At 43.9% G+C, this 288,358-nt stretch overlaps 5 protein-coding genes across 12 annotated transcripts; 3 read left to right on the forward strand and 2 right to left on the reverse strand.

Moving 5' to 3' along the window:
• The first annotated feature begins 1,671 nt into the window (after positions 1-1,671).
• Positions 1,672-149,441, forward strand: Mapre2 (microtubule associated protein RP/EB family member 2). Of its 3 annotated transcripts, none has more exons than XM_036204639.1 (8): positions 1,672-1,724; positions 24,159-24,220; positions 84,797-84,924; positions 108,459-108,604; positions 112,960-113,173; positions 133,296-133,435; positions 139,023-139,181; positions 146,408-149,440. In XM_036204639.1, exons 3-8 carry the CDS (start codon positions 84,804-84,806, stop codon positions 146,480-146,482), a joined length of 855 nt encoding a protein of 284 aa, XP_036060532.1. In that variant the 5' UTR covers positions 1,672-1,724; positions 24,159-24,220; positions 84,797-84,803; the 3' UTR covers positions 146,483-149,440. The 3 variants fall into 3 exon arrangements, with proteins under 3 accessions (XP_036060532.1, XP_036060534.1, XP_036060531.1); XM_036204641.1 differs by having other exon boundaries at positions 1,707-1,733; XM_036204638.1 differs by lacking the exons at positions 1,672-1,724; positions 24,159-24,220 and adding an exon at positions 54,956-55,205 and having other exon boundaries at positions 146,408-149,441.
• Positions 149,442-209,225: 59,784 nt separating this feature from the next.
• Znf397 (zinc finger protein 397) lies at positions 209,226-215,436 on the forward strand. Its single transcript, XM_036205266.1, has 4 exons — positions 209,226-209,415; positions 211,051-211,503; positions 211,708-211,849; positions 214,309-215,436. The coding sequence occupies exons 2-4, from the start codon at positions 211,093-211,095 to the stop codon at positions 215,337-215,339; spliced, it is 1,584 nt and encodes a 527-aa protein (XP_036061159.1). The 5' UTR covers positions 209,226-209,415; positions 211,051-211,092; the 3' UTR covers positions 215,340-215,436.
• Positions 215,437-218,729: 3,293 nt separating this feature from the next.
• On the reverse strand, positions 218,730-233,336 carry Zscan30 (zinc finger and SCAN domain containing 30). 3 transcript variants are annotated; one of them, XM_036205268.1, is made up of 4 exons: positions 233,277-233,336; positions 226,774-227,991; positions 226,320-226,494; positions 218,730-221,607 (listed from the first exon to the last, which is right to left on the reverse strand). In XM_036205268.1, exons 2-4 carry the CDS (start codon positions 227,176-227,178, stop codon positions 220,664-220,666), a joined length of 1,524 nt encoding a protein of 507 aa, XP_036061161.1. In that variant the 5' UTR covers positions 227,179-227,991; positions 233,277-233,336; the 3' UTR covers positions 218,730-220,663. The 3 variants fall into 3 exon arrangements, with proteins under 3 accessions (XP_036061161.1, XP_036061162.1, XP_036061160.1); XM_036205269.1 differs by having other exon boundaries at positions 218,730-220,430; positions 226,774-227,241; positions 233,277-233,333; XM_036205267.1 differs by having other exon boundaries at positions 226,774-227,241; positions 233,277-233,333.
• Positions 233,337-236,074: 2,738 nt separating this feature from the next.
• On the forward strand, positions 236,075-263,304 carry LOC118594946 (zinc finger protein 271). The gene is made up of 4 exons (XM_036205198.1): positions 236,075-236,144; positions 236,262-236,336; positions 236,813-236,878; positions 261,408-263,304. The coding sequence occupies exons 1-4, from the start codon at positions 236,075-236,077 to the stop codon at positions 263,105-263,107; spliced, it is 1,911 nt and encodes a 636-aa protein (XP_036061091.1). The 3' UTR covers positions 263,108-263,304.
• Positions 263,305-275,324: 12,020 nt separating this feature from the next.
• Positions 275,325-285,262, reverse strand: Znf24 (zinc finger protein 24). 4 transcript variants are annotated; one of them, XM_036204979.1, is made up of 4 exons: positions 285,162-285,262; positions 281,644-282,146; positions 280,877-281,021; positions 275,325-277,777 (listed from the first exon to the last, which is right to left on the reverse strand). In XM_036204979.1, exons 2-4 carry the CDS (start codon positions 282,061-282,063, stop codon positions 277,239-277,241), a joined length of 1,104 nt encoding a protein of 367 aa, XP_036060872.1. In that variant the 5' UTR covers positions 282,064-282,146; positions 285,162-285,262; the 3' UTR covers positions 275,325-277,238. The 4 variants fall into 4 exon arrangements, with proteins under 4 accessions (XP_036060872.1, XP_036060876.1, XP_036060875.1 ...); XM_036204983.1 differs by having other exon boundaries at positions 285,180-285,260; XM_036204982.1 differs by lacking the exon at positions 285,162-285,262 and adding an exon at positions 284,650-285,010.
• Positions 285,263-288,358: the final 3,096 nt, after the last annotated feature.

The following is a 288,358-nucleotide window of genomic DNA, read 5'->3' on the forward strand; positions in this document are numbered from 1 at the left end:
GAGAACCAATTCGTCACAATTTAAAGTGGAAAATGAACTTTTTGAACAAATATGATTTGCTCTACACTGCGGCCAATTTTGATTCATGACACAAACAGCTGCTTGTCTGGTATACTGTGGGAATGACCATTGTTTGTGGGGCGCAACTACTTTATCCCTACACCATTTATACCAGACTCCTGCAAGCGTGCTGAGCGTCACATCTGCTATGATGACCCCAGCAATTAATTAGCTCACACTTCCTAAACGTTGTAGGTCCTGGTTTGTTCTCTCTGGCCTGCAGTGAGCTGGGTATTTATACTGTGGTGGTTGACATGGTAATTGACCGGGTTTAGAGTCACCTAGGAAACAAATCTCTGAGGGTTTGTGAGATTGGATTAACCCAGGGAGAAGACCCACCCGAAATGTGGGTAGCACCATCCTGTAGGCTGTGGTTTCAGAATGAATACAAAGGAGACAGCAAGCCCGGCAGGCAGCATTCCTTGCTCTCCGCTTTCTCACCAGCCGCCTCACACTCCTGCAGCCATTCCTTCCTTGCCTCAATGGAAAACTGAGCCCTCCTCCCTCCAGCTGCATTTGCGGGCCTTTTCCCATAGCAACCTGGAGAATCATTAATACCAGTCCCATCTTACAGCCAGAGAGTGGGGCAGCCAGAACGCAACAAGGGCTAGCTGGAGTCAAAGTGTGCTCTAAGCCTTGTACTCAAACTAGTACTTACATCACTTAGGAGTTCACTAGACTCACAGAATCTCAGCTCAAGGCTGGATCCACTCACATCCGAATCGGGTTCTAACAAGGTCCCCAGGGGATCCGATCCGTCTTCACGACAAACTGGGTGAGTGCTGTGCTAAGTCAACCCCTACAAGGATTTTTTAACGAACCCTGGAGGAGATGCATTCTGCCCCTTAGTTAGCAGGGAAGGGTGGGGTCCTCAGGATGAGGCTGACCCTTCTCTCTGGGGACTAAAGGAAGGAGTCCCACAACAATTTGTTTCGGATTCAGACACTGGAGAGTATTGTGAACAGCAGGGGTCGGGACCACTTCCAAGAGCAGCAAATACTGAGCCTGGTCTTGAGGCCCGAACATTTTTCTTAGTTCGTTTCATTAAAAACAGCTGCTGTTCCAGATGGACAAGTGCCCACACCAAATCATCTTCCGGAGTGCGTTTCCCCAGTCCGGAACCTATTTTCCAGCTTGAACCCAAACATCAACAGAATCGAAAGGTAGATTTGGAACCTCAGTGCGGCACAGTTACTAAATCATTAATCGCGCCATCCGGCAAAGAGGTGCTTCTTTTAATTAATATTCATGAAACAATTAGTTTGCCCCCTCATTGTCCAGCAGGCCCTAGGAGTGAGCGCAGACCCTAGGCGCAGGTACTTCATTCAGGGTAGGACATCACGTTTGGATCCTTTCCGCAGGCTTCGCCCCCCCCCACCCCCCCCCCCACTTTTCCCTCTGTCACCAGTTCGGCCGGTCTGACCCAGAGTTCCTCTGAGAATCACCTCGAACCTGGGGATCCCCTCCACAGCTGGGGTCTCCACCTGCACCCCGCACCCGGAGAAGAGGCGGACGCCTGGGGGGCTCTCCCGAGTGGACGCCGGTGGTGGCAGCAGACGGCGAGTCACGTGAGCCTGTGGAGGCGGAGCGTGGCCGGCTGAGGGGGTGGAGAAAACAAAGCCCCCAGCTGTCAGCAGAAGAAGGAGGCGACAACGCCGGAGCAGGTGAGTCAAGTACGTTCAAAGCTGTACAGCCCTGGCGCACCCCGACACCCTTTGCCCTGGGTGGGTCCCTCCCAGGCTCGGCGTTGGCCGCGCCTCCCCCACCCCCGCCCCAGTCTGCTGGCTGCAGACCGCGGAGCAAGAGGATCCCGGGGTCTCCGAGCCCATCAAGAAGTTATCCAGCCAGGGGTGTGCACGCAGCCGCGCTCTTACGGGTCGCCCCTCTCTTTGGGGGGATATGGGGTGCTAGAGCAGTGGACCCCGAGAAGAGGAAGGGAGTCAGAGCTGCCACGCTGGCAGACACAAAGTGCACTGGCCGGACAGTGAAGGCTGGGGCCACCTAGGAGAAGGGGACTTGTGGGTGCGCGCCCTCGGAGCTCGGCCCCTCCTGCTGGAGGACTGGGACGCGGGGGCTAACAGCCCCCGGAGCTCACTTTGGGGCAAACCAAGAAGTGTGCCGCGCGCGCCCACGGTCTGGAGGACATCCCCGGATCCCCAAGCTCTGCTGCCGCCCCCGGTGCGACCTGTCTGGGGACCCTGGTCACGCGGCTGGGGCCGATCTCTCCGGGACTTGGGGGCCGGGTGTGTGGCAGGGAAAGTGGATTGCTAGTCTGGTCCTGAGGGGTTCGGCAGGGAGCACTCTCAGAGACAGAGGGCTACTCGGAGAGCACCACTCTGATTTGGAGGGGCATTCTTCAATCTACCCTACCAAGTGCTGCGCTGGAGCCAAAAGTGAGGCCACAAAGGCTCAGAAAGCGGGGTGGGTTTAAAAAGACCCTCCTCTCTAAATCTGAGCCTTAGGCAAAGTGGACTTCCAACCAGAAAGAGCAAGAGGGTCTGGTCATCCCTTGAGTCACTTTGCTAAGCCAGTGTCAAAGGCGCAGCTGCAGCCTCGGAGGAATGGAGCTGCGGCCATTGGACCAGGAGCCTTTGTCTTAACCTCCAGTCCCCTTCTGCTAGTCCCCGTTGGGCCAGTGGCGCGCTGAATAATTAATATTCCTAACATTAACTGTCCCTTCACCTCAGCTCCAGATGCCCCTGCTGTCCCTCCTTCCACCTCCTAACTCCCAGCAGGTATTCACTACTTCCTCGTGTCCAATCCTTTTCTGGAAAAAATAAAGTGATTCAGACCCACTAGGCAACAAGATGACTGCCAAAAGCACTGCAGAGGGGTCGATGCAAAAATCAAGGGCCAAGTAAATACCCACACCCGCTCGTGCCTGCGCGCAAGTAGAGGAGTCGCAGGAACTTTCTTGATTAGCATAAGTATCTGCCCCGGGGCCGCCGTGCAAGGCGGAGGCTCTGCCCTAGCTTAGGTACAAGAGAAGTCCAGTCCTGAATGAGGTCTGAGCAGGACCTGCTTCTAATCTGAGAGGACCTTGGGGGTGCCACTTGGAGGAACAGGACGCTAGGATGAAACAGATCAGAGATCAAAGGGTAATCAGAAAGGTAACGCGGGGTGCTTCTTTTGGTTACCAGGCAAAGTGGTGGCGGTGGTGGGGAAGTGCTCGCCCAGGCAGCGTCCCTCTTGTAAACACCTGGCTTTGCTGACACTCTGTCTCCAAATCAGTTGGGAAAGTGTCTTGTGCGATCTCTGAAACAGGGTGGTCTTTGGAAAGCTTCCTTTGCATGAGCTCTGATTTCCAAACTTGGCTTCGTCCTGGAATCACCTGTGGATATTTAGGGACTCCTGATATCTACATCCCACCCTAAATCGTTTAAGCCAGATTGTTGGCGGGGTGGGGCGCGATCTCCGCATTATTGGCATTAAACAAAACTTCCAGATGATTCCACTGCATAGCTGGTCGAGAACCACTTTGGTAACAGCAACATGGTTGTGTTACAAGATACCACTTTAACTACTTGAGTGGGAGGGAGGGAAGGAGGGAGGAGGAGAGAGAGAGACAGAGAGACAGACAGAGACAGAGAGTGAGACAGAGAGAGAGGAGAGACTGAAACTGGGGTGCCAGTGACTCACACATTAGGGCAGATGACTGTCATCTGGAGGCCTGACAGGTTGTGACATCTCCCCATAGCAATATTTTCCCCTTCTCTGCCCAGGGTCTGGTTACTGCTGGATATTTGGAAGTTCACTGTCCATGCCTAGTGTATGCACTGTTGTTAAGGGAGACGGAGGGAAACTTTCATTCTGCCCATGATGCACGTGTAGCAGGCAGCAGGGAAACCCATCAGAAATAAACTGTGAGCAGCCGGGTGAGTCAGCAGGCTGCGCTCCAGTGCCCGCCCTGTGAATAGGAAGTAATTATGGCTTGTCGTTATTGACACACACACACACACCACTCCTTTGAAAGAACATCTTAATATCTGATCAGGATGTTTGCTTGCTGGAGCCTCTCCCTCTCCTACGTCCATCCCTACCTGCCTTGAATAATCCTAGCTGCTGTTAGCAGGGAAACCGAAGCCAACTAGACAGCTTGTCCTTTCCTTTGTGGAAGGCATATTTTCAAAGGCTTCTGGGAAAGTGTAAAGTAGCTTGGGTTATCTCAGTTATAAGAAATAGAGAGGAGGAGTGCCTAGCGGCGGTGGTTTAGGCCTTTAATCCCAGCACTCTGGAGACAGAGGCAGGAGGATCTCTGAGTTTGAGGCCAGCCTGCAGAACAAGTTCTAGGACAGCCAAGGCTACACAGAGAAACCCTGTCTCAAAAAACAAACAGAGAGAGAGAGAGAGAGAGAGAGAGAGAGAGAGGAGAGAAGAAGAAGGAGGAGGAGGAGGAGGAAGAGAAGGAGGAGGAGGAATTTGCAGTATGTTCATTTTTATTTTTTTAAAAAGGCCATAAGCTATTTGATGTATTCAGGGCTGAATTCAATGAACTGTTTAAAAAGAAATAGCTGTACCTAACATTTCATATGAAATTCTGTTTGCTATTGACCAAACTCCTCGTGTGTGTGTGTGTGTGTGTGTGTGTGTGTGTGTGTGTGTGTGTGTATGTATGTGTGTGTGTTTGTACTGCTCAAGTGTCTATGCACACTGGGGATTGAACCTAGAGTCTCGTGTGCTAGGCAGGTGTTCCTCTGCTGGGCTGCATGCATCCTGAGCTCATAGGTATTTAACTTAAAGAAATCAGACTCAGGAAGTCAAAGATGACGAGTCCCACATTTTTCTGTCATACACAAATCCTAGACTTTAATTTTTATATGTGTGTATGTATATGGGGGAGGGGGACATGAAGCTAGAGACCATGACCATGAGAAAGAAAATATCTGACGAGGGGAAGGGAAAAGTATAATAGGCTAATGGGACATAAAGAGGAGAGCTTTCTGGGGAGTGTGGAGGATGCTACAGGACGGTAAGGAAGGGGATGGGATTGAAGATCAAAAGAAAAAAGTTATGTATAAAAATGCCATAATGAAACCCATTATTTTGCAGGCTAACTTTAATTTTTAAAAAAAAAAACTATATGCTATTTTTTTAAAAGTTGGCATAAAAAATTATCACAAGCCAGGCTCACACCTGTAATCCCAGCACTCTGAAGGCTGAGGCAGGAGGATTGCCGTGGAGTTTGAGACAAGCCTAGGCTTTAAATAAGTAGGAACTAGTACCCAAGGGATGACTCTCAGATATTTCATTAAAATACACTTATTTTCCCTCTTTCTTGGTGCTAATACTCTCATTTCCACACTGTCCCTCTCCTTGTGCCCCTTCCGTCCGTCACTCACTATGCCATTGGCCAGATGCTTTCCTTCCCCGTTCTCAGTCTCTTTCCGGAGCAGCATTGCCTGGCATCTAGCGGGCACTCAGTACTGTCACGTGATGTGTTTCACTTGAACCTGAGTGACAGGACCTGTGTGTACACTGCTGGGGATTGTGTTTTCTCGTAGGGACCTTAATGACTGCAGGCCCGGTAGTGCAGTCACAGGGCTCTGTCGCAGAAACGCTGCTCATTTGTTCTCAAGGCTATCAGAAGGTGAGGAGATCACTGGGAAACAATGCCTCCTAAGCACATTCAGCTTCACTGATTTCCAAGATCCATATCCTCGACACGTAGGAGCCAAATTGAATGGCTATACAGTGACAGCTGATGTGTTTCATAAGCTGCTTGGAGTAACAATGTGCTTTGAGCATAACTAATAATTGCTGTAACATCACACTTGTAGATCAAAGAATATTTTCATAGAAGTCCACTCTCCTAGAAAAAGAGCATGTCCAACTGTGAGTGCCTTAAGGAATTCCTTAATCAAGGAGCCAGTTCAGAATTGGCTAATAGTTAACCTGCTTTTATTCTCATCTGCCTACTGATCTTCTTAAAATAGAACATGAATGTAGCTTAGTGGTAAAACACTGTTTAGCACATTCAAGGACCTGGGGTCAAGGGCCAGTATATACACATAAGAACAAGTCTATTTCAATATCTTTTAAAGTAGGAATTTCAGTTTATTTTGACAGGCTGCAATGCTTAGGGATCTATGTAGAAGACAGGGTGGAAAGATTATAAGGGCCAGAGGTGGTGGACTATTAAACAGCATTTTCCAGATGTGCAGACAGATATGAACTCACAGAGATTGACAGCACACTCAAGACCTGCTCAGACTAAAGCCAGACAAAAGTCCCAGCACAGAGGAGAGGAAGCAGGTTCGAAGTCTGACCCCTAGCTAAAAAGCTACTTGAAAATGATAACTGCCAGGAGAGGACTAAATCAATTTTCTTCAAGTGACACTGGGTATGTCCACCATATTCCAGGGCAGTCTTCGTGCTCAGGCGTAGTTAGCCAACACAAAATGGACTCCGTGCTATTTTTAGTCAATTTTCTCTTTTTTCTTTTGCTGCCTTCTTTTTTTTTTTTTTTTTTTTTTTTTGAGATAGGGTTTCTCCATGTAGCCCTGGCTGTCCTAGGGCTCACTCTGTAGACCAGGCTGGCCTTGAACTCAGAGATCTGCCCATTGAGTGCTAGGATTAAACATATGCACCACCACCACCACCACTACCACCACCACCCTGCTAGGTTTTTTTGTCTGTTGTTTTGTTTTGTTTTGTTTTAAGAGAGAAAGATAACAAGAAGTTGGAATGGTGGGGAATGGGGAATCTAGGAGGAGATGGGAATAAATATGATAAAAATATACTCTGTGAAAGTCTCAAAGCATAAATCCAATTTTCTAAAAAGAAAAAAAATCACATAATTCTTGCTGGCCAACTCTATGCCCTGGCATAGAGATTGAAGTGAACTTAAATTCATGGCTTCATGTAATTGAGGGCTGCACAGACTATGGCCCACCATCTGTTTTTATAAGAGCAATCTTTATAGCTTCTCATAATTGAAAGGCATCTAAAGAAAAGTATTTAGAGGCCATTGAAAATACTGTGAAACTCAAAATTTTGGGTCCAAAATAAAGTTTCCTTGGACTGTCTCATACCTGTTTGTTTACTTGTTTTCAGTGACATTTTTTGTACAGCCCTGCCACAGTGGGAGAGTTGTATGAAGGATGTGTCATCCACAAAGTCCAGAACATTTGCTGAACGTTAACAGAAAAAAATTTGCAGACAGACATCTAGTTTACTCCATCTCAGTTTGCTCCAATCTAAATAAGCACTTGTTCCCACAAATCCTTGCCATTTAATTGTTTCCTTCTAATGAAGCAAACGAAGCCCACTAAACCTAGGTCAGATGATCACTAAAGACAGAAGACAGTTTGTTTTTATATTTTTCTTGTGTGTATATTTACTTTGTAAGAATGGCATATTCCTGAATAATGTAGACTCTATTAATACAGTTAAACATGGAAATTCTAACCCTAAATAAGCCCGAAAATACAATATTAATCTGACGTTGTTCCTAGAGTTCTAGAAAAATGTAAAAACACATCCGCTGGTGATCTCATGATTTAGGCCTTTAGTACTGGGCACTTCCCTTTCTCACTGCATACTCTTGGCTGACCTAGAACTTGCTGTCTGCAAATTTGCCACAAGTTTCTGGCCTCTGTCTCCCAATGCTGAGATTCCTGGCATGCACCACCATACCTTGTTTTCTGTGACATGTGTGTACTTATTGTTTCAGCATGTGAAGGCACAATTTTGAGATTTTATTCAGCTATGGACAATTTTCGTCATTACTTTATACGCTTCAAGTGTAGTGGGGAAACTTGGGGAAACGATACTACTTCTCTGAAGTCAACAATAAACATAGAAAACACTGTCTACATAATGTTCCTAACTCTGCTGAGGTTGACATTCCATTGTTACATCATGCTGTGTATAATTGCTTTAGACTTTTCAAAAATAAGTAATGATCCAGGAATTCATATGAGTCCCTCTAATAGGGCTGGGCCAATTATTACTGATTAGGATTCTAGAAGGCATATTGGAAAGGGTAACTGTATTGATAGGAACTTGTCTTGACGTCTTATTGTGCTTCCTGACATAAGACTTCCTTCAGTCAGGGGACTTCCTCCATTGGGTGACTTGTCGCTGCCACAGAGGAAAAATTTGCAAATGAGTTTCACTTTGAATCGAGGCACCATATGGATAGCTGGAGTCTGCTTTATTCCGTCCAGATCTGCCCACCTGCCATTTAGGAAACAGAGCATCCCTTTCTTCGCCAAGTTCAACCAAGTGTTATTGTAAAATTGGGGGTAACTGACGTGAGGCAAGTCATTTCTAAAAACAAAACTCAAAATTGTAAATCATTTACCCCTTCTAGGATTGCTGACAGTAATGCTGGACAAATCACGGACTTCAAAGCAGCTTTACCCACTGACCCTCCTGGAGTAACTGAGAATCTGCCTTTCAGGAAGATCCCCAGGGTCCATTAGATACTAACCTCCGTGGAACTGGGCTCTGAGCAGCACTTTCTAAGCCCCTAATGAGTGCCTCCACTCACTGATCCAGACCCGCCCATCCCAGCAGTGTAGGCCTGTATTGTAATGCCTTTCATGAATCCTTTGAAGGCCCTGATAGTCTCCAGCACCATCACTCAGGCACAGCCACAGGGCTTGGCACACAAGAGTTCAAAGTCCATTGGTGGAACAATATTCCTTCTACCTAAAATATCAATGCCTGTTAAGTCACAGTACTTCTGAGGAATCAGATTTTAGGCTGATGTGCATGTTTTCAGTTGGCAGGTTTGGGGGGGATGTACACACAAAGATGGTCCAACAGGAGGTAAGGAACACTTTCTGGACTCTAGAATCTAGAGGCTGGAAAAGGTACATAGTGAATGCCTGAGAGACACAAGGCTGTTTTCTTCTTCAATTGTAATATGCATCTTTCCCCCTATTTAAAAAAAAAAAAAAAAAAAAAAAAAAAAAACCTACACATAAACCAGCAGTGGTGGCACACACCTTTAATCCCAGCACTCAGGAGGCAGAGACAGGCAGATCTCTGAGTTCAAGACCAGCCCAGTCTACAGAGCAAGTTCCAGGACAGCCAGGGAAACCCTGTCTTGGGGGAAAAAACAAAAACAAAACAAAACAAAACAAAAACTACACATTTTATATCTTTAAAATCTCAGGCTGTGACTTTCTTCCCATGTTCTGCCTCTCATCTGTGACAAAGAGCCTCACCCTGAGGATTCCTCTCCTTCATCCTAGGCTGTCAAAAGTACTTTTACACTGATGCTTCTAAACAGACATTAATTATTCTAACCAATAGGGCTGAAGAAATGGCCCAGCAGTCAAGAGTACTTGCTGCAGAGGACCCACATTAGATTCCCAGGCTCACAACCACCTGTAACTCTAATTCCAGGAGATCCAATGCTTTATTCCAGCCTCTGCAGACCCTTGTACATGTGTGGTACACAAACTCACACAGGCACACCCATACACGCAAGCATAAAGTTTGCAAAAATGCTAAACAACGAAAGATCACTACATAACTTGGTTTTTAGCTGTAGAATGAGTGTTCTGTGGATTTAGGGACAGACAATTTGAAAGAGCCGCGGGGAGCAGCCCTTAGTCCCTGTTTTTAGTAGTGAGGGGCCCCTTAGGACTTCAGAATCAAGTTGTGCCCCAAACAAGAACCATCTGTTGGATAGAGCTATTGTCCGTCTTATTTGAAAGGAACCCGGGCCTCCTGGTACTATTTAGCAACTTCACTCACAATCCACTGCACAGACTAAACGGAGTGTAATTATATTCGAGGATTTGTGGCCATTTTTTTTCCTTCTTGGAGTCTATTGCTGTCCGTGTCTATCACCATGGACACCAGCTGCTGCCCATTTGTGCATCTGAGTCCATCTTGACCACCTTTGGGGAAGAGTGCATTTGGTTTTCTTTGTGTCCTCAGCTTTATCTTCTCAGTGTGTGTGGTGATACTCTGCAGGGTAATTTGCTCGGGCCTGGGACCTTGGGTGGAGTTGAGAAGAGTCATCTTGCCACCTTTCAAGTGTGCTATGTTGGGCAATCAGGTGCAGGTGAGCCAGCAACTTGGGTAGAACAATGATTGTGTTCTATGCCCAGAAACATCAAGCTGAGCTCACCTGAATACTTTCCCATGGGGTTAAGTGCCCATCCCAAGGGAAAGAAATTCTTAACTGACCACTTTGTGGGACATGGTGTTGTTTCAGAGTTTGCTGTTGGAATCTTAAAGCTCTGTGGATGTTTCAAAAATTTTTAAGGTTTCTTTTTAAACCTAATAACATTGGGTTTTGTTTCTAAGCTGTTGTTACTCTGACAGTAATTTTCCTGCCTTTGCCTGAGAGACTTTGTACCTTCATTTCTCTGAAAATTGTGCTTGTTGATCAAAGCAGAAGTACTAGAGATTTTAAAAATTAAAACAGCAAATACTGAAGAGAGGGAAAATCAGAGAAATGATGGCCAAAGGGGACAAAGTTTCATCTACTGAAATGTCCTAAAGATAACAGGAGTCAGGGTCAAAAATGATCATCCTAACTCCCCCTCTTCGTTCAAAATGTAGCTCTAAAGAAGGATCTTGGTTAAAAACTTACTCAAGTCAGACAAGACCATTCTTTCCATTTTTCTTAGTTACTGTAAGGCAGTTTGAAGGTATAACTATTCTCTCTGTTTTTCTTAGTCACTGTAAGGCAGTTTGAAGGTATAACTATTCTCTCTGTTTTTCTTAGTCACTGTAAGGCAGTTTGAAGGTATGGTTCTTGTTTCTGCTGTGCATAAAGCAGAACTCCAGACCTTGGTGGGCACCAGTCTTATCAGGAAATGGGAGCATCATGCCTTTACCTGTCCTCTGTCCATAGAACATCTCTGTGCTCTACAGGGTGGTTAGTAATTTATTTTTATAATAAAATATAATGGGTAATGTATTCTTTCCTTTGGAGAATCCATGATTTATTTTCTAAGCACGAGGAAAACATGTAGCTTTAATAGTCTTCTCGTGTACTGAATTATTCTGTTATATTGGAATAGGCAGCAGTAGCAGTAATGTAATGTATATAGCCTGCCATGCCATCTCCTCAAAGCCATAAAGTAGTGTGATTTCTGGCAGAGCATATACATTGATATTAAAATCATCCACTCACAGCCAGATGCGGTGGCATACACCTGTAACCCCAGCTATTTGGGGGGTTGAAGGAATATTGTGGTTTCCAAGTCCGCCTGGACTACATAGTGAGTTCCAGGCCAGTATAGTTTACAAAGTGGACTCTGTTAACAAACAGACAGACAATTAATCAACAATAAAGCAAAACATCTTCTTTGAAACCTCCTAGCTCTTCACACATCCCTGCCATGCAATGGTTCCCCATGAATGGTTACTATTAGGTCCTCCTTCATCAATCAGCCGGGCTGAGAAATAAAAACACCATCTACATTATCTTGCTGAAGGTGTGGGAAGTTATGGAAAATCAGAACTAGTGACCAGGTCTAGGATTGTGCTGTATTCCCTGAATGTACAGAGAAGGCCAGAGAGGTTGCATCTCATGGTCTCCTGTTACTGCTCAGTTCCCAGAGACTGACATGTCACCTACTTAAGGCACCAGAGCACGTAAGGACAAGAAGCTTTAATCGCAGGAGTAAGCCAAGCTTAATGAAGCATTTCCTTTAGCCTAATAAAAAGGAAGTTTCCTCTCTTGAAAGCTGGAATTGAGTTGTCCTGAGTATATACAAGTCCCACATCAATAATTGTGACCAGAGGGATTAAATGGTTGCCTTTTCTGTGGTCCAGAGACCTGAAAGTTAGTCTAGTGGAGCTCAGCAGGGACATATGAGAAAAGATCCTTCCCTTCCCAGGGCCATAATGTTGTTGCACTCTGACAACTGCCCAGGACGTTTTTCTACTTCTGCTGGGCACAATCAGAGCTAGTTGTATTGCACCTGTTCTGGATGACCAGCACCACCATCAGGGTATTCAATAGAGAATCTCAGGCTCAGTGCACAGCTCTCCGAATCATATGCCTGTCTTGTTCATGGTAAAATGGAAGTGCTGGAGAGCTGCAGGCAACCTGGGTGATCATCTCCTGCGTCCTCCTTTTCCTCTAGATAAAAACAGCCATGGAAAATATTTCTGCCATAATCACTTAGAAGTTGCCACATTTTGCATTTTTAGTTCACATCTTGCTTTTGTGGGTGCTTGATAAAACATCTTAGATACTCCCTAGCTCCCATGCACATTGAAAAGAGCCAGTAAGGGTCCTGCTCCAGGGATTTATTAGGGTCCCTTCTGTCAATCTATGTCTTAAGATCTCTTAAGATAGGTTGTTCTGGGGTTAGAGATAAAGCTTAGAACTCCTAGCATGCAGACAATTCTGTATTCAATGTCTCCCAAAGGAAACAATTTTAAAGGAATTCTCTTGATCTGTTCTAATTATTGGGATTTCCTGGAGTTGATTATATTTATCACTTCTGACTCTGCAGCACTCTGATCCAGGGGGGAGAGAGAGAGAGAGAGAGAGAGAGAGAGAGAGAGAGAGAGATATAACGAACACAGGTGTATAGGTGCATTTATGATATGAGTTTATTTGAAGGCCCGAAGACAATCTCAGCTGTCCTTCCTCCAGGGACATTCACCTTGCTTGTTTGTTTGTTTGAAACAAGGTCTCTCTTGATGGCCTAGAGGCTAGGTCAGCTGGCCAGCAAGCCTCGGGGATATGACTGTCTCTACCCCTTCAGTGCTGGGATTACAGGCGTGCAGCAGCACACCCAGCTTTTTATGTGGGTTCTGCAGACAGACCTCAGGTCTTCCTGTTTGTGCAGCAAGTACTGTACCAATTGAGTTATCACCCCAGCATGTCAATTGTTTAATAATGACTATAAAGTTGTCTTTTCCACCTATGTAGCCATTTATGGTTGCTAAGGAATTTTTATATACAGCAGTGAAGCAATTCTTTATGTAGACACACTTTATATAAAACCATAAACACAAGAGCCCAGAGTTTAAATGGCATGCCCAAAGTCCCATCGTTGGTAAAACGTTGTGCCCAGGGATCTTTACTGCTGTTCTGATGTTTCTATCAGACAGGTTTACAAATCTGTTCCTCGGAAGTTCTGTTAACCCATGAAGATACTCAACTATAGCAGTGGCCCAACCTCCAAAGACCATGTTTCTCTCAGAAAGATGCGTAACATTTAAAGCCGAGGAGATAAATACAGTTTGGGGTCACAGTCCACATAGACAGAGGCCCCTTGACATTCTGGAATTCATAGACACTTCTCCATTTCAAATTCCCTGTGCACCAAGAGAGGGCATGATTCAGGAATGTGGCCGAAAGCACAGGCCATCTCAGAAGGCATTTGGAAACAGAGGCTCTGGGGAGGGGTGCCGGCATGAGCATATCATCTCAGGGTAGCTCTGTGGACAACCTCAGTACAACGTGAAGGTTTTAGGTTTTAGTTCATTGTTTGCTTCTGACAGATCAGCAAGTCACCTGACCATGCTCCCCTCTCTCAAACACACTGCATATTTGTGTGGTGGTTTAGAAAGGCCATTGTCTGCACAAATAAAAATAAAAGAAAGGACTCAGTTGCAAGTGCTTGCCTCACAAGCGTTAGGACCAGAGTTTGGGTCCTCTGCTCCCTTATTTAAAATAAAATAAAATAAAATAAAATAAAATAAAATAAAACAGGGCCAGGTGGTGGCACATGCCTTTAATCCCAGCACTTGGGAGGCAGAGGCAGGCAGATCTCTGTGAGTTCAAGGCCAGCCTGGTCTACAGAGCAAGTTCCAGGATAGCCAAGGCTACACAGTAAAACTCTGTCTCAAAAAACAAACAACAAAAAAAAAAGCACCTGCCTTTAAGCCTAGCACTGGGAAGGCAGAGATGGGGGTGTAGGGCCTGGAGCTTATTGGCTAGCCAGTGTAGATAAATTAGTTCAGTAATAAACCTTGTGTTAAGAATAAATAAATAAGATGAAACATTGAAGAAGATACCCATGTCAGCCTCTGGCCTCCAAGAAAAATAGCAGTTATTTTATTGAAAGTACTCAATAATGAGATCTAGAGCTATCTATTCTGGTCAGCAGAGGGGAAATCATAAAAGTTTATTATAATCAGTCTCAGTGCATTCACAGTAATTGAGTAACTAATTGAGTCCATATCACCTTAGACAGAAGAGGACTTTCCCTAAGGATCTGAGACACCAGACAAATCCATTATCCTGAAAGATTAGAGTTGAGAAAGAGAAGGAAAGTGACAGGAGACTAGATGCCCCTACAATGGACTTTCCATCTTCTTTTTTTTCCCCACTGCAAGGTTCAGTTGTGAATGAATGTATTTGAATCGGGATCAGCTGAGTGAATGGGCCATCTGGCTGAATATGTTAGGTTGCCATAGTAGCAGGTTTTGGAAGAGTCTGGAGAGAGGTCATGTGCCTTGCAGTTCAAGGGGTGGTCCTCAGACCATCAGCATTAGAGTCACCTGGAAGCTTTTAAAGGGGGAGGAGGACACCAGCCTCCCACACCCACCCATTCTTACCGAGTCACAATCTGCATTTTTTCAAAAAATATGTCTTTTAATAAGATTGCCAAGTGAATCATGAAGTCTGAGAAACACTGCCTTAGCCGAGATTGAGAAGCAAGATGCTCACTTTCAGAGTGAAAAACACAAATGTCTCACCCTCTGCACACGAGTCAAGACAATAGCAGTGATAAACCTCTCCCTTCCGTGTGTCTGCTCTCCATGTCATTAGCAATGCATTCACAGCACCAGATTATGACTATTAATTTATGTATTTGTCGCCCAACCCATCTGTAAGTCTGCTGGCACTGTGCAGATAGATCTTCATCTAGCACAGTGCCTGGCATGTGACAGATGTGCACGGTGGTAGCCAAACCTCCAGCTGCCCAGGCTGACAAACATGCCATCGCCTCAGTCCATGCATCTATAAGACAGGGAGCAGCATGCCCCTCCTGGGGTTGGGAAAGGAAACTGGCCAGTGTGCTAACACAGCACCTGCTGCACCCTCGCTGTTGGTGGGTGGCGCTGACTTGTATGTGCTCGGTGACTGCTTAATAAAAAATACAATTAAAACAAGGAACCTCATATAAAAACTTCAAAGCCGAGAAGTTTCTCTTCTGTCATTGCTACTATATATAAGTCTGAGTTTTAAATTATAACGTACAAAGGAAATGTAACATAAGAAAAGGAAGAGATTAACAGGGTCAGAATGAATTTGCAGGAAACATGTGTGGTTAGAAGTCAGAAAACCTGCCCAGCTTCATCCACATCCAGCTGCTACTTCTCCGTGCCTTGGTTTCCCCACCTGAAGAGTAAAATCCATTAGCTCCTCTTTATTTCATAGAGCTATAATGGAAGCATCCTGAAGTGTAGGAAGTCATACCTCACTCATACTTACATCCCTACCTACTTCTGAATGCAGTGCCAAGCTCACAGGAGATGGTCACAGCGCAGAAGTGTCTGGTGGGATCTGAGCATGTGCTCTCTGTGGGAATGAAAACTGCATCTCGAACAGACAAAGCTGTATCTCTCAGCACAGTGTCCTGGGGGTGCAGGGGAAACGGCTAGAGGACATGTGTCTGAAAGGGGGACTGTCTGCAGGTGGGGCAGGGTGAGAAAATGATGGGGAAAGGTGAAAGAACACTTAAGACAGAGGTTTGTATCTACGAGTCAGAGCCCAGGCGTGTTCCCACAGGAACGTCATAAAGGAGGGGGAAATAATCAATCAAAAAGCAGCCAGGGGGAACCGGAGCAATGAGTTATGATTTGGGAACTGACTGGTATATATAAAAAGGTAGCCAGATGTGGTAGTACTTGCCTATAATCTCAACTTTCAGGAGACAGACCCATAGGATCACAAGATTGACGGCAACCTGGTCTATACAGCGACTTCCAAGCCAATGTGGGTTACACAGCAAGATCCCACCTCATAAAAGAAAAAAAAAAAACAAAACTGGGGGCTAGAGTTGTAGCTCAGTGGTTACTTGCTGCCCTTGCAGAGAACCCATGCTCACTTTCTGGCACCCACACAGTAGTTCACAACACCTCTGACTCCAGTTCCAGAGGATCCAACGCTCGCTTCTGACCTCTGAGGGCACAGCCATGCACATGATATGTATATATATATGCAGACAAAGCACTGATACACATAAATATGAAAGAAAAATTGTAAAAAAAGAAAAGCCAGCAATAGATACAATGGAAGGAAGTTCTTTAAAAACTTCAAGGTAAGATATTCAGTCAATAAAGTGTTGCTAGGCAAGCATAAGGGTCTGAGTTCAATCCCTGAAAACTACATAAGAAATCCAAGAACAGTAATGTGCAGGATTTTTTGTTTTTGTCTTTTTTTTTTTTTTTTTGAGACAGTTTCTCTGTGTAGCTTTGACTGTCCTAGAACTAGCTCTGTAGACCAGGCTGGCCTTGAACTCCGAGATCTGCCTACCTCTGCCTCCTAGGTGCTCAGATTAAAGGTGTACACCACCACAGTTCAGGCTTTTAATCCCAGTATTGGGAAGCAGAGTCAGGAGAATTTCTGGGGCTCATTGGTAGGCTAGCTTAGCCTATTTGGTGAACTCCAGGGTAAAGGGAGACACCATCTCAAAGAAATATGAGGGGTGGTCCTTGAGGCATGACAATACTTCAGGTCGACTTCTAGGTTCCTTATACATGTGAACGCACATACACATGCACTCACATGTGAGCATACACACACATACAAATATTTTCACACCGGGTGTTTAGGTTGGACTTCCTCCTTAAAACCCCTTCTCCCTCAAGTGTGTTGGAGCTTCACCTCTGGCACGTCCTAGATATTTCCTAGTCAGATGGAATTCAGGATGTATCTTCCACTCTAGGAATTGAGTTACTGATATAACTCCCAAACATTTGGAAGTAGGTTCCTCTACAAGGGAAAGCCCACGGCAGAGGCACCAGGAGCAATCCTGGGCTCTTCACATGGGCTTAGACAGGAAACTTGTGTCCAGAGGATGTCCCAACATTTCCACAGTTCCATTCACTTAATAACACATTTCACACACTCTTTTGAAAATAGTAAGGAAAAATGAGAGTTTTAAAAGATTTTCACAAAGCATAATGCAAAAGGTGAATGTCATCTGTGTTTTAAGGGAGATCGTGGCAGCTCTCAACCCTGGTGTCCTAACACCACTTACCCTGACAAACCTACAGAGTGTTACCCTTGTGACATCTTTAATATGCTGTTTTTTTAGTGGGCCAGGAGAACAACAGACCACTAAGACAGAACACATGGAAAACATGCCTTTAGTTCCCACCACGTCCCAAACACTGTTTGTATTATAAGCTCCGATATAAAACATGGAACTGGAGCTCTCTGGGTGACTTTCCTGTTTTGCTACATTTGGGTACCAATCACACACAGAGCAAAGGGCTATTCTTTATCTACACTATGTTTCCAATGGCATATGATTAAAAATAGATTTAAACAGTTGGTTTCAATGGTGCGATTATAGAAAGCATTATGGGGTCCTGGTGCATGCAGCATTCTTATGGATAAGTTTGCTTGTCCTTTTTAAAAATTTTACTTTCACAGCCCCATTCTTTAAAAAAAAAAAAATCTAAAATAGAAAGGGCAGTCTTAAAAATTGTTTTTCTCCTGGTTCACGTGGTAAGCAACAGATGGATCAATGAGGATTCTGAGAAGGCAGTTATGCTGTGCTTGAAAGAAAAGAAGCCAAGTTTGTAGCTATCGTTTGGGATTGTCCTTTCAGTGGATGGAAACCAAATCATGTAACCCCGAGAAGTTTATAGCTCCATTACCACCCTCAATACATACCACCCAAATCCCTTTACCATAGAGCAATTTTTTTGTAAGTCCTTAAATACATAGCATGGATTATTTGGTAATTTGTGTTTCTTAAGGAGAGTGAGTCATACCAGACTTAATATCCAAGACCCTGTGGAACCCGAGCTCCATTGCCAGCACACACCCTCCTCCACTGGTTTTTGGTTTCTCTGGTGTGTGCTGAGCCCTGCGTTCCCCGGCAGTGAGCCCCTGGTGGCCCTAGACTTCCCCTGGAGAGGCCACAATCCCAGCCCAAGACCACTAATTGATGTGGTGCTTGCTGGAAGTTGGTATCAAGCAAGATCTGTCTCAGGATTAATAGCATGTGCCTCTCTGATGATGTTTATAAGATGCCCTGTTCCTAGAAAGCTGTGGACCTCCCACAGGATAGAATATGATCCGCATCTGGAGCCATTCCATATCTCAGAGTGCAATCGGAGTTTGGAATTCAGGATACAACTCATTCTAAAGACCCGAGACAGCCGAGTCAAACCCTGAGCAGAAACCCAGACTCGGGGCCCAGCAGTACCACCTCCTTGAAAACTCCGGGAGCTGCTGGGGAGGCCTGATGCTGTCTCTAAGAACAGAATGATTTGACCTTGTGTGGATTGGAAGCTATATTACCCAGCTACAGAGCAAGGAAAGAACAACAAATTATCCGATGGCATGCATGATTGGAAATACTTGGACATCCGTGTTTCTATCCTGATCTGTCTCTTATGTTCCTGAGGTTTTACGGCCAGGCATGAAGACAGCAGTCATTGGGCTCAGGGGAGGGAAAAACCTTCCTTAAGTAAAACAGATATTCTGCTGGCATACCTTGGATGTGAGATGCCGGAATACTGAGTTTGCTGAAAAAAAGATTAGAGACTTCTGGAGGGTATACTTCTGTGAAAGTAGAGAATGTGCTTTGTTTGATCCTGTCACACTGTGTATCCTAACAAATACGTTTCTGGGTTTTTTTGGTTTTGTTTTTTGGGTTTTTTGGTTTTTTTTTTTTTTAGTTAAAAAAAAAAAGTCATAGAGAGCAGAGCTGGCTAATTGCTGCTCATTTCTGAAGAGTTGCCTGGTGTTCAACATGACAGAAGACCGAAAATCTGTGTGATTTGATAAGATGAGAGGCATGTTGTAATGCAGTTTAGAAATAGACCACCTGCCTTGTCCACAAAATCCAACATAGAATAAAATTCTATGCCTGTGCAGCTAGATGAGGAATTCCTGCTTTGGTGTGTACTTCAGAAAAGTTAGATTCATGAAAATACACGAAGCATCGAGCTGATGTTTAGAACTCTGTTTTCACAGTATGCATTAGTATCCATGTTTCATCTTTGGATGAAGAATTGACAGGTGGGAGGAGGGAGAGATGGCTCAGAGGTTAAACACATGTGTTGCTCTTGCAGAGGACTAAGCCAGGTACCCAGCACCCACACAGTGGTCCACTACTCGGTAACTCCAGTTACAAGAGACACAACACCTTTTCCTGACCTTCACGGGAACCAGACATTCATGTACTGTGCACACACACACACACACACACACACACACACACACACACACACACACACACATAGGCAAAACACTCCAACATGTAAAATAAAATAAAATAAAATAAAATAAAATAAAATAAAATAAAATAAAATAAAATAAAATAAAATAAAAACTTGGAAATGTAAATGTAGGAGGAGAGTGGGATTATACCAGAGAAAACTTTATTCCATCAAGGACATGCTTGGAAGGTTCATCTGGGTTGCTTTTATAAAAGCTGGACCTTTTTGTGCTGAATCTCACAAATGTCATACAAACAGTCCAGTTTGACTCCTTGCCCTCATGTATATTATTGCTAGCTTTCATTTCTGCCAGCCTATTATTCCCATCCTTATGGTTTAATCTTCAGCCACCTGCTGCCCAGGGACCTCGAGTACCATTTCTTGTGCTAATTTTGCCCTCTGCCCTCCTTCCTCCTCAAGTGTTTGTTTGTATCTTTTGCCCATTTCTAATTTTTTTCTTGATGTTGAGTTTTGATGCCCCAGATATTAGTTCTTCCTCAGTTAGATATAGATAAAATATCTCTCCTAGTTCATAATTTGCATTTATATCTACTTCACATGGTCAAAAGTTTTTAATTTTGATAAAGACCAATTTATCCATTTTCTTTTAACAGATTGTAATTTTGATGTCAAGACTAAGAATCTTCACTAGGCTCCTTGTTTGCTTATATCTTTTTTTTTTCCAGCATTTCTAAGATGTATCAAAGGACTGGCTTTTTAAAAAAATATTTATTTGTATTGTATGCATATACATGTTTTTTCCTGCATGTATCTTGTATAATATTAGCAGGACCAGCCTTAATATTATTCATCCCAGGGGCTCAGGAGAGAGAACTACTAACGGTGAGGACTGTTTTTGGGAAATAGAATCTCAGCACACCGAGCTCTATAGTCCACTTGCTTTAATTCCTCTGGCATAACATCCTATATACACAGCTTCAGTTCTGTTCTCATGCCTAGCTCCTTTCTTGCCTGATTTCTCTCTATACTTATCTACTGCTCCCTATAAGTTATGTCTTAATTCTCTCATCTTAATTCTGCCTCATCTAGGGCCTTTTCAACTTGTTCTTACCCAGCTAGTACTTCTCTATCTGGCTCTTCCTCATCTTCCATCTCATTCCTCTAGTACTCTCTTCTAGTCCTTCAATCTAGTTCTTCCCCATCTCGGTTTGTTCCTCTCAAGTTCTTACCCATCTAGTTCTTCCATTCTCTTTTCTCTGACCTCCAGTGCCCTGGAAGTCCTGGTATGTATACACTTAGAAGCAGTATTTCCTTAGCAGTGCAAAGCCAGGCTTCCAGAGTCAAACGGAGAGGTGATAAGAATCACATAGAGAGGCAATAACCATTAATTATCATTTGCAACCCCAAAGGGAAGTGACCAATGGGGAAATGAATTAACTAAAGGCTAAATTCGGATAATATCTAAGAAGAGGGATCTTATGTGTTCAACTATAGTCTTAAATGTGATTAGTAGAAAATGTTAAGAATCTATAAGTTGCTAGGTCAATGGGAGAAAATAAAACTGCCTTCTTTTTTCCTGTGGCTCCTATCTGTCCAAGCTATCTGCCGTTTTTTCTGCAGGGTGGGGGAAAGTGTGCTTAGTCGCTAGGCAACCTGTGTACAGGTAGATGCCTCTGGTGATAGTTAGAGGGAGATCTGGAACTGGAGAAAGATTTGGGAAAGGAGGAAGTTAAGCTTAATTGGCACATCCGCCAGGCCTTCTCAAATGGGTAGTCTGGATGCTTAAGTCTGTTCTTAGAGAGTACAGAGGTGTCTCTGATAAGGTACTTTCCTCCATCTGGGGATGGACCTGGCCGGATGCTGCCAATGATGATAATTACAGGGAGGCTTGAACTGGGGTCCTGGCTGTACATAGCTGTCAGCACAGAAAGTTATCTAAATATTCCCAGAAGTAGCTAGGTAAGGAGTTAAAGGTCTATAAAGTTAGTAAGACTGTAAGAAAGGAGGGTCTGAGCTGAACTGTGTAAAGCTATTACTTAACGTCCACCTGACCTAGGCGGTGTCTCCTTGTGGAATTTGACTTAAATCAGGAGACTCTTATTACTGCTAGTCCTTGAAAGTGGCTAAGGGAGATATCTGATTCCAAAGGAAGCATTTCCTGAGGCTGTTCTCCAAATACCTGGAATGTGTATGTCCAGAGAGTGATCAGTCCACACGGTTAGCCCTTCTTAGGGAAAAGTCAATTGGGAAAACTATGAAGGCACACATGATTTTCATAACATAAGACAGCTAATATATAACAAGCCAAGTAACACCAAAAGCTCCTTGGAATTTGGCTTCCTCTGGAGGAAATCCTTGATCCTTCCAGGTAGTGACTTTGTCATAACCAGCTGAGTTCTTATGATATATTCCTGCGACCCACAGCACATGTATGTATTGCTATGTGCCTGCAGGAGCCGGAAGAGAGCACTGGATCTCCTAGAGTTATGGTCTGTTATGAACTGCCATGTGAGTGCATGGACCTGAACCTGGGTCCTCTGCAAAAGCAGTCAGTACTCTTTCTTAGCCACCGAATCATCTCTCCAGCCCCAAAGGACTGGCTTTTAGGACTGGAGGTGTGAGAGAAAGAGGGAGCAGAGGGTAAGGTCTATAAGGCACAGTCCCCGCTAGCTACATATCAGACTGATTGCCCCATTACTCTGAGCCTCTGTGTTGTTTATAATAAGACAGTTTTATCTAATAACATTAAATTAGCTAAAAATCTATGTACTGTCTAACACATACAGGGTTCCATAGATGATCTCACAGTTCTCTAGGCTGACCTGACGCAGCTGCTGAGTACTTAGCAGCTGGCTGCTTTGAACAAACAGAGGAAGGTCACTTGGGTATAGATGAGACAGAATCGTCTAAGGAGTGTTTGGTTTATAGGCACCTGTGTTCCTGCCTCCAAGCTTGGTAACCAGCATTTTGTGTGGTAGCTTAGCTACTGGGGACTAGTAAAATAAAGAAGACAAATGAAAATTTTATTCCGATTCAGCTAAGATTTCTGAAAAATTAGAAGACTTGAGAATGGGGGGTCAATATTGATGAGAGCTGGGTTTTTTAATCTGAATTTTAGTTTATTAAACTAATACTAAATTAAAGAAACATATGAAATACCCCCCACAGAAGTAAATTCTGTTATAAAACAAATAAGGGCATTCATTCTATCTGTTCAATATAAATTTATATATATATATATATATATATATATATATATATATATATATATATATATATAATTATAGTGTTTACCTGAATTCAATTCTTAAAATCATTAATATGAAATCTTCTGACTTTTAAATAAGCTAGAAAATGTAAGTTTTCATCTCTTAACTGAAATGCTTGGCACCAGATATGAAATTTCAACTGTTTGATGTTTTTTGAGAATTTGCATCCACATACTGAGTTATCTTAAGGATGGGGCCCAGGTCTAACACAAAATTCATTGTACTTCATATACACTTGGGCATGTAGCCCCAAGGTCATTTTATATATTTTAAATGGTCGTCTGCATGAAACCATTCTGAAGTGTGACATCCTTCCCCCATGTGTGGTACCATGTTGCCATTCAAGGATGTTCAGATTTGGGGGACTTTTGGGTTTCAGACCCCTAGACTGGGGGATGTGCCCGTGTGTAACATTAATAATCCAGCTGTCGCCCAGCTTTTATTCATTCAACATTCACCATTTCATTCTTTTCTTTTTCACTACCCTTACATAAAAACAGTAAATTTCCCCCATTCCCACCTTTTCAAAATCAGCAGCAGTACCTTTAGAGCCTTGTCCGGATGAAGTTCATGGTGTTAGATCTGCTGCACGTGTGTTATTCTTGGTGTGTGGTTGGTTCTAGATAAGGACCCAAAGCAGAGCCGGGGGAAGTGGTGGCGCACACCTTTAATCCCAGCACTTGGGAGGCAGAGGCAGGCGGATCTCTGTGAGTCTGAGGTCAGCCTGGGCTACAGAGTGAGTTCTAGGACTGCCAGGGCTACACAGAGAGACCCTGTCCCAGGGGTTGGTCATAGACAGAAAACATAGTGGATGAATGTTCAGGGAGAGAGTCCAGGCAGAAAGTGGGAGGGTCATCTCTCACTTGTTGCTGGGGATGATGGGAAAGGCAGGTGAGATTATGCACACATGCATGTCAGGTCACGCTTAGCAATACCTGGTGGGACCGTTAGCAGTCTTCCCATAGCGCCCATGGTGGGCCTCAAAGCCAAGACCTTCCACATCTCTCAGCCTCAAGAACTGGGTCTGTCTTTTGTCACTTGTATGATTCAGCCAGATGGTATTTTGGAGGGAATAGTGGACTTATAGAAAGCAAATAAATCTCTGTTTGTTGTATGTATCTTTTCAAGTCTGGCTTGACACTGTTTATAATTTTTATGTTGTTTAAATTAGCCAGAAATGTTTTATCTAGATTAAGCCTGTATTGATACTAGATTTAAAAAAACAAAAACAAAAACAACAAACCCCTGCAAATTAGGCTAAGTTTGAGCAAGTCCAAACTCTAACTGATGTTGGCACATGACACCCCAGTAGAGGCATTGCTTCTGGGCTATCTGGTAGTGTAGGACTTTTATCATATCACACCATGCTAGGGAGATTGGGAGATAATAATTCTTTTCTAAGTCTGCCATTATACTAAAATTTCAAGTTTTCAAAGTAAAATCAGTTGGTTTTAATATTTGGGGGTGTTTTATCTTTTATTCTTTTTTCATCACATTTCTTTCTCTCTTATTTTTTTCCTCTTCCAGGGTCCTGTTTCCCAGAGGAACCAATCATCTCAACAGCCAGGGAGAGTGCCTGGATGTTCAAAGTAAGGTTTCAATATGATCTGTCTTGTAGACTCCTTGTCTGTGAGTGAAATTGAGGTTACTGAGGCTACTGCCTGAATGACCAGCTCGTTTTAAAATTCCGCTGACAGGGCCTGAATAAATGCACTCTACAAAGGTGCTGCTCTCCAAATGATACCCTTCCCCAGTGTACTAAGAGCTAGAGACTGCTAACAGAAAGTCCTCTGAAACATGGTCAAGCCAGTTAATGTTTAATTTGAGAAACCTTGTGAGTGGCCATGGGAGGGAGACATATCAAGATATGGTCAAAATAATCCTGAGACATTTCTAACTAGAAAGTTATTTTTAATCGAGGAAAGTGGTGGACTTCATTCTATTTGTTTATTTTTATTTTATGTGGATTGGTGTTTTGCTTGCATGTATGTCTGTATGAAGGTGTAGGACCACCTGGAACTGGATTCACCGACAGTCTTGAGCTGCCATGTGGGTGCTGGGAACTGAACCCAGGTCCTCTGGAGGAGTAGCTAGTGCTCTTAACCGCTGAGCCATCTCTCCACCTCCTCTAGTTATTTTTAAATGAATATAGCTGTACTTATTATTATTAAGAACATAAGGTGAACCTCTAAGGAGTGAGGGCAGGGATGGAAAGAGGGAAGGAAAGAACAGAAGAGGAAGAAAGAAACTGGGAAGGAGGGAAGGATCATGTGATAAACACACACATCACGACAATGGCAGAGCCCCAGGAAGCCCCTTTTCATCTTCAGTTTCTGGTTTGTCTGAGACAGGATCTTTTCAGTCTTTAGCTGTTCCCCACTGGTACCCTAAACCTCTGCCTGATAATGCCTTCAAAGTTCGCCTCCAGGGGCTCCCTAGAACAAAGGAACAATTAACTAAAATTCCACCAGATGGCAATATTTGGAAAGCCATTCGGAGACATTTCAAAGCTATGCGTCGTAATTGTTTGTGTGGTGACTGGTCTCATGCATCAGGTTCTACCTAGATTTCGTCAACAGTGTTTTCTTTTCCTCAATAATATACAAATAAAAAAAAGTGTAGAAATGTAAAAGGATGTGTGTGGGATTGTATGTGTTGTTTTAACTTCTGGAATGCTAAAATTAGAAACCTCATCTTCAAATAGTTCTCTAGAAGGTATTGGTATGTGTTAAAGGCTCAAGTCTGTGAATAATTCTCCAGCAGGCTCAACTCTGTGAGGATGGCACATTTGCTTTCATCCCCCATTGTGAGACATGCTCTAGGGGTGAGGGACATTGTTAAGAGCCTCATTTGAGGAAAGAAACCCAAAGCCCCACCCCCTCCCACCCTGGTGATTTATTAGGAAGTCCCCTTGATATTAAACCAAGAGAAATGTGCATATACAGAATTGTCATTTGTGTTGGTTTGGGACGATTAAGGGTCACCAGAGGGAATGAGGAAGCCTTTCTCTTCGTTTTACTATTTTTTATAATTAATTTTACATACCAACCACAGTTTCCTTTCCCTCCTCTCATCCTGTTCCCTCTCCCCACCTCCTTTCTACCCCCCCCCCACCCCCATCCACTCCTCAGAAAGGGTCAGGCCTCCCATAGGATTCAACAAAGCATGGCATACCAAGTTGAGGCAGAACCAAGCTCCTCCCACCCTGCCTTAAGGCTGAGTGAGGCATATGGCCATAGGGAATAGATTCCAAAATGCTAACTCATGTGCCGGGAAGATCTTGGTCCCACTCCAAGGGGCCACAAACAGACCGAGCGACACAATTGTCACCCACATGCAAGGGCTTAGGTTGGTCCCATGCACCCTAGCTGTGAGTCTGTGAGCTCCCACTAGCTCAAATCAGCCGTCTCTGTAGGTTTCCCCTTCGTGATCTTGACTCCCTTTGCTCATATAATCCCTCCTCCTTCCCTTCAACTGGACACCTTTCTCTTTCACCCCAGTCAAGCAGGCATCTGGATCCCAATGTCCCAGGGCCAGCTGGCTTTAGAGCAGAGGGGGGGTCAGAAAGTGGAAAGGCAGCAAAGAGCAACAAGGAAGGACCAAGAAGAGAAGCTGCCTGAACTTCCCGTACCCATAGGAAGCTGGCCCTGGGAAGGTACAGAGAGCCTTGTGGAAATGAATCGTGGCCCCACTGGTGGATCTGCCTGCTGCAGCTGGGATAATCCTGATTAACTTCCAGTGCCCTGAGTATGGACCCGCTAGCACCCCTATCTGCCCTCAAATGTCTCCATCAATGGTAAACCATGTCATCACCCTGCATCCCAACTGGCATGCTTGAAGAAGTAATAGAAAAAGGTGAGCCATTATCTAGACTCTATCTCTTTATAAATCTCTCTGGAGCTATGGGACAAATACTTTTCAAATTATACTTTAATTTTCATATAAGTGGAATAGCTCATTCAAGTAAGTACTTGCCATGCAAGCATGAGGTCCTGAGTTTTGAGTCCTAGAACCCAAGTAAAAAAAAAAACCCGACATGGACTGGAGTGATGATTCAGCACTTAAGAGAGCTTGTTCTTGCAGAGGATCCAGGGTCGGTTCCCAGCATCCACATGGTAGCTCACATCCCTAACTCTAATTCCAATGCCCCACTTCTAATCACAGACACCAGCCACATATATGGCACACAGACAGGCAAAATACTTATACATAAAATAAATAAATGCTTTTCAAATTAAAAAAAAAAAAACAGCTCACCAATCTTTAAAAAAAAAAAAAAAAAATCCAAGCGTAGTGTTGCACACTTGTCAGCTCGGCACTGAGGAGGCAGGAGCAGGTGGATTTATTGGCTATTTGTATTTCTTCTTCTAACAACTGTCTGCTTATTTATTAGTTCATTATTGATTGTGTTATTTGCTTTTTTGTTGTTTAGTTTTTCTATTCTTTGTATGTTCCAGCAGCTGATGGGGGCTGGGAAGAAGGCTCAATGGGCAAAGTTACACTATGAGGACCTGGGTTCAGATCTCCAGTATCCACATAAAAAGCTGGCATGATGGGCTGGTAGGCAGACAGCAGCATGCCAGGATTCGAGGTTCAAGAGCAACCAGGCTAGCCAAGCAGTGAGGAGCCCCAGGTTCATTGGGAGACTGTCTCAAAAACTAAGGTGGAGAGGAGTAGAGGAAGAGTTCTACTCATGTTGACCTGTGGCCTCCAGTCCCACACATATAGTCATATACACATAAGTGAAAATGAAAATCCATATAACTGGTCAAGATTTTCCCCCACTCTGTAAGCCGTCTCCACTCCATTAAGAGTTCCCCTATAGCAGAGAAACTTTCTAATTTCATAATGTCCCATTGGTCAATTTTCCAGCCTATTTCCTGAGCAACCAGAATGCTGATCAGAAAGTCCTTGTCTACATCTTGAGCTCCTAGGTTGGGTCTTATCTGTCAGCTTTATCTATTTCCAAGGACAGAATTCTAGCATTGGAATTCCCAAGTCTGACCATTTCTATAATTTTTAGTCTAGTTTACTACATTTTTAACATAAGGAATAATTTTCAAACATACACAGTGGGAGGTTTTTGTTTTCACATTTTTAAAATGTGAAATTAAAAAGACAATCTTAAAAGAAAGAGTAAATAATGTATTAATAATACTACTTTTAGCATATATAAACTTTACATATGAATGGCAATGTCCTTATTGTGTGCCTTCTGTGAATGACATATTATAGAGTTTCAATCATTAGCAAAAAAAAGGGGGGGGGCTTCTGTCTTAAAGTTTGACTTTACTAGAGCTAAAAAATATACTCATAAGTGACTATAATAAAATGTAGATAATGAAACTCACTACAAGAGAGACCCAGTTAAAGTTTTATGGACATGTGAGAGGGCATAAGGGTGGCCAGACTGAACCATTAAATGAGTTGGTTTTGGACACACAGGGATGATGATGCTTGCTCTCATTCATTCCATAAACCTGTACTGATGCCAGCCAGCTGTTTTCCAGGTTCTGTGGGAACAGCTGGGGCTGAAAGGTAAACAACAGAACTTTAGCACATGCTACTTAGTGGAGCAGAGAATCTTAAACAAACAAACAAACAATCAAAACCCTAGGGCCAGGGAGATAGCTCAGTTGGTAAAGCACTTGCCTTGCAAGTGTGAGAATGTGAGTTTGATCCCCAGCACCCACATAAAAAGGTGGACATGGTAGTGCACACTTAAAACCGCTGCTGGAGAGGTGAAGACAGATGCTTAGGGCTTACCAGCCAGTCTACCTACTCAACTGAAGAGTTGTTTCAGCTCAGTGAGAAACCTTATTTCCAAGACTGTCCTCTAGTCTACACTCACACACCAAACACACATGCCACACAAACACACACACACATATACACATTCATACACACACATACAGAAAGAGAGAGAGAGAGAGTCTATACGCATATGAAGCAGGCTAGCTTGTATTGTAAGAAGGTGAGTAGGATTGGCTGAGGTGGGGGTCGTCTTTGCAATGAGGACTTTCTGTGACTCCTTGGAGTCAGCTGACATAGGTGGAAATGAGAGCCTTGGTAAGAATGCACAGGTAGACATAGGGCCAGCAATATCTATGATCATGACCCTCATCAGCTGATAACTGCCTAAGAATTGCAGTGCTTCTTATATTTTATACAGCAGGAAAAAAGCTCAATGGCAATCTAACTTGCTCATTTTTGAGACTAGCATTCCCAGTTGAAGACAGCTGAGTAACTTGCCTAGAGTCTGAGGGTGGAACCTGCTGGTTTGGATTCTCATTGTTCTGAACTCACAGCTGGAACTTTCCTCTGCCTCATCTGTAGTGAATAAGAACTATGGGAGAATAAACGTGAGCAATCAGCGCATTACCCAACTTCCACGACAGCAATGATTTTATTTAATTTTCTTTCTTTTTTTTTTAAGGGGAGGGGGTTTCAACAGGGTTTCTCAGTGTGGCCCTGGCTGTCCTGGATCTTGATCTGTAGACCAGGTTGGCCTTGAACTCACAGAGATCTCTCTGCCTCTGCCTCTGCCTCTGAGTGCTGGGATTAAAGGCATGCACCACCACCATTGCCCTGCTTTTATTTAAAGTTGTAAAGAGTACTAAGCAGATAAGTTTTGGGAAACGAGAGAAAGTTGGGACACATTCTTACATTTACTACTTATGCCTAGGACTCTGGAAAATGGTTCCCCTTTACCAAACCCCACACTCTTCATCTTCAGCACAGAGGTATCTAAGCCCCAGCCTGTATGAAAAGGTCAGGCAAGGCTTCCAAACTCAGTGACATCCAACCTCAGTCCAAATGGAAAAGAGAGGTATCCAGGTGCGGGGGTGGGCATCTGGAGAAAGGGAACGTTGGTAGAAAAAGCAGCAGCATCAGAGGATCTGTGAAGGAAACCAGAGAACCATGAAGCCTGGCTGTGGTGGGAAGGGGTGAGTAGGGCAGAGCTGAGAAGACAGAGCAGAGATGGAAAGCTAAGAAGCCCGCTTTCCATCTCGGATCTGCCCCTCGGGCAGCTGTGTAGCAAACTGGATCATGGAGCAACACAAGAATAGACAGGGAAAATCCAGGGGAAAGTTAATGAGCCTCTGGCTGCAGTGGCTGCCTGGAGTGAAGGAAATGGATGCGAAAGAGGATTATGCGAGGAAGAAGTCAAGGATCCATTTGCATGGTCAGCAGATGGATATTCTTTCATTTAAAAAGGGTTTACATGTATGTAGTTCCGTGGTGTAGGCCACACCATGGCACCTGTGTGGAAATCAGAGAAGAACTTGTAGGTATTGGATCCCTTCCACCCTCTGGGTTCTAAGGACCAAACCCAGGTCATCAGTGTTGGTTGCAAGTGTGTTTACCTGCTGAGCCGTCCTATGGGCCCAGCAAGGGGAAAAGTTCAGAAGAGGCCTGGTGGCAATGGTTGTCCAATGTGAGTGTACCTAACATCACAAAACTGTCTATCTAATCAATGGTTAACATGGCAAGGTTTATCTCACACACACACACACACACACACACACACACACACACCTGTATACACACACACACACCTGTATACACACACACACACACACACACACACACACCTGTATACACACACACACACACACCTGTATACACACACACACCTGTATACACACACACACACCTGTATATACACACACACACACACCTGTATACACACACAGAGTTTTAGAGAAAGATAGAATAAGGCAGGAAGAAAAACTGACTGACAAAGATTAGCTGTAAACAGAGAAAGACCAGAGCCTAATTTGGATCGTGCAAGCCAAGGAAAAGCAATTTTGCAGCAATGAGCAAAGGGTGGGTAAGTCTAAATGGTACTCTGAGGCTAAATAAGGTGAGGACTAAAAGCACTTTTGGTTTAGCGACAAAGAGATTCTGCTAAGTGTGATTTCAATGCCATGATCGGATTGGAAGCCAGATGCAGGAAATTGAGAAGTGAAGAAGAAAGCAAGATACAGCAGAGGCCACAGGACTCAGAGGATTCTGTGCAAGAGGAAGCAGAAAGATTGTAAGAGCCAGAGGAGATGGAGGACACCAAGGAAAGCGTCTTCCAGACACAACAGGGCTGATGCACATGTGATCTCACAGTCTGACACACAGGACCTTGCCCAGGTTCAAGCCATATCAGGGCCCAGCACTGAGATGGAGAAGTGGACACAGGCTCCCACCTCTAACCAGGAAACTATCTCCAATTGACACCCACTTGCAAGGAAGTAGTACTTTTTTTCTTCAATCAAATCTCACTTAGTGCATTAACCACACTTAAAGGTAGGCTCCATGCCCAGCAGTAGATGACCAACCCCAAAATTCAATGATATTTTTGTAGATTTTTTTTGTTCCATATTTCTTTGTTTGGGCTTATTTTGTCTTACTGGCCTTTTGCCTGTACATCATAGTTTCAGATCTTATGTTTTTATGGGATGTGTATGTGTTCCTTGAGTTTTGGGGTTTTTTTTTTTCTTTCTTTCTTTTTTAATCCTGGTTTGTTTGGTTTTAGTTTGCTTGTTTGCTTTCTAAAGAGAGAGAGAAAGAAAGGGTGATGAGTCAGATGGATGGGGAGGTAGGAAGTATCTGGGAGGAGTTGGGGAAGGGGAAGTCATGATCAGAACATATTGTATGAAAAAGTTTTCATTAAATAAAGAGAGAGAGAACAGGGGTTCCCAACCTTCCTAATGCTGCAACCCTTTAATAAAGTTCCTTGTGTGGTGGTGATTCCCAACCAAAATAATTATTTTTGTTGCTATTTCATAACTCTAATTTTGCTACTGTTATGAACTGTAAATATCTGTGTTTTCCAATAGTTTTAGGTGACCCCTGTGAAAGGGTCATTCAGCCCTCAAGTTGAGAACCACTGAGACAGAGGGTAGGTTAAGATTATAGTCAATATTTCTTGTTAGGACTGCCAGCTCCCAAATCATGACATGGAGACTTATTATTAATTATGAAAGCTTGGCCTTGGCTTGGGCTTGTCCTCAACTAGCTCTTATAACTTAAATTAACCCATTTATATTAATCTACGTTCTGCCATGTGGCTTATTCCTTATCCTCCATAATGTACATCTGACTTCCTCAGTGTCTCATTGGTGTCTCCCACACACCTAGATTCAAGTCCCTCTCTCTCCCTAGAAGCCCTGCCTATCTCTCCTGCCCAGCTATTAGCCATTCAGCTTTTATTAAACCAATCAGGTGCATTAGGCAGGCAAGGTAAAACAGCAACACATCTTCACACAGTGTGATAAAATAACCTACAACATAAGATACCCTTTAAGATGTTTGATTATAAAGATGAGGGTGGTGAGGGGTACTTAGAGAGGAGCCAGTTTAAGATGGAAGAGATTTGGGCTTTTCAAGTTTGACAGAAAGTCAGTAGGAGAGGCATTTAAAAAGTTATAGACCAGGTGTTCAAGAGCAAGAGGCAATAAATGAGAGTATGTGTCATTGTTACAAAGAGCAAAAAACAGTAAGAAGGCTGTCCTTCCAGTGTAACAGTTGCTTAATGAGGTTTCTGGAAACTTCAGGCTGGCCTAGTACCTTGAGTAGTCTCTGTGAAGTCAGAGAAAAGCCATGTGCTGAGGAGAGGGTGGGTGGGTACAGAGAGAAGCTAGGTACAGGGAAAAGCTGGGTATAGAGAGAAGCTGGGTAAAGGGAGAAGCTGGATATAGAGAGAAGCTGGGTACAGGGAGAAGCTGGATATAGAGAGAAGCTGGATACAAGGAGAAGGTGGGCACAGGGACAAGGTTGGTACAGGGAGAGGGTGGGTACAGGGAGAGGGTGGGTACAGGAACAAGGTTGGTACAGGGAGAGGATGGGTACAGGGAGAGGATGGGTACAGGGAGAAGGACAGGAGATTCAAACACACTAAAAAGTCTGGTTGATGAGTGACAGGACCCTGACTTGAGACACAGTGCACTGAGGCACTAGCTTTGGAGTCCATGAGGTCAGTTGTGCAGTTCTGGACAGGTTCTTCTCCATTCAGCTAGGCTCAGTGGTCCTGTTGAGATATGCACACCTAGCAGATGCAGACTTTATAAATGCTCCTCTTGAAGAGACATGGATTCCGACCATGCATGTAATTTAAAGCAGCCTCATACTTCATTATTTTTTTTCTTTAAAACTTTGTAAGCACAAACTAACGGGTTAAAGGCTTGCTAATTATTTGGACTATGGTGAGATTAATAATGGGGATTAGAACTAATTCACCTGAGTCCTGTGTTGACTGTAGAGATGATTGAAAACTACCCCCACATGTCTTTGAAGCCAGGCGTGCTAATGAGTGTAACCCCCACCCTCAGAAACTGAGACGGGAAGATTAGGGCTATGAAGCCAGTCTCAGCCACATAATATCCCATTTCATCATGTCCAAGGGCTGGGGCTGGAGAAATGGCCTTGGCTTTAGGAACAATTGATGCTCTGGCAAATGGCGAAAGTTTAATGCCCAGCGCTCACATGGGTGACTCACAACTGCCTGTAACTCCAGCTCCAGGAGATCTGATGTCCAATAGGACAGCAAAACTGGCTTTCTCGGGTGCCTACACACATGTGCAATGTGCACACACAGAGACACACAAAAACTTAGAAACAAGGGCTAGTGATGTAGCTCAGTGCTAGAGTACATGCTTAGCATGGACAAGGCCCCGAGTTTAAGTCTTACCACTGCAAAACAAAACAGCAACAAATTTCATTTTTTCCTTCTTGTTTTATTGAGACCGGGTTTCTCTATGTAACACTGGCTGTTCTGGAACTCGCTCTGTAGACCAGGCTGGCCTCCAACACGAAGAGATCCTCCTGACTCTGCCTCCCGAGTGCTGGGATTAAAGGCGTGCCCCACCACCTCCTGGCTTACAACACATTTCTTAATAGTTTACTGGGTAGTTTGGTGCTATGTCCTACATTCACAAGTCTGTTTGTGCTGGGGACTTGTGGCCCCAAAGGCACCTGCTGTGTTGCATATAGAAGGGAACCTGTCGGCTGCTCAGCAAACTTTCAGGGTCACGTGTGCCTCTATAGATTTCCTTTTGCGCGCAGAACCAGGATCCAGGTAAGCAATAGTCTGATGTCACCGCCATTGGCATCTCATATCCGGGTTTTCCTCCCAAGGGAGCTGCAGTAGCAGAGAAAATGTCTGCCACTGGTTCTCGCCAGCTGGCACCCGGGGGGCTGCATCTGTAAAAGCCCCAGCCACAAATTGTCTCCTTTTATCTTACCTCATGTTCTGATTTTACTGTCCTGGTTTGAAAGTAGGTTAAAAACAAAAGAAGCAAGGAGCAAATAAGATAAACTCTAACTGTATGATGTTGATCTTCCCCACTGATGCCCTGGAAATTCTAAGCAGAGCAACTGAGCTGGCCTGCCATGACAGCAAACACGTTTGAAATCTATGGTATCCCATCAGATGGCCACAAGCCACACGTGGCCACTGAGGATGCAGCTGTGAAACCCAGGAATCACATTTTAGACTTTATTATATGATGATTGATTCAGGGTGATCCACATGTAACCAGTGGCTCCTATTTTAGACAGAAGCTATAAAAGCATGTGTGTGTGTGTGTGTGTGTGTGTGTGTGTGTGTGTGATTTCTCTTTGTTTTTTAGGTATTATCTCAGCCTATCTGAATAGGCTAAACCGGCTGGTCAGTGCCCAGGGATCCACCTGTCTCCAAGAACTGAAATCCTAACCATGCACTACCACCCTGGCTTTAATAGGTACTGGGGATCAAACACAGGTCCTTATACTTCTAGAGAAAGACACTTGCTGACCAAGCTTCCTTCCCAGCCACAGAAACAAGCTTAAATAGAACTGGAATTTTGAATATGGATTGTGAATAGTGCCAAACCAGAAAGCTCACCCCAGACTGATGGCCACACAAATCCTGCCATCAGCAATAAAAGTGGTAGCAAAGAGATCCTCTCCATGTAAAAGTGTATGTCAGGGAGAGAGACAGATGTGAGAAGCAGTAGCCAGGGTGGGCTCGCCTTCCTTTCTGCCTGAATGCCAGAGTCCTGTGTACAAAGGGCTAAGTGTGGGAGAACAAATTTTATTTGATGCCTACTGTGTACTAGCATTCTGTTAGCAGCTGGATGTAGGCTGCTCCATGACCCTACATATCTTATATAAAAATTTTAATGCCTTTAAACTATGGAAATAGTTTCAAATGGATTAGTGACTTTGCTGCTCAAGACTTGTCATTTCAATAATAAGTCCTATTCAGAACCAAGATTAGAACCCAAGCAGAGACAAACCCATACCTCATTATCTCCAACATGTGCCGGCAGGCGGTGTCCTCAGCTAGATGCTCATGTTTAGACATGTGATCTCGAGCCTGGGACTGAACAGAGTAGAGGGGATGCAGTGCAGTAATCTCACTACCCTCTCTTCCTCCTCCTTTCTTCCTCCTCCTTCCCTCCATCTCCTCTCTCTATCCTCTCTTCCTCCTCCTTCCCTCCATCTCCTCTCTCTACCCTCTCTTCCTCCTCCTTCCCTCCATCTCCTCTCTCTCCCTCTCTTCCTCTTAGCTCTACCACTTCTGTCGTTATGTGTTACCTCTTCTTTGCTGACATAGAAGATGCACAATTTGGTTGTTTTATTAAGACTACTCAAGAAACAAAGTCATACTATATCACTGTAGTTTATATCTAGGTGCTTACATGTACTTAAGTATTACAATAAATATATAGAATCATCTGTAACCATTTAATTGTCACAAAGGATCTACTGGTTCCTGCACACCTTCTCAGTGTCTCTCACATATGGGATTTGTTTTCTTCTGCTTGTACAGTGTTTTCAAATTTTTCATAATAGAAATAATTTGAAGGGCTGGAGAGATGACTCAGCAGTTAAAAGCACTGGTTGTTCTTCCAAAGGACTCAGGTTCAATTCCCAGCACCCACATGGCAGCTCACAACTGTCTATAATTCTATAAATCAGGGGACCTGATACCCTCACACAGACATACATGCAAGCAGAACACCAATGTACATGAAATAAAAATAAACAAGTCATTTAAAAAATAATAATATAGATGCCAGGCGGTGGTGGTGCACACCTTTAATCCCAGCACTCGGAAGGCAGAGGCAGGCGGATCTCTGAGTTCGAGGCCAGCCTGGGCTACCAAGTGAGTTCCAGGAAAGCCACAAAGCTATACAGAGAAACCCTTTCTTGAAAAACCAAAAATAAATAAATAAATTAATTAATTAATAATAATAATAATAATAATAATAATAATATAGAAATGGAGGACTGAAGAAATGGCTCAGAGGTTGAAAGCACTGGTTGTGCTTCCAGAAGACCTGGGTTCTATTCCCAAAACCCACACAGCAGCTCACAACTGTTTGTAACTCCAGTTCCAGAGGATCTGACAGCTTCTTCTTGCTTCCAGGGACAGCAGGCATGGATGTGATGCATAAACATATATACAAGGGAAACACTCACTCATACATAAAAGAATGATAATAGATTTTTTTAAAAAAAGAACATATCCATCATCTCAGAATTGACCATTTATTGTCCTTTTGTCAAAACAGCCATGGAAGTCTACATAGTTAGCATGACCTCCCACACCGCACAGTCGTATCCATGGACTCCTGTTGTATCGCATCTCTGGAGCCCTCTGTCTCTGCATCTGCTACTGTTGTACATCACATCTCTGGAGCCCTCCATCCCTGTATCTGCTACTTTGCCATTTTATGTTTGTCTTTTCATTCCAGTCCTCACTCACATTCCATTTGGCTGTAGTCAGACCTTGTGCACATTCTAGTGCTTTGCTGGTTGTTTCCTGTTGTATCGTGAGTGACTTTGTGTGCTGTGATGCACATGGACAACTGTAGTTTGAGTGTCTGAGACACAGTTTATAGCATCACAAACCATCACTTAACTAGCCTAACACTGTTTGCTGTATGGAATCCATTTCAAGGTTAACTTTTATGTATTATAAACATAGGTTGTAAATAGTTACATAATACTCCCAAGTAGGTTCAGACCTGTTCGTCCCCACATCCCCTGTAAACTCAGTTTTTATTATACAATGAACTTCCTGATTGGATATTACCTCTGATTTTAAAGACTCTTCACATGCCTTCTTTTTACTTTTGCAAATATAATATTCTCCATTGCAATAGATGGCACATCCTAATCTGCAGACATTGGGCACTTGGTATGTGCTTTCTGAGTTCTGTAGAGTCTTGAACAGTAGATGACATGGGCTGTCAGCATCCCTAACCTCAGATATCACTCAGCTTCAAGTGAGCACATTCACACGTTTGTCTATGTTCTGACATTAGCTGTGACTCAGTATTAAGACAGTACTTCACAAGAGTCTCAGACTGTCAGGTTAAGAGCCAGCTGCTCTAGAGGACTTACACAGTAAAGGTTTAAAAAGGCCTGTGAGTGCCTCCCAGAAAGACGTGATTCTAGGTCATCAGGACTTCCTATCTGCCAGTTGGATTCTACACCCCTGTTTTGAGTGCTGGCTTATTATTCTGTTATGACTCTGTATGTACTTGATAGCATTGCTCTCATGGATTTCTGGTGTCTTTGTTGTGAGTTTTGCTCCTGGGGAGTGATGTGTCTCAGGCTCATGTAGCATTCATTACTTTGGTCTATAAACTAGACTGGACTGTTAGCAGCCTTTTCCACACTTGGTCTAGAGAAAAGCTTCCCTTGGTTTCCATAAAATATGAATTGAGAGCTTACAACATTGTGTAATGACATAATTACTTCCAGCAAGGAGGCTAATGGTGTCTTGGAAAGAGACTATCCATCCTGCTTAGGGCAACATAGTCCCCACATTATTAAATAAAACTTTCTGGAATTAGTGACACTAATTTATTTAAAAGAATGACCTCAAAAGTTGATATTTTCATTGTGTATTAATGTTAGTTATTTTGGCGCTCTTACCCCACAAGGAACACATCTCGAACACAACAAATCCACAGAAGAGCTGTTTATTAATATAGGATAGAAGAGACGTGACAGGCCTGTGTGAAGCACACACGTGGACAGGAAGAGAGGAGAAAAGAGGAGAGACCTGTGCAAAATGGCTCCGGCTTTTTAAAGAGTGGGCTCCACATGCGTACAGGACCGCATGTGGCTACTCCACACATGCACATAGATTACATGGCCATGCACGCGCTTTACACAACCAAGTAAAGCCACGGAGTCCTAGCCACGCGAGATGTTCTGACCTGGAAATGGCTATTTTGAACCGGAAATAACTAGGCGGTCCGCCAGGCAAGCCCAACCGTGTGGACATGTTGTGATTTCCTATCAATTAAGATATCAAAACTTAAAACATTTTTGAATTTTAAACCTATTTAAGAAAAATTACTTTGTATTATACTGTCATAAAGGGAGAGAGGAGACTTGTGGTCGGGGAAACTGGTGTTGCTAGCACAAAGAATGGCATCACTTACCTCACTGCTCTTTCACCATGCTTTCAGCTGTTAGGGAATCAGGTTGTCTTTGTTATAGTCTTGGAGAATAGTCTTTGAGCCCTGGCTGCCTTTGTAAATTAACAGGTAACAAGGAGAAGTGACAGTCTAGACATAGTCATCTAAAGAGGTTGGGAAAGCATGTCAATCATGCAGGATTGAGAGATAAGGAAAAGCTAGGCCAGGGTCTAATTGTGTAGAGTCCCAAACACCAGACTGTTTTAAAGTTTGTATTTTAGGACATGGAGTAAATATCAAACAAAATGCAAGTACCCTAGTGTGGTAGTTGGAATGTAATTGGTCCCCATAATCTCATAGGGAATGGCACTATGAGGAGGTGTGGCTTTGTTGGAGTGGGTATGGCCTTGTTGGAGGAAGTGTGTCACTGTGGGGGTGGGCTTTGAGGTTTCCTATGCTCAGAATACCACCCAGTGTCTCAGTCAACTTCCGGTTGCCTGCAAGATGTAGGACTCTCAGCTAGTTCTCCAGCACCATGGCTGCCTGCATGCTGCCCTATCATGATGATAATGGACTGAACCCCTGAACTGTAAGCGATTCGTACTCAATTAAATATTTTCCTTATAAGAGTTGCGGTGGTCATGGTGTCTCTTCACAGCAATAGAAACCCAGACTAAGACGCCCAGTCAAACTGGCTTCAGTCTAGCCAGGTGTGGTGGCTCGGGGCAGCAGCAAGCCAAGCTGAAATCAGCCTGATCTACAGTAAGATCCTGTCTTAGACCAAAGCGAAGACAAAACCACAGAAGTTCCGCTCGGATATAGTTTTCCTTCCACTTCTGTAGCTCTTCCACTGGGTTTGATTCGGTCACACTACCATGTGCACGTGTGAAAATGCCACACTGAACCATATCAGTAGCTACAGCTAGTACACGTTAATAAGATTAAGGCAATTACTGAAAAATAATGAGACTAGGTATCATGTACACCAGTTATAAGGACGCAGACATGAGGATTGTGAGTTTGAGACCAGCCACACAGCAAAACCCTATCTCAAAAAACAACAACAAAATCATCAAGTAGAAGCAAGAGCAAATCCATCATAGTTCTGGAAACTTGGATGGGGACCAGAGAGTGAAAGTTCCAGAAAATGGAAGGCTCCTGGGTTACAGGGAAATAAGAAGAGTCCAGAGCTGGGGAGAAGCCTGAGGATTAAGAACACTCGCTGCTCTGGCAAAGGACTGGAACCCACAACCCACATCAGGTCTCAGATAACTGCCTATAATTTCATTTCCATAAAATCCGATGCCCTCTCTAGCCTTCCTGGGTGCTGCACTCACATAGTGCACCTACAATAAAGCAGACACACAATATACAGAATATACATGTGCACACCTGCACACTCCCCACCCCACATATATACATGTGTAATAAAAATAGAAATGATAGTGATTTTGTTAGGTAATATTTATAACATGGTTAAATATTTGTTATAGAACTATGATAACCCAAGTATGTCTTACTTTTGTTACATATTATACTACAACATATACTATTCATATCATACCAAAGATCCACTGTAGGCCATAAAAAAGATTATGTTAAATAATTTTCTTGAGTTTTCTTTGGAATGCTAGGATTACAGGGGAGTACTGCCATGCCCAGCTAAAGCATCCTGTTTGGTCCAAATCTTCAATAACAAAGCTTTGGTGCTTCAGGCTGGAAGTGTCTAGAACTCCGTCATGTACTTTTCATTGATTTGACTTGTGACTTGGGACAGTACTGTCTCACTGTAACAGGCTAGCATAGAACTTATGAGAGCCCTCTTCCTCGTCTTCCCTGAGATCACAGAGGTGTGCTTCCAACCTTGGCCATGACTGATTCTTGGGCTTGGTTCCTTGTTAGGTCTTTTTTAAATGTTATAAATGACCGTGGGATAAAATTAAAGGATGGAAATAAGTGGTTCCTTTGCTTGTAAGAAGAGTAGGGAAAAATCAAAAGAAAAGTGGTGAGGGTTAGGGACACCAGGAAATTCCTTTTATATCTTATTAGATCACTCGGCTTCACACCTTGGTATTGTTAGCCAAGCCATGGTTGTTCTCTTGATAGGAATGTGTCCTTTGTGGAGTATTTGCACAGGGTATGACATAAGAACAGATCTGCAGCTGTTTCATAACCGCTGTGAAGTCAGTTGGCTGCACTCCACAGCACCATGTCCAAACTTCAGGGACGGTTTTCAAGGGACATGACTGTGGGAGGGGCCTGCTCTGCAGGGGCTTGCTTCACCAGGGTTGAGCGCTTTGCATGTGGAATGAGAGGCTGCTGAATGCCACTGGTCCTGCCCCAAGTCATCAGCCAAAGAAATTGGTTGTTTTGTTTTGTTTTGTTTTGTTTTGTTTTGTTTAACTTGTCATCTAGCCTTGGCATTTACTCTCTGTGTAACTTTAAGTGGTCTAGCCATCAGCAGGAAATAGCAATGTTTTGAGTCCTAGTGTCTCCCAAGTAACAGTTCCCTATGAATTTTAAAGCTGTTTTAGGCTGCTGGAAACATTGTGAGTCTGCCTTTAATGATGTAATCTGGTTACAGACGAAATAGTTGTAAAGATGAGGCTGTGGTGGCTGAACCGTCCGGCTTTTTCTTCCTCTCTCAGGAGGAAATAACCGCTATACTGTTGTGTGTACATCATTACTTTGCTTTGTCTTTTTGGTTTTGTTTTGTTTTGTTTTGTTTTTAGACACAGGGTCTCTTTGTGTAACAGCCCTGGCTGTCCTTGAACTAACTCTGTAGACTAGACTGGCTTCAGACTCACAGAGATCCGCCTGCCTCTGCCTCTGCCTCTGCCTCCTGACTGCTGGCATTAAAGGTGTGTGCCATCATTCTAATTCATTTGACTAATTTCCAGCGTCATCTCCCTTGCTTCTTCAGAAAGCAACTAAAGTTCTTTCCAAATGGTACTCAGCAGACAGGGCCCACAAGAGAAATGAAGAACAATTTCTACCCAAACAGTCATGAAAGATTCAAATTCAGGAGCCTTTGCTAGTGCTGATACCCAGAAGGAGATCCAATGCTTCCCATTCAAAGGCCACCAAGTGTGATGTCATTCTCATCCTATGTAGGTGGGCAGGAGGAGTAAATTCTAAGGTAGGTTGCTTAGGGCCAAAAGTACTGAGGAAAGTTTATCTTGAAGTGACAGGAGACCACTGGAGAGTTCTTAAGAAGGAGAGAAGGGATATAGAGGTGATGTAGAAGGACTCTGGAGCTTCAGGAGGACGGGGTGCGGAGTAGCCAAGGGGAGAAGCATCCTTGTTAAGTGCTGGAAAAAACAGTGTTGCTGAGCTAATTCATGCTTCTCCTCTGTCTTAGTAAGTGGGAGGAGATGGTTAGGAGCTCAGCTGCTGTAGCACGGGTCCATGTTTTCTACAAGGTGCCTCTGCAAAACCAGGTGGAGCCTTGACTTTCCAGGTGCTGTTGTGACGGGCTCCTTCTTAGGACAATGCACACAGCCAGCAGAGCCGTCTTCTGCTGACTTTCCAGTCCCTGTCACCGGAGTATTTGGCAGCACTGCAGAAAAGCTGGTGTTGCCTGCAGCCCTTCACCTGAACCTGGGCCCTCTTGTCCCCATGCTGAGGTGACTCAGCAACCTCCCAGGTCTTAGGCATTCAGATGTAAGCAGAAAACAGTTTCTCTCTTGTCTTAGATTCCAAAGCTGTGAGGTGTGGCTGGAGAGAGGGAGAGGCGGAGCAGGGTTCTTCCTCTGTGACACATACCACGCCGCCACGCTTGGCAGTCTCCAGCCAGTCACAGAGCCCCTGTGGTTCACGCTGGGAACTTTCAGGTCTAAATATGTCAATGATTTTAAGCTTTGCATACTTGAAAGTTAGACTCTTGAGGCTGACAACGTTGTCTTCTGCGTGTTATTCTGTCTGGTTTGAGCTTATCCATCAGACTCAGAACTAAATCCTCCCTCTAGGGCTGATTTCTTTTCTTCTTTGATAGTTCTGCTTTAAAAGTCAGAGTGTGTGTGTGTTGGGGGGGGGCGGGTAGCAGAATGCTCTTTCTGTAGCTGGCCACCAGAGTCCCCTTCAGCACATGCTTTTCTTACAGTGTACGAATGGCATTCCTCCTGAGAACTGAGGGTGTCTAGGGCTTTCCTCTTAGATCCAAGTGCACCTTTCTGGCTGTCCCGGATCAGCTCGTAGAAATGATGCGCTGTGATGTCTAGAGTGCCCTTCTGCCTGTTCTTTATCACTTCGGACCTCAGCTGCTGTGCTATGAGAAAGTCCACACCTTGTAGAAAGGCCTTGTCTAGGTGTTCTAACCATGGCCACAGTTAAATTCCTAACAAAAAGACATCTCTCCTCACCAGTCACAAGACTGAGGAAACCTTAGCTGACTTCAGAAGTCAGTTATCTCTTGACTACTGAAGTTCCTCTGTGAGGAACCATGACAACCTCCTGGCCAAGCCCAGGCCATGTCAAGATTTAGGGCAACAACAAAATGCTGGCTCTCTCTTGGCCCGGTAGAAGCGTGGCTGATTAGTTGTCCTACAGTAGAGAACCAGCAGGGTACTGCTGTATAAGAGAACACCTCAAGACTAAATAACCATTTTGTTATTCTTGTGGTTCCCGAATCAGATGTTAACGGTCACAGCTAGGCCAGTGTCTCTGAGCCGCGTGTCCCTGTAGATTAGCCTTGGAGGTGAGCTTCTTTGGTCCCATCTTTGGATCCCTGGCTCTCTGTGTAGTCTCTCCCCCTTCTTTCCTCCAAGTCTGCAGGGGCTCTAGACATAACATGGAGTCCCCAGGTGATCTGTGGAGTAAATGACTGCTAAGACACCAAAGCAAAAGCTGCCACCAGGTCTTGGTCTAAACCAAGTATAGGTTGGAACAATATCTCAAAACTCTATTAATCAAAATTGTGTAAGGTCCTCCCAGATTCAAGGAGATGAGAAATAAGTCAAACATTTTGAGGGGATGAGTGGCAAAAAAATAATTATGACCACAGGGGACAAAGTAGAACCGAAGCTTACATGTCACTGTGTTGCCTTGTTAGAAATCTTATTTTATGAATGAAGATGCTAAAGCTAAGAAAAATTAAATGTTTGGCCAGTGTTATGTAACTTGCAAGCACCAGCATCTAGATTCAATGCAAATCTGAAAGCCAACCATGAGTTTTCTCTACTTTGCTATTCTTTCTATCAGAAATATGAGAGATACATTTACACTGTTTTCTTTCTTTTTTTAAAAGATTTATTTATTTATTATGTATACAGCATATATGAGTGCAGGCCAGAAGAGGGCACCAGATCTCATTACAGATGGTTGTGAGCCACCATGTGGTTGCTGGGAATTGAACTCAGGACCTCTGAAAGAGCAGTCAGTGCTCTTAACCTCTGAGCCATCTCTCCAGCCCTACACTGTTTTCTTAATTCTACAGTGCTGTCTTTAATAAGGAATAACACACACACACACACACACACACACACACACACACACACACACACTGCAGCTCTACACATGTTGGGCCATAGCTCTATCACTGAACCCAACCTGATAGCCAAGCTCTGCTAAACCACCAGATGTTGTGGAATATTACTTTAGGCAAAGATGTGTTACAAGTGTTTATGCTGCATTTGTTTAACAATGTAAAGATGTGCTGCTTTGCCTGCCTAAGACACCTGAAAAGCTGAACAGCCAATAACTAGGCAGTAGAGAGATAGGTGCGGCTGGCAGGCAGAGAGAATAAGTAGGAGGGGGAATCTAGGCTCCAGAGAGAGAGAGAGAGAGAGAGAGAAGAATAAGGGAGATGCCCAGTGGCCAGACAGACAGACACAGAAGAAGCAGAAAGTAAGACATATAGAATGAAAGAAAGGTAAAAAGCCCCAAGGCAAAACATAGTTGAAAAGAAACAGGTTAATTTAAGTTTAAAAAGCTAGCCAGAAGGCCTGGCAGTGGTGGCTCACGCCTTTAATCCCAGCACTGGGGAGGCAGAGGCAGGCAGATCTCTGTGAGTTCGAAAAACCAAAAAAAAAAAAAAAAAAAAAAAAAAACTAGCCAGAGACAAGTTTAAACTACTGAGGCTGAGCATTCATAACTAATAATAAGTCTCCACGTCATGATTTGGGGGCTGGTGGCCTCAAAAGAAAGCCTGCTACAAGCATATTTGAAGAGCTATTTATTCCACAGAAGTGTGGAACAATAATATTCACTGTTGGAGCTCTCTGCACACAGGCCCAGTTCTCATGGGTGATGACTCTTTTGTGCCCTTGAACACTGATGGGAGAGCTTGGAACAGGCTGGAATTTGGCCTGGAGGGCATTGAGAAGATGGCTGAGTAACCGAGTTAATCCTGAGAACTGATTCTAGATCTGTCAGCTGACTGATGATTTCATTGTGTCTCCCTATAAGTGGTTAAGACTGAGTAAGACTGAGATTCTGGGCTGGAGAGATGGCTTAGTGGTGAAGAGCACTGGCTGCTCTTCCAGAGGACCTGGGCTCTGTTCCTAGCACCTACCTGGCAGCTCACAACCATCTGTAACTCCAGTTCCAGGTAATCTGGCACCCTCTTTGACCTGCTTGGGTACCAGGCCTGCAGATGACGTGCAGACATACATACAGACCAAACACTCGTGTACACAGAAGAAAAGAAAACAATTCTTTTTTAAATTAAAGGCCTGAGATTCCTTCAGGTTTCTAGGTCTGATTCCTGTAGATAGAAACTAGATGAAAGCTTCTTGAAGGTGGCCTACTGTTTTCGTGTGCTACCCTCTGTGAGCAGACCCCTCACATCCATGCTTACAATTCATGTTTGTGTTCTGTAGATGCTGAGTCAATACAGATGAAAGCGTGAAGACACTGAGTACTCTAAGAACTAATTAAAGTCATTTCTGATGAAACAAGCTATGAACACTAATTAAAACATTTCTGGTAGAAATTTAGTCTTACTTCATAATTTCCGGTTGCATTCTTTTTTTTTTTTTTTTTTTTTTGCCATAATTTTCTTTTTACAGATTTTATTGGAATGAGGTCAGAAACGGGGAGATTCTTCTCCCGGTACTTGTGCTTCCAGCTGCTGTCCTCTTGCTGCCGTGACACACTCTAAGGGAGGCACCCCAGCGTCACAGCTCTGCTGTGGTGCACACCAGGCTGGCAGTGGAGCCCCAGGCTCATGAAGCCCTTCCCTCCTCCAGTCTCTGGTCTTGGGCCCTGGGCTCTGAGTGGCTCTGGAAGTCTAGAGACCGGTGCCTGATAGAGAGGCTCTTTCCCCACTTCTCCTGGCTTTGTGATTGCATTAAGGAGTCTCTTTGCTTGGTTTCAATTTTGCCGTATCAGATTCAGCAAATAAAGCTCAATAGGTTGGCTGACACTTGAGAACCCCTGAGGAAATCTTCTCTTGAAAGCCTTGGAATCTTCTGGAAGGTTATTGATGTGTCTCGTCATTCCTCCCCGTGTTGGACTGAGCCCTACATGCCTCCTACCACCCACTTTCACGGTGTCCTGTCCACTCACTTCATGGAGATATGTTCCTGTTTGAACATGGAATTAAGTGGAAGGAGGAAATAAAGGAATTCATAAAGTCAGACACAGGCACATTTTAGCGAGCGTATTCAAATAGCCATGTCTAGAGCTGGATGGGTGAATTACAGCATCTTGGCATAGTAAAAATGAAAACAGATTCTAGCTTCGAATACAAATACCAAAATGTGCTTGCGGTCTCCTCTCCTTCCAGAAGCATCCAAGAAATGGACACTGCTGGTTGAGGCTTACACAGAAATAAAATCACCGCTCACAATAAATCAGGGTAGAAATTCTCTGTTTCCCTCTCAGTCATAGAGACTGGTAACCCCAAATCCTAGTACTTCTCCCCCTACCCCTAGTCCTTTTTCTCTCAGCCGTAACTTACTTCTGTCCTCCTTTCTGCCAATCCCTCATTCCGTGAATGTTGGTCTCCTGCTCAGCCTCTGACCGCAGGTCTCTCCACCTCTCAACCTGGGCCTCACTTTACATCCCTTGCTCCCTGCATTCCTTTGCTACTAAGCTGTCTCCGACCTTCTGCAGGCATCCCCCCACACCACCACGCCCCATCCCTCCATCCCCCTTCACCCCACCCCTCCAGCTCCCCAAACCACCACCACCCCGCCCTGCCCTGCTGACCTGGATTCTGCATCCTGCATTCCTCTTCTCTGGTTAAACAGACCCCAGTGAAAGGTGAGCTGAGCAAGCTGGGGATAACTCCTTGACATATGACAGGCACGTTCATGCCCAGCTCTGCCACATCCTGGCTGTTGATCTTGCAAAGGCATCTAGCTAGTTACCTCCTTGACAAATGGGACTTAAAATAGCCCCTTTCTTTGACGTTTCTTTGAGGATGAAAAATACTGACACATTGTAAAGCATAACATTTGGGCCATAAAAAGCACTGAAATATTAGGTGCTGTTCTGACTATAATTAGGGAGCATTCCACGTGTGTGCCCACACGGCTAACACTATGACACCTGAGCGGTCTCTAACGTTGGCTTTTAGCCAAAGACTTTTACACTGAATTTTCAAAGCCCTGTACATGCTGGCCTCTCTGTGATCTTTCTGACCTCATTTCCAACAGCTGCCTCCCTGCTCTCTGCAACACACATGCAGGCCCACTCCCTCTGCTACAAATACACCTGATTCTCCCCCTGCTCCTTAAGTCATTCCCTCACCTCAGGGCCTTTGCTCTAGCTGTGGTCTACACTATCTTCCTCACTTCTGAATCACAGGATAAGTATCATCATTACAGCAATGCCTGTCCTGACCAGTCTGTTTAAAATGATAGCATCCTGTAACACGAAATGCTAAATGGCCTTTTTATAAAACAAACAAACAAACAAACAAAAAACCAAAAACAACGGAGCCTGGTATTGGGGTGAATGCTGAAAGATCGGAGAGACAAAGGAACAAGCCACCTAGGGACTCCTCAGCCTGAAAAGCTTTCCTCAGCCAAGACTTTAGTTCCTGTCTCCTCATGCCTTATGTACCTTTCTCTGCCCACCCATCCCATTTCCTGTCTCAACTTTCCTAGTGCTGAGATTAAAGGCGTGTGATTCACTGCCTGGCTCTGTTTCTCTCCTAGACTGAGTCAATCTCATGTAGTCCAGACTAGCTTTGAACTCACAGAGATCCATCTGAGTGGATCTGAGTGCTAGGATTAAAGCCTCCACTGCCTGGCTTCTTTGTTTAATCTGGTGGCTGGCTCTGTCCTCTGATCTTCAGTCAAATTTATTAGGGTACACAATGTATCACCACAGCATCTTTTCTCTGTACCCCTTCTCCTAGCTTTATTTTTCTCTGTAGCATTTACCACCACACTTGTTTATTATCTCTGTTTACCCACCAAATGCACACTCATCTACATAGGTGTAGGTTCATGAGGGCAAGGGATTTTGTCTGTATATTTGTTTCTCCAATGCCTAAGTTAGCCCTAGCACATAGTAAGTGCTCAATAAACACTTACCAAAGAGAGGTTAAGCCCTAAGATAAACACTGCCATCACAGTGGGCCTTCCTTGGTTCCTGCAAGCGAGGTTGCTTGGTTTTCTCTATTTGTGTGATCATAAATTTTTCACCATGTTTATTACTCTGTATTTCTCTGGAAAATGTGTTTAACACTCTGAGATTTAACCAGATGCTATAGTTCAAAAACCCATTTTATTTAATGGACTGGAACCTGACATTGCAGATTTGATTGAATGACTGCAAAAATCGTAATGTTCTGCAAGTGTTTGAAAATTGCATCCACATCGTGTTCTCTGGAAGTTATTCCAAAAAAAACTAAACCTAAGCTTGTAAAAATTTAAGAAAGAGTAAATTAGATAAGGCTCAAAACACAGAACTCTTACTGAAGATGATGGAATAATCTATATTTTAACATCATGCAAATCTCGCTATTTTGCTGGCACACTGGAAGGAGACCTGTAAAACCCCTCCTTCTGGATACATCCTCTAAGCTATCAGCTTGGCTAATAAATTACATGCAAAGACCAATGATCTCAAAAGTCGGTACTAGGGGCTGGAGAGATTACTCTGCAGTTAAGATTTCTTGCTGTTCTTCCAGAGGACATGAGTTTGGTCAGAGAAAGAGGTTAGTAATATGTTTTGGTCTTTTAAAAAGGCACTCCAGCACTTGTGAGGCAGAGGCAGGCAGATCTCTGTGAGTTCGAGGCTAGCCTGATCTACATAGTGAGTTCCAGGACAGCCAAAGCGACATATTGAGAATCTGTCTCAAACAAACAAACAAACAAACAAACAAATCCAAAATGCCAGTTCTGGAGGAACAAACTCATGTAGGCTGGCTCTGAAGAGGTCTTTCTGAACCTGGGAGGAAATATTTACCAACCTTAATTAAATAAATTATATTATCTAAAGCCAGAAGGCATGCATGTACCACAAAATTCTTATCAGGCCCAGAGAAAACACTAAATCAAATCAAATTCACTTCTATATCACTGATATGATTTCTGGGAAGTGCCACTAGCCACTGGCCAACAGATCATATACTGATGTAATGTGGGTTGTGTAGCATATTTGAAATCATTGGTAAACAGAACCTCCCATTTCCCATTTGAAAATATAATAGCACACACACATGTGAGAAATGGCCTTCTCAGGGCAGCAGAGGTGACTGTCAAGTGGAATCTCATGTCTGTATTTGGAAATAATGATGCCAAGAAGCCCCCACCAGAGGTGGTGGTCAATAGCTGTGAATGCCTTTGACAATAATGAAGAGCAGCATCCATAAATACAGAAAGCCTAGAAAAGGCTTGATGACAAGAAGGTACATCCGGGATGGAATCAGGTTCATATCCAGTCCTGGTTCATCCATCAGGTTATGTTATATTTTAAATTTTGTTGTTGTTGTTGTTTCTCAAATCTAAGGCAATGCAGAGAGAGGGCAAAAGAGGAGAGAAAGAATGTTTCTGCCAATGTGCAATCGTTGACATTCCCGTCCTAAGAGAACTCCTAGCTGGGTGTCCTATCAAGTCATCTTTGCGTGGGTCTGGTTGACGAAACCTGGCTATTATTATCCTGCCTCTGCCTCTCTGGCCTCCGGGTCTGCCTGAGAAACCCTGCTTGCCAAACACACACATTTTAAATACCTCAATTTTTATTTGTTTGTTGTTTTAGCTTTGTGTGTGTGTGTGTGTGTGTGTGTGTGTGTGTGTGTGTGTGTGTGTACACTGACTCCATTAGAGTTTGGGAGGAGTATCAGTCTACCTGTGTGTGGCATATAAGCATATAAGGCATACTGATTAATTACTACATTGGTCCCTTCCAAGATTGCAAGGGGCATTTTAAGGCAAATGCTTACTGAGTCTATGTACTTATGTATCCTTTTCTTTCCCTTAATATCTTGGTTTAATTGGAAAACTCATGGTTTCTGAAGAATTACAGCTTTTCCTCCTTCTTGAAAGATGCCTTTCTTTTCTTCAGCAATCATTGATGGGTCTGGTCTGAAATCTACCCTTTAAAAATATCTTGAGAACAACTTATCAAATGGAGTAAATACTTGTCTCAGTTCTTATCTTATGCAAACTTTCTGTGACATTTGGCCCTAGAGACCTCTCCCCGCATGTGAAGTCCACAAGACACTCTCCTAGGATATGCATCCCTAGGCAAACTCCTTCCTTTTTGCACCTTTCTCTTTTTCTCACTCAGCCTTTAAATAATTCCAAAGGGTCTTATCTTGCTGTGTAAATGAGAGCAGCCGCAGCTTCAGCAATTACTTTGGAGACAATTATCCCCTAATTAGTGTGTATCCACATCGAATGCAGCTGATAAGATTGAGACCCACACACATTCAACAAATATTGAAGGACTAGACCACGAACTGACTGCTAATAGCATATCCTATAGATTTTTCTCTATGATTTTCTTCCAAAAGAACAATTTAATCTGCATTCCTAAGCCTGCTGAATGATATCATTATCTCAGTTACCAAGCCACAAACTTGGGACCTATGTGAGATGTTTCTGTTTCCTTCACTACCTCCTACCTTCAACTCATTCCCATCACCTAACCCATATCCAGTTATCTACCAAATCCAACATTGATATTCTTTGAATTTTCAAATGTGTGCTTGCTTCTATGGTCCTTTGGTCTGTTGGTTTCAATCTTTATTGTTTTGGTTTTATTTGTTTTAGGTTTGGGGGCTGGTTTTAATCTTCTTCAATACAGCAGCATACTGCTATCATCACCACAATTTGGTACGCAAATTTCATCATTATTGTACTTCCTGCTTGTAGATCACTTCAGATTCAAGCCAAGCTCTTCAGCAGGGCTGTAAGACTCTCTTCCTGTTGGCCCCTGCCACTGTGCACTCTGCTTTCATTTCCTCCAAAGCAGTCTGCAGTGTCCTGCAGAGAGCACACCCTTTCCTGCCTCTGTCAAAAGCCTTTCTACTCCGGCCTTCCTCCCCTCCATTCCTCTTTCTAATGACAGCACTGTCTCCTGGATAAGCATCTCAGCTGATGGGCAAGAAACTCTGCTATCCAATCGCTAACAAATTGTTCCTGCCCAAAACATTCATTGAACAAATGAACATTACGTTCAATTAGTGCCTACTGCCTGTCAGGCTCTGCTCTAGGAGTACAGTGAACCCGGTAGTGGAGGGACCTTCCCTAAGCAAAGTGTAGCGTGGGAAGTGATCAAAAAAGGTTACTATTGTTATCAGGGTAGACAGCTGCCCAGGGAACTCAGGCCCTCCCTCCCAGTCCCGCTGTGAGTTTGGTGCTGTTCTTAGCCCTTGTTCTGTAACTACATTGTACGTGCTCATTACCCTCAGCCCTGGAAGTGTCTTGAGGGCAGAGCCTGAGATTTCTGTGTGTCTCCACATCCACAGGCTCTTTCAGTGGGTTCTGTAATTTAACCCCACAGCAACTCTGTGAAACCAGCATTGTTACAGCTGCTTTATAGACCAGGGAACAAGATCTTAAAGATATGAAACAAGTTGTCAATATTACATAGCAGTGAGAGGCCAAACCAAGCTCAGCCCCCATGGCTGCCAGAGTCCCCAACTGCTTGATCTTGATGAGAGGAGTGTCTCCCCCCCCCCCCCCCCGCCTTGTGGGCACCTGGAGCCATAGGGCTATAGTCTGCACACAATTTTAGGTAGCCCTCTGGATACACAACAAATCTGTAATCTGCAGTCAGATATACATAGACACTTTAGTTAATTTGTTTCTCCCTTTCTTCTGTGTGACTTCTCTTAGCCTGCTGGGAACTAGGGAGCAAGAAAGTTTTTGGGGTTTTGTTGTTGTTGTTTGAGACAGGGTTTCTCCATGTAGCTTTGGAGCCTGTCCTGGATCTCGCTCTGTAGACCAGGCTGACCTCAAACTCACAGATATCTGCCTGCCTCTGCCTCCCCCCCCCCCCCAGTGCTGGGATCAAAGGCGTGCGCCACCACCGCCAGGTGAATCAGAAAGTTTTAAACTTACCAGTTTACCATATTACAGCATCTTCCATTTTAGGTACCTTTGAGCTCCATCTCTTGGACAAATAGTCAATTTCTAAGAGCCTCTACTCTTTCCCTGCAGTCTAGGAACTGAATGGATGTGAAGACTTATAGAAAGTGAGAAGATGTGTAGGGTGGGACTCCTGGTGCCAGGCCAGTCCTTGGATTTGCAATGTCTGGTCCTGCTGAGGTGTTCTGGTCTGGTGCCATCCACAGGCATTCTGTTGGTGTTCTGTGCTGAACTCTTTAGCTGCACCTACAGATATAGCTCTGGCACTGTGTCCCTTTTCTCACAGCTAGCTCTCTCCTATTTGAGTTCCTGGGAACTTTTAAGGTTCCTCTGCACCTGCTGTGATAACACCCTTGCCATCACCTGTAGTGGGTAGCCATCCCAGCCTTGGTCTGGAAGTTCCAACCCCCATTGAGGCTTCGGTAATGGTCACGCCCACAAGGCGGGGCTGAGGGAGGAAGCTGAAGACCCAGGATCGAGAGGAGAGGTCTCTCTTGGTTCTGGGACCCTGGACACTGGAGGTAGACCGAGCAGAGTTCTCCAGAGAACACTGCCGGACTGCGCCATACCTTTGCCAGACCCTGCAACCTATCCCTTCATTTGTAAGTTACCCCACAAAATAAACCTCCCTTTTAACTACGTGGAGTGGCCTTAATAATTTCACCAATAATCACTACTACCATAATCCCAGCTCCCTGAAGTGTGGACCTCGACTGACCGTCAGCTTATTTCCTAGAGGGCAGGCAGAAACTCCCCGACCTTCCTTCTCAAGCAACTGATCAGACTGCACTGTGGTGGAGCTGTGATGGGCCACACCTTGATAGGAAAGGGGTCCTCACTGTGGGGTCTAGCTTGTTAGAGAAAGAGTTCTTCACTGTGGTACAGGGCTGGACCTTGTCAAGCAAGAAGGTCTTCACTGGAAGAAGCTGTGCCTTCCTTGGGGATGGAAAGCATTAGTGAGACATTCTTTCAAAAAGAGCTATTTCCTGATTTTTCAATGTGAAATGAGACAAAAGGAAGTCCCCTAGATTTGGGCTGTACCTTCAGCCTCTTGGATGTCTCTTCTAGGAGACAGCCTGGGAGACCAGTTGCCATTTGTTTTAGCCTTCATTTCCTGCATTCAGTTGGGCCTTGAAAAGATGGGCTCTCTCTGCCTCTTTCCACCCTTTCTGTATTTCCCAATGATGTATCATCTTCTCCACAAAGTGGAATTTGCCTTCCTCTTTCCCCCAAGGCTAACTTGGAGAATAGCTGCCAGGCAACCTGATTTATGTGAGAGGAATGAAAAGGCATCTGTTTAGTGTTTTCAAATTCTTACCCCTGTTACCCCTGCATCTTAGAGGGTAATGGTTGTTCTCAGGAGCTCTCTGAGTCCCTTAATAGTAGCATGGCCCAGAGCGGTCATAGAGGAAGATTTACAGGAGCTTGAGAGTCCATGTGTGTGTGTGTGTGTGTGTGTGTGTGTGTGTGTGTGTGTGTGTCTTTTCAGCCTACCAACTACATTTTTGGCCATTGTCCCCACCCTCTTGAGCAACTGGACAGGGTGGATGGGTAGGGATGTTTACTCTGCAAGTTGTAATGAACTGCACATTCCAATTTTGACCAAATTAATCTTCACCATAATACCAATTATGTCTAACATATTTAAATATGAGATCATGCCAAAATGAGCTCGGTGAAAGAATCCCCATTGAGAGGGCACAGTGGGAAAACAGAGGATTTGATCTTTAAAGCTTAGACTGACTACAGGAAAGAAGTCAGCAAAGAAATTAACAAGTGGGTCAAGTAACAGTAAGAGGAGCTGTGAATCAAATCGCCGCAGAACGGCCACAGTCACGGGCCCAGGTCCCTTTAGCTAGCTGCTGGATGGGAATGGAACCTGGTATGCCCCTTATACTTAAACATCTCTTTGTTTTCCTTAGTAAGTCTTATGTCAGAATTGGATCCTGATAGTATGAGAAAAAATATCATGAAATGGATTCATATGAAGGAACGAGTATTTGTCCCTTGGAACTAACTGAACAAGCAGAAAAATAAAATTATTAGAATAACTGGCCAGAAGTAGAGTATAAAATAGAAAGGAAATGGGGAGGGGCTTGCTTGAGATTATCATTACCATCTGTGCTGTGGAACATTTGATTCCAATCCCAGAAGCTTGACACAGAAATAACTTATAACTGGGGACACATGCTGTTGAATTTTCAGGAATGACAGAATTTTTGTTATTAATATCTGTATCACAGAATGGGGAAGATGATAGACCATATAGTGGCCAGTGGTGGAGTAAAAGCTGTAGCTGAGAACTTTTGCCCTTTATCCTCATTCACGTGCTGCCTTTTACACCCCCAAATTTTCTTCCTCTTCCACCCTACGGATGTTCAGAGAGCTCCTAATGAATAGAGAATCTAGATCCTCTTCTCTCTGGAAGAGAAAGCGACCGTCCCATGGGGGGCTGTTTAGTCTATTAGTGAATCCACAGGCTTTGCGTAGTACTTGCAATCCTGTACACAGCCATCTTTCATAATATTTTGGACATGTACTTGAAATACTCACTTCTTACCTAGGTTTGTAATATCACAGATCATTAGTGGGTGGTCACACTGGTAAAAATGTGTCATTGGCAAGTCCAGCTTCAGCACTTCCGGTGTGATCTTCTAGCTTACTCATCTTTAAATTGGGGATAATGGTTCCTGACTTACAAATTATTTGCAAACAAGAACTGCACTGCTTCCAGACGTTAAATGAGGTGGTCACTTATTTAATACGCATGTTAATAAAGGACAGAGAATCAGTGATACCAATCAGGGTAAAGAATCAGGCGACAGCTGAGCTTTGTGGCATATATAATCCTAGAATTTGGGAATTTGAACAAGGTGATTATTTTGCACAGAGTCATTTAATTTGCAACGGTCGTCCTCACAGTATGGTCTCAGAAGATGTAGCTTCCCCACAGGTTTTATTTTTCTGCTTCTTTTAAGCAGGAGGCGGCTGCTTTGGAGAATTAGGGGACGCGGGAAAGCTTAACCCTTTTAGTCCCCCACCTTTTCTAGAAGCTAGCCTCCAGGTCTTTGTGGGTTTGCCCTGCAAACTGACCACGTTTCCTGTCCCGGGCCTTGGAGCTACCCCAGGCCTGGGCATGAATCCTTTTGTGTGTACAGCTGCAAGGGCAGTTTGGTCCGAGAGGAAGCGGCTAGAGGAAGAGCCGGTTCTCAGTCGTGCTCAGGGCGGGTCCATGCCAGATGCCGGCCAGCCCCTAGCTCTGCAGCCTGCAGCCCGGGGCGCTCACGCTGCGCCGCTCTGCGTGAACCTAGGCTAGTCTACGAGTTAGCGGGTTGCTATGGCGACCGCGGGCACGTGACCAGCCGCTGCCGCTGTTGCAGGCGCCCTGACGTGGAGGGCGTGGCCTTTGAGGGCGGGGCCTTTGGAGGGCGGGGCCCGGCGCGGAGCAGGAGCAGAGCGCGGCTGCAGAGTGAGCAGCAAGCAGTGGGGAGACACAGCCCTACGCCCCAGCCAGCCTCCGCGTGTGTTCCCTCTGTCGGGAGAGCGCCAATGCCCGGGCCGACCCAAACCTTGTCCCCAAATGGCGAGAACAACAACGACATCATCCAGGATAACGGGACCATCATTCCTTTCCGGAAGCACACAGTGCGCGGGGAGCGGTCCTACAGGTACTGGCTAAGGGTGGCTGCGGACCGTCCGTCCCGTTACGTAACGCGGAGGCCGGGATTGCTTGGTTGCAGGGTCCTGTGTCGGTGGGGGTGAGCATGGAGGCTTCCGCGGGTGAAGAGGTCTGTTGCCTGCGAGAGGTCTCCCTCCATCTCTTCCCTGCATGCCATCTTCCCGCATCCCCGAAGGGACACAGGCTCTGCACTTCCTCTCCGCCTTCCCTTTTAGCATTTAAAGGAACCATTAGGTGGCGGGCACTAAAGGAGCAAACAAACGGGAGAATGGCGAGAAAGGGAGGATGGCGAGGAACGCGCTTGCGCTTAACCTGGGGAGCATGCAGGAAAAGATGGAATCCTCTAGATGAAGCTGCAGTGTGTGATGTTAAACCGCCAGATTGATGGAGCTTTGTAAGAATTCTGCACGCTGATTGGTGCAAGGATTGACAGCAGAGGTCACAGTGTCAGACATTCACCAAAATCTCTCCATGGAAGCCTAGGCTGATTAGAAAGAGACTGGACTGTTTCAGACCTAGGAGTTAAAAAGAAGCCCAAAAAACAACAACAAAAAAACCACCCAAACCCGGCGCCCCTACATGTTTTCTGAAGAGTTTTATGGCCTCTGCATGGGTGGGGAAGCCCTTCCTTATTTATAATAGAAAGGTGATTCCTTATATTTTGCTGAAGTCTAATTTGAGGATAAGACTGCTATCGGCCGTTGTATTGTGAGCATTTTGATTAATGAGTTGCCTGTGTGGTTGGCATCCTTTTTGCATTAACATATCTGGCAATATGTTCCCATAGATAAGCTCATTAAAATTGTTTGCATTGTTTGATAAGGATAACAATGTGATGCAGAATGTAGCTTGGATCTTAGGCAGCTCAAGGCCAGACTTACGCAGGGAGAGGGATAGCTTAGGTTGCATTTCCTCTGAAGTTCTTTTGTACTGAGGTGGTTATTTTTACATGTAACCTTCATTACCATCAACGATGCTTTTGCTTTAAAATAGAGCACACATACCTGTAGGATGTATCCTCTCAGCCAGTGAGCAACAGGAAATAACTCTTTTTTAAAAAGTAAGCCTGCCATCTGAATGCCCAAATTGTGTTATGGGCAGAATAGTCTGTGTTCAGAGTCAGTCTATGTGCACATCAGAAAGTAGACTCCAAAATACCCCACTTCCTTTCTCTTAGAGCAGAGACACCATTTGTTGTCTCAAAAGTGGGGGCGCTTAAAAGCAGCCCTTTGCCCTGTTACATCTCTGGCAGTTACATAAATACTTGAAGTTAATTTTGGCCGTACCCATGAGGTCACCAAGTCTCACGTCTTATGGTTCCAATGAGTAGAATTGGCACAGTATCCTTACAGATTTCAAGTGATCGTTACTCTCCTAATGTAAGCCACGGCTGATCCTCCACTTCTGGGATTATCTTTTGGGGATCCTTCTGATTGAAAGTCTCTTTCCCACCTTTCTCCTCTGTGAGCCTAAAAAGAGAATTTAAAAATGAGCAAAATCAAGTTGCTTTGAAAGCTTGCTTATGTGAGCCGTTCTTGTAGGCAGTAAATTGGAAGTCCTTATTTCCTAAGTGATTTAATCCCCGCCATGTCAGTAGCTGCTGCTCTGGGATGGAGCACACATTTGACCATGTGGGCCAGAGGAAGCTGCCTGGTTGGGTTTTATTACTTATGTGAACCAGCTCAACATGGTAATGAAAACCAGTTTGACGCAAAGGTCAAATGGGCCCTTCTTGTGAGGGGGAAGTGTTTATTTCAAATGAAATTGTATTTGTGCTTTTAATTCGTTATTCCTTCCAGTTACTAAATGATTTCGGTTTTGCTTGTTGATGTCTTAAGGTGGCACCTTAAATTTTATGAAATTAAAAAAAAGAGAAACCTGAATTTTGGTTCAGATCTGAGTAAACAAGAGGCTTCCCTGGAAATATCACTGTGTTTGTGTTTACAGAGTAAGATTGCTGGGTGCTGTAGTGAGAGATGCCATTGGTCCAGTGAAGAAAGCTGCCTTCACGGCTCCATTTGTACTGTATGATGTGCAGGACACACTTGGAAACAGACACACTGGATGTTTCCCTTGGTCTGCTTTCTTTCAAAGGGAATGAGCAACACTATATAACTAACTACTGCATATGTTTTGGAGAGACCTAAGAGAAGGGAAGAAATGTGACACGTTTTCTATCCAGGAAGCATTCCATCCTTCTTTAGGCATCCTAAGTCTGGAATAATGTAGCCATCTGATTGCTGAGGAAACTTGGAAGGCAATTTGAAAGCCACAATAGAGATTTAACCAAGTAGAAGTTTGACCTTGGCTGTAGGCTCGAGGTAGCTTTCAACAATGAGATAGGCCTGGAAGTTTTCTGTGCAGCCCCTGAGGGAGCCTGAATGTCCTGAGGGCCCTGGCAACACCAGAAGCAATTCTGTTCCTGGCTGTTTCACAGATTCCTAGGTAGACTCCAGCAGCCTTTACATCAGGCTTTATTTCTTGACATTGCTTCTTACAATCAAGGATATTTAATCCTAGTCTTTTGCTTTTGGGTTTTGGTTTTTTTTTTTTGTTTGTTTGTTTGTTTGTTGTTTGTTTGTTTTTTTTTTTTTGCTCTTCCATTTTATGTCTGTTTTGCCTGTATGTCTATGAACCTTGTTCATATAGTGCCCCCCAAGGCCAGATGAGGGTGTCGTATTCCCTGCAACTGGAGTTGTAGACAGCTATGAGCCACCATGTGGCTTCAGGGAAACGAACCCAGGTCCTCTGTAAGAGCAGCCGGTGCTCTTAACTTCTGAGCCGTCTCTTTTTAGGCCCTATACTTCTGCTCTTAAAGAGATGAGAGGTTAACTCATAAGACACTGGGTTCCACCCCCAGCAGAGCATATGTGCAGGCGTGCAGGTATGTAAACAGGGAGAATGCTTTGTTACCAAAGAAGGAGCTTTCAGGAGCTTAGACTGGAGTATTCCTTACCTTGCTGGCTTTGCAAGCAAGAGAAGGCAGGAACACCTAGAAAGGATGATGGCCTTCCTCAAGGACCTCGAAGGTGCAAGCAGTTGCTCTGTTTTCTTTTAGTTAATGCTGTTATTTTTTGAGGGTGGATGGGTGGGTGCACATGCCACAGATGAAACTTGTGTGAGTGTGTGCCCTCCTTCCACCATGTGACTTCTAGGGATCACACTCTGTGTCACTGGGCTTGGAGGCTAGCACCTTTACCTGCTGAGCCATCCCCTGGGCCAAGTACCAGATTGTTCACAATAAAAAATGAGATGTGGTCCTGGCCTAGGCATCATCAGTCGATATCCGTGCGTGTAAGCAGGGTCCACTTTTACAGCCTAAAGTCGAATAGGTAACAAATCTTTATCAAAAACCTTATGCACTTTGATTAGAACAGCAAGCTTCCCTTAAAAAAAAAATCACCTCTGTGTTGGAAATTGCACTTGAAGCAATCAAGTATCAAAATGGCCCAGTTAAGCCACTTGCACACATTTCCACACCCACTGCACGAGAGAGCGCCGCCAGCCCCACTTCCCCACTGCAGTTAGGGATCCATATATTTTAAGAGCTGCGTAAAAAATAAATGTGGTGAGGGCCATCCGAGGTGACACTCTTTAATTCAAAGAGCGAATGAGTCGTGGCCTGGACCTCCCTGGAGAGGCTACTCCCTACCGCTCTGCTCTTCGCAGATGCCGGTCGGAAATGAGATTTATTAACTGGCCTTCTGCCCATCGCATCTTTGTTTGCATACTCCAGGCCTTTGAGAACAAGCATATAGAGAGGACTGTCTCAGAATGGGTATTCCAGCATGCAACTACAGTCGCTCCTGTGTCTGAATACTTTAAGGAAAAAATGACTTGGCCCCAGGAAATGAGCTGTAAAGAAAAGCAAAAGGGAAGTAGTAAGCCCAACACTCACCTAGATCATCCAGCTTTTGCCAGTTTTGTTTTGTTTTTAAATGAACTGTTGTTTAGGAGTGTAGAAAAATATCCTACATGTAGATCTAGAAAATAGAGGGTTGTGACATGTGTTCAGTCAGTAGAAACTATTACCAGGGTGTAGATTTCAGGTGACCCCCCTACCCCCCTACCCCCCCCCCCCCCCCCCCCCCTGCGAGAATAGCAGTTACACACACCAGAGGTCTAGCCTCACCTGCCTCCATTATCTATCTGTGGAACTGTGTCAAAGGAGGGTTTTACGAATACTGGTTTTGTCTTTAGTATTTGACTTAGGGCTCATAAAACCCCAGAGGTTACTTAATGCTGTGCTAGGCACTCAACTTTGAGACTTTTTTTTGAGGACCTTCCTCAGAGCCTCTATGAAAGGGGTGTGGATGCTTGTGACTTCCGGGAGAGGCTGGCCTGCTCTGTGTTGGTGTCCATGTGTGGTACAGAATCTCAGCAGAGCATGAGCTCACCCTCTAGAGTCAGGATTGCTTTCTGGATGCAGCATCTTTTCTGTTCTTAGGGACCAGGAGTAGGTGAAAGGAATACTCTCTCAGATTCAAGGAGAGGCAACTTCTGGGAGGGATATAAATATTCCATTTGGATGGGAAAATTCAATAAATATTTGATTGTCTTCTCTGGCCAGCCAGCGTTCTCTTCAGGATCTTGAGTGCTAACAAAGTCACAGGGAAAAACAGCTCATCCTGTAACAGATTTTCATGGCTGTCAGTGTCTTTCTTTGTCGGCTAACAGTAGTGGTTTGCATTTCCTGAGCCCACAGTGACTCAAAGTGAGAAAAAGATACCCTCAGTTTATCATGAGAAAACTCAAGACTCATAGTCAGCAGAGATCAAGACAAGGGAGATGGCCATTGCCTGGCTCAGGGCATCTCTCCTGGTAGAGAAGCTATGGATGCAGCTTACCTCATAAAGGGTCAGGCACTGTGGTCATCTTCCTAGCTAGCAGTCTGACTCAGGGGCTGATGTGGAGCCCTGTACTGTCTCCATCCTCGGTGCTCAGAACAGGGTACCTGGCCTATCAGTGTGAGGGATGCAGTAGGACAGATGTGGCCCAGGAAGGTACTAGAACAGTCCCGGCGTCATCATCTTGATGGAGGTCCCAGATGTGACCTGAAAGTTCACCATGGGTCATCTGATTGTGTCTTAAATTTAGTTGACTTCACTTTCAAGGACAAATAGATTTGCAACCCTTTTGTTTTCAAAAGATAATATTTTCTGTGATGAATTATGTTGGAATACTTTCAAAAGCTGGATATTGTGGTGGCACATGCCTGTAATCCCAGCACTGGAACAGGAAGATGAGGAGTTAAAGGCTGACCTGTGCTCTGAGAGCCCCTATCTCAACATAGAAAAAGAAGGCAGTGGTTTCAGGCTATCTTTTAGCTATGTGATTATGTAATACTAATACTATATTCTATTATTATAATACTATATTCTATTCAGCCAGTATCTTATGCACTGTTCGGGTGCGTGCATGTCCCACTGGTGTTCTCTGAGCCTGCTTCCCACCTCATCTTAAGAGGCTGTTTATCTTAGTGTCTTTGGCCCCTGGATTTATTACTGTTTTGAGAGAATTCTTCCCAAGTGGAAACCCCCAATTCACATATGCAATGAATAAACAAATGTTATGCCACTTTTGCCTAGTGAATCAAAATTTTTGTTAATTGCGTCTCCAAAGATGGACTGCTTATTTTAATGAAAATAATCAGTAAGGTAGGGCTGAGCAGACTTTTATAGACCTGTGCAAAATGATTTCTTAATAAATTATTAAAAACAGATACAGTATTTATTTTCCATATCAAATCACCCCATGTAAATTAGGATTTTACTCACTTGAACCAGGACAGATGTCCTTAAAACATCTTTTCTTCCTTCTGAAGCAGGAGGGGTTGGTGGCAGCTTTTAGTGGTAGTGCTTAGCTAGTTAAGAAAATGGGTTTCAAATTCAGTCTTCCTAATGTGTCTACATCTAGCTTGGTTCCATCAGGTTAAATGACTGTGCCACAAAAATCTGATTTTGGTCATGATTTTGGAGTAGAAAAGGATGCAGGTGAGGGATTTAAGGAGGAAAATAATTGGTATGCATATGTGCACATGCATATGGACATGTAGCTGCACATAGGTGCACATGCACATTGGCGAAATTCTGCACACTCAGTACCAACACCAATGAAATCATTTTGGCATCTGTAACATATTCTTTGGGATAAAACTTTTGGAAATCTGTATTTTAATTGTGCACAGGGGGCCTTGTGTGGAAGTGGTCCCTGTAATCTTGGCACTAGGGATACTGAGAAAGGAGAATCTTAAATTCGAGGCCAACCTGGGCAACATTGCAAGAACTTAAGACAAAAAAATTATGCTCAGAATTGATCTTGAGGCTTCCAGTTGAGGTTTCCTGTTGTATGGGCCCCGGTGACAGTTCATCTCCTGAGAGGCACTTTGAACGCCTGAAACACCTCTTACTTTGCTTTGCTTCACTTTAACGACATTAATTCCTTGTCCTTTATTGAGTGCCAGCCTGCCCTGGCAAAGCTCTGAGAGGTAATTCGTCAGCCATGGCAGAGACATTGACATCTCTGGAAGACTCTCTTATGTTCACTGTTCACTCTGAATATGAGCGGTCGCATCCTTTACTCAGTACTCTGAATATGAGTGGTAACATCCTTTACTCAGTACTCTGAATATGAGCAGTAGCATCCTTTCCTCAACACTCTGATATGAGCGGTAGCATCCTTTACTCAGTACTCTGAATATGAGTAGTAACATCCTTTACTCAGTACTCTGAATATGAGCGGTCGCATCCTTTCCTCAACACTCTGATATGAGCGGTAGCATCCTTTACTCAGTACTCTGAATATGAGTGGTAGCATCCTTTACTCAGTACTCTGAATATGAGTGGTAGCATCCTTTACTCAGTACTCTGAATATGAGTGGTAGCATCCTTTACTCAGTACTCTGAATATGAGTGGTAGCATCCTTTACTCAGTACTCTGAATATGAGCAGTAGCATCCTTTACTCAGTACTCTGAATATGAGCGGTCGCATCCTTTACTTATGAGCCTGCACTAGTCACGATAAGGTGGCACTACAGAAATGAGCTCCTGCACTGCTGTGTTCTCTGTTGTTCTTGTCATCCCAGGGTGCTTCAGACATGTTTGCAGCCTGGGAATAGTGAGATATTTTAAGTTGTCATCGTCAAGTTTTACACAGTTGCCATTATGTTAATATTTAAGCCCAGTTTTCCCATTAGCAAACAAGCTTCCTTCTATTGCCAGTCTGCTTGTGGGGCCCTTAGAATACAAGGGTAAATAATGCCAGCAGTGCCTCTCTGAAAAAGAGAGGCCAGAAGCCTGGGCAGCAGCAAGGAGAGAGTCCTGGTGGGGAGGTGCCCCACATGGCCCCAGACCTCTCTGTTTTATTCTGGGTATGGCTGACATTGGCTCACCAGGTTCAACCAGACCTGGCCAGCAAGCCCCAGGGGTCTCCTTGTCTCCAGGTCATCCTCAGAACTGAAAGTATAGACAAACACTGCCACACCCTGCTTTTTGTGGGTGCTGGGGATTAAACTCAGGCTCTTATCCTATGGGACAAGAACTTTACCAACTGAGCTGTCTCTGCCTCTCCCTCTCCCCCATTTTGAAGCAGGGTCTTCTGTAGCCCAGGCTGGCCTGAAATTTGCCATACATCCAAGGCTGGTCTTGAATTCCTCATCCTTCTGTTTCCTAAGTACTGGAGTTACAAGCGTGTTCCATTCTGCACCAGCTACAAGTACTACTTCAAATGTTTTTGTTCATTTGTTTGTTTTGATTTTGGTTTTTGTGTAGCCTTGACTGTCCTGGAATTCACTCTATAGATCAGGCTGGCCTGGAACCCAGAGATCCACCTGCCTCTGCCTCTCGAGTGCTGGGATTAAAGGCGTGCGCCACCACTGCCCAGCTAACATTGTATTTGTCATTATGTGTTCAGTGTATGTGTGTGTGTGTGTGTGTGTGTGTGTGTGTGTGTGTGTACACATGCACACTTGTATAGCCTCTTCTCTCCTTCCCCCTTTATGCCGGCTCCAGGGCTTGAACTTAGGTCTCCAGGTTTGCACAGCAACCACTTCCCCAAGTGAGCCCTCACACCAGCTGTGTAAGCACTGTTCTCGGAGCACCCCAAGTCACAGAGGAGCAGAGCTCCTCTAGCATCCGCAGTGAGGTTTCCCACTCGGGGCCACCCATGGTCCGCACTTTGTTTGGCTTTCTCCAGCGCATGCTGTGCTGGTTTGGGTAGTGTGTCCTGCCTGCTTAGTATGCTCCGTGGATCTTAGCCTAACTGCACGGTAATCCTCGGTGAGGATTATTTTTCAATCTCCTCTTGGCAGATTCATTTTCTTCCTGTTTATTGAGCACCTGCTGTTTGTCAGGTGCTGTGCGGGGGTGGGGTGGGGTGGGGGGTCCTAACGTTGTAGGAAGACAAGGAACTGCCGGTTTTTTTCAGTCACTCTGACCACAGTCCTCTGACCTACCTAACCTCCCACTTCAGGGCAGTTAAACACACACACACACACACACACACACAGAGAGACAGAGACAGAGACACAGAGAGAGAGACAGACAGAGATAGACTGAAACTGAGAATATCAGTATCTGCCCTTAGAGTCACCCCTGGGTCCCGTGATGCTGGCCAGGCAGCCAGCCATCCACATGGAGCATGCTTCCCTTAGACAGCCTCCTCACCCAGCAGGCTGGATGAAGTCTGAGAGCACCCGAGGGACACTGCCAGTTAAGACGAGACAAAGGACAGCTCTGCATGCAGTAACTTCACCGTGGACCTGCCCACCATCTATAGCCTGGAAATAAACAGACCTTGGGGCGTGTAACTAGGAGGACTCTGCTAGCAAAGGAGGAAGCAGAAGCAGGGGTCCCAGGAGGACAGGGCTCTCAGAGGCAGATGTGTGTGAAGTGTGGAGAAGGATGAAGGTGTCTGGGGTCAGTGTGTCTGGCTTCCCACACCTCTGTCTGTCTGTCTTTCTCTCTGGGCAGAGTAAATCTCCTCCTCCAGCAACTATAGAGTAGCGAATGATGAGCACTAAGAGAACCTAGGCTGGGTGTGGCCCCAGGCAATGGGGACCTAATGGGCCTCCTCCAGATCTCTTACTGGGGCTTGGAACTCACGATAAATCTGCAAGTACCTGGTGTTTGGGGACTTGATCCCTCTCCCTGGGATTTCTGAAAGGCATGTAGCATTGCCATAGCTGTGACTTCAGGATGTCCCTATCAGCAGCACTGACTGCTTCTACTTCCTCTGTTCCCGTACATTTTCTGTCCAGGTCTCACACCTCCTTCCTACTGCATATTGGGGTCTGGTGGGGTGTTCAGAATGCCCAGCCAGAGAGCTACGTGGGCTCCAGTGGGCAAAGCTTGGTTCTGCATAAGATATACATTCTCTGCCTCACTCCAAACTGTATGATCCGGGGCAGGTGCTTTCTGCCCCTCTGAGTATCATTTTCCTCCTGTACCCAAGCACCAACCCCACAGGGCTGTTCTGTGCACTGAATGGGCTGGGAACATGAAGAACACGCACTATTGCCTGGGGCAAAAAGTCGTGTGGAGAATGCTAGCTCCTGTGACTTTTTACCTGCCTTTATAATCTGTGATCTTTGTGTCCTAAATACCTGGCACAGTACCTGACTCATAGCAGATGCTCTTTGAAAATCCCTCCATCAACCTCATTAAGGATTCATTGAGGAATAATAAACTGAATCTATTTTAAGTGTACAGTTCAAGGGGTTTGGGTAGAGCATTTCCATCTCTGCCCCCACATTCCCTTCCCTGTGCCCTTTACAGCATGCACTTCTTCTACCCATAGCCCCAGGAGTCACTTTCTGTCACAGCAGCTTGCATGAAATGGGATCAGATGGAATGCCCTGTTCAGCAGCTGGCTGCTTTGATCCGTGTCATGAGTCTGAGATCCATCCACATTGGCCGTATCCACAGTTGTATGGTTTTCTACCCCACTCTTAACCACTGAGTAGTATTCCATCATATGGCATGCCATATTTTGTTTATTCACTCACCAGTTGCTAAACATTAGCATTTCCAGTCTGGGGTGGTTAAGAATAAAGCATCTGTGAATATTCATGTGCAAATCTTTGTGGGGACGTGTTTGCTTTTCTCTGGGGGTAAATGCCTAGGAGTGAAATGATTGCGTGTAACCATGTGCTGTGGGGGTAGGGTAGAGGAGGGAGAGAGAGTGTGTACCCGAGAACAACCTCAAGTGTTCTTGGGGTATTTTCCAAACCTTGTAGCGCCCACCTTAAATTTTCCAAACCTAGCCTGAAACTCACCTCGTAGGCTGTTCTGGCTGACCATTGAGCCCCAGGGATCCACCTGTCTCTGCTTCTCCAGGACTAGAAGCATGTGCCATACCACCTTGCCTGGCCCTCTGTGTGGGTGTTGAGAACACTGGTGCTCATTCTTGGACAGCAAGCTCTTTTTACCAACCGAGCCCCCAACCCCCAGGGTTTAACTTGGAAGAATCTGAAAGCAGTTCCTCAGAGTGGTTATACTGTCTCCCATTTATTGGTGGAATTATTAAGACCACTCCACATAGTTAAAAGGGAGGTTTATTTTGTGGGGTAATTTACAAATGAAGGGATAGGTTGCAGGGTCTGGGAAAGGTATGGCACTGTCCGGCAGTGTTCTCTGGAGAACTCTGCTCGGTCTACCTCCAGTGTCCAGGGTCCTGGAACCAAGAGAAGCCTCTCCTCTTGATCCTGGGTCTTGAGCATCCTCTCTCAGCCCTGCCTTGTAGGCGTGACCATTACCGAAGCCTCAATGGGGGTTGGAACTTCCAGGCCAAGGCTACACCCACTCTTATCAGAGCCCTTGAAAATGTGTGCTGTCCATCTCTCAGATTTTGGACGTCCTTTATGGGTGTATAGAGTTGTCTTGTTAAGATTGCAAATTAGAGTTGAGAATCTTTCCATGTGCATGTTGACTGAATACGTTCTTTAATGACATGTCCAACTCTTTAGCCCATTTTTAAAAGTTATGAATATGAGAGGGTCATTAAGAGTATATTCTAGGCCAGGTGGTGGTAGCACCCACCTTAAATTCCAGCACTCAGGAGAGTTTAAGACCACCCTGGTCTACCGAGGGAGTTCCAAGACAGCGAGGGCTACACAGAGAAACCCTGTCTTGAAAACAAAACAAAGTAAAAAGTATATTCTAAATGGGTTAATATAGTCTCAATTTAGATTTTAATGTGTATGGGTCTTATGTGTCCAACGTACACATATATCCTTCAAGAGGAAAAAGATGCTTCTATAGACCTCTGTCTGCAGGTATACAGCAGTAATGCTTGTAGTAGTCATTTTTTTAAGTGCAGGGTAAAATGCCCTCTTGCAGAATGCATAAAACCAGAACTATTTCCTGTTTCCAATGTGTTCAGACCTGGGGGGGTGCCTCCAGAGCACACTGCTAAGAGCATCCCTAGTCTGAGACCCTGACATCCTGTCAGTCCCCCCAAATGTCAGATTGTGGAGCATTTTGGATTTCAGATTTAGGGATTAGGGATGCTTAGCCTGTGCACATCAAATGGTACTATAACAGAATAATTATGATAGCTTAGAAAAAACTACTAACTCCACTTTTGAAATGTCATGTGAAGGTGTTAAGCTTGGGAGCTGGGTTTTCTTTACTGTCTTGATAGACACGAAGTACTCTTTATTTCAATGGAGAACGCTGCAATTATGTAGATAATCTTTTCTTTGTGTAGTGGGTCCTCCTGTGCTAGATCAAAGGTTCTGCTATTAAGATTCATAATAAAATGTGTGTGGAAACCATTTCTATTTTCTTTACAGCCAACTAGGAACACTTGCCTGTTTTCAAAATCTTGCCTGGAGTATTAAACAGGGGACACCCCCTCATTTAAAATTCTGTAGCAGACACCCACCCCTTACTCCGTTCCCAGTCTATCCACTTTGACAAGGATTGCTTGTTGGTTTTGTGGTGCTCGGGTTTGAGCCATTTCCATGCACATTCACAATGTTCTTAAAACATATCCCCTCCATCCCTGCTGCCCTCCCCTCTTTTCCTCCCTCCCCACTAGTCTTCCTTCCCCACCCCCTCTAGACAGTTTGACTTTTATTTCATGTCATCTGTGCACATGCAATTTTTGTCTAAGACCAGCTTAATTCACTTAATAGGATTATCTGTAGATACATCCATTTTCTTGCAAACAATGTAACTTCATTCTTCTCTGTGGCTGGAGATAATTCCACTGTGTTTATAGCTGTTTCCTTTATCCGTTCTTTTGGTTGCTGGATGCTGAGGTTGGTTCCATCACTTAGCCATTGTGAATCATGCTGCTGATTCACTGGTGTGCATTTCTCCTTGGGATATGTTGACTTAGAATCCTTAGAGTAAATACTCGGGCTTGATATTCTTAGTTTTTGAGACAAGAGCTCACTAAGTTGCCCAGGCTGGCCTTGAACTTGGGACTTTCCTGCATCAGGCTCTTGAGTAGTTCGAACTCTAGGCCTCTACCACCAGGTCTGGCTTAATTTGGCAGCTTTGTTCCCTGTTTGGTTCTCAATTTAGCCCTAAGCCCCTAGGGGAAAACTTCCTCTGATTGACACTGGAGACAAAGCAGAGAGAGACTATCTGCAGGTGCTGTCTTGAGAGGGTGAGCATGCTTCACCTCAGCATCTGCTCACACCCAGTTACATACCCAAATCTGTTTCCAAGTCCAAAGCTCCTAAAACCTGGAAGTTCACCATGATTTCAAAGATGCCCGAGGCCCACTAAGTAGATTTTGTGACTATAACTGATTTTCTTAGTCATTCATTTCATTTTGCTTTTCATTTTGCTGCCAAACCTTGAAGGCTGAATTTCAGCAGTCTTCCTTGAGGACAGCAGTCTCTCACTCCCCAAGGTGCAGACGGTGGTTCTCTTTGTTCCAGTGGGGACTGAGCCGGCCTCAGCCACTGAACAGTGAGTGGAGAGTCAGCCATCCCTTTGCTGAAATTGGGGCTGTTCTGTGAGAGGAAGCTGCGTGCTATCAGACAGGACATCCTGTGGTCCCCTGGTTTGCGATGGTGCAGACGAGCTTTTTACTTAAATGCTAGGATGGTCTTGTGTCTCCTTCCTTCTGTGTTAAGTAGGGAGCCCGGTGTGATGGTTTCTCTTTTGCTTTGAGTCTCCAACAAGCAACGCACTCCCAGAAACTCACCACCCGACTCACAGACAGAAAACATTGTGGCTTTTTACGTGAGCTCGGGATGATTTAGCCATCCTCCATTCCTGTTGCCTTGAAATAATTAACTGAACAGCATGGGAAACAAACAGAGAAGTTCTTTAAATTAAACATTAATACACAGTTCTGGAATTGGGTCTACTGACTCCATAGTGTAGGTCTAGATACCTACAGACTTGAGTATAGTATAGACACGACCTGTGAAGATCTGAAACATGTTCACAAGGCGTGAACAGGGGCAGGCTGGGTGTCACGTGTCTTCTCAGGTTCCGAAGGCTTCCACAACAGGCTGCTCTAACCTTTATCCTGTCCTGCTGGGAGACTGGATCTGCACACAAGCCGCTCCAGGAAGGAGTCTTTCCTGTCCCTTCCCCTTCTGGTGGCCCCATATGTTCTGTGGTGTGGCTTCAACACCTGGTCTCTGCCTCTAATTATCCTGCCTTCTTCAGCTATGTGTTTTTCTTGGTCACCTTTTGGGGGGGGCGGGGGACTGAGGACCGAACCCAGGGCCTTGTGCTTGCTAGGCAAGCTCTCTACCACTGAGCTAAATCCCCAACCCCCCTTGGCCACCTTTTAAAAGTACTAGTTTCCAGGCAGCCATGGCTCATGCCTTTAATCCCAGCACTCGGGAGGCCGAGCCAGGCGGATCTCTGTGAGTTCAAGGCCAGCCTAGTCTACAGAGTGAGATTCAGGACAGGCACCAAAACTACATGAAGAAACCCTGTCTGGAAAAAAAACTAAAAGAATAATAAACAAACAAACAAACAAACAAATAAATAAATAAATAAATGTACCAGTCATTAGGCTCACCCTAATCCACTATCTTCATCTTAACTGGTTCATTTGCAGAGACTCTATTTGCAAATAAGATCACATTCTGAGCATCCAGATATAGGAGACTTTAGAAGAAGGGACAGTCTTCACCTCTGTGTGAGCAGACTATATGTATGCATTGATTATGTGTGAAGCCATTATGAAGTATGTGTATGTGAAAATGCATATATATGTTCTGCCATACATACAAGAAATTGTTTTTTGTTTTTTTGAGACAAAGTGTCCTGTTGCCCAGGTCTGCTGTGAACTGATAGTGTAGCCAGAGATGGCCTTGAACTCCTGATCATCTTGACTCTGCCTCCCAAGTACTGGGACTGCAGGCTTGCATCACCCTGCCTGGCTACTTAAGAGAAACTTACGAAGATAAGGATTACGACTGAGTCAGGAAATAATAGCTCTTTTTTCATGTTGGAAATTAAACTTTCGACCGTGTATGTGGTAGATGCTGAGCTAAACCCCAGCCTGAATAATGGATATTTAAAATTTTTAAATCTTTTTAAATTTTACCTTTTCTATATTTTCTGCTTTTTCTATAGTACAAAAATGCACAAATTTTTTTAGCGCAAAAATTCTTTTATAAAAGAAAAAGCACTTTGACATTTTAAAAAGTCATTTGTTGATGAACTATTTGAACATATTTAATAACAGTCTTCTTAGAGCGTATGTGCACACATAAACATGAATAAATTTATTGGTGTTTTAATCAATTGGGTACTTATTATTGTGCTTAATATTATATTGACTGTAACAGTACCTAAGGGTGAAATAATGTAAAATAATCTAGTCATTGAGACCTTGCTGCTACCTCTGTGACATGAGGTCTTTGGCTCAAATTTGAAAGTCAAAATAAAGTTAAGTTTATTAATTAATGGTTGAAGTCAAAACTGATTTCCAAAGCATATTTTAAGATTTCTAAGCCAGATGAATGCTGGGAATCTAGAAACTAGCTCTGGAGGCAGGATGTGAATACTTCCAGATTGATGTGTTTTATCAGTCCATATTGGCTCCAAAGTTGAGCAGCAGCGCACATAGCCACACTCTAGACCTGAGTTTATCCTTGGTGCCGTTCTTTAAGCAGGCCAGTCAGTAATTAATCAATTGTTATTCTGGCTTCAAGAGTCCCAAGTCTTGGAGCTGTAGGGATGGTGTGGTGGGTAAGAGCTCTTGTGTAAGGACCCAAGTTCAAATCCCCTGTACCCTTGTAAAAACACCAGGTGTAGCTTTGCATGTCTCTAGTAAGTAACACATGCTCAGGTTCAGTGGAGACCATGAATCATCCACATTAAACTACTTCCTCTGTTGGACGTTTTTGTTCAAGCTCCTCTCCTTCTGCTCTTCCCCAAGCTGAGGGGCTTACCATGTGTCTGTTATTTCTGTGCCTGATCCAGTTTGAACGTGGTTAGCACTCAAGTGCTCAGTTTTAGCCCTTCCCTCTGAGAATTTTAGTGCTAATACACCCTTGCTGGAAATGTTGTAATTCTGACCTGTAACTAAAACAAGAGAGAGGAGAGCCAAGAAATACCACAAGGTGTGTGTATGTGTGTTACTTGTGCAAGATTGTATAAATTTTGACCTGTAACAAGACTGAAGAGAGGAGAGCAAAGAAATACTGCCAATCTCTCCCTCCCTTCCCGGCCTCTGGTGTGGGTGAACTGGTGTTTCTCTAGACGATTCTGGTATAGAAAGTGTTAGTCTCTTCGCTCTAGTAATGGTAAATGAGTGTGACTTAAAAGAAAAAACTTTTCTGAAATACCAAATGGTAATTGATGTCCCAAACAGGAATACTAAGAAGCTGGGCTGAGATGTAGCTAAGTGATAGAGCACTTGACTGGCATGTACAAGGCCTGAGGTTCGATTCCCAGAACTGCAAAACGAACAGGAAGGTATTCTGTTGGTTTCCTCTTCATTGTCAACTTGACTAGCTAGAATTACCGAGGAACCACACCTCTGGGTAAATCAGCAGGGTGTACCCAGAATAGTTTATCTGGAGGGAAGACCTACCCTGAATGTGGACAGAAGCATCCCAGGGCCCCGAGTCCCAGACTGCATGAAAAGGGAAGGGTGGAACCAGCTGAGCACCACAGCCAGCTGAGCACCACAGCCAGCCGAGCGCCAGTATTCCTGCACAGCTGCTTCTGGGCTGTGGAGACAGCAAGCCGCTGCTGAAAGGAAGTATAGTTTGGGGAAAGACGCTGTGGTGGACTGGCAGTGCAGTAGCACCCACCCCTGGCTTGAGTTCTCATCCCCGAGGCTACCACAGTCTGGCTGAAATCGCTTACTTTAGCCCAGTGACCTCAGTGACTCGGATCTCGATTTGTTGGCATGTTCAGGAGAGTTCTCTTTCTTTCCTGTATGCAATATGGACTGTGGTCTCCTGGGTTGCGGAGTGGGTTTGATGTAGGTTATCACGCAAGGGTGTTCAACCTGCTGCCTGCTGGTGACTCACGGCCCAGGGCAGCTAGAATGTAGCTCAATGCAAGATTTCAGTCTTACTTAAAACATCATGGGGTATTTTTTTCACTCCTCCCTCCCCCTTTTGGTAACTCAATTGTGCAGTTGTCCATCCTAAACTCTGTAGGTGACAGGGTGACGCAGAAGCCACGGGGAAACTTTCTCCCTCTAGGTAGGAGTTAATAGTATTCTGTTCTCTGGTTTGAAGTTTCCATTTTTTTTGATTCAGCCTACTTTGGAAAGAATTAAGAGAGAATGGGCACAGGAAAGACTCAGGGGATGAGCGTCTGTTACCCAATTTGGACTTAAATTTGCTAGAATATCTTTAAATGTTAGCCTGCACTTTACCATCTCATTAATAGTCTCCATTTTATTGATACTTCATTTCCATTTCAAAATGTTCTCACGTGTTTAAAAGTCATTTTTACCACAGTGAAGGTGCAGACATGTGGATCGGCACTAGTCTTTGGGAGGGAGATATCAAGGTTATATTTTTTTAAGGGTATGTTATTCTAAACACATAGTCAAGATGCCAATCTAAAGTCTTTTATTAGCTTTGAAAAAAAACTGTAAGCAGTAATGTCCACTTTTACTAATCTACCACAAAAAGTAAATTGAGAGCCTTGGCTCCAAAATACATAGTAACTAGAAATGTAAAATGTGGCAGTTCCTAAAATACTAGCGTAGCTTATGTGTTCCAGCTGCCAGGTGCTCTCGCCAGAAAGCATTCCCAGCAATAAACTGAGGAAATCTCACCCAAGGCTCCGCTGTTCAGGCCTTTCTTCATGAAAACATATGTTTAAAAATCAGTGGGGTGTAAGTCCAGAATGAGAAACTGGGTTTAGTGCCTGCCTGGGCTACAGAAGGAGTTCAAGGCTGTCCTGGGGAAGTTAGCTGAACCCCGGGCCCAGAGTAAAATTAGAAGGCTGGAGATATAGCTCAGTGGTGCAGAACACTTGCCTGGCGTACTCCAGGCCCTGGGCTTGATCCCCTGTACAAGATGAGGATTTGATGGAATTCCACAGCAGCTTCAGCAGAGGCCACAACTGTATCTTCACGTGCAGTGTTTCATCTTCCCTCGCTGTCCTGGACTCTTTAAGATGGGGGTGAGGGGTGGGCTTCCATTGAGAGTAGCCATCTCCTCCCCCACCCCCCTCCACAGCTCTACATCCCAGCTGTGCTGCTGGATGGTTGTGACCTCGCAGAACTGTAACTTTTCCTGTATCAGGGCGTAAGAGCAGCTGTAAGGCATTGTTGGGAGGACAAGAGCCTGTTGATTTACTCTTACAGAAGACATGGGTGATTGCTAAGTACTGCCATATATGATCCCATCCAGTCCCCATGCTTCTCCAGCACATAAAAGGGAATCTCTTGTGGAGGCACAAAGGTGGCCAAGGTTACCCACCAGTTGGTGGGGGCTCTGGGTCTAGAAGCTGGTGCCTTTGGCTTCTAGGTCAGAGCCCTCCTGAATCTGCAGATGAGCTAGTGCACATTTCATAGCTGGCTTGAAGAATGCACATTACTCACTTTTTTCTTTCCCTCCCCTCCTCTCCCCTCCCCTCCCCTTCCCTCCCCTCCCCTCCCCCCCTTCCTTCCAACGAAAGATAAAGTCCTTCAGTCCACTCAACCTCGTTTGTTCCCACAAACTGCCTCACAACACAGGGTATGTCAAAACAGTTGCCTGCATGGTATGATTTTGAGCGTCCTGTGACTTTCTTTTTCCCCACAGAACTCTCCCAAACACTCATTCATTTAGCACGGACTTAAAGTTTTGTGCACACCCTGGAGATACGGCAGTAAGTAAGACACACACTGTGAAGTTCCTGCCATCATAGAGCGTGCACTAGGGAGGCAGCGCGTGCTGAGAAGATAATAAACAAGCGAGCTAATCACAGATTGCGTAATGCCCAAGAGTCGAGGACAGAACGGTGTCAGGGTGTCAGAATAACTGGTGGGAGGCCCCCTCATCCAGTAGGCGGGAGGGCTTGCTGAGGAATTGACATTGAAGCTGGACCTGAAGCATGAGGTGCAGGGCCATGGTGCCAGGTTCTGGAAAGAGCTCCCCTGCCTTGGCCTAAGCCTGTGCCCCAATCATCCCGAAGGATTAGCTGGGATCTATCACTTGTTTCTCATCAGGAGAAGGTTTAGAGAGGGCAGACTAAAGATGGTGACCTGAACCCCTCGGTGGCCACACCCTCTCCTGCTGTGTCTTAGGCACTTGATTTTACACCGTGTGGGTGAACAGCTGACCATGACCACCCAGTGGGACGCAGTGTGCCCATGTCCTGAAAGGTTGACCAGGGGCCACGCTGGGTGGGGGCGACTTGGGCCCTGACTTAAAATTACTTGGGATCCTGGGAGAGAGCAAAGGTCAGAGTGACGGGAACAAGGCCAAGCAGGGCTGGGAAAGTAAACAGAAGGCATACGGAGGAGAAGAAGTGGATGTGGAGAGAGCCAAGAGGGGTAGGCGGGGCCGCCGGGCAAAAGTTGGTGCCCTGAGGAGACCAGCCAAGTCTTGTGGCATGGGAACAAGCCCTGGGTTATTGGGATTATTTTCGGAACATGGACAAAGCCGCCCGCTGCGTGGAACAGATGGATATTTAGGCAAATATAATCAGCTGCATTTCTGACCATATGAAGAGACATGTGTCCGCTGTGCGTGCACGGATGTGTGTACAGTGTGTGTGTGAGAGAGACCTTAGCTACTTCCTCACTGTGTGACGATGGCTTCCATTCATATCCCTGGACAAAAAGCTTTTGTAGAATTCTAGGAATTTTCCTATTTCTTGAGTAAGAGTCAAGTTTCCAATTTATTTCAGGGTCATAGATATCAACGTAATTTGGAGTTAAAAATCAAAACAACAGAAATGTCTACCAGTATTTGGCATCCGAAGGTTTCGTTCTTCTTGGTCAGAAACCAAACAGAGGATGTACAGGAGACACCCGATAGAAAGCTGCAGGGAGCAGCAAGCTGCCCAAGGTAGAGGGGCTTTTTCAAGGCAAGCCAGGGGACCTCGCTTTGCAGACAGTTGCAGAAATTATGCCTTTTAGTCATATTCTGTTTTAAAGGGGGCAGGGCTGGACCTTGTGTCAAGGGAATAAAGTGTAGAGCAGGGTCCCTGGTATCCTCTGGCTTTCACATGTTTGTGGGCATATTAGATGTAACCGTCTTATTAAAATAGAAACACAGAACCAAATGCAGAGTTGAGAGCCCAAGAGGTCAGAGCAATAGCTAAGAGCTAAAAACCCTTTCTTACCCTTCGCTGCCGCTGCTGTCCTTCCCCTCAGCAAAGAGGCCTACTTCCTATGTGTGTGTCATTTTGACTTTCTGTTCTGCCTTCTCATTGGTTGTAAACCCAACCACATGACCTCCTCATCACTGCTTGTCTGTACAGACCTCCAGGTCTTCTATGGTTGGTATGGAGATTAAAGGCATGTGTCACCATGCTGGCTGTATCTTTGAACACACAGAGATCCTGCCTAGCTCTGCCTCCCATGTGCTGGGATGAAAGGCGAGCACCACCACTGCCCAGCTTCTGCTATGGCTTGCTATTAGCTCTGACTCCCAAGGCAACTTTATTTATTAACATACAAATAAAATCACATTTCAGTACAAATAAAATATCACCATAGGCACACACACACACACGTGTTCATACAGTACACACACACACACACACACACACACACACAGAATAAAAAGTTAAAAGTAATGATTAATTGTCAACGGGGCAGACACCCTTCAGTTATTTTTCTACTCACTCTCTCCAGGAAGTAGCACTTACTAGCTGGAGTTGCAAGTTATGATGTCAAGCTAAACAGAACTTTGTGCTCACATTGACAGCATCATGCAGTAGATGATAACACAACTGCCTAGAAAAGCCTGGAGTGTGGCAGGCACCCCAGCCTCTTCTGAAACTCAGTTTCCTCCTAACGTTTGCCCTCAAAGCTCCTTCATGTGGAAGCCCTTGCACTGATTTTCTTTGCTGGTTTTGAACCACAGTTGCCTAGTTACGGAGGGAAATGTTGTGTTTCAGTGTCTATGGTCTAGCATTGTGCGTTGTGCCTGACACTTCCATCCTTGTGTGAACTCAGACCTCTGCCACTTCACAGGCCTCCCCTTCTCCCCAAGGAGTTTGACTTGCCTCCCCTATCCCATCCCATCACAGGACAATGAAACCCAGGAAAGTAAAATGCGTGAATCTGCCCACAGCTGTGTGGGCATGGAGACAATGTGATGTCTTCCTCCCTCATCGTACATCAGAAGGCATACAGAAATTTTAATACACCGTCTTCAATGAAACTTCCCAGTTTTTGTAACCCCTCTTGGGGATGACTATGTCTTGTCAAGGTTTTTCTTTTTATGACCCCCTGTGCTTAGTCCTGATCTCTGTCTTGGACAAATCCTTCCTCCCCTGCCATGTGGGTCATGAATGGATGAAGACAAGGTGATGAATGAATTAATGAATGAAGAAAAAATGATGACTGAATGAAGAGAAAGCAATGAATGAATGAAGAGAAAGCAATGAATGGATGAATGATGAATGGGGCATGGTCTAGAGGTATTCATTCCTTGGTGAAGTGCCTCAGTCCTGCCTCCCACAGCTCCTCATTTGGGGAATGCATTATACACAGATGAAAAGCAGGGGAATTTCTGGTTCAGGGCACGCATGCACACCCTTGCTCCCTATAGAAACCCTGGTTCATCATGAGGGATGTTCTGGAGAGGGTTGTTCTGGGGGAACTGGACCAGTGTGTACTGTCACAGGGCTTCCCGCCACCTTCAGATAACAGACTATTAGGTAGGACTCATCCTCGAGTGCAGCGTGGAGGTTTCTTCCCTTGCCTCATTCCATCTCTCTGTCTCTGTCTCTGTCTCTGTCTCTCTCTCTGTCTCTGTCTCTCTCTCTCTCTCTTAGGTTTTTGTTGTTGTTTTTGAGACCGATTTTACTGTGTAGCCCTAGTTGGCCAGGCTTTCCTAGAACTCAATAGATCCACCTACCTCTGCTGAGCTTAAAGGAATGTGCCACCATGCCCAGATAACTAAGTATCTTAATCTGTGGGCATAGATGTACTTTTTTCACCTTTAAAATATTTATGTTTAACATTATTCTAGAAACTGTAACTGGTAAGCATAGAGTCATTATTGTATCATCAACTTGATAAATCTCTTTTAAACATATTGAGGTTACCAATAGTGTTCATAAAAGAGCTACTTTTGCTAGAATAATCCTAAGCAGATCTTTCTGGGTAAAGAGTTCTGTTGCAAATTTGAAACACACCCCTCTCCTTACAGCATTTGTGGAGTGCTCTAACTTTGACGGTCCTAGAAACTTTAACCAAAGAATAGCCTGTGATGTGGAATTGACAGTGTCGCCTTTCAGTGAGCCGGGGGTGAGTGCAGTGGTTGAGAGAGAAAAGGTGTGCTCAGGGACCATGGGTGCTTCTCTCCCTCATCACATATGGGACACTTCAAATAAGCTCTAACACCTGGTCTCCCTAATTAGCCTTCAGTGAAGCACTGATATGTTCAGGCTGTAGTTGAGCTATTCTGGTTGTAGACCTTTATAAGGCCCTTACAAATCATTCTAGACATAAACTCAAATATAATGTTGCTCACATGAAAGACAAATAACATTCCCTTGTATATCTTTTTTTGTTGTTTTTTTGAGACAGGGTTTCTCTGTGTATCCCTTATGTATCTTTTCCAGTCTGTTCTTTGTTTCATTTATGTAAAATGGAGAGAAATGTATTTTTCTTAGACTCTTGATGGTGGATTACTTCTCCTGGTGATGAGAAAATTGCTAAAAAGAGAAATTGCTTTGAGAGGAGAAAAATAGTCACAGGTACAGATACTGTTAGCACAAAGTATGTGAATGGAATATGTTGGTGTGGCTGGCTAAAGTTTTTGAACATTTTATAGCAAACAAAAGGTTTCAGTTGAGTATAGACTCCTTAAGGAAATGACCTAAGAATGTAATTGAAGACCTGCATGCCTTTTAACAAGATTTGTTTGTTTCTACATGTATGCATGTGCCTGTGTGAGTTTATGTGCACCATGTGCATACAGGTGCCTTTGGAGTCCAGAAGAGGGCATCAGATCCCCTGGAATGGGAGTTAGAGGGGGTTGTGAATCCTCTGTAACAATGGTGAGCACTCTTAACCAATGAACCATCTTTCCAGCCCTCATAATGACTTTTAAAGTTTTAGCTTCAATGTGAGCTTGGGGAGAATGTAAGCTAAACAGGGCCTCCACACAGTAGCAGATGAGAGTCCACTGCATACAGAGGGATATTCTTCTACAGATGGCTTTGTCTAAACTTGGGAAGACTTGTGAACTCAGATGTTAGTTGTTAAAAAAGAATCAAAGTAGATTCCACATGCCTCATTCCTCAAATTAATTTCTCAAACCATTTTTAGGTGGACAACCCAAAGCAAGACCAGACTAGTCTCCTGGAACACCTGATCTATCATGAACCCCACTTTGTGGGGTTGTGAAGCTGTAGGGTGACCTTACAAAGGGTTAGCTGTGAGTGTGAAGGAGAAGATGGGATAGTGTGGCTGTGGTGGTCCATTTGGTGGGATTGGGCAGGGCAAAGAGATAGACCGAATGACCTAAGAAACCATTTTAGTTAGCATACAGTGCTGTCACCGAAGTTTTATATATGTTTAATTTTGAAGAATGCCCCCAAATAATTCATAAACCTTGCCAAATTGATTCTTGAACAAACCTACAGGTTATTTTTATAATTGAGTCTGGGGGCCCATGATTAATAAGGTGGTAGAATTCGTATTTTGATATTTTTTTTTTCACGTTTGGGGCTTGCCAAGCCCTAATTCAAGCTAGTTTGTCTCATCGACTCACAGAAAATTCCATTTGTTTTAGTAAGCAGAAACGCAATGACTAATTTTATGTGGTTCAATAATTGCTGCAAAGCATAAGCTGCTTGTGTCTCTGCACCCAGCCCAACCTCCAAATGTCAGACGCAAGGGGAACTGAATAAGTCAGCAGGACACTCGGCCTTGGAGCGGGGCTGTCCTTTTCTGGAGTCACTGTCCAAAGAGAGGCCAGACTTGAAACTTTGCTTTCTGCGAATAGAAAGGGATTTCTGGTTTTTGTGGGGGGTTTTCTTTCATGTTTTTAGAGAGAGAAATTGCCACCTTCCTAGAAGAACATTTATAAAAGCAATAGATAAATCCCTGGTCAGTAGCCAAGGCACCTACCTGTCCCTACCCCTCAGGGCTGCTGGGCTTACAGGGCACGTCACGGTACCCGGTTTTTATGTGGGTCTTGGGATCTAATTCAGTCCTCATGTTCTCATGGCCAGCCATCTCCCCAGCCTCCCTTATCTGCTTTCTATACTGTTGAATTTAACCAGGTCTGTAGTACTTTGACCATTTGTTTGTGAGGTAGGCAAAGAGCGTAATTCTGTCCCAGAGGCCACATGGTAGGTCATCTGATAATCGGCTGACATTTCTGTCTGAAAGAGCCGCTGAAGATCCAAACCAGAGCACCAGCCCTGTGCTGCCATTGGCTCTTTGTTCCATGCACGCATGCCACTTTGCTTCTCACAGTTTGACTTTTAACTGGATAAGAATCTCAGCCGTGAGTCAGTTAAAAAGTGGTATCTCAGGGTTGAAGAGACGGCTCAGCAGTTAAGAGCATCTGTGGCTCTCGCAGAGGGCCCAGGTTCAATTCCCAGCATCCACATGGTGGTTCCCAGCCATTCCTAACTCCGGTTCCAGGGGCTCCAGGATTTTCTTCTGACCTTTGAGGGTATCAAGCATGCACCTGGTTCACATACATTCCTCCTGTGGGCAAACACACACACACACACACACACACACACACACACACACACACACACACACACTGAATAAGCCTAATAAAAAAATTAAAAATAAAATCGACATTGTGAATTCTTACAATTTCTGTCTTCCTTGGAATGCTCGTGTCTCTCATGATGGCCCAAAGCCAGGCACACTGGCCTGAAATCTGTGTCTCTTGGTGAGCTGGTGCAGTGACCCTTCAGGTGACAGGTAGCATTGTCATTTGTGAGGAAGGACAGTGGCGACTCCTGCCCTGCTTTCCTCCCAGGAGCAGCGTGAAATGGCTTTATCTCTAAGACGATGTCAAACTCCCCTGTGCTCACCACACAACATTCTGCCAGGCAGGGACAGGCTTTCACCTTCACATTACTATGGAGGTGAAGAAGCAAGAAACTGTAATGAATTTCAGAATGTACCTGTGGAAAGTATAGACTACTTAATTCTCATCCGAGGCTAATGTTTAGAAAAGTATGAGGAAATTTCTGTTTTTAGTCACCTGGATAATTTCGGGTTGAATACATTAAAATTGTGTCTGTAGGAAAAAAAATGGGACCGGGGAAAGAAAAGATGGCATCAGTGTGGAAGTAGACTTGTACATACTCGACACACACACACACACACACACACACACACACACACACACACACACGGGGGTGGGGTAGGGGCACAGACACTGTGACTTGCTGAGAGTTCACAAGGGCACGTCCCCTCAGGGCAGAGGGCATGCCAAGCCAAAGCTGTCAGGCCTAAAATCAGAAAGCTGGCGTGCATGGCTGGGCAGCCAACAAAAGACACCACAAAGTCAAGTGGACACAGTCAGAGGTGTCTTGCTGAGAGGGAGAGACTCTAAGATTCCATTTTACCGTAGCCAGAATGCCTGCACCAAGAAGATGGATGACAGAGAACATTAGCAAGGACAGGGGAGGCAGAGTTCACTAGTGGTCCCAGTGTAAACTAGCACAAACGTGGAAATTGGTGTGGAGGGTTCTCAAAGAATTCAAATTAGAAAGGCTTCTACATCCTACCACAGAGACATTTATTTGTTCATCATGTTTATCACTGCTCTACTCACAGCAAAAAAAAATGGAACCAACCTAAATGTCCTTCATCAGATGAGTAGATAATGAAAATGTGATATGATATACAGAGAGAGAGAGAGAGAGAGAGAGAGAGGGGGGGGGGGGAATTTTATTTAGCTATCAAGAAAAATGAAACTTTCAGGGAAATGGATGGATCTGGAATATGGTCTATTAAGCCAGTTGGAACAGACTAACACAGACACGTGTTCTCTCATGGCGACCCTACCCTTCAGTGTTTACATGCGTGTGGGTGTGAGTGGAGCTACGGAACCAGACAGGACCACCAGGAGGGCGAAGAGAAGTATTGATGATGATGGTGACGGCAGCAGAACACGTGACAGGGAAATAGGAGGCCACTGAAGGGCAGCAGGCAGGGCAGGGAGCTGGGGAGAAGAGGTGGGCGGGGAGACTCAACGAGAACAAGTCTTGCTTGAAAATACTGTAGTGAAACCTAGTACTCAGTATGGTAGTTAATAAATAATATCTTTCTCAAGTTTGGGAGAACATAGATTCTAAGAATGTGCCAGTCAGCTTAGAGAGCTCAGAGACGTTTCTACTGACCCTGCTGCTGTTGATTCCGATACCTATTGACATGTGTTGGATGTGTCAGCCATGTTTTCTTTTAGTGAATGCTGGAGTGCCCCTGCCTTTCACTGGGTTATCCTTCCTCTCGCTCTGACCCCTCGCCTAGTTTTCCAGCATTGGCAGGTGTCTTGATTGATGACATACCACAGCAGAAGTTAGGGTGGGACTGATAACTAGTTATCGAGAGGTTTCTAAAACACAACCCATATTCTGTGCCTTGTCTTCATGAGTCTCCGACGGCATGTAGTGCCTTACTTGTGGCGGAATGAGGGGTGGGTTATGAAAGGACAGTTGTCCTTGGGAGAATGTTGTCACCTCAGATCTGGAGGGGAGTACTTCATGACTGGGCAGCAGCGGCCCACTCTGTTGTTTTCATGCATTTTTTTAAAAAAAAACTCATCTACCCCATCGTATTTGGTATTCTTCATCTTATGGAACTACAAATCATTCTTATTCAGAGGGATATGTTGTCAAACACAGATCTGTTTGTACCTTCCATACTTTGGGTTTAGTTTTGATTTTAGATCACCTGCAGCAGAATTTCCATCTCCCTTGGGTTGGATGCCACCTAGTTCTGGGCCTTGACACTTCACCTCCCGTCTGTCCGTTGCTGGGAAATGTGAAGGCTTTTTATTACCACATGAAAAAATCATTAGGAAAGTACGTTGACTGCCAAAAGTTATGTCAGTATATAAAAATCACATCACACAGTCCAAAATACTTTAGATTGTGAATTATTTATCCTTACTAAGGTTTTATGTAATTTATTAAAGGTGGTGAAAGGTGATCACATTGTAAAAGTAAATGGTTTCTCTTAGTAAGTGGTCATTGAAGAACACAGTGAAAGACATTGAAAACCAAGAGAACCTTTAGTAGCAGTATAGAAAAGTCATATTCACGGTCACATTGTCTGGGATTCAATGCTGGCAGGTTGTTCCCAGGTCTCAGGGGAAAGAGAATTTAGAGGATGTGTGGATGCTGTTTTCATGTCCATAGACTTCATTTAATACCTTGAAGCAGGAAGCAGACTGGTATCATCCAAGGAAAGTAAATGGACTCCAAGCACAATTGTTTAGTAAACATAGAAATGAAGACTGTCTGCAGTTAATAGAAAAGGAACAAGCCCACCAAGGAAGTCCAATGTCTGCCCAGTACATGAATTCCTATTCAGACTAAGACAAAATGACCAGACATCAAAACACTTCCATATTAAAACCAGTGGTCATTTCAGTGTGGTAATACTCTTGTATTTGTCGCTTACTGTTTTCTAATGTCTCTATCTTTCCAAAGCACACTGAAATATCTATAACTGAAATGACTCAATACTTGGCATTTACTGTAGAATAATATGGCCTGTGGGGCCAGAAATGGAATTGGCCAAGGGCAGTTGATGGAACTGTAAGTGAAACAAGCTTGGTTGAGAATTGATGAATCCAAGAAGTAGACTGTGTTAGTTAGGGTGGGAAGTGTGGCAGCTAGGAGTATGGCAGTGTACAGGCAGACATGGTGCTGGAGAATTCTACATCTTGATCAAAGGCAACAGGAAGTGCACTATCTCACGTTAGCATACTTGAGACCTCAAAGCCTGCCCCCACAGTGACCCACTTCCTCCAACAAGGCCACACCCACTCCAACAAGGCCACACCCACTCCAACAAGGCCACACCTCCCATTAGTGCCACTCCCTTTGGGAGCTTTTCCAGGGCTGAGGACCGAACTCAGGGCCTTGCGCTTGCTAGGCAAGCACTCTACCACTGAGGTAAATCCCCAACCCCTGGAGCTGTTTTCTTTCAAACCACCACATAGACACAACTGGTTTGTTACTCTGTTTCATTTCTTTTTTGCGTATATTTGTTGCTGAGATAAAATTTAATATATGTCTGTTTCTCTATATAAACATTCTATGAAATTCATAGAATTTCAAAGGTTTTTTTTTTTTTTTTTTTAACCAAATGTTACAAAGAATCCTTTACTGCCCTACAGCTGTTAGAAGGGGCAGCCCCCTGGACGCTGGCACTTACTTCAAGTACCTGTAGTAGCGGTTCTGTGAGATAATGTGCAAAGCTACAAGATAGTGCCTGGCTGTGGGGAATGCTCAGTGGTTAGGAGCACTGGCTGCTCTTGCTGAGGGTCCAGTCTAGTTCTCAGCACCCACATTGAGCCACTCACAACCACCTGTAACTCCTGCTCCAGGATCCTTTTCTGTCCTCCATGGGTACTACACTTACATATGCATACACACGATTAAAAATAAAAGAAATCTTCATTTTGTTTTTTTTTGAGACAGGGTTTCTCTGTGTGATCTTTGATGTACTAGAACTTACTCTGTAGAGCCTGTTGGCCTTGAACTCACAGAGATCCACCTGCCTCTGCCTCCCGAGTGTGGTGATTAAAGGTGTGCACCACCATTGCCCTGCAAAATCCTTTTTAAAAAGAAACAAGATTGCTGTGGTGCACAGTGTTGTAAGCCTGGTAACTTAATGTCCCACATAAACGTAAGGTCAAAAGTGAGACTCTTAATTTTGTTATAAATTAAGACTCCCAGAGTCTAGATGGGAGAAGTGTGAAGTGGTACCACAGGATAAAATTACATGAAATGTGGTCCAAATAGACAGTTACAGGAACTCAGGGGAGAAAGGGGCTGCCAAGGGGTTTGGCCGAGTCAGGCCTGCTGGTCCCTTTAGAGCATGGCTGTTGAAACTTCCTCTCCAAACCCCTCTTCACCGGAGAAATCTTTACCTGAGCTCAGCTATGTAGGTGAGTAAAATAGATACATGAATCAGACATTTATGACAGTAAATTATGAAGAACTGTAAGACGGTCCATTGCTATGGGTGTGATTTTACCATGAATCTGGGCCCAGTGGCTCACACCTGTGATCTTAGCAATGGGAAACAGGCAGAAGTTCACTGCAAGTTCAAGGCCAGCCTGGTTTACATAGCGACTTCCAGGCCAGCCAGAGATAGAGTGAGACCCTCTCTCAAAAACTAAAAGACAGAAAGAAAATAAGAGATGAAAGCAAATCTGCCTACTAGAGATGGATGTGCTTGTTGGTCTTAGCACAGTACAGTCCCCAAATGCATTGTTTTGATACTTACGGGCTCAGGGCTGACAGCAGGAAAGTATGAAAAGCCTTGTTTTCTATAATTAAGCTGGCATGTTTCTGTAAGAGCAGCAAGCTCTATGTGTACATCAAACATAGCCGCACTTAACAAAGCACAGTAGTCTCCGATCTGAGCTCAGTGGCATGTCGAGGTGTCACGGCATGCCGTGGGGCGTCGTGCACGTGGTATGTGTTCATAGTGACGGCTGCAGTGAAGAGTCCTGACACTATGAGGGCGGGCACTGCCGGGAACACTGGGGAGCCGGAAGTCAGCCGATTATGAACTAATGGTTGGGTGCCACACGTTCAGAAACCGTTGCCAAACCGTTGCCCGATTTTCCACTACCTTCCTGGGCCGTCCGACCACCCGTGTGGGGATCAGGACCCACATGAAGAAGCTTTGTTGTAAAGCTTGCACCATGAATGTCCTCCTTGATCGTGTGTCTTTTATATTTCCAAGGTAATTTCTTTTCTTGTGAGTAAATAAACATATTTTCATTTGTTTTATCCTAGTTGGGGAATGGCGGTCAACGTGTATTCTACCTCGATAACCCAGGAGACTATGAGCAGGCATGACATCATTGCATGGGTTAATGACATCGTGTCTCTAAACTACACAAAAGTGGAACAGCTCTGCTCAGGTAAGAGAGTGTCTTTTGAGTATTTACCCAATGTGTTTGCTGGCAATCGGATGTGATTTTTATGAACCACACATGACATATTTGGGGTAAGACAAAAAACATATATCTATAAGTATAGCTATATAATTAAAAGGGGAAACTTGGCTGTAGCTGGAGACCATATGGGGGGGTGAAGTGTCTAAGAACATCTAAGCACACAGCCATCCAGATGGGGGTATGAGCTGCTTCTGGCTTGCTGTCGGCCACGCCCCTCTGTAATGCTGGCTCGTAGCCTCTGTTCCATAGTCCTGTTGTCATGTCACCAGGCATGTGGCTTCAAACACAGTAGAGCTTGGCCCGGTGATGCAGGGAGCAAATCCCTGCTGCGCAGGAGGCTGAACCAGGGTGTCACAGGAACTTGGCCAGCCTGGACCACACAGTCCGTTCAAGGTCAGCCTGGGTAACCTGGTGGGACCTTGTTCCAAAATAAAAGCATCCGGAGGTAGGAGGTAGAGATCAGAGCGCTTGTCTGTGGGAACAGACAGACAAACAACAAAAGCCACAGTGGATCTTCAGGGCTTCATACAGCCCTTCTCAGTTCAGTTGTGCACAGCTCTCTTCCTGGAACCTTAGCTCCACCAAACACTCTGTGTTCTCTTGACACTCCTTCCCTTCGGCACCCCCTAGTTTTCTTCATGCTTCCAAGGCTTTCCTCCTCTTTGTGTATGTAGTAACATCCTGTTCACAGTTTAATCTGCCTCACCTACTGTCAGCTCTGGGAAGACTTCCCAGGCTTGGTAATTTCCCCCAAACCCTGCCTGCCCCCGTCCAGGATAACACCTGTCATGCTGGGTATAACATCGGACTCCAAATCCCAGGAGGCACTGGGGTTCTTAAGAACAGGTCTGTAGTTTACTGTTTATCCGATGTCCAATGCTTTACTGTACCTGATACTGAGTGGTTCTGTAGGAATGCATATTGGGTTAAACCTGTTTGAAAAAAGATGCCATTCCAAAAATAAAGTCCAAGTGTGTTGAAGTAATCTGCCTTTAGCTTTGAATGTAAATTGAAATAAAATATTCTCCTTTGCCAAGTAAATGTTTTCTTGTAAACAAATAGACAAAGAGATGTCTTCTTTGCCTATGGCCCTAACATGAGCATGGTGTTAGGGAATATAGCATTACTGAAGTGTGTTTGTGTGAAGGCATTTAGATGTGGAAGAGTTCTGAGTTTCAGAGTTTCAGCTGACTCTTTGGTATTGGACTGTGACCAATCTTTCCAGCAGGTCATACGCAAAAAAAGACTTGATGCAGTACCATCAAAATTTGCAAAGTCCCCCATAATAGATTAATGTTTCCTTTCTGCTTTGAGACACATTTCTGACTGGAAAACTGTGAGTCCCAAACAGGCATGGGTTCTCTCTGCAGCTTGCAATGCTTGTGTGAGAAACCTCAGACCACTAACAATGAGGGGTAGCTCTCCTAAACCTGTCTGGCACCAATTCCATCTTCTTAGTTTAATTTGTCTTCAGCAATGGCATTTGGCAGGAAGAAGTGGTCTTTCTATTTGTTTGTTTATGAATCCATTTCTGTAGTCTCATTCTAGAAGAGTTTGAAGCTGGGAGGACAGTGCCTCTTGGATAAGAACAAATCCGAATACTGATGACCTAAGTGGTTTGTCCTATCTTGCTTAGGAATGCTCAGATTCATGGAGTATAATGTATCTTGGGTATTATTTTGGTTCCTTGTAGCTTCTGTGGTATTTGATTTTAGTGATGTGCTCTGGGAAGACACTCAAAGGTCACATGTTTCTGCACCTTCCTGACCCCACCCCCCCCCCCATGGAGACTTACACCCCACACCTGGTGGTTGGTTTCCCTTCTGCCTTTCTCCCTTATGGTGTCACTCTCTCCTTTAGTTCCAGCTAACAGATCTCCCCCAAAGCCAATGCTGAAACAAACACCAATTAGAATGTATGGAGTTCTAAGTGTGCAGAAGTTCATTGAGATGTATAGACTTTGGGGCTGGTTACTTGTGGGACGTGTGTGTGTGTGTGTGTGTGTGTGTGTGTGTGTGTGTGTGTGTGTGTTTAATTTAAAAGCTCTTTACAAAAAATTTTAATAATTTTTTTAAAAATATAAGGCAAGGTGGAGAAAATGAACATCAACTGTTCTTTAGTTGCAAAAAGCTGATACACAACTGTGGTGTTGTATTTGCTTCTGAACTTCCTGCCTTTATCTGACATCTCTTTCTGCTCCCATAAACATCTTTAAATGCTCTCTAACGTAAGAATAGTGGGCTCGGGTGGTCATAGCCCAGTGGTAGAGCATTGGTCTCATGTGTACAAGGCTCTGGATTCAATTCCCAGCACCAGAATAAGTAAATAAATAATTAAGTCACATGGAAATACCTTGTAATACATTTCAAAATAATGCAAATTATTCACTCTTGTTTCTTGTTATCGTATCCAAGGATGTAACTTTATGACCACTTTCTTTGAACATTAAATCTGGGTCATGGATCTGTGTGCATATTGGGATTGCATTTATTTCTTGCAAAAAGCAGTATGTTTCAAGGAAAGCAGAGGGCTGTTCCATTTTGTACTTCTGGCCACGTGAATCTGCTTTGGAACCTACCCTATTTTTGTTTGAGTTCCAGTTCAAACCAGTTTAGTAGACGTTTTCCAAGGTTATGAAGAGAGGGGTTGGTCGGTATGGTGCTGAACGTTCCTAAGGCGGCTTCCTCGACTTGAGATACTTTATTAAGGGTGACAGAAAAGAAGTGGACCAAGTGGAGAGGAGGAGGGAAGAGAAACAGGAAGGAAGTTTGACATCAGACAGGGGATTGCATCTCTCCCCCACCTTTCACCCTGCCCTGCTGCCCTGTGCCTCCTTTGAAACTTAAACTTACTCCCCCCAGCCCCCACATGGCTATGTCTGGATCTTCTCTCCTGGGCTGGGTGTAACTGCAAAGCCAGCTTTCCCAGCTGGCCTTTTTCTAAAGTTTGTGCATCTCCCCCTTTCCTTCCCAGCCCCTCCCTCACAGGACAGGAAGCAGGAACAGCAGATACCAGCAGGCATTCCACACTGACAGGGACCGCTGCCAGCATCATCACGCAGCCCTGTCCTGGCACTCTGGCTGGTGGAAGGCTCAGTTATTTTCTTGAGCATCTGAGTATTTAAATAAAATGTCATTTAAATGAAGGTATTTTTGAAAATTTTAAATATTTTTTTTTGATTGACATTTTTTAAAGGTAGAAAAAAAGATCAAGGTTTGATTTAATATGTGTTTCTTCAGATTGGGTCAAGCTTTATGTTGGATGAAGTTTCTGGTTTTTGTTTGTTTCTTATTCTGGGAAAGCTTCTGAATTTGGCTGATGAAACTGTGGTTGCATTTACAAATATCGATATCTGAACTGATAAAAGGAACATGCTTTGTAGTATGCACTGGGCTTCTCGCAGGTGTGGCCACCAGGCATGCTGGGGACATAGAGGGTTAGTCCTCTGTGCTCTGCCCTGATGGTAGTCATTCCTGGGCAAGGTAGCAAGTTCTTTGTGACCATTTTTGGCTACAGATCTGTGCTTGTTAAATAGGTTGTTTCCAGCCTAGCACTGTGTCCCCTGTGCCTTCTCTCTCTGTCAGCAGAGAAGACGGGTTAGTGATGAAATCAGCTCAGAGGCTAAATTTAGTAGGGCTGATCTTACTGAGTCTCTCTTATTGAAACCAAGTAAGGATATTTCCATCAGTGTCTGCAGGCCCAAGAGTTTACTTCGCTTTATAAAATCAGAGGTTTATTGTTTTCTCTGAGAAAGTGAGCTCTTGCAGAATGTGACTGTGGTCAGGTCATTGTGTGCTGATGGAATATTATCCGTGCTTAGAGGCATTGTGTAGAGATTTTGTCTAGGCTAGATATCCCCCCCCCCCCCCCCCCCCCCCCCCCCCCCGCTAATTTTATTTGACCAGCTAATTTCAAAATCCATTTACTTGGTTTCAAGCATACCAAATAATTGGAGAAGAGAGGGGTAACAAGTGGCATGGGCTGTGTCTGGGTGTGGTCCAGCCGGAGGGTGAATTGCTGCAGTGGTAACATCCTCGAGTCTCCACTAATGCACGGGCTAAAAACAGCTTATTCTTTTGAGTAGAGAATATAGAATATAAGAGGGGTTCCCCCCTTATAATTTTGTATATTTCCTTGATACTTTGTCATTGAAGATAAACATACATTGGTAGGATTGAGGGTGTTGGTTGGTTTGGTTTGGGGTTTTTGTCCTGGAGTTTTTGTGAGTGTGCTTGCTTGCCTTTGTGATGCCAGATACCAGTGCAGGATGGAGCATACATTCACCTTGACTTACCAAACTGCTGCTAGGAATTTCTGATTTTTTTTTTTCCCCACATTCGCATGTTTGATCCTGGAAACATTTGCCACATCTTCATCCTGTGCTTGTTCTGACCGTGAGTGTAGCTGAAGAGAGATGGGGGTGTGCAAAGGAGAATGTTAAATAAAGGGAGGTGAGGACTAAGAGTCAGCTGAAAAGACGCTCAGACTGTGTGGGTGTAGCGGGGTGCTCCCGAGTGACAGAGTGGTGGATGTTTAAGAAACACCGCAGAAGGGTTGTCCTAGAGTCAGGTGGGGTGACCGTTGTGTAGGAGCCCATGTAGGATGCTGAGTTTCTTCAGTGGACAGCTTCCCCAAACCAGGGCAGCCTGTGCCCCTGCCTTCAGGGATGCACAGAATCATGCTCAGTCCTTGGATTCGTGAAGTAAGGAGTGTGTGAACACAGGTTTGAAGCCACTGTGCATGTATGGTTCCCAGAACCATAGAGGGCCTGACTTCTTTAGGAGGTACAAAACAGACACACTGAAGTTCCAGAAAACTGGGCAGATGTCAAATGGCTGTTAGTTTTGATTGACATCTGTCCCTCTATCCCATTTTCAGCCTCCACTGGAGTCCCTTCAGCGTGATGGGACTCGATAAATAAAGACAAATTAAAAACAAACAGCTAAGTGAAAATAGATGGCCTGAGATGTGTGTGTGTGTGTGTATTTTATTGAAAGTTCTGTGTGTGTGCATATGCGTGTGCATGGGTGCGTGTGTGTGTGTGTGTGTGTGTGTGTGTGTGTGTGTGTGTGTGTGTTGTATACATATTATTTATATCATGAAAAGTCAAGGACACACATTCATGTTGAACTTAATAACATCACATAGCTAACAGGAATAAATCAAAAATGATGACATTATTAGAAACTTAAACTAATAAATTGAGAATTCGCCGGGCGGTGGTGGCGCACGCCTTTAATCCCAGCACTCGGGAGCAGAGCCAGGTGGATCTCTGTGAGTTCGAGGCCAGCCTGGTCTACAAAGCGAGTTCCAGGAAAGGCGCAAAGCTACACAGAGAAACCCTGTCTCAACCCCCCCCCCAAAAAAAAATGTGAATTCCTAATAAGATCAGACAAATAACTTGAGCAATTTATACAACACAGTGTCCTTAGTTGTACCCTGGATTTTGATCTCAGTATTTCCTGTTACCTGGGGAAATTGCTAGATGTGCTTAGCGTATAATCTTGGTGATTCTGGTTGACTGTCTTACAGATTCACAACTGTCTTGTATCCATGACAGGCTCCACTCATTCCTAAGCCACTAATTGTATGAGCATGCTTGGAGAAGAGGGCGTGCTTATCAAAAGAGCCATGTGGGTTCTGGAACTAATAGCCCCGGCATAAACTCCATTTATTTTTGGGCCTGGGGCTCTGACTCCAGGGCCCAGGCAGCTTCTTAAGTGGTATGAGAAGCCTTGGTGGCACCAAGTACCTGTGGGTTTTAAGACTTGCTGAGTACATAATCCTGATGGTAATCGTAATCGGGGTCATCTTTAGTGACCCCTCCCCTATAAAACAAACCTGGTCTGTTTTGTAACATGCTTACTTTTACTTGATTGCATTTTGTTTTGAGACTGTCTCCCTATTTAGCTTAGGCTGGCCTCAAACTTTCAATCCTCATCTTCCCAAGTGTGTCCCTGGTGATCTAGTGGTTAGGATTTAGTCATCCCCCAGATACTTCGATGATGACGGTCATATACTACCACATGTGACCCAAAGCACTATTTTTGACTCATCTTGTTTTGTCCTTTTAGTTTGGGCTTTGGCTTTTCTGTTTGTTTGTTTGTTTGTTTGTGGTTTGTTGTTGTTGTTTTGTTTTGTTGAGACAAGATCTCACTCACTAGGCCAGGCTGGCCTTGAACTTTCAGTCCTCCTATCCCTGCCTCCTAAGCTTGGCTTGCAACGCTGGCCTCTGAAGCATGTGAAGACATTGCCTATTTTGAAATCATTCACCAGGGTCTATAAAAACCAATATCCTTACAAGAAAGGAGTATGTTCCAACATACTGCAAGTTATTTTGGACTTTTTCTCAAGATGTCAGTTATGTGACGTGATGGATATGTTCCTTATGAAACATTATTATGAATTTGTGACTCCATTTTTTCTTTTTCCTTCTCTCCTCTCAGCTTAAAACCTCTGAAGACTTACCGGGAGAATGTAAATTTGGGGAGAAAGACAGTTCTTTTTATGAGAGCATTTACTATGGTGTAAGCACCTGTGTGTTTTTCTAAAGGCTGGAGATGTTTCCCAGCAGATGAACCAGTGTCTTAGGAATGTATGCACAACCTGTCATTCTGTGCCCAACAGGAGCCTGTGCGCGCCCGTTCTGTGCCCGACAGAAGCCACAGACCTCATGCTGTTGTTTGAATCTGACATTCATTTTCATAGTCCATGTCTGAACTAGTCCAGCTCAAGCACATTCATTTTTAGAGTTCTGCATGTTTTAACCAGGCTGACAACACAGGCTTTCATACGCAGGGACACAATGATGTCATATCCCACAGCTTTTGTCTCTCTTTACCACTCTCAGAGTGTCTTGGAGAGGCGCTACTTCCTTTTATTCCTATGGCCACCCTGTAAGGCAGGAGTGAGAGCAGATTGTTCCTCTTTTCTACACGAGGGGAAGAGCTCAAAGCAACCAGTGTTCCCCCTTGATCTCCCTGTGCGCTTACAGGCTGTATTACAGCCCGTGCACATGTGTGTGCCCAAGTGGGGGTGTTCCAAGTCCCTTTATTGTGAGTCCCCTACACATCTCCCCAGGAACGTAGGGAAGAGAAGTCCGTATCCTCTCTTTCAGTTCTAATCAAAGAAATGATGCATACTTGATAGTAATTATCCTACTACCTAGACCACATGTCCCAATAGAACTGTCACAAAAGGAAATTAAAAATAATAACAATAAAGAAAAGAAAGGCCATCTCACCTAAAGAAGAGGCCATGAGCAGGAAGGCAGATGCCTGTCCCCAGCTCTGGGGTTCTTCCTTGCCATGACTTCCCTTAACCTCTGCTGTTCTTACCTCTTCCCCAGGTAAGACTGACATTTCCTGCCTCCTGCAGGACACCCTTTAGTCTCTCAGAACAGTTCTAGTCCAGGGGGAAACAACCAGAACACTGCCCTCTCAGATCACACATGCACACACATGCACACACATGCACACACATGCACACACATGCACACACATGCACACACATGCACTTGCTCCCCTCTGCCTTGTTGCATGAATCCTAATTGGTCTTATAATAAAAACCTAGAGCCAGATATCAGGGTGAAAGCTGGAGGATGAGCCAAGCAGATCAAGCTACACCCACCACCTCTTACCTCACCCACTCCTCAGCCTGAAAGAGACTGAGTTCCTGTCTCCTCCCACCTTATATTCCTTTCTCTGCCCAGCCATATCACTTCCTGTCTCAACCTTCCTAGTGCTGGGATTAAAGGTGTGCGATCCCAAGTGCTGGAGTTAAAGGAGTGTGCCACCACTGCCTGGCTGTTTCTCTTTTAGATTGGATTAATTTTTTGTACTCTAGAATGGCCTTGAACTCAGAGATCCAGGTGGATTTCTGCCTCCCCAGTGCTAAGATTAAAGGTGTGTGCTACCACTGTCAGACCACTGTGCCTAATCTAGTAGCTGGCTCTGTCCTCTGATCTTCAGGCAAGCTTTATTTAATACATGTATCACCACACTGGCTAGTTGAATAAGTTATTCCTAAGAGGATTTCACATCCTCATTTTAACATATGCACGTATACATATACAATATACATGTATACACTGCATTTACCCAAGACATATATGTGCACACATGCACATTGACACATATCCACACATGCACATATGTATTGCACACACCCTTTAGTCTCGTTTCTATGGACCTGTGGTGAGATAACATAGCATGGGCAGAGCGTGTGATGCAGCAGATACATTCGGCTCATCGCCAAGAAGCCAAAGAGAAGAAAAAGAAAGGCCCAGGGCCCCATAATCCCACCAGAGATGTGTCCCTGGTGTTCAAAGGACCTCCTACAAGGACCCACTTCCAAGGTTCTGCTACCTCCCCATAGCACCAGCATGGAAACTGAGCCTTTAACATGTGTGTGGTTAAGGGACGGTTCCAAATGATAGTATCAGTCTTACAGACTGTTCCCCATGTCATCCAGGCACAATAACTAGTTAGCCTGCACATCAGTCTGCCATTGGGGCCTTGGCCAGTCCAGTGGGAGTCTTACATTGAGAACAACAAAAAAGCTTCCTAGAACAGTGACATTGGACTAATGTGTGTTGATATAGTGTGTGTCAAATAAAGCTTGCCCGAGGATCAGAGGACAGAGCCAGCCACTAGATTAGACAGAGCCAGGCAGTGGTGGCACACACCTTTAATCCTATCACTCGGGAGGCAGAGATCCATCTGGATCTCTGAGAGTTCAAAGCCAGTCTGGACTACATGAGATTGATTCAGTCTAGGAGAGAAACAGCCAGGCAGTGGGGGCACACACCTTTAATCCTAGTACTTGGGAGTCACACGCCTTTAATCCCAGCACTAGGGGGTAAGTGACGTGGCTGGGTGGAGAAAGGTATATAAGGTGTGAGGAGACAGGAACTAGAACGTTTTCAGCTGAGGACGCAGAGGCTTTCAGTCAGAGGGTTTGTGGAGATAGGACCTCACCTTCCACTTGGCCTGAGGAGTCGGTAGTGGTGAGAAGTTTCTCTAGTGGCTTTTTCCTTTGTCTCTCTGATCTTTCAGCATTATCTGGCTGCAGGCTTTTGTTTTTGTTTTGTTTTGTTTTGTTTTTATTATAAGACCATTTAGAATTTGTGCAACACTAATCTTTGAAGAATGAGAAGTGTCTGTATGTAAGTGTTACAAGGGAACATTTTGGATTTAAAAATAAGTTCAACGCAGGGAATGAGTATGGTTACGTATGCACATATGATCTCTGGTGAAGTGTATTAGGACTTGAGGCAACATGCACAGTAGTGCTTCAGGTAGCAAGCACCGTGTATTCAAGGAGAAGAAAGATTTGTCTTCGCCTTGTTTGGGTCCTTGGCCAAGTGGCCATGCAGATTTGGTGACTGGCCGGTAGATATTACAAAGTGGAATTGAAATCCTTCTGTTCAGCTGAGGCTGCTAACATGGGCAGGGTTCAAGCTGAGAAAAGGAAGCTGGTGGCCTTCAGTAGAGGTTCTGTTTCTCAGTTCTACATGCTCTTATTTATTCCTGGAGCCAGCAGGGGTTGGCTGAGTACTTGCAGTGTGGCCAGCGTCTGAGGACCCAGCAAAACCAACTCAGATCATACCAAGCCAGGACCTGCCGCTTCACTTAGTCTGTCACATTTCTATCCAGAGCTCTCAAGTCCTTTTTGTCAGCTCATCCACAGATGAAGCGGAGGGAGAGTGAGGTCCTGGCCAACACGAGGTGCCTAGCCTTTCTTATCATCAGAAGGTTCCGGGCACTGAGAGCTGGGCGTGCCTGGTGACATCTGAAGTGCTAGTCTGCCTCCAGTAGTTTCTGCACATCGTGATGCTGCTCGTCCTGCTGCTCTTAGAATAATGCATTTCCTAATTCATTTTCTCCACACTGTATTCTTAATTTACAGTTTCTCAGGTGTGACATAAGAAAAAGAAAAGAGATGCAAATATTTGGGCATTTTAGAATTGCATACCGGGAACAGAATAGTTGAACCGCTTAAAGCAGCCGCTGCTCTTCAGGATAGAGTTTCTTCCCACCCTGAAACGATTACGTAATTGTGACAGACAGCATGTGACCTCTCCCTCGCCTCCCTTCTAGGGGTGGGGTTCTTCCTTGGGTTCTAACGTAAGTTATTATGTGACCAGGAGGAGCACATAGATAGGATATTAGCCCCAGCATAGTTTCCTGGTTTCTCTTCAGTCACTGTCAGGAGGGTTGGCCTCTACTTCTGCCTCACCTAGATGACATTGTATGGCAATTCATGGAAGAATGTTAGAAAAATAAGTGATCCAAGTTTTAGAGGAAGTACATATGTCAACTGTAAATATGTTAGGATCCACCATCACAAAAAAAGAAGTAGTTTCCTGCCTCCTCCCTGCCCCGTCCTCCTCATTAACTCTTCTGTCGTTTCTGTTCTGGTCATCTGACTGAAATACTGTGCAGTCTTCACATTAACTGGGGTTCCTTCTAATCCTGGAATTGCACTCAGATAACGAAGTGTCCTGGGACGAACCTGGGAAATGCCAATAAATCTGCTCATGATATAGCAGTATTCCGTTTGTCTCACAGTGTGCACGAACACTTTAGGGTAGCCGCTCCGGAGTTCTCTGTGGCTGCCGGTGACCTTCCATGCCAACAGGCTGGGTCTGCTGAGCTGTCTCCAACCTTTAGGCCCCTCTTGGGGAGCTGGGGGGAAGGCACATCCTTCTGTAGAAGGTGGCTGTTAAGGACACTCTCGGTGAGTGTGACAGCTGGTGAGCTTGGCTGGGAGGAATGGCAAGAGTGAGAAGCTCTGACCCGAGAGCAGAGGGCAAAAGAGTTTCCACCTGAAGAGGGATGACAAGGCGTCGAGTCCCGGGGACAGGAACCTCTGTCGCCGGGAGAGCCACTGGCAAAGGCGTGCTCTGCAGAAATGAACTGCAGGCTGGCGCTAGTTTGTTCAATCACTCTGTCTTGCATGGGTTCAAAGCCTCCCCATGGAGTACCACACCTGGCTTCATGTTGTCCCTGGAATGGTGTTGGCAGTTTCAGGAGAAATCGTATGAGAAAATGGAGTCCTTGCCCTTCATCTAACGTGCTCTAAAAAATAGATGCATTCTGAAAATCAAAGCTTTAAAATGGTGTCCTTTAGGCCCCCTTCTGGGAAGATGCTTAGAGCCAGAAGTCAGCATTGATTCTCTGCAGCCTGCCTCTGAACCTGTCCATAGACGCCCGCTCCCTGGCTTCCATTGAGGGCTCCCACACGCCCCCTTCCTCCTCCCTTCCTTTGCTCCAGCAAAGATCCCTGGCAACTGAAAGGTGATACTATGAGTTTGACTTGACCCTACCTGTGGGATGAAGGCCGATTTCTCTCTAGACTTTTGCCCCCACTCCCTTCATATGTCTGTGTCCCTGCGTTTATTTTACACTTTGAGTGGCCTTGTGTTTCTGCTGGGTTTTCTGTTGTGTTTTTCTGAATTCTGTATTTCAGTATTTTTCTAGTCTTTCAAAACTCAGTTACTTGGCCCTTTAAATGAGCTCATTTTCCTTGGGAAGAATGTTTTAGGGGACTCACTATGTAACTCTGGCTGTCCTGGAACTCACTATATAAACCAGGCTGGCCTTGAACTCACACAAATCCACCTGCTTCTGCCTCCCAAGTGCTGGGATTAAAGGCGTGCGCCACCACACCCAGCAGTTTACAGTTCTTCATTCACCAATAAACAAAGGGACATGCCCATGTGCCACCTATTGAGACAGGCATTTATTTAGAGGTGACCTGTCACCACAAAAGTTAGATATGGACACTTCTGTCTTCAGATTCTTGCCTCTAAGTCAGGCTCATCTTCATTTCAGTCTGTCTTCTAATCTAAAAGCAAACAAACAGAACTAGGCAAACAGAACAAAACCTTGTCTGTGAAAGTGCAGAAGCAATACTAGAAACAAGTGTGTAAGAACTTCCTAACGCGTGTGACCTCATAGCCTTCTAGAACCTTCTTTCTTCACGACCTCAACACGAAAACTGAATCTCTTCCCAGTGGGTTCATATATACCTTCCTAACCTGTTTTTCATTCGTCATAAAGACTTGTTCTAAGTCCCCTCCCCCTGTCTAGAATGCTCAGTTCTAACTTTAGCTCTGGTCTCAGACTCAGACCTCTGCTTCCAGTTCCACTACCGAGTTCTGCGGAAGCCAGTGACACTGTGTGCTAAGCCCCGCCCCCGCCCCCCCCCCCCTTTCTGGACTGTGGAAGCCAAGTGTCACTGCATGAGGCAGGATGTGTTTAGTGGGACTTGATGAGCACTGTTATCCGAACGGAAATCACGTGTTGGGAACGGTGGGACACTGAGCACCTGGGACTCATGGGCTCACTCCTTAGCAGGTCTGAACAATTCTGCTAATGTTCCAGACCAACAGGCTTACTCTTCAGCTGCCGTGTCCTTGTCCCATCAACTGTCAGAATCTTTTTCTGTGTCATTAGACAAGCTTGAAGCTCTGTATTTTTTCCCTAAAACATTAAGACAGCAGTTTAAACACAGGAGTTGTGGGATGATATGGTAGTTGGATAAACCACTTCACATAGACAGATGCCACCAGGGCAGGGATTAGGGTGTCTGACATGCATGCTCCAGCTTTCAGTGTGCTATTTTAATGGTGAGTTTCTGTGAAAATTGTTTTTCCAGGAAACACTTAAACAGTAGCCCTTGGCCGTACTGTAAGTCTCCAGCTGTTATGCGCTCTAGGTGTTTCTCTGTGGTTTACCTTGTAATAAAAATATTTATCCTACATCTCAGACAAGGACTGTTCGGAGTTTGATTTCTACTGCCCTGAAACTTCCATGTGGAAGATAGACGATGTGTTTTGTCTTCCATGACATGGGCAGCACTTTAACCCACTCAGAACTCTCACTGATTCTCCCATGTCATCAGACTCTCTGTAGCTGGGCTAGCTGTTTGTGGTGCCCCACAAGTCTCTTTGTGTTGGGGAAGAATGGGTGGGCATGCATGTTGGTATGTGTTTGCGTGGAAGTATGCAAGCATACACAGGGATGCCTATTCCTGTGTATGTGCATGTGCAGGTCAGAGGTAGGCAGTTAATGTCTTCCTCTATTTGTTCCTGATGATATTTGTTGAGGCAGGGTCTCTTAATGAATGTAGAACTCACTAATTGGCTAGGCTGGGTAGCCAATGAGCTCTATCCACTTCCCTTTTTTAGATAGGGTCTATCACTGGGACTGGAGCTAACCAATTCAGCTAGGCTGGCTGGCCAGTGAGACCCAGGGATCCACCTGTCACTGCCTCCCCAGTATGGTGGCCCACAGAGGCTTCCTAGTGATACCTTACTCAGGGTCCAAGAATCTGAGCTTGCTTTACCCAGCAGGGCTGCATAATAGGATGATTTGATCATGGGCATGGGTACTAAGTGTTTGGAAGGGTCCACACTTGGCTGTATGGTATGCTTTAATCTTGAGTGGGGAGATCTTTTGCCTCTCCCCTTGGCGTATTATAAAAAGCCCTTTTGAATAAACTCTGGGCTGCTGGATATTGACCCAGGGCCCTCCTGAAGCTATCTTATGTCTCTGCCTTTCTTATTGTCTCTTTCTATCTTTCTACCTAATATTTCCTCATTCCTCTGTCCTCCACCCAAGAACCCTTTGATAGTTGGGAGGAGGTCACAGCTGGTCTCCTACAGACTCCCATGTCCCAGCACTGGAATTACAATCTCATACTGCCATACCCTGTTTTTCACATGGGTTTAAACTCTGGGCCTTGTGATTGGCACTTTCCCAACTGAACTGTCTCCCCAGCCTCACCACTGAACTCTTAAACCTTAAGTTTGTGTCTGTGGAGAGGTTTCTGCTGACCTGCTGGAAATCGAACCCTGTATTTTGCAGTATCGCTTTCCTCTTTAGTGAGCCCTGATTTCCCACAGGGACACTTCCTCCAGTAGGACATTCGGACACTGGTGGCAGATGCAATCTTGTAGGAGCATCCATTCCAAGAGTGACCAGGCCAAATACAAAAGAGATGGCAGGCCTCTGTGATTGTAGTCTACAGACAATCTCAGAGTCGATCATGCCTTATTATTATGAAAGGTATTTGAATTGTCAATATGTGGCTGTTGAGATGACAGAAAATAGTTATATTGTTAAGTATGAAAATGTCAGGAGCTCAAAGAGGAGTGTGAGGAAATAAGTCACTAGAGATGAGAGGAGCCAGTGCCCCTGGGAGCATGCAGCACTTGAGGGCCCCTCTGACATAAACCACAACAAAAGATGGGGAGGCCAGAAGCAAGAGCGTTGGCAAGTGTCTGAAACATGGGAAGGTGAAATGTCACCGTCTTCTAATTAGCAGAAACTTCAAGTAGCCTTTAAAAGAGAAGTCGATGACAGCCTGAGAGTTAGATAATCATCTAATTTTAGAGCCGAGTGCTCTGTCCAACCCTGACGTTTTGCAGATAAGAATATTGTTGGCTCAGACATGTATGATGACATGTCCCAACCTATTGAGGATGGTGAGGGCTTCGCAGCCAAGGGCCAGCACTCCACCTCTCCTCCTCCCTTGCCTACATCCTCGCCGATAGAAGCCTAAGAAAACGTGTTGTTGTTTTAACAGTCTGTTTACCTGTTAAGATTCCTGTAAGCAGAGATATGATTGCTTCAGTATGTCCATTTAATAAAGGCTGTAATTCTTTCCCCCTCATCAGTAAGATTAAGGGAAAGCTGTAGCTCAATCCCTCAGTGAGTAGGCACCACTGTCTAATAGTCCTTGGCCTGTGAGAAAGTTGGATGGACAATTTGGGTAGCTGCTTGTGGCTTGATGTTATCTCTGCAGATCATGTTGCATTTTGGGAAATAGCTGTGAGGTTTGTTTTCAGTGGTAGAGGTGAGGGGAAGGGGAGTAAAGATAGAGATGAGATGTTTATCTTATAGACACACTGCAAAAACCTAAGATGGGGGGTTGGGGATTTAGTTCAGTGGTAGAGCACTTGCCTAGCAAGTGCTACGACCTGGGTTTGGTCCTCAGCTCCAGGGGGAAAAAATGAAAAACGTAAGATGGACTGCTTATGAGTCTATAACATTGAAGTAGATTTACAGTATGTCTAGTCTAATTTTCTGCTGTATATTAAGCAGTCGCTTTAGTTTGCTTTCTGTTGTTGTGATTTTAAAAAAAATGCTCAAAGGCGACTTGGAGAGGAAAGAATTTATTTGGCTTACATTTCCATGTCACAGTCAATCATTGAGGGAGCCAGGGCAGGAACTCAAGCAGAAACCTGGAGACTGGTCCATGTTCCCAAGAAGAGACTATGGAGGAATGCTTACTGGCCTGCTCCCTATGGCTTGGTCAGTCTGCTTTCTTAGACACCCCAATACCACCTGGCAGTGGGCCAGGCCCTTTCACATCAATCATCAGTTAAGAAAATGCCCCCATAGTCTTGCCTACAGCAATCTTACAAGGGCATTTTCTCAATCGAGGGCCCCTCCTCTCAGCCGATTGCAGCTTGTGTCAAGTTGACAGAAAACTAACCAGCGCAGATGTATAACTGACATGCTGACGGCAGCTTGAGAGGCTCTGCTGGATGTTGTGCCATGCCTCTATAATCTCAGCATGTGGAGGCTGAGGCAGGAGGATTAGCATTCAGCCAGCCTAGCCTACATGGCAAGACCTTGTCTTAAAGAAAAGCAGTTTGTGTGTTCTTTTGTATTCCCTTGTAACTCTTCTTAGAATCATAATGTAGAAAAACTTCCAAATTCTTTGAATATATGAGTTTTCACTTGAAAATGGTATTTCTAAGAAGACACACACACACACACACACACACACGCACGCACGCACGCACGCACGCAAGCAAGCAAATAAATAAATAAATAAATAAGACATAACAAACAAACAGAAAACCCCTAGAGTTCAGGTCAGAGTTTAAATTTTGTTTTGCTGTTGATTAGCTGGTAATGCCCTGAACTTGTCCCGAAGTTGATAAGATGGCGTAATCATAAAAACACATCATAAGGGTTCTGTGAGGCTTTAGGATGGTGAAAATCCATGTGCAGTCACTAACAGATTTTATATAAGTATAGGTGTTGTATCTTGTATCTCTGGTATAATATGCTCCATAGCTGTGTTGTTAAATGCTATTGAAAATTTCCATCTAAAGATGCCCGTTGGCTCTGGTGCTTCTTCTCTTGAAGTCCAGGATCTGGTGACCAAGAAGCTGTCATTGTCATCTCACAGATGAACAGTGCCAATCATAAGTTCCCAGATCTTATACATATGAATGTTCATTTTGAATTCCTGTCCCCAAACCTGTTGGTCCCATGTCTTTTTTTTTGTTTTTTTGTTTGTTTGTTTGTTTGTTTTTTCATTTTTGAGAGAAGGTTTCTCTGTGTAGTTTTGGATCTTGCTCTGTAGACCAGGCTGGCCTTGAACTCACAGAGATCCACCTGGCTCTGCCTCCCAAGTGCTGGGCTTAAAGGCGTGCATTGCCACCGCCGCCGCCACTGCCGCCGCCGCCTGGCCCCATGTCACTTTTGATGGTAATGGCTGAGACCGGTCTGAGGACTTCAGGTTTGGATGAAGCCTATCACTTCAGGTTGTTCCCTTTATTTCTAGTGATTTCTAGACTCACGACTTTCCTAACTCCAGGAGCACATTGAGCTGATGAGTTCTCAGGACAGCACCTTATAGCCAGCCTCTCTCTGTCCCCAGCACTCTCCCATTTGATTGCTTTTTTTTTTTTTTTTTTAAAGATTTGTTTATTTGTATCCCCGCAGGCCAGAGAGGGAGCCAGATCTCATTACAGATGGTAGTGAGCCATCATGTGGGTGCTGGGAATTGAACTCAGGACCTCTGGAAGAACAGTCAGTGTTCTTAACCTCTGAGCCATCTCTCCAGGCCTTGGTTTAATCTTATAAAGGCTTGGTCTCTTACAGAGGAGAATTTTCATGACAAGAGAGGATGAGGGTTATCGCAGGAGTCACTCAGTGAGAAGGCAAGATGAGGTATGACTTAGAGCACAAGTTTCTGATCAGATTACCATTTGAGAGGAACCTTGTGTGGCTTAGGCCATGGTAAAAGTTCCTGTCTCCATGCTGCTCTTGGTGGCCTCAGCTGACTTCAAGATATCCTTTTCATGATGTATTATCGGTATGTCCCTTAAAAGACGCAGGGAACCAAGACCTGAAGGTGTAGCTCCCCAAGCGAGCTCGGGGTCTCCTCCTACTGGAGAAAAGCTGACATGTGTCATGACACTGAAACTTCCAGATAGCACGAAGGTGCTCAAGTGTGTAGCAGGAATCTTAGATGTTCTTATTAGTAAAACCAAACCTGAGGCCAGGTATCAGGGTCAACGCTGCAAGATCAGAGAAACAGAACAAGCCACAGCTTCCTCACCCCGCCAGTTCCTCAGCTGATCCTGTTTCCTCATCCAAATGGATCTCAGCTGAACTGCTGCTCAAAAGCCTAAAAGCTTAACTTGCCTCTAGTTACTGTGTTTTTCACCCCTTATATACCTTTCTGCTTCCTGCCATCACTTCCTGGGATTAAAGGCATGAGTCACCATGCGTAACTGTTTCCAGTGTGGCTTTAAACTCACAGAGATCCATATGGATCTCTGCCTCCCAAGTGATAGGATTAAAGGTGTGAGTGCCACCATTTTCTGACCTGTATGTTTGTCTAGTGGCTGTTCTGTTCTCTGACCCCAGATAGTTTATTAGGGCACATGATATATTGGAAAACACATTATCACCACACAGGTGACATGCTCCTTCGACATCAGTTCCTACAGAGCAGTTACCCCTCTGCTCCGATGCTCACATGGTTCTGAAATGCATTGGAAGGTGTGAAAGGCTTGGGCTACACAGGCAGTAAATTACTCAGGATTCCAACCGAACCATTTATTTTTAGCATCAGTCTCAATCTTTTCAAAAATATGAAATGCTTCTCAACTTATCTTTCCAGGGTGAAGGAACCATGGTAAGAAGGTAATACACAACGCTGCAGACAGCTCACTTGTAAATATGTACAAATCTTGAGTGTTTGTGAATGTAAGCCAGACTGCAGGGAGGCTCAGCAAGTGGGAATTATTCCAGAAATGCAAAGAATTCAGAACTAGAAAAATCAATGGATATGATTAGTCCTAGCAAATTAAGGGAAAAAGATTTTTATCTCTTTATAAAAATAGTAGTTAATAAAATTCATTACTAGGAAAATTTAAGAGTATTTCCTTAGTATTAAACATTACTTGATTAATTATTACTTCCCCCAGTAACAGACTTGGGGGAAGAACATATTATTTATATATATATATAAAATGTGTGTGTGTGTATATTAATATTGGTTTATTTGAGATAGGGTTTTTCTGTGTAGAGCTGGCTGTTCTGGGACTCACTCTATAGACCAGGCTCACCTCAACTCAGAGATCTGCCTGCCTCTGCCTCCTGAATGCTGGGACTAAAGGCATGCGCAACCACTACCTGAGTAGGACACAGTATATTCTGATTAAGTTTCAAAGTTACATTTCCACCAGAAGTGTATAAAGGTTCTCTGGGTACCCTTATCTGCATTTGTTAGGATTTGTTTCCTTAATGATTACATTCCGACTGGGGTGAGATGGAATTTCAGTGTGGTTTAATTTGCACTTCTCTGATAGCTATTTATTTATTTATTGGCCATTTGTACTTTATTTGTGAGAGCTGGCTGCTTATTTCACTAGCCTACTAACTGATGGGGCTGCTTGCTCAGCACTACAGAGCATCCCCTGAACACTGATGAGGAAAATAACACATCCAGGAGGTTACAGGAAAGAACAGACCATGTTAAAGTTGTGGATAAGCAAATGAGGACCATGGAAGCACCAATCAGATGGCAGAAAGTAATACAACCTTTAAGATAACTGATGTTAATGGTCTCCGGTCAGCATATAGACTAGCAGTCAGCTAAGAACAGGATCCATCTATTCCCTCTAAGAAATGCACCTCACCATCACAGACAAACCTTGAGATGAGAGTGATAAAGGACACACAGGAAATTGGAACTAGAAAGCAAATAGGTGTCACTGACTGTCTGTCCTAAGGAGGATCTCCAAGACCTTGGGTTAGACAGTATGGGTGTGGATCTCTACCACCTTGGGTTAGGCAGTGGGGGTGTGGATCTCCACCACCTTGGGTTAGGCAGTGTGGGTGTGGAGCTCCACCACCTTGGTTTAGGCAGTGGGGGTGTGGATCTCCATCACCTTGGGTTAGGCAGTGTGGGTGTGGATCTCCACCACCTTGGTTTAGGCACTGTGGGTGTGGATCTCCACCACCTTGGGTTAGGCAATGTAGGTATGGATCTCCACCACCTTGGAGAATCAATGGTTTCTTAACTGTGACAGCAGAAGCACAAGCAATTTAAGGTTAAATTGGATTAGTTCAGTTTAAAGCATGCACTTCTGGTGATCCCCTTAGAAAGAATCCACAGAACAAGGGGAATGGGGAGTATTTGCGTATCATGTGTCTGATAAGGGAACTGTGTGGAACATAGAATTCCTACAATTCAACAGAAGTGTAGCTCAGTTTAATAACAGGCAAAGGATTTGCAGAGATTCCTCCAGAGACAGTATACAACTGGCCCAAGAGCACTTTACAAAGATGCTCTGGTACCATTAGTGATTAGTGAGAGCTGCCTAAACCCACTGCACCCAAACCCATGAGGCACCCACTGCACCCAAACCCATGAGGCACCCACTGCACCCAAACCCATGAGGCACCCACTGCACCCAAACCCATGAGGCACCCACTGCACCCACTGGGACAGCTGGGATCAAACTAACAGACAAGAGTGACAAACATTGCTGGTGGGAAAATATGATGGTGTGCCTGCTTTGGAAAACAGATGGACTATTCTTCAAGATGTTTATCATGGAGACAGCCCATGACTCAGCACAGGTCCCACCTCACAGCCAATGAAACATATGTCGCCCGAGAACTTACAAATGTTCTCAGCAGCTTTACTCAATAGTCCCCCAGTGGCCCAGATGCCCACTGACTGATGGGCGGACTGATAAAATATGGTGTATTTATATAATGAAATATTATCTTTACAAAGGATGAGAGTGCCAGTGAACCTTGAAAGGCTTTTCTGAGTAAAAGAACGAAGCTCAGTGGTCAGAAAGAATGTTCCCCTTTATGTGATATCTGGGGAAATGCAGAAGTCAGAAGAATAACAGTTGCCAGTGCGGAGGGGACGGAGGGCAGAAAGTGGCTGCCAGTGACTATGAAATCTGTGTGTGCGGATCAGAATCCTCTGCAATTAGATACCTAATATTGGATTTACAGTCCTGTGAGTATATTGAAACCCACTGACTGAATCACACTTTAAAAAGCTGTGTATATGAATTACATTTGAATGTTTTGTAAAGGCTATTTTCTGTATGTCTTTTAAATTCAAAACTATACCAGAAAGGTAAAGGAATGATATTTCTTTTTTTAAGCTTTGAGAGAAGGGAAATTATTGTTTGTTTGGTTGCTTGTTTTTTGGTTTTTTGAGACAGGGTCTCTCTGTGTAAGCCAGACAATCCTGGAACTTGCCCTGTAGACCAGGCTGGCCTCAAACTCAAAGATCCACCTACCTCTTCCTCTCAGGAGCTGGGATTAAAGGTGTGCACCACCACTACCACCACCACCACCACCACCACCACTACCACCACCACCACCACCACCACCACGGGCGAGAGAGGAGAAGCTGTAAACATGGGCTCTGTTAATACAAAACACAGAGTTTAGATAACTGAGAAGACAAGACTATCAGGAACAGATTTAAACACACAATTCACAGTCTAAAATTACACATTTAACAATATGATAAGTCTGAATACACATATATAAGAAAATGTGGATATGTCAGACATTCACTCTTATTTTCCATTTTTAAACAAAAAGTATTAATATTAACAGCAATGAGACTTTCCCAGAACAAACTCCCGGATTTCTTGCATCTTGCACATTGTGACAAACAGAATGGACTCTTCTGTCACTTTACAGTGCTCCGGACACATTGCTGTCACAGTGACAGACTGCCTCTGTACCTCTCTCCCCCACTCCATTTGCAGGAGACAGAACTGTCCAGAGCGAAGCTCAGTCATGGGCCTGCAACCTTCGCGGGGAGGCAGGAAGAGGAGGCCCACCTATATTCAGCTCTTGGAGTATGGGGTGGGACCCTGTGGCATCCCTGTCAGGAAGAAGGCACCCAAATGAGAGGAGTCAAGAATGACAGATTTCCACTAGCATTTGGAATGCCTAAAATTAGAACCATACTTTCTATCAGAAACCAAAATAAATTCCGCATGCATCCAGAATTCGAATGTAAAACGGAGAGCATAAAAGCACTCACAGAAACTATGCATGAATATTTATGGTCTTGGTGGAGGGAAGTTGCTAAGCATCATGTAAATACCAGAATGCCATAAAAACACTGATAGAGAATATTAAATGACCCAAAGGACCTGAGGTGTGGTAGATTGCTCGCATAGCATGTATAAGGCCCTGGGTTTGATTCCCAGCACCACAGAAACAAGTGTACATAAAAATAGAAATAATTGCATTTAAAAAGTATTGTTGCATTTGAATAAAAATAAATAAATGGATAGCCCCACCCCTGAAAAGATCAGATGGTATATGCCACAATACAAGCAGGAATTAGCTACCACTGAGGTGACAGATATTAGAGATGTTTTTTCTAACTCCTCACTGTACTGACCCTCCTCCCCCCAGCCAAAGTGTTATTTATTTTTAAATTTGAAAAGTGGAGCATTTGGATGGTTAGTTCATAGAATATGTAACATCTGGGTCTTCAGAGGCAAATTCAGTGCTAAATTCTAGAAAAATGAGCTTTGCAGAATGGGTCAGGGCAACACTTTCACATGCCCACCTGTGTAATTAAGTTGCAGGGGGCTGGAGTTTGCACCATCCGGTGACACTTTTAAAAGGACTGGATAATTGAATGCCACCCCACCACCACCACACACATACACACAATCCTGATGTTTTCTCTTACCTCCCCAATGTTTGGGGTTTGGGTTTGCTATGCCTTGTCTTGTTTTTAAGAGAAGCCATCTGCGTAGGAAGAAACTCCTAGTTCACAGTGCAGGCATCTAAGGGGAAGCCAGATGCCTCTGCCTCATCTTTCATTGCCTTACCTACAAAGGATGAGTTTGCGCAGCACTTCCGGTTCCGTGGCCTTTAGGTTCCCAGCATGTGTCTCCCCTTCTCTGGGACTCCATCTCAGTAGAGGATTTGGCATAAGACACATCAGTGTCCTAGCCAAAGGGGAGTCTCCCACTTGAAAGACAAGGCCTCCCAGAAGCCTCGATGATAAACAATGAGGGAGGCTCTTCATGGTCCAGAAAGACTAATCAATAGCCTGTCATGGAAAGAGAGCAAGCTATCCGGAGAGAACGAAGAAAGGACATTTACAGGCGTCAGGCCACTTGTTCCCACTCTTGGCACTCAGTTGCTCTTCTTCTGAGTCAGGACTCATGACAGTTTCTGAGTTAAATATCCTTAATCTTTACCATTCAGATAAGAGCCAAGGAAATGCTGTCTTGCTGGGGTTTTTCTAGCTGAGATTAGCATGTTTCAATAGTTCTTCCTTCTTGTTTAAGACCATCTCCCCTGTTGGGGGTGGGGGGAGGGAGGCTCCTAGTGGACATTTCTGCATACTTTTCTCTCACTTATAAACAGCATGACTCTGAGCACCTATGTTTTTCAGGTGGCCCCTGGCTAGCTTCCTCCTTTATGCTAAAGAGGGAAGCCTGTTTCTCTTGGACTGAAATAAGATTGGCACGCAGCTGCTTCTGGTATTAGAAGGCGTAGTGATAACAGTTTCCAGCCCAGTCACTTCCCAAGATGGCTATAAAACAGCATGAGCATATGTCTTTGGGCCACACAGCCCATGAGAACCTGTGTACCGCTCTCATAGTTATATGTTCTGTGCTTTTTCTTCTTAAATTGACTTTGATGACAGGCAGCAGGACAGTAGCTAGATAGAAGGGAAAGAATGTGTCCCTTTCCTCTCACAGAAATAGCAAGATTCTGGGGTTTTTGTTCTGTTTTAGTTTTCGAGACAGGGTTTCTCTGTGTAGCTTTGGTGCCTGTTCTGGAACTTGCTCTGTAGCTCAGGCTGACCTTGAACTCACAGAGATCCACTTGTCTCTACCTCCAAAGTGCTGGGATTAAAGGCTTGCGCCATCACCAACCAGCTGAAGCAAGATACTTACCGTGGCTTCTTTGGCATCAGTGGAGGATTCTACAAGTTGGTCCTGAGAACTAGATACACAATGGCCCTGACAGGTGCTCTACTGCTGAGGCGTGGTCTCTTCCCTCTGGTACCCAGCCCCTGCTGCTGAGAAGGTGGAAGCGCAAGGGTAAAAGGGACATGTAAAAGTGAGGCTCCGCTGTGTATCATAATGCCTGCAATCATGACCTCCATCACATCTGGGTGCACCTGGACTCATCCCTGCCTCTCATTGTCTTTTTTTTTAGGAGCAGCCTATTGCCAGTTCATGGACATGCTCTTCCCAGGCTGTATTAGTTTGAAGAAAGTAAAATTCCAGGCAAAGTTGGAGCATGAGTATATTCACAATTTTAAACTTCTGCAAGCATCATTTAAACGGATGAATGTTGATAAGGTAAGTCAAATGTACTCTTTTCTTCAAAGTTGCTTTCAGTATTTTATTGTTTTTAAATTATGTGTATGTGGGTATGTACACATAAGTGCAGTACCTGCAAAGGCTATGGTAAGAGGGCACTGGATCCCCAGGAGTCAGTACAGGAGACTGAGAGCTACCCAATGTGGGTGCTGGGAATTGAACTCCAGTCCTTGGGAAGAGCACTGCGCATATCTTAGCCATATCTCCAACACACTTATAGTAGTAATCAAAAATTAAAAAGTCTGAGAACATATCCATGAGGGATATACGTAGATATCTCACCATGTGGGGGCCTGTACATACATAAACAACAGTCCTGACTTCTGCCATTGCCTATGACGTTTTAGTTTTAAGAAATCCTTAACTCAGTAGCCGTTAGACAGAAACCTCTTAGCAGGAGTCCTGAGTGTTATAGTGGTGGGTTGTTAGCTTTTCCATGTTGCAAATGAGAAGCTTGGTGTTTACCAGATGCCTCTGGGGTTCTTTGGGTATTTTGTTGTTTGGAAAAACAACTTGTTAACAGGGGAAACCATGCTGGGTTTGAGTCTCAGTCCCACAACTGAAGCAAGTTGTGATTTCTAGGTGTCTAAACTGGCTTCTCTGTGAAAGAGGGTACTCCTTCCTCATGGTTATGACGCAGTAACGAGGAGGTGCCTATAAAAGTGTCCAGCATAGTGCCACACTAAGATTCCAACATCCATGAATGCTGCTTTCTCCTTTGAAGTATCTAGAGTGATACTAATGGAAATCTTGGTTCTCACATCCTTTTTCCTCCCAATAAGGGACTAAGGGGCTAAGAATCACTGGTCTTTCTCTCTCTGAGTGCTGACTGCTATTCAAATGTTCACTTACTAATATGTGTTCATTATTTAGGGGTTTATCTTAGAGTGAGTATGACTGGCTGTGTCTCCTAGAATGAATAAGCATGACAAACATGGATTTCAAACAAGGGAGAAAGAGAGAAACCAGCAGAGGAGAACAACTCTTAAAACAGTATTAATAAAAAGAATAAATAGGCCACAGGATACAAATAGATACTAGGTTAGAAGAGTTCCTGCTTCCCCAGATAAGAAGCATTCATACCAGAATGTTGAGAAAATCTGGCTTCTCCTTTTCTAGGAGTGTATATTTTAAATTGTAGTCTTAGCCAGGTGTGGCAGGCACACCTGTTAGTCCGAGCTACTCCTAAGGCTGAGGCAGGAGGATTGCTCAAGCCTAGGAGTTTAAGAACATCCTGGACAACACATGCAAGACCCCTTTTCAAAAAATGTTCCTCTAAGAAATCTTCACTTTTGTTCCCTTTGCTGTGACTAATCTCCAGGTAGCTCTTCCCCTGCACCCAGCTGGGCAGACTCTCCTTACTTTTAAGAGTTCAAGAGTCTTTTTTCTTCCACTTTTAAATCCACGCTTGTACATTAGAGAGAAGAAACACCTGTCCATAGGTTTCTGGCTGGAACTTGCTGTGAATCAGTCAGAGAGCTTTGTGCAGCTTTCTATATGTGAAATGGCAGAGCTAAGGAACATTGAAAAATAAGTTTGCAATGGCAGGAGACTGGCCTTGGCCTCACCAGCCCCAGCCAGGAGCATCCAGACACTGTGATTGCCCAAATCCCTGAGAGACACAGTGTTACGTACCCATCGTGTCTGTCGTTCCCAGTGTGTTAGAGGGCTCACTTGAAGCTACACCCCTGTAACCCGGAATGCAAACTAAGTCAACAGAAGTCAGAGCTGCCATGTACCACCATCATGCAGAATCCTCACACAGCAGACAGATTACTTCAGTTGTTCATGAAGGACCTTGTGGTCCAAGTCACTTAGTTATCAGTCAGTCTCTCTGAAAGCAAACAGTAAACTCAGAAGACATTAACCGTGATAAAATATCCAGCCAAGTCAGTGAAGTGCGAACAGGGCAGGAATTCTTTCAGGAGAGCTCAAGGGAACTGAGAGGGGGAACATGGCAGTCCCCGAGCCTCCAGGACCTTCAGAAGCAGCTCGATGACAAATGTCCCTTCCAGAAACTTCTCTTTATTTTTTCCTGCACCTGTATCAGTTTCTATTGCAGCTGCACTTAAACATTACGTCACTGATGACTTAGCTGAACATGTAGCCAAGGTGCTCCCCTCACTTTTTCTTCTTAAGAAAAAGTTGATACTTAAGGGCTTTCTGTTCTTTTTTTCAATGGTTTCATTGACTTTTGAGATTATAACATATCAATTCCCCCTTCTTCTTCTTCCCTCTAAACCTTCCTATGCTCACCCCTCCTTGTTCTCTCTCAAATTTATGGCTTCTTTTATCAGTCATTGTTGTTCCTTGTACCAGAGAGTGCCATGCAAGCTACCAAAGGAGAGGGGCGACAACACCAGCTGACACAGTGACCCTGAGAGCACACTAGCAGCACGCATAACCCAACAGCTCGCTCAATGGACTTAAGACCCTTTCAACAATAAGAAAACCATGCCTGGTGCAGGAAACCTCGCTAACTACTCAGAGCTAGTGAAGTCAGTGATCGTGAGAACTGACAGCCACCATTTGCTTTTTAGAGTGCCCCTGTTGGATCTTCCGACCATCGATGGCATATCGTTTCCAAGGTGGCCGAGCTTTGCTGCAGGACAGTCTCTTCAGTTTCCAATCATGCTGTCAAGCCAAGAGCTATGTTTCCTGGACACTGGCCTGCCTGAATCATGCGCATACACATAGGCATTCTGACTCACGACTTAGTTCTGTCGCTCTCTCATAGTTCCCATTCACTTGTCACCAGCCGTTGAAGAAGTGAAATCTAGTAATTGTGCTATGTGGGAAGCATGATGATACAATTCCATTTTCCTACAAAAAAAAAAAAAAAAATAGTGGCCTACTGAATAAGCTAAGCAATCAAGTCACCCCCCCCCCTTTTTTTTCTTTGTCATAATTCCAAAGGTTCCTGTGAGAATAAGCAGGGAATCCTGGCTGACTCTGAGTGGTAATGGGAAGGTTATTCTGGAAAAGCTGAGCTTCGCATCTCTGAAGCTGACGTGCATGTCCTGAGCCTTCTCCGTGTGCTCCCATGACCCCCTTAAGAAGCCTCTTCCTCTCTCTGCCTCCGCACTCCCATGGAGCCTTAGCTCCTGGGCCCTGCATCATGTTAGTTGGGATGCTTGTCGCTCTACATTTTAATGAGCTCTGTTCCGTGCGACCCATTAACTCAGTATCCGTTTTCACTGACCTGCCCGTGGCTGTGTGCTTTGTCTGGTAGCTATAATCCTTATAAGAGTTTATCTCACTGCAGCTGGGCCAAGGGTTTACAGAGAAACAGGAAAGTGCTTCAGCTTTGAAACAGCACGACATCATCCCAGGCCTGGATATTTGTGAGGAGATTGCTAAACTATAAATATCCTATCCATGGGAGGAATCCCCTATTTTGTTTTCTGGTTTTGTTTTCTGGTTTTGTTTGTGGGCTTTTCTGAGATGAAGCCTCACTGTGTAGCCCAGTTTGGTCTCAAACTCATAACCCTGCCTTGGTCTCTCAAGGGCCGGGATCGCAGGCGCCTGCTACCACCAGTCCTGGCAGATCAGACCCTCTTGACAGCTAAGGACATTCCTTTTTAGTCACTCAGGAAGTATTAAATTTTCAGGACAATCCACTCTGTTTTGTTTTTTTAATCAACCCTTTAAATAGTTAAAATTGAGTTAATTCTAGAACACTGCTGAGAAGACAGGTATGAAAGAAGCCAGTGGTCAAGAGCTGTAGCTGTGGGGCCGAAGAGACCCAGCTTTGAAAACAGTATGTAGAAAGCTGACTCCCAGGGCGTGATTAATAATCCTTTGGAGAAGTGGTCCCCTGAGATGCTGAGACCATGAGAATAATAAGCATGTGGTCAGGAACTGTAGCCGAGGGGCCAAAGAGACGGCTCAGTGGTCAAGAGCACCTGCTGCTCCCACAGAGGACTCGGGTTCAGTTTTCATCCCCAACACCTGGTCACTCACAGCCATCTGTAACTTCACTCTCAGGGGATCCAGCGACCTCTTCTGGCCTCAGCAGGCACCATAAACATGTGGTGCACATACAGACAAGCAGGCGCACGCGCGCACGCGTGTGTGTGTGCACACACACACACATAAATACAATTTTTAAAATTTTGTTCACTAGAGGACTGCAGGCAAGCAATTCTTGGGATATAACTGTATAACACTCTAAAGAAACCTGGGGGGGCGGGGGGGAGTTGGGGATTTAGCTCAGTGGTAGAGCGCTTGCCTAGCAGTCACAAGGCCCTGGGTCTGGTCCTCAGCTCTGAAAAAAAAAAAAAAAAGAAAAGAAACTTGGGCTTCGTGGCTTACATAGTGACCTGATATTGCAGGTAATTCCAGTGGAGAAGCTGGTGAAAGGGCGTTTCCAAGACAACCTGGATTTCATTCAGTGGTTTAAGAAGTTCTATGATGCTAACTATGACGGGAAGGAGTATGATCCTGTCGAGGCACGACAGGGGCAAGATGCAATCCCTCCCCCCGACCCCGGTGAACAGATCTTCAACCTGCCCAAGAAGTCTCACCACGCAAACTCCCCCACAGCAGGTAGGTGACTCTCCTTGCAGGGAATGGCTCCCACCCTCCTGTGCTTCAAGCCTGTGCTCGTAATTGACAGTGTTTTCATGCCGTTAAATGGTTTTCGGTATTGTCTGTGTCCACACTGATCTTTCTGTGATCCATTTGTCATGAGTCTTGAGTTCAGATATTAAAAAGCCAGAGCCACACATGCCATGTTAAGATAATACCCTGGAGATAAGTTTCTTTTTCTCTCTAATTTTTCTGAAAAATTTTAAGCAGCCTATTTAGGTTTTGATTAAAATATTTTTTACTGATTAATGCTGGCAATGCAGACCCTAATATGAACTGACTTGTGCTGTTATGTGTGGATCATTTTCTATGGACATGCAAAGGAAATTAGTGATCATTTTTATATGTTAATATGGGCCCTTCATTTATTATGCAGCCCTGTCCTAAAAAGGGAAACCATTGAGGATGTGTGCCTAGAACTTGTAGGAGTTTTTTAACTTTTGTAGATTAAAAAAAACTCTCTAAAATATCTTAGAAATATCCATGCCATAAACAGCCAACTTCACCAGATAACATATGCTCTTGTGAAAGGGGGTCACTGTTATAAATGCCAGTTGTGTGCTAGACCGTTCATTAACAGTGAGACTCTCAGAAACCTTCCTCCATCCCAAGGGCAGAGCCCTCGCTCAGATCATTACAGGTTTTTTTTTTATTTCTGCCCACCTACTATAGTCAGTATGGATTAGGCATGATGAATACTTTTCCTCACTACTTACAAACCTTTTCCATCTTTTCTCTCTGAATTCATAGCTATATCCAGGCAATCTGTACCCCTTGGAAATCTGACATCGTCAAAAGATTTTGAAATATTTCTTTGTTTGTTTTAAATGGCCTGACAGTGGTGGTGCACACCTTTAATCCCAGCACTCGGGAGGCAGGGACAGGGATCTCTGTGGTTTCAAGGCCAGCCTGGTCTACAGAGTGAGTCCCAGGAAAGGCTCCGATGCTAGACAGAGAAACCCTGTCTCAAAAAACCAAATAAATAAATAAATGATTGTTAGAGATAATAAGATCAGCATTATACTTGCCAGTCTTTTAGAGGAGGTCTTCTTCTGTGGAATAACATAGTAGAAGAAAAAGAATGCATCCTCTAAGAACTATTTAGGAAGCAACAGGGTTGGGTTTTGGTAACGGGTGGATCCTGGAGTGAGCAAGCGAGCTGCCGAGTATGACTTCTCGGCGTATCTCCCACACCTGGAAAAATGGGGTTATCCAGGAAGTGCCGAGAGAGCTGGCCTTGAGAAGAAATTGTATGTATTTCAACATACTGAGTTTCAGGTTTCTTTTCAACATCCAAAAGACAATCTAAATAACGTGTGTGTGTGTGTGTGTGTGTGTGTGTGTGTGTGTGTGTGTGTGTGTGTGTGTGAAGTTCAAAAGTGTGGACAGGAGATAAACAAACATGTGTGAGTGTTCCATACATTGGAAGTGAACACAGAATGATAAGGAGAGAGTGCCTTCAGGAATTCCTAACAGTTATGGCTGAGTAGAGGAGAAGAAACTTTCCTGGAATGCTGAGAAGATGCCAGAAAAACGGGAAGAAACTAAGGAGTGGCTCTCGGGGAGGGAGAGAGAATGACCCAGCTTCTACCTCTGCGGGAGTCAAGGCGAATGAAGCCTGGGGAGTTCATCGGATTGCTCCGCTTGAAAACCATTCACGGGATGATGAGAAAGGAGTGGATTAGGGAATGAGTTGGAGAAAAGACTCTGAGTGACTGCCCAAGTCCAGGTTTGGAATGAATGAGCCGCACAGATGAGAGCACTGAGCCCAGCTCTTTGGAGTTAGACACACGTGAAGGGAAGGACCCTTTTTAAAAGGATGACCACGGACAAAAAAGTCAAGAGAACTCAAATCAGTAGTAGTGTGTGAAATTGCACAGACCTAGAATATTTTTCTTTCTTCCACAATCATGCTGTGACCTTAATTTTTTTGGCCTCAGCTCCAACACTTCTCTTCCAAACAGAACTGCAGTATGTTGCCTTGTCCTCATTTTCTAAGAATTCCCTCATCTGTGCCTCACAGAACAAACAGTAGGAAGTTTCTAGAAAGAGGGTCATGAATATTAATTGTGGAAATACAATGTACAATGAAATTTGAAAATAGTTTGTAGAAATCTGACTCCCAGGGCATGATTAATAATCCTTTGGAGAAGTGGTCCCCTAAGATGCTGAGCACTGCAGTCTGGATTGCAGCAATTGAACAAGGCCAGGTAGGGTGTGGAAGTGAGGAAGATCCAGCCTTTAACAACTTTGTCAAGGATACAGGTGAGGAGAATAATAAGCATATGGTTGTTGTCAGGGAGAGAGAAGCTTGAGGAGGGATAGGAGAATGGCACTCTTTGGTGTTTGCTTTGAAGACAATGTAAAATTATGTAGCCCTAAGTTTTCTCAGGTCCTGAGTTCCTCTGGTCCTGCTGGCACCCATTGTCCCTCATCCACTTATAAAATAATCATTGAATAGCTTAATATTAATTACCAATTTAATGGCTTATGGCAGGCTTCTTGATAGCTAGCTCTTATAACTTAACCCATTTCTATAATCTGTAAGTTGCCATGTGGCCGTGGCATTACCTGTCTGCTGGCATCTTGCTGCTCCTTCGGCAGTGGCTGGCGTCCCCCTTCTCTCCTTTCTTCTCTCTGTCTATCTGCTTAGATTTCCCGCCTGCCTCTAAGCTGCCTTGCCATAGGCCAATGTGGCTTTATCTATCAACCAATCAGAGCAACACGTATTCACAGCATACAGAAAGTCATCCCACAGCAAAATTATCAGATTTGTAAGGTCAGAGAAGAATCTCTGATGAGCCAAGGGTGAGAAAAAGAGGTGAGATTAGAGGGTCATGACCCTGAACCTGAAGGAGAAGATGAATGAGGTCAAGGGCTTAAGGGGTTAGTGGGAAAGGGAAGATGTGTTTGTCTGGAGCAGAAGCGAAGGGAGAGGGTAGATGAAAATTAGCCACACGGAGATTGGGAGGCAAATTTCATACAGTTCACACTGGCCGCCCGCTCTTCTCAGTGGCCTTCATCAGTCCAAGAGTGGAAGTAGGGCTGATGCTGATGGCGTGTCCGTGGGACTGGGAATTGGGAAGCATGTGAAGAGTCAGGGCTCAGGTGAAAACCCAGGGCACGCTGCTGTTTCCCTTCTTAATGTCGTTTTTTTGTAGCTGTTACTGGTGGACAGATTGGCTTTGAAACCCAACTGCATTTTTTTTGAAATTCTGATAATAAACGTCAGAATACTTTTCTTCCACAATCATAATGCATCTATCTTTGTTTTTAAACCCTCTAACATGTCTACTAGCCGTCTAACATCTACTCTTCCACCCAGAATGAGACTACTCTGGCCAGCCCTAGCACAAAAGCCACAGAGGAACTTGTGCTGTTTTGATAGAACACTGTGAGCCCGAACGAGAAATCTGTGTTTCCCAGAGCTTAGCCTCTCAGGTGACAGAAATATATGCAAAGTCAACAGTTCATAAATTTGATTTTTTCTGTATGTTCCAGACGGCAGTGATTTCTGATAACTGCTCCCATGCCTTGATGGTGTTTATTTTGTTGGTCTTATTGACAGAGGAATGGTATTTTTCAGGAGGCAAATTAATCACCCCTCTTTGATCAAATGTGTCCTGAATATTAGACATGAAGGGGCAATAAAATTTTACTGGAGAAGAATTATCATAAGACATACATTACATGTGCGATATAGTTTTTGAAGACCACAATGGGAGAAAGACCCCTAGAAGACTCTGAATTTCTTTGAAGTCCTGCATCCAGATATTGGGAACATAGCCAAGAAAATAAGTCAAATGTTTCCGGAAAGTCAGGGGAGGTGCTGGAAGGGCTGTTTATAGAATTCATATACTTTGGTCAAGGTTTCTGGGGACTCTTCCAGAGTCTGTGCCTTTTACATCGTGACGTACATATAGTAGAACATGAGGATATCAGTTCCTAGCACATGACCTATTAGGACAAGATACCCAGTACAAACCGCAGTGAAAACTCCGAGTCTTAAGTTGGGAAGTTGACCAGAGTGTGGTAGCCTGGATATGTTTCCAATCGAGCTATTACATGAGTCCCACATGTGTGGGTGCATGTGATGTAGTAGGTTTCAGAGTTCTCTTGGAATTCTCTGTTCAGAACACTGACCCATAATCGCTATGATGTGATCTCCATGCATATGGTAGGAGCTGTCCTTCACCCAGGACCACAATTCTCACTTTCCCCATCTAGACTTGGGGTGAGTTGAAGTGCTTGAGAAAGTGGGTGGTGGCCTGTCTGGCGCTAGATCAGTAACATACAAACATTATTCTGATTTCACATTGAAACCGTGATCTCTTCCTAAGTATCTCTATCCTGGGAAATAAGTAACGGCTTGTATAGTTGAAAACAGGATGGGGGCCAGCACCTTGGAATACTTGACTAATTTTGCAGAGCATGGGTGTCTCCTCACAGATATGCCTTAGGCTGATCTAACTTGCATGCCTGGCAGCTTCAAAGCATCTTGTATGACAAAGGGGGCAGATTAGAGCAGGGAAAGTGTTGTGGAATGTCCGTGTAATAGTAATTGAGGGGACACTGTCTATGCTAGCAAGGAAAGAAAACCCTGTGTTTACAGCATCCATGCTATGTGTAGCTACACACCAGAGATGATTTCCTGTATTAAATAAATGTTCTCCACACATTTGGTGCATTTTTTTTTTTCCTCTGAGAGCACGCTAGATTTCTCTACCATTTCAATGCAGATAAAAAACTTTTCTCCTAAGGACTCAAAGAAGCATAAAGTTGGTTGGTATTTGTATAACTGGGCAACTTACCTCTACTGTAATCAATTTTAATATAAACAGGTTTCATATAAGGGTGAATAGCTGCCAGGTAATATCCATTCTGACTACATTTTGAGGAATTGTGTTGTCAATAGATTTTGGCCTACCACCCACAGCCATGTGTTTAAATGCTCATGTCACAGTGATAGCTGTCTGTTTAGTGTGTACAATCATCCTGAAACATGATGTGCCTAAGTGTAATTGCCCTGATCCTACCTGCAATTCAGTAGCAGTCTGAGAAGGTAGGCTTTATATGTGAAGACTTAAAAAACTTAAAAGGAAATTCAACATTGTGGTTTCTATAGCAACTCAGACACATTGCAGATTCACATACGCTAATATATTTAAATCAGACTCCCAAATATAGATATAGTGTGATAGATTTAGAGTTGCTATGGAGCTTTCTCTCTTCCTTAGAGACCAGTGTTTCAGCTTTAGAATCGGGTTAGGAGAGATGCTAGAAAAGTGATTTCAAAACAGAAGGCACCTAGGCAGTGTCAATGAGGTGTCCTGAACAATCTTCATTAAATCCATAGATGTAGATTTTAGGAAACCCTAACAGTATTTTTTAAAAAACTGTATGGAACATTGAACACTCCAGGCTGTCGGTGCAATCTTAAAATGTGACTGTGTTTCTTCACTTACTTCCTTAGCAATGTGCAAGCATTGGTTGAGCATCTAAAATCTCGATAGACACCACTTCTCACCTTGGGGGAAAGAAAAGCTGCCTTTCCTTCACTGTGTTTTAAGTTAGGTTTGTTTCTTAAGAAAGGAAGTGAAATACAACAGTCACAGTGTCCCTTTTAGTTAAAGTATCCCACGCCTTTGAAAAGAATGCATACTCTTCATTTGAACGGTGCTTTGCATAGATGTAAAGCCAAGATGTTTGACAGTGTGCTTGTCTGTCTGAAATAATTGTTGCAAAATGATTTTTAGTCTTTCTACATTGATTGGGAGATTGCCTGTTCCCCTTTAATTGTTTCTGGCTTTGATTTCTGTTTTTGAAGGCTCTTTCCCTAGTGTGTTCATGTTTAGAATTAAGTCATCCTATTGACTGGACTTAGGTTTTTGAAATTACTCTTTGTCATGAAGATGACAGTGATAAAATAGCCACCACTCCTGTCTCATATTTATGGTTTGAATGCTGTATCCTTCTTTTGAATAAGGTACATAACCACCTATCAGTGTCTTTATACGGAAAGTGTGCCTTTAACCACTGTATGATTGGGCCCTGCCTTTTGACTCATTTTGGTAATCTCTGTCTTTAAGAGTGACCAACCCATTTATATTTAGTGTAACTAATGGCTGCTTGATTTAGATCTACCAAATTATTATTAGTTTCCTGGTTTTCTCTGTTACTAAAAAGTTTCGGTTTTTTATTTTACCATATTCAATTTCTTCATTTCTGAACATTTGCGTTCCTCACAGACTTTAAACTCAAGAACATTTAACACTTCTTATAGTGGCAGGCTGTGTGGTAAAATACTGTTTAGCTTTCCTTTTTTTTAAAGGTCTTTACTGTGTGTTCATTCCTAGTATTTTCACTAGACAAAGCATGCCTTCGAGTACTTTAAAGATGCTGTGGCCTCTAAACGGGAGTGCGTGACACCCTGTCCCCAAACTCTTCTCCTTATCTTTGGTTTTGTTTTAATTGTGATGCCTGACCGTGGTTCTACTGGAATTGTAGTTCCTCGCCGCTCCTGACTCTCTAAGCAACGAAAGCACCCTAAACAGCTTGTCAAATACCTGTGACCATGCTCCTTATGTATGGAGCAGCGTTTGTGCTTCCCCAGCTCCCGCCCCGCCCCGTCATGCCACTCCACTGGCCTGCTCATGTGAAGACACCGTTACATGGCTGAGCCGCATGTGGTTGTTCCTTAGCTATGGAAAGGCCTGGAGAAAAATGGAAAGAAACCTCCCTAACAGCTCAGCTAATTAAATTCCTACTCTCTGTTAGAAAGGGGTATCCGCACTGTGCGTTCCATTATACAAATGTCACATCAGAGATGAATAAGAGATGCCACCAGGCATCGGAATTCTTTTCTTAAAAACTAATCAAGCCTGTAGTTTTCTACCGTCTGTGTTCGTTTCTATAGTCAAGTAGCATAAACTCGGCTTACAAACAGCAGGAATGTGTTCCTTGCAAACAGGAGGGCCAGCAGGTCCAAAAGCAAAGTGCTAGGAGATTGGGTGTCCAATAAGGATCTGCTTCCCACAAGCATTCTTCACAGATGATTCCTCCCACTGCATCCTGAGATGAGGCAGAACTTCTCAAGGCAAACTCGCTTAGACCTTTTTTCTGAGAATACTGCTGCCGTTCCTTTGGTCTCTGCCCTCATGACTTCACCTCTGAATGGCCTCAACCCTTAGGACTGTCGTGTGGAGGGTGACTTTAAACATATGAGGGTGTGGGGTTGAGTAACAAGGTTTTACAACACAGCACCTTATATAATGGTCACAAAACTACAGCATAGGGCTGGAGAGATGACTCAGAGTACCGACTGCTCTTCCAGAGGTCCTGAGTTCAATTCCCAGCAACCACATGGTGGCTCACAACCATCTGTAATGAGATCTGGCGCCCTCTTCTGTATACATAATTAAAAATAAATTTAAAAAACTACAGCATAAGTAAGGTAAGAGTAGTACTCCGAGAGTTCAGACTATCAGACGTAAGAAGCAAAGCAGCAAGGACTCGGGAGTGACAGACAGGAGCCTCTGGCCTGTCTGTCTTTTCTAGGCGAGTTTGTTTGCTTGCTAGGAGGGCATTTTTGATAGATGATATGAGTTCAGTTTATTTATTTATTTTTTAATTATCTGGCTTTCTTGAACCAAAGTTATGTACACCGTTTTCTTTAAAACTAGATTTTTGGAACCCCTGGGGATCACAAGCTATAAAATGCTGTAGCGCTGTTGTCCTGTAACCCTGCAAATCTCAATTTACCACGAATCCAACTTTTTTTGTGTGCATTAGGGAAGTATTTAAAAATATAAAAGTATATAAAAATATAATATCCATGGGTATTTGCACAGTGCGCAGTAAGCATCCCCTGCCCTAAGCCTTCCATTCAGTTGAGCATCACAACAGCCCTAACGGATGGGTGTTGATATGAGCCTCGTTGTGGCATCTAGGAAACTGGAACCTGAGCGACCATAACTTGCCAGCATCACTTAGGCAGAGTAAGGGACATGAGATCTGAGGTGTGACCTGATTCCAGAACCCTTGCTCCTCCCTGGACCTCCTCTCTCAGAGTCACAGACACAGCCTTGGGCTCTATGTCTCCCCTGGACCCCACTCTGTTGGAGTGGCATTCTAAAGCATCCCTGTTTATCCCTGTAGTCCTTCTGAGTGAGAAGAGGCACTGTATTTTACCATATTAATAAATACAGGAAATGTTAAGTCTCTTGTTCCTGGACGTTTATCTCTGGCTTGCAGATTTTCCCATCCAAATTACATCTCTGAACAAATGGTGTGAGGGTAGTGAAGTATAGAATAAGCCCCATAAACAAAATTGGCATAGAGTTCTGCCTAAGAGGCTGGTGGTGGCCCCTCCTGCAGCCATCTTGGCTGTTTCCAAAGCATCAGGTCCCCTTATAACCAGTGTGGGTTGTTCTCACATAGACACTCCCTTTACATGTTGAAATGTGTGTTCCTCTTCATGGGCTAGCCCTTGTTTCTGTATGCATACTGTAAGGTGAGATTTTGCTTTTCAACCTGACAGTAGACCTCATCAGTTCTCAAAAGAAAATGGTGTCATAGTCACCCTTAGAGTTACTCTTGTAATTCCATAATCAGGCTATGAGCCTGTTTTTATTTTTATTCTAAGTGTCCTTCTTAGTCATTTGGTGTGTTGGGCAAAGTAAAAAGTGGTGTGTGTGTGTGTGTGTGTGTGTGTATGTGTGTGTGTGTGTGTGTAACATGTATATATTGTGTGTACACATGTGTGCCACAGCATTATAAAGAGGAGAGAGGGCAACTTTTAGGGGCTCTCACTTTCCACCTTGTTTGAGGCAGGGTCTTACTGTGTCTGCCTCTCTCCTCCAGGCTAGCTGCCCCGTGAGCTTCCAGGCAGTTCTCTTGGTGTCTGTCTCTGCAGGAAGGCTGGGTTACAGATGCACGCGCTGTACCTGGCTCTCGGCATGGCTTCTCACCAGTTAGGGTCGTCAGGCTTATGCAGCCAGCGCCTTTACCCACTGACCCAGCTTGCTAGCCCCTAAAAGCAGCATGCAGCACTTTATATAGTCTCTTTTGAAGGAACAGCTTGAGCTACAAGCCAGTTCTGCCTTTCAGTCATTGTTTGCCCACTAGCTGACACAGAGAGGCTTATCTGTCTGCTCAGCTTGAGTCACCGCAGTACTCATTGAGCTCAAGGAAGATGTGGCACGTTTCATTGTCTGCACAGCAGCTCAGAAAACACTAGAACACAGATAGTTCCTATTGCTGTGGTCCCTGTGGTCCCGAGGTATTGCTGAGGTACGGTAAGGGATTCTGAGAGTACACAGTGATCCGAGCAAGACCTATGTTTTTGGAGGGGTTACTGTCTTGTGAGGAAACCTGCCACTGGACATCTGAGGAGAACGTGCTCAGGGAGTGTTTGGAGGAAGCCCCTCTGCACTGGCTTTGCAGCCTCTACAAAGGTTTTCTGGAAAAAGAAAACCTCGGCTGAGACTTAAGGATGAGTTTAAAGGTTAGCCAGATGAGAGGCATGGCCAAGAACATTCCAGACAGAATAGAATGTTAAGGTCCCAAGAAAATATGTTCAGTTCAGTGAAGCACAGGTTGTTTTGTTTGGGTGTCTTGAGCCTTGAGGCTGCAGAGGTAAACAGTTCCCTTGTTACTACTTTAAAAAAAAAAAAAAGGAAAGGAAATGATAACGTTGGGAGCTTAAAACAGTATGTGTGTTGTCTTACAGTGCAGCACAGCTCAGCTGGGTTCTCTGATGTGGAGCCCACAGGCAGCAACCCACTATCCATGGGGCTAAGATCTCATCGGAGGCTCCCTAGGGAAAGAGTCACTTGTAATTGTTTCTTGCATCTATAAGGCTGAGTCTCTCTGGCTTCTTCCCATAGGCCACTCTTGGTTGGAAGTCACTGGAACCACTTCCGTGTGGGCCTTTCCAACAAAATGCTTACCCTGGGGCCTCTACTTACCCATGAGCAGGAGGAACGTCTTCCCAGTGTGTCTGCTACCAAGAGTTCTAAATATAATGGCATAATGGTGGGAATATCTTCCCGTCACCTTTGCCGTAGTCTCTTGGCCACACACCCCGACCATGTTCTAGGATGGATATTTTGCAAATGTGTAAGCACCAGCAGACAGAGATCATTGAATGGGTGTCATGTTCAAGACTGTTTGTCACCGAGGTTTACAGAGCTCACAATTTATAGTGTGGCCTGTTGGAAGCCATTGGAAGGCTAATGCAGTATTTGCTCTGCCATACGAGAGCATACATAGAAGGGGCATGCTTACAACCTCAACACTAGCTAACTGTGGAGAAGAGGAAACAGCAGCCTGAGAAGGTGGTTGCACTATGTGCTATCGATACTTCAGAGAGATACAGTCAACACAGTACAATGATTAGTGGGATATGGGAAGTGAAGGGAAGTGTGGGCAACTAACTGTTAATGCACACGGGTGATTGGCTTGGAAGTTGGTTGGTAGAAGCAGCAAACCCTGGTACAGAAGCCAGATGCAATAAATAAAGGAGACTGGGTAGCTGAAGTGTGCTCTGCCCATGGTCTCACTTCCTGAGCTCTGACTCTTTTTCTGGGAAGTCCCGATAAGATTGTGTTACTGGAACCCAACAGGCTTGCTACCATCAGAAAAGGGATGGTGTGTGTCAATAGGTACTGAAACTAAAGGGCAGCACATCTGAAGTAACTAAGGATGGAGGTACCCCAGAAACGGCCAGCTTACTTCATAAGCTTCCTTCTTAAATGAGTACTGCATGCCAGAAGTACAGTGGCGCCCACGATGGTGTTGCCATGGCAACGCCTGTGTGTCTTTATTCTCTGTGGGCTGGCTCAGTCTGCTGGCTCCATAAGCCACTCCCTTCCCTGGTACTGTGGAAAACAGGCAAGGGCTGACTGCTGCTGTCTATTAGGTTGGGATGGGATGTGGGGACCATTATTTATTGGGGTAAAAGGGTCCCCACTGTTTTTATTTCTCTGAGGGCAATTGAAAAATAATAAATTTAAACTAAGATGGTGATTGGATTTGGCATGTAATATGTTTGAAAGCTGGATCCATTTTCTACCAAGGTGTGAGAAGCATGGAAAGTCAGCCCTTTATTGCAAAATATACATTCCACATTGAAACAGCTATTTAAAAGTTATGATTTTGAAAACCTGAGCCCTTTCAAGACATGAAGCACTTTCTTGCTTTTTCACATTTTTTCCTCTTATGAGAAATTCTCTGAAACCAAAGTGACTCAAGCAGAGCCTGGAAAATACTAGAGAATCACATGATGCCTAAAAATAAAGCACACCATCTCCAGCAGGAACAGTGAGCAGGGCAGCAGAAACCGTATGTAAATGTTCCCACTCGGGCATGCTCTGTGAGCTCAGCCCTCTCTGCATCCCAGGGGCTGCCTTTGTGCTGACTGGCCAGCCAGGGGAGGGGGTTCCTGAGGGGTCCTCAGCCACTGCTTACTCTTCCATGGCAGTCACACACACCCTCAGCAGTGAGGATGCCTGCCTTGCAGGGAGCTGCTGGGGTAGGGCCATTTGTCATGTTGTATAATGACCCCAGAGCAGTGACTGGGAGTGGCTGACCCCCAGCTCTGCTTCGGCCTAGCTTTCCTTCGGCTCTCCCCTTGGAATCAATAGCCCATGCTGTCCATCTAAGAATGTTTCCTTTCTTTGTTAACATTAACATTACACAAAATACAGCTTGTGTCAAATGGGCGTCTGGTGGCTGTGGTAAATGGTATAGAATATGGTTTTTAAACTACAGCATCTCAAACACGGCCCCAAACTAAACAAAATCCATGGGGCATGGACCCGGAGAAATGCCTGCAGTGGCCTCCTTACTGGCCTTTGTGGGTCTGCCCTCATAGTCTGTTCTGAGAGCAGAAAGGTGGCCTTTGAAAGCCAGCATCAGGACATGCCCCTCTGCCCGGGGTCCTGGATCCTGATGGAAGCCTGGGAGGACTGGACAGCTGCCCTCCAGTGTGTCTCTGCGTCTACCCTGTGCCTTCTCTACCACCACAGCCTGATCTGGCCCCTCAGCTCACCGGTGAGGCAGAACTCACGTACATTGGGTCCGCACACAGCCCGTTCCCTCCCTGCCTGCTCACATGGCCACGTCTTGCTTCCATCACCTCTCGGTTTAAATCTTACCCTCTGATTGGGGTCTTGAGGACCACAGGGTGGCTCCCACCCTTTCTGTGTCCTTTGCAGGGATCCTGAATGCTGTGAATTGAAAGTTCTCAGAGCCATTAGCTTCTGTGAGGGGTGAAACTTTTTTTTTTTAATTCTTCTCTCATATGTTACATCCTGACTGCAATTTCCTCTCTCTCCTCTCCTCCCAGTCTCTCCACTTCTCCCCTTCCCCAGATCCACTCCTCCATTTCCCTTCTATAACGGCCTCCCATGATACCAACGGAACACGGCATAACAAGAGGCGATAAGACTAGGCACATCCCCTCATGGGAGTGAAACTTTTAATGCAAGGTGACTGCCCCCCTTCCCCGCACGTGCGCGCGCGCACACACACATACACACACACACACACACACACACACACACACACACACACCTGGCTGATGGCTTTTGCTGCCCTGCTTGTACACAGAGTTCTTAAGTACCAGGTGTCCTGAGCAGACTCAGCTCGGGTGGCCTGTGGAAATCCTGCAGGTCTAAGAGAAGAGTTTGAACCGAAGATGACCAAGGGCCTATGTGATATCACTTAGCACCCAGTCCAACCCTCCTCACTCGTGCCCTGGGCCTCCTTGTCCGCCCTGCTCTACTTTTCCCGGAACAGTGATGTGCATTGGCTGTGTTACTTATCAGCTTATTGTGTTCCTACTCACTGCCGTGCTCCCAGATGGAACGTAAACTCCACATGGACAGGCATCTTTGGTGTTTCCTTCACTGTTTAATGCCAGTACCTATTTAGCTTGTCATCTACATGGTAGGGGTTCAATAAATACTTGTTTCATGAATGAATGGGTGAGTGAATGAATGAATGGGTGAATGAATGAGTGAGTGAGTGAATGAATGAATGAATGAGTGAGTGAGTGAATGAGTGAGTGAGTGAATGAATGAATGAGTGAGTGAGTGAGTGAGTGAATGAGGATAGTTTAAGAATAGGCTTGCACTGTAGCACCCTGATTTTCTGTATTGTTAGATGATACATAGAGGAGGGGCGTCCTGTGCCTCAGAGTTCACTGGAGGGTTGTGGAGGTGTGCGTCGAAGTGAGCATCTTCTCGGCACCACTGTTTTGTCTCTCTAGTGTCTGGAATAGGAGTCCATTACTTTGCATGCTTTGTGGAGTCAGATCCCATTTTCTGAGAAATAGGAGTACTAACAGAGTGAGCATTGTGTACTAGCCTTAGGAGTCAGAGTTGCCCATGTTTTAAGCCAGGTGTAGTGGCACACACCATTAATCCCAGCACCTGAGAGGCAGAGACAGGTGATTCTATGATTTCTAGGCTAGCCTCGTCTACAAAGTGAGTTCCAGGACAGCCAGGGCTACACAGAGAAGCCCTATCTTGAAAAGCAAAAAAAAAAAAAAAAACCCATGTTTTAAAGATATATTTGTTTGTTTGTTTAATATATGTGTGTTTGCATGGGTTTAAGCACACCACATGTGTGCAGGTGCCTTTGGGGACCAAAAGAGGACATCATATCCCTCTGGAACATGAGCCTCTTGATGTAAGTGCTGGGAGCCTGGTCCTCTGTCAGACCAACGAGCACTCCTCACCATGAGCCAGCTCTCTCCATCCCCAAGCGGTCTGTGTTTTTCTTGGGTCCTCCTCCCAACTCTGGAAAGTCACTGTTCTTCCTGTATTGACTTTAAAACAGGTAAGGTGGCAGCGAGTTACCCACTTAGCAAGCAGCAGGTCCAGGGTTCTTTGAACCCTTGTGGCCACAGGGTTCTGCTAGTGAGTGCCACATCCCGCTGTCCCCCCAGTATGAGCTGAGGGATGCCCAGTGCCATGCTAGATCTTTGTTTCCACAGGATCACTGTGGTTCACGCTCCATGAGCTGCTCCAGGAGATGCTGCCCTGGCTGTAGGCTGGTATTGAGTTGTAAGGAACAGCAGCCAGGCTTTGCCACAGGCTGTGCTGGTGAGGACAGAGCCAGAAGGGCTCTGAATTGCTGCTTGCGAGCCAGGGTCCCCAGAACCCTGTTAAAGTTCCCTTGGGACTGAACCCTGGCCACCACTGAGGTGCTGAGATTTTTTTTCCCCCTCGCAGCGTAAAATTAATGGAAGTATACAAAGTGAAGGGATGGCGCCAGTTTTTGAAGGGAAAGACAAAGTCTTCAGTGCTTGAATTTGTAGAAATCAGTATCGTGCAGCAGTGGTCCGTCTCCGTGTCCGGCAGTGGTCCGTCTCCGTGTCCGGCAGTGGTCCGTCTCCTTGTCTGGCAGTGGTCTGTCTCCTTGCAGTTGATGGCTCTGGTGTCAGTCAGTCACAGAGGAAGGCCTTCTTGCCCCCATGGGGCTGCTCTCCTCATCAGTCCACACAGCTGCTTTCACCAGCTGTGGCCTTTTGTTTGATTTTAAAACAAGTTCATATCACAATTAAAAGGCAAATTATGTTTGCCAACCTGAAGGGGATGAGGAAGTGATGTCAGAATGAGTGATCAATGCATTTGTGGTGTGTTGTCTGCCCATGTGTTTCACTTGTCCTGTGTAGTGTTAATGAATGAGGGTTGTGGGAGTGGATCAGGAGAAGACCAGTCTCTCCAAGTGAGGAAGACGGAGCTTTGTGCATGGGACAGGGGGTGGGGGTTGGGGGGGGGGGGTGCGTGTCCATATACTTGTGTTAACATGGACATGGTCCTTGTCAAGAGTACTGATGTTGTGTAGCTAGCTCCCCTCTGTTTATGATTTTGGTGGAATGAGTACAGTGAACTATGAGAAGTTTCTAGAGTCTCACAGAGTCCTGGCTGGGAAGGGCAGAGGCGACTACATGGCTTTCATGTGCTTCTCCCCTCTGAACGTGTTCAGCCTCCTCTCTCCAAGATGCAGCATTTTCCGTACACATCAAGCAAGCTACTAATTATAGACATTAGACACAGTGATGCTCTGACTTCACCGAGACACTGAATCAGACCACTCACTCCTTTTTACAACTATGGTTAAAATATCTTAGAATCATATTTATGCCCCCAATCCTAAAAGCATTAATTAAGATGGGACCGCTCAAAGACAGGCATTGTGAATCATGTCCATCTCCAGTGGGGAAATTTCTGAGAATTACAGGGACTCGGGCAGAGTTTATGTCCCTTTTCCTCTACTTTTGAAACCTCTTTTTATTTTGAAAGGGAAAATTAAGGGGGAGGAGACAAGCTCCAGGGCAGAACAATTGCGTATAAAACAGGGCTACTGCTAATTACGGTCTCAGGACATCATCAAATGCAGGTTGAAATAAATGGACATGTTTGATAGCTGTAAGAAAAGACTCTATATCAGAAGTGTAGCCAGAGTGACTGCATTGCCTTTAAAGGCCATGATGCCAGTGTACATCCATGTGTACATCCTTGAAACATGAGATCTGGGAAGACATAGAAACAGAGTCACAGGTGGAGGTGAGCGTTTGGGCTGCTAAGAAGGCAGCCATTGAGGACCTTCATCTCTAAAGCCAGGTTTGGATACCAGACATGACCTGGGTCACTTGAGAAGATGGGAAAATAAATAGTAGTTTATAGAAAGACATTATGCCAACACTAACTTTACAGATATTGATTACTACATTGTCTTGATAACATCCTTAGGATGTTTAGTCCCAGTAAATGAGGAAAAAAAAAATACCTGGCCCCAGAAGCTAGATATACTTTAGAGTATAGTTGTTTGAAGCAAGAAGAGAAAGAAAGAAAGAAAGAAAGAAAGAAAGAAAGAAAGAAAGAAAGAAAGAAGGGAGGGAGGGAGGGAGGGAGGGAGGGAAGGAGGGAGGGAGGGGGAAGAAAACGTGAGCTGACAAGGCATGTGCGGGGTTTGGAGAGACTACCCACTGCACATACTCTGAAAAGAAAGAGTGGTGTGGAATGTGGAAGCCAAAGGTTGCAGGTGCACTTCCTTTACCTGTCGTGGCCCTCTGGGTGTGTGGTTTATGTGAGGGTAAGTCTGTCCCTGTCAACCACAGCTTTAATGCGCTCACTCTGCGTCCTTCTGAGGAGAACCTTGCAGTGTGATGCTCTGACATGCGTGGGAAGACGCTAAGATGTCCTCATTCTTTACTTTCTCCCTGTTTATTCCTTCGGTGCTACGTCCTCACTTGTCTTTGACCTCTCTCTCTCTCTCTCTCTCTCTCTCTCTCTCTCTCTCTCTCTCTCTCTCTCTCTCTCTCTCTGCTTCTCTGTAAACAACCTAATCAGAATTGCAAAACCTCCCGCATTGGAAACATCAAATGCAAAATACTTTTGATCCGTTATTAATGTGTGTGTGTGTGCGTGCACGCGCGCGTGTGTCTGTCTGTCTGTCTGTTTCTCATGTCAGGGATCCCTGAGGGATGCTCATGTCGGTCATCACAAAGGACCTGGTTTCTGGGTCCCAACTGACCTTTACAGGACCCAGGAAACCAATGTCGTTTTAAGGCTGAGACCATGGGCTTGGAGAATCAGACCTCCATCCACAGGAAAAGACAGTTTTGCTGAGAGGCTGTGTGGCTGTAGCTACATTGCCACCGGCTCTGCCCTCTCTCTCATGACCCATGTAAAGCGTGTCACCCCAGCCTCCACTGTCCTGCAGACCAGCTTACCATGGCCCCTCTCCTCTTTACTAACAGTTCAATTTGTTTGAAATAGCCTTTGATAATATCCTGAAACCATAATGAGTGATAGCTCTGTGTTGACAAGCTCTAGCAACCTTCTGCTTCTTCTGTGTCCATTTCTGTTTGAACTGATGTCAGAATGTGAGGCCATGGCTGCCTGGTGACCTGAGCTTAGTTACTGTCGCCAACCACATCTTTTGATGGCCTACTTAGGAAGAACTGCCTGGCATGGGGAGTGTGTATGCACTTTCTTAGGAAGGCCTTTCTGTGGTCCTCTTTCTGTGAGAAGAGGCCAGTGGCAGAGATGTGCCCAGCCCAGCACCAACCACCTGGCTCTTAACACATTCAGACGTTCAGCTGAGTACACTCCCTCCATCAGTGGATTGGCCAGTATCCACATGGAAGGAGCCACACATCATAATCTACAAAGGAGACCTGGAAAGGGAACATAGGAAGGGCCCAGCTGGGAGGCCGACACCCAGATGGTTTCTTTCATGTTGGCTCTTGCAGCCTGTGACTTTGACATTGGCATCAGCGCCTCAGACTTCCCCGGGTGTTATCACTGAACCACTGCCTCTGATGCGCAGGATGCATCCTGGTCAGGTGCCACACTCGCTGCACATGCTGCACTTATCAGTGGCAAACAAAACAGATGCTACTCCAGCATCCTGAAGTTCCGTCCAGTGCAAGGAGAAGCACCCATGTAGTTGGTACAGCCTCTGGGGAAATGTTCAGGGCACAGCGGCCCCCAGGGGATGCGACAGCACAAGCTGAGACCTGAAGGCTGGAAGTTCTAGTTTCTAAAAGGAAACAGGGTTGGCCAAAGGGGAGAGGAGAATGCTGTATACAGAGGAAATACGGCCCCACATACACTCTTGGCAGGCACGGCATCCAGGAACACTGGCCTGTCCCCAGGAAGGCCAAGAGGGTACCATGTCTGGGCGGTCTTAGGTGACTGTCACTCCAGGAGAGACTGTATCTTTTTATCACTTCAGCAGCCCCGTTCTGGCCCTGGTGGACACAGTACGGGTTTTGAGATAAGAAGCTCTGCTCCTTGTGTTCTTTCCATAGACTTCCTATGGATTCAAATGTCAGTCTTGTTTTTGCAAAGGTGGCCTCCCCTGCTACTAGGCTGCTGGCTGTCTGAAGAAGGTCCTTGTGTTCCCTGCCTGCTCCTTCCTAGTCGGTTCACGGCCAAAGAGGCTGTGCGGTAGAGCTGAGAAGTCGGGTTCCAGGAGAGTTGTGTGTGTGCGTCAATGCAGAGGAAGGTCCTTACAGCACTTTTCCCATTCCGAGCAAGCCACATCCCCCAGTTCACGCTGTGCATAGTGAGGTTTCAGGGCCCCACTGATTGACGTCTCCCCAACACAGACCAATTTGTCGTTGACAGTCTAACCATTTCGAGTCTCTTCTCCCTTCTCCTGTGCTTTTAAAGAAGGTTTGTTTTCCCCCTTCGTAACAAAGGGGCATGCCATTTAAAGGCCACAACACTGGCAAGTCTTCTCAGAGGTGCGTAAGACTCTCCTCTGTAACCAGTGTCTCCAGGCACCTGAAGACACCATATAAATTTTATAGCCTTTCCTGATGACTACATTGTAATTAGGGTGCTGGTTGAAACCTGCAGCTGCTGTTACATGCCTGTCTTTGTAACATGCCTCTGTCAGAAAAACTGAGGTTGGAAAGCGCATAGCCAAGTTTTAATTGCCCGTTTATCTATTTATCTAAAGTTGTTCCTTTACCAAACATATTTAGCCTAACATTTTACAAGGCACCGGGGTTGCTGACGTGAATAAGACTGTTCCTTGCCCTCTACGAACCTTCTAGAAGGATGAAAGATTGTGGCGGAAATTTTAATTGGGTGGAGGGGACACGGGAGACACATGCAGACAGGGAAACCGGAACTGTTGCCTGTCTGGAATTGTGTTCAAAACAAAAGCGAAGGGCTGGGTCCCAGGAGTGGCTCAGCTCTTACTCAGAAGCAGACGGACTTCTCTGTGTATACCTTGTTGCTTCTGTTTTGGCTCCAGACGCCATTCTCATGTCTGTGCTGTGTTCTAGACAGTAAATCCATGGTGGGTTGAGTGCCAACTGGGTGAGGGCTCACCTGAAATAACAGTGTGCCACGATTAGAAACTCGGTAATCCTGTGGTTACGGTGCTGATCCCGAACTCCCCACTGTGAAGGTTTCTCCCTTTACACGTCATATCTCCCATCTAATGCCTCCGCACCCATTAAGGAGTTTACTCCTTGTTAGGGGTACTGCATATCTGTGTTTCTTCTAACGTTTCCTCAGCGTTCCCTGATGCTCAGTTTATACATCCTGCCCTCATCATGGGCCGATAGACTTCGTGTACCCAAGGCATTTCCTAAGTCACGGCCATTCTTCTTAGTGCTCGGCAGACTGCCCCCTCCAGGCTGGTCCTTGTGCCCCTTGCCTTGAGTGTGTCTCTGCTTCTTACCACACGCTGTGGAGAGCTTACCGGTCCAGTTCCGCACCGTCCCTGGCATCGGCGGCCTCTCCAGAGGCGCTTTTGTTGAAGAGTGACATTTAGAAACCAAGATGGGCCATCAGGGTGCTCGCTGCCGTGGAGATGTCTCCACTCCTGTTCCTCCTGTCTGTAGCCAGAGTGAACTGAGAGAGGAGGCACTTAATTGTACCAGTGTTTCTTCTGAAGTACGAACCTGTCACGGGGCCTTTGCTCTGAGAAACGCACGTGCCGTGAAGACGTGTGATGATTGAAGCACATTCCCTAGCCTTTCTTTTCAATCATTCATGTGTGTGAGATGTGCGTACACATGTTCATGTGTGGGCGTACATGCATGCCTGTGGTGGAGGACAGAGTACAGCTTGGCATCGGCCCTCACCTTCCCCCTTGTTTGAGGCAGTGCTCTTGATGCTTGTCACCAGGTGAGCCCATCTTCACCTCCTGTGTCACAGCAGGAGCCCTGGGCTAGCATGTCTGGCTGCACGGGTTCCAAGGATCTGAACTCCTCAGGCCTGTATGGTAAGCACTGACTCACTGAACCATCTCCCCAGCCCCCAGTCTTACCTCTTGCTCACGTTCACTGGAGCTGTGACTTTAGGCTTGGAGGGGAAGGGGTTAACCTCCTCCACGTGAGGAGCCGTTGTTTGTTGTTCTTGAGAGGTTCAGTGGTTGTTTGGTGTGGCTTGGTGGTGTGCCTCTGTTTGTTCTGACTGAGTCAAAGAGGGATTAGCAATTGTAGCTTTTAGGAAGCTCATTTTATATCATGCATTTGCAACATACCTGGCAATCTTTTTTAATGTCAGCTGTACCCACAGTGCACTCTGCTTGCTTCTAGGTGCGGCTAAATCAAGCCCAGCAGCTAAGCCGGGATCCACACCTTCCCGTCCCTCTTCTGCCAAAAGGGCTTCGTCCAGCGGCTCCGCATCCAGATCCGACAAAGATTTAGAAACGCAGGTCATACAGCTCAATGAGCAGGTAACGCATTGTCTCCACCCATGTCTCTGGGAACGTGATGTGTGTGAGGGGTGAGGAGGTCACACCCACAGGCCTGGGGGAAGGGAGAAGGCGAGAGGGAGCCAGCAGGAGAGTAGGAGGACCTGCTCAGGAAGGGGAACTCAGCAGCTGATGACGAGCAGTGTTAGTCACGGAGCTTGATGAGAAGCGTGAGGATGCGGAAGATGACCCAGGATGCCGGCCACCCTCCCAGCTCCTTGTTCCTCAGTGCCGTCCTGAACCCCAGGCATTGTCTGTCCACTGCTGGCCAGTCTGAAAAGTGTTAGGGCTGTATTGGAGTTCAGCTGACTCCCTCTCCGCCCCTTCTTTCTCAGCAGTTAGCAGTTGGGCCTCCTTTGTGTGACAGACACTGTGCTTACTTACTTCTGGGGGCCATAATGAAAGGATGGATGGCACTGTCCCCTCACTCAGATCCTATTGACTGCAGTTGCACATCAGAACTTAGTACTAAAACCAAACTAACAAACCAAAACCAGCCCTCTCTGCAGTGGCAGAAGTGAGGTTACATGGGAGCCCTGAAAGGCGACAGCTGTGTTTTAAATAGAAATTCTCCCCTGACTTATCAGCCCTCTCACAATTGTGGCTTAATAGAACACTGGACGGTATGGTGCCCACTGCAGAAGCCGCCTCCTTCTGGCACCAGGGCCCTGCCACTGTGAAGGAACCTATGACTGCAGAGCCTTAAGCAGTGCCCAGCTACTAGCTGAGCCTGTCCTAGTCGTTAATGTTCTGCTGATAAGGCAAGAGTCTGAAAACAGGGTTTTTTCCTAAATAATTGTGTCTTTTCAGTCAGGAATCCAGTACAGAGTCAGACAGGCTTGGAGTTGGTCCCATTAGCACTTTAGGTAAAACCTTAAGCCAGCTCAGGATTCTGATTGGGTAACCATGGAATGTTCTAGTTACCTGCTGGTCTTCTGTTGGAGGCCAGAAAGTTTTCAGTAATGACTTCTGCTCACATTGAAAAAAAAAAAAAGCAGCAACCATGAGCCTCGGGCCTCCAGCTTAAGGCTTCCCATCAGCCTGAGTGGATCTGAGTTCATCAGACTCCAGATTTATGCCCCTTCTTCAAAGCAGCTCAGACTCTTTTCTTTGTCATAGCAACTCTGGTATCCTGTCCCCCCTCCCCCCACAGTACCCATGTACCCACCCACCTTTTCCTTCCACCCCAACATAGTTTCCAACCCAGCGGCCCAAATTCTGGACACGTGGGAAACTCCAGTTCCAGCTGTCCCAGTCTTTCCTGGCCTCCACTAGCTGGCTGCCTCCTCTCATGAATTCTCAAATCACATGCAGAGGGTCTGGTTCCACAGTGGTGATCCTTCATGCCACTTGAGAGGGCAGAAGCTCAGGGAGGGGAATAGTCTACCTGCTGCCCTTGCCAAAGTGCTTCTGAGAGAGGCATTGCTCCCCCATCTTGTCCCCAACACCTTGACAGTGAGAAGGACATATCTGCCTCCACTCTGTCCTTCAGAAGACAGGTGAGGCAAGACCTAAACCGCACAGATATTTACCAGGCTCTCATCCAAGTTCGGTTCCGGGTGACCTGAGTCCAAGTGCCTGCCCTCGAAGCCTTTCAGGAGGAAGACCCTGAGGCTAATGGGTGGCCACACAAGTGTCCCCGTGTTGGAATTGAGAACACAGGGACAAGGAGAAGCCACGTGGAAATGCAGAGGCAGAAGCGTGAATTATGGGGGTAATAGCGAAAGTGACAACCGCCATAAACTTAGAGGATTCTCATTCACTTGGCCCTTTAGTCCAGCCGTCTCCCATGATACACTGCGCTACACAGTCCCGGTGATGGCAGGGAATCAGAAGTGAAGGGAGGAAGAGGCATAGTGAAATGGTTAGAGACTTTCTGGACGGCAGGTTAGCCAGCAGGAAATGGATTGGAGTCACTGCTGTCACGGAGCCTCTGGGCACTGCTGGGAAGTTATGAAAGCCAGCTTCCCCGTGGGGCCTGACTTCCTCAACCTCCATCACTTAGGCGTCTGCAGTGACCTGCGAGGAATGAGGCCATTTGTCTCTTAGCGGCACCGCTGGAATGGAATCGTATTTGCCGGCTGATCTTCGGTCATTTAAAGGAGCTACTGCCAGGATTCTTTTGCTTTGTAGTCCAAACTGGTTTTGAGCTTACAGCAACTCTCCTGCCTCAGTCTCTTGAGTATCAGAATTACAGGTGTATACCACCGTGCCCAGATGCTGTCAGTTTTTAGGGGGGCAGGTGTTGATAGGCCCATTCCCCTTCTCTAATATCAGGAATGACAGCCTGGCACAGCTCAGACTGAGTATTTCCACAAAAGCCTCAGTGTGCTGTGTAGACTAGACCACTATCCATAGGCACAACTTGGATTGTGTAAGTTAACTGTGTCTGCCATGGTCTGAATGTGAATATCACCCCCACCTCCCATCCTGTGTTTTAACACTCGGTTCCCAGCCCGGCCCACAGTGCTTTAGGGGAGGTTGTGGGAACTAGAAGTCAAGGCCTAGCTGGAAGAAGTGGGGTGCTGAATGTGGTAGGCCTTGAATTCCCGCTTCTCATCTGGGTTGCTACTTCTTGGCCAGCACCTTGTAACAAGCAGCTGCTATTGGCTCCTGGTGCCACAATCCCTGCCCTCTACTGTACCATCCATACCACGATACCTGCTGGCCCCTGAACTGTGGGTCACATCTGTGGAAAGGAGCTAAAGTACTACCCCCTGCTTGGTTTGGGGGGCCTGCAGGTTGTGATCCTTCTGCCTGCTGGGAGGGAGTCTGTGGTTGAGTTCAGAGATGGGATCCAGGATCAGGGAAGTTTTCCTCTGTCTGAAGTACAAGCTGGTGACCTTGTGTTTTTGCAAATGTGTAGTCTTCTCAGGAATAAACATTCAGGGTTAACTGAGCCCACGCACCCTTTCACGTGCTTACATGAGGGCATCCGGGAGATCAGCACAAAGCGCTCCATCCCAGCCTAGGTCTGTTTGTCAGGTGTCAGGTAAAGGAAGGGCTGCGTGGACCAGTACGTGTTTGAATGTCGGTAATTCCAGGCTTCGTGTGCCAAAGGCCCAACTTATTTTTTTAAAAAAAGAAGAGGCGATTTTATACCTAAAAAGTAATTACTAAAGATAATGTATGGGAATTTTTAATATACTGAAAAGCAAACTTCACCTAAAGAAACCGTAAGACTTTTTATTCCCCAGTGTTTGCTGTGCCAGGGTTTCTTCAGCCTTCTGTACCCACAGCCTCTTCTCACTCCAGCAATTTCATGTGACCCCAGGTTTATAGGACTATAAAAGGTGTTGCACGAATCCTAAAGTGTCTTATAATAAGAACCCAGAGCCAGATATTGAAGTAAATGCTGAAAGATCAGAGGAAACAAACCACAGCCACTTCTCACCTCTCCATCTCCTCCACCGAAAGGGGAAGATCCTGTCTCCACGAATCCTCAGACTGAATGCTCCTGAGGCCTCAGCCGAAAGGAGCCTAATTCCTGTCTCCTCCCTCCATATGTTCCTTTCTCTGCCCAGCCGTATCACTTCCTGTCTCAACCTCCCTAGTGCTGCGATTAAAGGCCTGTGATTCCCAAGTACTGAGATGAAAGGTGTGTGGTCCCAACTGCTGGGATTAAAGGTGTGTGCCACCACTGCCTGGCTGTGTCTCTTTTAAACTGGATTAATCTTGTGTAACTCACAGAGATCCACACGGATCTCTGCCTCCTGAGTGCTGGGATTAAAGGTGTGTGCCACCACTGCCTGACTTCTATGTTTAACTCTGTAGCTGGCTCTGTTCTCTGATCTTCAGGAAAGTTTTATTTCTTAGATTACAAATATCACTACAAAAAGGGGGAAATAAAACAAATGAACTGGCCATAAATCATAAAGAAATTTTATTGTAAAATAGCTTTTTGGAGCTATCATGGTGGCACATACCGTTAATCTCAGGACTCAGAAGGCAGACAGGTGAATCTCAGTGGGTTCCAGGCCAGATAGGACTGTCTCAAAAAAAAAAAAAAAAAAAATCTTACTAATGAAGTGGTGTGTCTTTGTCTAACAGTACCATACAAGCAAACTAATTTGCTACTTGCTTGCTAAGGAGAGATAGTGGAAAGCGTTAATGTTTGTTTTCTGTAATTAGACTGTCAGTTTCTGTAAGAACAATGTGGGCAGCGAAAACACAACAATTCAAGACTGAAGAGCTCCTGGCTGAGTTGAGGCACCTCAGGCAGCATGTGTCGGCAGTGTGTGGCATGACAGCATGCATGATGTAAAGTGTCAGGCGTTCTGAACCAAGGCTGCAGTGGAGTCACATGCTGCAGCACAGGAAAGCTCTGCCAGAAACACCTCAAGCCCATTGTGCATTTGATTTCTAATTAACCTTTAATTGTTGAACACCACAAATATTTTTTGTAATCCCCCCCTTACATTCAGTTACACAACCCAGTGCGGGGGTCATGACCTACCATTTAGAATCTTTGCTGTACATAAATATAAATGAAGTATTACAAAAGAGAATTCTCCGGGACTGGGAACAGGGAATAGTTCGGACCTGTGTGTGGTTATTATTATACATGTCAGAGAGTTGCCTCCTCTTCAGTACTGACAACACCCGAATGTCAATGTTATGGTCCTGCCGTGGTTGTGAGCTCTAGCCCATGACCTAGAAGTCAGAGACTTCACAGCTCCAGAAGATCCCTAAACCAACCTCTGGGTGTGGGGGAGATGTGAGCCATGTTTGTCTGCAGCTCCTCCGCCACCCTGCCCTTCCAGAGACAACGAACACAAAGCCAGAACTGGGCAAATGGAGGCAGATCAACGCAGCCAGCCTTCCACTCCGTGTTCTGTGTCCGCGAACCAGGATCTGCCCTCTCAAAGGACAGCACTTACCTGCTCCGACTCAGCATCTGAGGAGGGCACCAGTGATCTGAAGAAAGGGTCGTTTAAAAAAAACAGCTCTCTTGCTTCCCTTCCCAATGATTATGAACGAGTGTTTTGAGTCTGTTTGGGATGTTGTAACAAAATGCCTTAAGCTGTGTGGCTTGTGAACAACAGAATTTTATTTCTTATCATTCTGGAGCCTGAGAGGTCAGATACCAAGATGTCAGCAGATCAGTTGTTTAGCCAAAACCTCTTGGTCTTCTCATGTTAAGAAGGTGAAAGGATCCCTCAGGCTTCTTTCAGACACAAATCTCATTTCCCCTCCTAAAGGCCCTGCTTCCTGATACCATCACGTTATAGGGTTCCAGCATAAGAATTGGGGGAGACACAGACATCCTGGATCATAGCAACAAGATGTGGTTCGGTCCATGTTACCAAGAAAAGGGAGGCTGTGTAAGCTCAGACACAGCTGAGCAAGTGAATGGAGCACCTTAACTGGTTAATAAATCCCGGACACAGAAAGACCTGGCCAGCATGCTCCCGAGATCGGCCTCCAGGCCTGTGGCTTCTCCCTTCCACTGGGGCTTCCATTCATTTCCGTGTCTGGCTCCGCGTGGTTTTCATCGTTGTGTGTGGACATAGCAGGTCACGTTTCTTATTCTGTTTCATGGTTTTCTTCTCCACCCGCTCTTCTGCAGGTACATTCATTGAAACTCGCCCTGGAAGGTGTGGAGAAGGAGAGGGATTTCTACTTCGGGAAGTTGAGAGAGATTGAACTGCTCTGCCAAGAACACGGGCAGGAAAACGATGACCTCGTGCAGCGACTCATGGAAGTGCTTTACGCTTCAGACGAGCAGGTGGGTGTGCGAAGCTGCCAGCTCCTGAGTTCAGAGTACAGCGCACTCAGGCATTTAAATACTTCCCTGGGGTCTTGATGAGGCTATGACTTAGCTGGCGGCCTCGGTGGTCCCAGAGAAACAAGTACGCTTGTTGTCAAGATCTCTATTCCCCCGTGCCTGTGGGATGTGCGTCTGTAAGTTAATTTGGGAGGCGTCAGGTAGAGGTGGGGACTTGAACTGAACCACACAGCCAGTCCCCAGGAGGTTTTTGGCTTTGAGCAAATGGACAGGAAAGAGTTGTACGAAGGTCTGCTGTCTGGGAATCGTTTCCCCGTCCCTTTGAGCCCCAATGCTGTCTATTGTGATAACATAGCTGGTTGCCTTTGTGACTCATCGCCAGGACAGACCGGACTGTGGGACGGACCTTATGGAAAACACTTGTAGGCAGGACCCGCCACTGAGCCAGAGTGCAGGGGGAGGCCCGGGATGTGGCTTTGTGAAGGTAGGAGTGAGAAGATGGGCTGGGCGTGTGGAGCACGTCTGTCGTTTGGGAGGTGGAGGCAGGAGCCTTGGGAATACATAGTGAATCCAGGGCTGTCCTGGGCTACATGAGATCCTATTTAAAAAAAAAAAATGGGAGCCAGGCATTGTGGCACATACCTTTAATCCCAGCACTTGAGAGCCTAAGACCAGTGGATCTCTGTGAGTTTGAGCCTTGTCTACACAGCAAGTTCCAGACCAGCCAGGGCTACATAGTGAGACCCTGTCTCCAAAAAAGAAAGAATTGATGGGGAGTCAGGGAGGGGGACGGGACTGGACACCGGGGTAGGGAAGGACATTACGGACCAGGCAGTTGACAGGCAGGATAAACTACAGAGACCGTGGTGAGTCAGCGAGGTCTGTGTGTGCCAAGGGGGCAAAGCTTGGCCGGAGGCAGAAGTCGGAGCTTCCCCCTTCTACAGAGCTGAGCTGTGGGAGGCAAGAAGCCAGGGCCGGGCTTTGAGCTTCTTACCCTAGGCCAGAGATCGTGAAGTGTTTGGCTGTCTGACCTGGAGGCCTGTGGGTGCTCAGGGAGACCGGGGGTGGGGAGTCACATGTGTTAGTGTTTCCACAGACCATAGCGAGCCACCAGAAAGCTTATTTTGTCCTTTTCCAGCCAAAGGCAGATGTTTCCTCCACATATGGTTTAAAATCCTAGTACTGAGACTTCCACCGGCTGCAGGGAACTGCGCCAGGTTCGGGAACTCCCCACCACTGCTTTCAATTTTTGTTGTTGTTGTTGTTGTTTTTTCGTAACTTCTTTCTTAGTGACTAGTAGCTCAAAGAGTGGATTTTGAAGCCTTGGGACTCTGCCTAGTTAAGTCCCCGAGGCCATGATAATGTCACAGAATGTGGCTCTCAGCACAGAGGCTGGTTTGTAGCATGCCTGTGACCATGGAGGGTGTATGTAACGTGGTCTGGCCGGTGCACATCAGTTATAGTGACCTCTGAAGCTTGCTTGAGATGAGCACTCCAAAGCCTGGGAGGCCGAGTGCATGGGGGCTGCCATCTGTGGCCGTGGGTGCTAGTGGGAGCCAGGCCAACATGCATGCTTGGATCTTCCCATCTGTACCCTCATAGCAGGAAGAAAAGCCTTATTCGAAGCCAGAACCGGTCCCAAGAGGCAGATCTGGTGCTGGAGTTTGGCCTGGTGAATTATGTGACACCACTGGATTCCTGGCTGAGGCAAGAACCCCAAGGTGTGGTTCGAGGAGGTCTGGCCTGGATGTCCACACTGGGTTTCATTCTGCCATTCCAGTCCCTCCAGTACCTGGAGTACCTTGCCACCCGCTAGAACCACAGAACAATTCTTGTACTGTGGACCTGGTTACAGAGCACTCATGCCCAAAGCTCCTTCACCTTGAGTAAGGCTGAATGGGTTCATTAGACCCTTCTCAGACACCTGGAGTGGGGCCTTTGTGCTTTATGTACAGTAGGTTATCAGATCCTTTACTTCTCTTGAGCATCTTATCAAGTACATACTGTCCTGTGTCAGGGATGAGGAGAAACTGAGGCAGCAAGAAGCTTCAATACTTTGTAAGCAACTAGAATCTGAATCCTGAACCCATGCTCTCCCTTCTCTGTTGAGAGGTGTGTGGGTGGGGGTTTGGTACCGTGTGTTAAACTCAGTCTTGTGCATGCCAGGCATGTGCTCTACCACTGAGCAGCACCTTAGCCTTGGGTTATCATCAAGTGAAGAGAAATGTGTTAAAGAAAAGCATGCCCACTTAACTATATCCCACAGACAGGAAGAGAGTTAGAGGAAGCAGACATTATCCAGAAGGGAAATGACTTCAGCCCTGTGTGTTGCTACAGCGGTGTCTACAAGTGCAGTTCCTGGGTTAGTGTATCCAGTTCAGGATACATTACATTGCAACTCTGTGTCTAGAAAATGCCCAAGAGGCATCAGGAGACTACAGTGAGATTCCCACGGGGAATAAGGCATTTGATCCACAGCATACCAGGAATCCTTGCTTAGAGTGTGGCAAGACCTGAGACCATTTTCTATAGTAAGAACAGGAAAGATTATGTGCATACACCATGCTGGGTGGGTCTCTACCATGTTGTGTACATGCACACACACACACAGATACACACACACACACACACACACAATTCACAGCTCTGTGCAGAGGCTCTGGAGCAGTTGGCTCACTGTCCTGCTTCCTTGTTAGAAGCTCAAGGAGTCTTCCAAGAAACCTCGGGGTCTCTGAGGAGCATGGGTCTCCTCAGGCTTCTGTGGCGGCCTCCCTGAAGCACAGACAGCATTACAGAAGAGTGGGTCTAAGAGGCTACCTACCCTGAAGAGCATCACTTTGGAAACACATGCTCAGTGAGTGGCCTCCGTGTCATCATACAGTACCACCACAACCTCCCCATCTTCCTTGTCCCATTGTGCTTGCCTTGATGCTGTGTCCTGTTTCCAGGCTGTTCCCACAACTGAAAGGTGAGCAGGTCTGTGCTCCTATGTGGGTCTGATGTGTGTGGAACCCAGGAAGAAACATCTGTATTTTGTTTGAGGCTCTCAGCATGAGTATATACCTAACCACCCAAGATGGCAGAGGTGTCTGGCTGTCTGGCTTCCCCAGAGTAGATGGAAGGAGGGCTGAGGAATCAAAGGCTGGATTGTTTAGAGTGTTCTTCAACTAACTGGTGTGAACATGGCCTGACTTCCCAGGACGAGGATTTGTTGGGTGATCTCTTCCCATAAGTGATCTTCCTTCAGAACTTCTTTTGCTGGTGACTGGTCTCTTGACTCTGAGAGTCGAGTAGTCCCAGGATAGGATGCTTAGAAGAGGTAAAATGCTAGCCTAGAGCAGCACAGTCGGGAAGTTACTCAGTTTTGAAGTGTAGCAGCCTAGAGGAAGGTTCCAGAACAGATTGCCTGCCAGGTATACAGTGCCTCTTTATCATTCTCATTATGGTTCCCCTCGTGTGTAACTGGGGCCACAGGTGTCTCAGCTTAATTGTTGGCTGCCTGCTACCTTGTGGATCTGTCAGCAGAGGTATACCAGCTGATAAAGAGTTGCTCATTTCCTGACTGTCACGGAAACCACTGTTAAAATGCACTAAAGACTGACTTTCTCCTCAGCACTTTTTAGAAACAGTCTGTGCACTCCACTGGACTTGAAATGCTAGGTATCCACAGATAGACACAGCCACTACCTCAGAACTCACAGGCCTGACGAGGGAGACAGTCAGGGACAAGGCTGACTGGAAAATGTGGCAGATTGTGATAAATGTGATGACAGAGACATAAATAACTTGTGTGAGGCACACATAGCCTGGAGAACCCAGCAGACGTCACTGTGAAGATGGCATTTGTGTTGGAGGTTGAACTGACTAGGGACATCAGCAGTTACAAAGCCAAGATGGAAGAGAAAAGAGCAGCCGACTGTGGCTGGCACCCAGTGGGGGATAAGGCTCAGTGTCTCCCATTTAGGGAACAGGAACATCAGCTGCTGGTGACCTTTGACCTTGTTTCCCATCGACCATGGCCAAGACCCTCCTTTGACACTGTCTCCCAACCTGCCTCTCTTTCTGAGGGTTCTAGTAAAAATTAAGAATAGCAGCATCGCTCACAGCTAAGCGTTTGGAGAAGTGCAATGGGTTGCCATGGAAATGTTAGTATCCATCTGGTGAATCACCAGTGTATCAGTCCCATGTTCAGTATAGGTCTTGCCTAGCCACCTATAGGGAGCCCGTGGTAGCATGGTGAGAGTCCTGAATCAGCTTATGCCCAAGCATTAGCAAAGCAGCTAAACGGTCATGTTGGCTGTTCATACTAGTATTGCCCAATAAGCATGTCCTGGAGATCGGCAGTCCCCATGGGTGTGTGGCATCACCAACAATTTCCCGTGGCTGGCACTTGAGCCTGGTGTATGTGGGAAACTGCCTTCTCCAAGCTATAGGCTTCAGAACTACCTCCTTGCTTGACCTGGACCTGAGGAGAGGGGGCCCGGGCTCCAGTAGCCAGAAATCAGGACCAGCAGCTTGTTCCTTCTCCGTGCTTACTGGAGTCCAGTCCTTCTGCTTCCAGTCCTGGAATAACACTGGTATCCCACAGTTGACTCCCAGTGGTGATGAGACTGTCTGAAAAATGCAAAGTCCAACCTCGCGTCTGAGACGGCACACAGAAACAATTATGTTGGTGGGCTTCAGGCAGCTGAAGGCTAGCTACAGTGTGAACACCAGCACAGCAGCCTGAGGACTTAGGATAATTAGTAAGTCATCATCCCCAGCATGGTGGGGGCTCGAGCCTGGCTGTAGATGAAGCTGGGTAGTTGCCCAGTAGAATACACACAGAAGGGAGAATGAAAGATGGAGGAGCCATTAGTACGGGCGTAGAGGTAGAGAGAGAGGCTTCCAGAAGTATGTTCTCATGTGGGGAATGGACCCTGTGCCCTCCCACATGCCCCTAGAGCAGAGAGCCACCTGCTCTGACCAGGGCCACAGCTGCTGCCTGATCTGTGAGTATTCACATTGCCAGCTCGCTCTGACAGTGCCACAGTCAGCTGAGGCCCCAGTTCCTTAAGCCGAGAGGGCTACCACCATACGTGCCAAGCAGTGGGCAGTGGCTGGCAGAGGATGCTGCCGAAAGTGCAGCCATAGCAAAGCCTGGGTCCCGGAGTGTGAGTGAGGATCAGAAAAAGAGAAGAGAGAGTAGGGTATCTGCCTTCACCTTCTAAAGATGGCACAGTTTTAGGAGGTGACAACAGTATGGTGGTAGGCATAGTCAGAGCTTACATTTACCAAATTATGTGGCCATTGACCCAGAGCCAGTGAAGGACAAGTACTAGAATTAGTCTCGGGTCTTCAATTTGATGTCACATTGCACTTTTGCCTGCTGTAGAAAGGGTGACTTTCTATTAATTGTTTGCACATCTGAAATATATTCCAAAGTGTTCTCTCACTGAGAAATTATAATCACAGCTCAACTTAAAATACTGACTATAAAAAACATCCAACTAGGGATGTTACCAGTTTTAACTACCAGTTTCTGTGTTGGATACAATGAATGCATTGTTGAATTGATCAGTGAAACACACTATGAACTCTACTACCTGAGTATTCCTATTGCTGTACCTTATACAGTTGAGAAAACTGAGCTCAGCAGTTGCACTGTAAGCCCAAAGCCTCACAGGTCACTAATTGCAGAGCTGGGCAGAGAACTCCATGGTCAGTGCACATAACCATAATGTTATTTGATCTCTGAGAAAATGCCTTACAGCCTTGGTTGGTAATCTGTCTTGGCCATCCATTCTGGAATCTGTTTTCTTCCTCTTAATGTGGCATTTCTTGAATGCTGTAGTGAACGAGATGGGTTTCATTTGAATAAGGCTTCCCATCTCAAGAACCTCAGGCTCCAATAGAAAAGGCTCCAGATGAGCAAGATTCCTAGTGAGTTTTATTTGGGAAGTTGAGGGAGATGGCTGATTTTTGTTGTGCAATTCTGGGTCTCAAACCTGTGAACGCTGAGCATGCAATTCTCTGTCTCAAACCTGTGAACCCTGAGCATGCCCTCTACCACATAGCCTCATCCCCAAGTGGGTTTTACAGATGCAGGAGAGAGCAGGAAGATACAGGTCTGCCACAGGGAGGTGGTGAAGTCCTGTCTGAATTGGGTCTTGACAGGTGTGCCCGGGCTACAGGAAACAGGGCCAAGTAGGAAGAGTGTGAGCTTGGCAGACCAGGAGTCAGTGTGTCAAGTATCTGGATGAGCCAGTATGCACGCCACACTGCATCTTGAAGTCCTCTGCCGTGCCTGAGGGGCAGTTAGCTACCATCAATTTGCCTCACTCTTTATGCTTGGGTGATAAAGAACTAATTATTCTTTGTGATATAAAAAAAGAAAAGAAAGAAAAAAATAGGAAGGATTTGCAGCTAAGGCTGAGATGATGCCTGTGATCCGCTTCACTGAGTAACTAGGACGCGTGGAGCCAAGTAAAGGAACGCTGATGCTCTCTGCTTCCCAGTCAGTGAGCAGAAGGTAAGCAGATAGAACTTCACACACCCCAAAGACGTGTGACAAGGTCCTGGAGCCAGAGCTTCTGAGCAGACTGCTGAAAGGGACCTCTGCCTGTGGCTGCCCGTGAAATCCGCTGTCATCCTTCTCCTTCCCCTCAGAAACTCACAAGTTGCTTCTGTGGTGTCTTAAGTCCGCCTCATTTTGGTCATACTGGCATTAGGGGACAGAAAGGGACTGCTTCAGGCAGATACTACCAGGCGTGAAGAATGGCAGCAGCAGAGGGACCAGGAAGTAGATCGGGAGCAATGCACCATGGGCCCCTCAGGGGGGGCAACCATCCTTCACATCTGCAGAGGCCTGGGGTCTTTTTTTAGCTTCTTTGCAGTTATGGGCTATTGAGTCACTATGTCTGACATACCAACTCTTCCTGAGGGTAGGAAAGTACACGGCGTGTCCTATGAATATCTCCTATAAAGCAGTTGTCAGAGAAGACGGGTCCTTAACCCTTGATAGTTGCGCTTTGCAGAATGGTCCTTCTTGGATGGCACAAGGACATGAAGGTGTCCCTGTGTCTAGTGTTGACACCTGGAAGCTAAGAACGTTTGCATGCTGAGTTGTCCCCAAGCCTGGTGTACTCCAGAGCCTGGTGTTTTGGCGATTCATGGTGATTTGGCCTGACACTTCACAGGGCCTGAAAGTCAGTCAATTTGTCTGAAATCTCTCCCCTCCCCCACAGGAGGGCCAAACAGAAGAGCCAGAGGCGGAAGAGCAAGCCCATGACCAACAGCCCCAGCAGCAGGAAGAGTACTGAACCATCTCAGCAGCTCTTGACACATCCATCGTGTGTGGGGACTTTTCTTCTGGAGAATTGGAACGTGTGTGGCCTGGAGCTCAGTAGAAACCAGCTGCTCCCAACCTGCCGTTACCATCCACAGCGATATCGCATCCGCCAGCCATGGCACTTGGTTCCCATTTCCTTTGCCAAGATGCATGAGCAGATGGCCGTCCTGGTCACCTACCTGCGAGATCATAGGGTCACATACCTTCAACTTCACCACTTGGCTGCTTGAAATTGGTTCTACTCTTCCCTTCCTTCTTTCCAGAACAACTCTTTCCTGCCCCACCACCACCACCATCACCACCACCGCTACCACCACCACTACCCCTTTTTATCCTGGTGTGAAACAATGGTCATTTGATAGATGGTATTTATATTGGCATTTCTCAACCCAGTGTCACTAGATGTCACATGCATTTGTGGTGCTTTGATGTTTGCGAGTCTAACCTCCTATCGTTAATTTGGTCAGATAAGTAATTGGAACAAAGGGAAACAGATACTTGATATGAAAGCCATATGACAGTAGCTTGTGTCATGGGGAAAACACCGTTTTTCCCTCTACTCACAACACTAAAGGGAAAAAAAAATGGATTCAAAACTAGGACTTCAGGGCCCAGCAGTGTTGATAGAGCAGCATATAGACAGCCGCACAGTTAGTTTTCAGACATTCACTCACGGACATCACCATCTCAGCTGTGTGCCCCCGCCCTCCCCTCCCCACTTCCCAGGTTCTCACGTTATTTTCTTTCTCAGGGTCCTCGTTGGTGGGGGTCCATTCCCTGCAAGATGTCACTTGCAGTCTGCAGTTGCAAAGGTGGGGAGGGTCTCAGAAGGCTTCCTCCTCGGAAGGGCTTCAACCCAAGTCCTGCAATTCCCAGCAGGGTGTCCGTACTGAAGGGTAGCCTGAGGGCGTACCTGACCGTGCCAGCCTTCCGCATCGTGTTGGTACTGGTTGGAAGTGAAGACTTGATGGGGAGCGTGATTTCAAGGGAGAAGTATGGCTCTACACAGACAGGCACGCCAGTGACTCCCATTACCTTCTGGAGTAAGGACTCTCCCCACCTCTGCAACAACACAGGGGCCCTCCTTCATTGACATTTGCTAAACCATGGCAATTCATAAATAGGAAACATTAATAAATTGAAAGCATTCCTTGTTTTTAACTAATATTTGCACATTTTCGTAGTGCTTTCCTGACCGTTGCCTGTCTTCCCTTTCGACAGATGGAACCCTTCTAGCTCCCTCCTTTCGTTTGGTTTAACCTTAGGTTTACTGTTGCTGGTCTTTTGGCCAGCAGGTGCAGAAAAACAGGAAACAAATGTGCCCGCCCCACCTTCCACTTAAAATCTTAAAATAAATTTCTGAATTATGCATCATAAAGCCTTGAAATTTCTTTATTAATTGATGAAATGCTAACTTTAAATTCTAGCATTGAAGCTTTGCACCAAGAGAAGGCTTTCCGAAATAACTCTTTACAGCAGTTGTACGTACTGAGGTCTTTGTGGGAAGATGGCTTGCATTCTTGAATTGATCACAACACACTGTGCAGAAGTGGACAGATGTTCCATGGTGTCTGGTTCCCCTTTCTTCTCTCTCCTGCGCACTCAGCCCTCCAGCAACAGCTCATCTCTCTGAGGCTGGAAAGCCTTGCTCCTTGCAGTGACATCCTCCCAGGCCTGGTTGTGATAGTGGCTGTGCTTTACACAGCATCAGGCTTACTGGTTTGTTTGCTCTTCTGAGCCTGTTTTATTCACTCACTTTGTTTTTGTTTGTTTTTTAATAGCTATTGTAAAGAGGTACAATAAACAGCTACTCATGGATATCTGAGTGGTTGCTTTACCTGCCCAGGAGATCTCAGTAATACGTAGGGCTGGGTGATTCCCTCCTGTGAATGGATACCAGGGAGTTAGGATCTTGTCTTCTCCCAGGCCTCTGGAGGCTGTTAAACTTGTATAAAGTTCCCCCAATGCCTCTTGCTGGAATCACTCTGTTCCTCTCCACCTCCCTGGACTACTTAGCTGGAGACCTACTGGCCACATGTCTTACCTGAAATGAATGTTCCCCAGGTGATATACTTTGTTCTCCTTCTAGGGGCTCAGGCCAGACCGTTCATCCATTTAGAGAAAAGCTGTCTGTCCTCTTCCTGTGCCCATCTTAAATATCTTCTGAAGTACTGTGTCCCAGATGATGCCATGGAGGGGGAAAATCCTTCACAGCTATTTCCAAATTATTCTTAGGCTAGAACCCCTGTGTCTGGGCACCCACTGCTGATGGGTGGTAGGACACATCCATTCTCTCATCTTGGCATTCAGGGCACACATTCCTCTAAGCCCCTCCCAGTCACACAACATCGTGTTGGGCCCACGGCATCCCAGCATGTGTGCCCTGCCCCTCCCTCTCAGGAAGTCTGTTTTTTTTTCCTGGTCACCCCACACCTACTGATGTCTGATTATAAGCACTTCCATTACCACGGTCAGATTGGAAGAGATCGAAGCAGGGGACAAAGAGAAAGCTCATGTTCATTCTAAGTAGAAAAGCAGGAAAAGGGGTTAGATAAACTCCCTGTTGAGCTGAGAGAAGGAAACTCCAGAAGGGAGCCAAGACTCCCTCCCTTCCCTGGTGAGTGTCTCCATTATTCCGTTAAGGTTTAATATGCATTCAGATTACTTTTACTAAATAGTACACCATAAAGCTTTTGTTATATATTAAATGTAAACTGAAAGGAATGTAAACATATGTATTGTTAATTATAAATATCGATAAGTAATGGCATAATAGATGAAGAGGTCTTATTCAGATGCATCACATTCATTTTACATTACCCACCTATTGTCGCATGGTAGGATAGCTTTTTGTCTCTGAATATGTGAATAACTTGACTTGCGTTGATCTTTTTACATATTTAATAAAAAAAAATATATGTTAAAATCTGCCTGGACTTACAGATTCTCACATTCTTATCCTAACAGTTGTCTTTCCAGTGAGCATGTGTCTGTGTAACAGGATGTCTGTGGATTCACAGACCATTCCACACTCTGTTAGTGGCTTACACAGGGAAGGGGGATGTCTTTGTGTTTGTGGATGGATAAATATTGGAGCAGGAAGTACATGCTCTTATTTGAAATCAAATGTAGCACCTCTAATATCTTAGAAAGCAATTTTACCAAGTGTCATAGTTAAGGTTACTATTGCTATGATGAAACACTACGACCAAAAGCAACTTGTAGAGGAAAGGGTTTATTTGGCTTATAAATCCTGAGTCACAGTCCCTTAAGCAGAGCCAAGGCAGGAACTCAAACAAGGCAGGAACCTGGAGGCAGGAGCTGATGCAGAGGAGTGCTGCTTACTGGCTTGCTCGGTCTTTGCTATAGAACCCAGGACTACCAGCCCAAGGTGGTACCACCCACAATGGGCTGGGCCCTCCCACATCAGTCACTGAATAAGAAAACACCCTAAAGTTTGCCTACAGGAGGCATTTTTCTCAATTGATGTTCCTTCTTCTAAGATGGCTATACTTGTGTCAAGTTGGCATAAGACTTATCAAGTACACCAAATATATGTGTATACATGTGTGATAAAAATACTCCCTTAAGAAGCTTTGCTCTGATAAGTAAGCTTGCCTGACACCTGCCATTCCAGCCCTGCCCCACATGGGCAAAACAGTGCTGGAAAAATAGCTGCAGAGAGAAGCCAGCTGTGGCGGCAATTCCTGGTTGTCAGCTTCACTACATCTGGGACTCACTAAAACCTCAATGGCTGGGCACACACGTGTGAGGCATTCTTTCTTAAATGATTTGGAGTGGGAAGGCCCACCTCTAATCTGGGTCACACCTGCTGGCAGCCTATATAAAGGACATGGAAGAAGGAAGCACTCTCCCTTAGCCTGCTTTGTCTGGCTCTCAAGGCAAGCCCACTCCTTCACTAGCATCAGAGCCCACTTCTTCAGAATTCCAGAGTGTACTGAAGACCAGCTGAGACATCCAGTCTCATGGACTGAACAACTGCTGGGTTCTTGGACCTTCTTTATAGACAGCCATTGTTGGATGAGCTGGACTACAGCCTGTAAGTCATTCTAATAAGTCCTCTTTCTATGTAGAGAGATTCATTCGGTAAGTTCTGTTCCTCCAGAGAACTCTAACCTTCAAGGGAAGGCTGTCTAGCAGAAGGACCCAACTGGAATAAGCTCTTGTATAATCAGTTTTTTGTCACATTGATTACTGAGTCTCAGCAGTGATTTAGCAGCATAGGCTATTAATGAAAGACAGAACTTAAAGGTATTGGAATGGCTGAAAAAGAAACTATGAAAATTGGCCCAGCAGAGAGGGGAGTTCCTGAGGCCTCAAAGTCAGAATACGTAAGAAAGCAATGACAGAGACTGGTTGCGTACAGTGAAACAGCTGTTTCTCAGAGAGCCTGACTGAAACCATTCTCTAAATAGGCAGCTTCCTCACTCTGAGCATGAAGGCTACCACTAGTAAACATTGCTAATGCTGTTTCCGGTGCTGAGGCTGCGCCAGAGGGCAGAGGGGTTGACTCTGAGCCTCTCTGGACCTCTAGTTCCTGTTTTGCTGAACTCATGGAAGAGCTTTGCAGTGTGTGCCTGAAGGGAAGCTGAACTGAAAGAAAAATTCCTGAGGCCACAAGGACCTTCTGGCATCCCAAGCCCAGGCTCTGACCCACCCTTATAAGCAGCATGGCAGGCCCAGTAAAGTTAATAGACTGACTGGCTTTTTATTTCCTCTAAAAGCAAGTGTGAAGTTTGTTCAGCTTGCCAAATTTTAATCTCTTAATCATGTTTCATGTAATATTTTTGGACTCCTTTATCAAGACTGGGTGTAAATTCTGTGTTTCTGAAAAGTAACAACACATTAATTTACCTTTAAATGTATGAAGTATCCATAAAAACCAACCCCATAGCCCAGTGTGTTCTTCCAGAGAATTAAAAGCTAAGTGCACACTTCCTCTTGAGCAGTAAGTAACCTCATAGCCTCACACCATAACTGCCTCAGGTCTTGAAGGTCATCTGTACAACAAAAGGTTTTAAAGGTAGGCTCCCAAGACTGAGTGGACAGTTCAACTCTAGAACATTTACCTAGAATGTCTGAGGACCCAGATTCAATCCCCAGGAGCAGATTTCTCTTGGTAAAAGGTTGTTGGGTGAGCCTATACGAATTAGAAAATACTGGACATTTGCATGTGCAGAATTTCACTTTGACCAAAATCATAGCTTACTTCTTGTGTGCTCTCTTCTGGTGTGACATAGTTATTAGGTGAACTGTGACCTCCCACTAATGGAAAACTTTTTTTTTTCTGAGTCAGGGTTTCTCTGTGTAGCCCTGGTTGTCTTGGAACTCACTCTATAGACCAGGCTGGCCTCGAATTCACAGAGATCCACCTGTCTCTGCCTCTGGAGTGCTGGGATTAAAGGCGTGTATGACCACCACCTGGCTGCAATGGGAAAAATTTAAGGAGCTTGGAAGACACCCTCCCCACAAAAAACAATAACAGAGAAAGTAAGTTACATTAGTTTCTTTCAATTTTTTTAAATTTATTGTTACTGCTATTGTTACTATTACTGAAACAGGATCTCACTGTACCTTGGCTAGCCTGAAACTTACTATGTAAACCAGACTGTCATTGAATTCATGAAGATCCACCTGCCTCTGCCTTCTGAGTGCTGCAATTACAGACATGTGCCACCATGGCTGGCCCTATATGTCATCCTCTTCATCAGGGCACTTGTGTATCACAGCACACATGTGGAGTCAGTCAGGTTCTCTCTTCCACTGTGGGTTCTGGGGGTCAAATTCAGGCTATCAGGCTTGCACAGCAAGTGCCTTTATCTGCTGAGCCATCTCGCCAGCCTCCTGGTTAGATGTTGAGATAGGTGGATGTCATAGACATTATCCAGGCACACTAGCCTCAAGAGAGAGAGTGGGAAGAGGAAGGAGGATAGGAATTTGTCCTGGGAACATTTTTCAATTTTCTTGAGAAAGCAGTTGAGAAGTGAGACAGGATGCTTCCCAGCTGTACCTGCGATGCCACAGCATCCTCCGTTTGGCTGAGCTCTGATGCTGAGGACACACTAGGTGCTTCCAGCCCATGCAGATCTAAAGGGCTCTGTCTCATTTGACAACACCGTGATGGAAATCAAGCAGTGGGGTCTAGCAGCATAATTTTTACTAAGTAAAGTCTGCAGTGCAGGCAACTCTTAGTTAAGACACGTGATTTTTGTCACTGTATAGCCAGTTTACATGTAGCTTAACTATTGTACCTCAACTACAAGCTATATATTACACTTATCAGATGGTATTATGAAGTGACATCATTGGCCGCTAAGAAGCTAGCAATGTTATGATTTATAAGCAGAGTGGGAAGAGAGAGAGAGAGAGAGAGAGAGAGAGAGAGAGAGAGAGAGAGAGCAGGGGCCTAGGAGAGAAGAAGAGGGAAGGCAGATGGTGCTGAGAGGAGAAGAGGGAAAGGCGGGTGCCCCCCCCCCCCTTTTAAAGGAGGCTCAGTGCATGTGTACAGAGTCCATGCAGCAGTGAGCACATGATGTTGTCAGGACCCTGAGCAGGTCAAAGCACTGCCTGTGTACTGGCGAGTGCATCCTGCCAGGTCCCCAAGGGGTGGGTCAGGCATGCCTGAATGCCAACAAGCAGTGTGGCAATTGTCTTAGGGTTTTTATTGCTGTGAAGGGATACCGTGTCCACGGCAACCCTTATAAGGAAAACATTTAATTGAGGGGGTTCACTTACAGTTCAGAGGCTCAGTCCATTATCATCATGGTGAGGAGCATGGGGGCATGCAGGCAGATGTGATGCTGGAGGAGTAACTGAGAGTCCTACAGCAGGCTTTCTCTTTGAACTACTACTACCCAGCTCCCAATGAAGACACAGAGACTTATTAGTTATGAATGCTTGGCCCAAGCTTAGGACTGTTTCTATCCAGCTTTTCTAACTTCAATTAACCTGTTTCTTTTCATCTATGCTTTGCCTCCAGGATTTTTTGAAAGTTTTTTGGGGGGTTTTTTGTTTGTTTGGTTGTTGTTGTTGTTGTTGTTGTTGTTGTTGTTGTTATTTGTGGCACTCTGGTCCCAAAGGAAAAGTCACAACACACGACAGAATCCACTAACAAGATTTTTATCGAGACAAAGAGAAAGGGATAGACGTGATCAGCCTGTGGAAGGACACATGAGAGCGAGACTGAGGGAACATGGTGTTGCCTTATAAAGGCCAGGACACACCTGCACACATAGACCCACCCCACAGTCACGTCCACATAACTACAGGACCATGTAACCATGGGGCATGGGTCACGCAGGACGTATGACCTGGAAATGACTAGGCAGAGATGACATGCACAACCATGGGGTGTGTTTGTAATTTCTGTCATTTTTACCTTTCTTTCCTTCTGTATGTCCTACTTGCCTACTTCTTCCCTGTCTGTCTGTCTGTCTGGTGGCCTGGCTGGCTGGCCCCTAGAATGTCCCTCTCTTTTTCCTTCATTCTCTTCTCTTGAGCTTAGATTCCTCCTCCTTATTCTCTCTGCCTGCCAGCCCTGCCTAGCCATCCTCTGCCTAGCTATTGGCCATTCAGCTTTTTATTAGACAAATCAGGTGCCTCAGGTAAACAAGGTAAAACAAATGCAACACATTGTTTTAGAATATTATTTTGTTATGTTACTTTTATTTATTTTGCATTTGTTTAACTCTGTGAAGCTGTGTTACTGTGCCTGTCTAAAACACCTGACAATCTAATAAAGAGCTGAACAGCCAATAGAGAGACAGGAGAAAGGATAGGCAGGGTTGGCAGGCAGAGAGAATGAATAGAAGGAGAAATCTGGGAGGAAAAAAAGAAGGAACAAGAAAATAAGGAGAGGATGACAACAGGGGCCAGCTACCCAGCCACCCAGCCAGTCACAATGTAAGAGTAAAATATACAGAAATAAGAAAAGGAAAAAGCCCAGAACCAAAAGATAAATGGGATAATTTAAAGTTAAGAAAAACTGACAAGAAACAAGCCAAACTAAGGCTGGGCATTTATAACTAAGAATAAGCCTCCATGTATGATTTATTTGGGAGCTGATTGGTGGGCCCTCCAAAGAGTCAATGAGCAAAAATAAATAAATAAAAAACCCAAAAAACAAACAAAAAAACCAACAGCAACACATCTTTACATAGTTAAGCAAATGCAGCATAAACAAATGTAACACATCTTTACATAGTTAAACAAATATTCTATCCACAACAGAGTCCTACATCTTACAGGCAGCAGGAAGTCAACTGAGACACTGGACAGTATCCTGAGCATAGCAAACCTCAAAGCCCACCCCCACAGTGACACACTTCCTCTAACAAGGCCACACCCACTCCAACAAAGCCACACCTCCTAATGGTGCCACTCCCTGTGAGATTTTGGGAAACAATTACATTCAAACTACTACATGTATTCTCCACCTAGCTTACAGGATGCTATGAAAGCCTCCCCTGTCGTAGTCTTGTGTGGCTGTCCTCTGTGCCACACTCCACAAAGCAGAAAAAAAGTGGGGGAGGTAAATGGATGTATAGGAACAGCCCCAAGTCTAACCAGGGTGTTTGGTGACATGAACCTTGCTGCAGGCTTTGTGAAAGCTATACTGGGGTTCAAAGCTGTGTCTTTGAGATGTGCTGGGCCCTGGAGCAACTCCCCTTTGCCAGGAGCCCCACCACACCACCTTCTGAAAGAATTAATGGAAAAGGTGACAGCAGGAGAAGAGATAGGCCCCTCTTCTAAAATGCTTTCAGAATCCTCCTGTAGCCTTCAGTCATTGTTCCTGGTTTTACTCTCAGCCCATACTTGGCCCAACAAGAGCAGCCCTCATAAAATGAGCTTAGTCAGAAAGCTGGGCCTGCCCTCATAGGGCAGGCAAGGTGAGAAGCCAAGTCCTACATGGGAACTAAAGGTCCACAGAGCCAGGGTGAGAACGAAGGCTTGGAACCATCGCACAAAGACTGTACCATCTGCACAACAGAGGCAAACGTGCCAAGTTCTTTCCCCATCACGTGACAGTCACTGGTCATGGAACTGCTCTGGAGAACCTATGTCCTACAGACCCAAGGAGAAGTTGGTGGCTGCTGCACAGATACAGTGTTCATTGTGGGCACAATTCTTGGAGGAAAAAGATATATAGTTCAAGTGTTGACTAAGCTCTCATGGGAGACAGGTTAGGAGTCTCTCCAAGAAAACCCAGGAAGTGGAAATCACGATGTCCCACCTTCAGTTCTGTTTGGTTCTGCTTTGCTGAGACTGACACTGTAGCCCACACTGCGCTGAAATTCACTAGGTAGGCCAGGCTGGCCATGAATTCACAACAATCCTCCTGCCTCAGCCTCCTGTGGGCTGAGATTAGAGCGTCAGCAACCATGCCTAGATTTCCAATTTGTTCTTGAACACTGAGCACCAACTGTGAAGGAAGCCCAGCAGGCAGGAGCAATTCGTTTCTTTTCAAACCATGCTGCTGGTCTCCATGTCCTTGTGGTACCTACAGGAAGAGGATGCTGGACTTACCAAGTTGAGCTTACCTGCCTCAGGTAGGAAAGAAAAGGAGGCATTTACATCGTTTTCTAAAGCAGCATGTTATACACAAATAAAGCACAGAGGAGGGAGAGAGCGGGATGAAGGAGGGAAGGGGGAGTCCAAAAGTGAGGTTTGTAGTTTTATTTGCTCCCTAACACCTCCTAGACTCTCCTAGGACTGAAGGGAACACAATTCCTCGAGTTTCCCAGCAGTCAACAAAGTCAAGGATGAAATCATCACTTAAAGTGTCCATCAGGGATGGGGAGATAGCTCAGTTGGTAAAGTGCCCACCTTGCAAGTTGGGCATAGTGGCATGAGCTTGTAAGGAGGTGGAGACAGGCAGATCCCTGGAGCCCACTAGCTAGTTATCTTAGCATATTTGGTGAGTGCCAGGCCAGTGAGAAACTGTGTCTCAAAAAGAAAAGTGGTTGGCTCCTGAGGAACATCACCCAAGGTTGTTGTCCTCTGACCCCTACAGAAAGTCCACATATGACATATGCAACCCGCCCACCCAACACACACACACACACACACACACACACACACACACACACACACACACACACTATCCATGGGAGGAAAATGTATCAGTAAGGTCACTGACGACTTAGGCCTGAGGAATTTCTGCAAAGCTCCTGCTAGGTGCCATCCTAAGATGACTTAGGGAGCCTGACTTTAATCAAGTCTCTCAGCACATAAAGTGACTGTCCCAGCTAAACCTGATGGCATACTGACAAGATGCAGTTCAGTAGGATGCGGTCCATCAGGGACCAAACTTGGGCATGTAACAGCTCCCTGGGAACTGGCTCACATCCCAAGACCAAGGCAAAGTGTCCGAGGGTGGGTGAGAGGACCAGCCCTCCTGCTTGCACTTCAGCTCAATTTTGAAGTAGTCAGTTCAGCTAAATACTGAATAGCAGGGTGTGGCTTACATGGCCCAATTAGTACTAGAGGGCAGACGCTGAAGGATGCTGATTAAGGGACCTGTCTTTCCCGGAAGTCAACAAATCTAAGGGTGGGACAGCTCTTGGAGGATGCTGAGGATCTTGGCCAGGCAGGCCACCTCACCCTCCTGGGGATGGGGGCGGGTAGTCTCACAGGGACACAGCTTACCAGAAACATGCCAAGGGTGAGACTTCTGGGAGTTTGTTTCTGCTTGTTTGTTTGTTTTTTTTTTCCCTGTAAAAGAATTAACTTTTACTCCTTGAAATCTTAAAATTTTGCTGGAGAGGTAGAGCATTTTCTTAGCGTGTGCAAATCCCCAGATTGCCATCCTCAGCACCAAAGAGTTAAATGAAATTAAATCTAAAAGCCTATCCTGGAGAAAATCCTCTGACAGCTGGTGTGTTTCCCAAGTCTAAATATGAAAGGAGACAAGGAGACAGCAATTCATGTCGTAGCTGTGAAAACCAGTCCACCATGCAAAATGGTTTCACACATGGTAATCCTGCAGAGGAGGCAGAGGACGTCAAAACTGTCTAAACTGGACTCTTCCCAGATAAACCACTTCTAGCTGTATCATTTTAGGTAAATTGCCACCCATTCTCCCTCTCGTCTTTTAATTTCTATTACATGTATTCATTCATTTATCTGGGAGGAGCATGTGTACCACAGTATGCTTGTAGAGGTCAGAGGACGCCTTTCCATGTGAGTCCTACAGATCAAACGCAGGTCCTGGTGCCTGGTGGCAAGTGCCTTCCCCCACTGAACCATCTGGTAGGCCCTTTTCATTTGAATATACATACACACACACACACACACACACACACACACACACACACACACACTACACCTATCTTACACAGTTTTTTTAGAAAAGAAGCTAAAATGATGGATATAGAATACTTTTCATGGAGTAAATAATAAATGGTAGCTATCTTCAGTAATCTTGGCTTCAATAGCAGTCCTGTGAGGGACATAATATACAATATTGATGCTAATGTACTACATATATTAATATATACAATGGTATAATACCCTTGTTCCAAACATTTCAGCACTGTTCCAGCCTGCAGCTGGCACAGCTCCTGGTAGTGTGTGTAAGTCACATGATCCTGAAGGGACCTCTCACCTAAGAGCGGTATTAGGAACCCAGCAATCACATGGTTTGATCCTCTGAGCTAAGTCATTAGATGCTCTCTAGCTCACCTCTCTCTGTGTACTTGATGTGGTGGACCTTCAAGGTGGGAGCTTGAGCCTAAAGGCTTGAAGGACAGGGACCACCAAGAAGACTGGTGATCGGGAGTTAAACATAAACAGTTGTTCTGAAATGGAAAGATGAACATGGCCAACACAGAAGAGCAGACCCTCAGGAAAGAATCAAGGAGGATTTAGCTAAGACTTTCTGAAGCCTGCCTGGTCTATTTTCTAGAGGCTGTGTGTATGTGTGAGCAGGAGGCTGAGGTAACTTAATCGCTGTTCTCTCCCTTGCCACTTGGGACCTTGTGGTGAGGTAGATATGGAGCGAGAATAACTTGTCTGAGTTTCTAGATCAAGGGCGACCTTCAGAAAGACGACTGCCAAGTCCACACAAGCCACTAGCTAGCAGCCAGCTCACCTGCCAGCTCCATGCCAAGCCCCTGCCAGCCTGCAATGGAGTCTGAACATCCAGTCACATGACAGCAGCCTCAGCAGGGACCCTGAGTGGGCACTGCCCAGCTATGCCATGGGGCCATGAGAAACTGTGACGACTAGAGTGGCTTGTTAGGTAACCATAGGTAATTGTGGGAGCATGACAATTATGAAGGACAGATTTTATTTTAATGCTTGTACAGGCATCATGCAAAAGGAATGTGGTTGCTGTAATAGATACCAAATGACTCAAGCATATCATGTTAGTAAGTTTCACAGACTACAAACGTGAAATGAGGGAATTAAACCACCTGATCCTTGAGTTACCTCCGAAGTCTAAGAAATCCTCATTCCTAATAAGCCATACTCCAAAAGAATGGACTTGGGATATGTATTCGTTCCCTAGAAGATTGTGTGTGTGTGTGTGTGTGTGTGTGTGTGTGTGTGTGTGTGTGTAAAACTTTTGTAGACTGCTTCCCAAAATGTAGTAGGTTCAAAAAATACTATTTGAATTGAGAGGTCACTTTCATGGATAGTTAAATTCATTTTTCTCACTCACTGCTTTGATCTGAGGTCACTCCCAATGCAAATGAGGGAAAACATAGAAATCACAGACAAACGGTCCAAAGTGGATTTCCAATGTGAAGTTGTTCGGTCTTGTTTTAATCTCTAAAGCTCTATGTAATTCCTCCACTCTTCTGGGTACACATTTGCCAAGATCCCCAAGATTTTCCACACAAGGTCACCCTGAACAGGACTGCTGCCTCCTGTTTTACCTCCCCGGGCTGCCACACAGACAGAAGCCACAGGTAACTGTTTCATATCACTTATCATTCACACACACTTCTCCACCTGAAGACAGCCTCACCTGCTTCCAACACGTTTATGCCCCTTTCCCTCCACTCCCAAAGACATTAAAAGACCACGTGTTTACCATGTAGACTCTGTCAACACTGTGACACCATTTTTGAAACAGTGAAACAGTGGATTTTCTCCACCTTTTCCAGTGGCTCCATGATGATTAACAGGACTGAAGAACCAGGGAAAAAAACTGAACCAGAGATGGACTCTGATGTCAAACTCATCTGGCTAACATCCCTCTGCACAGATGATTCAGCTATCATGTGTCTAAGTGGTAGGGAGACCACAGAGGATAAAGGAATCTCATTAAAGGTCTCCTTTGTTTATAAATGCTTCCTCATCCTGCTCTGCTGTCTCCCCCAAACTTCCTCCAGAAAACACCTTCCTTGTATTGAGGGCTGGGCTCTGTCCAGTGAAGAGGTAATAGGAAATGTGTCCTTTGAATAAACTTCTTTCATTTGTTGTAACTTAAAAAACAGCTTTGGAGCTGGGTGGTGGTGGTGTATGCCTTTAATCCCAGCACTCATGGAGGCCGAGGCAGGCAGATCTCTGTGAGTCCAAGGCCAGCCTGGTCTACAGAGTGAGTTCCGGGACAACCAGAGATACACAGAGAAACCCTGTCTTGTAAAACAAACAAACAAACAACAAAACAGCTTTGGGCTCATTTAAAGCACATATTTCACCTGCACACTGTTGACTTTTAACACAGAAATCACACGCCCTACTTTCCTCTGTACTCCCAACTTCTGAACATTTGAAAGGAAGCTAGCCATTGATTCATGCATCAGGATGATGGCTCTCAGTAGCTTGGTGAGATCCCATAGCACACTGTATTAGCCACCTGTGATGGCATACAGTGGGGAATATGGTGATTGTTGTGGGTTCGGTGTGTCCCCTAAAAGTGTGTGTTAGAAAATCAATCCCCAACACCAAAGTGATGGCAGGTGGGGTGGTGATGAGGTCTTAAGCACTCCATCTTCATGAATGATTTAATGCCCACCATGAAAGTCTTTGAAGATGTACATATAATAGTTTGCTGTCTTTTAACCATGAGGTGATGCAATTCCCTCATCCTTAGACTTCCCAGCCTCCAGAACTATAAGAAATAAATATCCAGGCCCACAGGACGGTAAAGGTGCTTATTGCCAAGCTTGACAAGCTGAGTTAAACACTGGGGCCCACATGGTAGAAAGAGATAACCAACTCCTGCAAGCTATCCTCTGACCTCCTCATAAAACACATCATAAGGGTTCTGTGAGATTTTAGAATGGTGAAAATCCATGTGCAGTCATTGTAATCATGTAATTTTAAAAAGAAAAGAAATATCTGTTCTTTGCAACATGCCCTGGCTCAGTCACTTCTCAATTAAGGCCAAATTTGGTGAGATGCCCAGATGTCTGAAAACAAAAGAGAGGCTCAGACAGGAGTGGTCTCTCTCAGACACTCCCTCCAAGTTCTCAGTGACCCTCTAGGTAGTACAGTAGATAAGGCCCTGTCTCCACAGTCTGATCATTTATCATGTTATTCACTGAGACTTATGCATCTCTTCATCTGAAGCAGAGCTTATAACAGTATCCTTCATGAGTGCTCAAGGCCTGGTTCATAATAAGTGCTCCATAAAAGTTACATACATGAGCTGGGTGTAGCAGCACACACCTTTAATCCCAGTGTCTGAGAGGAAGAGGTAGGTGAACATCTGTAAATTCCATGCCAGTCTGGTCTACCCAGTGAGTTCCAGGCCAGTCAGGGCTACACAAAGACACCCTATCTCAAAACCCAACAAACAAAAACAAAAGTTATATACACAAACACTCAGCATAGTGTACAGTTGTGTGCATTTTTTAGTGAGATTACTCCTCTAACTATTATATTAAACTTTTGACTTCCCAACTCCAGGCCCATCTAGACTGTGTCTGTTTGGCTTAGCATCTCAACCCTGTCACTGAGCACACAGTTAAACAGCACAATAAAGGAATACAGAACCCTGGGGAATGAAAAGAACCCACGTGTACATTGTTATGAGAACTTAATAAAACAATGGCTGCAGAGCTTAGCGATGCCCTTACAGTGTAATGAGCACTTGCTTCGTCCATCACTAGCAGCTATGACTGACTAGTGATGGCAATGGGAAACCAGTACTGTTTTCTCCATCCATAACTTGTAGCTGGAGTTTTCTTCAGTCCTGCCCGGGCTGTAGCTGCTCAGACCCAAATAAACACACAGAGGCTTATATTAATTAAAACTGTACAGCCTAATGGCCCAGGCTTCTTGCTAGCTAGATCCTACATCTTAAATTAACCCATTTCTATACATCTATACCTTGCCACATGGCTGGTGGTCTACTGGTATCTTTACATCTTGCTTCTTCTAGTGGTGTCTTGCAGCATCTACTGTTTTGCCTTTCTCCTTCCTCCTCTCTAGTTAGAATGTCCCGCCTAACTCTATTCTGCCTCACCATTGGCCAAACAGCTTTATTTATCAACCAATCAGAGCAACCTATTTTCACAGCATACAAAAAGACATTCCCATCAATAACTAAATGGAAGTGTGGGGTGACAAGGAGTGCCATTCGGAGACAGTCCCTACACCACTGCTCCCTTTCAGATCCCTCCCACCACCATGTTCTATTCTAACTGCCACCCCTCCTGACCACTGACCCACCTTCCACACACTCCACCTCTTCTGGCTTACACTGAGCTCCCAGAAGAACAAAGACTCCCTTGGCTCACTGAAGAGTGATAAGTTTTGATCTCCATGTTGAGCAAAGGAAATCTCTGGATCTTCAATCCTACCTAAACGGTTTCCAGTCCAGACAACTGGGACTGGAGCTCACTGGCCACCTTCTACTGTCTGAGAAGGGAGAAAAGAAGCTGGTGAGATGGGTTATTAGGTAAAAGCACTTGCCACACAAGCCTGGTGATTTGAGTTTAATCCCTGCAGCCCACTAGTGTTGTTTGTTTCACTCTTTTGGGGGGGACCTGCCACCCAGCTCCCAAATAAATCACACACAGAGCCTTATTCTTAATTATGAATGCCCAGCCTTAGCTTGGCTTAGTTTCTAGCCAGCTTTCCTTAACTTAAATTATTCCATCTATCTTTTGCCTCTGGGCTTTTCCTTTTCTCTAACTTCTGTAAATCTTACTCTTACTCTGTGGCTTGCTGTGTAGTTGGGTGACTGGACCCTGGAGTCCTCCTCTGGTTGCTAGATCTTGGATCTCTCCTCTCAGTTTTCTCCTTCTGTATATACTCTCTGCCTGCCAGCCCCACCTATCCCTTCTCCCACCTAGTAATTGGCTGTTCAGTTCTTTATTAGACCATCAGGTGTTTCAGACAGGCACAGTAACACAGCTTCACATGATTAAACAAATGCAACATAAACAAAACAACATAAACACGCCTTCAAATATTCTACTACAGCCCACCGTGGAAGAAGTGACTCCTCAAAGCTGTCTTCTGATCTCCACAGGTTTGGCGCCATGGCATACCCACACCTGCGCTCATACATATCATATGTATCACACACACACACACACACACACACACACACGCACACATGCACGCACACACGTATGCATGTGTGTGTGACAATAAATAAAATAACATAAAAAGTATTAAAAAGAAGAGAGCGTCACCCCACCATGTTGCTCAGACTTCACCTGAAGCAGCTAGGCCACCAGCACATTACATGTGAACACTGTTGTTGAAGCTGTTCCTACTAGGGTATTGTTTTCAGATGAGACCATTTGATCCATAAATTTAAAGTCCCCAGCCTCTGGCAATTTATCAAAACTCGGTTTACTAAATAAAAATGAAAGTGAGAAGGGCCACAGCAGAATTTCACATCAGTGTTATTTGCTGTAAATTCGTTTTGCCCTCCATTAACACTGAGAACAAAACATGATTTATGATAGAGAACGTGACAGTCTAAGAGGTCTGAATGAGAAAGATGAGGAAGAAATGAAGAATGGCTGACTCTGGACATGGAAGGCAAGCATCACGATTGTTAAAGACTACCACTTTATCTTAGACTAAAACTTAGAGCCTGAATCAAGCCTACCAATAAATATTACACGGTAGTGTTTAATTTAGACTTTCCTTACATAAAACCACATGACTACAACCCAAAGGTCATGAACAAGAAAAATAAAATGCCAAGTGAGAAAAACATAGCAATCTCCTACACCAGTCATTCTGAAAATGCAACTCAGGAGCTTTGACGTCCTTAAGCAACCCTCCACTGAGTCCTTGGAATCAAAATCATCTTCATGATGATACCAGGATAGTGCTTGCCTTTTTAACTTACTCTTTTGCAGGCATACAGTAGATTTTCCCTACATCTATATGTGGTGTCAGAGTGCCTGACAAGAATGTCACACACAGATGTCCTCTTGACACTATGGTTGAAATACACCTCTCTTGGATTAGGCAAACTAAACTCAGTCGGCCAAACTGGGATAACTTAATTGATGGCATCCTTTTACAGAATGAGTTTTGCTAGGTCCTCCATAGGTAAATTTGCATGACTCCTGATAATTATTAGCAGGTATGAATGTCGAAACACCTGAATTAATTTGAGTTCTATAGATCCAAAGTCTTCTGTGATGAGGTGTATTAGTCATTTTTTTCTCATCACTGTGACAAAGGACTTCACAGCAACCTTAGAAAGGAAGGGTTGAATTTGTCTCACAGTTTCATGGCTTGTTAGTCCATCGTGGTGGAAAGAACATGCTGGAAGGATCAGCTCAGTTCATGTGGCAGAAGGACAGGGTAACTGGCCACATCATGGTGGCCATAGGAAGAAGAAAGTGGGACCAGAAGCAGGGCCAGCTAAAAACCTCAAAGGTCTCCCTTACTGATTTCCTTTTGCCAGCAGGGCCCTCCATCATAAATAGTCCCCAACTCTCAAAACAGTGCCATCTGCTGGGGACCAGATATGCAAACACAGGATCCTGTGGGGGATGCTTCACAATGAACCCATAACAACCTTCTGTATACATACAACTTTAAGTTTAAATAAGACCCAGAAAGCACAACACATCCTGAGACAACTTTAGCTACCCTAGCCCTGTGAGGCGTGACCTGCTGTTGCTAAGAACAGACAGCTATAAAATGTGCAGTGTCCAAGATGGCCAAGCTGACCCAAGCAATCTTGGTTCAAAGACTCACACCACCACTTTGGAAGAGCATTTGTCAGAAATAAGACCTACTGAAGTCTTATGGACTTTATTCACAGTAGAGAAGCATTCCAGATATGAATATACACCCTCTGAGTTTCCTGACCTACATGTCATGTGGGATAAAGCCACAGAGAGAGTAAGAAGAGAAAACAAGAAGGTGTGAGGCCCTGAAAGGAGCAAAGCTTCATACAAGCTCTTTAGGGTCCTCTTTAGATCAGCCTTACACACACACACACACACACACACACACACACACACACACACACGCATGCACACACGCGCGCGTGCTTGGCAAATTTCCTACAAATTTTCAGAAGTCTGATACACTTTCATCTTCCCTACACAAGTCTCTGAGCTAAATCCTGCCTTACAAAACCGTCACAATCCTCACTGTTGAGCACATCCTGATCCCCCCCCTTGCTGCTCGCTCTTATCTCACCTCTGATATCCTACCATCCACTGTGCAAAGGTGAAAGTCATAGTGGATGTGAAAAAAGAGGACGCAAAGCTTTGGTGTTTCCTTTCTCCTGCTTTCCCACCTCCTGTTCCACAAATGCCCTGAGTCCAGCTGGGAGCAGCCATCCCTCTCAGGAAATATGTCCCTAGCCAGGTGGTGGTGGCGCACCCCTTTATCCCAGCACTCAGGAGGCAGGTGGATCTCTTTGAGTTTGAGGACAGCCTGGTTCAGAGTGAGTTCCAGGGCAGTCAGGGACACACAGAGAAACCCTGTCTTGAAAAACCAAAGAGAGAGAGGGGTAGGGGGTCCTCTCTAGGCAGAGGACTATGAAAGCAGCACTTTAGAGATCCAAAGTGTTTTTCCAAAGAATCTAAAAAGCTGGAGACTCACTGGCTGCACAGCTGGTGGGTTTCACATCTGGCATTCTAGTTCCGGCTGTTCTCAACCAGTAGCCATTTCCTTTCCCCATCGATACATTCTATTTACCTTGTTAGGTATATCCTGCTGTATAAATCTGTGCAGAGCATGCCTAAATGCAAGGCTGCACAGAGGCTTTGTGCATAACAGGGAGGCAGGGAGAAAGCAATTACAAATTGTACCAAAGTAAAACTTGTAGAAATAGTTTATCGCCTTATTTTAAAATAACAAAGTTCCTTACCAGATACACTAATTTGCTGCCCACAGTGACAGTAGCACCACTAACACAGCAAATGTTGTCATTACTATAGTCTCTGTGTATTATTTTAGAAGTACCAACTGATATGTGTTGTTTGAGGTTTTTAAAACCAGATGCCTACCATTTCTAATGAGCATGATAGAACCTTTAAATTTCAAAGAAAATGTCAGCACCAAAACCATAAATGATTTTAAATCTTGCTTTGCACAGATTGCTGATTCTATACACCACAGCTATGTATCACATGTAACATTGGCATGTTCACTGGTACACAACAGAGGAGATGTGAACAGCTCTTCAAACTGATTAAATGAAGTTCCACAGATACGTCCTGAGAGTACTGAGCTAAATGCTACAAGGGGCCATGGAAGTCATATAGACCAGCCATCCTTTCAAGCTATCTTGGCTTGAACGCTGTCATGGAATGCAGTCCTCTGTGCACAACATGGTCATCACCCTCTTGAACTCTCAGCAGCTGTAATTACTTGTAGGAAACCTGAAGAAGATTGGGCACGTTCCCCATGGAGTAGGGGAGGGGCTCAGAAGACCTTGCTAGTCCCAGAGGATGTCTAGGCAGTTAGCAGTTGTCAGTAGCTCGAGAGATACCACCTCTTTCTGAAGAGATATAGGCGGTTAAGAGTTGCTGAGGAAGAGAGAGATGGCTTTTTTTCTTCAGTAGTATAACTGCCCATAAGTTGTCCATGCTCCTCCTGTGATGAACCCCAATTAGGCTTATTGGTTCACCTAGCTACACTTGGGTAGGATTATTTGTCACTGATGCCCTACCTAAGGTGAGTGAACATTGGTTTGTCCTCAGGAAAAGTTCACAGAACACATGAGGTTTCCTGGACACATGCCAGCCAGAGTGATGCCAGTCACCTGGCTGCTTTGACCAATAGCTACTATATCCCGGGAGAAGCCACCATTCACTCTCTGGACAGCTCTGACTATGACATAATTAGCCATAACTGCCAGAGCAAAAATATCTGTAGTGCTTGAGGACATATGTATGTGTTTATCTTCCTCGGTAACATAAATAAACAAAAATGTCTGGGATCACATAAATCTAAAGGGAGCATACTTTGTGGCACATTTTTTAGACTATTGGAATATCAGGTCACTAGACCAATAAAGAAACAATACAAAAACCACATATGAGGCTCATGGTATGTGTCCACTTTATAGAACGAGTTCTTTTTCTTCCCAAATAAACTTAGCACCAAGCTGAAATAAAAACCAGATAGTTGTTTAAGTAACAACAGGTGAATATGCCTGGGTTCAGTATATCACAGTCACCGGTCACATGCTAATCTCCTCTGGGAAGCTGCTGAGAAAGGGTTATATGCTGGGACGGTCACTGAGATGATTTGTGGAAAGTTGTGAAACAGTGCAATTGAAAGGAGAAAGCACAGACAGTGTGAACACAGAATGTACTGGAAAGTGATATCCCAGCCACAATACAGACCATCCAGGTAATGAAGAGACACAACGCAAAACAAGGACACTTAGGAGGGGCATTTTTCCAATGAACACTTCGGTTTTTCTGTGTCCCTCACCCCCTCCGCCCCCAGGAGATGTTTCTCCCTCGAACACTGCAACAGTTTAAGGGTTTGACATCTATGTAAATAGCCTAAATATATCCCCTCTCCATGTACATACTCAAGATTACAACTTGCATTTTCTGAGTTTAATGCACACTGGAGTTAGACTGTTTCCCATTACAAAGAGAAGAGGAGGAGAGCCCAGTCAAGGAGTGTTCAAATCAAATAAAGCCATCCTAACATCTGCGTCCCATTAGAAGAGACACCAGACAAAACACTGACTCTTGAGATTAAATCTAAATTTCCTGCTGGAGCTCTCAAAGAGCTTGAGAGTCTAGATCCAAAAACTGACAAAGAAAAGAGATCCAAGAACATCCTTAACCCCAGATTCAAAAGCTGTTTAGCGATTTCTCTAAAGCACTCAGTCAGCAATCACCCAAGAGCCACACAAATAAAACCCGGTAAGAATTGTGCTTTGTGGTCACGCCTCTCTCCACATTACAGGATACACACCTGGAGTCTGCGTGTCACGGGAGATGCTGACGCTCCCCTCCAGTTCTCCTCCAAGACGTTCCTGAATTCCAACATCTTCCTCTCCAGGAAACACTCACAACACAATTAGATCCCATTAGATATCATTAGAGTCTCTTTTGGGGGTCAGTTGGCCTTTACTCTCATAACACACACTTCTAGAAAAAAGCCCAAGCCTCCCACAGACCAAAGCAGCAAAGAAAACAGCTTGTCACAGCAAAGACTAAAAAGCACAAGGCCAGAATACATTCAAGGAGCTGCTCTTAAGTCTACAGTTGCAAGCCTACAGCCTCTTCCTTGTTGAGCCTTTAAGGAAGTCATACTAATCTATTGTGTGTAGTTGGTTATATGGATGCTTCTGTAACATGCTACTGTTGCATGTATACTCTCGCGTGTACACACACACACACACACACACACACACACACACACACGAAGGTAAGCTTTCCAAGGACAGTAATTTCATTGTGGTTGTGTTTACTGGTGGGATGGTTGTCTTAGATACTTTTCTATTGCTATGAAGAGACACCATGACCAAGGATTAGGGGACAGAACAAGCCACTAGATTAAACATAGATGCCAGGCAGTGGTAGCACACACCTTTAATCCTAGCACTCAAGAGGCAGAGATCTGTCTGGATCTCTATAAGGCATGAAGAGACAGGAACTAAAGCCTTTTCAGCTGAGGACTCAGAGGCTTGCAGTCTAGTATTCATGGAGATAGGATCTCACCTTCCATTCAGCCTGAGGATTCAGTAGTGGTGAGAAGTTTCTCTAGTGGCTTGTTCCTTTGTTTCTCTGATCTTTCAGCTTTCACTCCAGGTTTTTATTAAAAGACCGTTAAGATTAGAGCAACAGACTGGGAATGGTGTGGGCTTTTGAAACCTCAAACCCTACCCTATACTTCCTCCAATAAGGCCACACCTCCTAATCCTTCCCAAAGAGTTCCAACAATTGGGAACCAACCATTCAAACATATGACTCTAGGGGTACCATTCTTGTTCAAACTACCACAGTGGTTAACCTTCATTTTCAGCTTAACTATATTTAGAATCATTATGGAAGCACACATCTGGTTCTATTAATGAGGCTGTTTCCAGAAGGATTTAACTGAACTATCATGATCAACTGTCTGTAGTTCCTTACTTTTTGAGTTAATAAGCAATTGAGTTTTGGGCTTCAACTGCATCATTCAAATCATATTCTTAAAAAGGAGAGGGGGATGCCAGTTACTGTTTTTGTTTGTTTGGTTGGTTTGGTTTGGTTTTTCAAGACAGGGTTTCTCTGTATAGCTGTGACTGTCATGGAACTTGCTCTGTAGACCAGACTGGCCTCGAACTCACAGAGATCTGCCTGCCTCTGCCTTCTGAGTGTTGGATTAAAGTCATGCACCACCACTGCCTGGCTGCAAGCTAGTATTTTTAAATGTATATTTTATTTGTAAACCTAGCACAGTTCCCTTGGTGGCTGACATAAGCAGGTTACTGGATCTTTCCTACATGTGAGAATGAGAATAAATTTCCATCCAGGCATGAAGAACTTCAGATTTTTTTCTTTCCTACTGAGCCTTCATTTCCCTTCACATCTACCCAGCCTCACTTCTTCCTGGAGGTAAATGTCAAGAATTCATTTTCCCCACTACTCCAATATGCACAGGTTTAAAAGAGTAATTAAAGCTTAAACGTACTATTGACCACTTTCCTGAAAATGAAGAATCACAATTAGTATATTCAGATATGCAAATTCGTTACTGATACTGAAAATGACAGTAATAATTCTAGCAGGTCCTGGGTCACCTTACTATAGAGTACCAGATGTTTTCTATATATTATCTCTAATTGTCATAAAACCTAGGCAGGGAAGATGTTATCTTACATGTTACTAGAGGGAAATGAAATTCAAGAAGACTAAATGGAGGCTGGGGAGATATCTCAGTCAGTAGAGTGTTTGCCATGCAAGCATGAAGACTCTTGGGCTTGATGCTAGACTAGACCCCACATGAAGAGCTGAGCATGGTGGCTGTGTGGCAGTTTGAACGTGACTGCCTCCTACAGGCTCAGCCATCTAAACACTTAGGCTCCAGTCAGTGGTGCTGTCTACAGAGGTGCCGGTGAGCTACTTTGCTGGAGGAAGTATGCCTCTGAGGTCAGGTTTTGAGAATTAAAAGCTTCGAGTTTTCTCTCTCTGCTTCATGCTCACAATTGAGATGTGAGCATTCAGTTTCTTCCCCTGCTGCCCTGCCTCCTCATCCCTATGGAACCACAAGCCAAAACTCTTTCTTACATAAGCTGCCTTGCCATGGTGTTTGAGCATAGTACAGAAAAGTAACTGATACATTCTTATAATTCCATCACTGGGTACATAGAGAGAAGAGGATCACTGGGGCTTGCCAGCCATTAGCCTAGCCTCATCAGCAACTTTTAAGCCAGTGAAAGACCTTGTCTTAAAAAAAGACCGTGTGTGTGTGTGTGTGTGTGTGTGTGTGTGTGTGTGTGTGTGTGTGCAGGTGCACTAGCCCACAAGAGCATGTGTTGGCCAGAAGTTGACATCAGGATGTCTTCCTCAATCATTTCTCTACCTTATCTTTTGAGGCAGGGTCTCTCACTGCACCTGGAACTTTCTTTCCATTTTGGCTAAACTGGCTGTCCATCAAGCTCTCCATCTGTCTCAGCTTCCCAGCATTGGTGCTTATAGAAAGGAGAATGAACAGAAGTCAAACGAACACGATGAATAAGTAAATGACAGTGGTAAACTAAAAGTCTGTGGAGAGGAGTGAGTGTCCAAATGCCACATGACACCAAGTCATGGTGAATAGAATACCAGGGCTGGTGCCTGAAAAATTAGGAAAATTAAAAGGGGCATTTTAGGATAAATATGCCAAATAATAAGCATGCTATGATCAAAACAACACCTACAAATGGGACTATTTATTTTAAAATGCATGTGAACTTTTGCTCCCAAATCTGATAGATTAGTAAGAACTATATTTACCTGCACACCAGAAAGACTGGGGGTAGGGGAGATGACATACATGAAACATGGTTTGAGGACCACTGGCTATCAGGCAACAACAATAATTCCTGATAAATGGGGAAGGGGAACCTCATGATGTTCCCAGCATACTGGCTTGAAAGAATTTTCAGGCCTTGGTACAGGGGAGGGACCTGAGCTGCATCCCAACTATAAGTGGCCACTAAAGTAGTGTTTAAAATGAAATGTATAGTTTCAACAACCTATAAAAGAAAGAAGGAGTATCTCAAAACAACTCCAGCTCCTACCTTAAATTAGGGGGTAAAAAGGATAGGTTCAAAAGGCATCATGTGGAAACCCTAAGGAAGAAACTAGACAGCAGGCTGCTACATATGGAAGATGGGGAGGAGGCAGGTGGGGAGCATGCAGGTGGGGAGGAGGCAGGTGGGGAGCAGGCAGATGGGGAGGAAGCAGCTGGGGAGGAGACAGGTGGAGAGGATGCAGGTAGGGAGCATGGAGGTGGGGAGGATGCAGGTGGGGAGGCAAGGGCCACTCCACATGACTTCTCTGCACATCTTGAGCCTCCTCCCAACATGGTGGCTCATCTCAAGAGAGAACCAGACAAGGGCTCTGTCATATCTTTTAAGTTACCTTTTAAGTATCAACCACTAAAATCAGGGGGGGGGGCACACTAAAACAAAGATTTAGACTCACCTTTAACAAAGAAGAATGTGACAGGATTAGCAGTTACTATACCTATGGTTCACACAGACTCCTTATATTCCTTCCAAATGTTTGACTGTGTAAGGAACTCTCAGAAAGAGCTCTGCATCAGGAGCTATACACTGTAGTTTCAAATTCTAGTATATGTTTGAAGCTGTCTGTGTTTATGACCACTAATATTCTGTGCCCAAAATACAGGTAGGAATCTGTGTATTCCAGTGACGTTGAAAGGGATGGAAAAGAAAAGAGATGGAAGAAAGATATATTGAAGTATTTAGCTTCAAAAAGCAATACAAGCAACAGACAAAATACAGTCTCTAAACTCCATAAACAATATTTAAAGGCACTTATGGGTCAGTATCAAGAAAGAATGGAGACTAGAAAAGGGCAGGTCAGCAGCCACCAACATGGAAGCTTTGCAGTAGGTTGTCATAAGAGTCTGTAAGGCCTGGGCTGAGTTTTGGTATCCTGCTCCTAAATGTGGTGATTTGAACGGAAATGCCCGCAATAGACTCCTACAAAAGTAGCATTATTGGAGGTGCGACCTTGTTGGAGTAGGTGTGGCCTTGTTGGAGGAAGCATGTCATAGGGGGCGGGCTTTGAGGTTTCACTCTCTTCCTGCTGCTGATCCAGATGTGAAACTCTCAGCTACTTCTCCAGCACCATGTCTGCCTGCATGCTGCCATGCTTCCCACTATGATGATAATGGACCAAATCTCTGAACTATAAGCCAGCCCCAGTGAAATGTTTTCCTTTCTAAGAGTTGACATAGTCATGGCATCTATTCATAGCAATAGAACCCTAACTAAGACACTAGGTGAGCTCGTGTTTTCACTAGACACAAGGTTTTTGCCCTTGTTGTATCAGCTCAGCTACCACTGCATGTCTGTATGACCAGTCTACTGAACTAACACTCAGCAGAGCAGGGAATGGGCTTTAGTCTTTTTAAAAAAATTTTTTTTTGTTTTATTCTATGTATCTGACAAGGTGCCTCTAGTGCCTGGGACTTAGCAACTGAGCACGAATGAATTGACCTGAACTATCAAAAAGAGAGCAAAAAGCTAGTCTCAAAAATAAAAATAAAAAAGTTTAGATCAAGGGATTCAGACAGGATTTAGAAATTGGAAAACAAAGGTCTAATTATTGAACTATGTAGTGGTCTATGGTCTACAACCAAGAAGATCAGTTTTCCAATTCAATTACTTTTAAAATAAATGTGTGTGTGTGTGTGTCTGTGTGTGTTGGTATGTGTGTGAGTGCACATGAATATGGACACACATATGGAGGTCAGAGACAACTTCTGGAAGTCAGTTCTCTCCTTCAGTTGAGTTCCAGAGATCAAACTCAAATGGTCAGACTTGCGTGTACCTCAGAACTGAGTTGTGGATAGTGAGACAACTCAGTTCTGAGGTACTTAGTGTGACTGGCAGCATGGCTGGCCTGCCTAAGCTGGACTTTCCCCCAAAGACTTAAAGGCTGGGGATTCCCACAGGAAAGGAAGAAGTAGCAGGCAGAAGGAGACCTGCTAGCTAGATTCAGATGCTCCAGACACCCAAGCAAGTCCCCCAACACACACACACACACACACACACACACACACACCTTCGATACTCTTTATTTGTTGCCTGGACAATTTATTAGGGCAGCTGCTACAGTAGCCACCAGAAGCAGCCCTTCCCATCTCAGCATCTGGAAATCTCACTTAGAGAGCATTTCAGACTTTATGTGCCAGGAAAAAAAAAAAAAACTTTTAAATTTAGTGACTAGATGATGTTATTTTTAAAACACATCCAGAAGGGAACCACTTAGGACTTGAAGTTTAGACCTAGAAAATTTAGTTTCAAGAACTGTTAAATTTTGGGTTATATTACTAAAACAGTAGGTGTGAAATCATATTTATTACCTAAATCAACACAAGCATCTTTTAGTTATCAAAAGTATGTTCTGTGAGGTTTTGAAATTTCATCAAGGTTCTCAAAGTCCACTGAAATGATTCGTTCATGACATCATGCTGAAGAACGGAAGAGGGGCCAGGGAGATAGCCCTGCATTTGAAGTGTTTGCCTCTCAAGCATGAGGACCTGTGCTGGGATCCCCAGAAGCAGGGCAGATGTGGCAGCCTGTCTTGTCATTCCTACCTCAGAAAGCAGAGGCAGAAAATCTCTGGAGCAAGCCGCCTAGCAAGACTAGCCACATCGGTGAATGTGATAGCCCAGGATTCCAGAAATCAATTTCAAGCCCCCATGTGCTCGAACGCACGCATGCATGCACACTTGAGCAGAAGAAGGAAAAAGAAAAAGAAGCAAGGAAGGTCTTTATACATACTTCCCATATGGCAGACACTTACATTTGTTTTAACCCTAAGATGCAGGTGTAACCACACCCATTTCAGAGCCAAAGGAATTCCTAACCAGAGTGATTATGTCTAAAACATTTTAATTCACACAGCAGAAGAACTCTGATAGCAATATGGCAGAATGGTGAATTTGATGATGAGGAACAGTAGGTGACCAGATGTTCCAGTGTGGTTCTCTGTAAGTCTGCGATATTGAATAATAAAGACAAATCAATAGCTGATGTTAAGAGTCTCCCCACAATACTGTGCTAATTAGGGTCAGAGCCTCAGCCCAAATCCCCATCTGTTTGACTGAAAAGTTCATGTTCTTTCCACAGTGTTGTGTTGCCTCCCTCAAAGGAAGAGTTTAAGAATGCTTTCTGAGCCCATAACCAAGTAAGAAGACCCACCCAAGGTGTAGCCCATCACCGAATGGACTCTCACCAGCAGTGCTGGTGACACTGAGCGACAAATGCTTTGGATTCACCTGCAACCTTCTTCCTAATTGTTTTTCCAGTTAAAACAGAAGTGTATCATTTCCCCCTTCTCTTTATTCCCACCAAACCCTGCTATGCCCCTACTTGCTCCTTTTCAAATCCGTGGCCTTGTTTCTTTAATTGTTATTGTTACACACATGTGTATACATATATGCATAAGTATGTAAATACAAACTGCTTGGTCCAGTTTGGTGTTACTTGTTTGCACATGGTTTTGGGGCTGACCACTTGGTAACCAATTAGGGAACTCATCCCTAGGGAACACTGTTTCTCCTGTTCTCAGAATTCCTTAATTGTCTGTATTTACTGGGAAAGTTATCCCCGATTCCCAAGAAGCATTTTAGGATACAGTCTATAAGCTTAGAAGTGCCTCTCTTTTTTCAGAACCCAAAGAGAAGTTTAAGTTAAATACTACCCAAGGGGCTGGGGAGATGGCTCAGTAAGTAAGGTGTCTGCTGGCCAAGCATAAAGACCTGACTTCAGAACCCAGCACCCAGGTAAAAAGTTAGTGTGGTGGCACATGTCTGTAACCCCAGTGCCAGGTGTCTTAGTTAGGGTTTTTATTGCTGTAAAGAGACATCATGACCATGGCAACTCTTATAAATGAAAACATTTAATTGGGGTGGCTCGCTTACAGTTTCAGAGGTTCAGTCCATATATCATGATGGGGAGCATGGCAGCATGAAGCATAGTGCTGGAGAAGTGGCTGAGAGTTGTACATCTTTTAGGCAACAGGAAATCAACTGTGACATTGCTAACTAAGCTTAAACAAAAGAGGCCTCAAAGCCTGTGCCTACAGTGACACACTTCCTCCAACAAGGCCATACCTACTCCAACAAAGCCACACCTCCTAATAGTGCCACTCCCTGTGAGATTATGGGGGCCAAGTACCATCAAACCACCACACCAGGGAAAGCAGAGACATGGGGATCCTTGGGGCTCATTGGCAGGATAGTATAGCAAATCAATGAACTCCAGGTTCAGTGAGAGACCCTGTCTCAAAATGCAAAGTAGGGGAAGACATCCGATACTGACCTCTGGCCTCCAGATGCACACGCATGCATGTCCAACCACACACATCCACATGAGCACATACATAACACACACACACACACACAGAAACAGACAGACAGACAGACCAAATACAGCAAATACTGTGAGGAAAGATGGAAAAACAAGTGAAAACAGACCAAGTTGGGAGGAGGCAGCTGAGCAAGCTTGGAAGTGGAGTGTGAGAGAATGCTAAGTCTGCAGGGCTAAGAGCAGAAGTCGGGACAGGACTGATTATATGAAGAGAAGCATAAAACTAAGCAAGATGGAGTAGATTCTGGACATAAACAAAAGTGTTACAGAGAGCAAGAGGAATGTAGGATGGGGAAAACCACTGAAAAGAGAAAGACAAAAACAATTAGGGAGGGGAGCTGAATGGCAGAACAGGAGGTGGGGAGGCCTTCCAGGCACGTCACAATGTAGCTCTATGTCCTTCTGTGTGGGGTTTCCCTCCCTTTCCTGACATTAACAGGATCAGCAACTTTGAGTGATACATTTTGCAATAGCACCGTAATAAATTGAAAGCATCAGTGAGCAAACAGACCCTCACAAGGAAAATTAAGCTCCGAGGAATGCAAATTATACTCACACATGACATAATGCTTCAAAATGGGCACACGACACTGAAACAGGGCCACATTCTGAAATCATTTTCATTCCAAAGTGAGCTTCCACACCACAGCTCTGCTACAGATTGTATTTCTACCATCCTTCATCCCGCAGGCTGTGGACTGGAATTTACTCCATCTTTGCTACTGAGCCATCAGGGAGAACTCTATGTAAGGGTCCCTGAGTGCAGACATACCCCTACCAGCGTGCTTAACCACAGTATGCCTGGGTCATTGCATCCGCAGCAATGAGCATCCACGCACTGTTCCAAAAGGCTCTCCTCCCTCTGATTCAGGGAGTTTATAAATCACACTCACAGTGGCCAGACCCTCACTGTGCCTACAGTTGAAATAGCTTCTTTCACACTGATTCGTCTCCTTTTTGAAGATAAACATTTCTTTCTTCAAAGGTAGAAGTTGAGAACCACAAAGCCATGGCTGTAGGTGTGGCTCAGTGAGAGACATTTACTGAGGGTACCTAAAGCCCAAGTCCAACCAAGAGCACCATAGAAATAAACAAAGCTCATGTGCGCACTCGAGTGTGAGTGTGTCTGTGTGTGTCTCTGTGTGTATGTGTCTTTGTGTGTATGTGTGTGTGTATGTGTGTGTGTGTGTGTGTGTGTGTGTGTGTGTGTGTGTCTGTGTGTCTAAGGAAAATTTAGCCAATATTAAATATCCCCTCAAATGGGGATAAATTTTAAAACAGAAAAACTAACAAACAAACAAAAAAGTAGGCCTGAGGCTAAAGCTTAGGGCAAGCATTTGTCTAGCTTGCTTGGGCACAGGGTTGGATTCCCAACATGGAAAAAGAATGGGTGGGTACTGGGTATGGGAAGAGAAGGGAAAAAGAAGAGAGGGAGGAAGGGAGAGAGAGAGGGAAGGAGGGAGGGAGGGAGGGAAGGAGGGAGGGAGGGAGGGAAAGGCAATCAGGAAAGTTATCCTACAGCTCTTGTTTTTAAGAGAAATGTTTTATTAAAGGATTTTATTAAACCCAGAAGTATGTTATTAAAGGATTCAGGCTAAATATTTAACAAGTGGCAGCTTCTAACAAGGCCCTGTGACCTGAACTACCCAATATTCTAACAAAACCATCAGCCATGCGCTAGATAATCTACTGAGGTAAAAATCAACTCTACGGACAGGCAGTGCTGTGAGCAAAATCCCAGCAAGCACAACTCACCCACGTGGCCACTACTTGCCATCACTGAGAACTGCAGCCTCCCCCATGTCACTGGCTGTCTAAACTACAATCCACAGAGCCCTTGGTCCTCATTCCCAGGCCTGCCCCTCCTTGGCTGTCAATCAACATTGCAGCCTTCCTCAGCAGATGCCAGCCATCTCCATAATGGACTCAGCCTTTCTCCCACCTGCACAGCTACATGCTTCCTGCATAGATACCCTGGCAGAGACTACGGACTCCATTCCTAGTCAAAGTCCATGGAGGAACAGCCACTGGCCTCCAACCAAGACCGGCTAAGCTTTGACCCAAGTTCTCTACTCACTCACCAGGCAGTATTGGGCAGTTTACGGAACCCCCCAGAGCTCTGCTGTTCTTTTCATGGGATTGCTATGAAGGTGTTGGAGCTTAATACTCAAGAAGGCATTTCCAAAAGCCTCCAGTGATATTTACTTATTCAGAAGTGATCAGTTTCAGAGCTATGCCATGGTCAAAAGTGGTCTGATTTTATAAATTATGTTATACAGGGAAAGTGACTGGCCTAAGCCAGGTGGTGGTAGTGCATGCCTTTAATCCAGCACTCGGGTGGAAGAGGAAGGCAGATCTCTGTGAGTTCAAGGCCAGCCTGGTCTACAGAGCAAGTTTCAAGGCAGGCATCAAAGCTACACAGAGAAACCCTGTTTCAAAAAAAAAAAAAAAAAAAAAAAAGTAAGTAACTGACGTATAAAAATCAGGAATTGCAGACCCAGCCCTGGTTCTGCTGGATAAGTGCTGAATAACACTAACCAAGTCACTTAGCCTCCTTGATCCACTGCATAGCTTAGTGGTTTTACTAACTTGAAGGTCCCTGAAGTGCCTTCAAGTATTAGTAAACTTGGTTTATAGCAACTTTTCTCAGTACACTTAAGTTTAAAAAAAAAGCATTTAAGAGCAAGCCTTGGAATAGACTAGCAATATAGCATTGTTTATACAGAAATAAGTTCTGAGTTCTGACAATTAACTTCTAAGTAGACTTTTGGGAGAAAATCAATTCTCAATTTGGAGACCATTTAGATTTCCTTAGAACAGCAAAAAATCAAAAAACCTCAGTGAAGTTAAGGAATCTCTCCCATGCTCCTCTGGAATGGATTTCCCACATCTGTACTCTCATGCTGGATGAGATCCAGCTTGTACTCAGGTTTTTAGTTAACCAAATACTACTGATTCTGAGGACAAAAGTGATTTCCCTTTGGCACACAGTAGGTTCACACATGTGCACGTGTGTGCCCGTGTGTGTATGTATGCACATATGTTCCAGTCCCCACCTAATTTCAGCTCAAATGCATCATCCATCTTGCCAGTAGACTCTGTTAATTCAAGATGTAGTTCAAGGTTCCTTGTGTCCTTTCTTTCAAAATCAAGAATACAACGAGCCACGACAATGTCACAAAAGCAGAATGAAGAGACGTCACTGGAAAATAACTGGCTTACACCGTGCTGCTCCATTCGGGGCCCTGCGCTCTTCCTGTTCTCCCAATTCATCATAAACAGGAGCCACACTGAGTTAGGGCCCCGCACCCATGACTTTATTTAACATAATTGCCCCTTTGCAGACCCTGTCTCCAAGTACATTTTCTGACCTGTAGTAAACATGAGGACTTCAACATGTGGCTTTCAGAGGACACAGTTGAACCCAGGATAGATGCAGTACAGACTATGTTGTTCCAGCTTTTTGTTGTCATGACAAGACTACAATGAATACTACTGTATGTGCATTATTGTATGTGCCTGGGTATATTGGTAGAATTACCTCGGAGAACTGCTGAGTCAAAGAAACACATTCATCTGTACATTGTCAAATTGTCCCCACATTTCTGTGTGATTGAGGCTTCCTTCAGCAGTGAAGGAGCGCTGTCAGTTCCCATCACACACAGCACATGGCCTGCCATCAGATCTGTCCATCTCACCAATCTGCCAGTCTTAAATTGTCTTATTTCAATCTGCTTATCTTAATTCTGTATTATAGGATATACACAGTGAAGTTTATATTGTGTATATTCTATAAGATGAAGTAGAATATGGGGGGTATAATGGTATCATTGTAATAAGATGCCATTCTTGTTATAGCGATTAAATTCCCACATTCTAAATATTAAATTAATGAATCAAAAAACTTTAAGTGTCTATAATGGTTAATCTTGCCAACTTGGCAGGATCTAGACTCTCTCAGGAGACAAACCCCTGTGTGTGTGTGTGTGTGTGTTTGTGTGTGTGGGGGGGGGGGAGAAGAGAGAGAGAGAGAGAGAGAGAGAGAGAGAGAGAGAGAGAGAGAGAGAATGTTTCCAGAGAGTATTAACTAAAAAAAGGGAAGACCTACTGCAACTGTGGGTAGTATCATCCCATAGGCTGGAGTCCCAGAGTGAATAAAAGAGAGAAAGATTTCTTTGCCTGCATCCATCTCTCTCTGCTTCCAGACTGTGAATGAACTGTGACCAACTGTCACAAGCTCTTGTCACCATGCCTTGCCCTCCGTGAGGGACTGTACCCTTAAACTGTGAGCCAAAATAAACCCTCTTTCCTTAAAGTTTTTGTCTGGCATTTTGATGTAGCTATGAGAAAAGTAACCAAAACAGCATCTTTATTGAAGTTTACAAGCAGGCATAGAACCACGGTTCCAGAACCATCCATTAAGAAGCAGATCCACCATGCATGTTCTGCAAAAAGGCTGTTCTAAGTACTTGCTGAGTGAAACTGGCCAGTGGCCAATCTCACTAGTCTCCAGAACTAGCAGTACAAACCCTAACTCTCTGTGCCTTGCAGAATGGCTGCATTCCCGTCTTTAGTAACTTTACATTAATTAAGACTTTTTCTTCTACTAATTTTCCTCCCGTTGATATGTTCGCTATGATTTGACCTGATGTTTTCAAACTATACTGAAAGAAACAGTTGGTTTTCATTTTAAGCGTCTCTGGGAAAGTTTGGCAAATAAGCCAAATTTATTTTTTAGTTTCTGACTAGGATAGACCTCGCTGTTTTTGCACACTTTTAGAAACTGTAAAACAAGCAGGAGCAGGAGCTGTTATCAGACACATTTAGTGAACAAAGAAAGTTTCAAGTAAATAGACAAGATGCTGGAAGGAGATAAGTATGTTTGCTATAAGACATACATTTTTAAAAAGAAAAACTGCCTGCAGGTCTTTGTGAGTGTGCTTGTTAGGATGTGGACTCCACAATGGGAAGAAAGTCCTTCTGTCTCTAACAGAACTGTCTGTGTCTCCCAAGTGCCTTCTAATAGCAGCAGCAGTATTTATGAACACATGTGGATTCTGCGGGCCACATGTAAATCTGAAGTGCACATTAAGGTTTTCGTGCCTCGGGATTTCATCACACTTTTGGCAAGGGTCTGTACACATAAGGAGACCTTTTGTCAAACCACATAACTTTGACTTGTTTATGAGCTCTAAAATTAAATTATCTTGCGTAAATGCTCAGGAGGTAATCTTCATGTTCTTCTCAATGGTCCACAGTGCCACCACAAAAGATGCAGTCACAATTCATTCTGTGACACCGGGCAGCCCTTCGGCATCCTCGGTGGTACAATGTGCTGCTTCATGGGAGTTTTGCGACCTACAGACTCTCACGAGTTCAGGGAAGGAGAGCATAGCTGGAAGCGCTGCTGCCAGATCTGTAGTGAAAAGCATTCACTGTTGAACAAAGGAAATCCATGAATGTAAAAGGCCAAAAACACTTCTTCAGAGCCTGCAAACCTTTTCTATGTGGGACTGAATAGTAAACATTTCACATTTTCCAAGTCATATAGTCTAGGTTTATGGGCAACTACTAAATTTTGCTGTTGTATCATAAAAATCACCACAGATAATACATAAATGAACAGGCACTGGCAGTGTTCTAATAAAACTTTATTTATAAATAAAATGGATGGCCAGCCAGATTTGCCTGTGGGCTATACACTCTACATAAACAAATTGCTCCCGTCTATGGTCTCCCCTTCTCTATGCTCTGCTTTTGTATATACACATGATTAATACAAACCAGACCCTTCTAGGCTTAAAAAATTACTTAGTGCCTGATGTAGTGGCACAAGGTTGTAATCCCAGTACTCAGGAGATAAGGCAGGAACTGGGGACATCAAGAATTCAAGACAGCCTTGTCTCATAGCTGGTTCAAGGGCAGCAGGCTACATGAGACTCTGTATCAAAATAATAATCCCTACTGGGGCAAAGGCAATGGCTTCATGCCTAAAGTTCTGACAGTGCAAATGCTAAAACCTGAGTGAAGATCCCCAGCATGCGCCGGGCGGTGGGGACGCACACCTTTAATCCCAGCACTCAGGAGCACTTTGGGATCTCTGTGAGTTCAAGGCCAGCCTGGGCTACAGAGTGAGTTACAGGAAAGGTGCAAAGCTACACAGAGAAACCCTGTCTAGAAAAACAAAACAAAACAAAACAAAACAAAACAAAAAAAGATCCCCAACATGCATGTAAAAGCCAGACCTGGCTGTGCACACCTGTGACCCCAGTGCTGGTGACATGGAGACAAGTGGATCTCTAGAGCTCTATGGCCAGCCAATCTTACCAATACCTCTCCCAAAGAAGTATGTTGGATACTTATATGTGCTGTTTTTAAAACAAGAGTACAATAGAAAAGTCCATATTTGGGGTGAAATTGGTGACTATGGAGATAGAAATACAGAAACTTCCATTGTGTGAGGACGCCACAAGACGCCAAATCAGCAGCCACCTTGACCTGAACTTTCCTTCCAGACGGTTAAATACAATTTATATTATTTGAAAACTAAAAAAGAAACATGAGAGCTCCTCAAAGTTCTAGAATAAAAAATTATGAGTCACAAGGATTGGAAGAGGAGATTTCTCCACCGTGAATGGGGGACATTCTGAGCTGTGGGATTTGTCCAAGATGGGAGGGAATCGTTCTGACCACTGGTGTTCTTGGGGAACCCGGGGCAGGAGTTGAATTTTAAGTTGCCCCTCGCCCGACACTCTGCATGGTTTCAGCTTCTCCCGCTATGCATGCCATCATACCGTCTGGAGTTCTGTTTTGATCAAAACTTACCTCCTCAGGCAGAATTAAAGCCACCTTGTAATTAGAGGAGAAAGCAAACTGATCGTTCGCCTTGGAAACACAAGACATTTTCTACAGTTGCCAAAGAGAATCTGAAATGCTTGAATATTGAGATTATACATTCAGTCAAATCCGAAATTACAGATTACCAGCTTTGTGCAAAGACAAAAAAAAAAAAAAAAAAAAAAAAAAGTAAAACAACAATGGAGGTTGTTAGTATCAGCACTTATTTACCAAACCAGGGTCTGCTGATGTGGTCAGTGGGAACAGAAACCAGGCCCAGGTTGGAGGGGTCTCAGCAAGACTGAGCTGAGACAAGTTTATTGGAAGCAATCAGACTTCTCAGACCTTATCAGAAACAGAAGATCATGGCGGTTGCCAGGAAGAACACAACTGTGGTTGCCAGAATACAATGACATGTACAAGCCACACAGGGTCCACAAGGTTAATATCTAAGACTAATTGTCCAGTCAAGCTTCTATATGCTTTGCTGACTTCTAGGGAACTCGGGATACACAGGAACCCTGAATGCTGCACTGCCTGAGGGAGTGCCTTGGCTTCTTAGGAACTGTGAAAGGCACACAGTGCCATGGAGTCACTGACTCTAACCTGAAAAGCCTATGACCCACGCCTCTCAAGGCAGCTGGACCAGGTCAGTGCCATGATTCCCTGAAAGAGATTATTCTCCAAAGAATGACAGTACAATCCACAGACCTAGAACAGTTAGATAAAGAAGAAAGATCTAAAGGGGACCCATGGGACTCCCTGGGAAGGAGAAATAGAACAGGTGTTGTGGGTGGGGATGGGAATGGTAGCAATCAGGTCTAGAAGGAAGGGATAGAGGGAGAGAGTGTTGGGAGAGAAGACTGGAATAGGTAGGCATTTAGAGGGCAATTGAAGGTGACCCTAGCAAGGACTCCCAGTAATGGAGGAGATGGAGCCTGAATCAGCCATCTTCTGTAACCAGGCTAGACTCCTAGTGGTGGGATACTAACCCAGCCATAAAACCTACAATGCACAGTACATCCTGCCTGCAAGGTGCTCTGGGGAAATGATGGCTCAGAGCTTGTGGGAGTGGCCAACCAATGACTGGTCTAATTTGAGGCCCAAGCCAACAGAGGAGCCCATGCCCAACACTGCCTAGATGGCCAGGATCCGAAAGCTAGATGACTCAGCGACCTAGGGTAAAACCAAACATGACTTAGAAAAAAAAAAGTAAATGAAATGATTCCTAATGCTCATAGATCGGTACCTAGCCCAATCGTCATTAGAGAGGCGTCCTACAGCAGCTGATGGGAGCAGATAGAGAGACCCACACTCAAATGTTAGGCAGAGCTTTGAGAACCCTGAAGAAGGGGGCGGGGGAAGATTGTAGGAGCCAGAGGGTTGAGGACACCAGGAAAACAAGGTCCTCAGAATCAGCTAAGCAGGGCTAATAAGGGGTTTTTAGAGACTGAAGAGGCAATCACAGAGCTTGCGTGAATCTTTCCTGGGTCCTCTGCATACATGCTGTGGTTGTTCAGCTTGGGGTTTTTGTGGGACTCTTAGCAGTGGAAGTAGAGGCATCTCTGTCTTTTTTGCCTGCTCTTGGGACTCTTTTCCTCCTACTGGGTTGCCTCATGCAGCCTTGATATGAGGGTTTATTCTTAGTCTTATTGCATCTTGTTACGTCATGTTCGGTTGATATCACTGGGAAGCCCTGCTCTTTTCTGAAGGGAAATGGAAGAGCATTTTCCTGCAGTTGGGTTGTATTGTATGAGAGAATAAAGAAAGGGGAAAAAAAGAGTCTCTGGAAAAGAAAAGTGGATGTTTTCACATCCTATTCAAAAAAACCTAAGTGCAAAGCCATTAGCTCTTCAATGGCCTTTACTGCAGGAAAAAAACAAAAACAAAAAAAACAAAAACAAAACAAACAAACAAAAAAACCCGACAAAACATGGTTTCCATTTGTTAGAATGCTTCAACTTTCATGTCCTGTGAGAACAGAGGATATTTGACCCTAAAAGATGCCACAAAGCTTATACAGACCATGTTTTGCAAGGTTAAAAAAATATTTTGTCAGAGTTGCAAGGATGGTTCATCAGTTAAGAGCACCTGCAGAGGACCCATTAAGTTCTCAACACCCGTGTGGTGGCTCATAGCCATCCATAACTCCAGCTCCAGGGAATCCAGCAACCTCTTTTCCCCCATGAGCATCAGGCACTCATGCAGTGTACATACATACAGATATGCAGGCAAAACACACACATAAAATAAAAATAAATAATTTCAAAAACATATTGTGTTATGTAAATATGTTCTGTCATTCACTAGAAAACAAAACACCACTGTGGTATTTTGAACTCAGTTCCTAAGAAGCTCTGAAGATTTCGGGGTTTTAAGTATAATACTTTTATTAATCCATTGTTCATACAATGTCCTTTGATCATATTTAGTCCCCACTCCTTCCTCTATTACCTCCAGATCCACCCTAATACCTCCCAACCCCGACCAACTTGGTGGACTCTTCTCTTGTTATAACTCCCACCCAATCCAATGTGTGATGCCCATATACTCATGGGTATGGGGCCATCCTCTGGAGCATGGTCAACCTACCAGGGGCCACATCCTTAAAGATAACTTACTCTCCTATCCCTGAAGCCATCAACTATCAATAGCTCCTCAGGAGTGGAGCCTCATGAGCCTCTTCCCATTCCATGCTGGAATGTTGACTGGCTCAATAGTGTATAGATCTTATGCAGGCAATCACAGCTGATGTGAGTTCATACTACAGCAACCCTGTCATGACCAGAAAACACTGTTTCCTTCTAGTCCTCCCTGACTTCCAGCACTTCTTCAGTGGTCACTGAGCCTTCTGGGGGGGGGGGGTGACATAAATGTCCTATTTGCCACTGAGCATGCCAATGACAATTATTCTCTGGACTTTGATTAGTTGTGAGTTATCCGTAAATCACCATACACTGTACCAAAAAAAAAAATAGCAGCAGGAGGTTCACCCTTGGTCGGTGATCAGCCCATGGGTTTAGGGCCAGATTTACAGTAATACTTCCTCTTGTGATACGGATCTTCAATCAAATTTGTAAAAGTGGTTTGTTACCCCCATAACATTCCATGCCACCATGCACTCACACTACATATCTTTACATATCAGTCATTATTGTAGCTCCCAGGGCTCACAGCTAGGTAATACTGTTGAACACACACACACACACACACACACACACACACATGAGAGAGAGAGAGAGAGAGAGAGAGAGAGAGAGAGAGAGAGAGAGAGAGAGAGAGACTACACAGCAACACCAAGGAGGAAGCTTCCTGGTCAGTACCAACTGGATTTCTCTGTATCTTGTGACCACAGTGTGTGGTGTCTTCAGCAATAAGCTCTGCAGTATTTATTGAATGAGAAAACATGAAAAGATAGAAGAAACATGGGGGCCCTAGTATGTGCTTGGCTCTGTGCTAGGAAATATAGCTGTTTCACTAAGAAAATAGCTAACTATTAATATTGATTTCTAGGTTCAAGTTTTGGAGACTGTTGATTATTGCTTGAAATGCTTTCTCATTTTAGTCTCTGTTTGGAAAATTTTGAGTGGGGAAGCCCTCCTTTCTTTTGACTAACAACTTCATTTGAAAGAGGCCAAGGAGTCTTTCTTCTGTTTGTGTGCGCTCTCTATGACTGCCATATGAGCAACGGGACCTCCACACCATTTTCGGTTATCCCTCCTTCCCACCTGCTACTCTCATCACGGGTTTGTACATTTTCAGTACAAGTGTGCCCCTACTGTGATAGGAAGCATGGTAAAAGTGGGTTTGCCAGCAGCAGGGATGCCCCTGAAGAAGCCATTTGTAGAATTAAACACTGGAGTATCTGACACCTTTTCCTGAAGAACTTCTGAAGGAGAGTTGGCTACTTCTTTCAGCTGACTCACACACACACACACACACACACACACACACACACACACACACACACACACACACACACACACTGTCCCTCAGCCCTGATCCACTGTGCTTCCATGGACCTAGAGAGTAGCTTCCACACCACTTCTTCATCAAGCCTCCATGGGCCTGGAGAGCTGTTTTGGACACCCAGAGCTGTTCTTTCCTCACATTTCCACCTTGTGTCTTGATGCAAATTCACTTAAAACTAACTTAACCCTTTTCGTGGTTTTCTCTGTAGCACTGTCTTGCTTCTGTCAATATCAGCTTAGCTAACACTATCTTAAGTTTTAAGGTATGTAAAGCTTGTGTTGGTTATTATTTTTTTCATCTCTATGACCTGACAAAAAGCAACTGAATGGGAGAAGTACTTATTTCTGTTTGAGAGGATCTGGTAGGACAGAAGATATGGTGGATGGAAGATACAGCACAGGCAGTTCTGTGATAGCTTGCTCACACTCTGTGGAACCAAGGCTAGCTATAACCCTCTGGCCCCAACATCTACCTCCAAAGACAGCACCACTAGCTATGGACCAGGTGTTCAAACACATAAGCATGGGGGAAGTATTTCATATCCAAATTATAACTAAGCTTTATCATCACTTAAAGGCACCCATGAATCAAGTGTAGTACTGTTAGCTCTATTTAGATAATCTATGCTTTACACCAATAATTAGCACCATCCCCATAGCCACCCTGTGAGGTGTGTGTTGCTATCCCCACTGCACAGAAGTGGAACTGGAACCTTAGACATTCAGTTATCAATGGATAGGATGGTGATCGTGAGTCAGATGCTCTTCACCATGAGGCAGAAGCAGTTGAGCACAAAATGACAAATGCATTCTCATAAGTTGTCTCTGTCTCTTTAAAATTTATCTTCTTTTGTTGAAAATCACTTTTCCATAATATTAAATTCAGATATGCTGGTTCTTTACATCATTTTGGTTGCAGATGCCACAGGGAATTAAATGCTATGGGCCTGCCACCAAGAAATAAAATGCACATGCCACATGTCTAGCGCTGTAGACACTGCCAACTTAGATGGTGTTTTCCTGATCAGTCAGATGCCTTTTCATCCACACACTAATACTGTTAGCCATCTCTCTGTAGAAACGAGTACAGGCCCTCTTTTATCTTTTGCTTTATTTTTGACTGTTATGGAACATCGTGATGTGGGGAATGACTCACAGTGGACTCCCATACTATAGATCCTATCGTCAACAATTATGGTGAGGATGGTAGGACCTTTCCCCATCAACCTCAAAGACATGGTGTTGTCTTTCTACTGCTAGTACACTCCCCTCGCAGAGAAACAGTCTTGACTTGTGCATTGTGTCCATATAATGTAAGGCACAGTCAGTTCTCCTAGCATAGAAACACTCAAGGAAAGGAGCTGACCAAAAAGACATGACGGAACTTAGAAGAAGTCAGGGGTGAATGGCAGCCATTATGGCGGCAGTAAAGAACCTCAGCTGTGTTGCCTTTTTGCAGGTGATTTTATAAAGTGTATGTGTGTGTGTGTGTGTGTACATATTTATATATATAATTTATTTATTTTTATTTTATGTGCATTGGTGTTTTGCTTACATGTATGTCTGTATGAGGGTGTTAGATTCCCTGGAACTGGAGTTACAGACAGCTATGAGCTTCCATGTAGGTTCTAGGAATTGAACCCAGGTCCTGTGGGGGAGCAATCAGTCCTCTGAACTGCTGAACAATTTCTCCAGTCCCTAAATGTGATTTTTTTTTTATAGAAAAATAATTTTAATTTTTTCATTAAGGAATTTTTTATTCATTTTGCATACCAACCACAGATCCCCCTCCCTTCCCTCCTCCCACCCCTCCAATCTTTCCCCCTCCCGAAACCCACCCTCCATTCCCTTCTCCAACAAGGTAAGTCCTCCCATGGGGAGTCAGCAGAGCCTGGTACATTTGGTAGAGGCAGGTCCAAGTCCCTCCCCCTGCATCGAGACTGTGCAAGGTGTCCCCCCATAGGTAGTGGGCTCCAAAAAACCACCTCATGCACCAGGGATAGATCCTGAGAAAAAATTTTAAACAATATGTTCTGGTCATGCTTTTCCCCTCCCCCAGCTCTTCCCACATCCTCCCCAATCACCCAACTCCATGCCCTTTCTCTCTCTTTAAAACACACACACACACACACACACACACACACGAAACCACAAAAAGTGTAACCAGAAGACTAATAAGAGAAAAAAATGTCCAAACAAAGCAAAATGAGACAAAAAAAAAAGTCTACAAAAATACCATTGAGTCAGTTTACTACTCCTGAACATGGCACCTGTCCTGAAGTGTGAGACTTCCTTGGAGAAAACTGATTCTTCCTTTCCAAGTAGGTGTCAGTGGTAGATAGCTTCTGGGTTAGGGGTGGGAGCTCATGTCCAGTTCACTCTCTCAGCTCTGGAACCCCATCTGACTTGACTGTGCAGGCCCTCAGTATGCTGCTAGTCTCTGTAAATTCACATGTGCACCAATCCTATTGTGCCTGGAAGACACTTTTTCCTTGGAGTCAACCATTACCTCTGGCTCTTACAATCTCTCTGCCCATCTTCCACACAGATCACTGAGCCCTGAGTCCCAAGCCTAGGGTGGACACTGGGGTCTCTGGTGGAAAGCGTTTCTGGGAATTGGAATTGGGAAAGAAATGGAGATAGGTCAGAAGAGAAGGCTAAGAGGGTTAGCAGTAGAGAGCAAAACTAAGTCCTCACCAAAAGGAAGAGTCCCCCAGAAGGTGAGAGGAGGGCTTTTGCAAGCAGTCTGCGATAAGACTGAAAAATAACCCAAGCTTTGATGGATGTGACTATGGCCTCAAATGTGGGTTGTGCCATTTACTTCCTGTGTGGTCTTAAAAGACTGCTCTCTCTCCCCCATCTCTTCTGAGTTTCTTAATCTACAAAATGGAGATAATATTACACATTTTGCATGATGTGAGTTAATGTTAAATGTGATCAGATGAAAAATTCACAGAACATGATACCTTTTATAATTTACAACGTTCTCACTATCTAGAATACAGAAAGAATGTTCATGTCAATAGTAGATGGGTAGGTAGGTAGATTGATTTACCATTGATAAAAGCAGTATGTAGGGGCTGGTGCGATGGCTCAGCAGTTAAGAGCTCTTCTTGTTGTTTCAGAGAACCCGAGTCAGTTCTCACCACTCACATCAGCTCACAGTGGCCTATCACTCTAGCTCTGAAGATCTGGAGTCTTCTTCTTGCCTTCAAGGGCACCCACACGTACATTCACTTACACAAGCACACACACACAGACACACACACACACACACACACACACACACACACATATTGAAGATTAAACTATGGAACTTTTGCCTGTTCCCAGAAGGAAACCCAATCAATTGGATTTCCAATTTTTATTGTGATTTTGGATTCCTGACTTTTAAGCAGTTCTGAAAATACTGGGCCAGACAGTCCAGCAGGTAAAGCATTTGTCGTGTAAATGTCACAACCTGAGCTCCATTCCTGAACCCAAGAAAAGGTGGAAGGGGAGGAGCAGCCACACAAAGCCATCCTGTGACCTCCACACCCATGCCATGGCATGTGTGCATCCCCACACATCTCAAACACATCATCATCATCATCATCATCATCATCATCATCATCATCAATGAAGACCTTTCATAATAATAATGCTTAAAGGTGAAATGTCATTACTTATACTATGTTTAATCATTTGTAAGGATCCTTGTGCTTAGGCTATACTAATGCATATACATCATTATTACTATACAGTAGGCACACAAAGTGTGGTGGTGTGAAAGAAAATGGCTCCCAAAGGGAGTGGCACTACTGGGAGGTGTGGCTTTGGGGTGTGGCCTTTTTGGAGGAAGTGTGTCACTGTGGAGGCGGGCTTTGAGGGCTCATATATGCTCAAGATACCACCCAGTATCTGAGACCACTTCCTGTTGCCTGCAAGATGTAGGACTCTCAACTATTTCTCCAGCACAATGTCTGCCTGCAGGCTGCTATGTCCTGCCATGATGATAATGGACTGAACAACTGAACTATAAGTGAGCCACCACAATTAAATGTTTTCCTTTGTAAGAGTTGACATGGTCATGGTGTCTCTTCACAGGGGCAGAAACCTAAGACAAAGATATATAGAGTAAGAGAAATTGTCAAACCATAAAATATTATTCTTTACTATAGTCAACTATTTTGTGACCTATGGTTTTAATTTTTATAATGTATTTATTTATTTTTTGAAAGTTTCATACATGCTGCCTTAGTTACGGTTTCTATTGCTGTGATGAAACACCATGACCAAAAGCAAGTTGGGGGAGGAAAGGGTTAACTTGGCTTACACTTTCACATTGTAGTCCATCATTGAAGGAAGTCAGGACAGGTACTCCAAAAGGGCAGGATCCTGGAGGATGGAGCAGAGTAGAGGCCATGGAGGGGTGCTGCTCACTGATTTGCTCCTCATGGCTTGTTCAGCCTGCTTTCTTATAGAACCCAGGACCACCAGCCCAGGGATGACACCACAGAAAATGCTCTACAGCTGGCTTTTATGGTGTCATTTTTTTAACTGAGGCTCCTTCCTTTCAGATGATTCTAGCTTATGTCAAATTGATATAAAACTAGCCAGGACACATGGATACAATGCATATTAATCATAACTACCACCACTTCTCCCAGGGCCCTGAATGCATTATTAAGAAGTCATCTAGAGCCATGTGTGGTGGCTCATGCCTGCAATCCCAGCATCTGGGAGGTGGAGGCAAGAGGATATGAACTTTAAAGTCATCCTCAGCTACACAGCAAGTTCAAAGCCAGCCTTGGCTGCATGACCTTTTATCAAACAACAACAAAAATGAAAAGAAATTATCCAGGAAATATGATTTTGAATGATACTGTGACAGTGTTGGGTACTCAATGTAAAGTCCCACATTAAAGGCCAAACTGGAAAACATCAACGCCAGATGGTGTCCAAATCCTTTAGGTATTTGCTCTTAATGTTTCCCTACTCTACAGATGACCCAACTGCATGTTAGAAAGTTTAATTTCCAATAGACACACCTAGTGAGTCACATAAAGTAACTAATTAGTGCATCAAGATTCTAATCCTGGCCTAACTTCAAAACCCAGGTTGTTCATACTCTACTCTGCAGCTTGCCAAACTTTACAGAGAAAGATAAACAATTTTCAAACCAGTCAAGAGCTCTGCCTACAAAATATCAACCCCTTCCACACACACCCAACTCCCACCATCTTCAATCAGATAATGCTGGTGAGGGATAGCAAAGTTCAAGGAACAGACATGCAGAATCTGGTCCTCTAGAGTAAACAGGGAGATTTCAAATTAAAAAAAAAAAAAAAAAAAAAAAACCAGAAGGTAAAAAAATTCAGTAGCTTTCTGATCTGAACCATTTAATTAAAAATTACAACACTCCTTTTGGCTTGTAATGCAGCGTCACATAAACGAGCTACATCCTAAACTAATTAGAACTTCAAGTTATATAAACATAACTTGGCAATTTGATTACTTACTAATTTGAATAAGGCACTGCAAAGGGCATATGAAAATGCTACGCATAAATCAAGGGAATTTCTCCAATTTCAATGAATCGTATTTTCAAGAGTTAAGCCACAGTTAAAAGTGAGTTTAGATGTCAATTAATGAGGCTACAATTGAAACGACTTGCCTGGGGTGAAATGTAATCAATCTAGGATCATTTCCTTTTCATCGGTGGCAGTAACTCATCTGTGTGATGGTAAGCAAGAAACTGGAGAAATCAAGTGTTAGAATCCAAGCAATGGAACAGCAATCAACAGGCACACCTTAGATCAGCAGACACTTGGCCCCTCAGAAGGGTCCTGTGAGGAATGGGCAGCAGTCACACAGACATTTGTAATCTTGGGAGTCTTAGTTTTCCGGGTCTACAAAGTTCTTATTTTTTTAATCCAGTAGACATACATTGTATACAAATTTCTCTTTTTCACTTAAAGTACCTCTCATGGAGGATCTCACACTGCACTGGTATCATTACATCCTGTCAAGCATGTGGTATCTCCACACATGAACATACTATAATTTATTTACTCAGTCCCTACAGAATACCAAGTAATTTTTCCTGTGGTAAACAATGCTGCAGCAATACCTTCACAAGGGTCACCTAAGACCATCAGAAAACACAAATTTTTACACTACAATTCATAACAGTAGTAAAATTACAGTTATAAAGTAGTAATGAAAATACTTTTATGGTTGGGGGTCACCACAACATGAAGAACTGTGTTAAAGGGTCCAGCGTTAGGAAGGTTGAGAACCACTGCTCTGTAGCCTCCGAGGGTGAGGCATTAATTATGACTTACCCAAGGGACTTGCTCAGCCTCTCTTCTGTTGGGTTAAGTCTTCCCAGTTACCTGTTTCTATACCAAATGCAGAGGCCTTCCTAGGGCCCTGTGTCTGTCCCTCCTGTCACTGTGAAGGTGTCCTCTTCAGGGTGAGAGGCACCTCCACCCTAGAACATGCTCCGGTCCCAGCGGTCTTAGAATTCTCTGTGTGAGCCTAAGCCCAGTTCTGGACACATACTGTCTTCCTCCCTGGGTGTCAGGGCAGCATGGAGGGGTTGCAGGCTTGGTCCCCACAGGATACACATATGGTCCTTGCCTGGTCGGACTAAACCTTGGAACAGTCGTGGGCCTCCATTTATACTGTCTCACTCTAGGCTTCCCAATGTTGGAATGGTTGCCATGATACCCAATATCCTATTCTCAGGCTGCATGGAGCTCCGTGGGTGGAACCACTGCCTAAAACTAGAAGAAACAACTAGAAAAAAAAAAAAAAAGCCTCTTCCAAATTACATGTAGCCTTACTTTTGCACCTCTGCTGTCAAAAATTTTGATTTGCCAAATTTAAAGCTTACGCCTTGAGGATGAACTGAAGTTGTGAAGGAGTGGGGTGGGAGCAGGCTGGCTTTGCTTCGTCTGTGCTACCCAGACACAGGGAAGCAGACAATGATGCCCCCTGGTTTTGTCGTGAGAACAGCCCGTCCCTGTGCCCTGTCGTACCACATCCTCCTAGAGCTGCATTTGTTCCCTTTCAGCCTTGAGACCACTGCACACTTGGTCACGCACAACAGTGTCAACATTGGTACCTAAACATCATCTTGTCTTCAAGCTGGATCCCTTACAACATACACATATTGCTTAATAAAGAAGGAATACTGCCAGACTCTGAAATTAAACAGTGAATTGTGCATACACCCATCCCCTCTGCCAAGCTGAGACAAGAAAGAACATAAAACAGTTCATCTGGGAGTGCTCAAAGGTTCTCAGCAAAAGTCAAATGTCAATCTGGATTCTAAATAGCCCATACATTTTAAAATAATACCAAATTTGGCTTATTTCCTCTCAGATTGTTTAACCAAATGGAATAACCCATACTCGACTCCAGGTAAAAATAGCCTTTATTTAACCAACCTTTATTTATTCAAGTTTATTCTAATTAGTAAAGAGGTGTCTAGACAGTGATAATCAGCTGAAAGGCAAAAGACACGTGATTCAGCAAGCAGATGGCCCCTTGCTATTTAATGAACAGACCGTTTTTTATTTAGATTGATGACCCGAGCAGAGAAGGTATTTTGTTTAAGCTGTTCCCTAGAGAACTCTGGATGGCTGGACCCCAGTGATTTTGTTCAAAGTCAAGTCTTCTTCCTACCAGAAGTGGCCTCTATAATTCATAAGGCCTCGTGTTTACAGGAAGCAAGCACAGAGCAGACAGCCACACTTCTTCAGATGGCGTGCTACCTTACTCTGTTTCTGGACTCAGAAAAGCAGAGCAGAAGAGGAAACGCCCTTTCCATCTTCCACAGGTCACATCAAAAAGAAAGAAAGCAAAAGAGAGAGAGATAGAGAGACAGAGAGAGAATCAGAGCAACTGTTCCTCATTGATCATGCTCAAGGAGTGACTTATATCAATATTCATAAAAATTTGTTGAAGTTAAATGGCCACAGATGTGAGATTCAGGGCAGGACCCAGAGGTGGACACCAGGCACCAATGGAATGTTCTTGCACATTCTTCTCAATTTACAGCTTGCGCTGTCCTAATCAGCTTTGAGAGCCTTTCCTAGAAAACGTCACAAATCAGAAAGTGCTGCCAAGCCTGACGACTATCTGGTGACTCCAAGACACACACACACACACACACACACACACACACACACACACACACACACACACAACACACACACACAAACCATTCAGGCACATACTAAATGTGAGTGTTGTACAAAGTGTTTATTAAGTTGTAAGAGACCGGCATATAAAATAGGAAGAGATGTAAAAGAAATAGATGTTCCTAACAAGGTAGATTAGATAGAATAAATACATCTTCAAATACTGTCTCTTTCACATAACATCTATGGAAACTAGACGGAGATACACGTGGAAAGGGAGGGCGTTAACTCATTGTATCTGTTTTTCATGAAGTTACAAACCAAGAGCTATTTAAATAAATAAAAAGTTGTTGGGAGTTGTTCAGTTTAGGGTTGGGCTCCTTTGTTTGAGAGAGACGGTCTCACTATATAACCCAAACTGGCCTGGACCGGGATTCCAGTGCAGCCCAGGCTGGCCTCAATTTGCTGAGAAAATGGTGTTTTTTAAAGTCAGTCTGAGGTTACTACCATAATCTAATGGGTTTGTTTTTGTATTTTCTTTCTCTGGCTTGAAAAAAATTATATATGGTTCCCCATGATGAGCCTTCTAAAATTCAGGCTTTACCAATTATGACTTTTCTCAGATTCAGTATCTTTACTGAAAAATAACTCTAAATTGGAGATTTAGAAATTAAAACTTAGTCTTCTTTTTCCAAATAACATTACAAATACGTCAACAGGAAAAAGAAGTCAGAGTTAGGAGGCAGGAGGCCACAAGAAGGTTTTTTTCTGGAGGATTTGATGCGAATCCAACAATCCCATAGTGATTGCTCTCCAAGGAAGGAATGTGATAATGGCTCTTGGGTAGAATCATTTTGGCTGGCCTGGATTAAAATGAAGCTTAAAACTTACAGAGAACAGCTCGGGTGGCAATGTCTGGTCTTCCTTCTTCAAGGAATCAAGTTGTATTTGGTCTCCTTGCCACTCTACCGGCTTTGAGACAGCTGGAGTCTGGTACTTGGTTAACCACTAACAAAGGCAGCCATGGCTCGGGCTGTAACTCAGGCTGTCATGCCCGCACTAACACACATGATGGAACTTGGGTAGAACCATGAGTGCATGTATCCCTGAAACTCTGCATGTGTAAATTTGGAATAGAGCTCCAATCCAATGGGCTGTGAGGTCTGTTCTTTTCACAAAGGGATGTTTTGTTATTAAGCTCCCAGAAATGAATCAGTCCTAGAGTGGCTACAGTGGGTGGTCTCTCTGTAGACCAGGCTGGTCTTGAACTCCTGATCTTCCTGCTTTGGTTTCCCCGGTGCCCTTGGTTACAGGTGTGAACCGCCCTGGCCTTAGCTGGTCTTATTTATAGGCTATTGTTATGTTCTCTTATTTTTCCCTTTGAGTAAATGAGTCACTTTATATTCCCCAGAAATACATTTGCATTTTGAATCTGATATCTTAATCTTTGTCCTTGACATTTTCTTGTGACTTCAGTACATAAAATTATAATACCGCTGGTGATAACTGTAGAACACTTGAAAGAAAAGAAAAAAAGGTCGCTGTAAGTTGGCAGCTCCTTGAGGCCCTGTTTTCTAAGTCTGAACACAAACATTGTGACATATTTAAAGCTACTCCATGAGTTTCTGGTCTCAGAACAAGGTGAGGTAAACAAATTCTTCCTGCAAAATATACTAAAGTCGTGCGTGCATGCATACATATGTATTCATAAATACCAGACTTGGAGATAAAAAAGAATCAACTCAAAAGTATCTTGAGCCCAAACAAAATAAATAAATAAATAAAGAGGGAGGAGAAGAAAATCAACTATATTGGCAAAATTTTTTGTTGTTTTGGGTTTGGGGGAGGGTTGTTTTTGGGTTTTTTGTTGTTGTTGTTTGGGTTTTTTTGGGGGGGTTTGTTGCTGTTGCTGTTTTAAGCACTCAGGAGACAGAGGCAGGAGGATCACATGTTCCTTTATCTGTAGCTTTCTGTGGTCTAGACCAAGCATATACAGCTGATAAGACATTTTAAGCTTACATAAGAAAACTCTAGACTGCAATATGAACACAAAAGAGCAGACATGAAACATACTCAAGGTAGACAGAGGCAGCCCTGGCATCTCACTTTAATCTGACCTTACCTTGAGAATCCAAATATTACTTCCAAAGCACAAGGTGTTTACAACCTTGGTATTCATCAGACAGACAAAAAAAATCACATTAATATTTAATAATCAAAATGCCAGTTAAGAAGCCTTGCATGTGTTTGCATGTGTATAACTAGGCAAAACCAAAGGAGTAGAACAGAATAGAAGGCCAAGAAATAAAGCATACAGGGATGAGGACATGGCCCAGGAGCAGAGTGCTTGCCCAGCAGGCATGAGGCCCAAAGCTCAATCCTCAATACTACCAGCAGTAAATAAATACAAATAAATAACACAAGTATATGGATAGGGTGTCGCCTGAAATTAATAAGGGAAAGATGAACTATTTGATAAGTAGTACAGAACAAATTGGATGGTCATTGGGGTGGTGGTGGCAAATTTTAGACTCACTGGGTAACTTAGCTATCCATCACTGTGACCAAATACCTGAGGAGGAAGAAGGATCATTTGAGTTGATGATTCTAGAGGTCATGGTCCACAGTCACTTGTTCATACTGCCCTAGGCATACAGAGAGGTTCACAAATATGACAGCTATGCATGCTGAGGAAGGCTGTTCAGTCCCTGCAAGCCAGGAAACAAAAAGAAATCCAGTTCAATCTTATAAATAACAAAGTCCCCCCTCCACGAAACCCAATAAGCTATTAGTCCCTAACTGGATTGATCTGCTCATGATGATACAGTGTGAAGGGTTATGAGGAATAAGAAGAAATGTCAGCATTGAAGCTGTGAGGATGAGAAGCAGAGGCTTTCTCCTGGGACAAGACAACCAAGTAGACAGGGTAAGAGGGCAGGGGGGCAGGCTGACTGGCTCCCCGAGCCACCCTGCCTTGAGGATCATGACCTTTCCTTTATTCTTACTTCTAATGTAGCTCATTGTATCAGATTTCACAGTACGGGTGGGTTTTAACAAGAAAGGAGACCACTCTGTCACTCCATAGACAAAGATAAGATAACCATTGAAGATTTCAGAGACCTATTAGCTCTCTGCCAAAAAGGTGAGAGCCGGTCATGTGGCTGTGAAAACAAAGAATGTTGTACGTAAGCAGCTATCAGACCCTGTGAGGCCTCAGAGCAGCACCAACCTCAAGGGCAGTGTGACTGGAAATGCTGGTGGGAGCTCATGACCAACCAGCAGACCGTCAAGGTCAACGTCTACCAAGGTGCGTCAGAGGAGGACACCAGGGTGCTCCAATCACCCCTTGCTGAGAGACTACGAACAACCAAAAAAACGGGACTCTGAGGCTTGCCAGTGTCACGTGATATGACAGGGACACAAGATCTAAGAAAAAGAACATGGGAGGCTGGCAGGGGAGAGCAAGTGGCTTCCGCAGGAGACAGATGCCTACCAAAACAGACCAAGGGTCTGCCGGTTGCTGCAGCAAGGCAAATATCCCAACAGCTTGCGCCTACATGTACTGTATGAGTGCCGTGCTCACCCATTTGCTCATTCGTTTATTTATTTATTCTTTACAGGCTGGAAACTTGGGCTCTCATTTTAGATTAAATATTTAAGGGCAGAAGGGAATTATATTCTCCAAACTTGATAGGCCCATGGAAATGAAAATCAATTTAAGGAGGCAATTATTTTTACAGAACATTAACCTAAATTATAAGATTAGGAATGGCGTGATTATAATGAGCCGTTTTGAAAATCAAAAGTGATCATTGCTAAGATGCTTGCTGAATGTTGATTTCAGGGGGGTTTTCAGAGCTACTCCTGACTTCCTGACGTCTGTCTAAGCTTCCATAGTAAATACTTACTATGAAACACTGGAAAGGGGAGGCGACCTACAGCTTTAAATTTGAGGATTTTCTTCCTCAAGAGAAGAAGGAGGGAAAACTTTATAATGGATATGAAGACTATATAAATTTAAGTCTCTGTTTGCTAGAGGCCAGTCTGTTTCATTCTCCATAATCCCATCTCAGGGTGCAAGTGTCTCACCCATGACCCCAGTGTCGGTGTATACTGCCCCTTCTCCTGTGCACTGGAACTCTGTTGCTACCTCTGTCTCACCTGCTAATGGCTTTCTGGACAGAGCTCTGATCTTTTATTTACTCTGATGTCACAGAACTGAGTAAGCTCATTGGTGCTTAGTACATTTTTTTAACTCAATAAAGTACCAAAAATACATATTTTATGTATCAGTGACTCTTCAGATATCCAACAGCTTCATTTAACCTAAATTTATTTTGTTTTCGTATATTCTGTCAATTAAATGCCAGTTTATAAGCTGGGCCTGGTGGCGCATGCCCTTAATCCCAGCACCCAGGAGGCAGAAGCAGGAGGATCTCTCTGTGAGTCTGAGGCCAGCCTGATCTATATATTGAGTTCCAGGAGTCAGGGCTACACCGAGAAACCCTGTCTCGGAGAAAGAAAAAATGGTCAGTTTACGAAGCTAATAAGAAAAACTGAATGGGAAGGGTGTCCCTGTAGTCCTTAGCATATACATCGTGGCTTCTGGTTTTGTGTTTAATGGAGTTCCTGCGGGTGCAAACGTGTGTGTCTGCATCACCATGGGTTTCTTCTGCTTTTTCTTGGCCCCTTCCTTCTGTCTGTTTGGTACTATTCTGATCGGTTTGTTTTATTTTACCTTATTTTATTTCCTTTTATTATTTTCCCTTGGGTAACTGTTTGGTTTTTTATTTATTTATCCATTTGTTTGTTTGTTTATATGTGCATTAGTGTTTTTCCTACACATATATGTATGAGAGTGTTGGCACAAATGTGAGCTGCCATGTGGGAGTGCTGGGAATTGAACCTGGGTCCTCTCCAAGAGCAGCCGGTAAACCGTAGTTAGAATATATATCGTGTTGGGGGGGGGGGTCTATTTTCAAGATTTGTTTTGTTTTGTTTTGTTTTGTTTGTTTTTGTTTTTCAGGACAGGGTTTCTCTGTGTAGTTTTGGTGCCTGTCCTGGATCTTGCTCTGTAGACCAGGCTGGCCTTGAATTCACAGAGATCTACCTGGCTCTGCCCCCCCTCCCCTCCCCCGAGTGCTGGGATTAAAGGGGTGCGCCACCACCGCCCGGATTGATTTTCAATAAAATTTTTAAGAAGAGTGTCACTGTAACATCACAGTGAAGCTCTCCAAGGCTAGTTTTGTTTGTGTTTAAAAGTCAACTTTTTCCATCGTCTCTGTATTCAAGGTATAGAAATTATTGCAGATGAGTTGTGCCTTCGAATGAGATATGCTTTTTCCCTTTTAATTTGAATATTGTATGACATCTGACACACACAAAAGGAATCTAAATTTCTGTGTCCAAAAGCAGTTATGTCGTGGAAATATGTAGGCTCTACCTGCCATCTTAGGAAGAGGCCCTGCCTTGTGTGGCCAGCAGGTGGCAGCATGCTCCAGCGAAATCTCACCAGATTGCTGTGGCCGCCTTCTCGGTTTTCAGAACCGCCCCAATAACTCCCTCCTCTGAAAAGTACGGTACACAAAGAGCTTCTGGCTCCTGCTGACTGTTTTCAAAGCAGCAGGGATCGGGTCGTGGAGTGGGTTCAACCAATAGACAACTGGATCCACTATTCCTAATTATCGCCTCTTGGCTAAGATAGGAAAGAAGAGGACCTCAGGGAAGAAAGGAAGGAAGGAGGGACGGATGGAGGGAGGGAAGGAGAAAGTTCAAGGAACCTGGAACCTCGTTATCGGTGTACTCATGAACTTTCAAGCCAATACACACGATTAACCTACTAACATAGATAACTACTGATTGTAATGAAATCATACAGCTACAAAAACTAGTGGGGATTTTAAGTTGGTTAACTTACTGATCCTGTGGACATGTAAATCCTCCGTTTTTTGCCAAAGAATTTATCCCTGGATAGGGCTCTTCTGTTCAGACTGACAATATCCTCACACCATGCATCACACCTATGTTACTGACTTGTAATCTTTTCCCAGAATGATGAAACTGTAATTTTAGGTAGCTAGATTTTAAAACAGACATACGATTAGTTGTCTATTTGGTTGGATATTTGGTCAGTAGCAAAATGTACTAATATGTATACCTCCCTAACTGGTTTATTCTACCAGACTGACATGCTTACCACAAACCATTAGGTAACAGCACCCTTGAATTAAACCTTCAAGAGTTCCTGGCATGCTTTTTAAACCATTTTCTTTGAGTGCTTAGTTTCTGTGCAGTTCCCAGGAAATGGAATGACCAGTTACTATTTAAAACACAAAAATAAACTGATGTCAGCTTAGTCTTGTCTTCAGTAAGACAGAGCAGGAAGGTTATTAAAAAGAGTCTTGGGTCTGGAGGGACAGGTCAGTGGCACAGAGCACTGCTTTTCCAGAGGACATTTGTTCAGTGTCCACCAGGCAACTCTCAACCACCTGTATCTCCAGCTCCAGGGGACCTGATGCCTCTCTTGGCCTTCAAGGGTTTCCTGAACCCATGGCACATATACACAGAGACACATACACTATTAATTAATTAATTAATTAATTAATTAATTAAAAAATAAAAATCTGGTTTTAAAGACAGCCTCCAGAGTGAAGGAATGGGTAGCGTGAAATAAGTAAAGAATGAATAAATCAACAGACCAAAGATCTTCATTATTTGTTGAATTGCAGTGTAGTTAGTAGCATTTACGTTAATGGGTGCAGTTGCATGCAGAAAATTAGTATTTTTCTTTTTTCTTTCTTCAAGGCTATTATCAACAGAAAACAATATATCACATATCAATTCTGTTACTAAGTTGCTGAAAGTTTATTTCATACTTTTTTGAGACTATAAGGTTTAGAAATGTGTCAGGCAATAAATAGAGTATAAGCAGGGTTCTGGTTTGGTATTTCACATGAAACCTGAAGCCTTGGTGAAATATCCCTGCCCACAGGCCCAGCCAGTGCCCTATAGAGACCCAGGCACAGGTGCACAGTCACTTAGCATCACTCCCGTCTAGTACACAGCTCACTAAGTTAGTGAGGGCTGAACTGCTTGGCCGAGCTTTCTGTGCTCTGTGCGCGCTCTAGAGATTCGGTAAATGTAAGGATGGGACGGAAGATATGGACTTGGTGCACACATAAATTGAACAAAGGAAATTTACCAAAGAAAGGAACTGAAATGGTAATAAAAACCATCTCTTAAGGATAATTTCTAGAAACTGCTGCAGCCAGCACAGCAGAAGCTAGGAGACCCAGGAACGGAAGAGCAAAGACTGCGCACATTCACATGGTCCCCCTGAGTTTCTTTTCCTGAGAAGAGAGACCAACTTTGTTTTACAGCTTCGTGTATCTAAGGCGGGGCTCCTGCAATGTCAACCTTATATAGAGCTGTAGAAGGCACGATGGCTCAGAGCTTCCTCATGAACACACTTCCCCCAAAAGCTCCGAAGGGCAATTTCCTTCTTGCGATTAGACCGTCCTGCAGGACTCTGCAGAGACATGTGAATGCCAGGGGGTGGATCAACTGACCCACAGGTCGCCCTTTAATTTAGGTTTGCCTTTGAGGGAAGCTTTTTAAAGGTCATAAGTAGTTTCTAAGTACTTTCTTCTAAGTGCTTTAGAAGATCCTGGGGAAACAAACGTAGTCAAGTTTTCCCCAAAGAGAAGCGGGGAAAGTGGCAAGTGTGATCTCAACAGTTTACACCTACTATGAAAACGTCACGATGAATCCCATTATTATATACCTTAATATATGCTAATGGAAACATTTTTTTTTAATTGGAGGACTGCAGAGAAAGCCAGTAGTTAAGGGCACTTGCTACTCTGTCCTAAGGACCCAAGTTCGGGTCCTTGCACCCACATTGCTCACAAACACCTGTAACTCCAGCTCCAAGGGATCCAGCACCCTCTCCTGGCTTCCTTGCACACACACACACACACACACACACACACACACACACACACACAAAGTATTTAACGGGTCAAAAATATTTGTAGCATGGTAAACAAGTCAGAGATAAAATATGAATTTGAGATTTAGATTTATTTATCAGTAAAAGAGCAAAGTTATTCCTTCAGAGAAGGAATGAGGAGAGATAAGAATTCTGATGCCATGCTTGGCAGAAAACTAGATAAAAGGCTATACAGATAAGCTAGCTGGAGGCAAGAGGGTAGAGGACATGGTAGAGGAAAATAGTGCCTTGGAACCTCAAATGGCTGTCACCAGGGGAAAATGCCAGAGTTTGGGCAGGCAGATATTGAAATCTTATTGTGTTCAAGTGCTCAGTTCAGGGAAGAAGAGACAGAACTGCATCAAGCCAACAGTAAAATAAGTAAGTATTTTGATCCCCATGCTTCCATCATTTCCAAAAATCATACTTTACGGTGAAACCATAGCCTTAAAGGAATCCAATACATGAATACACTCTTTTTCAAAAGACTTTAAATGTGCAGAGCACATTTAGAATATGCAAAGATGTGGTCATTTTGTCTTCTGAAGACGTAATAAGCACTGTATAAAATGCCTCAGGGCAAAGCTGCAGCTTGGTTGGCAGAGTGCATGCACAAAGCCATGGGTTCAGCCACCAGCACCACATGAATAGCATGGGGAGGCACACATGTCACCCCAGTGCTCAGGAGGTAGAGAGGAGATGATCAGAAGTCCCAGGTCTTCCCCAAAGCCAACCTGTGCACCTGAATCAAAGATAGTGAGAAGGTGCCAAGAAGACTGTGCTTCAAGCTAAGGCCCGAAGGAAACGGAATCTGGTCACCTTTCTTTGGCCAATGGGTTCAATTATCCATGAGAAAGTTTAAGGCCAGCTTGGACTATATAGTGAGTGGTAAGGCATCTGGAGACACAGCAAGACACTGATTCAATATAAAAAAAAAAAGTACAGTGTTTTAATATCTCTTTTAAAGTATTAGGTTAAATTTCATTCTTCTATCAACCATAAAAACTTGTGTTCTTTAATTCATTACTAAAAACCAAAAAAAACTGATGAGTTATAGTTCCTGCTTTGACCTAAGAAGTCAATGACACCTGTTATTTTCAACTTAGTTCAAACAACAGTCAAATACTATAGGTATCCAGTGACATCAGAGAAACAAATTATTTCCCAATGGTACATTTGGTTTTTTAAAAAAGGCAAAAGAAAGTTGAAGATATCCCTGTGTTCAGTCCTGGGGGAGGGCACAGAAAGCTAAAATTCAATGTCATGCTACTATAGCCTCCCTTTCCAAGGGGACTTTGACAGCATATGCTAAATCCACCTGTGAAACTTGACAACAGTCAATGGGACAATAAATACAGACGCTCCAAACTTAAGGAAAGAAAATCTGGTTGCTTTTGAGTGGTCAAGGGGTTTAATTTCTCACTGAAATGTAAAACCATACACACGATGTCTCTACCACTATCAAGTCACCACCCAAGTTGCCATTTTTCCCCATGCTGAATTCTTACTCAGTGGAAATAACATGTTCTTCCTGGCTGGTTCTCTCTCTCTCTCTCTCTCTCTCTCTCTCTCTCTCTCTCTTTCTCTCTCTCCTGCTTCAGTGCTTAGAAATTCAGAGTGGGAATTACAACAGAAGATAAAGTCTGTGAAGACAAGGGGAAGAGATTTTTGTCAGTTTTAGTTTCTGCCATTATGCCTAACACCTAAACAATCTAGAGAGCACTGCTTAGTAAACAGTGAACAGAGAAAACTTCTGAGTGAAAATGTGTGACCCAGAGAACTTGCCTCTAGCTATCACATCCCAGTTCCCAAACTAACTGACAGTGGGAGTCATCTTGTGGGCTGCTGAGCTGACTCAGTGGGTGGAGACGCCTGGAGGTTATTAACCCAGACCCCAGTTCCCACCATTCTCTGCTTCCTGACCCACAGTGATGTCAACAGCTGCCACTGCCTTGCTCTTACCGTTGCCACAGACGAAGCCATCCCACCACCCCTTTCCCACTCCAGTAGACGGAAAGCCATCCCAGCTATGCACCCAAACAAATCCCCCTTTAACTTGTCTCTGCAAGCGTTTTTGGTCACAAGAGTAACTGATACTAGAAACCAAAAGAATTATATTTTATTCCCCACCCTGTGTTCAATAGTTTATGAGATAAAGATTTCATATTGAATTGATGAAGTCCCTGTGTATGGAAGATGTGGGGAAGGACCTTTGAAGGTACTAGCATAACTGAGAACAGAAAAACACTAATTGAGGTTGACTTAATGGGGAATTTTTGAAAAAGGCTTCATGTGTCAATTTAGCTGGTATCCCAAATCTGGATGTTAGTTCTGTATAACTAGTCTATATCTTTTGCAACTAAATAATTGTTGTGTACTTTTAAGGCATGTGACCCATTGCCTTTTTTCTCTTATTACATGCTATTCATCCCAGTTGAATATAATACCTCATAAACAATGCTTGTGACCTACACAAGGGGAAAGAAGCAGAAAAGAAAAAGTTGAAACTTTTCTTTTGAAGGGATGTTGAATGGTCAAAAAAATCAAGGAAGACATTTCCATGAGACAGAGTCAGAGTTTGGTTGTGTTGCTCTTTTCCAGGTACCTTCTTGTGTCCTGGGCCTACAGTGTCCCCGGTCAGAATTGTGAAGAGTTTCCCTCTGGTTCCACTGATCTCCAGCAGGACACACCAGTGATTCAAAGGGTCTTCAACTTGAACATCACTTCCATTTCAGTGGCGACCTTAACCATTGCTCTCTTTTGTGTTTTTCTAGCACATTCTATAATTCGAGTCAGGAATCTCCTCAGAAATATAGCAGGTTTCAAAGAGTTCAATCCATCATGGTGGGGAATGTGGCTAGAATTTTTCTAATCCTGCCTGGCCCGCAATCAGGACAAATCTCTCTTACCTGCCAGTCCCACAGCTGCTCAGACCCAACCGAGTAAACACATAGAGACTTATGCTGCTGACAAACTGTGTGGCCATGGCAGGCTTCTTGCTATCTAGTTCTTCTATCTTAAATTAACCCATTTCTATTAATCTGTACCTTGCCACGTGGCTCGTGGCTCACCAGCACCTTCACATGTTGCTTATCATGGCAGTGGCTGGCAGCGTCTCTGTCTACTCTTGCAAGACTCCCAAAAGTTGCTTGCATCCTTCTCCCATTTCTCAGGTAGTATTATATCCTTCTGATATAACTTTAAACTCAAGCATGTTGTTAAAAGGAAACTGCAAACTCCCTGTATCGTGCCAGAAGAAAGAGCCATCTTCTGATATGGGACAGGAGAAAAATCAAATTAATAAAGTGACTATTCTATTACTAATCTCAATTCTTTGATTCTATTCTGATTCTTTAAACGTTTCTTAAAGTATGAATTTTCTATCAAAATTTACAAGATTAATATATATTTTTTAAACTTTGTTAAGATATTAATGGTCATATAGTGTACTAATTAATTCTAGAGAAAAGGCTTTGATTAGCTGCCTATACATGTCTTTGTGTTCGAGTCTCTTTTCAGTTTTCTGCAGGAAATCACGGCCAGGCCTAACATCAACTGAAGTCTCCAGGAAGAAGATGGAACCCCCACAACAACAATAATTCCACATGGACAATAATAATATCACTAAGCTGACAAATATTATCTATAGATCAACGTTGGACTACAAACTGCTCAGAGCAATTTTGAGATGGCTAGATGAGATGAACCAGCCTGACAGACTACTTGAACAGGATTTGAAACAAGCCCTGCATTTTCTCATTATGTGTAGAGAGCTGCGTGTAGCTGCACCCTAAAGATGGCGCTGGCTTCTACCCTCTGCCTTCCCGATGGCAAACACTCTTTATGGTAAACAGCTCCTTATTTGGCTATGGCTGGATTCGTGTGTCGCTGGCATATGCGTGGACCTGTGGACAGTGCCCACGTGGCTGCTTGGGGTTGGCAGCCCAGCCCTACTTAGGTGCTGGGAGAGGCTTGCCCCAGGAGAGAGAGAAAGACAATGCAATTAATCAAGGGCCTGATTAAACTGTTTTAAGAAGAATCCCGGTGTTGCGTCATCCTTGCTGATCGAGGCAGGCGCGACAATTATGCAGTGACTGGATAAATGATACAGGACTTGACAAATTAACCCAAAAATTTTCTTTCCAGGATTCCCCCAAAGATGTCTTCACCCTTAGAAGAGGCCAGCTCCCTCCTCAGTGCTGGGGTATAAATCTTAACTGGTTTAAACTTATCATGGAGGCCTTCCCTACACCCGTTGCCTAAGCATAAGCAACTATAGCAATTTTATCTAATGAGACACGAGAAAATCTGCTTGATGAGAGGGTTTCCTTAGCCTTGAAACAGAAGAAAGCAGTGTGCCCTTTTCCTGCTTTAGACACCATCTGTCACCTGGACCTCTGAGCACCACTTGGGGGTCAGAAAAGAAAACCTGACCAGAGAACAACCTAGTCCATAGATGGCAGACCTTAAACAGGCAGACGTCTTGAGACTTACCAACATTGTCAGGACACTAAAACCATCAACCCTGGGGAATGGCTTCATGCATATAGCTATGTAGAGGGGACTTAACATAAGGGCATTTAGTAAGGTTCCATTACAGCATCTGAAAGCCTTACAGCTGATAACATAGCCTTGCCTTTCAGCTGTTTCCATTCCTAAATGACAGCTTCTCAGTATAAGAATATGCAATAGGTTTGAAGCAAAAATAACTGGCAAACATTCCTCTTACGTTCAAGCTGCTGCTCCAAGTCAGAGGAGGAATCTGGTACCCATCCCATGAATCTCTCTATCAACAAAGTTCAGCAGAGGTGATATAATGCTGGTTCCAAGTCTAGGTTTTTCTTTCTCTTTCACTCTGTGGAAGCCAGCTACTGTATAAGAATGTTCAGGCTGACCATCTAAATGATGGATGAGACTAAATACGTGGTGATATTCCCGAGTGGCAGAAAGGTAGCATCAAGTCTAGGAGTGTAAGTGAAGCCACTTAGACCTTCTAATCCTAGCTCAAGCACCAGAGCTGGCGTCTCATGAGTCAAGGCCTGGCAATCTCTGCTAAACATTGTTGAATTCCTTGCCATGGAATTGTGAGCAACAGAACATTTGCTTTAATGTCTAAGCCTATAGAGTGGTCTGTTATCCAACAATAGACAACAAATACCAAGTAGTATTATTTTGACAGGAAAACACAAAGGGGATAAGAGTTTATTTGGGAGGCAAATATGAGTAGTCATGGCCAGGGAACACAGATTTAGGCCACCCCAAATTAAATGTCCCAACGTGCAAGCAGTTTCATGAAGTTCTTATAGAAACAGAACAAAGAAAGTCGTGAGCATCAAGACACTGTTTAAATACATTGGTGGAGACCTCAGAATCAGGTGATAGCCCAGTGGAGAAATCTCAGCTATAGGCTTCAGATGCTGTCTGATAACACTTAGTTAATATGTTTCAATGGAAAACTAATACATTCCAAATGATTTACCTACGGTCACAAAGCTATTAGGTCAGATACACAGGGGAGTAATAAATGGCTGTTAAGAGGGCTCAAGATGGCCTAGATAATTTGGCTCTGGACTTGCCACATCCCAAACTCTCCAAGTCACTTAAGTTCTAGTTAATCAGCCTTGCAAAGGTTAATGTAAGGTATATTTTCTTTCAGGGAAGTTTTGCTCAAACTTACCTATTTGCTATTTTTAAATTGCTAATATTTCACAATATCTATGATTATTGAGTTATTAATAGATCTACAGCCTAATGGACATTGTTTCCAAATATCTGATTTAAGTGCTAGTTCACAAAAGAGAACTTATTTCTGTTATCACCTTGTTACCCTTTTTTAATTAACATTTTTTAAAAGTTACAAATAAATGGAAAACTATGTGTGAAAAAATATCTGATGTCCTTAACAAATACAAGATATTTCACAAAGTAAAGCACTGTAACCTTTAAAAAGAGACAAGCTGGGACTGGAGAAATGGAACTGTTCAGAACATTTGCTATTCTTCCAGAGAACCAAGATCCATTCCCAGCACCCACATGGGGGCTCACATTTCCTGTAACTCCAGTTCCAAGGGACCCAACACCCTCGTCTGATCTCCGTGGGCACTGCACACACATGCCATATAAACGAAGACACACACACTCACACTCACTCACACACACACACACACACACACACATACATAAAAATAATAAAGGTAAATATTTTAAAACAAGGACAGACCGGCTGGGAAAGATGGCCCAGAGGTGAAGAGGACAGCTCTTGCAGAGGGCCAAGGTTGGGTTCCCAGTACCGACATGCACAACCACTATCACTCCAGTCCCAGGGGATTCAACGCCCTCCTCTGGCCTCTGCCCGCAATGCATGGTGTACATATACATGCAGGAAAAACATTTGTACACATGAACAACAGATACTAAAAAAAAAAAAAAAAAAAAAGGGAAAGAAGTGTCTGGCGCCCGAGTCACGGCAGCTGGGCTTTGTGCAATGGCTTTGTGCACACAGGACCGACCAGGCGGCTGCCGCGCCGAGCACCTGGGGCAGCTCGTGGGACCGTTACTTCTTGCTCCGTGCATTCACGCAGAGGTTTACTCCTGTCAGGGGTCACGGAAAACAGCTGTCAGGACGGGAAAATCTGAATAGGGAACTGGAAAACTGGGGGAGTGAGAAGGCACAGCCGCGACAATGGAGCTGGGGGGGGGGGGGGCGGAGGCGGCAGGAAGACCCCCACGTGGGCGGGGCGGAGGTTCGTGTGCGCGCGAGCGGAAGGGGCGGGGCGGACGGAGGCAGGCGCGTGCGCGCGGGCGGAAGGGGCGGGGACGCGCCGCGGGTCTTTGTGGCTGCAGTGTGCACTGCCCCGGCTGCGGCTCCTGGACGGCGCTCGGTCGGAGGGGAGGCGGTGGCACGCCCCGTCGCGGCCCTCAACCCCCGCTTTCCGCTGGACGGCCCGGTGGTGCCCCTCAGGCACGCGCCGACGCTGTGCTTTCACCCGAGGAAGACAGGTCGGTAGCGGGTGTGTTGTTCGCTGTGCGGGGAGCGGTGTGTCGTCGGCGCGCGGGGTCCCCTGTCACGGAACTGAGGGGTGGTGAGGGGTGAAGGAGAGTTGCAGCGCCGCCGCCAGGACGCAGGCTTAGCTCATGGGTGGCCCCTGCTCCGTTAGAGCGGGGAAGGGAGCTGACTTTGCGCTGCTTGACGGGGTCAGATTTCCCTGGTAGGAGTGGGGCTGGGTTAATGTGTAAGCGGGGACACAGGATGCTGTGGCTGCCTCGGCCCGGGCAGTGGGGAGCGTCTCGTCCTGCGCTCAGCCTTGTGAGCTTAGGGCCGGCTTTCAACACTAATTGAAGGGCAGCCAGGCCTCTGCATACACCCCTCCAAACATCAAGTCGTGTTTGTTCTATGTCCCCAAATCTAGTACCTGATTGCTACCATATTTCAATTAAATTTAGAATACTCCAGCTTTTGAGAGCTTAAGTTGACTTATCGTCCCTAATAGCATGTTTCTTTTTAACCCAAGCTAACTATTTTACAGTTACTGAATTCCTCACTAAATTCATTCATAGCCCAACATTTCTATAATATTGGCTCAGAACAAAAACCCACACACAGTAAGTGCCTCCGTGTTTGTTGAAAAATTCAGTATACTAGTGGGACCAAATGGCAAATATACAGCATTGTTTTATTTAAACAAATTCATGTTTAGTGTGTTTTTAAAATGTTACTACCATAAATGTAGACCAAAACTACCTGCTATAATAAACAATAACTAAAAAAAAAACCTAAGCCTGCATTATATTCTACCAAAAGCTGGGTGTGGTGTTGCATGCCTTAATAGTAGCTCGGCAGAGGCAGGAGGATATCTGTTAGTTCAAGGCCATCTTAGTCTATACAGCCGGTCCCAGGACTACATAGACCCTGTCTCAAAAAACCAGGGGAAAAAAATCTGCCAAAGTATTACTACCTTTAGATTTCTGAATCTGCAGCCTGTATTTTATTAAAATTTTCTGTGGCTGGGGATGTAACCCAGGGGTAGAATGCTTGTCTAGTACGGTGAAGGGCATGAGGTCAAGTCCCAGCACTGTCAAAGGAGGCCAAGGATGCAGCTTAGTAGCAAAGTGAAAGTGTCTGTTGTTTGTATAAGGCCCTGAGTTCATTCACAGCACTGAAAAAAGTTCTAGTTTCCATATGGAGTAAAGAGTTTTTCTTTCTTTTTTTTGGGGGGGGGGGGGGGGGGGGGCAGTTTCAAGACAGGCTTTCTCTGTGTAGCTTTGGAGCCTGTCCGGGAACTTGCTCTGTAGATCAGGCTGGCCTTGAACTCACAGAGATCCACCTGCCTCTGACTCCCAAGTGTGGGGTTTAAAGGCATGCACCACCACCACCTGGCTGGAGTAAAGAATTTAATCAGGACTGAAACATAGTTGAAAATGAAATAATCTCACTATGTAATTCGTATTAATATTGCATTCTTATACTTCTAAAATTTTTTCTGTAATTAGTGGTAGGAATTTTACACAGTGGGGGGTATGATCTTAAAATTTTGTCAACTTATTTAGTCTTAAGCCTGTTTCCTTTCGATGTCACAAGTTTTTGGAGATTTTTCTTCCAATGCTGTAGGTTAATAGTGTTTCCATATCTTGTAGGATCCTCCCCAGCACAAAACCCAGTTGTACTAAGGTTTTTGTATGGCTATGGAATCCAGAGAAATTTCAGCGTTAAAACCTCAGGATCAAGAAGAAGAATTAATACTAGTAAAAATAGAAGATAGTTTTTCTTGGAGTCAGAAATGTAAACAGAACGGGAGTACCCAATCTTGCCAAGAATTGTTTCGCCAGCAGTTCAGGAAGTTTTGCTACCATGAAACACCTGGGCCCCGAGAGGCTCTGGGTCGACTCCAGGAACTCTGCTATCAGTGGCTAATGCCAGAGTTGCACACAAAGGAGCAGATCCTAGAATTGCTAGTGCTGGAGCAGTTCCTGAGCATCTTACCTGAAGAGCTAAAGATATGGGTTCAACAACATGGTCCAAGAAGTGGTGAGGAAGCTGTGAATCTGCTGGAGGATTTGGAGAAAGAGTTTGATGATCCAGCACAGCAGGTGGGAACAGAGATATGTGTTGTTGAAAAAAAAAAAAATGCAGCCTAGATTACGTAGTATCTTATCTAGTTAAAATGTCTCTGAGGAGCCACAAACCTTAATATAACAATGACACATACCTATTTCCACCACCCATTCTTCACCTGTGGCAGTGGCTTCATTTACCTGTTTGAGATTTTTACTAATCATATTTTCTGGTTCCAGGTCCCAGATAGTCCACCAGGACCATCAGTGTCATGGAAAGATTTGACATATCTCAGAGCATCCCAAGACTCAACAAGCATCCAAGTCCAACCTTTGAAGACACAGCTAAAATCCTGGAAACCTTGCTTTTCCTCTAAAAGTGGTAAGAATAGAAATTTATCTTCAAATTTATGTAAGGGAGGCCTCTGTTCTGAAGGTGCGGACTTGCATTTATAAACTTGTTGCATGTGAACATCACTTGCATTAAAGCCAGAGGTACTCACTTGAGCAGCTTTGATTCCATAATCCTTATGAATTGCAGTCATCCTCTCTTGTATGAGGTTCCCTGTCCTTGATTCACTTCATCATTTTATAACCTGGAAGAGTGCTAGAAATGGCTAATCCTACAGTAGATATGTTTTCATCCTCAAGGAACTTTCAGGCCTTCATGAGTGGTTCACGGAGAAGAAAGCAGATGCATCCTAGTGCAGTAAATTACGGAATACAAGTAGGCAATGTGTGGATACTGCAGCAGCACACAGAACGACACCGAACCTAATATGAGATTCAAGGAGGGTTGGAGAGGGGGCTAAATGGTTAAGAGCATTTGTTGCTCTTGCAGGGGACCTTTGTTCAGTTCCTAGCTCCCACATGGCAGCTTACAACTGTAACTCCAGATCCAACACCCTTTACTGACCCCTGTGACACCATATTTGAACTATGAGTAGGAGAAAGCCAGGTAAATAGGTAGTTAGGGTGAGAGAATACAAACCATTATGGAAACTATAAGTTCTTCAGTTTGACTGGAGAATTGGTAAGGGAAGAAAATGAAAGAAAAACTAAAGGAGAAAATGAGGCATAGTTGTTAAAGCCTTTATGTCACACTAATTCACATCCTACATGTAAAGGGTACAGTTGAAGAGTAATGGATGAGAAAACGGCATTATTGGATTTGTGGTTTAGAACTCAGCTGGATAGTATAGAAATGATTGAAGAAAGGCAAAATTAGATGCTTATTAGAGGCTTAGAATCCAAAAGGCTACAGTGAATGAGGAAATCTGTGTTACTCTGGGGCAGAGAGAAGATTAAATCCTATTTCTCAGCATTGAAAGTGCATTGCAGTAGATGGTCATCATTAAAAACAGTTCATGGAAGAGAATAATCTGAATGTGATCAAGTTTCAGTCTTGAAGAGCTTGGCTAATAATGGTACTGTTCATAAAAAAGAAAAAAAAATCTGATGTATTTGGTATGGTACATTTGGGTACAGATACAAGCAAAAATCCAATATGACAGTTTCAAGGTAGATTTGAAGATCTGAAAAGACATAGCTTAAATATAAGTAGTAACTGAAATCTAGGGTAGAGAGTTTCAACAGTTAAGATACATGAAAACCCAGGGTAGACTCTGAAAGAACATAGTTTTTTAGTTACTAGCCCTAAAATCCGAAAGGAAAAGCTGAAACAACATGGAGAAAAGGAGGGTCACATGTAGTGTCTCACATTTTTAATCCAGCCTTTGAGTGGCTGTAGGATTGCCCTAAGTTTGAGGCCAGCCTGGTCTGCAGAGTGAAACCCTATGTCAAGAAGAAAAATAGAACAATGGAAGGTATGTGTCTCAGAATCATGCTAGAAGAAGATCCACGAAGTGCCCATTCAGTTATGTACAGTTAAAACCTGGTAACCCTGACAAGACTGCTGTGAGTAGACGTAGCAGAAGTCAAGAGGAAGGTAAACTGAAACCAGACTGTAGGCAGAATTGGGATGACTCCAGACAAACCATTTCAAGAAATTTACTGTGAATGTAAGGTTGCTCAACAGATACATAGGCAAGGAGCTTGGGTTTTAAGGAGGGAGGGAGTGACTTGGTTTGTTTTGGGTTTCTATGATAAAATACCCTGGCAAAAGCATCTTAAGGGGAAAATGGTTTATTTTACCTCATGATTATAGATTATATTTCATTATTGTAGGACAGTCAAGACAGCAAGAACTTGAAGCAACTAGTCACATCCATAGTAAAGAGAAGAGAAAGGATAAAAACACACATGCCTACCACTACACTCATTTTCTCCACTCTTACACAGTCCAGGACCCATATCCAGAAATGACACAGTCCACAATGTGCTGGGCCTTTTCACATCAATTAACATAAGACAGTTTCCCCCCACAGACATTCCCACAGGCCAACCTGATCTGGACAGTATCACTGAGACATTCTTCCCAAGTGATCCTAGATTATGTTGAATTGATAATTAAAAACTAACCATTACAGGAAGTCAACTTAGAAAGAGATTGAAAATAATAGAAAAGTAGTGAGCAATTGATCAGTTGAAGTCTCAAAAGAAAGAAAAGATGAAAGTCAAAAGGAAGATGTAGGCTTTAGCATTGGGAAAGAGAAAAGATCCCAGGTGACATCTTTCTAAGTAGATGACTAAAAAGTGACTAAGTTAGCCATAGTGGAGATTACATATAATCCCAACTACTTGGAAAGATGGGTAGGAAGAATCCCTTGAGACCAGAAGTACTGGGCTAACCTGTGGAATATAGAAAGACTTGAGAGTAACTAAAGAGATGTAAATCCTGGGGCTTATTAATTTTATTTTGTTTTGCTTTTACTATTTCAGATTCAAAGAATAATGAAACAACAGCAAACGAGGACATTTCAGAAGAAAAGTCACCAGGACTGCCTTGGGATCCTTCACTTAGAGGTGTTAGTGAGCACAAAAGCAATTCAGAGTGGCAGCGAAGAAGCCCCCCTCCTCTCCATAGGGGTAGTTTTAGTCAAGTGATCTTCACTCACAAATCCTTAGCAAAAAGAGACCATCACGATGAATCTCAAAGATGCTTAATTCTAAGTACAAACTCTGTAACCTGTCAGAAAGTTTCTCCAGAAGATAGACCTTACAGATGTGATGTATGTGGGCATGGCTTTAAACAGCTTTTCTCTCTAACACAACATCAGAGAATCCATACTGGAGAAAAGCCCTATAAATGTAATCAGTGTGGGAAGGCCTTTAGTTTGAGGTCCTATCTCATTATTCATCAGAAAATCCATAGTGGTGAAAAAGCATATGAATGTAATGAATGTGGAAAAGCCTTCAACCAGAGCTCAGCCCTCACTAGACATCGGAAAATTCATACAGGCGAGAAAGCTTGTAAATGTAATGAGTGTGGCAAAGCATTCAGTCAAAGTTCCTATCTAATTATACATCAGAGAATTCACACTGGTGAGAAGCCCTATAAGTGTAATGAATGTGGGAAAACCTTTAGCCAGAGCTCAAAGCTTATTAGACATCAGCGAATTCATACAGGAGAGAGGCCCTATGAATGCAGTGAATGTGGGAAAGCCTTCAAGCAGAGCTCAGAGCTGATTACCCATCAGAGGATACACAGTGGAGAGAAACCCTATGAATGTAGTGAGTGTGGGAAAGCCTTCAGTCTGAATTCAAACCTCATAAGACATCAGAGAATTCACAGTGGAGAGGAACCGTATCAGTGTAATGACTGTGGCAAAACCTTCAAAAGGAGCTCAGCCCTTGTTCAGCACCAGCGAATCCATTCTGGGGATGAAGCTTATATATGTAATGAATGTGGGAAGGCTTTTAGGCACAGATCAGTGTTGATGCGCCATCAGAGAGTCCATGCTGTTAAGTAACTTAATGTAATGACTGGTAAATAGTATATTTTTCTCTGTATTAGTCAAAAGGTTGACTTTGGAACAAGATTCCATAAAGGTAGTTTTAAAAAACAAATGGTCTTTAGTCAATCTAACTTGCTTTGTATAGCACTTCCCAATGCAGTGCAAATTTTCTTTGAAACTTACTGTGATTTACCACAAGAGATAAGGCCATTACTTTGAGCTATGCTCTTAACATTAGGAATACTCAGGAAAAAAAAAAAGTAATGTAATAATGAGATCTTATTTTCTATGAGAATGTCATGGGAAAGGCTTTATTCAGTCTGTCACTACATCTGATTGTTTGTACCAGGTTTGTGAGATAATATGGATGGCATGAGAAACTGCCTAAGAAACTGAAGTTTTTACTCAGTGGTAGCTAGTCAACAAGTAAAATGAGGAAACCGTTTCATCAGTGATTTGTTGATCCCAAGATAGGGCAAAAATGAAATGAGCTTGAGAAGAAAAAGATACAAATTAGTTTATACAAGCTGGGGGCCCTGTCCGTTCCCCACTTCTATGCTGGGTATTGAACTTGGGGTGGCACAAGCTAGGAAAGTGGTCAGTCCTGTTATTTTTTAATACCTGCTTTGTGCCAGGGACTAGAAATTTAGTGACAAAAGATCATTTCTACAGTCTAGTAGCAATTACCAGTCAGGTAATGACACTTCAGTATGGTCAGTATATTATAACCTTTGGGAGTGGGGTTTGGGTTTGAGACAGGGTTTCTCTGGATAGCCTTGGCTGTCCTGGTACTCATTCTGGCCTTGAACTCACAGAAACGTGCCTGCCTCTGCATCCCAAGTGCTCGGATTAAAGGCGTGTGCCACCACTGCCTGGCACTTTTCCCATTTCCCTCTTGTCCAAGAACTTTGGATAAAGGAAACTAAAATGATATGAAGAATGAGGAGTTAATCAGGAAGGAAGGCCAGGTTATAATAAAGGAAGAAATTTTTGTTTGTTTGTTTGTTTTACACCAGGAACAAAACATGGAACATTGCCTATTGAGTTGAGAATTAGCATCACATCTGTGAGAAGTATGACTACAGCCAGAAGTGCATATGAGCCTATGAAGAAGTTTCTAATAGATAAAACCTCGAATCCTTGGTCACAGCACCATGAAAAGCTTTGTCTTGGTAGTGTGGCCTAATGGAATGGGTAGTAAGTGGTTTCCTGGTACAGCTTGAGACAGTGTTTATCAACCAGGGAGACTGGTAGGAGTGCAATATGGAAGAGACAGCCTAGATGCAGACTCTAGGTTCTTTAGACAGTATTGGAGTTGCTATGTTAGAAGATGCCATAGCTCTAAGGCTGCTCCATTATGATTTTTCTACCTGAGCACAACTGCCTTGCTCAGGTGCTCAAAACATTGTCAGTTTCTGGGTCTTTGGATTTTTCTCCAAATGCCTTGCACATACTTTGTCTTATGTCAGCAATACTTATCAGTATCTTGCAAATTTTAAGGACGATGCTAGAGAAGTAACAACAGAAAGGGGTAATTTTGTCAGGTCTTTCCGTCTTCTGAGGAACCCATCAGGAAGAGTATCTATCGTAAGGCTGGTGCAGTGCAAGAAGGAAAGCTGATCAACTCAAGAAGCCTGTTTTCCCTGCACTCTGAACAGTGAGACAAAAGGATGAGGAATTCCTGGTCAGTCTGAGCTACATGATGAGATCCCATCTCAAAAATACTGTGGAGAAAAAGTCAATTCAAAGACTTAATGGTCTGAAGAAATAACATACCTTACCAAAATCAAATCTATATAGAAACATAGAACAATAATTCTTATGATACAAAAGTAATTCTGTCTTGGACATTTAGGTGAGTATGTACTAACTAATAAAAATAATGAACTAAATGTCTAATGTAGACGTTAAGTAGATAGATGATGTTAGAAAAGGAGAAATACCGTAGAGCTCTTAGAAAGATCAGAAGGAAATGTAATGGTTATTTGCCATGGGCTTTATGTATGTGTTAGTTAGTCATTAGTACAAATTATATTTTACACATAGGAAATGGTAAAATATCATAGCTAAAGGGTCAGAATTTTAACTCAGAACTCTATTCTGGAAGCACTTTACTACTATCCATGAAAAAGTCCCATTAACATTTAAATCAAAGACCTGTCAGTAACAATACATATATGTCCAGTCTTACAAGTTATAGTCATATTGGAATAGAAGTGAAAGGTGGTATTTGTTTTCCATATAAAACTAACAAGGATTCGAGCAAATTAGGACTCTCTTGCTGCTAACGTCTGTGAATACATATCTCTGGCTAGAAGCCTTAAGCACTGCCTTGGACTTTGACATTCTACCCAGAAATACACTTGAGAAACCATGAATATGCATCCTTACAAGCTGTTAAAACATGTTAAACATTCATGATATATTAAATACACAATATATACAACATGATCCTATGTAAAACATTATACATTAAAAATAATGGAAATATTCAATGTCAAGATGTTATACTGGTTACTCCTGGGTGATGAAGTTATAGGTAATGTGCTGTTTTTGTATTTCAAGTTTTACTGCAAAATCTAATACTGTTTGTAGAGGAAGGGGCAGGAGAATATAGTTCAGCTGTAAAGCATAAGTTTACCATGTTTAAAGCCTCAAGCTTAATCCCTAGATTCCCCAGCCCTAGGCAGAGCAGGTAGTGAACAAAGGCCCCAAATAGGTGTGGAAATAAGCCCTTGCCTTAACTAACTTAACTCTGGTCTTTCATTGTTGATGAAATCAATGCAGACATACCTACTTCATAATATTAGAAGAATCCCCTTCAAATTCTAAATTCCTGTGCAAGTGAGCTGCATGAAGATTTGTGGCTGAGAACTTCTGCCGTGAGTGCTTTTCCATGAATGCAGCAGGCATAAACAAGTTGTTATCTCACAGCAATAGCTCATGTGAAAGGAGCTGAAGATGATCTTAGGGTCAGTTTCAACAGCCTTTTCAGAGAGGAAATAACAATGTCCTTCTCTGCTCTCTGCTCTCTGCTCTTCTTCCTCTTGCTCCAGCGGCAGTCTGTGAAGCAGTGCTTGCCTCACGTGGATCTTAAATCAGTGTTCATACCTTTCTTTCTCCCTCATTTCCACAGCCTGCAACTAACACTGAGAGAGGACTGAGTCTTTCAGTCATTTGACAGTGACCTCATAACCCACTTCTGTTTGTGAACAACTGAAGAGGAAAGCCCCATCTCTTGGGCCAGCCTAGGCTTCATATGAAACCCTGTCTCCAAATTACTCAAAACATGGGACTAGAGAGATGGCTCAGAGCAGGTACTGCTTTTGTATGGGACTATTCCCAGCAACCACATTGAGTGGTTTACTCCCTGTAACTCCACTTCAGGGGGAACCAGTGCCCTCTTCTGGCCTCTGTAGGTATTTGTATTCATATGCACATAATTTAAAAGTAGTCATTCCCAAGGTCTTTCTCAGCACTTAGAATTGAGGAGGGAGGATATCTTGGTGGATTTACTAATTTAAAAGGTTCTTATTTCATTCCAATGCTCCAGCAACTCAACCTTACAAGTCTGGCTGTCATAGCTTCCTGGTGCTGTTTATTTAACCCAGGAACTAGAACCTAAGTGTGCTACTTACCTTTTTTTCCACACTCTTCCCACCCTCCAGCCTAACTCCTCTCATGTTGGATTCCTTTACCTGAATGACTTAAAAGCAAAACTTTAAAATTTCAGTTTTATTACATTTCATTACATGCTGATATTTAAGCAACTGGAGTGCATATTGAACATATAAATATTAAAATTAGCAAAAATTCATAATAAAGATTTTTACCAAAAATATTAGGATTACAGAAAAACACTAATAGGAAGTAGTTCAGAAGTTAGTTTTGCTATGGGTAATAGGGCTATTGATGACTTAATACTTCTCAACACTCACAATTAGAAAAAGGGTTAAATGATATTTAAAACATTGATTCATTCACTTGTCATATATAAGAGAAGGCAATTCACTGTCCATTTGAATTTTCCCTTTAAGTTAGAGCTTAAATGACAATTGTACAACCTTTGGAAGCGAGAACCATATCCAATCCTACCTCCCCTATTCACAATAGTTATTATCACCAATTCTGCATTTTCCTAAGTAAAAATTACCTTCAGTAATTGTGGGTTAACTAAAACTGCCAAATTAAAATCAAGAAAGTTTTTGTAGTCTGAAAGATTGATTCAATATGTATTTCCCTCAAGTGGCTTATCATCTGCAAACCTAATGCTGAGAGAGACTCTGGACTTCAGTGTCCCTCAGCTTCCAATTTACACTGTTTCCTTGGTATACATGTGTGACTTTACAAACACCAGGGGTTTCTTTTACCATGCTAATTCTGAATACATCTAGATCATATAGGTCTTGTGACCTGAAACAAGGTATCCAACTCAGGCTATAACAAACAGGAAAAGGAACCCACCTGGCTTCTGAACTGGGGTCAGAGAAAACTTCAGCAGGAATTGAAGTCAAGAAGCAGGAATGTCTCCAGACCCTCTCTTCTCATCATGCCATGTATACATGAAAAACTCTGCTTCTGTTCTGCCATTAGTCAGGCAACTTCCGTATCTTAGGTCTCAAATGAAATATCACACCCAGGAAATCTTTGGTTACCTTGTAGATCAGGTAAAGCATCTCTGAAATGTCTTCCAACAGAACACTGAATTTATCTGGCAGTTATTGCCACACTCTTACCGTAATAACTTGTCTAATAAATTTGTATATTCCATTAGCCCTTTATTTTGAGAGTGCATTGACCAAGTCTATTCTTCCAGTGGTTAAGCCTGGGGATACCAAATAAGGGTGCAGACTGCAACAGGAAACTCAGGGTTGAAAACTGGCAAGGGGGCAGAATGAGCTTCCATCCCTCAGATATTAAACTGATTCACAACATGATATTTCATAGCCTCAATTCAACATTTCAGAGTTCAGTAACTCTTAAAACATGCCTACTCCTGTCAGACACAAACACTGCTGAACAGTGATCTTTGCCACCTTCAAGGAGATCTTGCCGGATCTGTGTCTCAGTCATGGACTTACATGAAGATGCTCAAAGACAGTTCATCTGCAGTGGGGAATGGGATAAAGAGCATATTGGTGAGTCCTCATTCAGAAGTGGGTCAGTCTTTTTACCATTCTTCATAGACAAGATCTAGATATATAAGCATTTTTGTGTGAATCTCTTTACAGAACTGAACTAGTCTGGAAAGACAAAGGTCCTGCAGTCAGGAAACTTCTATTTTTTTGTGGAGTCTCACCTTCAAAGTGAATTCCCTGCATTTCACAATTATACAACTCTTACCCACAGAGTTGAACTCTGGTATGTGTTCTCTGATGCTGCATAAGGCCTGACCTGTGCCTAAATATTTTCCTACATTCATAACATCCATAAGGTTTTTCCCCGGAGTGGGTTCTCTGGTGCTGGGTGAGTGCTGAGCTTTGATTAAAGGATTTTTCACATTCATTACATTCATAAGGTTTCTCGCCAGTATGGATTCTTTGATGTTCCATAAGAACAGAACTTCTCCTAAAAGCCTTACCACATTCAGTACATTCATAGCCTTTGTCTCCACTGTGAATCTTCTTATGCTGAATAAGAGTAGAGCTCTGGCTGAAGGCTTTCCCACATTCATCACAACCATAAGGTTTCTCTCCAGTATGAATTCTCCTATGCCTAATGAGCCCTGAGCTGCCCCTGAAAGCTTTTCCACAGTCAGAACATTTGTAGGGTTTTTCACCACTGTGAATTCTCTGATGTCTAACAAGATCTGTTCTGAATCCAAAGGCTTTTCCACATTCTTTACATGCATAAGGTCTCTCTCCAGTATGACTTCTTTGATGTCTAATCAGCTTTGACCTATGGCAGAAAGCTTTCCCACAATCCAAGCACTCATAGAGCAGTTTCCCTGTGGGCGTTCTGGGCTGTGTAGTACCATGTAAGTTTAGACTGAGAAGTGCTTCCCCTTCATTACACTCCAAGGTGTTCTGTTCTGGGGAGGGTTTCTTGGTAAAGGCTGCCAGACTGAGAGAGCTTCCCTGGGAGGAAAGTGGACTCATTTTGTTGCTTGTATCACTTCCTCTTTGCTTCTCATTGGTGTCCAGACATCGCAGAGTTTCTTCAGCTGTCTGTACTGGAGAAGTTTCCCTAGGAAGTCTTCCTGGAGATGCCATGGCCACTGATGGCACACATTCAACAATTTCTTGCTTTGCTGTCAGTACTTTGTCAGTCACCATCTTGCTGTCTAAAAATGTGAATAGGCTGTGTCATTTTTTTCATGTTAAAAAAGTTATAGGAGGAACAACAAATAAACCAAAGGAACGGGGAAATGCTGGGTCTTGAGAGATGGCTTGGTGATTTAAGAGGGCATTCTCTTCCTGCAGAGGACCCTGGTTCAGTTCCCAGTACCCAGCTGGTAGCTCATAACCATCCTAACTCCAGTTCCAGGAGATCCAACACTCTCTCCTGGCCTCTGTGAGGACCAGGCATGCAGGTAGTGCATATGCATACATGCAGGCAAACACGCATACACATTTAAAGGGAGGGAGGGTTGCTAGATACAGCCCAGTGACAGAGTGCTGGCAAACACCAAGCCCTGGGTTTGATCTCCAGGACTGGGAAAGGGATATGGGTAGGGAAATGACAATTAGCTTCCCAATACAGAATATTATAGTAATTAGAGTAAATGGACACTATAGGAGAGTAAAATGGCCAAAGAACATAAGTATTGGAGCCGTTGAATAGTGAACAAGAAAATAATACTTAGAAGTGGCAAACAGTAATACCAATCATAAACCAGAAAGGAAAGAGACGGTTCTAGATTAGAGGTGATACAGAACCAGTAATAAGATGTCTTGAGAGTTGTAGATCAGCATTACATCTAACAAAGTAGAAGAGTACATGATACCATACAGTTTTGGGGGGCTAAGTATTAGACACAGGGAGGTGGGCAAGAAAGAGCAAGAGAGCATTGCAAATTCTGGCAGGTTCCAAATAGGGCAAATAAATATAAGCAGTAGAGAAAGACACAAAGCATTTAGAAAGAAATACTCTGGGTTCCTTATTCATTCTAGGTCAGGTGGGAGTATTAGTGATTCACCGCACAAGTATAAATGTTCAAACAAAATGGATACAAACAGCTGCCTAAAGGCAAACCCATCTATCATACAGCATGCCCTTTTATTTCTAAATTCCTAGTATCTCTAAACAGAACTATTAGAGACAGTTAATATACATTGAATTATTTTAAGGGTAAAGTCTGAACTGTTAAATTATTTTTATTTCTTCAAAAATTCTCTCAAACTGCATTTTACCACTCAAACAAAAGCTTTCAAGAGCTATGGGAAACTATAGGATTACTACTTGGTGGTCAAGATTAAAGATGGCTAACTTCAAATTTTAAGGTCTTTCCCCAAGTTACCTGCATGTCTTTTTGGAATCAAAGCTGTAGTACTGAGCCAAAAATAATTTAAAACTCATTTGAATTCATCTTTGGAAAAGCAATGCTTTCTCATAAAAACATGTATTTCTGATATGCAAGTTTACAACACCTTGAAAACAAGACTGCATTATAATGAATGTCTAACAAAAGCTGAGAGCAAGCTGGCTTCCTTTTCTACCATCTCTATGAGAAATTAGAGACAGCAAAGAGATGACCTGAACAATGAAATTTGTACTGTTCTTGGATTTCAGAAAGTTAAATCATTAGTTACAGTGACAACTTATTCAAGGTTGTGTTTATCTTTAAAAGTGATGAAAGCCGGGCAGTGGTGGCACATGCCTTTAATCCCAGCACTCGGGAGGCAGAGGCAGGCAGATCTTTGTGAGTTTGAGGCCAGCCTGGGCTACAAATCGAGATCCAGGAAAGGCACAAAGCTACACAGAGAAAGCCTGTCTCAAAAAAATAAAAAAAAAAAAAGTGATGGAAAATGGCTAGGTGGTGGCACACAACTTAAATCTCAGCACTCAGGAGACAAGGACAATTAGAGAGATCTTTGAGTTTGAGGCCAGTCTTGTCTACATACTGAGTTCCAAGCCAGCCAGGGTTACATACTGAAACCCTGCCTCAAAAAATAAATAAATAAATAAAAATAAAAAATTAAAAAAAATATATATATATATAATCTCCCAACAAAGCACTAGTATATAATAAAGGCATAAAAATAGTGCACTTGTTGGGCATAGGGGTGCACACCTTTAATCCCAGTATTCAGGAAGCAGAGACAGGTGGATTTTTGTGAGTTCCAGGTCAGTCTGGTCTGTGCAGTGAGTTCCAAGACAGCCAGAGCTACATAGTGAGACCCTGTCTTGAAAACAAAACAACAACAAAAATAAGTACTACATGAAGTGAAATGGTGTAACCAGAGAAAGTTTGACCTTAGATACACAAATCAGAAAAACAAGATGTTTTTTCCTGTTCCCAAAAAGACAGCAGGCATAATGGATAAGGAACACAGTAACATCATGTCCAAAAAGTACAGTCACATCTTAAGGTACTAAGAGCTAGAGCTTCAACCTATAAAGGTAGTTAGAATCTGCCAAGCCCTTAATAAAACTAAGCAGAGGGCCAGGTGTGGCATGCACTTTTTAATCCCAATACACTCAGGAGGCAGAGACACAGGCCTTGTCTATATATTGAATATCAGGTTTGGGACAGTCAAGGCTATGTAACAAGGCTGTCTGAAAAAAACAGTAATGGAGACAGAAAGGAAGGAGGGGTACTATAAAAGATTTAGACATTGTTACGGTTTTCATGCTGTTTGTTCTCTAAGGCTTATCTTCTGGGCGCTTGGTCCCCAGGACAATCATGTAGCAGCTGATGGAGCCTTTCAAAGGGAAGGCCTAGGAGATCCTAATCAACTGCAACATCCTCAAGGATTTTGGGGATGTTTCTCATGAAAACTCGTTAGTTCTTGCAAGGATTGTTCTAAAAGCCTATCTCTGCTTCCTGTTTTTATGTGATCATGTTTCTCTGTACTCTCATATCCAACATTATGATACAGAAAGGCCCCTAACCAGAAACGAGCCAATGAAAGTAACAGAGCTTTAAACTTATAAATGCATGAACTAATAAACCACTTTATTCTTTATAGTGTTCATTGCTTCAGGTTTATCATTATGCTGATTAAAGACTAATATAGATGCCGTGCTGTGGTGGTACATGCCTTTAATCCCAGTACTTGGGAGGCAGAGGCAGGTGAATCTGAGTTCGAGGCCAGCCTAGTCAACAGAGTGAGTTCCAGAACAGCCAAGGCTACACAGAGAAACCCTGTTTTGAAAAAAATAAAATTCTTAGCAAAACAAAGCAAAACAAAAACACATCTAATACAGACATTTAGCTATTATTATTTATTAATAGATAGTTCCCTGTAAGGCAATATGATAAGATCATTTTTAATGCATTTTAATATGCTTACTGCTTAATATACAGGGTATTTAAGAGGGCAGTATCAGAGTAGGTAAGTAGAGTAAAGTTCAGTGGGTGTTTCTAAAGAAACCACAGTAAATAACTGATATGATTCCTTTGGTGAACTGCCAAGGTTAGGCCTTTAGGCTTCTGTACCCTTATACCTAATTATATCAACATACAATGAACAGATTTACCTCTTAAGGTGGACTCATACTAGCCAAACTCTTGTAACTATACAGTATAACCTTAATAATAATGTAAATTACACAGACTTGACTTGATAAGGCATTTTCTTAATATCGTTAAGTTTCCCAGAACTGTAGCAAGATTGCTTGGTGAAAATGAAGTCAGAAGCAGTTGGATGTAACAACGGGTTAATAACCTGATGTGGCTGCTGTCCACAGAGATGTTGTCAATAACTTAAAGTCCTTTTGGCTCTAACACTGGGCACCTGTGATACTTTCAACTTATTGCCTCCTTATTTCAAATTCATCACTGTCCTATCTATAATTCTGGCATTATACTAGCACATAACATTTTATCAGTTGAGAGAGTTGGAAGAACAGTGGAGAAGAAGACCTTTGTGTTCATTCCCACAGCATGCAGGACACCCAACAACACATGTCCCAATAAATTTCAAAGAAACTGTCCACCTTGGCAGCTTCCCAGCAAATTTTATGCTAAGTTAAATTTTCTGGCAGGCTTTTAGTACTCTAAGGTGGCTTATACTGAATCTAGCCCACCGAGCATTTCAAAGCACATCTCCACCTCCATCTGTGATGATACTGTGATCTCAACCCTAGCAGGAGCAGGTGAAACATGGCACCTATTGCATATGTGTTCTTCTGAGGACTTTCCACCTTAGCCCTGTACGTTTGACTCTTAGTGGTACTATAGTGGCCAGTGCCTTGTTACTTTTCTTCTTGAGACCTTCATGGTATGCTGTCCAGGCTGGCCTGCAACATGCAGCCTCCTACCTCTCAGCCTTTCAAGTCAGCACTGCTGTTATAGGTGTATGCCACAACATCTAGCCTGCAGCTGACAATTTTAAATAATTAAGTTTTCCCTTTTCCAAGTTATTATGAGACTTTAGCTACTGATATGATATTCTTGTCCCTCTTAGAAACTGCCTTGTTAGAATGACAAAAATACTTTTAAAAAACAGTATCAGCCTTAGAATTCGGCACTAGAAAGATCTTTTCTTTCTTTCTTTCCTTTTGGTTTTTTTTTTCAAGACAGGGTTTCTCTGTGTAACTGCCCTAGCTGTCCTGGAACTCACTTTGTAGACCAGACTGGCCATGAACTCACAGAGATCAGCCTGCTCCTGCCTTCCATGTGCTAGAATTAAAGGTGTGTGCCCCACCACCCAGCTTGCACTACCACCGCCTGGCACATTAGAAAATCTTATGAAAGACTTCCATTCTTAATCCAAGTTTGAAAAATTACATTGAAATTTCAGGTTGTAGGCTGAGCCAAAGTCAGCAGGATTTTCCACACTACTTAGTGACAGTCATTAACAAAGTCTTGGCACATTTGGTAGTCCTCACCTCCATCCTCAACCCTAAATGGTAGGGTTGCCTCATCTTGCTCCTGGAAAACCTGGGGCTCCTGGGGTTCACTCCTGCAATGGTTCTCCAAGGACTGCAGTGGGCTACTTGGAGACTTCTGTGTTCCCATGAGTGTCATTTCTTTGCAGATCATTTCAGAGCCATGAGCTGTGTCCTAGAGTAACAAGTACCAGCACTGTGACTGAGGATATACAGGAGAAACACCCTACAGCAATGAACAAAAGAACCAGAAAACTCTTCAGATGACTAGAGAAAAAAAGAAAAGCACTACAGATCCCATGGCTTGAATTAATGGGTGAATAATTAATCTACCAAGAGACAGGAAACTGGTTAAGTTCCCCCGAGCACTGAGTCCATGCTACTCATAACGGCTTCTCTACTAGCCACAATAGATCAAAACCAACAACAACAAAAAACAACCCTTACATCTTACCTGTTGTTTCGGTTCATCAAATTCCCTCTCCAGCTCCTCCAGCAGAGTAACAGCTTCCTCTCCGTTTCCGGGTCTGTGCTCTTGCACCCATGCCTGCAGCTCCACAGGCAGGATGGCCACAAACTGCTCCAGCACCAGCAGCTCCAGGATCTGCTCCTTGGAATGCTCCTCTGGCCTCAGCCACTGCTGGCAAAGCTTCTGCAGCTGGTTCAGAGCCTCCCGGGGCCCAGTGAAGTCGGAGTAGCCAAACTGTCTGAACTGTTGGCGGAAAAGCTCCTGGCTCTGGAGGCTCCCCTGAAGACTGAAGTCCTGCCTCCAGACATTTTCTTCTTCAACCTTCACAGCGCTGAGTCCATTCTGTCCTTCTGGAGCATGACAGGCCAGGGCTGTGGCCTCTCTGAACATCCTGGGCAAGACAATCTGAAAAGACTACCGAGCTGAGGCAGAGGAGGTGGATCCAGAGAGCCCCTGAGGTGGACAGTGCTCAGGTTACACAGGGAAAGCATGTACTCAGAATGTATACACATGTTGATGAAGGATAGCCACCTGGGTATATACCTCTGGGGTTTGGGGGACTGACCTGCAGAACTAAGGAACTCAGCTCACTAGTTCAGTGCCTGTGTAGAAACCGGACTAAAAGAGAACTTCCATACAAATGATAATCTATAGATAATTCAAGATTGTTTTCAGAACATGCGACAAAATTTTAGTATAGCTAAAGTCATGAGACCTTTAGAAATAACGTTAGGGATAGCATTAGGGATGATAAAATAGTGCTCCATAAGGACAATTGTGTTTTTGTCCATGCTCCAAATGAGGCTTCTGAGGATCATAAGATGACCAAAGACACACAGCTAATAAACAGCAGAGCTGGACTTTGCAAGTATTTAGCTCTGCCATACCATGTAGTCTCCCAAAGACAGAAACTCAAAATGTAACACTTGCTATGGGCTAGCCAGCTTACAAGAGCTATTTTATTGAGCCTCAATGATACCATGGTGCAGTAAATATCATCCCCATGTTTTATAGATGAAGAAGTCAAGCATCTTGAATTTGCCCAAGTCCCCAAACTCGTCAGGATGTGAACCTAGGATTGCCTGATGCTCAGTCAGTGGCTGTTTTTATTCCAGAATTGATTGCCCAGACCAGTCTTGGTTGTTCTTGCAAATTAGTGATGGCAAAATGTTTGGATGGGAAGGTCACAGGAAATGTCCATGACTGCACAGAGAAGGAGAGATTATTCCTGACTGTAAGTCACAGCATAAAAAAAAAGAGTGATGGCTTCCCTTCTTTCATTATTTCACAAATACTTAAAAATGTACCGTGTGCTATAAAGACTGCTAAGCAGAAGTCTCACATTAAAAGTTCTCTTCCCAGGGTCTCTTAGTTCAATGTGGGGGAAAAAAAAAACAGGTAAAAAGCATGATAAATCAAAGGAAGGTAAACATAAGAAAAAGACCACTGACTAAGACTAGAGAGAGAGGGGCCAGAAGAGGCAGGCAGAGCGGCCTGTAGGAGAAATCTCAGGAACCTGATCGGAGTGACACAATGGCTGTAAGAGGACATGGCCCACTGAAGAAGTCGACGGTGGTTTAGGGACAGCAGACTAATGGCTGTCACCTCCAGTTATAGCTCAGTCAGCCATGGAGGACGGGCCCTATGACAGATTCAGTCAGAATCTGCAGGAACAAGGCTTTAGTAAATGCCCCAGGTATTTCTATGCACCCAGGTTTAAAAGTCTATGCCAGACCCTGGAACACTAGCGGATGATGTAAGAGAGAACAGAACAGAACCAACAGCCATTCATGCCTCTTAAACACCTCCCAAACTCTTAAACTTTAGTACCAGAGAAATACTAAATATTTCGCTCTTACTAAATCAGTCAGGATGTAAGAAATTTCAGGGCTACATAGTGATACCTTGTCTGGGGGATGGGGGGGGGGGACGGGACTGGGACGGAAGGACAAAATGGTACAATAGACACTTGCTACCAAGCCTAATGACCTGGAACACAAAGAGTAAAGAAGAATCCTTGGACGTTTTCCTCTGATCTATACACAAACACCCCAAATAAACTAAAATCTAAACAAAGAGGGAAACAAATGGTATGTGCCATGCCATCACATCGCTTATGGCGTGTCACAGCATGTACCGGGGCTGCCCACAGATGTGTGTTCTTCACTTAGTGATCATCAGTCTGGTACATCTCTAGCTTTTCAATTCCAGTGTCATGATATTATTCAATTTTTAAAATTTCTTTTTCATGATCTATTTTTAATTTTATATGTGTGTGCATGCATCTATGTATGATCTATTTTTAATTATATATAAATATAGGTGTGTATCTATGTATGGGTTTGCACTTATGCACGTAGTGCCCACAGAGGCTAGAAAAGGATATTTGATTCCCTGGAGCTGGAATTTCAGGCAGTTGTGAACCAGCCAACATAAATACTAGAAAGTGAACTCAGGTCCTCTGCAAGAGCAATAAAAGCTCTGAGCCACCTCATTAGCCCTCACTCAATTTTATTATAAACACTGTGCCCAAACAACTTGTCTTTCAGGCTTGTGTGGCTGAGGGGAATTTATTTATAATCATAAAGAATTGTTTCTGCTCCTCCATTTCCTTTCCAGTGCCTCCCATACAATCAGTCCTGGCATTTCCTTTTGCTGGCCCTCTCCACACCCCTCAAGACTTCTATGCCCTCACTCTCTTCTAATATCCATCACTGATCTCCAGACCTAGCTGCCTACAGTTGCTCATTCTCATCATAAATTCTCTTGAAACTCTCAAAAGGACTTTAGATGCAGCATAAGTCATAATGTTATATCTCATAAAATATCTCATAAGATCAGGAGGTAACCAATTCATGATTCTTGCCAGCTCAAACCTATATTCAGGCTGGGAGGTGATGGTGCACACCTTTAGTCCCAGTACAGGAGGCAGAGGAAGGCAGATCTCTGTGAGTTCAAGGCCAGCCTGGTCTACAGAAAGAGTTCCAGGACAGGCAGGGCTATGCAGAAAAACTGTGTCTTGCGGGGAGTGAACGGGGGCTGTGTCCAGTAGACAGGAATATCCATCTGGCTGTGTGGCCAGTAACCAACATCTCTAACGGTCCTCTCTAACCCCTTCTATTCAAGTTAAGCCCTGCTGGCTTATTTCCTACCTCTAGCGTCTGCCCTTCAAATCTAGCCTATTTGACTATTCCAAGTGTCAAACCACACACCTTCCCACTGGTTTGCCCAAACTCACTCAGTCCACACCAGTCTGTTATCCACATTGTAACCAGTGTGGTCTTTGCAAATTGAAAATATGATTATATTCCTCTGACCAACTTTTGCTCACAGCAGTGTTTACTGATTGTTTTTGACTTTTGATACCTAATGTAATGTGCTATCAAGACTGTTCTCGGGAGACAGGAGGCATGGCTTAGGAGTTAAGAGCACTGGCTGCTCCTCCAAAGGATCTGGAATCAAGTCCAGTACCTAATGGTAGATCCAGCTGACAGCAGTCTGTAACTTCAGTTCCAGAAGATCCAATGCCCACTTTTGGCTTCCAAGGGCTCTGCAAACACTTAGTACACAGAACATGTACATGAATGAAAAATAAATGAATCTTTAAAAAAAAATGTTATGGGCCAGACTGGGTTTCCACAATGCATCACTCACTAGTTAGCAATCGATTCTGGCTGTCACCTGGATCTACTATTAGTAAGAATGCTACATATGTTCCCTCCATGTGCCTCTGGTTTGGTTTTTTAAAACAAAAACCTCTTAGGAAGCCCTCTTTTAATGTATTCATCCCACTCACTCGGTATGCGAATGGGATGACTTCTAGCTTAGTTAGATGCACCTAAATCAGATCCCAATAACTCCAGCTGTGACACAGTCCACAGAGGATCCTGAGATGTGTCAATGTTGGGAACTCTCAGTCAAGGAGTTGTAAGACAAGGTTTAAGGGAACTGCATTTCCCTCAAAGCATTTCACTTTTTGACAAAACAAAAAACAAACAAACAACCAAAAACACTTTACTGGGTGAGGAGGGTTGGCTGGAGATGGTTCAGTGGTTAAGCACACTTACCACTCTTACAGAGAACCCAGGTTCAGTTCCCAGCATGCATATAGTGGCTCACAACCACCTGTAGTTCCAGGGACTAGAATGCACACAGTGCACATACATGCACACAGACACACATAAATAAAATAAGTACATAAATGAATACACACACTTTAATGAACTACTGGTCTTGTCCATGACTACACAACAAGCATTTCAAAGCAGCACTGGTCAACACTGTCGGGCACCTAATACAAACTGAAAACATTTCCACAGCACTGAGCAGACCTCCGGTAAGTGGTGTCGCTCACAAAAAGCGCCAGTGTTGGAGTCTGACAATCATAACCTGTCAGGTCATCACGGTGAGATTTTACTCAGCAGCTGAATTTTTCTGCCGTCCCATTCTCTCTCCTGGAAAGAGCCAATAAAGTAACACAGAGGTGCTAGAGGAGCTGCTTGGTGTGTTGAACACATCCTTTTATTCCGATGCTTTCACATAAATATCCCCTCTCAGCGCTTCCCAGTTCCCACAGCAGTAAGCAACTCAGTGTGAGCTCCCCTGTCACTGGAAACCAACAGACCCAGAATCCCCTCAGCCCAAGTTCTCAGGCTCTCACCCTCCAGACCATCACTTTCCAATTCTGATCCCTTCAAGGTCAGCACCAAACAAGCAGGGAAATCCCCATCTCCCAGAGCGGGCTGAAGTGATCCAAACAAGCAAACACACACACAAGGTGCTTCTGCAGCTTACCCTGTTCCCTCTCACAGCAGCCACAGCCATGGTGAGGCAAGGTTCTTACCGGTCCCCCCTTGCTTTTTCTGCCTCCTGACTCGGGCTTTCACAGCAAGGCACGCCCCACCCCTGTAGAACTGTAGGAACAAACTGCCTTTCCAACCCAAATATCTCCTGCTCTGTTGTCCTCACCACACCTGAATAATAACAAAACCACAGTTCAAAACCATCCCAGGAAGACTGTCAAGGCAAGAGGCAAGTCCCATTTCACAAGGAATGGGTTACGGAATAGGCTTCACTGTGGGAAATTTACCAAAAGGACATTCAATAAAAGCAAGCCCGGGGCCTTGACTCTCCTTCCCATCCTCTCACAGAAGGCAAGTCTAGAGAGAGGCATTCCAGGGTTTCAGGGCCCCACTCCCGGCCGGGCCTTAGGACACAAATCTGAAGAAGCAAGTTGTCCCTGAGGATAGACAGTAACTGCTCTGATCAGAAACCTGGGCTTAGGTGTCACCCAGCAAATGCTAAAGGGCAATGGAGAGGTGGGAGGCACTGAACTGGGGTGCAAGCCACCCTCTGCTAACTAGCCATCATTCTAACCAAGAGGAAACCCCCAGGACACACCTGGGCAATCCTCCACTGGCGGAGGCAGGCTGCTACTATTAATGCATCTGCCCTGAAATGTTATGTGTCAGAATGTTACTGCTGATCATTTAATAATTCACAATACACGAAGCCTTTGTAGTAGATCCCAGCATTGTCAACCCATTTTAAATGTCCCAATTCACGTTGTCTTCACAGCATGCTGTAGTGTAAGTTCATATATGAAGAGAAACAAAATATGCAAGTTGTCCCACCCTGTGTGGCTTGGAGGTAATATGGACTGCCACTGTTGATTTTGGTTTGGTTTCATTATGTGAGCCAGGGGCTCATACTTTGAACTGTCCTTTAACAATCTGATCCTCCTGCCTCCACCACCTGCGTGCTGGGATTATAGGGTCCACACTCTTGAATGACTCCACTGCTGAAATGCTGTTCATACCTCCATTACTCACAGAGTCAAAATGCTCATCAGAAGAGGGCCTGTTTTTCACAGATTTGTTAGTATTTATTGTGTACAGACATTATATCAGGAGCTAAGCAATTATCAAGACATTGCCCCTGCCATTACAGAATTTAACAGCGCGGGGGGGGGGGGGGGAGCATGTATTAAACAGAAGCACACATACGTATCTAAGAGTCGATACAAATTACAGAGAGCCAGACGTGGTAGCACAGGCAGGGCTGTGAGCTCAGCTACTTGGGAGGCTGAGGCATCCTGGGCAACTAGTGAGATCCTGTGTCAGATTTCAAAATGATAACCTACAGAGAGGATGGTGCTCTCAGAGCGTTCAAAAAAGGTAAGCCAAGACCATGGCTGAGATCTGGCCCCGGAACGAGCTTTGTTCACAGGCTGCCAGCACTGCCACACAGGAGGCACCGGTCAGTGGGAGGGCAATCAGTGCAAACCGCAGGTGGAAGCGCGCCACAGGCAGAGGCACCGGCTGAGATAGGCGACCCGCTGACCTACGAAGTGGCCCCGGGACAGTTCCAGGCTCTCCCCGAGACGGACGCGGGGCGAGGGGTAGGGGAGAGGGTATATGGGAGGCTCGCCGCCAGACCAGTGGGGTCTGGAAGGCATCGAAGCCCACTGGCTGCACCCCAGCACTCACCTCGCTCCGAAGGTAGCCCGAACCGCTGGGAAAGCGGGGAAGCCACTAGAAGCACGCCCCCCGGAAGTGGGGATGAGTGTGCCCCTCTAGGAACCCCGGAGGACTACTATTCTGTGGCTGCTGTGCTCTTTGGGGAGTCTGCTGGAGAGGGGTGTGCTGGGGAAAGGGAGTGACTGAATAGATGATAAAATTGCAATCAAAGATTACAGTGGACCAGATCTTGAGAGCTGAATCAAGTCAGTGCGTGGAAGAGACTATTAGGTTCTCAAGGTGTGTTCAGTATCTGTGCTATCCAATATGGACACTATTGGCCACATGTAGCTATTGATAATTAAAATAATGTGCACTTTTCCCTCAAATTGATCTGGCCGCAAAGGACCCCCGTTGATAATTATTCTTTCTCAGCTTTATTAAGAGAGGCATATAGCTTTTGAGGCATAGAGCTTTCCTGAATGCCAAAAAAAGGATTAAATCAAAATACAAGTGTTGAGCTTGATACAATACTTAAGTTAAACAGGTTCTGAAATACCTTTCAGAATGTGTCTTTCAGGACTCAGATAGTGAACTACATACAGGCCTTCCAACAAAATTAGTCATTTATGTGCATCTCTTGTATAAAAACAAGATTACAGCCCGCTAACGGAGGCACAACATCATTAAACCCAGCACCCGGGAGGCAGAAGCAGGCGGATCTCTGTGAGTTTGAGGCCAGCCTGGTCTACAGAGTGAGTTCTGGGACAGCCAGGACTGTTACACAGAGAAACAATGTCTCCAAAAACTAAAAAAGAAGAAAAGAAAAGAAAAAAAAAACATGATTACAAACAACAAAAAGAACAGACAATGTTCTTGCTGTTTTCTCTGGCCCCAGTTCTGTTATACACTGAGCTTTATACAGTGTGTAACTTTGCAGTCATGACACATGATTCTGCATGCATCTCCTCACTTCTCCAAGAATCTCCAAGCTGAGAGGGCTCAGGGTTTTGAAGGCCATTCTAAATGCAGTGTGTGCGTTGTAGCACAGTGTCTGATACAGAAATACTTATTGAATAAATAAATTCACATAGTCCTAAGAAAATTCCAGTTATGGAGGCATGGTAGCACACACCTTTAACCTCAGCATTTAGGAGGCAGAGGCAGTGGGTCTCTATGAATTCTGGTCTATATAATGAGTTCCAGAACAGTCAGAGCTATATAATAGAGACCCTTTCTCAAAAAAATAAAACCCAACAATAATAATGTTAACCCAGGTTTTCATTCCATGATTGTGAATTTCAACTTGCACTTGTGGCTCCTAGCTTGATGATGCTTTCTTCAACATTGCTCCTATGTTCCTTTCTGCCTGGCCAATGTCAGGTTCCAGCATTAGACTCACAGACACATGAGCATTACAGGACTACCTGACCAGTTCCTCTGTTTGTATAAGTCAATTTCCCTAAGTATATACATACAACATATCCATGCTACTACTGTTGTTGCTTCTATGGTTGAACATTGATGCTGTATCAATAAAGAAAGTCATTTCATGATGACAAAAGGGGGGTGTAGTAATGCACACCTAAAATCTCATCACTCAGGAACCTAAGGCAGGAGTTCAAGGACAACCTGGGTTTCACAGTTTGTTCCAGGTCAGCCGGAGCTATACAGCTAGACCCTATCTCACAAAACAAAAGGCACCCCACACAAGAGGACTTCAGGTTGGCTTAGTGGACAAAGGCACTTGCTGCCACAACTAATGGCCTGAATTTGATTCCTGGGACTCAACAAAACGGAAGGAGACAGCCAATTAAAGCAATTTTTCCTCTGACCTTCATGCTGTGTTATAGCATGTGCAAAGATACATATGCACTAAATAAATAATGTCACTTTTAAGAGAGAGAGAGAGCACGAAATGAGTCAGGTCTAGTGACCCATATGTAACTCCATCAACACTAGGCTCAGACAGAAGGACTGAAAATCCAAGGCCTGGGCTTTGGCTTAGTAATTGGGGGAGGGGGAGGGGGAGGGTAGTGGCTAGGCTTATGGTAACTTGACACACAAACTAGTTATCTGAAAGGAGGGAACCTTAACTGAGGAAATGCCTCCATAAGATCCAACTGTAGGGCATTTTCTTAATTAGTGATAGATAGGGTAGCACCCAGCCCATTGTGGGTGGTGCCTTCCCTGGGCTGGCGGTGTCCTGTGTTCTGTAAGAAAGCCGACTGAACAAGCCCTGAGAAGCAAGTCAGTACGCAGCACCCCTCTACGGTTTCTGCATCAGCTCTTGCCTCCAGGATCCTGCTGTGTTTGCGTTCTTTTCCTGACTTCCTCTGGTGATGAAAAGTGATATGGAAGAGTAAACCGAATAAACACTTTCCTCCTCCACTTGCTTTTTGGTCATGGTGTTTCATCGCAGCAATAGAAACCCTAACTAAAACAGGTGGGGTGGGATGGGGGGCTACGTAAAAGTCAGCTGGGGATATAGTTCAGTAGTAGAATGTTTAACTCATGTGCCTGGATGGATGGATGGCAGGGGGGAGGGAGGGAGGGAGGAAAAAAGAGAAATGAATTTAGGAAGTTCACTTAGGAAAGTGGGATTAAGTGCTGGGTAGGGGGGTGGACAGAGGCAGATGCAGCAGAGAAACGGGTCACGGGAGTTAATCTGGTCAGGAGAATACCCAGCCTTGAGAGTTTTTCCGAAAGATGGTGGATTTTGACATTCACCTCAAGAGCAAAGGATGAACTTTGGGCCAAATGAGTATCTTTGGCCAAAGCTAGGAGGAGCCGCTTTCGGGAACTGCCCGGGCTCCTAATCGCTGCGCATGCTTGATGATGCACCATGGAGCTGTGATCCTCCCAGATTCCTAGAGCGGCCGAGGGAGCTTCCGGAAGGTGGGGGGGATTGTGGGTGGTGATGTTTGACAGGCAGTTTCTCCAGCGCTGGAGAGTCAGGGTGGCTTCTTGGCCACGGACAGCGAGTGGGTTCATGGCTTAGTGTTCTGTGGACAGCTAGCCTGTGCTCACTGGGCCTTCGATTCAACTGCGTGAACGTCCGAAATGTTGGGGTGCTAGTGGAATCACGAAGTGGGTGACCCCCAGTAATCAGCCTGCGGAGCTGGAAAAGAGATACCTGACTTGTGAGTGTTAGACGTGAGGAAGACAGAGAATAACATAATCGTAATTTCTAGTGCAAATACTAAACCCCCCCCCCCCCCCCCCGCATTACCGTTCCAGTTACACCTCTAGTTTAGTATTATTAATCTCCAGTCTTGTTTGAACACCTCTCATCTTGTAAGGGGAGAGGGTTAATTCCCACTTCCTGGACGATAGGAAAGGAAGCTTTCACCAAGAGGAAAAGCACAGGGAAGCTAAATAAGATTTTTCTCCTTCACCTTTTTTTTCTTCGTATCTAGGAGCCCTAGTCTCAGGAAGGACATCTCTCCTCTGCACAGTGATTCCCATTTGAACTCGAGGCTACCACGTTGCCTGCAGGCTTCAGACCATTATGTGGACAAGAGGATCTTACAGAAGAAATGGTAATTCTCCAGTTGTTTCCTGAGGTGTTCAGTTGTGCCCCGTGGAGATCCAGTTCAGTTGTGACTCTCAGGAGCATCAGCTTCTATCAGGTGAGGAGCAGTGCACTGCATGTTTCTTCTGTGACACCAGTGCTCTCCATCACCTATACCCTCTCTGGTAAGCAATACCATGTCTCGGTGCACCACGCAAAGTCACATGGCTTTGTTTTGAATTCTAGCAATCCAATTTTTATTCAGTTGTCTCTTCTTTTTAAAAAGATGATCTTTTATTAATTTTTTGACAATTTCATACATATAAACAGTGCATTTTGATCACATTCACCCCCCAACTCCCTTTACCAGTTACCCAGACATGCTTCCCACTTCATGTCATCTCTGTCTCTCTGTCTCTCTCTCTGTCTCTCTCTGTCTCTCTCTCTGTCTCTCTCTCTCTCTCTCTCTGTCTCTCTCTCTCTCTCTCTGTAAGCTGCCTGTAGGAATGTTGATATATCTTATTGGCTTGAACTTGTGTTGATAATCATAGCTGCAAAGAGTACAATGTAGTGTCTAAAAGACAGCAGTTTCCAGAATCTCTCCCCATCTTTTAGCTCATTCAGCCTTTTGGCCCTCTCTTCTGGGGTGCTCCCTGAGCCTAGGGAGTAGGCAGGTTACAATAGATGTTCCATTTAGGACTTAGTACTCAGTCATCACTTATGCTCAGTACTTTGACCAGCTAATAGTCTCTGCATTAACTGCAGAAAGAAGCTTCTCTGGCCAAGGTTGAGGGGCAGCACTAACCTATGTGTATAAACATAAATGTTTAGAAGGCTGTTTGACAATGTGTCCATTTAGCAAGACATCACTAGTGGGTTCTCCACTAGGGCCTATGACTTTTAACCAGATTTACAGTGATGGGCATGAATTATCTCCTGTGAATCAGGCTGAAATCCAATCCAAAAGCAGTTGTTACTCCCTGTGGTGGTTTAAATAAGAATGGCCCCCATAGGCTCATATATTTGAATGCTTAGTCATTAGGGAGTGGCACTGCTTGAGAAGGATCAGGAGGTGTGGCCTTGTTGGAGGAAGTGTGTCACTAGGGGTAGACTTTGAGGTTTGAAAAGCCCAGTGTCTTTCTCCTCCTGCTGCCTGAAAATCCAGGTATAGAACTCTAAGCTACTTCTCTAGCTCCATGTCTGCCTGCATGCCACCATGCTACCCACCATGATGATAGTGGACTCACCCTCTGAAACTGTAAACCAGCCCCAATTCAATGCCTTCTTTTATAAGAGTCACATGGTCACAGTGTCTCTTCATAGCAATAGAACATTGACTAAAACTCCTCCCATGATCTTTGTGCCATTATTGTACGTGTGAGCACATCTTGCCTGGCTGATCAGGGTCTTAATTTTCTATCTCTGTGCTAAGTTATCATGGACAAAGCAATATAGAGAAGAGTTTATTGGAGGCTTACTTACAGTTTCAGAAAGTTAATGTCCATGACCATCAACGGCAGCAGGCAGGCAGGTATGATGTTGGAGCAGTATCATAGAGCTTACATCTTGAGACATAACCACAAGGCAGAGAGAGCTAACTGGGAATGGTGTGGGCTTTTAAAACCTTGAAGCCCTCCACCTCCAATGACACACCTTCTCCAACAAAGGCACACCTCCTAATCCTTCCCAAATAATACCATCAACTGAGGACCAAGCATTCAAACCTGTGTGCCTATAGGGGCCATTCTTATCCAAGCCACCACACTCAGTATTATAGCATGCAGTGTTTGCAGCTGGGTAATACCATTGATGGATTTTCTCTCCCAATGGCCTGCATAGCACTTTCAAGCATTATGAAATCTAGCCTGCAAGGAGAAAAATTTAAGGTTAGTTCCAGCTTGTTTTCTCTATGTCCTGCAACCAGAATGTGTTATGTCTAATAGAGTCTTACCGTTTGGAGTTCTGGTGGGCAGCCAGAGGCAATGGTAATGGCCTGTGTTGTTTTGGGGGACCTGATAATAACTCACAGGAGGGTATCCCATGACTGGCACTAAGATTTTCATTTACTAACCCATGTCTTCTTGGGGAAACTGTCCATCCATGCAGGGTACTTGTGTTCAGGATAGTGGGGTATTGCTGTGACAGACTTCACCATGTTTCAGGAAGGATTGTGTAAGGACTTTGGAACTTTGTGAAAGACAAGCCATTCAGTGTTCAGTGCTTGGTGAGCTCTTCTGTGGGAGCTTGGAATGTAACACGAATCTTAAATGGTCTTATTAATAAAAACAAACCTGGCCGGGCGGTGGTGGCACACACCTTTAATCCCAGCGCTCGGAAGGCAGAGGCAGGCGGATCTCTGTGAGTTCGAGGCCAGCCTGGTCTACCAAGTGAGTTCCAGGAAAGGCACAAAGCTACACAGAGAGACCCTGTCTCAAAAACAAAAAACAAAAAACAAAAACAAAAAACAAAACCTGAGGCCAGTTATTGGGGTGAATGCTGGAAGATCAGAGAGACAGAACAAGCCACAGCTTCCTCACCTTGCCAGTTCCTCAGCTGGTCTTGTTTCTTCAGACTGGAAGCTTCTGAGTCCTCATCCACATGAATCTCAGCTGAACTGCTGCTAGAAAGCCTGAATGCTTAACCAGCCAAATGCTTCTAGTTTCTGGTCTTCGTGACTTATATACCTTTCTACTTTCTGCTGTCACTCCCTGGGATTAAAGGCGTGTGTCACCATGCTTGACTGTATCCAATGTGGCCTTGAGCTCACAGAGATCCACAGGGATTTCTGTCTCTGGAATGCTGGGATTAAAGGCATGTGCTACCGCTGCCTATCCTCATGTTTAATATTGTGGCCATCCTGTTCTCTGACCCCAGATAAGTTTATTAGCCTGCACAATTTCGGGGAACACAATACCACACTGGAAGATAAGAATGTTGAGGGCAATGCAGAAGATGGAGCCGTGGCTTGTGAAGTTTCAGAGGGAAGTTTAAAGACTCTATCATAGTCATTTGCTTTTTTGAATTAAGATTCTGTCGTTCTGAGCAGCTGGAGCTGAAGAGTCAGCCATGGAATCGGTTGGTGGTGGTGCACGCCTTTAATCCCAGCACTTGAGAGACAGAAGCAGGTGGATCTCTGTGAGTTCGAGGCCAACCTGGTCTCCAGAGCGAGCATGCGGGCAAACATAGTGCTGGAGCCGAGAGTGCTACGTGTTGATGGGAAGGCAGCAGGAACTGGTCTCCAACACTGGGCGGTATCTTGACATAGGAAACCCCAAAGCTCCCCACCTACACACACACACACACACACACACACACACACACACACACACACACACACAGTGACATAATTCCTCTAGCAAGGCTATACCCACTCCAACAAAGCCACACCCCCAATAGTGCCACACCCTATGAGTTTATGGGGGCCAATTAAATTCAAACTACTATAGAAACCTTTGTTATACTGGGACAAGTGATGCTGGTTCGCTGGAGCTAAGAAATTAGCAGCGATTAAGAAAAGACCAGCATCATTGAGATGAAGTCTTCTGGGAAGTGTTTCCTTGGGGTCAGCACACAGAAGCTGTGTTCCAGAAGCAGCCGAAGTTGTACCCTGTGCTGGTAGCCAAACTTGGAAGTGTAAGCATCACCCAGGTGGTACTACTGGTTTTGAAGGCATGAAGGAGTCATGGAGAGCAGCTGAGACTTGGCACTGTTAGAGGTCAGGAGAGGCCATTGGTGAAGGTGTAGCTGCAAAGGCAGTTGAAAACCCAGGACCAAGGAGTCATGCAAAGAAGTTGAGGCTTCACTCCACAAAGAAAGCCTGAGAGGCTATTGGTGAAAGTGCAGCCCAGCTGCAGCAGAAGACCCCAGTACCATTTGGATGACCACCAAGAACAGCAGCAGCAGTGGAGTGGAGCCAGCCCATAAGCAGCACTTCACCTCCCCCACAGCCTCTGCATCAGCTCCCGCCTCCAGGTTCCTGCCCTGCTTGAGTTCCTGCCCTGCTTGAGTTCCTGCCCTGCTTGAGTTCCTGCCCTCACTGCTTTTGATGATGAACTGTTATATGGAGCTGTGAGTGAAATAAACCCTTTGTTCCCCCGAGTTGCTTTGGTTATGGCATTTCATCAAAGCAGAAGTAACCCTAGCTAAGACAAGTTGAAGTCCGTTTGTAAAGTATAGAATACATTAGTTAATTTTTCCCATTTCCCCTGACAAATGCAACTAAAGGGAAAAAAGATTTGTTCTGGCTCACATCTCAGGATTACAGTCCACCATCGTGGAAAACTCACCGCATCAGGAACTTAAGGCATTTGGTCACATTGTGCGTGCAGCCAAGAAGTGGAGAAGGGTGAATGCTGGCCTTCAACGCACTTTCTTCTTTCTATATACTGATTAATTAAGGTAATCCCCTACATGTGGTGATGCAATATCACTAAAATATCTCTTACATTCTAAGAGACTGGTACTTTTGCTGGACCTCACAGCCAGAGCTAAGTGACCTCACACCTTGAGGTCACTTAAGACTGCTACCCTACTGTGTATTCAACCTGTTTAACCTGTCTTTAAGAGAATAATATAACAACTAACTTTACTTGCCTTGGATTTCCCATGTTATCAACCTTTACAATTAGGTTAATGCATAGCTGTAACCTTAAATCCTACAGCTCAGAGTTCTTTAGTTTATAATATAAACTCTATTTCTTACATTATTTAAGTCTTTGGCAGGACATTATCCTACAGGCTCTTCAGAGTACCTTTGTTTGGCCCTAAAATTAGACTTCAGAGAAGAGGTACCCCAGAGTTCTTGCTCATGGCATACAGTAGCAACTTATTCCTTGGAATTGGGACCATTCATTCTGACCACAAGTTCTATAGTATGAAGAGCCTAAAATGGCCAAGAGGCAAATTTACCAGCAATCATGACCTTGTTCCACAGTAGAAGCATCTCTCCATTGAGTGCTATAACTTCAAACTTACCAAGGCATAGAATTGGGGATAGGAAGAAAAATAGCCTAAATGGATTGTTAAGTATATAATGGGGGACAGTGAGATGATGGCTCAGCAGGTATTTACTGCCAAGCCTGATGACCTGAGGACATGGACACACACACACACACACACACACACACACACACACACACACACACACACACACACACACCATATATAGAAAGAAGCATTCTCATAGCTCCTGTGCTGACTAGGTTTGTGTTAACTTGTCACACTAAAGTCATCTGAGAGGAGGGAACCTTAATTGAGAAAATGCCTCCATAAGACTGGGCTGTAGGCAAGCCTATAGGGCATTTTCTTAATTAGTGATTGATGGACGAAGGCCCAGCTCATTGTGTGTGCCACTTCTGGGCTGGTAGTCCTGGCTGCTATAAGAAAGCAGGCTGAGCCAGCCATGATAAGCAAGCCAGTTAGCAGCATTCCTCCATGACTTCAGCATCAGCTCCCCCTCCAGGTTCCTGCCCTGTATGAGTTCCTGCAATAGTTTCCCTCAGTGAACTATATCTCTGGATCTGTAAGCCAAATAAACCTTTTCTTCTCTGACTTGCTTTTGGTCATGGTGTTTCATCATAGCAATAGTAACAATAACTAAAACAGCTCCTCCACTCTTGGTTCCTATAACTATGTATGTATTTTGGCCATTAAAAATTGACAGCTCCCCTAATTTAGCCTTTAGAGCATTCCATCGTAATGCCAAGTCTGCATTCTTCTGGGTGATGGAACATACATAAGATCCATGAGCTACAAGTATGTGAGCTCACTGCTATACTTTCTTTCCTATACTATTACTTTTTGGAAGTAGTATTATATAGGATAGCATGGAAACAAACAGAATTTCCATAAAAAAGTACAAATTTGTGTCTACACTATGAATTTAATCCTTTGAAAACAAATTTCTGCAATCTTCATGACAAAACTGGTCCCATGCAATGAATCTTCCTCCAGCACATACTGACCCCTATCTAAGAAGCAGAAAATTGACAATAGTCATGTCTACCTTTGAGAGAGGAGATCCATGTTTGTAACTATATATAGCCTTCATCCTTGCCGCTGTGACAATTCTGTACATGAATCAACCATGCCATCACTGGAATAGTGACTGTGCTGTGGGTGTTCTTGTTTTCTAATTGAGTGGCTGTACCAGGAATTCTAATTGGTCTTAATAATAAAAACCTGGAGCCAGATATCAGAGTAAAGGTTGAAAGATCAGAGAGACAAAGGAACAAGCCACAGCTACCTCTTACCTCACCTACTCCTCAGCCTGAGAGAAACTGAGTTCCTGTCTTACAGTCCTCTGTCTGCACAGCCATATCACTTCCTGTCTCCACCTCCCTAGTGCTCGGATTAAAGGCCTGTGCCTCCTGAGTACTGGGACCAAAGGCATGAGATCCTAAGTGCTGGGATTAAAGGTGTGTGCCACCACTGCCTGGCTTCTATGGTTAACTAGTGACTAGCTCCACACTTTGATCACCAGGCAAACTTTATTTGTTAGAGCACAAACAAAATATCACATTTCCCTTTTTTTTTGTCTAAAATAAAGATTATAACTAATATAAAAAAACTATATACAATTAGTACAATATACAATATATACACGCAATAAATAAATCAATGTCTAGTCCATTAACAATTGACAAATTCAGAGAAAATACTTCATATCTATTCTGTCTTGATGAGTCCAAAAGGTCATACCTAATTCACTTTTTATTCTAACTTGCATTACCAAAACTATCTTTTAATGTCTCTCAACTTTATACACTTTTCACCTCTTTAGTTAATTTCTTTTCTGAATCTGGTAACAAGGAAAACTATAACTATAAAGTCTTCAACTCCATCAGAGACCGAGAAGGAAATAATATTACCTGAGTAAGCCAGAAGTGCAAGCAAGAGACTTCAAAAAATGTGAGAAATGACAGAAATAGCTAGATGGCTGGACAGTCACCCAAGATTCCTCTGCAATGTTGGGTCATCTATCGTGAGCCTACAAGCCTAGCATATCTGACAGACTTTTCTTTGAAGCAGGATGTTCTGAAAGGCTGACCTACCTTGTCTTGGCAAAGTTTGGCAGTCACTTTCTTTTGTGTCCTGTTTGTCCAATTTGAACAACATACTGTCAGCAGTTGAGGCAAGGGCACTTTCTTGCCCAGTGGTGAACTTTTGCCACACAGAAAGTAAACTCCAGGTGGAGTTTCTTTGATGCCCATCATCTCTGAAGTAGATTGGTGCTGCCAGGAGCAGACATGTCTCATTGTTATTAAAAAAAAAAAAAAAAGAACCTATGTAATTAAAATATCTTAAATGCCATATTCTGTAGATCTCTGAAGTGTTTAAAGACTACCTGTCTACATCTGTTTGACCTTGAAAACATACCTAAAATGACTACCCATTTGATTGTAATAGGTAACCAGCTACTAACCTGCATTTCTTTATTATTCTAAATAGTTTGTAATAATAACTTTCAAGGACTAGCAATTTGCATTACATTGTTAAATAGATGTATAGGTACAATACCTTGAACAAGATTACAAATGTATGTACAGTATGTTCTAACAAAAATAATCTCTACTTTGTATCAACATATAGAGATCCATATTAATGTAAAATATTTAAAACAAATAGTTGCTTTTTAAAAGTAGATATAATAATCTACCCTTTATCCTATCATTTCTATATCCCCTTTCTTTTCTTTCAAAACAAGAACCCTGAATCTAATCTCCTTTGTGCAGTTTTTTTTTAACCATTGCCAATAACAACTTGTAACCAACCACCCTAAACAATGACAGATATCCATATCCCACTGAACAATGGAAATATACCCACCCCACCTCTTGGGAATGTTCTTAAATTTACTTCCTGCTATCTGGGAGCAATGGCATCTTTAGGGAATCCTGAAAAGAAAAAAAAATGGATTAATTGTCAAGTCTTAGGAGAGGTAGCTGTATCATTTGTTGTCGAGTCTCTGTGTAATGGGCTTGTCTTAAGTCCTGGCTAGAGTAGTCTGTGAAGCTGGATCATCTCAGATTGCCACCTCAATATTGTCCTGAATAGTTTGTATCCCAAAGCTGATCTCTGGGTGATGTTTTTCCCCTTAGTAGCATTATCACAGTCCATGTGGAATCATCATTGTAGTGTCCCATCATCCTTTGGAGACTTCAAAGGTCGCTGTTAGGCATGGTCATGGTTCACTGAAGAAAACTTAAACATTTTAAGTGTCATATGCAGCAGATCTCAAAGAGCTTAAAGGAACAATATTTGTTATGTACATCCAGAGTACAAAAACTTAATTCCTAGTTACCTGATAGAGACTCAAACCTGAAATCATGTACAGGAAACTAGATGAAGCCTTTTTTCTAAAATTAGTTAGTACTCTATATCACCATTAACATCATTGCAAAAAGTTTAAAACATATACATATATTAATCTTATAAATTGAGATAATATTTATACCTTAAGAAAAGCTTTGTAGAGTCAAAATAAAACTGAAGGATTATGAGATTAGTGGCAATAAAAATAGTCCCTTAATTTTTATTTTTCTTTTGTCCCATATCAGGTGGCTCTTCTAACATGATACAGAGATTTTAGATTTTCTTTTAACAAACATGCTTGGGTATAGAGGAGAGAGCCATGCTCCAACTCCAAAGCCAGCTTTAATTTTCAATTGAACTGGGACTACATAAAGCCCATTTGTATTATGTGTCTGTAGAGAACAGCAGAAACAAACATTTGGGAAGATTTATGAAATTTTATCCTTTTGGAAATGTGATATACCAATAGGCCAATTTACTCTTTTTCTTGGGACATTTTTTTCTATATGATTTGGACTTTTTCTTCAGATGTCTCATTTGTCCAGTGATCTTCAGATTCCTTAGCTGGATGCCTTCATTCTCCTGAAAAGACAAAACAAAACCTTACTCCAACCCTAATTTGGGGGAGGTTCCTTTTAGCAAGTTAAATCTGATCAAATGAAATGCATTTGTTAGTCTTAAAGTTAGTTTAGATTGAATGGCCACACTGATAAACTATCATCTCTTCTAATTAAAAGGTCTCTCTTGTTCAAATCAAACCTTTACAAATTTTGATGGTATCCATAGCTTTTCTTCTCTGTGGAAACAAAAGCAAAACCTTTTCCTCAAGGTAACACATATCCTATTTTCATTCTGAGGTCAACATGTCTTTATTGTTATTTTGTCTTTTTTTTCAGAGCTGAGGACCGAACCCAGGGCCTTGTGCTTGCTAGACAAGAGCACTACCACTAAGCTAAATCCCCAACCCCCATGTCTTTAATGTATAGAAGCTGATTTAATTCCATAGTTTTTTTTTTCTATTATCCAATGTCTCTCTGCAGCTGTCCTTTATTTCTCATTAGCATTTAGAAAATTCAAAGATAATAAAGCATTATGCAGTCTATTTCTGGGCATCTTTATTGCCCCTTTCTCTTTATTTAGCATATCCTTTAGAGTTTGATTTGGTCTTTCTATAGCTGCTTTCCCTGTAGGATTGTGTGGTATTCCTGCAATATGCTTTATATTGTAAAAAGCAAACAACTGTTTCATTTTACTAGAGACATATGCTGGGGCATTGTCAGTCTTAATTTGTGCAGATATACCCATGATGGCCATAACTTCTAGAAAATGTGTGATTACAGCATCAGCCTTTTCAGAACTCAAAGCAGTTTCTCATTGAAATCCTAAGTAGATATCAATGGTGTGGTGTACATATTTTAACTTCCAAATTCTAAAAAATGAAACACATCCATCTACCAGATTTCATTCCTTTGAGTATCCTTCGGGTTACTTCCTGCAGGTAGTGGAGTTTATATAAAGAATAAGTAGAACATTTCCTTATCATTCCATTGGCTTGTTGCCAAGTAATGAAAAAATCCATTTTCAAACTCTTGTTATTGACATTATTTTTTTTTTATGAAATTCTGAGGCCTCGAGCACATTTCCTATCAACAGTTGATCAGTTTCATCATTGTCTTGTGCTAGATGGCCTGGCAGACCCATATGGGATTGGATGTGTGTTTTATATATATGGGATTATTTATACTCCTGATTATATCTTGTAACTGAATAAACAACAAAGTTAATTCTGACTCATCAGGAATAAATTCAGCAGTTTCAATGTGTAAAACAACTCTTTCTACTTACTGAGAGTCAGTAACTATGTTAAGAGGTTCTGTAAAATCCATTAATACCATCAGAATAGCATATGATTCTGACTTTTGGACAGAAACATGTGCTCTGAACCACTTTACTTAAATTTCCTGATTTATAACCTGATTATCCTGATTTTTTTGGATCAGTATAAAATGTAGGGGCTCCAGAATTGGAGTTCCCTGTACAATATGAGGAAGAATCTAGTCAGTTCTCTTGATAAATTTAATTCTCTCACTTAGGGAATATTTGTTAATCTCTCCCAAAACATTACTGCAAGATCTTTGCCAAGGTTCACTTTCTCTCCATAATTTGTCACCATTAGTAAAAGCTACCACATTTTCTGCTAGGTCTATCCCTGATAATTGACAAAGTCTCAATTTTCCTTTTAGAATCAACTCAGAGACCTTTTCCACATAAGTTTTAAATTTTTTATTCTGTTTATGTGGTAAAAAGATCCATTCTAAGATAATATCTTCCCTCTGCATTAGTATTCCTGTAGAAGAATGTGTAGAGTATAACAAAAGCAGAATATAGTCAAGCTCTGGATCCAAATGATCCACATGTGCATCCTGTAATTTTTTTTTCCACCAAAGCTACTTCTCTCTCTGCTTCAGTGATAATTCTCTTGGACCATTTAAGTCCTTGTCACCTTTTAAGGTTCGAAACAAATTACTTAGTTCTATATTTTTTTACTCCAATAGTGAGCCATAGATAGGCAATATCTCCTAGCAATCTTTGAAAGTAATTAAGAGTCCACAATTGATCTCTCCTAATTTGCACCTTTTGGGGGTCTAATTTTTTTAGATCTATTTTATATCCTAAGTAATTAATAGGATCTCCTCTTTGTATTTTTTTCAGGAGCAATTTGTAATCCCCAACAAGGAAAAATTTTCTTTACTTCTTCTAACATTCTTTTTAAGGTATCTGCATTTGAATCAGCTAGTAAGATGTCATCCAGTAAACTATAGATTGAGGAAATTGCTTATGTATCATTTCCAATAGCTGTCATACAAAATATTGGTACGGAGTGGGGCTATTTAACATTCCCTGTGGGAAACCCTCTATTGGTGAAATTATTAAGGCCACTCCATGTAGTTAAAAGGGAGGTTTATTTTGTGGGGTAACTTACAAATGAAGGAATAGGTAACAGGGTCTGGGAAAGGTGTGGCACAGTCTGGCAGTGTTCTCTGGAGAACTCTGCTTGGTCTACTTCCAGCATCCAGGATCCAGGAACCAAGAGAGCTGGCCCATCTGGATCTTGTATCTTCAGGTTCCTGTCTCAGCCCCACCTTGTAGGTGTGACAGTTACCAATGCCTCAGTGGGGGTTAGAACTTCCAGATCAAAGCTGGAATGGCTACCCACTACAACCTTTCATTGATATCTCTTTAACAGACTGAGAGTTATTATAAGTAGGCACCATGAAGGCAAATTTTTCTCTGTCTTTTTCTTGTAAAGGTATAGTGAAGAAACAGTCTTTTAAATCAATAACTGTAAGAGGCCCCCTTTAGGTAACAGAGAAGGCAAAGGAATTCCAGATTGTAGAGAGCCCATTGGCTGAATCACCTTATTAACAGCTCTTAGGTCTGTTACCATTCTCTGTTTTCCATATTTCTTTTTCACATCAAATACAGGGGAATTCCGAGGGCTGGTTGATTCTTCAATATGCTGAGCATTTAGCTGCTCCTGTAACAGCTGTTCTAAGACCTGCAGTTTCTCTGTTGTTAAAGACCATTGTTGAACCCATACAGGCTTGTCTATTAACCATTTTAAAGATAGAGCTGTTGGTTTCTTTGAAAAATCAGCAGCTCTTGTGCCCTGTTCTTTTACAATCTGAATGGTTGGTGTCTATTCTTTATAATACCATCTAATATTTTTCCCAGAAACATACATTAATTTATGCTTTGTTTCTGAGATTGGAGGAATGTTAATCTGAGTATTCCATTGCTGTAACAAATCACGTCCCTATAAATTCATTGCTGTGTTAGCCCCATATGGCTTTAATTTTCCTCTCTGTCCTTCTGGCCCTATACAGTCAACCCATCTTATGCTACTTTTCCTGAGATAATGTTCCAATCCCTAACAGCTGAACATTTACCTCCAAAGGAGGCCAACTTGGATGTCAAGATTCTGGTGCAATTATTATTGCACCTGCCCCTGTGTCTATAAGACCTTCAATGATAATGTCATTTATTTGTATTTTTAATTTTGGTCTTTGTTCATTTATAGAAGTTTGCAAAAATATTCGCTTTATTGTTTCTCCTGAATTTTTTGTTCTCTCTTCTGTAGCTGTTCTATGATCCTCAGCAGTATGGTTTCTTACAATAGGCATTAGGTTCTTTAGTTGCTCTGGGAAGAAGTTTTCTCCATGATGATAGGCAATCATTGCACCAAATTTGACATGGGAGTCCTGCAAGAGGACCTCCAAGGTGTTTCCTGGTGGCAAAGAGTTACCTTGTCTGCTCCTTGTTGTTCTACATTCATTAGTCCAATGCTTGCCTTTGCCATAACTTCTGCATAATCCAGAAGGGAGGGGCATTCTGTTGGGATTATTCTTAGAAAAAAACATTGTTTCTAGGAACACCTGTTTATAGTTCCTTTTTAGGTGACCTTGTTTACCACAACTGAAACACCTGACATTTCAATTTTTCTTCAAACCTCTGGAAATCATCTCTCCTATCCAGGCATCAACCTGGTTATGAGATTGTATCTCAGATCCATTTCTCTAAGGGTGCTGATCTTGCCTTTAATGGCCTACTTACCCTTTTGCATTGTGCATTAACATTTTCAAAAGCCAGAGAATCGATTATTATTTGTCTAGCTTTTAAATTTGGTATCATTCTATTTACTGATGAAGTCAATCTCTGTAAAAAAAAAAAAAAAAAAATCAGTGAAGGTTTCTTTTGGGCCCTGTATAACTTTAGTAAATGACTCAATTTTCTTTCCTAATACTTCATTTCTGTCTCAAACATTCAAGGCTGCTTCACAGCATAAAGCAAGGGTATGGTCATCATATAGAGATTACCTTTATACATTAACATAATCTCCCTCTCCAAGAAGTTGGTCTTGGGAGATTTCAACACCTCTAGCCATACTTTGTTGTTTGATGGTCTTAGCCTCATCTTTCCACCAGGTCCTACACTGTAACTGAGGATGAGGCTCCATGATTGCTGTAACCAAGTCTCTACAGTCTTGAGGGATGATTCTATTACAAGTTGACCACAAGTTTAACATCTGCTTCATAAAAGGTGAATGCATGTCATATGAGACTATCACTTCCTTGAATCTCCTCAAATCTAACATTTGCACAGGAGTTCATTCAGCTCTTACACAGCCTTGGGAATATCTATTATTTGGCAGTTCCTGCAGGGTTGCTGGATAAATTAACATTGGCTATTTGAAAATTTTAGGCTGTTCCTCTCTAATCTTATAATGCAATGCTGACATTGGTTCTCCTTTAAATTCCTCTATCTGGGTCTGAATAGCTCTATGATCTGTTTTAGTAAGTTTTTCTAAAACTTTCATCTTGGCACTTACATTAACCAACTTTTTTAAAGATAAAACAAAAATGAACAAATGGATAGTATTTATAACTGACATTATATAAATCCCATCTAATTAATTATCCTCTCATTTAATTGCTCCATATCAAACTGTCCAATGTATTATCATATAGAGACCTAACTCCCTTCATTGTAGTAGTGTTTCCCATTTTTTAAAGTGGGGAAAAACTCTCTCTTTTAACTAATTCCTTCCTTTAAGAATTCCCAATAGTCTCACCAAATCTGCCAACAATGACAATTCATATAATGATGAAGTGTGAGGATGACTGCTCTGCCTAGAACAGTAGAGGCCCAAGTGGCTGTCAAGGCAACTACCTAGTGTGGCAGCAGCCTGAGGAAGGGTCCAGGGAGAGTCCACAACCCACTGGGAGAGAAGAAGCCAAAGATCCAGGCTTCTGCACAGGGAAATATGCGAAAGTGGCTAACTCCTGTGGTTTGCTGCAGTTAGACTGCAACAGAAAAATCCCAACTCACTCAGAGGCTTGAGGAAAAGAAAGGAAAACCTTAGCAAGCGAGATAGTGACCCTGGCTGCAAACAGCTCCATCCTGTGATAGTGGATTTTTTGTGAATTTGTGCCCCAAAAGTTGAAAGCCAGATGTAGCACGAATTCTAATTGGTCCTAATAATAAAAACCTAGAGCCAGATATCAGGGTAAATGCTGAAAGATCAGAGAGACAAAGGAGCAAGCCTTAGCTACCTCTTACCTCGCCAATTCCTCAGCCAAAAAAGGTGAGCTCCTGTCTCTTCCCACCTTATATTCCTCTCTCCACCCAGCCATATCACTTCCTGTCTCCATCTCCCTAGTGCTGTGGTTAAAGGCTGTGCCTCGCGAGTACTAGGATCAAAGGCATGAGTTCACAAGTACTGAAATTAAAGGTGTGTGTCACCACTGCCTGGCTTCCATGGTTAACTCATGGCTAGCTCCACACTCTTATCTCCAGGCAAGCTTTATTCATTAGAGCATAAACAAAATATCACCACAAACAACTTCTTTGCTGGATGCCCTTTGATAAACATGTACAAAGAATGCAAATATATTTGCATACTTTGCCCATTCCTGGAATCCTTTTTTCTTTCTAGTATTCCAATTTTGTTCTTTTCATGTATTTGATAAGTGACTTGTCATTAGCCATGAATCAATATAGGCTTATATACTAGACTATTTCCTTTCATAAGTAGTAGACAGCAGTTTTATTTCTAAAGTTCTGCCTATGAGAGAATTTGCTTTCACCAGTATCTGAAACCGTCCCTGAGTTCTTGGAACATGAGAGAAAGTTTTCAGGCCAGTCTGTAAACCTGTTCTGAAATCATTTGTATGTGGAATTTACTTGTGGATTTGCTTCTACAGTGGAATGCTGGTTTGCTCAATTTTAGATTTAGTAGTTCAAAACCATCTAGTATGTAACAAGCAGTGTATAATGTGTAGCCATTTAGTATTCTGTGATCAAGAAGTCTCCACTGGTGCCTATTAAATAGTAATGCAGAATTTGTTTTTCACTTAGAAAACTATTATCAGCAGAAGCATATATGGCACTGTAGTTCTCTTAGAAATATCCCATGTAGCATCTTTACCATCACCTCTAATGCCATAGTTGTCCTTGGACGAAAGTCAAGTTTGACTCAAAGGTAGCAACCTAGCTAAGTATAGAAGCATACACCTGTAATCCCAGTACTGGTGAGCCAGAAGCAGGTAGACTACCATGAGTCCAAAGCTATCTTGATCTACAAAGTAATTTCAAGGCCAGCCAAGGCTACATTATAGAACTATGTCTCAAACAAACAAAAATAATAAGGAATGGGTGTGTAGAGCCAGATGTAGTAGCCAGTATCTGTCTTCTCAACACTCAAGAGTTGAGACAGGAGGATTTTTTCGTGAGTTGCAAGCTAACCTGGGCTACAGCATATCTCAAACAAAAACACAAATAGCAAACCTACAATTTATTTAGTCATTGTAGGGTAACATGAGATGGCTCATAGGGTAAAAACACTTAGCACCTATGCTGCCAACCTGAGTTTGGACCTCAGGACCCATATGGTAGAAGAAGAGAACCAACTACCTTCTGTAATTTATCCTCTGACTTCCCCACACACACCTTTTCTGTGTCTTCATTCCTGGTGTCTCTTCCTTTTGTACATCAGTTCTGTTGGATTAGAACCCTACCCCATGGCCTTATTTGACCTCGTTAAGAGCCTCATTTCTAAATACCTTTTCATTTTGAGAATTAAAGACTTTAACATATGAATGATGGTAGAAAGGAACACAATTCATTTCCTTATACATGGAAAACCAAACAACATTTTCTTTAATATACAGACATTTGGTAAATATCTCAATGAAAGCTCAGGATAAACACAAAGTTCAGCATACACATTACTAGAATAGGTAGAGGAAGAGGTTGGAGGGAGACAGGAACAGAAAGCACGTTGCAAATTCTAAGAAAATTTCTGGCAATTTTTTTTTCTTAAACTAAATGGAAAGTTTGGTTTCATTTCTTTAAATTGTATATAGCTGTACATACATAAGTAGATGTGTATATTTTTCTGTGTATAAAATACTGAGCTTAAATTTAAAAGGACACTAATATTCTCAAGGAAAATTATTTTCATTGGAGTAGTTTACATATAACAGTTGGTATGTTTAGATTCAAATATACATGCTTTTTGTTTTCTTTGATTTTTTTAAAACATTTTTTCATCATCTGTGTCTAGTTTTCTATTATAATGCCTTTGTTTTTTTTAACTATTATCACATCTTTTCTTAAATGTGGTTCTATGAATGCTCCAATGCTCTAGCCATTGCAAGTAATGTTTTGATATTGCTCATATATATCATTTACAAAATAAGTTTAAATCCATTGTTTATTCATTTTGTGTGTATATGTGTTTTATCACAGCATTCTAGCAACAGCTAACTACTGCAGAAATTGGTACCAGGAGTGGGGTGTTGCTTGATAAACGCCATGACCTAAAGCAGCTTGGAGCAGAAAGGATTTATTTCAGCATACTATCTATCATGAACAGAAATCAGAGCAGCAACTCAAGGCAGGAATCTGGAGGCAGGAACTGAAGCAGAACCATAGAGGAATGCTGCTTACTGACTTGCTATCCATGGCTTGTTCAGATTGCTTTCTTATTCCACCCATGGTCACCCACCCAGGTGTGGCACCTCTTCCACATTGGGCTAGGCCCTCACACATCAATCATTAGCCAAGAAAATGCCCCACAGATTCTTTTTGTGTGTGTGTGTACTGGCCATCTGATGGGAGCATTTTTCTCAATTTAGGTTCCTTCTTCCCAAATGACTATAGCTTGTATCAAGTTGACAAAAAAAAATAATCAACACAAATGGCATAGATGAGATACTGATACAAACATGCCCTTTTAGAAAAGGTTGTTAGAGGCTCAACAATTCAAGGCAATTAATTAGGAATAACTAATACATATGTTGACCCAAGTATATGGTCAATTGAGCAATAAATATTTTTCTACTTTTTGCCTGTTAGTGAGTCAGCAGTAGGAAGGTGATGGCAGGCCAAATTCAGGAATCATATTTGTGATGGTTGGCTTTAGGTGTCCACTTGAAACAACCTACATTAACTGAGAAGAGTCTCAGTTACAGTTGTGTGATTGTGTATATTGGGTTGGCCTGTGAGCATGACTGTTGGAATTAAGTTAATAGATGTGGGAGGATCCAATCCACAGTGGGCAGCATCATTCCCTAGGCAGAGGGTCCTGAATTATATAAAAGTGGAGAGATCAAGCTAAGTACAAGCAAGTAGCCTGCTGTCCGTCCACGACTCAGATCTCCCTGCTCTGAACTGTAGATAATGCTGTGTGTCAAGCTGCTTCAAGCTCCTGCTGCTGTAACTTTCCTACAATGATGTGTTAAAATCTGGAATTTTGAAATAAACTAAATACTTTCTTTCCTAAGCAGCTTGTTAGTGAGATATTTTAGCAACAGAAACTAAACTAGAACAATAGTCAAAGACAGCTCTCCAAATTACCAGTTGGCTGGAGGTCCTTTGGCACAACCCAGAAAAACTCATCGGTAGGTAAGGGGAAGTCATCAAGTGCTGCTCTCTGATGGCCATTATCCCCTTAGTGTGCGGCAGCACTGCACAGCAGGCAGTAGACAAGTGGAATAGGCAGCAAATGATAGCCGCTTCCATTACAGTTTTTGTGCAGGCCTTGGACATTTAGCCCTTCACATCTGGTGGTCCTACACCTCTTAAACCTTTGGCCCCGAAGACCTGATAGTGGACTAGACCAGTGGTTCTTCCTGGGTTCATGCTGGGACTCCAAATGGGGAGACCAGGGATGAGAAAGGAAGACTTAAACACTGGGGTCAGGAGGGATGCAATGCTGATCACCCAAGCCATCACGTTTATTAGTGTCATAGCTCCTTACATGGTCCTCAGAAGGGGGAGCAAAAAATAAATTAGTAAAGTTCACCAGACAGCAGAATTACTGGGAACCTCTAGTTCCTCTCTGCAGGGTACATACTGATACTGTAAGCAGGGCATTTCACGTCTCAGTGTCTAGAACATTTGACCACCCCTTTACGGTGAAACTGTCAAGCCCCAGGCCCAGGCCTTGGACCCCCCAGAACCCTGGGATGGGTCCATTGCTGGTCTGGCCAATCAGGACCCTGGCAGGGAACAAAGTCTAGCACCCTTCTTCCATCCTCAGGGTTTCAAAGGGCCTTTGGTTCTACCTGGGCCCCAACATGGTAACTCTCTCAAACTCTCCTTACAGCCTGTTGTCTTTCCACCCCAGCGCTCTGTCCTCTCTTGCTCTCCACTCCATTGCCCAGCATCCACCCTGGCCACAGTTGTGTACTAGCTGCTTCAGAAAGCCAGCTTCCTTGCCCTTGAGCAACCCGGGCTGCCACCAGCAGGAAAGGATACATGAGTAAAGCCTAATGTTACAACATCACTCGAGTAGCAGAAAAATGTCTCTGGAGGCTTGCTTAGTTAAAGAGGCGAGTTTAAGCCAATTTTTGTTTTAGTTGGACCAATTGTAGCTATTTGTTTGGACCAGTCACAACCGTTTGTCTTAGCAGCAGACTCAGTTACTGGTTCAGCCTTGCTTTTTAGCATGAGGCATGGCAGTATCTCTCCTAGACCACCAGGGCAAATGTGCCCTCCTCCTGGCCTAGATGCAAGTGGTTGCAGAGTCATTTAGAATACATTGAGGCATTAATGTAGTTGGTGCTCTTGTGCAGAGAGACAGACAGACAGACAGACAGACTCTGGCCAAAACTTCCTTAGACAGCCCTGTGAGGCTGTACAACAGCTGTAGCTCCCTGTTACTTTCCCGGTGTCCGTGGGGTGTTCTAGATGGCCGAGGATTAGCATGAGGGTAGTCCAGCCAGCTGTTGGTCTAATAGTCTTTTTACTCAAGTTAGTCAGGACAGCAGGGGGGATGGGTGCCAACATCTTGTCTTGTTCATAGGAAAATAAATGTAAAGAACTTGCCCCTGACACTAATAGTGATTTCTAACCCATTTAAATAGTTCTTAGCACCCTCCAGTTGCCTGGAGATAGCTAGATGAGGGTTCTGTGCTGAGGCGGCAGGTGCTGAACACTCCAGTGGTGCTCCAGGTGTGTCCACTAACTGTTCTGTAGGGGAACTCTCACCAACTGAATGGTTAGCCTCAGACTCACCTCTTGTAACAACCAGTAATTGTAATGCATCCCAAGTATATGGAAGTTCCCACCTGCCTGGGCATATACTGTACTGCACAAAAGGGGGAAAATTTATGATCACTAGGGGTAGAAGTCAGGTGAATTGCTAGCATTTGGGCAGCTTTGCTTGGATGAGGTTAATTAGCCTAATGTCTGTAAACATAGGGTCTGGTGATTTACATACGTAACAGTACAGAATTGAAGGTCATTCCTAGACAGTTCTTGCTGAGGATCCAGGTGCTGAAGCATGTAGTGCTAAGAGCTAGGCTTTGAAAAGTTCCCAAAGAGGTGAGACCACTGCTAGAGAGTTCTCCTGGGGTGCCACCCTGCAGAGTCCTGCTGGGGTCACACTGCAGACTCCTGCTGGGGTCACACTGGATATTCCTGCTGGGGTCACACTGGAGATTCCTGCTGGGGGTCACACTGCAGACTCCTGCTGGGGTCACACTGCAGGTCCTGCTGGGGGTCACACTGGAGAGTCCTGCTGGGGTCACACTGCAGACTCCTGCTGGGGGTCACACTGCAGAGTCCTGCTGGGGGTCACACTGCAGACTCCTGCTGGGGTCACACTGCAGACTCCTGCTGGGGGTCACACTGGAGAGTCTCCTGCTGGGGTCACACTGGAGAGTCCTGCTAGGGGGTCACACTGCAGACTCCTGCTGGTATCACACTTCAGAGTCCTGCTGGGGGTCACACTTCAGAGTCCTGCTGGGGTCACACTGCAGACTCCTGCTGGGGGTCACACTGCAGAGTCCTGCTGGGGGTCACACTGCAGACTTCTGCTGGGGGTCACACTGCAGAGTCCTGCTGGAGGTCACACTGGAGAGTCCTGCTGGGGCCACACTGCAGACTCCTGCTGGGGGTCACACTGCAGAGTCCTGCTGGGGGTCACACTGCAGAGTCCTGCTGGGGGTCACACTGGAGACTCCTGCTGGGGGTCACACTGCAGACTCCTGCTGGGGTTCACTTTGAAGAATTTGGCCTTTTGAGTTGTTAGTTCCGAGGTATCGGTGCTGAGGAGGTTAGTGCTGCGGTGGTCCTGAAGGGTCAGATGGTAAAGGGCAGGTTCTGGAGGTCACTTTGAAGAGTTCAGCCCTGAGGAGATTGGGTCCTGATAAGCTGACTGAGGAATCAGGAGAATTCCTACTAAAGAGGCTCCAGAGAAGTTACTTCTGAAGAGTTTTCTCTGACAAGTGGGGTCATAGTTTATACCAAGGACTTGGGAGCTAAGGAGTTCAGTGGTGTGAACGAGATGGTTAGGCAATCACTGTGCTTGCTGTGGTCTGTGAACTCAAGCTGTCCAAATGCTGGTTTGCTGTGACTCTTAGAATTCAACCCTTGACACGTAGAAGTGATGGCCCTTCTAAACATGCTTGTCTTGAACCCACAGCTCCAGCAGCCACCTGAAGGGCTCTTAATGAGAACAAGACAAATGAGGGCCTTCTAATTAACCAAACTGAATCGTTTGTGCCATTGGTTACTGTTCGTGGACAGCCTTTTTCTGTCAACATAACTCTGCCAGTGTATGTGTGGGAAGATCTATGCCTTCAGGTGCCAGGGTGGAGCCTGGTGAGGCCCTAGAGCTGCAGTAGGCTGGGCATCTTTAGTTGGCACAATGAAGGTTTGGAAGACAACTTCAGTGTGTGGAAAGGACCTGGACTGACTCACTCAAAAGCACGTTGAAAGTCAGCAAATGGTAAAGGGGACTGAAGAACTTCACTGCATTCCAGAGTCCAAACTTGATGGAACTGATAAGTTGTGCTCTACTTAAGGAACTGTTCATTTATTCTCCATATCATTCAATGTGTTATGTTTGGGAGGGTAAATACATTCCATACTTTAAAAGAGGAAAATATGCTCTGTAACTTGAAAGAAAGTTAGCTGAAGATCTGGGGTGTAACTCAACGATAGAGCACTTGCCTATGAGGTGAAAAGTCCTGGTTCAGTCCCTAGTGTGCTAAAAACCACTACTAAAACACTACAAAGTGTCATTTAATATGTGCACTCTTAGCCCCAAGCCAGGCATGACTCACCCTTTCAAACACAATAGCTAAAAATGATCTTTCTTGATCCTCCTGCCTCTTCTCCATAACTTGGAAGCTTAATTAGTAAGTTATAGTATTGCTCATTCAGTTACACACCTCCAAATTTTGGGGTAAAATGTGGAAACAGAGAGTTCCATGTGCTGGTATAGAAAGGACCTGTGTGCCACTGTATGACATTCTGGGGGTTTAAAGGTTTAAAGCTTCTGCTATAGTAGTCAGAGTTGACCTTAAATTTTTGTTGATGAATATTTGCTGATTAAATTTGTGCTTCAACAGTCTCATAATGTATATAGTGCATTCTGTTTCTTCTTACTCCACCCTTCTCTTTATGCAACCCCTGTTATCTCCTTCCTCCCTACACGTCCCTTTGCCATGTTCATTCCTGTTTGTTTGCTTTGTATGATTTTAGCCAGGATTGTCTGTGTGTCAACAGGTTTGGATCATTCACTGGATCCTGGTGGGCTTGCTGGCACATACCTGAAGGCAATGACTGTCCCTCCCCAGATTCCATCAGTCAGCAGTAGTTCAGCAGGCCGAGTGGTGTCCTGTGAGCTTCTCCCTGCTCTGAAATTAGCTTCTAACAGGCTCTACCTTGTGCAAACCTAGTACAGGCAGCCAGAGCTACCCTGAGATCATGTTTGCCACGGCTATGTTATACCCTAAAGTAGAATTTCACATCTCTGCTAGCTCCTTCATTCTCTCTCTTCTTTCCCTCCACAGTATTCTCTGTGCTTTAAAGGGAGTGGCGTGAATGTCCTGGTTACAACTGAGAACTGAACTATCATTCTAAGCTCCTGAACAGCCCTGAGTTCTGCGTTCATTGCCGTCCTCTGCACAGAGAGTAGCACTTATTAAAGTAGAGGGGGAAACATTGGACACTGAAAAAGTAAGCAGGAATGGAGGTGGAGGGGTACAGGAAATGAGGGGTTTGGCAGCTCAGGTTAACCAGTGTGAAGGCTATACGACAAAGTCATAGGGAAACTCAGTACTCTAGAATCTGGTTTCAAAATATCTAAGTTAAAAAATAATTAGTAGCCAGGCAAGATGGTCCACGCCTGTAATCCTAGTACTCAGGAGGCAGAGAGTTGGAGGCCAGCCTGGTCTACAAAGTGCGTTCCAGGACATCCAGGGCTGTTAAACAGAGAAACCATGTCTTAAAGACCAAAACGAAAGAAAATAGTTAGATGGGATAGTCTAGATGTCCTGAAATAGTTAGATGTCCTGGATGTCTGGATAATGCTGTTCCTAGAAGCCATTGTTTATCAACAAAAATTCCAATTCCAGGTATGGGAGGAATACCTTCTTATGAGTACTTGGCCAAGGAGACCCCAGAGATTCCCCAAGCAACACAGACTATCGCCATTCCTCTTGGTTGCTCACCAGAATTAAGATCCTATAAGAAAATAAATCCTACTGCCAAAAGCATCATGCCTCTGGTTGCCAGAAAGCAAGTTGAAAATGAGCTGGAAGCATCCTTACTACGGGCTAGCTTCCATGGTGCCTGGAGGCGCTGTGTAACCTGGAGATGAGGTCTCATGGCCTTACTTTGCTGTGAACCTCCAGACCACAGTGCTGACTGCCAAGCAAGATGGGGCCACTGGTACAACAGCAGCAAACAACCACTGGTGGATTAGGTTCGATGCCTGCTTGGCAGGGGAGATACATGCCTGATCCTGTGAGACCCAGTTAAAAACTCGTGGCTGGGGAGTAGACCCTGAGGGAGGACTTGACTAAACTGACATGGCACCAAACTTCAGTCTAAATATTTATGATTATGCCCTTCATGTTTTACATCTGTCTTTGGAGGCTGAAGAGATGGCTCAGTGATTAAGAGGACTCGCTGGTCTCCTAAAGCAGTAGTTCTCAACCTGTGGCTTGTGACCCCTTGGGTCGCATATCAGATATTTGCATGACAATTCGTAACAGTAACAAAATTAGTTATGATGTGGCAATAAAATAATTTTATGGTTGGGGTCATCACAACATGAGGAACTGTATTAAAGGTCTCAGCATTAGGAAGGCCGAGAACCACTGTTCTAGAGCACCCATGTGGGACACCAGCTCCAGAACATCTGGCACCCTCTTCTGGCTTCGGAGGACACCTATACACACATGGCATAAACACACAAACAAAACACATGTACATTTTTAAGTGTATTGGCACACACCTTAAAAAAATGAAACCTGTCTTGGTGTGAAAATTGATTTCTTGTTACTCTCGTTAATACATGCAGGTTGAGAAAGGTGACACAACTTGGCAATCTTACTTCTCTGGCCCTCTTGTTTGTGATGACAACTGTAGTTCCAGCTGGAGAAGATAATAAAAAGTATCAGAGTTATTTTGCAATAGATAGAGGTTGTTATATAAAATTCCATTTTAAACTGAATGCTGTGCTAGAATTGATCCTGCTTGGGACTTTTTTGTACAAGGTGTCTAGAATACAGTGCATTTATTTGCATGTAATAACAATGTTTTACTGTTTCTCTTTTTTTTTTCTTTTTTCTTTTATTATGTATACAGTGTTCTGCCTGCACATACACCTGCAGGTCAGAAGAGGGCACCAGATCTCATTACAGATGGCTATGAGCCACCATGTGTTTGCTGGGAATTGAACTCAGGACTTCTGGATGAACAATGAGTGTTCTTAACTGCTGAGCAGTCTCTCCAGCCCTCTTTCACTGTTTCTTAAAGGCAGATGTAAAGGAATTGAAGGATTTTTATTTCTCATTCATTATTTTCCTTTAGCGTCTTGCTTTTAGCCTAAATTCCTGAGCATTGCTAGATAAAACCCAACTAACTTCACTTTCTTACACTTTTTATACTGTTTGCTTTAAGTGTATTAATAAATTGTTAGCTCTAATCTAATCACACTTTTATTATAATAGTGAATCAACTTCAGTTTTCCCAGGTCTTCTGTGAAAATCATACCTTTGTATCTGATACATCCTTTCTACAAAAGTGTGATCCATTACTTGTTGGTTCTTCATGGTTTTCTTCTGTGTTTCTCCATGTTAGGAAGCCTCTCCTGTCTCATTTGCAGTCCATTACCTTAACCACGAGGGCCACCTTGTACCATATCCTCCCCTCTTACTGTAATGTCTATAAATAAATACTGATTTGTGTCATCTGGGACTTTCTTACAACATGGAGCACATTTTGCATTTGGATTTTGTTTACTGTTCCAGATGGTGAGACTAAGATCAAGATTGGAGAGCCAGCTTCAGAGGAGGAGATGACAGAAAACGTTGAAACACTGACTGAAGAATCTGGCAGCCTCCAGGAGGATGCTCTCCAGAATTCCATAGGCAAAGAATTCTGGGAATTGGGGGATGAATTGAATGACCAGAACCTCTTAAAACAAAGACAATATAACTGTAATGAATGTGGCCAAAGCTTTGCTTGGAATACAGGTCTTGTTAGGCACCAGAGAATTCACTGGGAGAAAGCTTATGAATGTGATGAGTGTGGGAAGGCCTTTCGTATAAGCTCAGCCCTGGTTCTGCATCAGAGGATTCATACTGGAGAGAAACCCTACCCTTGTAATTGGTGTATTAAAAGTTTCAGTCGGAGCTCAGACCTTATTAAACATCAAAGAATCCACACTGGTGAAAAACCTTACAAATGTGATGAATGTGGGAAAGCCTTCAGTCAGAGCTCAGATCTTATTATACATCAGAGAATCCATACAGGAGAAAAACCCTATCAGTGCAGTCATTGTAGTAAAAGTTTTAGCCAGCGCTCAGACATGGTTAAACATCAGAGAATCCACACTGGAGAGAAGCCTTATATGTGTAACCAGTGTAACAAACATTTCAGTCAGAGTTCTGATCTTATAAAACATCAAAGAATCCACACTGGGGAAAAACCATATAAGTGTGACGTTTGTGGGAAAGCCTTCAGTCAGAGCTCCGATCTTATTCTACACCAGAGAATCCATACTGGGGAGAAGCCATATTCATGTCGTCAGTGTAACAAAAGTTTTAGTCAGAATTCAGACCTTACTAAACACAGAAGGATTCACACTGGAGAGAAACCGTATAAATGCAATGAATGTGGAAAGGCTTTTAATCAGAGCTCAGTTCTTATTCTGCATCAAAGAACTCATACTGGAGAGAAACCCTATCTATGTAATCAGTGTATCAAAACCTTCAGTAGGCTTTCAGATCTTATTAATCATCAACGAATTCACACTGGAGAGAAGCCTTACCCATGTAGTCAGTGTAGTAAAATGTTTAGTAGAAGGTCAGATCTTATTAAACATTATAGAACCCATACTGGTGAGAAGCCCTATGAATGTGATGAATGTGGTAAAACTTTTAGTCAGAGTTCCAACCTTATTCTCCACCAGAGAATCCACACTGGAGAAAAACCATATCCTTGTAGTGGTTGTTCTAAAAGTTTTAGTCGTCGTTCAGATCTCATAAAGCATCAAAGAATTCATACTGGAGAAAAACCATACACGTGTAATGTGTGCAATAAAAGTTTTAGTCAAAGTTCAGATCTCACTAAACATCAGAGAATACATTCTGGTGACAAGCCCTACCACTGTGACAGCTGTGACAAAGCCTTCAGTCAGAGTTCTGACCTTATCCTTCACCATAGAATCCACACGGGAGAAAAACCATATGCATGTACACAGTGCACCAGACGTTTCAGTCAGAATTCAGACCTTACTAAACACCAGAGAATCCACACTGGAGAGAAACCATATAAATGTAATGTGTGTGGGAAGACTTTCAGTCAGTGCTCAGCTCTAACCCTTCATCAGAGAATCCATACTGGAGAGAAACCACACCCATGTGTTCAATGTGGCAAGAGCTTTAGTAGGCGCTCTGATCTCATTAACCATCAAAGAATCCACACTGGTGAAAAACTACAAATATGATACTTGTGAGAAACGCTTCCAGCACTGTGACCATTGATACTGAACAGTAGAGGATGCAGATAGAAGAGAAGCCCTACCCTTATGGTCAGGGTAGCATATTTTTAACAAACCTGATCTTGGTACTTTAAGAAAACCCATTCTAGCCAGATGGTGATAGTGCATGCCTTTAATCTCAGCACTTGAGAGGCAAAGTCAGGAGAATTTCTGAGTTCCAGGCTAGCCAGATCTACAGAGCGAGCTCCAGGACAGCAAGGGCTACACAGAGAAATCCTGCCTGGGAGGGGAGAAAAATAGGAAGGAAGGAAAAGAAAGGAAGAAAGAAAAAGAAGGAAGGAGGGAAGGAAGGAAGAAAAAGGAAAGATCCATTCTGAGGAGGAAGACTGCATAAATGTGATAAATGTGGGAAACCTGGAGTACACAAATTCTGGTACCATACTAGAACAAAAATCTTACCAATGCTATAATGACTGCAAAAGTTTTAATCAACCCATGCTCCATTCAAAAAGTACTAGAAAAATGAATTTTATAAGAATTTAACTTTGAGCTCAGAATTACTAATATTAAGAAAATTCTAAGGGGCTCTAGGAGTTGTGTGAAAATCTTCATTATTCATAATTTAAAAAAAAATGAAACAGTAGACAAAAATTAGAAACTCTTACCTTTGCTATAACCTAAGAGAAATCTTTCATTGAGTCAATTTGCAGAGATATCATTATAAAAATATAAGGCATTAATGCGGAACTTACCATTTTAAAAAAATCAATGTGGAAAGTCTCAATCAAAATTCTGAGGGAAATAGACTCATATGTATCCTAGAAGCCCAAATTACCAACTGCATATCAGAAGTTATTTCAGAGAATGTAGGGAAACCTTAAATCCTGTAATTAAAATGGTATTAATACTGACATCACACATATCCTCTGAAAGATGGAGAGTTGTGTCCAATGCTCAAGTTGAGTGTCTATAAATCCCCTGTGTGACCCCATGTCCCTTTGTTGCAATAGCTTGGTGGTGGTGGTCTAGTTTTGGTTTTCCTAGTGAGCATGAGTCCCTATGGTGTGCACAGCAATGCTAGTTTTAACTTTCAGTGATGCAGACCAAAATTTTATTGGTCTGAAATTGCATCACAGCCTCTGAACACATGAAAAATTATTTTAATGAATTTTAATGAATTATTTTACCATCAATTGAACAAAACTGGAACTGTGGTATTGTGGTACTGTAAATATGGTAGTTCCATGGTTCCATGGGGGATATGTCCCAAGGCATAGAACTTTATCAATCAGCTGATAGTTTGCTAAATTCAGATAGGCTATGAATAGACAAAGTGCATTACCTTTTGTGTTAGTAATAGAGGTTCTCAGGTCCTAATTAACAGCTCCAAACTTTGAGTGCCAGTGACTCAGATCCTGGTGTTAGTGTCTTCGCTGCTCTTCTCACAGCCAGAACTATCAGGTACCAGCAGTTCGTGCAATTTTTCTAACAGGTGGAGCTAGACGTTCCCAGCACTGGTTACCAGCCATTCTCGTTGGTAACAGTTCTAAGGAAACCAGCCAGCCTGCTCCACCCCAGAATCATAAATATGCAAAACCATCCAGCAGAGATGCCATTGGTACTTATGCTGCAGCAATTCATGGCTGATGGCAGCATGAGAGGAGCGGCAGATTGTACAGGCAAAAGGAATGGACTCACATATGTTCGTGGTGTCCTGTTGAGGAGCTACAGGCTTTATGCAATTGTGGTTTGGGAGCAGGGGAAGGGCCCTTTATGGATATGGAGACAACTGAAGCAGCTAGAGTGGCAGCAGCATCAGGTACAAACATGCTGTACAGCCAGCGCAAAAGTCTCTCGCTGTGGTGGTTGTGCATTTCAGAAGATATGGGTGTCTCCGTGTCACGTGATCAATACTGCATTCCTAATGCCATTTCATTGCTTTAGCGCTTACTGCACACATGCCCATTACTTGCATTTTGAGATGTCAGAATAATAATAAACTTTCCCTTCACAATTTCACAAAAGATTTATTCTTACTGTAGACTGTAACATCCTCAGATTTTTCTCTTCCCTTAAATGAAAACTTTCCACTCTTCCTGGTACAGGTAATAACACTGTCCTCATTGCCAGCACCACTCCTGTTCATCTTGGGGCCATTGTTCGGTGAAGTAAGGACTGTTTGAACATAAGCAATGGGAGTATGGAGACTGAAGCGATGTGCAGAAGGATTCAAGGTTCATATGGCTCATAAATTGAATTATTTCTAGAATTTCAGAACAAGCTTAACTAGGTAACTAAAACTTCAGAAACCAACTATACCATGCAAGCAACTATATTTGACTATCATCTCTGACATGTAATTTCTAAAATCCTTTGACTTCCCTAAGTTAAAAAAACAATTAAGACAGGGCCTGAAGAGATGTCTCAGTAGTTAAGAACACTGGCTGCTCTTGCAGAGGACTTGGGTTCAAATTCCAGCATCCACATGGCAGCTCATGGCTCTCTCTAACTCCAGCTCCAGGGGGTCTGAGGCACTGGGCACACATGGCGTACATGCAGACAAAGCAACTTCTACAGGATTTTTTCAATTTTTTTTTTTTTTTGTTGTTGTTTTGTTTTTTGAGACAGGGTTTCTCTGTGTAGCTTTTTGCACCTTTCCTGGAACTCACTTGGTAGCCCAGGCTGGCCTTGAACTCACAGAGATCTGCCTGTCTCTGCCTCCCAAGTGCTGGGATTAAAGGCGTGCGCCACCACCACCCAGCTTTTTTAATGTTTTTAAAGAACAACTGTCTTCTTACAACAGACCCCCTTTAACTCCACAAAAATTTGTCAATACAGTAATTTTGGGAAGACCTTAGAACCATTGGAGCTGGTTGCCAGGGGAGCCAAACGATAGAGAACTGAAACTTGGTCCCACTCCACCCCAACTTGACCTCCGAGAATAAAGTTCAATTACCAGTGGCCAATGATTTGTTAATATATATGTAAGGAACCTTTAGAAAGCCTGAAGGACAGGATTCAGAGCATCCAGGCTGTTGAAACCTAAAGATGGCACTCCTTTAGATGAAAGATCTGTCCTTCTAAAACACCTTGTCACATGCAGCTCTTCTGACATCTTGGGTTGTGTCTTTTTCAATAACGGCTAGTCTAGTAAGTAAACTGCTACCCTCAGTTTAGTAGAATCATGGTAGCAAATGATCAAACCCATGGAGGGGTTTGTAGAAACTTCTGACAGATATTCATCCCAGAGCACCAGTGAAGAAAACAAGATATGCAATCTTTGGCTAAAGTTGGAGGGAACAGTCTTGGGGGACTGAGACCTTCACCTGAGGACTCTGATAGTTCTGTCACAAGCTGACCTCTGACTACCACGTGAAACCATGGCACACTTGCACACACACACACACACACACACACACACACACAAACATGATTTGTTTTTAGACCTTTAAAGTTGCTGATAAGAGGTCTTACATTCTATATGCTTACCTTTATAGATGAGTTGGTATTATTTTCTTTCAGCTCTTTTTTTAATTATTTTTTTTATCTATTTATTTTACATCCCAACTGCAGCCTTACCCCATCCTCCCTTCCCACTCCCTTCCCCCAATCCTTTCCTCTTCCATCTCCATCCAGGAAAGTGAAGGCCTCCCATGAGTATCAACAAAACATGGCATATCAAGTTACAGTAAGACCAAGTACCTCTCCATTTATTAAGGCTGGGCAAGGTGACCCAGTATGAGGAGTAGGGTCCCCAAAGCAGGCAAAAGAGTTGGAGACTGCCCCTGTTCCCTCTATTAGCAGTCCCATAAGAGGACTAAGCTACTCAACTGTAACATATGTGCAGATGGCCTAGGTCAGTCCCATGCAGGCTCTCTGGTTGTCCGTTTAGTCTCTGGAACTGCTATGAGCACAGGTTAGTTGACTGTGTGAACCTTCCCGTGGTGTCCTTGACTTCTCTGGCTCCTACACTCCTTTCTTCTTCCCACAAGTACAGCAATTAAAGACGTGTGCTGCCATGTCCAACCTTGATGCTAGTTCTGGGTATCTGAACTCAGGTCCTGTGTTTACAAACACTTGTCCCATTGAGCCAGCTCCCCGGGTCCTCATTTTCTCCTTTTTATTTAGTTTTGAACCACAATCTATGTGATAGTGCCATTCAGGGAGGCTCTTCCCTCCTGAGTTATGTCAGTAAGTCCAGACAAACCTAAAATCGTGACACCCAGGTGGTTCCAAATCTCATCAAGTTGACCGTGTAGACTGACCATCATGAATCTTCTCATGGTCAAATCCTCCATGCACATCAATTTAAATAATTCATTCCACCCTTGGTCCTCAAAGGCTCATATCCATATCATAATGCAAAATGCGTTCCATCCAACTTCAAAGGTCCCCATGCTCTGTACCATACCCAACACTCTTCAAAAGTGTATTCTTTTCTGAGACTCAAGACAGTGATCCCCTGTCAAATCAAAACATGAATTATTTCTAAAATCCACTGGCACAAAGAAGACATTCCCACTCAAACTACTTTTTCTTGTTGTTTGTTTTGTTTTTCAAGACAGGGTTTCTCTGTGTAGCCCTGGCTGTCCTGGAACTTGCTCTGTAAACCAGGCTGGTCTGAAACTCAGAGAGATCTGCCTGCCTCTGCCTCTCAAGTGCTGGGATTAAACCCATGCACCACCACCACCCACATCAAACTGCTTTTAAAGTTGTTTGAATTAGCTCATCAAATGGCAGCTTTCTTAGGACTTTCTCATACATGCTTAGTTTTTTGGTTAATCCTGTCTCCACTCATCTTTCTGGCTCCAGCCCTGCTTAAACATGTCTACCCCCAATAGCCTCCCTTCTGCTTCCATATTGCACGTCTTCTACTACTCTCTATCCCTCTGTTCCTTGTATTCTCTCTCAACCCTTTCATGGCCCTTTTCTAACTTCTTGGCATCTATACACACTCCCACATAAATACATGTGTACAAAAAGGAAAAGCTAGGGTGTGCATATGAGAACATGCAGAGCCTAGGTTATCTCAATATTTTCCAGTCCTATTTTCCTACAAACTATTTTTCTTCATGATTGAATAAAATTCCATTGTATATATCTAACATCATACTGGACCTTGTATAAACTGTGTTAAACTTAGAAGAATTTTGATTTTAAAGGCAAAGTACTAAGAAATTTTGTTTGTTTGTTTTGAGATAGGGTTTCTCTATATCATCCTGACTGTTCTGGTACTCACTCTGTAGACCAGGCTGTCCTTGTACTCAGAGATCTGCCTCAAACTCACAGAGATCTGCCTGCCTCTGCCTCCCAAGTGCTGGAATTAAAGGTGTACAACACCACCACCTGCTCAAGAACTAACTTAAGAATTTTAATGTAAATGTCATTCTAACTTTTGGGGTTGATTTTGCAATGCTGTGAATCTAACCCTGAACTTTTTTAAAAAACATAATTCCTTATTGATTCTTTGGAAATTTCAATCATGCACCCCAATCCTGCTTATCTCCCATTCCCTCCATATCACCCCCACCCCTGCAGCATCCCCCTGCCAAAAAAGTCTATTAAAAATAAACAGAAACCCCACCTCACTCCTCCATCTTTCCAACACTTCTTCACTCATCCTAGAGGCATCAGGAGCTGTGGTGTGTTACACAGTAGACCCTTTTGTCCAATCAGCCCCACCCACAAAATGTTCATTGCAATGAGTCATTGGTCTGGTTCAAGGCCCCTGGCATACCATCGTCACTGGCCCCTCACCAAAATTCCTCTTGGATATCCTGCTGTTGCTGAGTCATGGAAATCCTGCAGTTATCATTCCTCGGGACCAGTCCCTTCACACACCCCAGCAAGTCATAGACGAGGTAGGCCAATCTAAGACCCAGCATATGGGTCTGGGTGGTAACTGAGCTGGTCTGGGCCACTTGGACTGCCCTCCTCAGGCAAGGGGCAAAGCCAGCTCTCCTAGGCCCATGCCATCATAACCTTAGACTTTTATATGCTAGGCAAGCACCTTGCCATTAAGCTATACTCCCACCAAGGTATTTTTAACTTTATATTTTATTTATTCGTTGAAATGTCTTAGGATTTCTATTGCTGTGATAAGACATGGCCAAAAGCAACTTGAGGAGGAAGGGGTTTATTTCACCTTACAACTCTTAAGTCACACTCCATCACTGAGAAAAATCAGGATAGAAACTAAAACAAAAGCCATCTCAGAACACTAATTACTAGCTTGCTGAGCCTGCTTTTTTTTTACAGCACCCAGGACTACCTGTCCAAGGGTGGCACTGCCCACTTTGTGCTAGGCCCACCCATATAAGTCATTAACCAAATATATGCCCAACAGACTTGCCAACAGGCAACCCAGACAAAGGCATTTTCTCACGTGAAGTTCTGCTTTCCAAGATAACTCTAGCATGGGTCAAGTTGGCAAAAACAAGTAGGGCAGGTGGTAGATGATAAAATTCTCAACATTTTTAATGTATGCCAAACATATTTTGTTACATGGTCTTACCACATAGCCTAAGTTAGCCTTCAACTTCTGATCCTCCTGAATCTGCTTCCCAAGTGATGGGATGTGCCACCACACCAGGCTTTATAGTGTCTTGTTGGCTGCTAAATACCTTAATTGTTCTGGGACTTGTTTATTTTTATCCAAGTCTTAGCTCTTAAGTTTTGTTCAAGCCACGTTTAATTTAGGGTTCTTTTCTGGACTTAAGACTTCCTGGCACTTTAACCCCAAACTTCTTCAACATCACTACAAGCCATTTGTGGCTAATACAGTTATACATTGTACAGTTTAGCTACCTCTCTGGCCTTTACCAAGTCGATGCCAGTAGTGGACATATTCCCTGGTTGTGGGAGTCCAGCTCCAACTTGTCAAAAGGTTCTTGTGGAGAGGAGGGAGGAATAAGGAAGTGTTAGATAGAAATATAGGCAGAAATAACAAGAAAGACAGAAACACAAGGTAGCTTCGGGAGGGCCCTGGGTCAATACCCAGCTGCCTTGAGATTTATTCTAGTGGGCTTTTTATACACTACAAAGCAGAGAGGCAAAGATCAAGATCAAAACACAATGTACAGCCAAATGTAGACCCTTCAAAATACTTGGTAGCCATGCCACTGGCCAAATCAACCTATTATGTTGCCCTGCTGGGTCAAGCAAGTTCAGATACTCTCACTTTCAGTAAGGTCTTACTAGGAAGCCTCTGTGGCCCCCTATACCTGCTGTGACTGCTCTATCTCCCTCCAGGCAAAATCGCTCTTAAAAACCACCAGAGAATGCCCTGAGGATTATAAGGTGGACTTTGGCCTTGTGAGTTCTAGTGGTCCTCTACTTTGAGTTTTTGGATTCTTTCATGTGTGCTCATAACTATTCAAATACCTGGGCAGAATCTTCTGGAGAGCTCATGTCCTTTTCCTGAAAAGGTCCCCTTTTTCCATGTGGGGAGACTACTAAACTTTGCTCTGTAGACCAAGCTGGCTTGAAACGCAAGAGATCTGCTGGGATTAAAGGTATCCCCCAGCACCACATCTTTATGTGTTTTCATATGGTGGATATACAGCAGAAAATAGATAAAAATAAAAAATGACCCAAAACTTTGTCCATAAATAGTATCCTAACACTATAGACATCATCTGCATGATACCATATAAATATTCTTAGAATTTCTATTGCTGGGAAGAGATGCCATGACCACAGCAACTCTTACAAAGGAAAACATTTAATCGAGTGACTTACAGTTTCAGAGGCTTAGTCCATTGTCATGGCAGGACAAGGGAGCATGTGTGCAAGCAGACATGGTGCTGGAGGAGTCGAGTTCTATAATTTGATCCTCAGGCAACGGAAGTGAACTGTTGCACTGGGCATAGCTTGAGCATAGGAGACCTCAAAATCCACCTCCACAGTGACACACTTCCTCCAGCAAGGCCACACTTATTCCAACAAGGCCATATATCCTAATAGTGCCACTCCCTATGGGAGCATTTTCTTTCAAACCACCACATATATACTGTAAAACACACACACACAGTTTATATATATATACACACACACACATATGTGTAGTAGATAGCCATCCCAGCATTGGCCTGGAAGTTCCAACTCCCATTGAGGCTTCGGTAATTGTCACGCCCACAAGGCAGGGAGGAGGAAGAAGTGGAAGACCAAGGATCGGGAGGAGGTCGCTCTCTTGGTTCCAGGACCCTGGATACTGGAGGTAGACCGAGCAGAGTTCTCCAGAGAACACTGCTGGACTGCGCTATACCTTTGCCAGACGCTGCACCCTACCCCTTCATTTGTAAGTTACCCCAGAAAATAAACCTCCCTTTTAACTACGTGGAGTGGCCTTAATAATTTCACCAATACATATGTATCAGGGTCTCTACTGCTGTGATAAAACACCATGACCAAAAGCAATCTAGGAGTAAACAGTCTATTTTGCTTAGACTTCCACATCATAGTTTATCATGGAAGGAACTCAAACTGGGCAGGAACCTGGAGGCAGGAGCTACTACAGAGACCATGGAGAAGTGCTGCCTACTGGCTTACTCACTGATTGCTCAGCCTCCCATTCTTAGATCATCCAGGACCACCAGACCAGGGGTGACACGACTCACAATTGGCTGTGTCCTTCCACATCAAAATCAATCATGAAAATGCCCCATAGACTTGCTTAAGTTTCTTTCCCCAAAATTAGATATTGGGCTTGTACAGCTTCAAGACCATGGACCTAGAATAAAATGCCCCCTCCCCCAAAACCCATGTTGGGTAAAGGTAATTGTGAAGGGCTCCAAGGACCACATGCAGAAGTTGGAAGGCAGTGCCCTAAGAGCAATGTTAGCTAGGTACAGCAGTGTGCTGGCTGTCAATGTGACAGAAGCTACAGTCATTTCAGAAGAGGGAATCTCAACTGAAAAAGTGCCTCCACCATACTGGCCTGTGGGCAAGCATGTGGTACATTTTCTGGATTGATGACTGATGCAGTTTACTGCAGGTAGTACCACCCCTGGGCTGGTGGTCCTGGGTGCTGGAAGAAAGCAGGTTCAAGAAGCTATTAGGTACAAGCCAAAAATGCAGCATTCCTCCATGTCCTCTCCATCAGTTCTTACCTTCAAGTGTTTGTCTGGAGTTCCTGCCCTGACTTAACTCAGAGACAGAAGTCAAGTCAGGGCAGGAACTCAAGTAACCAGAGAGTTGTAAGAAGAAATCAACCCTTTCCTCCCTAGTTGCTTTTGGTCATGGTGTCTTCTCACAGCACTGGAAGCCCTAACTAACAAGTCAGCAGTGTAACACACCTGGACCCACAGGAATCTGGAGAGTACTGTTGGAGGCAATGTATGAAAAGTTGTTTAGACACGAAAGCCAGCACTAAGTAACGTTACAATGTCAAGTTTGGGAATGGTGAATTGGGGAGGGGGTAGTAAAGTAACACAGGGCAGAGGCTGACAGAGCCCAAATCATAAAAGGCCATTGCTAACTTTATTAACTTATATAATGCATGAATCTAGAATTTAAAACTACAAAGGTTTTCTACAAATCAATAAGAAAATACAAATACCCTATATTAATCAGGACAGAAGCCAAATACAATTATCTTAAACAAGAAAGGGACTTTATTGGCTCACAAAACTTTAAAGTCCAGAGGTAGGGCAGGCTTTAGGCACAACTGGATCTAGGGCCTCCAGAAAAAATGGAATCAGAACTTTTTTCTCACCATCTCTGCTAGCCTCTGAGTTTCTCCTCAGAGACTTTCTCCATCTAGTAAAAATGCAGGCTCACATCGTCCTTGGGTCTCCAGTAGCTCCACAGCCTTCTTCCCAGTAGTTGCAGTTCTGTTGAACACTCTTCTTAGCCTGCTTCAAATTACACGCCCACTCTCTAATCACTGGGGCTAGTGTGGCTCAGGAGGCTAGGCCTGGTCATGTGCTCACCAAAGCCATATGGAATGGGTTAACCACAATAAATAAGGATACTGTTACCATAAATGAGGGAAGGGATGCTGAACAAACAGATACCCACACATAACCCAATACAGAAGCAACAGAAGCTATGAACGAATAATCCTCAGGATTATAAATGACCAATAAACACAAAAAGAACAACTTCACTATTCACCAAGGAAATGCAAATAAGGAAGGTTTCTTTTTTCTCTTTTCCCAAACAGATAAGGACTATCAAGTGTAGGTAAGGCTATATGGGGAAATGAGCACTTTGCAGAGTTGAAGATGTTACAGATGTATGGGACAGCAAATGCTTTCCAGCCAACCATTCAGGAATTTAAAGACCAGAATACATAAGACAAAGATGTCTTAAAATTCACATATAATCCTATTTATTTAAAAGGTGCCCACATTTCTGTATATTCACATAGAAATGTGTACAAACTGTACTAGAATGTAAACTGGAAAGTGGAACCAAGCTGGGGAAAATGGTCTCTCACATTTGTCTATCTTCAGTTTTGTATGATGTTAACTGCAGTCATTTATATTTTCATAACAGAAAGAAAAGAAATGAACAAGACCAGAACAGGACATAAAAACAGCTAATGAACAAAAAAGTGTTCCTTCTTACTAATAAAGGCACAAAAGAAGAAAAAAGAAAAAAAAAGAACTGGCCTGTAAGATGAGCAACACATTTTCAGGATGCAGCACTGAGTGCAGGCAAACAAGCATTCTTACTATTAAAGGAGTTATAAAATTAGTCTAACTTTTTAAACTAGTTCCTCAAAAATGTCAAAATATGTATTTCCTGACCCAATAAATCCACTTCTAGTTATCTGTGTTATGGGTAGTAAGATATATGTTTATGAAATGTCAATCTGTTATGTAGGAAGAACCTACGAACCCATCAGTATGGGGCTGGTTAGATGGACCATGAGTATGATAATGCAATGGAATACTAGGTGACTATGGAAAATGTCCACGTCAGTGTGGGGAGGGAAAGCAGCCTCACTATGGTAGATGTACAGTGGAGATAGATATTATCTACCTCAGGTTTGCTGAGGATTAAAGCATAGTAAAAGCACATTAGTTGGTACCTATACTCAACTTTAAAAGATGTTTACTTAAATTTGGACAATAAACCAGATTACCACCATTTCTGGCTAAATCTTATGTCTTTTTTACATCTTTTGTTTCTGCATTGTGAAAACTTTAAATAGGTATATATAACTTTCAAGTTCGTTAAACAAAAGATGTACTGCTACTAAACGGGATTTGAATGCCTATCTTTTTTTTTCTTTTTTCTTTTTTTTTCCGAGACAGTGTTTCTCTGTGTAGTCCTGGCTGTCCTGGAACTCACTCTATAGACCAGGCTGGCCTCGAACTCAGAGATCTGCCTGCCTCTGCCTCCCAAGTGCTGGGATTAAAGGTGTGAGCCACCACCACCTGGCTAACACCATCACTCCTGACAGAACAAACACAAAAAGCCGGCCTCAGGAATCCACAGAACTAGATGTGTTTCAGTTATAACTGGCCATTTCCAAGTCACAAGATCCAAGTTCCAAGTCCCAAGTTCCAAGATCACTAGGTCTTGTTTTTCTAGTCCACAAATCTGGATGAGATGAAATATTTCAATCCAATGCTTAGCATGCACATTTTTCTCAGTACAGGTAACCTCCCTCTAAGCTCACACAGATGTAAGACAGGCTACTAATGGTTAAACATCTGTGAATATATAAAACTACTCAACAGCCTGTTGGGCCAGTTGGTATGCATGCCTTCACACAACTGCTTGTCTGCTAACCAGAAAGGTACTAGTTAGGCCACTGCTTGGCACCTGCTCATGCCTTCTTTAGACTGGGTAACCCCAAATTACGATGATCTGTGTGGGGACAGGTCTGAAGTCAGCAATCACTGTTACTATAAATTAATGTCTAGTGGGGACTTACGACTAGCCAGAGTCAATTAAGCATAAATCCCACTGCTTCCTTTTCCTGTATGCCATGAGGGATGTTAGACCAGCCCCTTGTCTAAGCTTCCTTCCCAACAGACACACAGGTGTCACAGCCGGCAAGACAACACATTTGCCGACTCTAATACCATCTCTTCTGTGCTTTCACATGACCCAACAGTTTGGGCCCTAAAACTGTTAAGTCTGGCATTCCACCCTGAGCAGTTATTCTGAAATAAGAACTCTGTCACCCCAGCAGTCATTCAAATGTGATACCTCAAACACCTACTGGAGAGAGCCAGCCATAAATAACAAGTACAGCAATTCCGGGTGACTGTATCTTAGAGCAGAGGAGCTTACAGCTTTATTGACAGTAATGTGTTTCCTCTCCGCCACAGAGAAAAGACCCAAACCAAAGTCCCTACATTTTCTTGTATAACTTAAAAATACATTATAGCATACTACATATTTATACTTCGATAAATCTTAATCTATAAAGCACATTTCTTATAATTGTTATCAGAAATCTACGAACAAGCTTCATTCTGCCTTTCTTCATCAGCTGGCATTGCATTTATTACTGTTTTTCAATAGGCTCACGCAAAAATCTCACTTTTCATTTTAAAATTTGACCAAGCACCAGATATAACCCAAATCACTGGAAATATCTGTACTCCCATGGATCATTTTCCATGTAATGATGCCTGTCTTACATAAAAAAAAAAACAAAAACCCTCTTCTTACACTCAATGCTTTTAACTTCCAGAGTTTTCCATTAAACAGTAGAATCACAGTACTTGGATTCTTAGCCAAGGCATACAGAATCCTACTAATAAAATGTATTACTTTTAATATTTTTTTTAAAAAATGTGTTAAGTTTGTAAATTAAAAAATTCAATAAATTCTGACAGTTAATAACTAGTTAGTAATAGCCTAGCTCTTTATTTTTAAAGTAGAACAGTCCACTCAACTTAACATGTAGTTACAACTGCAATGCTACTAGAAATTACATCTGGGGTTTCAGGATTCGAAATGTTCAAAATAAAGAGAGGATCCTGAACTCACCTCGGAAAAGTGCTAAGAGCTGACTAGCTAGCTTTCTGAGCTGGCGTCTCTCCCTCTAAACACAACACACGTGTTAGAGAACTACAACTCTGGGAATCTCAGAGGTGACCTGGGAATGCTGATGGGGAACCCCTTATACTTACAGTGGAACAAATGCCTACCTACTTACAGTAGGCTTACAGTACCTAGCACAGTGCATTGTCGGCAGAAATGTTTAATAATAAATGCATGGCTGTTTTAGCCTGGTGTTCAACCCTTTTGTACCAAAGGAATAAAAATAGCAAACCTGATATTGTTGCCCTCTCATCAAGGAATTTTCTATCCTTAACTAGGATGAGGGCAAAATGAGTTCAACTTGTGAGTTTTCCCTAAAAGCCACATCATATAATTGCCTTAATTTTACACTTGCTTTTCAACATCAGCATTCATACGAATTCTTCCTTAGTGTTATATTTACCTTCACTTTTACATGTGTCTGTCTTTACACAGGCAAACTGCTTTCATTAGTAAGATGTCCACACATTATATAAAATCAGTTTCTTGTTTGGTTTGTAAGTGTTCCTTTAGAAAGATGGCTGTACTTGACTGGCACACTTCAGTGTGTAATTTCTCCCTTTCACTCTTGGAAGTTTCGTCACCATTGCTCATCTGAGATCCTAAGGCTCACTAACACTGAGGCTTTGGCTAGCCTTTATCTTCTATTTTTCCCAAATAAACTCAAACTGAACAAAAGGAAACTAAATTTCCAAAGATGTTTTTAAATGCTTGAAGATAGGCTTTTAGATTTTACAATTCCTATGTTGCCTTTTAAAATAGAAAGGTATGTATCCTTACAAAACATTCCAATGACCAGAACAGAAATAAAGTATTTGTCTGAAAAAGGAAATTGTTAGAAAGGGATAAAGAATCAGGTAGCTCATTACTTGGGAGAAAAAAGAGAATATAAACATCACATGGAAAATTTAGGTATTAACACCTGAATTATTTAAAATTTCAGTTTCTAGGCATAACACCATTTCTTTCACAATAATAATGGTGAACGAAGATTTTTTTTGTATTTCCCAGTGAATTTTCTCAGTCAACAGGGAAAAAAAAATCTTTTCTGTATCACTTCATGTTTTAATTTTGTCTTCATTTCTGAAGAAAAAGACCTGAGTGCTTATTGTTTCCCCCTAATTTCTTAAACTTTCACAACATTCAAAAGTTTTTCTGCATTGTGTCTTCTCTGATGTCTAAAAAGATTGGAACTTTGACTATAGGATTTCCCACACTGAACACATTCATAAGGTTTCTCCCCAGTGTGAATTCGCTGATGGTTAATAAGCCCAGAATTCTGGCTGAAGGCTTTCCCACACTCAAGACACTTGTACGGTTTCTCCCCGGTGTGGACTCGCTGGTGCTGCACAAGGATGGAGCTTCTGCTGAAGGCTTTTCCACATTCAACACACCCGTAGGGCTTCTCCCCACTGTGGATCCTCTGATGAAGGATAAGGGCTGAGCCCTGGCTGAAGTGCTTTCCACATTCGTCACAGATGTGCTGTTTCTTTCGAGACGGATTTCTCTTTCTTTCAAATCTGCCCTTGGGAAAACAGGTTTCCCCATATTTAAAGATTTGAGGAACACCTGTATTAAGAGTGCCAGGACCATCATGAGCTTCCGCAGCTGAGGCAGTCTCCTGCTTTGGAGCCAGGGCTCCATTTTCTGTCCTGGCATCGTCTTCTGAAATAAAGAGAAAATGCAAATGTCACTCAGTTCCTGTTTGAAGACAAAAGAACCTGAAGGAAAAAAATGGGTTTTTGTTGTTGCTGTTGAGACAAGGTCTCACTATGTAGCCTAGGTTGACCTTGCATTCACAGAGAACCACCTACCTCTGCCTCCTAAATGTTGTGATTAAAAGTATGCACCACTATGCCTGGCAAAAAAGTTTTTCACGAACTAAAAACAATAACAACAACAACAACAAAAAAAAACTGTACACATCTATGAATATATATATATCTATATATATATAGATATATATATATATAGATATAGATATAGATATATATATAGATATAGATATAGATATAGATATGGTCGACAATTTTCAAAAAAGAAAAACGAGGAGGTGGGGGGGGAGACTATGATGTTAATGAGCTAATGGCATGATAGCAAGATGACACGGAAGGGTTTATCTACATTTTTTTCCTTTTTCTTTTTTGGTTTATTGAGACAGGATTTCTCTGGATATCCCTGGCTGTCCTGAATCTCATTCTGTAGACCAGGATGGCCTTAAACTCAGAGAACCACCTGCCTCGGCCTCCTGAGTGCATCACCAACCACCCAGCCAGTTTTATCTAAATTTAACATAGGGGTTAGTGAGAAGATGGCTCAGGCATGAAGAGCACATGACCTTTCAGGACCCAAGTTCAGTTCCCAGCACCCACACTGGGTGGCTCACAACCATCACAACTCCAGGTCTAGGGGGTTCAATTTTCTCTTTTGACCTCTTTGGGCAACTGAACAAATGGCACACATAAATACATGTAATATACACAAAATTTTCTTTTAAATAGAACAGAGTCCAAAAGGTGACAAACAGATGATAAGATAAAGGGGGGGGAGGGGTAAAACTGAAATGCTAAATCTGAAAGAAACTTTGGGAAGAAAAATGATGGCCATTAGGAAATGATTTTTAAGAAATTATATCAAAATGAAGGTACAACAACAACAACAACAACAAAAATCTGTCAAACAACAGTTACTGTTGAAGCAAGTCAGTGTGTCACAGCGATACTGGACTCAAAGCACAACATATGAGTCCTGAAGCTAAGAGCTGGGTGTGGTAGCACACTCCCTTAACTCCAGCACTCAGAGGAGGCAGAAGGCAGACGCCTGTGAATTCAAGGCCAGTTCCAGACTAGTCAGGGCCACAGAATGAGACCAAGTCTCAAAAAACGGAACAAACAAAATAAAGCTAAAGATAATCTGAGCGCAGCCTGTGGTAACTAAAGGCATCCATTGCACTTAAAACTTCAATACACAATAAATAAAGGTTCCATGTTAAAGAAACTTGCTCCAATTTGGTATTTGTCATGGCAGCTAAAAAATGATTCTATTTAAGTCTTAGTGAGATGTGTCTAGGAAACAAAAGCCTCCATTTTAGAAGTAGCAACCGTGCCTACCCATGGACAGAGGAAAGAGCAAAACTCACTGACAATTTCCCTGAAACTTAGGTCATTCAGAGGGGACAGGTAACACATGGTGAGCAGCAGCACTCAACAGTGGCCAGTAATGGATGTCACAGGGTAAGTCAAGAGAGAAAGCAGGAGTGGGAGACCCAAGAGCCCGACGGGTTAGAGGGTTAGATTCTTGGGAAGTATGATGGGTAAGGGGGACACATGACATGAAATAATAGAACTTTCTGAATGTGAAAGTGGTCAGACTGCTAAAATAAAGCCAAGAGCAGAAGATGCACCTCCTAAGAGCAAATACAGTTCTCAAACTATCACACTGAAAAAATGTCCCACGAGAAGGAAAAAGCACAGGGTGAACAGATACACCTCTGCCTCAGTTCTGATTTCTAGCACCACCCCTCACACAGGAAGAAAACCTGGTCACATCCTAATGTTTGGCATACTAGCATTATCTCCACCTACCTCAAGGACTGATTCCTAAAGCAATCTCAAACAAAACTCCAGATAAACAAAATGCAACACAGCAATTTAGTATACTAAGTCATATAGACAAGTATACAGCATTAAGAACCCACATATCAGAAACAGAAAAATTTGAATTATTACAATTATACTTTGATACTTCTGCACTTAAACCATATTATAGCTTGGGAGCCTAGTTTGAATAAACACTTAAGAAAAAGTGAAAATTTTACCCTCCTATCATTTCTGGGTTTTTTTGTTTGTTTCTTGTTTTTACTTAAGTTTCTAGAAGGCTATAGAGATGACTCAGTGATTAAGAGCACATACTGCTCTTGCAAAAAAGCCAAGTTGAGCTCCCTGCACCCTCACTGGGCAGCTCATTAACCACCTGTAACTCCAGGGAATCCAATGTTCTCTCTTGACCTCTGAGTACCTGCACTCACATGCACACCCTCATACACAAGCACACAGAATTTTTAAAAGAAAATCTTTTTTACAAGTTTTTTAAGGGGTCTGGAGCAATGGCCCAGTGGTTGAGCACTGGCTGCTCTTCCAAAGGACCTGAGTTTAATTCCCAGCACCCACACAGCAGCTCACAACCATCTGTGACTCCAGTTCCAGAGGATTTGACATCCTTTTCTAACTTCCAAAGATACCCAGCATGCACATGCTACACAGACACACATTGAGGCAAAATACCCACATACATAAAATTAAAAATAAAATAAAATGGAGTTTCTTAATTTAAAAAAAGTAGGTAGAATATTGATGCAAAAAAACCAAAGTAGCTGAAATTTTAGGAAGACTTCAGAAATAAAATCAAAAGGTTGATGGAGACTTCAAATAAGTCCACTGTATGAATACAGTTCCACAGGAGAGTACAAACCAAAGAGCATGAAAGAGATGAGCAGTGCCGTGTACAAAACAGACATGGTCTACAGCATTGGCTCGGAACAAGGCAAATGTAAGCCTAATATGAGCAGTCTTCATGAAAGAAGGCTGAAAGAAAAGCTAAAGATGCTAAAGTCTAGGAGTAAAAACACCTGAGGCCAGTGAGTCTGCCATGAGAAAAGTCAGCCTCTAACAGTACAGCTATTTCTAAACAGCAGCTTAAAAGTGTTTTGCCAAAAGAACAAGCAAAGCACTCTGGGAAAAGGCCACATGGTATCCTGGTCCTCACCACAGTGCCTCAGAGAGTGGAGTTCCCAGGATGCCCACTTGAGCTGGTTCTCTACAGCATCAAGCTCAGAACTTGGTAATCCCTGAGCGTCTTCTTGAGGTATCTCCTCTACAAGGACTTCCCGTTTTCGCCGACGGACCGAAACCTGAAAACAAGATTTTAGTTCGGTTGAGAAGGAATTTTGATACTGAGCACACATAAGAGAAGCCATAAAAAATACACTACAAAGTCTTACACAGCAGAGCAGTGTTGTGGAATATTTAACTATGTACAGATGTGTTGCTATTTTACCTTGCCTGCCTAATAAAAAGCTGAATGGCCAATAGCGAGAGAGGAGGTATAAGTGGAACTTCTGGGCAGGGAGAGTAAGTAGGAGAAGGGATTTAGGCTTGGAGAAGAAAAGGAAACGACAGAGAAACGCCAGGGGCCAGTCAGCCAGACACAGAGGAAGCAGGAAAATAAGACATACAGAATGAAAAAGAAAAGTAAAAAACCCCGAGGCAAAACATAGATGAATAGAAACAGGTTAAATTAAGTTAAAAGAGCTGGTAGCCGAGCATTCATAGTCAGTAAGTCTCCATGTCTTTATTAGGGAGCTGGTTGGCAGCCCAAACAAGATTCCACCTACAGAGCAGCACAATACTGCAGAGTAGCAAGTGAACAGGAGGGAGGCAGACACAATTTTAACTTAGTCCAGTGAAGTTAATCCAGCAGCCTGCCTACTGCCACATTAGTGTTTCTGACTAAAGTGAGGCAAGCCTGCTCACCGGCTGTGCAGGATCATCAAGCTCACTCTCCAAGTCCTCTAGAACACTCACTGCCTCCTCTCCATTCTCTGGATGATGTTCTCGAACCCAAGTCTGTAGCTCCTTGGGTAGGATGGCAACAAACTGCTCCAACACTACCAGCTCCAGTATCTGTTCCTTCGTGTGTGTCTCTGGTCTGAGCCACAGGCGGCAAAGTTCTCGGAGCTGGCTCACAGCCTCTCGGGGACCTGGTGAATCCTGGTATCCAAATTGCCTGAACCGCTGTCGGAAAACCTCCGGGTCAGGGAGGTGATTCCAGGAAATGCTTGATCCCTCTTCACCATCAGGGTCCTCCTCTAGCTTCACTCTCAGAACTTTTTCTTCTTCATCTGGATTTGGGATGATAAGTATTGAATCTTCTTCCACCGACTGTGCAGACATTCTGTTGCAATACTTCAAGAAAAGGCAGTAGAGGCAGGAAAGACCTCACTCAGAGAAATACTCTGTTTTCCTCAAAGGTACTCCTAAGTTATAAGAAATAAGAGACACATAAATTACCAAATACCCCAAGATAGTTGAAAGCAGCAGAAAAAAAATAAATTTTTTTACTGGATTAAAAATTCCAATCAAGGGATAGAAAGATGGATCAGAGATTAAGAGCACTGGCTGCTCTTCCAAAGATCCTGAGTTCAGTTCCCAGCAACCGACTATCTGTAATGAGATATGGTGTCCTCTTCTGGCCTGCAGGCATACATGCAGGCAGAACACTGTGTACATAATAAATAAAACTTTAAAAAAATTCCAATTAATAGTCTATATTGATTGAAATACTACCATCGTTGGTAGACTACAGCCAAATCTAGCCTGCTGCCTATTACACTATCCATAGTAAGAGTAGCGTAAAAACTTAAATGGCTAAAAAGCATAGAAACATTTTATGATGGGAAAATATGATGTCTCTGTCTAGGACCAACAAGGTCAGTCAGTTTGCAAAGGCACCGGCTTCCAAGCCTGATGACTTAAGTCCAATAACTGGCATGTACATAGGAGAGACCTTACTTCTTCTGAAGTTGTTCTCTGGCCGGCCTACACACACACACACACACACACACACACACACACACACACACACACTGTAAAAAATATTTTAAATTTTAAAAAATGGTTTATATTTATTTCTCATGCATTAGTTTTTGTCTACATGTGTATCTCTGTGAGAGTGTTGGATCTCCTTGAACTGGAGTTACAGACAGTTGGGAGCTGCCATAGGGTGCTGGGAATTGAACTTGGGTCCTCTTGAAGAGCAGCTAGTGCTCTTAACCACTGAACCATCTCTTCAGCCCCACAATATTTTTTAAATTTGTGTCTATAAATCATTAAATTTAATCATGGTTCAGGCTATAATGGCAGAGTTGACAGGGTTCAACAATTTCAGCTAAGATCTAAAGCAACTTCATATTTACTATTTGCCCCTTTCCAGAAAAAGATTGCTGGTCTGTAACATATAGTCAACAAAGGGAATTTAGTAACCTAAAAACCCATATAAGAATCAGCCTATCACAGTGTTCTCCAAATGTTCTGAACCCTTGTGGCTGAAGAATTGGTTCAGCAAGTAAGAACGTTGTTGCCCTTGCAGAGGAACCAGATTTGATTCCCAGCACCACAAAGCATTCTTTTGACCTCCTTAGGCACCAGGCAAACACATGGTGCACATAAACATAAAATTAAAAAAAAAAAAACCTAAATATTCAGAATTGTAGAATACTTAAAATATTCTTTGACATTTATTTTGTGTTTGTACATCTCGACACAGGTGTGGAAGTCAGAGGACAGATCGCAGGAATTAGTTCCCTCCTTCTGCTATGTGGAATCTGGGACAGAGTAAGCTCCCTACCTGATGAGCCACCTAGCCCACCCACTTTTTGTTTTTGCAAATCTGAAGTAGGAAACAGGTCGACTGCCCCCCACCTCCCACTCTACCCCCCACCCCTGTGGCTAGAGACTGTATACTAGGACCTTGCACATGTGCTCTACTGCTGAGCTAATGCTCAGAATGTGAATACACACACACACACACACACACACACACACACACACACAACTCTTTAAATTTAAAAAATACTAAGTTGTTTAGGAACTCTTTAAACAAAATGTATGTGAAAAATGTTCACTAGTAGCTGGGTATGGTGTCCTAAACCTGTAAACCTTGCCCCTGGGTAGAAGCAAGACTATCCTCATCTACATAGCAAAGCCAACTGGGCTATTAAGAGCTTGTCACAGATTCATTTTTACACAGTTCAGTAACACATCACAGAACACTGGGGAAGAAACTATTTCACACAATATGCAAATGTTATTTAGGCGTCCACCACACCATACATGCATTTAAACTTACAGTTCATCAACTGCAGCGAGTTCTATTAGGAAAAAGCATTCACAACTTCTCACAGTGGCCAGGAGTCTTTTTCCTTAAGTAGTTTCCCCTAGCTTTTCCTTTGGGGAAATCTGTGTGCTACTTTCTGATCCTTTTAGTATTTGCAAAATCATACCGGTGCCTCGGTTCACAGCACATTAAGAATAATAAGCTTAGCCTGTCGGTGGTGGCACACGCCTTTAATCCCAGCACTTGGGAGGCAAAGGCGGCAGATCTTGGAATTCGAAGCCAGCCTGGTCTACATTCAGAGAAAGTTCCAGGACAGCCAGGGATACACAGAGATACCTTGTCTCCAAAACAAAACAAACATAAAAAGAATAATACAGCTACTGTTTATTTATCAGAGCCAACAATATAAAAAACAAACTTAGGAAAACCTTATTGAAACCTGTCAAGATGAAGACAAAGAATCAGAAAATACTGTGTCAAGCAGACAGACCATATAGATCCGTTAAATATTCTTGAGTGGGATGATGGCATGACAGCAGATCCCAACAGCTAGCTATCTGTTCCTGTTCCTGGACCCGACCCTCTCAACGGCTCAAGCATTTCTACGTAATAGAAATTGTTTTTTCCTCTATTTTGTACTGCACCGGGCTCGTGGGACGAGGAGGAACGCCGGCAAGCACTTGGCGGGATCCTGGTCTTCGACGACCTCCCGCCTCACAGCGCCGAGCCCAGCCAGCCCCAGAAACTCCGGCCGCTGTCCTCTTCCCAGCATTCACCGCGAAGGGCCGCAGAGGCCCCAGAACACCCAACCACACAGGGCTGGCACTTCCGCCCCGGGCCGGCGGGACTACAAATCCCAGAAGGCCGTGCGCGAGAACCACCGGATCCCACCTCGGCTCGAGCGACTCCCAGAACCCTCCGCGAGCCGCCAGAGCCTCGAAATAGAACAAAACCGGCCGGTGGGGGAGGGGAGCGCAGGACGGCGAGGACGCGGGCGCGAGAGGCTCTGCGGACACCCGAAGTGCGGCAGGCCGCCGCCGCCGCCGCCCTTCCGCCGCGGCCTTCCCCGCGCACGCCCGAGACGCCGGCCGCTGCACGGCTGCTGCGCCCCGGCCCGCGCCCCCTCCTCGAACCCTGCTCCCCGCACGCCGCTGACCTCTGGCTCGGGACCCACCGCAGCCTCGCCGTCCCGGGCTGACGCTGCGCCGTCGCTTACAGCCTCTTCCCACAAGCCCCCGGCGCGCACGGCTTCCGGTCCGCAGGACGGGGGGCGGGGGTGTGGGGGGGGGGCAGACGAAGCCCCGAGTTGCCATGGGGACGCGCGGCAAGCCGGGGGGAGGTGCGGCTTGATGACAATGGCCGCATTGAAGCTGAGCTTGGCTCGGGGCCTCGGCCGGAGTGGGCGCTGCGCCCTGTTCCACTTCGCCAAAAGGAGAGGGGAGCAAGAGGGAGGTGGGCGGCAGTTTCACAAGGGTCCCATGCTCCTCCTGGGAACGCTCTGGAGTAACTAACGAAAGTGAACATTTCCGAAAGCCCGCGGCAGTCCTGCCCAGGCAGTCACTGCGCTCTACGTGCAATTCATTTTCTTTACAACCCCCCCCCCCCCCCCATCCTATAGTGCAGGAACTTTAGCAATTCCCGCTGCAGGGCCGAAAGCTCATTGTAAGTAGGAAGAGAGGTTTGCACTTAAACGCGGCTCAAACCGTTGTCTCCCACGAGCCGCGTTACTAAGATGATTACGACAAGTTATCGAAGAAACAAGATGAGACTAGTTAAGAACCTCGGCTAGTTGTCACAGGGAGTTTGCAGAACAGATGCATGCTGGTTATTTCATGCCAAAAAGCAGCTGCAGGCATCATCAATCAGACCACCTCTTTCCCCTATTTTAAACCCGCCAGTGGATCTTAACTACCTTAACTAGGACATTAAAAAATTGTTATATTGTCCTGCATCGTTTGTGGTCTGCTGCCTACTTTTTCCCTCTGAGTATGACTCAGGCGTATTGTGGATGGAGCCTCAGCCTCACTGGCCAATGCTCTGTCCTCCAGGTGGACCCCATATGCTTAGGGGAACTCTTAGATGTGATCTCATTACTTTTAGTTGTGCTTTGAAAGTCCAGAAAAGGTTGGGTCGTCTCTGTCCTGGTTACCACAGTACTCCCACCTAGTCTTGGGATGCTGGCTGGTACACAGAAAACTCTACATTTTCTTTGAATAAATGGATGAATTGTGGGCTGGTCACATTGCGGCCTTTGCTAGGTCACGTGTCAAGTCTCAGAAATGGCACAAAAGAGCCCTGTTTTGGAAAGTCCTGTTAGAAACATAGGTCAAGCCTTGCAGAACATTTAAAAGATACCCAAGCTTTGCCTTATTGTCTCATTCAGGAAAGGACCTCTGCAAAGTGTCCTGAGCCTCTCTGCTGGGTTAGTGAATGAGCAGTAAACAAGCAGCTGACCAAACAGCGAGACACTTTATTCCAACCAGAGCTCACCTTCCCATAACCCCTGCTAAGTCCTTTCTTCATTGTGCAGCTTTAATCCAGCATTTTCACTCTCCGGCTTGGCTGCAGCCAGGATCCAGCTTGGCTGCTCCCTGCAACCTTTGCTCTTTTCTGATTCCAAAGAACTAACTCAAAGCATACTGCCTTGATTCTTTAAGAGATTTTACAGCAAATTAATCCCGAAAAACAAAAATAACCAAAATACACAAGTAAAAATGTGGTATTTTGTGATCTGCTTTGCCTTTCGATTCCATGTTTAAAGTAGTAAATGGGTACCATTGTGAGAACTGCCTCACAACATCACTTCTTTGAAGGCACCCACTTTAGAAAACTGTCATTACAAGCCCTAGTCTGAGGACTTTTCTCCAGAATGGTAACCTTGTCTTCTTAGAGGTCTAGTCACACTGGAGCACCCTGGGACTGGAGAGACCACTGGTAAGAGCTCATACTGCTGTCCCGCAGCCCATGGTCAGCTTCCCACTCACACCCACCTGTAACTTCAGCTCTAGAGGATCCAGCAACCTCTTCTATCTCCGCCATGCACACACGTGGCACATACACAACACACACAAACATACACACGCATATATTTAAAAAGTAAAACTTGCCGGGGAGCGGTAGCTCACATCTACACTCCCTCGCCATGATGGTCACGGACTCTACTGTCCCCTGGAAACCTAAGCCCCAAATGAAATGCTTTCTTTTATAAATTGTCTTGGTCATCATGAAGTGGTGATACACGCCTTTAATCCCAGCACTTGAGAGACAGAAGCAGGTGGATCTTCGTGAGTTCGAAGCCAGCCTGGTCTACAAAGCGAGTTCTAGGACAGAGAAACCCTGTCTTGAAAAACAGCAGCAAAAAAAGCTGGCTGGTCATACTGCTTCGTCACAGCAGTAGAAACTAGCTAAAACAAGCCAGCAAGACAAGGTTCCTGGAGTGGCACAGAGCCTCCCAGACTCAGGCGAATCCCAGAGTCACACTGCTGGAATCACGGGCAGCTCTCCAGGATGGAGAGCTGTACCAGTGAAGCCTCGGGTCCAGACCACAGGCCCGTTCCTCTTCTGTCTTTCCTACGAGCATCCCATCAGGCTCTACCAGGATTTGTAGAAGGCATTTGGTTTTTCTTCTAACTGCAGACATTCTGCCTGGCGATAGCTCACGGCTGTAGGGCTTAATCCCAAGGGTATGGGAATCTCCTTACAGACGCTCCTAAACCTCACTAAAGATAGAAATGGAAACAAGACAAATTCCTCTTCCAACCAAACAACCAAGATCAGAAACAAGACTACAGAAGTACTGCCCTTGTCCTTAATATCAACCACTTTCAAAGGTCCCTTTCTTATGACAACCAAGGAGCTAGGACTCATTAACTCATATATGTGAGTGATTTCCAACTTCTGAAAAAGCCTTGCCCAAGACGGTGATGAAATGTTAATAAGAAAACAGCCAGGACTACAAAGGACCTGCCAGAGAACAGGGACAAGAGAGGACTGAGAAAAGCGCTCTCCCTGGACAGGCTCAATGAGCCCAAAGAAATGGCCTCATGGGAAAAAGACTTGGGTGTATTTTTCAACTTCTGGTAACTGTTAAAACTATTGTTTATAGGGCATACAATCCAGGGCTTTGTACATGGTAGGCAAGGGCTCTACCTCTGAGCTATCTCCAGGCCCAACTATTATTTTGATGTTAGATGGGCCATTTTTTAAAAGCAATCACATAGTCCTCATCTTAATGTATTCTATTTTTATAGTCTTTTATTTATCATTTTGACCATCAATATCTTTACTTAACTATCACTTTACTATTGAATACTCACCTTCTATCTGAATTTCTCAATTGCAAGTACTGCCTGT

This window comes from Onychomys torridus, chromosome 13 (assembly GCF_903995425.1).
Source record: "Onychomys torridus chromosome 13, mOncTor1.1, whole genome shotgun sequence".
Lineage (NCBI taxonomy): Eukaryota > Metazoa > Chordata > Mammalia > Rodentia > Cricetidae > Onychomys > Onychomys torridus.

Excerpts from the sequence above, each read along its gene's own strand:
- Mapre2 (XM_036204638.1), top strand. The coding sequence starts at position 55,087 with ATGCCCGGGCCGACCCAAACCTTGTCCCCAAATGGCGAGAACAACAAC. Across the intron at positions 84,925-108,458 it reads AGTGGAACAGCTCTGCTCAG|GAGCAGCCTATTGCCAGTTC; the intron begins GTAAGAGAGTGT and ends CTTTTTTTTTAG. Across the intron at positions 139,182-146,407 it reads TTTACGCTTCAGACGAGCAG|GAGGGCCAAACAGAAGAGCC; the intron begins GTGGGTGTGCGA and ends CCTCCCCCACAG.
- Znf397 (XM_036205266.1), top strand. The coding sequence starts at position 211,093 with ATGGCTATGGAATCCAGAGAAATTTCAGCGTTAAAACCTCAGGATCAA. Across the intron at positions 211,504-211,707 it reads TTGATGATCCAGCACAGCAG|GTCCCAGATAGTCCACCAGG; the intron begins GTGGGAACAGAG and ends TTCTGGTTCCAG. Across the intron at positions 211,850-214,308 it reads TTGCTTTTCCTCTAAAAGTG|ATTCAAAGAATAATGAAACA; the intron begins GTAAGAATAGAA and ends TTACTATTTCAG.
- Zscan30 (XM_036205268.1), bottom strand. The coding sequence starts at position 227,178 with ATGTTCAGAGAGGCCACAGCCCTGGCCTGTCATGCTCCAGAAGGACAG. Across the intron at positions 226,495-226,773 it reads TTGATGAACCGAAACAACAG|GACACAGCTCATGGCTCTGA; the intron begins GTAAGATGTAAG and ends TTGTTACTCTAG. Across the intron at positions 221,608-226,319 it reads ATTTAGGGTTGAGGATGGAG|ACAGCAAGATGGTGACTGAC; the intron begins GTGAGGACTACC and ends TCACATTTTTAG.
- LOC118594946 (XM_036205198.1), top strand. The coding sequence starts at position 236,075 with ATGCTTGATGATGCACCATGGAGCTGTGATCCTCCCAGATTCCTAGAG. Across the intron at positions 236,145-236,261 it reads GCCGAGGGAGCTTCCGGAAG|CTAGCCTGTGCTCACTGGGC; the intron begins GTGGGGGGGATT and ends TTCTGTGGACAG. Across the intron at positions 236,879-261,407 it reads GGAGCATCAGCTTCTATCAG|ATGGTGAGACTAAGATCAAG; the intron begins GTGAGGAGCAGT and ends TTACTGTTCCAG.
- Znf24 (XM_036204979.1), bottom strand. The coding sequence starts at position 282,063 with ATGTCTGCACAGTCGGTGGAAGAAGATTCAATACTTATCATCCCAAAT. Across the intron at positions 281,022-281,643 it reads TTGATGATCCTGCACAGCCG|GTTTCGGTCCGTCGGCGAAA; the intron begins GTGAGCAGGCTT and ends TCTTGTTTTCAG. Across the intron at positions 277,778-280,876 it reads CCACTCTCTGAGGCACTGTG|AAGACGATGCCAGGACAGAA; the intron begins GTGAGGACCAGG and ends TCTTTATTTCAG.